General features: G+C 50.8%; 1 protein-coding gene across 1 annotated transcript; it reads right to left on the bottom strand.

Moving 5' to 3' along the window:
* Positions 1-58,372: 58,372 nt before the first annotated feature.
* On the bottom strand, positions 58,373-284,716 carry GRIK3 (glutamate ionotropic receptor kainate type subunit 3). Its single transcript, XM_074376813.1, has 16 exons — positions 283,152-284,716; positions 148,955-149,131; positions 138,446-138,703; positions 132,732-132,913; positions 130,357-130,410; positions 119,719-119,892; positions 118,843-118,986; positions 113,082-113,189; positions 109,678-109,791; positions 101,166-101,369; positions 87,563-87,786; positions 81,622-81,740; positions 78,955-79,172; positions 68,368-68,590; positions 67,597-67,847; positions 58,373-64,953 (listed from the first exon to the last, which is right to left on the bottom strand). The coding sequence occupies exons 1-16, from the start codon at positions 283,264-283,266 to the stop codon at positions 64,759-64,761; spliced, it is 2,760 nt and encodes a 919-aa protein (XP_074232914.1). The 5' UTR covers positions 283,267-284,716; the 3' UTR covers positions 58,373-64,758.
* Between the last annotated feature and the right edge of the window lie 3,642 nt (positions 284,717-288,358).

Genomic DNA, 288,358 nt, shown 5'->3' with positions numbered 1-288,358 from the left:
AGGAAGCAGGCACAGGCAGAGGGGGAGACTTTCAGGACCAGATTTTTTCCCCCCAACTCGTGATGCATAATGCAATCAGATGTCATTTGAATATGCATAAAAAAGGATGCAGATGTGAGTGTGAGACTGGTGGGCTAGTGGGGAGGGAGGGAGAGAAAGAGAGTGATTGGGAGCCACATGCCACGTTTTATGAAACCTCAGGATCTCAGAGTGAGAAAGGACACTTGGAATCATTTTGTTTGTCCTTTAACTGTTGCAGGAATTTCTTTACGGCCTCCTGATTTGGGAGGAGGTTACCCTCCCCACCACAGACAGGAAGATTACTCTATCTACTAAGACAAGGTTTTTCATCTTGGGGCAACCATCCTTGTTACTGGGAATTTCCCCTTAGACTGAGCTAAAATCTCCATCATTATCCCCATTTGTCCTCCCCAGTCGCCCTAGATCTGGCCTCCGGGACCACTCAGGGTGTAGCCAGTCCAAGTGTCCTCTGGCAGCACTCAGAGATCTTCAGCAAGTGACCATATCTTCCCAGCTCCATGCTAAGCAGTCCTAAGTTCCCTTAGCCCTTGGTCTGACCTTTTTTGAAGCACTAACACAGAGACCTGAAGAGGGAGGCAGGGCAAGCTTGCATCTGATGATTTGTACCTGTACGGTCCTGGAGATTCTGTCCTCATGTCTGGAATCTGCCATCTAGCTGGAGAGAGGACCAACCTGGCTTTCTGGGAAACCAGCTAGTCGTGGGGTAGAAGGGAAACAATGTAGGTTTTGGAATCAGGAGACTTGGGTTCTTGATCCAGCCCTGATCCTTCCAGCTGTGTGACCTGGAGTAAGTCACTTCACTTCTCTGATCCTCAGTTCCTTCATCTGTAAGGCAGGGACACCTCTCTTACAAGGATTCCAAGAGGATTAGTGAGCTAGGAAAAACACTTTCTCTGGCTGGACGGACCAAGACACTGAGCTGCGTGGTGGGTTCTCTGGACCAACTCTTGAGGCAGAGGGGGATAGCCAAGATTTGAGGGCACTTGGACATCTGGGGTCCATTCTTGGAGACTCCAAGTGGCTGCCAGTTTCAGTGACTGCTATGGAGAAGGCTTGCGGAGGGGGCAGCTCGAACTGCTCAGCCGTGTGGCTGGAGTGTTGACGCATCTGCTCAGGGCTGAGAGGGAGGTCTTTGAGGTGAGGGTGTGGGCCAAGCTGTGCAGAGTGCGATAGATGGGACACAGCCCAGAGTCACAGGGTGTATATTGCTCCCCGATGGCTCTGTCATCTGGGGTGAAAGTCCTCATTTGCCTGACCTTTAGTTTCTTCATCTGAGAATTATAGACAACAAATAGCCAGAGCCTCCTGGGATGTTCTACAGATGAGGGACGCATTATTTGAGTGAGTTTAATAGGAAATTGACCCGAATGGGCAGGGTCTCTCAGAATACCAGGATGGGTGGGGGCATTGGAGTTCCCAAAAGTCACGTGGGGTCCTGGGAGCTAAGCAGAGTGTCGACAGGGTGCTGGCCTGGCCAGACTTGGCATTATCCCTCCCAGCCTGGGGGCAGCAGAGGGAGAAACAGGCCCTGTCTGGTGCCTTTAGAACCCAGGCAAGGATAGGCCATTAGGGCCGGAGTCTAGAGTCCCACCCAGTGTGGGCATCCCCACTACAGGCCCCAGCTGAGAGTCTTGGCTTAGACTTCTTGAAGGATGGGGAACTCACTGCCTCCCACAGTGGCCCACGGCATTGCCAGAGGCTCTGCTAGGAATTCTCCCTGAGCTCCACTGGGTTCTTCTTTCTCCGTGGTCCCATCAGTGTCCCTGGCTGCAGACAGGCGTGGGAAGTTTGAAGAAGCTTCTACGCTTGCAGGGTATCCCCACAGAGATGGCCGGCGGGCAGTGGGTGCGCACGAGAGGCCAGATTGGAGACAGAGATTCAAGACTCCTCAGCACATGGATGACAACTGTGGTCACCCAGCGGATGGGTGCACCCAGGGAGAGTGCAGGATTGGGAGAGATGAAGATCAAGTGTAGAGCCATGAGGCTCATCAACACTGAAGAGCCCAGTGGGAAAGACGAGACTGAGAACCTGGGGCTGAGTGACAGACAGAAAACCAGGAGAGCGTGGTACCTTCTGAGACAAAAGCTTGACCCAAGAAAGTGGGTGTGACCATCAGTCCTAACGGCTGCAGGCTGTCAGGCAAGATAAGGACTCAGGGTTGCCACTGGTGACTTTGGAAAAGTCTTTGTGGAAGCAGAAGACTAACTACCCACTCCTGGAAGACAAGGAAGTGAGGGCAAGGAATTGAGACTGTTCAGGAAGCTTGGCTTCAAAGCAAGGAGGAGAGACAGGGTCAGAGCCACGGGAGCCGCCAGGTCTCTCGAGAGTGATGTTTATTTATTTGTCTCTTTGTTGGCTTCTCTTTACAATGGAAGCGCCTTCAGTAGGTTTATTGGCTAAATGGGGAAAAGCAATACAGAGGAAGAGACTGTACAATCCAGGAGTGAGGAGTCAGTGGAGGAGGAAGGTTCCCAGGAGAGCAGGTGGAAGGGACGCAGTCAAGAATGCAGATGGAAGCTGACAGGACAGCAAGAGGAACAGCTCCTCTCTGTTGATGGGAGGGAGGTGGCAGGGAGAGTGTGAGAATGGGGACAGACAGAGGTGAGTAAGGCAGCACAGGGGGCCGAGAGAGACTCCTTCCCAAGAATGCTTCAAGGGCCAGGAAGGAAGGGGCCTCAGCCTCGAGAGCCTGGGCCAGAAGGGTGCTGGGGCAGTAGTGATGGTTTGGAGCAACCAGGAGAACTGGAAAGGGCCACTCAGGACCCAGCTAGGACTCTTCTTTCATTCCAGCTACTTACTGACCCAGCCCCTGATGGACTGGCAGCTTCCAGTTTCCCAATCGCAGCTACGACAGCAGCGCGCTGTCCCAGGAAGGAGACAAGGTGTCTGCAGATGTCAGATGGGAGAGGCCTCCTGAACCTGGGACAGATCTGGAGCTCTGGTTCCTTGTGAATGGGGGCCTGGCTTCAGGGAGAAGAGATAGGTGCACACATGGTCATGCATGTGTGTGTATTGTGTGTGTGCATGCGTGTGTGTGTTGTGCGTGCATGCATGTGTGCAGGCTTGCGTGCGTATATGTGCACACTGGAGGGGGGTGGGTAACCAAAGAGGGGCTCTTATCTCCACGGTCCCCAGAAATGGTTCCCGAGAGCCCGTCTCCTGCCCGTCACCCGCCCACTCGGGAGAACAAAGCTCTTTCCAGCTGACTGCCACCCGTGTTTGCTGAGACAAGAGTTGTACATCTCAATTTTTATCACATGAAAATGAAATAAAGAATGCTGGAGTAAGTCCCGAAGAGACAACACCGCAGAGAGCGACTGCTCCTTTGCTGTAAAGTCCCCTTGTCCCCTCTGCACCTCCCCGAAGAGCTGTCCCTGTTGAGATGTCAGAACTCTCTCTCTCTTTGGGGCCTTCAAAGAGGGTGTCGTGGCTCTTACATTTTAAAACACAAGGAGAGTTAAATGCGCCACAGCAGCAGGAAAAGCGGTTCCGAGTCGCGTTGAGTGTTTGCTGCCAGCTCGTGCTGCTCGCCTCCACGGCTCTGCCTTGATGTCGCTGCCTTGACTAGACAGAAGATGTTTTCCTTCTCAATTAGGAAAAATCCACAGCTTCACGCCCTGCATGGGAGGCGGCAGCGCTAGAATTAGCACCGGGAACGGGAAGGGGAGGGGGCAACAGAGGCGACAAAGGCGACAAATATCTCTCTTGGCTCAGGTTTCAGCCCCAGCCTGGTCTAGACGAACATGCTGGCTTCCCTTTGGGTCTTTCCCTCCCGCCCTCGCTTCCACTGCTTCACACAATGAACGTGAACTTGAGCCTTGTCCTGCTCTAGGCCAGGCGCCTTGTAGATCCGAGGACACAGAGGAATAAAATGTGTTCCCTGCCCTGGGGGGAGCTCAGAGCTAGTCAAAGAGATTGATGCAAACATTGATAAACTCAGATGCCAGCTAAGCTCAGCCTGCTCCTTAAATCCAGGTCAGATGGATTCACATCCCCATTCAACAGATTTTAGGCTGAAAGTCTCCTGAGATTCCTGCTCGTTCCTGGAGGGCTTCTTATGTGGACCGGTTAGGAGCTCAGACTACCTGGGTTCAAATCCCTGCTCTGCCCTCTGCTACAGGGACCTGCATCACTTAACCGCTCTGGGTCTCCTTTTCCACATCCTTAGAAGGTGCACAGCAACAGTACCTACTCTGTAGGGTTGTTGTGAGAATTAAACGAGTTCGTTCACGTGCAGCGCTTAGAGCAGAGCCTGGCACGTCGTAAGCGCTACGAAAGATTAGCTTTTTATTCTCATTGTCATTTCTAGCTCTAAGCTCCTGCTTGCACAGAATTAATTCAGTTTGTGCATCTTTTCACCCTCCTGCTGGGGCTGTCAGTTCCACCCTGAGTCAGCCCAGACACGGACCTCAATCCTTTTCTTTATGTTCCATTAAAAAAAAAATCAGCCTCACCCCTAAAACAAAGCATGGCTGGGCACACAAAGTCCCTGTGGGTAGCAGACATTTCCAAAGGACGGCGAGGAGAAGGGATTTATAGATTGTAAGGATGCCAGCAGCATAAAAGCCCATCTTTGATATTTCCATTCCTAAAAGCCCCTCAGCCATTTCCATCACCTGAGCATCAGCCTCCTGCTACATTGTTTTATTATTTTCCCCTTTGCTGTCTCCCTCGCCCCTACCTCCAAATTCCCACTTATTTCCCATGTAGAGCAGTTTAACTATCACTTTTGGTTGCTTGTCTCCTGTCAAATCATACCCTCAGGATGTTACCTCCCCCCCAAGTGCCTTATCAAGGTATTTTCTCATACAAAGACATTGCTTCCCTAAGAGGAATTCTGATGTCAGATGTTATATCAGTCAAGATCCAGCCAGGCAAAAAGACACCTCTGTGAACGTTTAGGACAGAAGAGATTTAATGCAGGGCGTTGGTTACACAGATGAGGACGGACAGAGGAGCCAAATAGCACCAGCGCAAGATATGTTGAAATACATTCATGCTGGTAAAGAGCAGCTGTCCCAGTCCCCCAAGGGCTCCCCTAGCCCCTCCTTTATGCCGCCCCCCAACTTCCCCGTGCTAAAGGTAACTAAAGGGTTAATGCTGGGCACAGCAGGGAGCCTCCAGGCTCCCCTCTAGGGCATCACTCTGATTGATCTGTGCCCTTCCCTGTGAGCGTTGTTCCCCGTTTGGGACCACACCCCTAGTCTGGATAAATGGGGCCCCAGCGGAAATAGTCTGCAGAAACAGGAAACTTCTGGGAGATCTGAAGCAAAGGAGGAAAGAAATCAGGCGAGGAAACTGGAGGATGAAGCGGAATCCATTGAGACTTGGGGCAGGCAGGTCTTTGGGAAGCTGTGGTCAACCACCCTGGGAAACATCCCTCCGTTGGAGCCCAGCTTGCTTCTGGGTCTCTCTGCCAGATGGTGCATAGCAACAGCCCCCCACCCACAGCACAAGCACACAGGATGAGATCCGGGTGAAACATGGCCCTTGTTTTTACAGATGGAAAAATGGAAGCCAGAGAAAGAGAGAGAGGCTTGTCCGTGATCCTAAAGAAAGCAAGGACCAGGCTGGGGTTCCTGAAGCCCAACTGAGGCTCTCCCCCAGCCCCGGTCCTCCCCAGACCTGGGCAGTTACACCAGTGCATCGGAGTCAGGAGGAAAAGGAGCTGAGAAGAGACGGGGATGTAAAGGTGAGCAGAACCTTCAGATTCCGCTCCGAGGGAGACAGCAGAAACTAATGAGATCTCTGCAGGACACAACAAAGCTGGAGGAGGCCTTTGAAGGACTGCAGAGGGAAGGCAAAACCGAGCAGTCAAGGACACACAGAGCCCCTCTTCCATGGGAGGAGGGGTGAGCAGCAATTAGCAGTGGTGAGAGTGTTTATGGGGTGGCTGAGAGCAGGAGGGCGCAGCCAAGCCTCTCTCAGAACAAACTCAACACAAGAGCCTGGCCCTCTGCCTGTTGACCTTGACTAATCTTAAAAAGGCATGGCCTGTGAGCACCAGCAGCTGTCATATGAACATGGCCCATCCAGTCCTTCTGGGGTCAGTAGGGACCAATCTGGTTCTTGTTTAAAAGAAACAAATAAACTCTGGGCAACGTAAGCAGAAGGGCATTGGCCGGAAGTCTTTGAGATTCTCTGACTCAAGAGGGGACGTGAGAATTGGCCTCAGGAACCAGAGGGGTCTAAGTGATGGTGGGTCAGGCTGAAGGAGTGTGCTGTCCACTCTGGCACAGTCGGGGGGGGGGGGGCAGCTGGGGTCAAGACTGACCTCCCCTGTCCCCCCTGCCATGGCATCCCTCCGAGAGTCACATGGGAGGGTGAACAGACATCCCATACTGACTCCCTGGCTGTGCTGGGGTCAGGAGGGAAAAAAACTCATCTTCTGGACCAGAAGGCAGTCACCTGGAGTCTTCTTCTTGCCAAGACAGTATTCAGTGTGGGAGAGATGCCCTCACTCTGCTTTCTGCCCCGTACCCCACAAATCTTGGTGATATTAGAAAATGAGTCTTGGGAAATCAAAACTCAACAAATACTCACTGTGCCTCTTATTTAGAAGCCACTGAAGCCCAGAGAAGGGAGGCACCTACCCACCTAGTGACCTAGTGCCTCCGCCCTGGTCATGGTCTAATTATATGTCTCCCTTCCAAGAGTGTAAGTATCTGCAAATTGGAGGCTTCCGAGGAGAGCCCAGGTGGGGTGTGTGGCCCTGCAGACACCCGGGCACTGGTTCTGGTCCTCCCCTCCCCGCCTCACCTGTTTACTTGGAAGAAGTCTTTTCTGCATGGGGACTGGATGGCTAGGGCAGAACCTGGACCCTCCGGTGTGGTATCTTGGGCCGGCCCGGGCGTGGTGGCAGCAGGCACACCCTGCTGTAGGAGCACATGGCCCCGTGGAGGTGGCTGGCCCCATGCTGCTTGGAACGAGCAGAAGGGAGAGCTGGGAGGGACATAGGGGGCACTGACTGGTTCCCTGCCCAGTTCCCTGGGGACCCCCCCCCCCCATACTGTACTCCCTCTTAGGGTCGCTGGGCTGCTCTCTGCCCACTGTCTCGCCCTCCCTCTTCTCCCAGGGACACAGTTTTCATTTACGTAGCAGCAATATCAGCACAGGCAACCCTCTCTCCCCCTCTGCTTCCCTTTGGCAGCTCATCACCGTTCACTCTGCAGCCAGGACACATTTAAAAGGGAGAAACTTTAAATTAAGTTTGGGAGAGTTTAAATGAAAGAAACACAGCCTCACTATTATCGCAGGTAGGAAAAGGGCTTCTGGCTTTCCTGGCTGCAGAATGGCAGGCTCTCCCTCATCTTGGAGCCGGGGAGAAAATCACAAAGTGTTTTTCTATCCCTCCCCGCCCAGCCACCCACGTGCAGGTTAATTTAACAGGAAGTCCCCATCCTTTTCAAGGTGGCTGAGTGTTGGCCTAGCTCCCTGAGGGCCAGATTCTCCCTCACAAGCGTCCGGGCGGGGCGTAGAGGCTCCGCAGGGCAGGAGGAGGTGGGTTTCTTCCACTGTATCCTCTTAAGCATCTCTTTGCCGGGAGGGGCAGTGGGCTTGGAAGGCAGGAAGGAGGCAAGCTCAGCCTCCGCCTGTAGGCTGCCTGGGCCTGGAGGTCCGGGAGGGGAGGGACTGGCCCTCCGGGATAAAGATCTCCTGGGATGAGCCAGTCTCCAGTGGGTCCTCCCCTATGCTCAGCCCTGTCCAGTGTGCTGCTGAGGGGCCGTGAAGGAAGACCCAGTTGTATGATTCACTTCATTCCTTCCTCTGCCCACTGCCTTCTCCAGTCCTGGGGTGGGCTGGGCTGGAGGGCAAAGACATTTATCAGCACACTTTTGAGACGAGGAGGTTTGACCATGCTGGGAACCGAGCTTCAAGTCCCCCACTAAGCTCCTCCTCCGTTCCTCTCCCTCTTTCCCTCCTAGCCTTCCTCCCCTGATTTTTAGGCTCTTGGGAGCACCGGCCTCTTGGCCTTATCTTGGGTGAGCATCTCCAGAGCATCTGATACAGTGAGACGCGCTTGGGGCTGCTTCCTGCTCAGGTGCCGACTCTTCTGGGAGAGCACAACACGGCGGGTCAGGCTGGCTCTGGGACAGGCACTGGGACAATGCCTTACTTCTTTCCTCACCTCCTTTCCTGCCTGTGGTGAGACCTAGAGGGCAGCGGTTTGGGGTGCGAATGCGGCAGAACGTGGCAAAGACACTGCCAGGCCCGTTCACTGCAGTTAGCCTCAGGCCGGCCCGGGATGCAGACTGAGTCCCCGAGGTCCTCGTGGTCCAGATCAGGCCCTCAGACTGCAGCTGGGGTCTGGGGCTGGAGCCTCAGTGCTTGGGGAAGCCCCTCTGCACCCCTTCTTGTCCAGCCGATTGTAGCAGCGGGCTGCTCGGGGCCCAGAATTTGTGCCTCTGCAATCTGTCAGAAACATTAGTGCCTGTTACGTACTGTGTGCCAGGTTCAGTACTACAAATTTGATTTTCTCTCTCTTTTTTTTATGGAGATAAAATTCACGTAACATAAAATTATTTAAAAATGCACAGTACAGTGGCATTCAGTACATTCATAATGTTGTGGAACCATCACCTCTATCAAATTCCATGACATTTCACTACTCCAAAAGGAAACCCCACATCCATGAAGCAGTCAGACCTCATTCCCTGCACCCCGACCCCTAGCCCAGCGCCTGACAACCACTCATCTGCCTTCTGTCTTGGTGGCTTTATCTTTTTTAGCTGTTTCATAGAAATGAATCATACAATATATGAGCTTTCATGTATGACTTCTTCAACTTAGCTTAATGGTTTCAAGGTTTATCCATATTGTAACATGAATCAATACTTGATTCATTTTTACTGCTGAATACTATTCCATTGTATGGATGTACCACATTTAATTTATCCCTTCATCAGTTGTTGGGCATTCAGGCTGTTTCTGCCTTTTGGCTATTGTGAATAGTGCTTCTAAGAACATGAGTATACGTGGTTTTGTCTGAACACCTATTTTCAATTCTTTTGGGTACATACCACAGAGTAGAATTGCAGGTCATCTGGTAATTCTGTGTTTAAATTTTCAAGAAACCGCCAAACTGTTTTCCAAAGCAGCTGCACCATTTTACATTCCTACCAGCAGTGTGTGAGGGGTCGGAGTTCTCCACATCCTTTTCATTTGTTATTTACCTTTAAAACAAAAATTATATGAAGGAGATCAGAAGAAACAAACTTCCAGTTACAAAATAAATGTCCTGGGGATGTAATGTACAGACTGGTGACTACAGTTAATAATACGGTATTGCATATTTGAAAGTTGCTGAGAGAATAGATCTTGAAAGTCTTCATCACAAGAGAAAAAAAGAAAATACATTTCATAACTGTGTGGTGGGGGACGTTAACTAGTCGTATCATGGCGATTGTTTCACAATATTTACAAATAGCAAATCATTATGTTGTACACCTGAAACTAGTATAATGTTACAGGTTAATTATACCTCAATAAAAAATTAAAAAAATTATAGTCATCCCAGAGTTGCGAAGGCTGTTGTCTCTTTTATTCCTTGTAATAACTCCATGAAGCAGACACTTTAAACTACCCCATTACACAGCTGTGGAATTGAAGGCATGGAGGAGGTAAGCCATCGTGTGCAACTCATACAGCTTGGAAAGACCAAGTCAGGGGTTGAACTCAGGTGTGCTGACTCCAAAACCAAGGCCTCTAATCACAAGGCTACAGTGGGTCCCACCTTCCCTGACGGCCGACTCTGCTTTGGATGTGAGGAGTGATAGAAAGCCAGAGTTAATAATTTGAACTTGAACAAGTGACTTAATGTCCCCAAACCTGTTTTCTCATCTGTCAAAGGGAAATGACGACACCTGCTCCATCTGGGCCATGAAAAAATCTGTGGATGGGAGGTGCTACGTGGCTGAGAGGGATGGGTCTAGACCATCATTCCAACACAAGGGAAGCAGAGACTAAGTTAGAGCTTTTGATATGTTGCCTCCTGGCCAGACAGTCACACAGTCAGACAGATAAACACGTAAGATCTTTTGAAGGACAGGGTTGAGATGCGGAAGATACGGAAAAGCATTAGCTTTAGTATCAGGGTGCAGACACTTTAGCTAAAATTAAATGTACATATATATTCTTTAATGTTATTTGAGCGATAAAAGTAATCCATGTTTATTGTTGGAAACCAGGAAAGTACAGAAAAGCATAAAGAAGAAAATTAAAATGATCCACAGTCCCACCATTTAGCAATAAATACTATTAACACTGTACTGTGTTTCTTCCCAGCCGTTTCTTTTTAGGCAAATACGCAGTGTTCAGAGGGTTTCCTGGCTTCTGCCTAAGCTGTGTCCAGCACTGGGATCCAGTCATACTCCACCATATCTGATGAGCTGGTGGCACAGAGCCATCACCATTTCTCCTGGGACAGAAGTGTCTCCTGGAAGAAAACTTACCCTGAGAGGAGAGGCAGTAAAGAGCTGGTTCCCTGGATGCCCAGGTGATGCTAGCCATATTCAGACCTGCTGATGGACAGGCTTGCACTGAGCGGGCAGGCAGGACCCATCCTCAACTGGGAAGGGCATCCTATTTCTATCTCCACTGGTGTTTGAAAGTAAATTTGACCTCTTTTGACACCATGAGCCCCTAGGGCTTTTGAATGATGCAGAGGGGATGGGGACAGAAGCCTCAAGATGGAGTTAACAGCTCCTACTATTAAGAATGGTGGACACTTTAATAATTGGAAAGATACTGACAGATATGTGTGCCTTTGTACCCTCACCTGCTGAGCTAGGCAAGCTGGTTAAAGGCACCTTAAGTACTCAGAGCGCTTGGCATACAGAAGGGGGGCAATGAATGGCAGTTAGTTACAAAGCCTTGGGGCCACATGGGAGAGGTGAGGCTGAGCATCTCATGGGTTGTAACTCAGAGTTTTCCTATGATCCAGCCCTGTGGACTTCTGTGTATGTGCTCGGGAAGGAGAGGGAGGACCTCAACAAAAGTAAAAAGGGCAATTTGGCTAAAATCCCCATGAGATCTTGGGGACATAACAGCACTCTGTTGAGAGAGAGGCGTTCAGCCTGCCTGCCACTCTCCCCTTCTTCTGGGATACTGCGTCATCTCCTGCTCCAACTCTGGAGTAGTTCAACCGGAAGCTGCCAATCACAGGATTCAACCTCAGCAATGTGGGTCCAGCCAATCAGGAAGTGTCCCTGAGAATTTTAAATTGGAGTTAAGGGAAAAGGGTCAATCTTGAAGGCAAAGGCATGAGATATAATCCTCAAAAATATTGTTGACAACCCTTCCCCCACTGTGGGAGAGCTCAGTCTGAGTAGGAGAGAACAGAGCCAACACATCAAAAGAAGCAGAGGTGAGAAATGGAGTGGGGGAAGGTTTGGAGAACAGTCAGAGCCCTGGCTCTGGTCGTTTCTATCATCCAAGTACACCTCTTTGTCTCCCATGGTTTGGTCATGTGAATCCGTAAACACTTCTTTTCATCTAGCTATTTCAAGTTGGGATTCTAGAACTTGAAAGTCCCAGCAAGTCTTTGGGTACAGATGATTTCAATGCATTGACTGGACGGTGGATCTGGCTGGAGATGCTGGAAGCCCTGGGGGATGGGTAAAGGTGCCTGCTGAGAGGCGCAATGTCCAGCAAAGTTGGTGGTATCCTTGGGGAGTGGCAGAGACACCAGGAGAAAAGGCAGCACTGAGGAAACAAGGAGCACCTGGCAGAAGCAGCAGAAAGTTGAGGGTGGGTGGATGTGGAAACGTGTCATATAACTGAATAGACTTGTGAAATTTATCACACAATCAATACAGTCTAGTGTTCTTTTCATTTTTACTTGACTTTACACCTTGGGCATCATCCCTTAAAATGAAATATGATTTGAAATGTGATTTTTAATGACCTCATAGCATTTCATCATATGAATCTAACATGATTTATTTAACAAATCCCCTAGTGTAAGGGACTGTAAGTAAATGGTCTTCATTTTTTGGTTTGTTTTTATTCTTTTGTTATTGTGTACGACCTGCTAGGGCCCTCCTTGGAAATAAATCTTTGTGCACATCTCTAATTATTTCCTTAGGAGAAATTGTTATAAATGGAATTGCTTTATCAAAGGGTCTGGACATTTTACAGCCTTTGATCCATATAAATAAATTGCCTTACAGAATGGTTGTGACAATTCTCACTCCCTCCATAGGGTAAAAGAGTTTTCTTTCCTCTGAACCTTTGCCAGCCCGAAGTACTGTGATTTTTTAAAAGCCTGGCTAAGATGACAAGCAAAATATATGTTTCATTGTTTTAATTTGTATTTCTTTTATTACTAGTAATGCTGACATTTTTCAAATATTTATTGGCTATTTGTAGTTTTCTATTGTAAATTTTTTACTTATGTCCTTTGCTCATTTTTCTAATGGGGTTTTCAGATTTTGTTATTGATTTGTAGGAGTTATTCACCTTGCCTGTCATTTATGGCACAAACGCTATTTCTTCATTTCCTAGCTGGTTGCCTGATTTCTGATTTTGTTTATGATATTTTGATTTATATAATGGTTTCATTTTTATGTTTTCAGATTTGTCATTCTTTCCCTCTGTGTTTTCTTCTAAAAAATTGTGTTAGAAGAAGAATTATAGTGAAGAAATACCTTTTTCACTACAAAATCAGATAAATATTCACCCATATTTTCTTTCGGTTTTTTCTAAAATTTTATGGTTTAAACTTACTTGGCTATTGAGAATTTATTTTGATGAGTATGAGGTAAAGATCTAACATTTTCCCCCTCTACAGTCAACCAGTTCTCCCAGTGTAATGGGTTAACTAATCTAATCTTTTTCTACATATTTGAAAGGGCACCTTATGACCCCCTGAATTATTTTAAGTGCTAGATCTGTCTGTAGGCTTTCTGTTGGATTCCTCTGGCTTATTTGACTATTCTTGGCCTCGAATACAATTGAATTTATGTTTTTTTGACCTCAAACAAGAGTCCTTGTTTTATAACAGGGAAATTTAATCCAGTTGTATTTGTTGTCAAAATTGATCATGTAATTCTGCATTTTTATGCTTTCCCCCTCTTTTTTTTCTGCTTTCTTTTGTCTGTCTTGTCCACTGCTGTTCTTCTGCCTAGAGTAGTGCCTGGCAAAGAGCAGGAATCCAATAAATGCTTATTAAATTAAGGGACATGTGAGTTTAGTATGGAATAAATATGCCAATTAAATAAGCAAAGAAAAGACAAGTAATGTTGAATCAATTGGATCGCCATCTGGAAAATAAATGTAGACTCTTACCTCGTATCATGCACAAAGTCAGTCTTCAACACCGGTTTTCAGGTCAGTCATGGCTGGGTCTGACCCAGCTGGCACCTCTGTAAGCTCTGCTGGCAGCAGGACCAATGTCCAGGGGATGTCACCCTTGGAGGTGCCAGGGGAGAAGGTCCCAGCCTCTGGGAATCCAAGTTTAAGGGATGATGGGTGGTATCTTTAGTGAGGCTGGAAAGAGAACTCTGTTGGGGAGACAGGCCCAGGACAAAGGAGACTCAGGCCTCCAGATGGCTAGTCTAGGTGATGACTTAGCCTGAAGAAGTTGCAGGGCCTGAGGGGACAGGGCTGAAGGGGTTTAGACAAGGACATTCCATCCCCTGGCCTTGCCCCGAAGAAGAGCCAGGACTGTGGCAAAGGGAGGGCAGGGGGCTGTTATCCAGGCTTGCCAGTCCTTGGCTCCTCACTCTGCCACTTTCCTCTTTAACTGAGATCCTCCCTGCCCTTCCCCATGAACCCCAGCATGGGTCCCAGCAGGCAGGGAACACGTTACTAATTAGCGGATGTGTGCCTAAGAAAGCTGTGTAATTCTGCAGAGGTGAGCTCTCCAAAGGCAGCTGATGGGCTGGCCTGGTGCTCCTGGCCACCTCCACTTGTTCCTGAAATTATCTCTGGACAATCAGCGACTTCTTTCCAGGCCATAGTCTGCTCTGGGGGTGCAGGCAGCCTGCTGGTCTCCTTGGGCTGCCCTTTGGTGTGGAAGCTGCCCTGGGGCAGTGGCGCATCAGAGCCCAGCCAGGGCCAGAGCAGGCCCTGCCCCCACCCACCCTATCCAGGATACAGAACTCGTTCAGCTGTAGCATAACCTCCTTACCCAGTATATCACTCACTTTCCCCCATCAAGCTTCCAGCTCGGCCTGGCTGGTGTGTGCTCTTGGAAAAGGCCTTTCTCTTGCACTCAGTGTTCCTCAGTCAACCATCCAGGAAGTGAGTGGTCCTGGGAAGGGAAATGAGGACTGGGGTGGTAGGTCTTGAACCGAGGGAGGGAGAGTCACGTTTTTCCTCTGGACCTTGTTCCAGTTGGGTCTGAACTGAGCTGAGCCAGGCAGGAGACATCCACCAAGGGGCCTTACGCATGTGCTGAGCCTGCAGACACAGCCTGCGGGTTACTATGTGTGGAGTTCCCCTTCCACATCCTCGGACCCTCAGTGGAGCCTCGTAAACATCACGCTCTGGTCTCTGATGTGCTGGGGAAATGACAAAAGAGCCTCCTCCCTGTTTGGGACCGAGTGGTGAAGGGGAAAACGGGGACCTGATCCCGCCAAAGCCCCTTGGTGGCCAGAAGTGAGGCTGGCACACCCAGCAGGGGTGACATGAAGTGGTGCTGTAGTTTGTGGAGGGGATGGGGCTCAGGGGAAGATGGTGGGGTGTGCTCCTGAAGAAATATTAGGCAGTACACTGGGCATTTTGTGGTGGGCCAGGCTCTTATGAGGGCAGGAGGTGGTGGATGGTCCAAGTAACTGACATTTAAGAATTCCTGGGAAGTAGCCTCCTTTTGTGGCATCCAGCTGAGGATGTGGGGACCCTCTGGCTGCAGAGGTCACTATCTGCCATGTGGAGCTCTGAAGAGGAGGTGTGACCATGGGGTGACAGGAGCCTCTCCTTCTGTCTGGGGGTGGGAGGAGGCTTTCCAGAGGGGCTGTGGTCTGAGTGGATCTCAGAACGTACACCATCCATGAAGACCTTTATTCAGAAACCTTTGTGTCTTCATCTATTTCTTTAGGACAAATTCCTAGAAGTGAAATTTCTGTGCCAAAGCATAAAAGCATCAGTCAAAATTCTTTTGGCTGTAGTAACCCCTCAAGCTAACCTTATCAAGACTAAACAGGTGCAGGTAGGGGTTTTATTGGCTCACCGGTAGTGGGAAAGCACAGAGGGTAAACAGAACTTCCATTGTGGTGGGGTTCCAGGACTCAATCAATGTCACTGGGGCTCGTTCGCATGCCCTGCATCTCTAGGTCGGCTGTCTCCCTGCACCAGCTCCTGGAAGCTCTGTGCTTACATCCCACCAGCTCAGCCATCTGCATGAAAAGAGAATCTCTCTCTGTCAGTCCACCCAAGCCCTGGGCTGAGTCTCACTGGAGCGGGTGGTGTCCCTGAATCAGACACCAAGCCTGGGAGATGCAGTGCCTCAATTGGTCAGTCCTGGATCACACACCTACTTCTATTACCTGGAACCATTGCTCACCCAAACCAGTGGGTGGAGAGTGAGAGAAAGGGGCTTCCTAAGGGGAAAATGGGAATCCCATTACCAAAAATTGCTGCACGGCCAACCTCCCGTCCCCCGGTGTCCGTTACTAGCAGGCACTGTGCAAACCCTCCCAATATTTCATCAAATTTTGTCTTAAGCCCTCACTCAACAGCTGTGGAGAGTCTGTTGGAGCAGAGAATCAAGATGGGTCAGAAATCCTTCAGAGAGCCATTTATTCGCTGCGCACAGATTGAAAACCACTGCCGTGTCAGGAGCTGTAAGGGCTCAGGGTGAAGAGTCCGTGGGCCAAGCACCGTGTAGGCCCAGGGGATCCAGCAGGGAACCCCACAACTACCACCTTGAGAGGGCTTCCATTCTGCGTGGGGGAAACGTGCAGAAAGATCAGACTGTCAGGGTCAGCAGGTCACAGGGGACCCTGAAAGCCCGAGGACGGGGTTGGGGGAGAGGGGGACGAGCCTTGGCAAGGAAGGCTAGGCTTTGAGACTTGAAGGATGCCTGATAGAGATGGGAGGGGCTGGGAGGGGGGTGGTGCAGATAGAGGAAGCAGCCAGAGCCAAGGTGTGGAGCCCTGGGAGGGGAAAGGGCATTTAGTCACTGCAGGTAGACGTGTGTGGCTGGACGGTTGATGTGGGGACAGCTTGTGGGAGGGGATGGTGAAAGATGAGGGACATAAGATAAAGGAACATAATGGGGAGGGAGGGCCCCGCCAAGGGGCTTGGACTTGACCTTGGGCAATGAGAAGCCAGTAGAGAGTTCTGAGCAGGAAAGCGGCTCCCTCAGCTGTGTGTGGGCCGAGGTCGTGGGCGCGGCGTCTCAGTCCACTCTGGCTGCCACAGCAAATACATGGAATGGGGGGCTTGAACAATTGACTTTCATTTCTCACACTTTGGGAAACTGGGAAGTTCAAGATCAAGGTTCAAGCTGACCCAGTTTCTGATGAGAGCCCCTTCCTGGCTTGCAGGCCGCCACCTTCTCACTAGGTCCTCACATGGCCTTTCTTTGGTGCCCGTGCAAGGGCATCTTCTGACAGGGCCACTCAGCTCATCATGAGGACCCCACCCTCATGACCTCCTTGAGCCCTATTCCTTCCCAAAGGCCCATCGTCTAATATCATCACACGGTGGGGCAGGGCTTCAACACATACATTTTAGGGGGACACAAACAGGTGGATCGGGGAGGCACTGAGGCAGGGAGAGGGACCAGATGAGGAGGATGGAGGGCAATACAGGACCACCCTCTGTCTTCCTCCCTCTCCTTCCTCTCCTGTCTCTGTCCCCTGTCTCTCCCTCTCCCTCCCCTCTTTCTTCTCTCTTCCCTTTTTGTCTCCTTGGAGGATGGGGAGCTGACTTCCCAGAAATAGAAGTTTATGGGGAAGTTTATCCCTGGCACGAGAGACATCCGCCTCACTCCAGAAAACCCAGGGTAAAATAAATCTAATTAAATCTGCTACTGTTCACAGAGATTGGTTTTGTGGGCAATTGACCTGTTTTATTTATTATGTAAACCATCATGAAACCCAAGCTCCATATTATTTATGCTAATGGAAGGGAATAGGTAATAAATCCCGCGTGAGGATGTGGGCAGACCAGATGGTGCTGGTGGCACTTTGATGGCTTGAGCTGGAGAAGCCCATGCCAGGCATCACTCCCACCCCTGGGGGAAGGGCTGGGGGTGCTGGGAGGGGGCAGCGTTGAGTCTTCAGGGCAGTCTCCCTCTCAGCCAATTGCAAAGTGCTAACGAGAAGAGGAGGGCTTTCTAGGTCATCTCCTTCATCCATGTCCTCCCTCACGGAGGAGACTCCAGTCTATGTTATGTCCCTTAGGGAGATTGGAATAAAAATAGAAGGTGCCCCTCCTGTGTACCACATACTAGGGCAGGCACTGCTACCCACACGATCACATTGGATTTCTTGCTATCAACCTGAGAAGTAGGTCTCATTTGTCCCATTTTATAGGTGAGAAAACTGAAGCTGATGTCTGAACCCAGGTGTGTTTGACTTGTAAGCCTCAGGTGTTTCTGGGGTGCCATGGACGGCAGGAAGGAGAGGCCTGAGCAGAGAGGGGAGCGAGGAAGGGAGGAGGAAAGAAGAAAGGGGAGGAAGGGAGGAGGAAAGAAGAAAGGGGAGGAGGCGGGAGGAGGGAAGATTGAAGAGGAGGCAGGGAGGAGGACAAAGGAAGGTGGGAAGAGTGGTTGGAGGGGAAGGAGAAGGGGGAGAGACTAGCAGGGAGGGACGGGGGGTAGAGGCACTTCTCTCCCCTCCTGAGAGTGAGCTGGCCCCAGATCTTCAGGGGAGATGGTAACTGGACAACGATGTGTGGGCACCTGCAGGGACAGTCCAGGAACACTTGGGAAACACTGTTTCTAGTTATGAGGGCAGCTGCCTCTTAGAGGAATTGAAAAGCAGGGAGCTTAGTTACGGCTGAAGGCTGAGAGCATCCTCGGCTCTTCAAAGAAAGGAAGAAAGGAACACAGTTCAGGAGGCAATGGCGAGGATCTGAGTTTACAGGAGCCTTGCGAATAAGCAGAGTGGGCTACCAGCCTGCAGCTGCTCTTCCCTGGGAGCTCCACCCACTGCAGGCGACACCAGGCAAACACAGTGCCCTCTTCCGCATGCCAGGTATAAATTCTGGTTTTTCTTGCTTGGCCTGGCTTAATTGACCAAAAGAGAGGAATTTAATCCCGAAAGTGGTTGGATTTATCTCCAAAACAGATAAGGCACAATAGGAGAAAGGTAGAGAGAAATCCAATTAGATTGCAAAGGCAAGGGGGCTCCTGTGTGGCAGAGGCAAGGGTTTGGACTTGCTGTGTGAGCTTGAACAAGTTACTCAGCATCCATGAGTCTCCATTTTCTCAGGGGACGACAATACCTACCTCTAGTGCTGTTGATGAGGACTGAACAGGACAAGGCCCGTGCCAGCCTGGAGCCTGGCACAGAGGGGGTGCTTGCTGAGGCTGGGCTCCCGGGGGGCAGGGAGCGCACTCTGAGACGGGGAGTTGTTGTGCAGGAAGATTTTTGGGAGGTGTGGAGGAGGGGAGGATGCTGATGTGGGCAGAGGAGTGTTGAGTGGTGATATAGCTCCCACAAAGGCCTTAGCTCGCGGGGAGCCCCGGAGCTGGAATGCACCTGCAGTGCCACAACCAACGGACCCAGCTTGTTCGATCTAGACATTTCTCAGGGTGCAGGACTTTCAACGCTGAAACTGAAAAATCCCAGGCACGTGGGGACAGGTGGGCCATCCTGCCCTGCAGAGTAGTCCTGCCTGTGGCTCAGGGGCTGGGCCGTTACATCTCATTCGTTGGGGGCTGCCTCCAAGGAGAGTTCTTCATTCTGGGCAAGGAAGCTGTCTTTGGCTGAGGCCAGTTCCCGGAGAGGGACTCAGCTGTGTGTCATCCGTTGCCAACACCACAGGCAGTGGGGCAATGAGTGTCTTGTTCTGGAAGGTGGCATCTGGGCCACACACTGCAGGATCCCCTACAGTTGCTGGGTAATGGGCATCCTCTCCCCACTGCCCATGATGGAGGCCAGGCTAATTATAAAAAGATGGTTCTCTAAGGTATCACACTGGGGTTAGCTGCTGCCATCTTTAGGAGCTCAGGGAGGTCTCCAAACCCTCATCTTGCTTTGTTCAAAAGATAAAATCTTGTGCCTTTCAGGTTCTGCACCCCAGGACCCCAAGAGGTCCCCATTACCTGGACGGTCTCTTGGAATGTCAACTAGGGGCAATACAAACATCAGATTCTTCAGCAGGGGATCCTTTTGCTTTTCTCATGGTGATTATTCTTTCCTTCCTCTAGTCCCAAGCTATCCTCACCCTCAGATAATTAAAATAATTAAAAACAGCAACATTTGACATTTATTGAGATCCTACTATAGAACAGTATCAGGAACTGTTGTAAGTGTTCTACATGTTAAGAAATCATTTATCCTCCTGGCCATCCAGTGAGGTAAGTACAGTTATCCCTATTTACTAATGAAGAAACTGAAGCCCAGAGAGGTTAAGAGCTTGCTAATGGTCACACAGCTGAGAGGCAGTAAGGCTGGGATACAAACCCAGGCGGTTTGCTTCGGGAACCTGTGCTCTCACCCACTGAGCAAATGGGGACACCACTAGATGGAGACGGCCAAGTCAACCCAAACCGACAGTCTGTTCCTGCTGGCAGTTCTGTCCCTGCATCCTTTAATAATAATAAGAGGTACTATTTCCCGGGTACGAACACTGGGTCAGACACCATGTTAACTGCTTTACCTCTATTACGTCTTTAATTGTTCACACATCCCTGCGAGGTAGTCATTCTCATTATCCTCATTTTATAGGTGATTGTTACTTACCCAAGGTCACAAAACTGATGGGGCAGTTCTGGTTACTTACTTCTGTGTAAATGACTCTCACAAAGTTAGTGGCTTCAAACAATCACGATTTTATTACATTTCACCATTTTGTGGGTGAGGCACTCGGGCAGGGCGTGGCTGGGGGAGTCTTCTGCTCCACTTGGCAGTGACTGGGGTCCCTCTGTAGTACTGAGCTGATGGCTGGATGGGTCTGGAGGGTACGCAATGGCTTTTCTCGTGTGCCTAGTTCCTTAGTGGGCCCAGCTGGACCTCTCCCTGCCCCTGGAGTCTCCCTGCCCCTGCCCGGTGCGACCTCTCCAAGCCAGGCAGTTGGACTTCTTACGTGGCAGCTCAGGACTCCAACAGCAAGTGCTCTAGAAGCCAGGAAGTCGAAGCTGCCACAGGCCTGGGGCTGGAAACTTCCAGTGTGTTCTATTGGTCACATCCATCACAGGGCTTATCCAGATGCCATGGAGGGAACTTAGATACCCCGATGCAGGTGTGTCACAGAATTGATTGCCATCTCAGTCTGTCACAGAGAGCAAGCTGTCCACCTCCAAAGCCCTGGTGTTTAACTGGCACCCACGTTGTCCCTCCACCTTCCTTTACGTGCTGCTCTCCTTTCTGTGGTTCCCTCCCCTCAGAACACTCAGCGACCAGCAAACTGCTCCTTGGCCTCAGACCTCTGAGACTGGCCACTAGGATAGAACGGCTTGGCTGTCTGAGCCCATCTCCCTAACAGCCACCTCCTTTTCCTCCCCTTCTTTGCGTGCCTTCCAGGCTGGCACTGTAGGCCTCCAGCCTGCATGACAGCTCTGTCCTGAGTTGGCATGTGGGACCTGGCAGAGGTCTGGGCAGGCCCAGGGTGGGTCAGAGGAGGAGCCTGCAAGTAAGGGCTGCAACCTCAGGATTGGGTTGGGGGGTGGGGGGCAGGGTCAGGCTGGGTCAATGCCAATGCTGGCCTTGGGAAACTCAGCTCTGTCTGCTCACTGTCATCCCCCAGCTGTAAACTTTCTAGGCTCTCATTGCCCTCAGGCCAATGTCCTGCTTGCTCTGATCCTGCCTACTCTGCAGCCTCGTCCCTCCGCATTCCCCACCTTGTGCTTTTCTCTCTGGTCACAATTCCTTTTATCTGGGAGGATGTAGGGGCTGTAGCCATATTGAAATTACAAGAGGCCTGGGAGGGGAGCTCCCAGTAAGAAAGTGGAACTAGAGAAATATATGTGTGTAGAAAGAAGGGGAGAGAGGAGAGAGGGAAAGGGTTAATTAGATCCTGGACAATTGTTTGATACCTGGATCAAACCATACCTGAAACATTATCATATTTACCCAACTCTTCAGCCATATGAACCAATTTATTTTCCACGCATTTAAGGCAATTTCTGTTGGCGTTTCATTTGCAACAAAGAGCCCCTGTGATGGTGGGTTTGCTGAGATTCAGTCTGAATATCTGGCCCTGGGTAACAGTAATGCCTCTCTCCTCTGGGGAAAGAGCATACAGCTCTTGGCTGGAAGGACCCAACTCTTCACAGTATAAATGGGGAAACTGAGGTCCAGAAGTGAGGTCACATGTGCAAGGAGTGACATCTCTGGGCTTCAGTCCAGTGGTTCTTCAACCACTCGAGATGCCTCAGCAGGGAGGAAATTCCAGACCTGGACCTACCCCTTGAGGCCCCACTGGTCAGCACAGGAGGTGAGAGGGCCACAGGCTGAGGCTGGGTAAGCCGGTGGGCACCACGTCTTCCTGGTTAGCTCACTCTATTCTACCCACGCTGGCCTGCTCTGATTCTAGAATGTGCCAGCAGTTTTGCATCAGGACCTTTGCATATTCTGTTTCATCTTCGTGGGAAGCTCTTTCTACCCTCCCCCACTTTGCCTTGCTCTCCTTTCTTATTTTTCAGGCCTCAGCTTAAATATCACTTTTCTTAGGGAAATCTTTCTTATCTGCCTTCAATAATTCAACAAATATTTACTGAGACCCTGAGAGATGCCAACCACTTTTCTAGAGGCCATTGGTGAAGGAGACCGACTGGATCTTATATTATCCCTGAAGTGGAGGCGGGTGGAATGCAGACACAGACACAAACACACACATAGACATATACACACAGACACACATACATAGACATACACACAGATACACACATACAGACACATAGAGGCACAGACACATACATATACAGACACACACACATACAGACACACACACACACTGACACACATACACGTATAGACAGACACACACAGGCATACACAAACACACAGCCATATACACAGAGACACAGACACAGTCACACAGACATACACACAGACACAAAAACATACATAGACACAGACATACACACAGAGACAGACAGACAGACACACACACGCTATAGAAGAAAATGAAACAAGATACAAGGTGATGAATGTCTGGGGAAGGGGATGAGGAATTTCAGCTCATAAGGTCAGACAATGACTCTCTGAGGAGGTTACATCTGAGCACAAACTTGAATTGAATGGAGGGAGGAGCCACTGGGAGCTCACTCGGTGGGGAGTCCCCGGCAGAGGGAGCAGCAGGCTGGGTGGGGAATTGGCTGGGAAGCGCTGGAGGAGCCTAGAGGGCTGGAGAGCAGGGTGGGGGGAGGTCACAGGTGTCAACACAGATGCAGGTCAGGGAGGACCTTTTAAGTCCTAGCAGGGAGTCGGAGTTGCATTGGGTTTTGCAACGAGAAGCCATTGAGGGTTTTTAGTGGGGGTGATACGGCCTGATGTCCGTTTTTGCAGGCCCCTTCTGGCTGCCATGCGGTGGCAGATCACGGAAGCCAGGAAGCCGGCAGGGGCCAGGCCAGTGGTCTGACAGACACAGTGGCTGTAGGGATCAGGACAGCCGCTGTCCCGGTGCGGGGCGGGGTTGGATTCTGGATATGGTTTCAAGGTAGAGCCCTCAGGATTTGCCCAGAAGCTGGATTCGGGCTGTGAAAGACAGCAGGTGATGGTTCTGGCCTGAGCCACTGGGTAATGTGGATTGGGATGTGGAAGACTTGGGGACATGGGTTTGGGGGGAAGCCCAAATGCTCAGGAATGGGGTTAGGGCTGGACACACACATTCAGGCATCCTCATTTTATAGAAGGCATCTAGGGACACGCCCTTGGGTGAGATCACCGAGGGGGAAGTTGCAGCGATAGAAGAGGACAGGCCCAAGTCCCAAGCCCTGGAGGTCAAATGCGGCACTTATAACAAAGTACCACAAACTGCTTAAAATAACACAACATTCCCTCACAGTTCTAGAGAGCACAAGTCTGAAATCAAGGTGTCTGCAGGGCCATGCTCTTTCCAGTGGGCTTTGGGGAGAATCCATCCTTGTCCCTTCCAGCCTCTGGGGGCTCAGGCATTGCTTGGCTTGAGCCTGCATCAATCCAATCTCTGCCTCTATCTTCACACGGCCTTCTGCTCTCTCCCCCACCCCACTGCTGTCTTCTCTTCTGTCTCTATTGAGGATACTTGTCATTGGATTTAGGGTCCACAGGATGATCCAGGATGATCTCATCTTGAGATCCGTGACTTAATTACATCTGCCAAGATACTTTTTCCAAGAAGGTTCCATTCACAGGTTCTGGAATGTGGGTACATCTTTTGGGGGACCACCATTCAACCCACTACAGGGGAATGGGAATAGAGATGGCGGTGGTCAGGTAGGGGGAGACCAGATGAGGGTGAGGCCCCAGAAGCGGGCAGAGATGTTTCGGGGGAAGGGGATGGTGGTTGACCAGATTCAATGCTTCCGAGAGGTCAAAATGCGTCCTGAGAACTGACCGTTAGATTTGGAGGTCAGCTAGGGCCCTGTTATGTGCTCACAATCAGTCTTCATGATTCCTTCATTCCAGACCTGGAACTACAGAGTTATTTGTAAATACCTACCTGCCTGACCAGACTGAGTCCCTAAAGGGGCAGGAACCATGTCTGTTTTGATCACCCTTGGATTCCAGGGCTTAGGTCAGTGCTTGGAGCATGATTGATTCTCTGTAATCATTGGTAATGATTTCCCAAGGTGGAGGCCAGAGCCTCCCTGGGAAGAAGAGAAGGGCTGACACCCAAGGGAGAGGTGGACCTGAGAAGCCACACCTCAATTTGGGATAATGTCTGCTTGTTCCCAAGAGGCTATCTGACCCATGGGACCTGCTTTCAGGAGGCTGAGTCAAGGGTGACAGACCCCAAGGAATAGTCAAGGGGTATCTGGGGTTCCTGGGGGACCACAGATGATGGTTTTCCAAAGTACCCTGGAGTAAGGCTGGAGCTGCTAAGGTGTGAGCTGAGATGCCACCCACCTGCCCTCCCTCCCTCCCCAGGTGAAGGTGGAGACAATCACTGGCTCTCCAGGACCCAGGGCGGGTGTGCACCTCTGGGACTTGAGGAACGGTTGGGGGAACTGGCGGGCTCTGCAGAGCAGTTACTGGCCAGCTTTGGGGCTAGGGGGTGGGGTCCTATGGGTTCTCTGGGCTATTCCTCTTTCTGGATGGAAATTCACCCTCAAATCCTTGCCTCGCACCTGGGGAGTACTGCCCACCCTCTTCAGCAAGGTGCCAATGCTAATCCTGGACTGGGCCTGGATAAGCTGCTGCTTAAATAGTCAGAGATTAGCTTTCAAATTGACAAATAAAGCCCATCTGGAGTGCTTGGAGCTGGGCCCCTCCAGGGCCTGGCTGAGCAAACCCAGTTTAATTAGCCCTGGTGCTCAGCCGGCAGGGGAGGGACGGATGGGGGTGGGCTGGTAGCTTCTCCTGGCTCAGTTGCTGGCCTCTTGGAGGCAGCTGGGCCAGTTCCTGTCTGTCTGTCCACCCCAGCCCTTCTCCCCACCGTGCTGGGCCCTTGAGGGCTAAGGGGCAGGTGGGGGTGCAGAGAATTGACTCTGCCTCCCCTCCTGCAGAAGGACAGCCGGAGCCTCCTGCCTCTCTCCGCTGCGCCCTGGGCTCCAGCTGCAGGGACCCACCTGTGGCTCCCTCCCATGTCTCCTGCTTCCACCTGCGCCTGGGTCCGCTGCTCCATCCACTCATTCATGCTCCCAGCAAGTGATTACTGAGCACCTACTCGTTGCGGCCCTGTTCTGGGCACAAAAGAGGTGATGGCTCTGCCTCTTGGAATTGCAGTCTGGAGGTGGGCAGCAGATGTCGGTCAAATAAACACCAGAAGAATATTTTGTCATAGCCTGTGGGAAGGGCTCAGAAAGAAACGTGGGGTGGAGGGGCTTGTTGTGGTTGGTAGGGGTGAGGAGCCGGGAGTGGTCTGGAGACTCCCGAGGAAATGGCATTTGAGTTGAGATTTGAAGGGCAAGGGGTGTCAGCCAGATGGGGGGAGTGAGTTTGAGTGTGTGCCTGCGCATGCGTGCACACGTGTGCGACATTCTAAGCAGAGGGAACCCTGAGCACTGAGGCTCTGAGATGGGGGGTGGTGTACCACACCTTTGTGCACCCGAAAGACGGCCTTTGCGTCTAGGGACAGAGAGAGGGGTCAGGCCAAGAGGCTGGAGCAGGAGGCAGGGTGTCCATCTCAGTCTCGGAGCGCAGAGCAAGGACAGAATGCCCTGCAGGCTTCAGGCAGGCTGCGTGATCAGTTTACATTTGAAGAAGGAGCCCACTCAGGGTCAGCTTGGGGGTCCCCTCCCCCTTCCTCACCCACCACTGCTACTGCCCGTTCCCACATCTGCCGCTTCCCTTGCACTTGGTCTGTCTTTTCTGTGCTCACCTTTGGGCTATAAAAATGTGTTGAATGAATGAATAAACAAAAGAATGAATGAGTGAAACCTTGGCTCAAGTATAACCTCCTTCCTCCACTCGCTGGCCCCACACAGACATCTGTCACTGTGCTTGCCTCCACCCCCAAGTCTCCAGAACTGGTGATGTGTTGGCCAACTTTTAACACCTGGCTCTTCAGAGGGGGAGAAAAGCCCTGATTGGTGGTATTTGCTGATTTCAACAGACATGCCTACCAGGACTGATCTGAAGCCACCTACCCAACTTCACAGAACGCAGTGCTGGGGGGAGGTGCCCACGGTCAGCGCAGAGGCCGTACGAGCCGGCTCCGGCCCAGCACTGCCCCTACACCCCACTACTACCAGAACCCAGGCCTACAGTCTGCTCAGGGCTAAGTCTGGCCCAGTTGGGCCTCAGGCTGGTGCCTTCTGGGTTCAAAGGGCATCTTGGCTTTTCTGATTCTCCCTGGTGAATCTGAGACCTGTGCCCTGCTGGCCACCTGGCCCTGCTGTTTCCCCTCCCCAGGTGGGGCCTGACCCTGTCCCTGCTCATCCGGTAGTTGGGGGCCTCCATGTTTCAGACCTGTCTGCCCTTAATGGCCTCCTGAGTTGTCCCCTGTGACCCTTATTTCACATGCCAGCAGACCCACCTTCCTCAAACACTGTTCTTGTGTGTGATAGAAGCCTGCCATGCTCTCCCTACCCAGCAAGAGGGGGTCCACATATCCCAGGCGGACCTTGGGGCTTGGTGCTCCCGGCTCCCATTAACTATACGCAGTCCGTCAGACCAACCTGCTCACTGTTCACTCTATCTTGCATTTAGTCCTCACGCTGTTGCTCATACCTCTCCCTTCCCCTCCTCAACCATCCCCCAGGCCCAGCTCTGCACCTGCTCATTGTCCCTGGGGCTCAGCCCTGGTGTGTTCTTCTGCTGTGAGCTTGGGTGCCCCCACCTTGGTTGAGAGAAGCAGCACACGGTCATGATTAGAACCAGGCTCAGGTGTCTGGGGCTGAGTCCCAGCACCACCACTCGCAGCTGTGTGACTGTGGATGTGTTACCTAACTTCACTGTGCTTCAGTTTTCTCATCTGTGAAATAGGCATGATAATAATAAATGCTCTTCCTGGAAAGGCATGAGCTTTAAGACCAGGCACTGCTTGTGAAGCACCTAGAAGGGCATCTAGGACACGGGAAATATTTAACAAACCCTTGGGCGGTGCCTTCAGCAGTGAGATGTCTTTTCTGTCTACCCTTCAAGACCAGTGCAGCCCCTGCCCCACTCTGGGCACCTGACCCCAGTCCCACGACCCTCACCTTCCCTGAGCCCAGGCAGCTCTTTCCAGTCTCTTCCTTTGGTCTCTGAAGGGACCCTCTTTATCTCTCAGGCCCCTTCTTCTCTGTGGGCAGAATTTACGGCCAGTGGCTGGAGCACTCCTACCTGCCTGTGCCCAGATCTGGGGTCCCAGACCCCGTCCTTTGCGGGAGGGTCTTGGGAATCCACAGACACTGCTCTCCTTCTAACAACTGAAATTCTGTCAGGGGAACTAGGATATTGCAGCGAGTCATAATTCAGGAATTTTTTGTTGGAGTAGTTTAGAAATGTTCAATTTAATAAGCTGCATATTCTCTAAAAAACGCTGGAAAAGCCGAGCCAAGCCAAGGAAACAGGGAAACCCAGGTGGACCAGGGCATGAGCGCAGGCCGTAGGTTTTCTCATTAATGATCATTTGCTTCTCATTCATTGGATTCTTTCTCTTGGAGTCGTCACAGGGAGATAAGGAGGACCGCAATGTTTAAAAAAAATAATTAAAAGGGAGAAGACTCTAAAGTAGGGGAAATTGTGTCCATACGTTTCATTTTGTTTCTTCTACAGATTTGGAAAAGACGGACTCTGTCAGGGAAGTCCTGGCGAGAACCAGGTGGCACCCTCAGGTGTTTGCAGAGGTGTGGATGAGGTGTGGGGGCCATCGAAGTGGTGGCAGGGGGCTGTTGCCCCTCCTGGGCCCTGAGGGGTCAGGGGAGCAGTTTCCAGGTTACAGAGAGGCTGGCTAAATCCCCAGGAGATGCAAACAGTGGCCAGAGTCTGGCTTGGGTTCGGTCCCCCTTTTGATATCCTGAGCTTGCACCTGGGCTCTGTGTGGCAGGAGGACTGGAGCTTAGGGGACACACTGCGTTGCTTTGTCCTTGAAGCCCCTACTTGTTCTTCTCCCGAGTTTGCTTCAAGTCTCAGTGGGCAGGAAGGTGGCTGGGGGCTTGTTGGGAGGATGTCACCCACAAGAATCACGTCTGCGCACAGTCCTGAGGGTCCCAGCAGGCGCCCAGGAGGGGCCTAGGCTGGGCCTGGACACAAACACACCCAGTTGGCCAGCACTCTGCTGTCCTTCAGGACACAGAGGGGAGATGGCCCAAGAGCTGGAGAGGTGGCAGTTGGTACAGCAGAAGCGGGGCCCGACTGGGCGGAAGCCAGGGCTCCCTGACGGGCTTGCTTTCTGCCTGGTGATTACCCATTACCTCCCGTCAGTGCCTGATAAACCGTTATCATGGAATTATCCGCCGCAGGCTCTAGCATCAGTATGAAATCCATTACTGTCCGTCACGCCCTTGTGGCTAATGGGAAAAACCCGGCAGCTGCCCGTTGCACCAGGCGGGGCTCAGACAGATCCGTTATCTGTCTATTACTTCAGCAATCACACCTCGGAATGGAAACTTGGATGGCAAGTGACAGGAAGTCCAGGATGTGTCATGCCGATGGGCAGCTGGTGGGTGGAGTATGGCAAGATGGTGACCCTAGGGGTCAGCCCTAATGCCAGCCCCTGAGCTGGAGGGAAGCCCTTCACTTGTGGCCTGGGAGCCGGTTCCCAGGACAGAGCCAGTGAACATGGTGACGGATAGAAGGATGAATGGACAGATGGATGGACAGGTGGGGTCCCAGGTCATATCCCAACAGGCTGGAGTCTGTGCTTCATTCTGTTCCTATGAGCCCCCTCTTCCTGGGCTGAGTGCCACCCTCATCCGAGCCCAAGGATCAACTGTTATTAGCAGCCGGTGTGAGTGTGGCACCAGGGTCAGACAGATCTGGTTTGAAGCCCAGTTCCACCACCCTCTAGCTGCACAGCCTCAGTTAACTGACTTAAACGTGCTCTGCCTCTATCTCTTCATCTGTAAAATGGGGCTAATACTAGAACAATAGCAGCTGGCCGATATTCAATGGCACTGGGTGGCCAGGGTATCCCCAGTCTGAACCCCCCGTTTATGACAGTGATTGCAGTAGCATGTATTCATTAAGTGCACTGGCTTTGGAACCAGCCTGGGTTTAAATCCTGACTCTGAGGCATTCTGCAACCTGGCCGTGGGCCAAGAGCTCTGTTCCTCTGCTCCTTTCTATCTGTGAAGTGGGTCCAACCATAAATGCCTTGCAGTGTAGCAGAGGGGATTCTGTGTGACACCATCACCTCTCCGACTTCACTGCCTTTTCTCTCTGCCTACTCACTGCTTCAGCCCTCCTGGCCTCCTCACTATTCCTCAATCATGCCAAGTTCACGCCCATCTCAGGGCCTTTGCACTTGCTGTCCCCTCTGCCAGGAATGCCCTTCCCCAGTTTTCCTGCTGATGCAGACTTCACCCCGGGTCATCACCTCTGCGAGGCCATTCCCAGCCCCCCGATCTGAAACAACACCCTCCCCCTGCTCCCACTCCCCATCCTGCCTCCCTGGTTGTTTCCCTCCCCAGCAGCTGCCACCATCTGACAGTCCACGTTTGTTCCTGCTGATTGTCTCCCTCATTCCCTCTAGAATGGATGCTCCCTGAGAACAGGGAATTTTGTCTCTGGTTTGCTGCTGTATCCCCAGCACTCAGGGGAGGATCTGACTCACTAAGTACAAATATGAAGAAATGAATGATGGATAGAAATACATAGAACACTGGGAGGTACTGGAACCTTCTTGGTGACCCTCTTTGTCCACGTATATCCCAAATTTGATGTCATCTCTTCCTTTCTCCCTGTCCCTTTTCCAGGCCACCAGCATTTCTCTCTCCCCTGGGCTGGACCAGAACCTCCCCACTGCTCACTCTGCTTCCTCTTCTTGTCCCTGCAGTCCATTGTCCACAGAGCAGTTGATGTGGATTTCTTAAAATGTGAATCAAGGTGTATTTCTCTCCACCCCTCGATTAAAAGCCTCCAGTAGATTCCCATTGCAACTAGAATAGAGTCCAAGCCCTTCTAGGCCCTCCAAGCTCAAGTCCTGGCAACTTTTCATGTCCTCTCCTTCCTGCTGGCCACCTTTCATGTCCTATCCTTCCTGCTCCCCCTTGTATGGCACTCTGGCCCCACCAAGCCTTCCTGATGCATCTCTGACCCACCAGCTGCCCCCTACTCAGGGACATTCTCCTGCCTGTGCCCTCTGCCTGGAATGCTCTCCCTCCAGATCCCTATATGGCTGGCTCTTTCCCGTCACTGGGTTTCTGTGTAGAGAGACCTTTCTTGGGCACTCAGTTCAATCGCTTTCTTGTTTTCATTATGGACTTATCACTAACTGGAATTATTTTATTATTTGCTTTTTAAAATTGTCTCTTCTACCAAAATGTAATTCCTACAAGGGGAGAGGCCAGTTTATGTAGTTCACAGCTAGAACCCCAGTGTTCAATGAGTACTGGGTTATTGAAAGAAAGATGAATGAAAGAAAGAAAGGGAGGGAGGAAAGAAGAGGAAAAGGAAGAGGGGGTTGGGGAGGGAAGACAAGGGAAGAAGGGAGGGAGGAAGATCTCCTGAAGACTTTGGCGTCTGACTCACTCCAATTCCTGCCAAGTGAAACTGAATGAAGGAAACCTCATTTGAAATGGAGCTGGGAGGCCAGAAGGGGGAGCTCCCATGCAATACCTCTCCAGTTGGTTACAGACGCCCAACAGGAAGGGACCCTACCTTGCATTCCCAGCAGGAATGTCTCTACTTTGCCACCCCAACAGGAGGAAGAAGGATTTCGCCTTACCCAGCAACAAGCCCAGCCAATGGGAATGGTTGCAGCTCAACCAATGGGAAGCCACCACCACCCTGAACTCTCACTCTCCTCCAGTGGACTTTTGTTCAGAGCACCCCCTCCTAACTTCTTCCTTTTCTCTATAAAGTAACATTCCTCTCCTTTGTTTGCTGGATTTGCCTGTAGTTTTTGCTATAGCATGCTTGTCCTGAATTGCAATTCTCTGTTATTCCCAAATAAACCCATTTTGCTGGTAAAATACCTGGCTCACTCCACCACCCTTGGAGTCTCAGTGGCCATGTGGGCAAGCTGTCCAGCACCCTGGCCTCTCAGTCATCAGTGCCACACCTTGGACCTTCTCAAAATGGGTGCAGCTTTGCAATCTTAACGCCCTACCCCTCTCTGTCTACAACCTCGTAGCCTTTCATGTCCTTTTAAGTGACTCGGTGACAGTAATTAGCTGTGTGATTCCAGGAAAGTCACTGAATCCCTCTAAACCCTCTGAGCCTGTTTCTTTAGCTCTGAGATGGGTTTACTGATTCTGCATTGCATGGCTGCTGCAATCACTGGGTGTGCTGATATGTTGCATGAAGGGCTTAGCCCCGTGACTGGCACTTAGTAGGTCTCCTATGTGATGGCTCTCAATTCTGCTCCCTCCTTTCACCCCCTTCCCCTCAGCCCCCTGCAGCCGCTCTTTTTTCTGCTCAGCTCGAGACCATTGGGGAGCCACCTACACCACCTGTCTGTGCCTTTACTCCTTGCCGGAGTCCTGCTTGCCTGGTAGGGCCCAGCCCTGCATGGATTTCTCCTGCCTTCTTTTCCATCCCTTTCACCCAGAGGCTCTGCCACTGGGACAGGACTACACACCACGGCCCATGGCACCCTGCTGATCTGTGGTCCCGGGTCTCATTGGGACCACAGTGATCATTTCTGATTGCTGGTCCCCTTACTATGTTCCATGGACACTGCCCTGCCCCTTACTCTTGACCATCCAGCTCTCTGCTGGGTGAGCACTGGTTTAACTCTCTGTGTTGGCCCTGCCTCTGAGCCCCCTCCCCACACCCACCTGCCCTCTTGGACAAAGGAAGGCCCCTGCCCCTCAGCACTTTTCTTGTCTTTAGAGCTCTTCTCAGCTCTCCCCCTCATCCCCGCCTGTGACTTTAGCAGTACCTCAAATACTGTTGATCCCCATTACCTGTCTTCAGCTCCAGCAAGATCACACTGTTGGTGGTGGCTTTGCACGGTGAACCCTCCCACTGTCCTGTTTGCTCACCATGTTCCTGTCCCTGTAGCACTTTACCTGTTTCACCTGCTTCCACACATGTCTCACACTTGGGCTCAGTCATCAACTCCTCCACAGCAGACCTGGGCCCCCCTCTGTGCCCCAGCTCCCTGTCCTGGGCCACTTCACCTAGCCTGTCCTCTGTGGTCTTTGCCTCCTTTCTCCTCTGTATCTACCACTAGATTCATCCCCAAAACATACTTCTACTCCCTTCTTACATTCCCACACGTGTACACGTGGACCCACATCCATATTCTCTCTCTGTCTCACAAACATACCTATAGTCACATACAAGTGTATGAGATATTAATGAGAACAGTACTGGGCATGGGACACATGGGACACACCCTCCCCCAGGAAGGAGAGGGTAGAGTCAGAGGCTGGCAGTTTAGGGGTTCGGGGACTTGCCACCCTATACAAAGCCTATACTAGCCAGGAACCAGGAAGCACAAAGCCAGGTGCTGGAGCTGCAGGAACCAGTCTGATGGAGGAGGCTGTAGCAGTGATGGAACCTGATGTAGTCATGGCCCTCGTCTGTCTGAAATCGGGGGATGAGGACGTGGCTTGTCTCAGGACAGGAGTAAGGGACTGGGAGCAGGATCCAGCCCTAGCAAGGACACAGGCACGAACTGTGCAAGTTTGAGGAGTGTGATCAAACGGGTTGGATCAGGCCCAGCAGAGAAGGCACAAAAGTACCTGATAGGAAAACTGAGGTCCAAGGCCAAGCCTGGGGCAGGGGCAGAAGTGCAAGCCAGAGAGTAGGTACTTATGGTCATTGAGCACTTTAGGTGGATTCAATCTTCACAATAGTAGTTTGAAGCTTACACTACAGTTATCATCTCCATTTTACAGATGAGAAAATTGAGACCCAAGAGTCTAAGTTGTGGAGAGCTGTGATTGAAACCCAGACAGCCTGGCTCCAGAGCCAGAATCCTTAACCACTTCCTGCTCAGTGGTGCACACACACACACAGAGGCACACACACATGCACTCCTAAACCCAAGCACACGCCTGCCCCAGATGTGAGAGTTCCTTTGGCCCTAGCTCACCTTCCGTCTCCACATCCATTGAAGTGTCACGTCAAATTAACTCATAGAAGCAGAGGAGGGACCTTGGGTTGGGAGAAACTGGGGGGCAGCTAAGCAGCCTACTGGCTTGGCCAGGCCCTGGGGAGACTCCCAAACCCAATTAGCAGTTTTATTAAAGACAATTGGATTAGACGCCTCTGCCGTGAACGTTTACTTGACTTGAGCTGGGGGAATTTATTTATTTTTCATTAATTTGCCTACTCCCCTCTCAATCATTGGCCCTTGGAGTGCCCAGTTGGCTGGACACAAACCCTGGCTGCCTCTCTTCTATGTTTAATCTCACCTGCCACCCACCTCCCCGCCTCTTCAGCACCTAGGACAGCGCCTTGACTCTCCACACCCCTTACCAGGAGAGAGGGCTGAGCCATGAAGAGGACAGCAGGGCTGGACTCTCTCTCCACTGTCTCCCACCCCTTCCACTGTCCCACCAAAGGTCCCTCGCCTTGAAGCTAAGGGGGCACTTCACATCCCTGGGTTCCTGCTCCTTGCAGGGAAATATACCATGCACCTGGCCACATCTCATTTATTATTTTCCTCCTCTGGGCTTTTGTACTTGTGTTCCCTCTGCCTGGAATATTCTTCCCCAGCTCTTTGCATGACTCCTTCTCATCCTTTAGGTCTAAACTCAAATGTCACCTCCTCAGAGAGACCCTGCATGACTACCTTACCTCAAGTGACATTCCCAAGTTACTCTTTAGATTAGTACCTAGCTTATTTCCTTTATAGCTTTTATCCAGGTGGAAATGTTATTGTTTTGCATTTGTTGGATGAGTAAATAATCCTCACAACAACTCTGTAATGTTAATATCATATTATCCCCATTTTACTGATTAGGAAACAAAGACAGAGAGGTTAAGAAAATTTCCAAGGTCACACAGTAGGTTGGTGGTGGAGCTGGGAGTAAACCGAAGTCCAGTGAATGCAAAGACCCTGCTGCTTCCTTGCTAGTCCTCTTTTTCATAAAAATAGCATCTTGAGATGACACTCTTGCATGCACAGCCACGTTCAAACACAGAGAACACTAAGAGTCCCTGGGGGGTGGGTGAGTAGGCCAGCAGGTCAGCCTTTATGCCCTCAGCCTGCTGACTCTTGCAAAGCAGAGGTCAGGCTGTGGACCCAGGACCAGGAGGAGCAGTAATAGGCCGTGTCCCCTCCAATCCCCAGCCCAGTGGGGCCAGGAGGCTTTGCCACATCCAACAGCAGTATATTCCCTCCCACTGCAGATATTAATTTGGGGGTTTATAGAAAAATCCATATGATGTGAGTTATCCAGGGCGGCAGTCACAGGGAGAGGCACAAAATCAATAGTGAGAGATTGTCCTATTTCACGGCGTCTGTAAACGGGGCTGGCTGGGCCACACTCTGGGGTAGGTGCAGGCTGGCGAAGGTCAGTGGGCTGCCTGGCCCTGTGTGGCCAGTGCCTCTGGCTGCCAGTCCTAGGAGGCTCATTTCAGCTCCTGCTGGGGCTGATTTGTATTCTCCCTCAGTACTGTCAAAGGGCTTGGTAAATATTTATTAACACTTCTCTGAAAGTGAGAGCACCTTCTTGGCTGCAGCTCCTGGGGCATCAGACTGTGGCAGCGGTGCTCCGTGCCACACCCCATGGCTTGCCTGTGTTAAACAGCAAGAGAGTCCCAGGCAGACCAGGAAACGAGGTCCCCACCCAGGGATGGAGAAGTGGCTTCATCTTCAGGGAGGACTCGCGAGGTTTCTTAGTGAAGTGACAGTTGTGACTGGACCACCTCACCTGCTGGCTCCCTCCTCCTCGGTCCCCTTCTCTCCCATGGCTGGGCCACTCGATTTCATTTGCAGGCTCAGTCCTGCTCTTGGTCAGCTCTTAGCTGCAATCAGAGGTGCCAGAGCTGTAGAAGTATAACGTGAGCACAAACGCCAACCACATACGTAATTAAAAATTCTCTAGTAGCCCCATTAAGAAAAGGGAAAAAGAAACAGCTGAAATCAAGGTTGATAACATCTTTTATTTAACCCAAATAGTATCATTTCCATACTCAATCAAAATTAAAAATTATTCACGAGACATTTTAAATTCTTTCCGTTTTGCCAGTGCTTTACACTTGGAGCACACCTAAATCTGGGCTAGCCACATGTCAAGTGCTCAGCAGTCATGTGCAGCCGCCGTGTTGAACACCTCAGTTCCAGAGACCACTGTCTGGGATTCACATCTCCGCCCAGTACCAACATAGGGCCAGGCTCAGGATGGCAGCAGGGACCAAGCGGGTGGTTTGGCAGTCATTAATGCTGCCCATCAAATATTTCAGTTCTCTTGGGCACAGGGCAGGACTGTGCTTGCCCAGCACCTGAGGGTAGAGATGGTCCCATGACTCACTCTGGACAGCGAGATTGAGTGGATGCAAACCTGTCATTCTAGGAAGAAGTTTTACAAGCCAGTGTGCAAGTCACGATACTCTTCCTCGGCCACGGTGACTCCAGATGGTGCCTGTTCTGTCAGCTCGAGTCTTAGGCCAATGACCCAGATGGTCTGTGATGAACCCAAGGCATAAGCAAGAAGTAGATCTTTGTTCTTTTAAAACCCTGAAATCCTAGGATTGTTTGTTGATGCGGTGGAACGTGGCCAGTGCTCGCTGGCATAGATGGATGGTGCTACTTCCCTTACAGTAATATTGAATGAGTGCCTCCTACAGTCAAGGGCCTGGGGATACGTGGAGACACAGCCAAACAAGGACTTTCTCCTCAGGGCACTTCCGTTGTAATGGAGATCCAGACATTAAATAATAGCTTTCTCTGTTATGTATCTAATTAGAATTGTGATGAGTGGTCTGAAGAGTGTGAGGAGCTGTGAGAGCACCTTACAGGGGAATCAGGGAAGACGCCTCTGAGCAAGAGAGGCTTGAGATGGGCATACACGATGAAGGGAGATCAGGCAGGTAAAGGGTCGAAGTGGAAGCACATTGGTGGCTCTGGGAACAGCATGTGTGAGGTCCCTGAGGTGGGAAACATGTCAAGGAGAACCCTAGTCCCTTATCTTCATGTTTCCAAGAGGAAATGTCTACTCCAGGGAAAAATAATCTAGTCCTTCTGTCTCCCTGCCCCTACCTGACCATCCCTGGGGGAGGAGGAGAGACTCATGTCATTGGTGAGTTTGGGAGGCTGGGATTGCTCAATTCTGCCCTTTTCTCTCACCAGACTCACACAGGAGTCCGAGTCTGGACACGGAAAGAAAGAGGGTGCTATTTATCCTTCCCTCAAGCCTCAGTGGTGTATTTAAGGAGCTTGGCCAGCATTAGGATGGGTGACACAGATGTGGGTGGAGGGATGGTCAGGGGGAAGCCACAGGGATGGGGAGAAGCAGCAAATCTGAGAGTGATACTAGGAGGTGGAGTCAGCAGGACTTGGTGCTGGACTGGCTGGAGGTTAGGGCCAGAGAGGAGCCCAGAAGACTCAGGGCCCTTGACATCCTGGCCTTGCTGTGAACCTGGGCACACTTCTGAGAACTTGGGCCCCGCTTTGTTCCTTGAACAGTCTCAGAATCCTTCTTAACACAGCTTCCAGGCAGCTCACAGCATGGATTGTTGCTCTTGAGCTGTGTCAGGCTTGCTTCTGAGGCTGGTGTACAGGGTGGGTGTCAGGCCATTCTGGGCATCTGTCTTCCACATACACTGGGTGTGTCTTGCTCTGTCCACCCTCTGGGGTTCTGGGATGCCAAGAACTCATGGCATGTTGAAGATGTACGAAGTGGTATCTGACAAATGAGAAGACCCCAGAGAGGCTCTTGAACTACAGTGGAGCAGGATGGGGCTAGAGCTCAACTATTTTCTGCCCAATAAGGCCCTAGCCCCTTCTCACTAATGACCACTACTTGCTAAGACCCCAGGTGAGTGTGCACCTGGAAAGCCACATCAGTCCCTGGAACTTTAAGGGGGTGGGATTTCCTTGAGTCCTTTGGGTATTTCCCAACCAAAGTCATGCTGGGACGTGGTGGGAGTCTGGGTGGCCAGCACACCCCAGGGAAAAATGGCTGAGGCCAGGCTAAATGCTCAGTACCCACCATGAGCTATTTGTAATGCCCCGTCTGGAAGCAGCCCCCGGCCCATCAGTAAGGAGGGGAGGGTGCTTCAATGATGGGCTCCTGCCTGTGGAACCTCTCGCAGCCAGTGGACGTGGCCATGATTATTCTGAGCAGCCATGGGAACCCCATTGATAGTTGGCTCTGAAATGGCCCCAATGTGCCCAGTGGCTGCATGTTATATGAAATGTACAGAGTAGCCAAGGGAATTTGCAAAAGGGAAGATCTGGGAAGCCGGGATTAGAAATAATTTTCACGCTCTTTATCGTTTGTGGGGTGGGAGGAGCAGTCATTTACCACCACTTGGGGTTCTCGGTAGAGATGTTTCTGCTGGAACAACCCTCAGGATGTAGCTCTATGCTTGTTCAGCCTCTCATAGGAAGAACTTTTTTGATTGGAGGTTTGGGCGAAGGCTCCAGGCATGCTCAGATCAGGCTCCTCCTTCCTGGGTTCTGCTTGCTGCAGAGAGGTTTCCCCATCCTCTCTCCTCCTTATGGTGGGGTGGACTCTGCCCACGGAGGCAGGTCTGCACTTGAAGGGAGGAATTTCAATGCAGGGGGCTCATCTTGACAAAGTCGTGTAGCTCTGACACCCAGACCACGTTCTCCTATGTGCCAAGGCTGGTATTCTGGTCTCCATTTGTCTAATTCTGGTGGGAAGAGAGGGATGTCATTTATTGGCCTTTCCTTAAGCATCACCAGTGTCAAAAAGAAAAGCATCTTGTTAAAATATTTAAAAAGGAAATAGATTTTTTTTTTTAAGGCAGGGAGTTTTGCAAAACACTTGCCTTGGGATCCAGTTCCCACAGGACACTGCCCTTGACACTTCACTTAGGATGCCCCACTGAATGCTGAGGATGACTGGATTGCATGGCTGGTCACAATACAACACGCAGCCAGCAGCATGCCAGTGCGCATCCATTGCCACGTGACCTGGAATAAGGCACCCACACAAAAGTGTGGAGGGTGGGCTTTGGAATCACACAGACCTGCGTGTGTCTTTCCCTGAGTGTGTCTTTCTTGCTGACTGTGTGATCTTAGGAAAATCACTTGACATCTCTGAGCCTCAGGTTCCTCATCTATCAAATGAGAGGAATAAGATTTCCTCCTTCAAGGGAATCCCAGCATGCATCTTGTGGTGATGGGCATGCCTGCATGATGGGTGGTGACCTTCAGCATTGGTACCAGAGGGGCCAGATGGATGGAGGTGACCCAGAGACACCAGTTGAGGACGATTCCAGAAGCTCTGGGAATGGGCTGCCTCCCCTTCCCCTGTCCGTTCTCTTCCTTATCTGTCTAATACCCTTTCAAAAACCCACCCCACCACCCACCAGAGAGGCACAGAACATGCTCCACGAATAGTGTTCAACCTCCAACTCAGTGTTTTGGGGGTAATTTCACGCCAACATGTCTTAGCATTTTGACACCACGAGAGTGAGCCTCTTTATTTTGCTGCAGAATTGTGGGTTTTTCTCATAAAGTGTTTACTGGGTATGTAAAACATAATCACAGCTTTATGAATAAGAACTAGATTATTTTAATGATTGCAGGTAATTTAAAACTTAAGGGCAATCATTTTTCCCAGCCACCTTATGGTGCTTTAAAAGCACAAGTGAGCGGTTCTGAAGAGCCGCGGTCTCGCACGCCTGCTCCACTCCCCGGCAACATCCTTGCTCCAACCCGGTGTTACAGTTTTCTGATTATTGTAATTGATGACATTAGGAATAAGGAATCCGCACAGAATAATACAGGCACCTGTCATGCCAGAGTGGTTTTATTCATTGTTAGAGAAGTTCATAAAGTTGAAAGCCAGCATCTACGTGGGCTAGCACAGCACAAGTCATATTTCAGTTCTTTCTTAATTTGTAAATAAAGTTACTAATTCCAGAAGCCTGCTTTAGCTGAGAAATTGAAACCAGCCCTGTACACCCCCTCCCTCCTGCTCTGTACCGCTTGCTGTCACCTGGTCTTGGCAGGAGACCCCTGCCCTGCTTATCCACAGACAGTTTCGGGGTTCCTGCCCTCCCCTGTCCTGAGGCCTCCATCCTCCTTGCTTACTTGTCTCTAGTGCTGCTCTCACCCTCTCTCTCGGGGTACCCTCTCCCCAGTTTGGATGCAGAGTCAGTGTCTTTTGGGTCTGACCAGTGATAACAGACACAGGGACCTGGAAGCTCTGGTACCTAGATTCCTTTTTCAGGAGGCAACTGTCCTCTCTATGGATTTCTGCTGTCCATTTTATAATTAAATATAATAACCATCATTTATGAATGTTATAATGTGCAGGTGTGGCGTTCAACGGCACATGAATTTTTCAATGTATTTCTTCATAACCATCTCGCGTTGAAGATTTTATTATTCCCATTGTACGGACAAGGACACTGCGGCTCCAAGAGGCTGAATTACTTGCCTAAGACAGTACATTTTAGTTGGTAGCAGGGCCAGGATTCAAACCTGGGTTTGGCTCTTCTTTGCTGTAAAGTAATTTTTTCTCAGAGCTGTGAGGTGGGGAGGAAGCAGGGGTGGGCATGCAGGAAGGTGTGGGTGCGAGATGTCAAGGAGTCGGGGTTGGAAGACAGTCCTGACTAACGGCTTTGTTTTTTTCTGGGAACTTGGAGGCAGGTCTTTGGCCGAGCAAGAGAGAAGGAGTAACTTATTTAAATGATAAATTGGAGGTTTTTGGAGAGGAGAGGAATTTTGAAATATAGAGATGCGGGAGGGAGGGTGAGACTGTTTATTGATCAGAAGTATTTAGGAAGAATTGAGAGCTGAGGTGAGGGTGATGCCTGGGAATGAGGAGAGACTCCAGGTCACACAGTTGTGGGTGGCTGTCAGCCATGCCCAGTGGCCATGGTAGATAATGGTGAGAAGAGGTGTGGGAGCCACCACTTTCCATCACCACAAGGGGGCAGCAACTCAGGTCACAAGGGTCTAGCCCACTGACCCTAGGGGACCACACCCAGGCAGCCCCCACACACCCTCTCCACTTCCCTGGTCCACCCAGAGCCATGTTCTGCAGGGTGACTCTGCAGATTCCCGGCTCAGGGACACAGGGAAGGCAGGACGATTTTCCTCTCATTCCTGCTAATTTGCTGCTTCTGCTTAAGCTCGTAAAAAGTTTCCTAGCAAAACCGTTCTGGCCTGAGTTCCTGCTGGAGCCCGCTGAGCTGCTGTAATTAAGCTTTGATTAGCTGGCTATAAATTCCCTTTTCAGAAGCCAGCAATGCCCTTGAAGATCTCGGTAGAGGATTCGGTGTGTGTGTTCCCTAGAACTTGGGTCAAGTTTTCCAGCATCAGTGGACAGTGAGAAGCTGGTCAGGGATGGAGGCAGGGGGATGTTCTGCTCAGGCTGAGATGAGGACCTGCAGGAAGAAGACCCTGGCTGGCCTGGCCCCTGCAGAAGTGGGACAGTGTTGGGCCGGAGTTCTGGAAACAGAGGATGGAGGTAGACCCGGCCCCCAGGGGGCCGTCCGTGGCCTCTGTTTTAGAGCTCCAAACGAGAGGTCACGGCCAAATATATTTTTCTACCATCACAAGCTTGTTGCAAAGTTGGTTTTATGGATGCACTAAACCTGCCTTTTAAATTATCGTCAAGTGTAATAAAACAGCGGAAAATCGTCAGTTTTCCTGAAAATGTGAGTAAAGTGAAAGTTAGTTACATGTCGGTGTGGGAGCTGCGGTCCAGCTGTGCCTGTGACCAGAAATGAGCCCTGAACGCTTCATGGGAACAGCTGTTTTCCGATGGATCTATCTGGCTTAGATTTTATTGTGAGGAGGTGAAGAGGTGGAGAGCTGGGGCCCGGCATATCTGTAAACTCACCCAGAGGCCAATGAGGAGGGGACAAAAGATTCAGAATGTCCGCTCGCCAAGGTCCCCGGCTCCCAGCCCAAATCCTGGCCCACCAACTTCCAGCCAGGAGCCAAGATGGTCTAAGATGGTCTGGACTGGACTGGATGGGTAATCAGCACTGGGGAGCTGTGTTTAGCCACTGGCTCTCAAAAAATTACAACACAACAAAACAAAAAAACCCTGATACATAGCATTTGCCAGGTTCCATGGTGTCCAGTGTGACGTCACTGAGCACACCATTATAGGGCATTCCCAGATTCAGTGGATGTAAATAACTTCTGGTTGATAGATAGCAGTAAAATAATCAAGATAGGATGGTTTTGAGCATTTATTACTTTTGTTTATAAAAGACTTTATTTACTTGTGTGTTTCCATATTTAATCTTTAAAAGTGGCTATGTTCATCAGCTGGCTTGAAAATTCTTGAAAAATTAACATCTGGCTCTTACAGCCCGTTTGAGCCTGTTCCCGCACCCCACTGGGAACCAGTCTGGGTGGTCCTGCTGGATCACAGGGTCTACAGAGGCAGGGCCCCCTCTGTCTTGCTCACTGTTGGATCCTTGCCACCAAGCGCAGCATTCAGCACTCAGTAAATGTTTCTAGAATTTATGAATAGCAGGTGGCAGGAAACATTCCTTGCAATGCTTTTTCCTGTGGCAGGACTGATTCAAAGCCAAACAACCTTCCCCCCTATGCCCAGAGCTTCCAGGGACTGCACAGCCAGCCATCCCCTCCACTGTCTCCTCCTGCACCTCCCTGGCTGGGATCTGCTCGCCCCAGGGCTGCTGATGCCACTTTGGAGCCGCACAGTCTGGGCTCAGATCCTGGCTCCAGCTCCTCCTTGCTGTGTGACCTTGAGCAAGTTATTTCAATCCCGTTAGATGCATCAGATAAACAGAAATAATCTCTTCCTCCTTCAATCAATATTTATTGAGCACCTACTAGGTGCTGGGCACTGTCAGAAATGCTGCACACACTTGGAAGAACAGAATACAAAAGAAGGCAGACACGCACATATACAAGCGTTCAGAAAGCACCATAAACTGTGATGCGCACCGTGAGGGAAACAGAAGTGGTTTATGAGAAAGGATAACAGTGGGCACGATGTGGAGATGGGCAGAGGACCTTTCAAGAGAAAACACGTGTAAGACAGGAGGAGTTTGTCCAATGGCAAAGGGGAGAGACAACATCACAGGCAGAGGGAGCCACCAAGACCCAGGTGGGAAAGAGTCCTTGGGAGGTTGAAAGCGGTGAGTAAGTGCCTGGCATACAGTAGGAGCTCAGTAAACGTGCCTTCCTTTCTTTCCTCCCCTCTCTGTTTCTCTGTGGGTCCAAGAGGTCAGAGCAGCAACTGACCCAGATGAGAGATGCCTGCCCAATCCCCAGGATACCGGCTGGGAGGTCTGGGGAGAGAGGCTGTCCCTGTGGTCTCGGGTCCCTCAGGATGGGATTCAGGGCCCGGATCCCTGCCATCTGTCCACCCAGGGGGTCAGCCCCAGACAGCACCCCAGCTCACCAGCCTGGGGATGGGTTTTCGGGCAGGATTTTTAAGTCTGCTGTGGAGGAGGGCATTCACATGCGTTGTGGTCTCTAGACCAAGCACCTGTGTGCAGCCTGTTTGATTTTATCCAGTGGACCCTCCCCCACAACAGATCCGGTGACAGATCCCAGTTCCTTCTACTTCGGCCTGGAATCAAATTCCTTCTAGTAACTTATTTTGTATTTTCTTTCCTGACCCCATGCTCTGAATTTGCTTGCTTTCATTTCCCCTTCCCTTGATGTTTGCTTAATGGATGTGTTGTTTTAGGCTGCCTTGGATTCTTGACTTGAAAGTGGTAGGAGAAATTAGGTAGGGAAGGAAGGAAGAGAGGGAGAGAGAGAGATGGTGGAGGAAAGGAGAGAGAAGAGAAGAGGAGGGAGAGAGATTGAGAAATAGAGACATAGGGAAAGAGAGTTTACTGTGATTCAGTTCAGGAACTTTCCAAGAATGCCAAAGGCCTGGATCACATGGGCAGCTTCCTCGATCACTTCCTGTAGGCAAAGCCTTTTCTGGGCACCGGAGATGCTAGGTAGAACAAGGGAGAAGAGTTCCCAGCTGCATAGACCCTATTTTCTACTGTTCAGAGTGTATTTGGGGGTGGGGTGGGGAGGTAATTAGATTGACTGACTGACTGACTGATTGATTGATTTTTAATGGAGATGCTGGGGGTTGAACCCAGGACCTCATTCATGCTAGGCACGTGCTCTACCGCTGAGCTATGCTCTCCTCTCCACAGAGTGTCTTGAAGACACCCCCAGGGTGTGGCAGTAAGTGCAACAGGAGGTGGGTCTGTGCTGCCCCTGGATCCACAAGACCACCTGACCCCCACCCCCGAGCTGGCTGAGCCTTCCTGGACCGACAGCAGATTCTCGAGCTATTCTCCCTCCCAGGAGAGGGTGGGTGAGGCAGAAACTGACGGAACCTAGGCTGGGTGTGGGAGCGATCACCTGTGCAGCCACGGGGCCCCCAAACCTACCTCTAATCTCTCATCCTCTGAGGTTCACTTCCCATCTCTGACCTGCCTCTGCTCAGTCTCCGTGCAAAGTCTGGTCTTTGGGTGCCGACCTCCAGCCTCTCACCTCCTGGGCTCACCTGGGGCCTCCCCATGGGGACGTCTCCTAGGTGCCCTGTGGTCCAGCGCAGGCAGAATGTCTGGATGGGTCGCAACCCCTTCTCTGAGGACAAGGATTGAGGGGGCGGGTGGAAGGGGTGGTGACGTCAGGGTGGCCCTGCCTTTCGTGTGGTCCAGGAGCTGCATCCACATAACACCCGAGCAAGTAGCCCAAGAGGAGAAGTTCAGTGTTATTATCAACCAGGAGAAAAGAACGGTTTTTTTTTTTCACTAAATACTTGAATAGATTCAACCCAGTGGTCAGTAAGTATTGAACCGAATTGACCTTAATAATCTAATAATCTAATAATAACCAAAGCTACTGTGTATTGAGGAATTAAGGGTCTGATGCATCAGTTACATTTTTCATCTAATTCCCACAGGGACCTCTGGGAGAAGTACTGTTATTTCTCTCATATTACAGGTGGGAAAACTGAGATTCAGAGAAATCAAGGGATTTGTCCAAAGACACACACCTGGAAGATGGGAGAACCAGGATTCATACCAACAAGTGTGGTCCAGCGCCCACATCCTTAACCTCACTCTCAAATATTTCCTGTCCTTTGAGACTCAGTTTCCCCAGCTGTAGAAGGGGGCTAATGACAGTACTAACCTCACGGCCTGGCATGGTGCTGACTGTGGAACTTCTCTGGGGCTCCTGAAGTGCCAGGGGATCAGGGTGACACTTTCTTGGCCTCTGATGCTAGGCCTGAGACTGGGCTGGCCACTGGTCGCCTCTGGGTCCTTAGGGACCTCACTTGCCTTACCTGAAACACATACTGTTCCCAGAAAGCAGCCACTCATTTTCCACAGCCTCCTTTGGGTTTTCTTTCAAGGGCCGCTCTGCGCCTGGACGATGCTCCTCGTGAAATATTTGTCTCTGAGCGCTGAGGAGCAGGGCTGCCTGCAAAATGAGACTCACGGCCTGCTAATCCCCGTGCGCCCATGGCTCTCCGGCACACCTCTGCCGCCTCTGCACTTCTCAGAAATGCTCTTTAAGTGGGAGATGCTGCTGATGTCTCCTTTGTGCCAACAGGACACCAGGAACGCTCGCAGCCAACCCCGATGGCCGCCCTGAGACCAAGGCGGCCTCCTCGGTCCTGGGAAATGCAGGGCTTAGGGCAGAGATCTTGAGGTGGGGTGGAGTCAGGTTCTAGATCAGGTAAGTGTCCAGCTAACCAGCTGACATCTACAGACACCAAAAGGCTCCACCTTGCCAGAATTTTCCATTCCTGATCCAATGCCTAACACTCCCCTGTCAGTGCCTTTTCGGTGAAGGGCTTAGTTCTGGATGGTAAATGAGAATGCAAGCGAGGTACTAAAATGGGTACGTTTAACAAAGCAGGACCCCACTTCTTTTGGGTCCTCCTAGGACTGGGAATGCCTCAGTCCAGGGGAGGGAGGCACTGGTGCAGGGTTCAGAGGACTGGCTTCAGGTCAGAAGTAACCCAGGCGTAATCTGACTCTGTCTCCTACTAGTCAATGACCTTGGGGCAGAGGCAGCCTGTGATGGAGTCCATCTCAAAGCAAGCTGGGAGGATGAGATAGGAAAGTGCACAGCCAGTGCCTGCCTCCTGCTAAGTGAGCAACGACAGGCTGAGATGCTGGAGACCTCTGGCCCAGGGCCCCCAACTCCCTCCTGCCTGCCCTGCCCTCCCCCACCCCTCAGCCAGGACAGGGTGGTCTGTCACCCTTGCTCATTTCTCTTGGCCCCAACCCCAGCTCAGGCCAGACTTGCCCAGTGGGATGGGGGGGTCTTTGGTCTTTCCAGCTCTTTTCTGAGCTTGCAGGTTAGCCCTCTGTCCTCCTGCCTGGATCCCCTAATCTTGTACTTCCTTCATCTTCCGTTCAGCTCAAAGCTGTACCCAGTCTCCTTGCCCTTGTCCACCAGCTCCCGACTCAGTGCTGGGTCCTCAGCATCTCCCAGTGCCTGCATCTCCCACCTCTGGGCTCGGGGACCCGAAAGTCACATTCCACCTGCCTGAGGCCTGGGAGCGGCTGGCCGCTGATTGGTTTTCTTAGCAGGAGTCCTTGAGCAGCAGAGCTAGAGAGCCTCCCCACACCCTGAGACCTTCAGCCTCAACCTTCTCGTTGCAGAGGGGCACGCTGGGGGCTGGACAGGGAAGGGATGCTCCCCAGGCCCTGCCAAGTGCCAGGGACAGTGCCGCAGCCTCTGCCCACTCTGTTGTAGGCAGGAGGCGTCGTTCTGGGGTTGGACAGCGAGGAGCATCTGAGGAGCCCAAGAACTCAGAGGAACTTCCCAGGGAATGAAGGGATCTGCTGACTCTTCAGGGGCTCTGCTTCCAATAACTCGCGTTCCTGGTGATCTAAGTAAGAAGCTCTGCCTTCATTATCCCAGTTAGCCTCCAAGGAAATAAAAATATTTCACTCCTTTGACATGGTTTTTGTGCTATTTTGCTTTTACAATCATTCCCTTTTAAGTGCATTTAGTTTTAAGCTCCTCAAATCCTGTTTAAGTACATGGGGATGAGGCGTCCATGGATGAAGCAATAAATAGAGAAATAGGAAGGGCTGTGAGGTCGCTCTTCTTCCTCGCTTTGCCCCCCTCTCTCCCTAAAGCTCATACCAAATGCCCTGATCAAATGCCATTCCAGCTCTGGGCCAAGCCCCACCCCCAGGCAGGGGGTCACAGTTCACCCGAGGCCACAGAGATCAGGGACTGGACACGAGGCCTGTCGGGTTAGTTCCAGGTCATGACCAGCTCCAGGCCACCCCAGGACCCCCTTAGGTCTTATTTCTTGCACCCCTGCTGGGTGTCTGTCTCAGTCAGATTCTCTAGAAGCAGAGCTTGTGCTGGGAGCTCAAGTGCCCCTAATGTGTGGAGGGAATGCTCTCCAGAGAAGCAGGGTGAGGGAGCAGGATAGGGCAGGGGCAAGGTCACGGTCTCAGCAGGAATCTGGCTTTGTACCGATCCTACTGCCAGGCGCTGGAGCACAGAGAGCCCCCTGGAGTCAGTCCCATCTTAAGGAAATGGGGAGGCCTTTTGTAGGTTCACACTGCAGGTCATTGGCTGTGAGCTGTTCCAAGTGCCAGGAGATGGGAAACGTAACCTCATGGGTAAGGAGGCACCTGAAAAGGGGACGGCGTTACCAGCCAACACTCCCAGAGGCAGAGGAATGAATGCACAATCCAGGCAAAGGCGATAGGTAGAGAGCCTACTTCGCCTGCTCCAGTGGCCCAGTATCTCCTGAATGGGCCTCTTCCTCCCTCTCACCAGGTTTCAACTTACCCCTGATTGAGATCATGCTGTGGGTCAAGCCCTGTGCTGAACATTTCATATCCATCTCACTGCATTTTTATAAGAAACTCACAAAGCAGAGCTTCTGAGCACTTGTTTACAGAGGAGGCTCAGAGAGGTTGAGCAATTCCTCCAAGGTCACACAGCTGTTGGATGTGTGACCAACAACTTACCACCTTCTAAATAGTTTCCCCTCTGGGCTGCTGGGGAAGGTACATATCATCCTCACCTACTGAGATCACTCACTTCTGGCTTCTGGTTTCCTGCCCTTCACCCCAGGCAGCCCCACATATCTGCCTCCGGTCCTACCTCCACTATCTGCAGAGGCCCGGGTTCTGCCAAGAGCTAGAAATATCTGACTTGCCCACAAATGACATCTCAGTGGGGAGGCATCCGGTTCTGCCACCACTGTCTTTGCTGACACCTCCATCAACATAGATCTTCCTAAAGACAACAGACATTTATCCCTGACAGTCAGAGGCACAACTGTAATCAGATGCTGGAGGCCTGAATTCGGGGTTGTCAACAAACTGACGAGGGCTCTCAGTCAGCGGGAAAGGGGCCAGGGAGAGGGTTGGGGAGGGCTTCAGAAATAGCCCATCCCATAGAAAACAAACTGTCGTTACCAGTGGGGAAAGGGTGGGGAGGGATAAATTAGGGGTTGGGGATTAACAGGCACACATTACCATGTTTAAAATAGACAAACAACCGGGACTTACTGTATAGCACAGGGAACTATAGTCAATTTCTTGTAATAACATATAATGGAAAAGAATCTGAAAAGAAAAAGTATATATGTACATGTATAATGGAATCACTTTGTTGTATACCTGAAACTAACATTGTAAATCAACTACACTTCAATAAAAAATTTAAAAGAAAAAAAAAAGAAATAGCTCATCCTCTGCAAAAATCACCACCTCTGGACCAGGGCTGGGCTTCAGCCGGAGGAGCAGCAGGGTGGTTTGCAGCACACATGACAGGAACGAAGGCGGAAAGAGGAAAATCTTGGGGAGTAGAGCTGGCTCTGGGCCTAGGCAGAGGAACTTGGACAGGGATGCAGGAAAGGGGGAATAGCAGTTAAGGATGGTGGTGGAAGACGTTGTTGGGGCTCACCAGTATCCAGTTCTTTCTCCATCCTGGGGACATGGGAGACATCCTCCAACTCCTGATGGCAGTTAGAGTCATATATCTGCTTCTGGTTGTTCTAGTCTATGAAATGTGAGTGGAAGCAATGCATGTCATTTCTAGGCAGAGGCAGTAAAAAATCACTTCCATGATTCTTCAGTCCATTTATTCCTTTGCCGAGACAATGACAGAGAAGGCCTCGTATTGAGATGGTGGAGCTTGGACCACCTGTTTTCACAACGGAAGGTGGTTATCCCAGATGGTTGCTGGACCTGCAGAGAGATAAATGTGCCTGCGAAATAGACAGAATTGTGCTAAGCCACCAAGGCGTGGGGCTATTTGTTGTTGTAGCCTCGCCCAGCCTAGCCTGACTAACTGCAGGTTGTTGTTTACCTACCGTACGCCACATTTTGTGGTAAGTGCTCACGAAACCCTTGCAGCTCCCTTTCCAAGCAGGATCTAAGATTCACTGCATTTTATAGGTGAGGAAACGGAGGCTTCGAGGGGTTAAGTAACAGCCGCAAGTTATCACACAGCTAGTCAGTGGCAGAGCTGGAAGTCAAGGCCAGGTCTGTCTGATTCCAGAATGGGAATTCTTAATGCACAAATTCCAGAGAGGCCACCCTAGATTTTTCTGTCTTTTTTGGGATGTAGGCACCAGGGTTTGTAGGACCAAGGGGAGCATTTGAAAACTGTCTCCAGAAAATCCCAAGGATTAGTAGAATTCCTGAGTGAGGTCCGTCAGAGGCCACAAGCACACCAGTCTCTGCTCCCAAGGAGTTCACAGTCTGGTGGGGACCAGCCAAGCAGAAGTGCGGAGGTGGGAATGAGTGTTGTGTGTGTGCGTGTGCGTGTGCGTGTGCGTGCGTGTGCGTGCGTGCGTGTGTGTCTGCATGAGTGAGGGTGGGATGAAATGGGTTCGGTGAGGAGGGGACAGTGTGCTGATGGGGAGGCAAGAGTTCAAATGGAGCTCCCTGGCCTCTGAAGGGGAGAATTGGGGGTGCTATGTTTACTGGGCACTGAGTCTCCCCTCTACCCATCAATCCTTCCCAAGGGGATCCTGGTCTCCCTGACCCCTTTAGAAGACAGGGGACTGTATCAGTACACCTCTTCCCACTTCTCAGGTTATAGAATGGGGCTAATGATCCTACGAAGCAGAGTGAGGAAGCCATGTGTGGGCTGTGGTCCTATCTCTACTCCCAGAAGGCAGTGAGCAGTGATGTTTGGCTCAGTTCTGGCTTACACAGGGCCAAGAATTGAGTCCTGAGCTGGGGAGAAGATGGTAAGTAGCACAGAAAAAGGCTGACAGACATGGGTTCAAATCCAGATTTTACTGCTTGTCTTGAGTGACCTTGAACACATCTCTTTACTTCCAAACATCATTTTCTTCATCTGATAAATAAGAACAATCACATTTCCCTTGAAGGCCACTTGTGAGGACTGGATGACAGGCAGTACGTTTCTCTCCCTCTTTCCCATCCCACCCTTTCAGAAAGGCTTCCTCCAGAGGCCCCTGGGTCACAGAGGCCGGGCCACAGGTCCCCTCTGGCTGGGGAGCTTTCCTTGGACCCTTCTTTGGACCCAGAGAGGAGGCCTGAGAGGACCACTGCGATCTCAGCTGCGTGTGGCCCTGCCGTCATCCGAAAAGGCAAGAGCATCTTGAACCTGAAACTCTTCCCCCGCTTCTCCCAGCAGCGCGTCTCCGGAGGGAGTTTGCGGGCGGAGTAATGTATGACTCCGTTTTTAGATGTTGCTGAATTCCATTTGCCAGAGATCCGTGTTTTATTGCCGTATCAGTGTTTCTAAATTGCACTATATTTTCTTAGCTTGATGGGAATTTACAGCATCCGGATCGGAGCGAAATTGGGCTCTCCCCGCGGCTCGGAAATCGTAAGGGTCGACTGCTGTGGTGGCTGCCTCCCCCTCAGACTGTTTCTGCTAATTATTCATATTAAGAAGAATCCGAACCTGAGAAAAGACACCCAGGAGGCCCACTTGGTGAGATGTTCAGTTCGTTCGAGAAGGCTGGGAGGTGTGTGGCTGCTGCCTGTGGGGACCTGGGCCTCCCAGGATGAGGCGAGAGGGCTGTGGCATGGGGCGCAGAGGCAGAGATGAATTCCAGGCTGGGGAGCAGCCAGCCTCGGGCCTGGTGTGTCCCGGGGAGCACTAGACATGAGGTTCACAACTAGAGTAATAGGAACAATAATGTTGCAGCTTTGGACGTTTAGTGGCCTCAAAGTACTTCCATGTCTTCTTAATCCTCCTGTGAGGAAAGGAGGACAAGGACGATCAACCCATTTTACAGATGAGGAAACTGAGGGCCTAGGGGACCAAAGCACACAATCGAGCTGGGATCAGAACATGGACTGACTCCAACCCAGTGTTTACTCCCCTCCCTGCACACTTTGTGAGATTTGGCCCCTTCTCCATTTCCACACCGGTGACTTGGAAGGGGTGCTCTCACTACAGAGCCCTCGCTGTGTGACAGACACGGCGAGGAGTCTGACATCATCTCATCTAAACCTCCTGGAGGTGGATCTGACTCAGCTCACTTTACAGAGTGGCCTCAGGACGTTAAGGCACTTTTGCAAGGTCATGCAGCTGACTCCTCAGTGGCAGAGCTGAGATTTAGCCCCAGGAACATTGAATTCCAAAGCCTGTTCTTAGCTACCTTGCTCCACTGCTTCCAGTGACACCAGCTAATCCAGCTCCTGCTGATGCAGGAAGGAGCGGCCCCGACTGTGGGGTGGGAATCCTGATGCATTCTGGGAGTCAGATGGCGCCTGTCTGGCACTGCCATCCAACAGGCTGCCACTTGCACGAAGAGGGCCAGGATGCTCAGACTGCACCTGCATTTAAAAGTCACAATTTCCCCAGCTCCAGCCTCCCAGGATGCCCCAGTACCACCCAAGGCCCTGGGCAGGGTGAGGAGGCAGTCGCGAGGACCCAGCTGGGGACTGCAGAAAGTTCTGGCCTGTCTCTCCGGCGGGTCTTGGCAGTTTATCTCACTTGGCAGTGATCCTCTGTCTAAAAGCACGTCCGACGTTTTGTGCAATAAAGTTAATGGACTTCTCCATCTTAGAGCAGCTGAATTCTCTTGGAGCAGATGCTGAGGGTTATGGATGTTCTAATTAGGAAGCTGCCTTTGGCATTGAAGAAAGGAGGGGAGGTTTTGTGACGTTGCACACCCTGCAAAGACCCCCTGCCAAACTGCTTTCCTAGAGCTTGCCAGAGCAGACCCGCTGCGGCAGAGAAGAGAGCTGCGCCTCTCATCTCCTGTCTCCCGCTTCCCTTCCAGCACTCAAGGTTCTCCTCTTTACCAGAAGGGACCGACTGGGGGGCTCCCAAGGATGGGCCTCCCAAGTTTGAGCTACCACAAACAGGGTTTAGTGTTGCAATCAAATAAAACGTACACCCAAGTTAATCTGACACATTTATTGATGTGCATAATTGTTATTGGACTGCACTGCAATTAGGCATAAATGGTAGGTCGTTCCTGCAAGCGGCTGTAATTAGTAATTCTTGTTTTTGGCCCAATCAAGTTTGGATTTTTTTCTCTATAGGCATGGAAGTTCCCTAGTGTCTGTAAACAGCATTGATTATTGACTGTTTTCTGATTCACTCATTCATTTAGTCATTCACTCATTCATTTAGTCATTCACTCCTTTATCAGATCTATGACATGGAAGTCCCCACTGGAAAGCCTCATCCTGATGCTTACTGATTAACTGTAGGTGAGTCATTCTACTTCTTTTAGCCTCAGTTTCCACATCTGTAAAATGGGGATGATACCCTCTAGCTCATAGGGTTATGGTGAGAATTCTGTGAGATGAGATTTGCCAAGCGCTAAGCATTGTCCCAGGTCTGGAGCTGTCACTCAAGTAGTGGGTGTATGATTATTATTGTTGCTGTTATTATTATTATTATTTTGTTATTAATGACAACTTCTCCTGGAAAAGAAAGAGCCAAGTACTAAGAGCTCTTAACCTTTGGTCCTCAGTTGAGAGGGTGATTCCAAGTGCAGAGGGGACTGTCCCTTGGATTTTGCAGGTGACTGGAGGTCAGGGCTATGCAAGAGACACAGCACCAGTGACATTTGGGTTATGGCAAATACTGGGACCTTATTCCCTCTACACCCGCTTCAGGTGTGTGGGGCTGGGAAACGTCTGATTTTCCACATTTGTCATCTCATCGCTGCCAAGCCCTTGGGATGTGGAGCTGAGTTAGACCGCCTCACAGAGGGACATGCCCACATAGGGCAGAAGGCTCTTATTAAATGCTAGATCTGCTCCTGTCCCAGAAGATACCTTATCAGACTTGAGAGAGTCCCAAGACTGAATTAGGGAGAAGGAAGGGAAGCTGCTCTTTACAGCACACTAACAGTGAAAGCTTTGGGCTAGATGGACTGGCTAGAGGCTGGACTCTCTTGGAGGAAAATCTCTCCACATCTGGGAGCCTCTGGGCTCACTGGGGAGAATGTGAGCTTCTCCATCACACCTTGTGTGGGGAGAAAATGGCCCGGGAGATGGCCTGGAGAGGGCAGGGACTGTGAGGGCTTTCAGAGAAGCCAGAGCTGCAGAAGGAGCATGGGGGAGGCCTGGGCAGATGTGAGGGAGGGGCAGAGGGCCAGGAGATAGTGAGGCACTGGTGTTTTCTTGAGCTAATGAGGCAGACAGCCCTGGGTTAGCTCTGCCTTGCCACTTACCCACTGGAGCTTGGGCAAGCTATTTGGCTTCTCTGAGCCTCTGGCTGTTCATCTCTAAAATGGGGTCATAACAGATGCTGTCATTGTCTTGCATGTATCTCCTGCCCTCACCACTTTTGCACAGACTGCCACCACCTGCATTGCTTTCCCTGAGGCTTTATCCTGCTCCCTGAGCCCACCTTGCCACCTGTGGCATGCCAGAAGCACGTGGGTCTAGCAACTCCATCTTGACGGAGCTTCAGCTATTGAGGAGTTGGAGACAGAGGTCTGGGCCAGGCTGACCTGACACTTGGGTCTTTGGAAATAAAGGACTGGGCACTCTTATGACAGAGGCAGGACCTGGGGGCTTGTCTGGCAGGAAGTTGTGTGTTCCAGGGTGGGGTAGCTGCTCTGGAAGCTATCTCCACAGGGCCTCCTCCTCCCCGATCCTGTCTGGAGGCTGAGGGAGGCAATAAATCCCCTCATGGAGCTGGTCCCAGCATGGGCCACCCTGCAGAAAGGCTTCATCAGCGGCCTCATTTGCATAAGATAATGAAACCGCAGTAAAAATAGTAAAAGAAAAAATGGACTGGCAACTTTGTTTCCATAATGACAGATGCTTCTGAAACACTCAGCTTCTGTTTCCCAAGGAAGTGTCATCAAGGCCCCTGGGGAAGTCGCATGCCCTGGCCCAGCCCGATTCTTGGAAAAGCAACCTGCAACCATAGGAGCGCCTGGTCCCTGAGCTCCTCCTGCTCCTCGCTCACCCCAGATGGACCCAGGGATCAGGAAAGAGGGAAGAAGTGGGAGAAGGGGAAACTGACAGAAGAGCAGAGAAGGACCATCACTAACAGTAAACCTGATGCCTCACACTTAACATATGTTTTCATAGGAAGCTTTTTCTTTCATTCTCACATGAGCTCCCTAAAGCTGTCAAAATGAGCATCCCGCCACACAGGTGAAAACGAAGGCTTGTGAATGGTCCAAGGTCATCTGCTTGAATTAAGGTGGTGGGAGAGCCTTGCGCCTGTGCCTGATTTTGAGTCCCTGTCTTCTGACATGAATGATAGGAGACCTGACCATGGGGGATGGCAGGAGACAGGGCTTGTCCCTGGTCTGGAGGGTGGTGGGGAACGGTGGGAGGTGAAAGCCAGCTCGACAGCTCTCAGACCTCTGTGCTCCGGGCCAAAGGCGAGAGAGCCCTTGACATCAAGGGTATAGTTATCAGGGATGGGACTTCCCCAGACCTAGAGACTAAAAAAAGAGCCCAGCCAGAATCTGCTCCAGAACCGTCTTGGCCAATCACCTCCAAGCCATCAGGACTCCCCATGACTGCCTGAGGAATAGAAATAATGATAACCACAACAATGAGGACAGCGATGAAGAAGACAGTGCAGAAGGGGCTTGTTCCCGAGCTCAGAAGGAAGTCTCTAGTCTAGTCCCACTTGGCCAGAGGTGGGGAAGTGCCTTGATACACCATCACCTTCCCTCTAAGGTTTTAAAACAGAGCCCTGATTCCTGATTGGCCACAGGGGGTGGGGAGAATGGGATCTGAGTGAATTCTCAGGGTACAGATGGCTCTTCACTCATGCAAGATGGCCAGGGGGCATCACGTGGCTGCAAAGGAAGCGGTCCTTACAGAGGCACTGAGAAGGATGTCTCATGGGGCAAGTCTCCAGGCTCCATACCAGACTCACGCAGGTGGAGGCTGGGATTCACTTCCTGGAATCCTCTGGGGCCAGGACCGAACGTGCAGACAGAACCTGGGGGAGTCCCTCTGCATCTGATTCTGTTTCTGTCTGTCGGTCCCTTCCCAGGTTCCCTCCTCCAGCCTGTAGAATCTTTGGCCTAATCTGGGAAGTGGTGGAGGGGTAATAGAATGAAGTGTTCTTTCTTCCAGATGTCTTGGGTCTTAGATGGAGACCCAGAACCTAAAAGCTGAGTATTTGGCTATCTTTGTTTTCTGATTTCTCTGTGCCTGGTCTACTCTGACTCTTGGAATACTGGGGAAGGGTTCAATCATTTCTTACTTTCCCTCCACAATAAAAGTTACCATTGGTTGAACTGTATGGGTGCAAGCCGGGTACAATGTCATGGAATCCTTGTAACAACCCCCTGAGGTGGGACTTGGTCTCTCCTTTCTGTAGGCAAGGAAATTGAAGCTTAAAGAAGACACAGCAAGGGGCAGAGCCCAGCAAGTTCAACTCTAGCGTCCCTGATCGTACAGCTTGGTGGGGCTTGTCATCAGGCCTAGCAGAGGGGTCCTGAGTGAGCTGGTGTCCCCTCCAGCCTAGATATTCTGGGGCTAGATGAGGGGGAAGAAGAGGGTGGGATGACGGGAGGTTGAATTAAGCATTTCAGGTGGGGTGAGTTAAGGGTTAAAAGGGGGCGGATCCAGCTCTGTGCTGCTGAAAAGCTGGGTGGATGGACCTGGTCTCCAGAACGTGGAGCAGGAGGATCCCCTGAGACCGTGCCGCTCCACTGCTCCCCTCTGCAGCTCGGCTACGGACCGTGCGGGCGGTGGACTGGCAGCCCCAGCCTCACCTTGGAACTTGTCGGCAGTGCAGAATCTCAGGCCCAGCCCAGACCCACTGAATCAGTCTCCAGTTTAACAAGATCCCCGGGGCATTTGTTTGCATGTTAAAGTGTGAGAAGTGCAGGTCTAGAGCCAACGTGTAGATACAGCCTTTCACTGAGAACTTTCCCATCCAGCACCCTCTCATTCTGCTCCTCCCAGGGCTTCCTTGAAGGAGTGAGCAGGTGATTTAGAACTGAGACGTTTTCACACAAGGTCTTGGCTATTGGGCCCTGGAGCAGGGGGATCTTGAAACCAGGATGGGGGTGGCCATGTACTCCTCTGGGGACCTTCTGATCAAGGGGAAGGGGAGGGGTAGGCGGAGAGAGAGAGAAAGAGAGAAGCTTGGTTATGCTTCCATCAGACCCCTTATAATGAAGTCTTTTTACCCCCCTCCAGTTACAGAAGGTTTCTGTTCTTGCCACAACAATCCCTGACTGAGGAAACTTCCTGAAGGTTCTGCTCCTGGCGGCTGGGTGCATTGGAACCAGGAGCCAGTGTCCTGGTGCCTGGAAGTGGGAGGAGCATGAAGGGCATTGATCAAGGAGAGGCAGAAGGAGGAACGGCCCAGCTAATAGCAACCCTGGCCACAGGGCTGTCCTGCCTCCACCGCCACCTTGAAGCCTGGCCTCCTGATTTCCTTCCCCTCCCTTCTTTGCCATCTCTCCTTCGGGAGGTGGCAGAGAGGAAAATGGCTTCACATCTTGAGGCATATGGTCCCAGGGGAGAGGAGCAGAATGGAGAGGGTCAGACAGCCCCTTTTGGTATTCCCACTCTGCGTGTGGAATGCCGCCCTGACGAGCTGTGTGACCTTGGGCAAATCCATTCACTTCTCTGATCCTTTGCTTCCTCAACTGTAAAATGGAGTATAACAGTGCCTAACTTTGGAGGGTCATTGTTCAGTCCATGGGAAATGGGTCCAAAGTGCTGGCAGGGACTCTTGGCTGGTACTGAGTGCCTGGTAACGTGGGCTCCATTTCCTTAGGGCAGGAGCGGGGAGAGCCCCCTCTGTTGGGGGAGAAGCAGCACACCCTGCCCTTGGAGGTGAGGTGGGAGTGAGGTGGGGGTGGGAGAGAGGCAAGGCTCAGCATCACTTCCTTGCCTCCTATGGACAGAATCTTGGAGAAAGAGAGCTCAGTGGCTGGGAGGGCCAGCCAGGTGGAGATGGGCTGAGCAATGAAGTCAGGGGCTTCTCAGAGAGGCTGCCCAATCCAGAGGCAATCAGAGCCACCCCACCATCCCTAGAGGGCTGGCTGACCCTAGTCTAGAGCCTAGAGTGTCACAGATGGGCTTCTGGGCCAGGCTCTGTGCCCCCCGGGGAGGATTCTTGCCTCACTGCTCACCACTCTGTCCCCAGGGAGGGCTCGGCCCACAGTAGGTGCTGATTACCCTTCTCCTCCATGTTTAAGATTATACACCTAGTAGGTAGTAGAGCTGGAACTCATACACAAACTATTTGTTTAAGTCTATGAATGGATAAATAGATGGATGGTTAAATGGATGGATGGATGGATTGAGGGTGGGTAGACAGGTAGAAGGATGGATTGATTGATGAATCAGTAGGTGGACGGAAAGATGTTCATGAGAATGGGGTTAGATGAGTGGGTGGATGGATGGGATGGATGGATAAATGGATGAGTGGGTGCCCTACCTGTTCCTTCACCCCCACTGTGGGCCTAATTCCCACCATGTCTCTTCCTTGTCTCTTGTCTACATCATTCCACTCCCTGTTGGACTTAGAGTCCACTCTGAACTCCAGTATGTTCACTACTAAGGGATGGACCTTACCTCTGCCCCCACTCCAACGGCTGACAGATGTCCTTCAACTCAGGGCCTCTTCCTGCCGCCTACCTGGCTCAGACCCAAGGCCTCTTTCCAGGCTGTGGCTCTCAGCTACTGTAACCCATAGGGTCTTGGCCTCCTTTCCATTCTCCAGGGATTCCTGGGGGCTTGGCTTGGCTTACCTGGCACTTGTCAGTTGACAGAATAGGAGGCTTCACAATTTAGGAGGCCTTCCCAATTCATATAATTTTCCAGTTTTCTCAACCCTCCTTGAGCAAAAACCCTGGGGACCACGATCCCCTTACTGTCACTGTCCACAGCTGATTGGGCCACAGGTGATCCACTGTCCCAAGCTGGTCCAATCATAGTCACTATCCTGGGAAATAGAATGGGGACACAGAGAGACTGAGTCAGTGGGGACACTTGGACTGAGAGGTCGTGTAGAGTGAGGGTCTGAGCTGTGTCAGGGTCTGAGGCAAGTATGAAAGGAGAGGATACGTGTCAAGAGCTTAGCCCAGCACCTGCCACGTAGGATGGGCTCGCAGACATTAGCTCTGATTACAATGGCGTCACAGGGACGCAAGGAGGGTTCTGGATGCAAATTAGTCTCTGCCAATTAATCGATTTGCATGAATTCTGGAAGGCAGAAGTGAGTCAGAGCCCCTCTGCCCGCCCCTGTGGGAACAGAAGGTTTTTTTTAGCAGCACTACTCCAGTTTTCTGGGTGATGACAAGCAATTGTGATGAGGGCAGTGGTGGTCCTGGCTTCCCGATCCAGGCCTTCTGAACCCTGGATTGCAGCTCTGGTGTGTTTTGGCCTCATAGTTCCGATGCCAGTCTCAGAGGTGGTCACTCCCCTGGCAGGTCACTACTGTTTTGTCCTGGGAGCCATTGGAAGCCCAGGGTGGACTTTCTCCCTCATTTTCATCGGTTTTTTTTGAAACATCTGTATTCAATCCCTTCCTGCCTAAAATGCCCTGTCCTGAACCCTTGTTATGTGTACAGTTTCCATCTCCTGAGAGTAACAGACTGAGAGCTTTCTCATTTCCAGTTTGGAAAAGCTCAGGTAAGATCTCTGATCGGCCAAGCTTGGATATGAGGTTCACCCAGCCTCCCCAGCTGTTGCCAAAGGGACAGGGTCACATAAGGACATGGCAGCATCCAAGGTAGCTATGTGGATGGAGATGAGTTGGGGAGGAAGGTGCCCAATGAAAGGGAAGACTGAGGTCAGATAATGTCAGAGACAGACACCACCTGCTCAGTATCTGAAATGGGAACCAGGGGCCTTGGCTAGAGCCACCCACTTGCCCATCACCAGGGTCTCCTGCCCAGGGCCCAGTCAGCCCTGGGTGAAGACGGCACAGCTTAACAGCCAGCACCCTCTGGTTCTAAAGAGAGAAACAGAAAACACACCTTGAGGGAGCCCTGTTTTCTAGAAACATTTCTTTATTTAAAATTTAAAACCATATTACTTCATACAGCAAACTGTGCACTTTGATATATCACAGTGTCTTAAAAAGGAAAATAATCAGATTTGTTTGGAAATTTATTTACATCAGCCTAGAATGATTGGCAAGTAACACAGTTACTATGAAACCCAAATTGTTACAAAATGTTTACAAAAAACTATATTCATAGAAATTCTGCATGTCCACAAAGGGCATCCCCTGAATGGCCCAGAGACCAGTGTGTGGGAACCATGTTGAGTGGGAGTGGGGGGCGTCCAGGCACTCTGGTCTGGGTGGTGGGACAGGCCAGGGGTCTCACATGGTGCTATCTGGGGGCTCAGCCCAGGGGCTGGGAATCCAAGTCCCCATGATGGGAGGCCCAGCCAAGAAGCTGGCCCAGGCAGAGGCGGGCTGGGGGCTTGGAGCACAGTGCCGTGGGGGCCCCTGGACCCTCGGATTCCTGTTCTGGAGTTAAGACAGGCCCCTCCTCAGGGGTTGGGGTTCAAATGTGCTCTGCCCAGGGCCCCGGAGGCAGACCCAGTTAAGAGCAGACCAGTCTGAGGCCTGGGGCCCAAGAAGAGGGAAGGCCGCTGACCACGTGGAAGCCCACTCCAGATCGTCTCTCTCCCGCATGCTCCAGAGATGCTCTGACCTGTGACAGAGCAGGACCACTAGCTAAAGGACTGGAGTTGTGAAGAACAGACAGATCCGGGTGGGGCAGGGGCTGAGGTCTGAGGGTACTGCCGGGGGCTCTCTGCCACCGCCCTGCTGGGGGAGGTGTGGCAGGGGAGAGCCAGCAGACAGGTGGCACCTAGTGTGCTTGGACAGGAGTGCCTTCTTGGCTTCCCCTCTTTCACCCCATGTCACTGTTCTGCTCATATCTCGGGCTACTCTGTTAACCCCCTGACAGCTGGCCTCGGGGGCAAATGGGGCTGGGGAGGTTGTCTGAGGTGGGACAAACTCTTGGTTGCAATTACTGGGTCTACAGCTGCTTTCCAGCATCTGGAGGCCTTTGATCTGTAAAACAGAGACACACTGTGGGGTGACTTGAGGTCTGTTCTAGAAGGCAGGGGATGGAGGCAAGGTCAATACCTAGGGCACGGGACATTAGACTGGCACGCTGGCAATGCCCAGGGGGCCATTCTCTGTAAAAAGGGTTTCCCTAGCTGGGAGCTCTGCCTTCGCTTGTGGGTGAGAATGTGAGGCAGAGGCCTTTGCCGTCTAGAATTCTCCAGCCTTCTAGGGTATTCCAGGTGGAGCCTGACGCCTACCTGGTGGCTGTGCAGGCAGGTACTGAGGGCAGGTCCAGGGAGTGGCCCCCTCCACCCCTGCCCTTCGGCTCCCTGTTAACTGCCCTGGTACCAGAGTGTCATATCGGCTCAGGATCCAAGTATGGGGACGACACTGCTCTCCTGACACAACCCAGCTGTCCTGCCTCAGACACTCTCAGATGCAGAGAAGGCCCCTGGGCCACTCCTGCCCCTCCCCAGGAGGACTGGCTGTGCAAGGCCCATCTGCCAGCCCTACACTTCTCCCCTCTTGCTCAGGGTCTGCAGCTCTGATGTACGCATTCTCTTTCCCTCCCCTCCCCTCCCCCCTGGGGCTCTCTACAGCCCCTGCCCCCAGTGGCCTCCATCCCAGACTTAGTGGCTGCAGCCTCCACCTCTCTCCTGGTCCCCACCCGTACTGGCTGGGTTATGTACACTCCGTGTGCAGACGTGCGGGGAGGGGTGCGTATACACATGGGCGACAGGTCATATATACACTGTGCATATATATATATATACAGCATATATATATATATCTTTTTACATTCATATATATAATGTACACAACAGTAACCTTCCACCAAAAACAGTTTTGTGACTTTCATGTATGGCCTCAGTGCTGAAATTTTTAACTCCAGGGCAAATCCAGGACCGAAATGAGGGCTTGCTTCAAACTGGGCATGGGAGCAGAGGGCAGGGCCCTCCCATCATGGCAAGCAGCTGGGCCAGGTCCCGCTGCGCCCACCCAGCCTAGGGCTGTTCCAGATGTGTCTATTCCAGACCCCTGTCTACAAGGGTTGGGCTTACTTCTTGCGTCTGCCCACGGGGCCAGGCCCATCTCAGATGTTAAGTCCATACAGCTGTCCGTCCAGACCGCGAGGCCCATCCCAGATGGCTAGCCACACAGGACCAGAGACATGGGCCGGAGTTGGGCCTATTTCCAGATGTTTGTGCAGATAGCTGGGAACGGCTTGGGGAGGGAGCAACTTCCCGCTGAGTGACGGAGTGGCCGCTGAAACCCCGCACATCAGTGCCCCTGGAAACGATGGTGAGGAGGGAGCCTCGGACTGTCCTCAGTGAGTGTATGCCTCCCTCTAACTTCTGTTCTCCAGTTTAAGGAGGAGAGTGACTTCTAACTATTTAGAGCCTTCACCCACTATTGCCTGGCCCCTACTCTATCCTGGGCCAGATTTCCCCTCTCCCAGCGCCCGGGGAGCCAGTGTGCTCTTCCAGCTGAGGCAGAATTGTGGCTGTGATGGGAGTAGGTGCTCCCGGCCTTCAGAGGTTCAGAGTCAGCTTGTCAGCCATGGGGGCCTTACCCTTACTGAAAGACACCTGCAACATGGGGCCACCTGAATGGTGACAAAGGTCTCAGGGTTTTCTTATCAGTCCATAGAAGAGAGACCAGTAACAGGTCAAGGGGGGAGAGATCAGGAGGCCCCCTGGCCCCAAAGCCCCAGGGCCTTGGAGGGTGTGTGTGTCTTCACTGCCGCCCCTCCATTTGGCCAGTGTGAGCAGGCTGAGAGGAAGCACCGGCATCTTGGGGTGGGAGGTGCGGATGGAAGGTAGGGGTGCTCTTCTTTTCAGGACCAACATGTGGGGCCAGACAGAGACAGTCCAGCACCTGCTCAGGCCAGTCCCATCTTCTGTTCCATCCAAACCAGTGATGATGCTTCCATCACTCCCAGCCACCGGCCTCAGGGCTTCCGTGTGCGTGTGTGCCCGTGAGCACCCACTGTGGTCAGATCCACACCTGCTGGCAGGTGGGTCTAAAGTTTAAGTCCACATGACCCACCTTGCTGAGAATAGCTCTCCACCCCCATCCCCAAGATGCAGTGGGCACCTTCGGTACCCTGCGAGAGACACAGCTCACATGTGGGCAGAAGTGGTCTCCGCAGTGCTCTGAACACTGGGCTGGCCTCCAAGACAAACACAGGACATCAGGCAGACTTTGAACACTATCCACACACATGGACATAAGGCCTGAACAGGAGGCCAGATCATTCCACCTCTGTTTAGGACTCTAGATGTCATTTCAGCCCCTGTCGGGGGATTTCCTTAATTGAACTGTACCTCTGATTTCCACCATTTCCCCCTCCTTTCATGAAGGTCTTCCGACCCCATGCCACCTCCTTTTCTTCCTCCCATCACAGTCTATATATGTGCATAGCCTCAGAAGAAATGACACGTTCATAGCGTGTCATACACAAAAGCACATACACATGTGTGTGAGATGAACTTGGATGTGAGCATGTGCTATGAAATTAGACTGGCTAAAGAAAGATAGTGGCTTGTGTCTGTGGTTGGTGAGATCACAGATATCTTCATCAGAATCTGGTTATCTGGGAATTGCCCCCAAAGTGTCATTTTCCCTTCAAACAGGACACTCTACGTAGAGCTAGGAGTCACCAGCCATGAGTCCCTGAAGCGGTTCACCCCTTCTTGGCCAGTCTCCCCATGCCCATGCCTGTGCAACCTTGGCAGATCTCTGTGACAAATGATCTCTCTCCGTGACAGAAGTGCACACAGACTCTGGTTCCCTGCCTTCCTGATTGTCCATCTCTGCTCCTGCTGTGAGCTGGAACATATGTGTGTCTCTGAACACACATATGTGAGCATACACACACACACACACTCCACTCCCACATGGTTTCTCATACAACATGCATCGCCCTGTGCCACACACCTGTCTGGTTCTGCCCTCCCTCCCGCCCTCCACTGCACCCACAGATACACGTACACTCACATGCAGACGCCTTGATGACATGGCTTCTCCTTTTAAACATATTTGGCGATGTTTGCGGGTTTCAGTGTGTCCTCTGCCCGCTGCCATTTGGTGCCCAAACGCACACACACACACAAGCATGGACGTATACATATGTATACCCACCAGAACCCCATTACAACATGGCTTCTCCTGTTTTTATATGTATGGAGCCCTGCTGCTTGTCCAGATTTGTCTCGCTCACCCCCAGTTTGCACACATGCTCACATACACACGTCAGAACCCAAAGGATTCTATTATTGCCTGCCCGGGACTCTGTTACATGTTCTAATTTGCCATTCATGCCCAGCCCCCAAAGATCACACATACAAAGACAAAGACACACATATATGCACACACACACACACACACACACACACACACACACACACACACACACTCCTACACCCAGAAGCTCACGACAGCATGGCTTTTCCTATCATGAGATGTGTTGGCTGCGTGGCATGTCCAGCCCTCTTCCCCCACCTCCGGTGCACACAGCCTGTCTGAGCCACTGTGATTCTGGGAACCAGCTGGTTTGGCCCTGCAGCTCAGTTTGGAAGAGGGACGGTATTCATCACACGAGTCCACTGTGCTCTCCTGCCTTGGGAGTCCTGAGGGGAGCTAGAGATCACCCTTCACCCCAGCTGAGAAGGTTCTTGAGACCTAAATCCAGCTCTTCTCTATGCAGGGTCCCCAAGCAGAAACAGGAGAGAGATGGAGTGGGGTGGCTGGTGTCTCCTGGGCCCCTGTCCAGAATCTCTAGCAGCCATCCCTGCCTCGAAGACTGCCCTTGCCTCGGCCATGGGCAGCCCTGCTGGCCCCATCGCGTTCTCTTTAAGGACACTTTGTTCCTAATCCTTTCATGTCTCAAAACTTCTCCCAGAATCGTAGAGTCACAGACCTCTAGAGTATCCATCACAGCTAGCTGGCACCCACAGATCATCTGGTCCATCCTTCACTTGAACTCATCAGCTACTGCTCCTCTGCTGAACCCCCAAACCCCACAAAGTCCCAGCTGCTCTGGACAAGAGACCTGGGGCCATAATGGCCTTGTGTCTCTCTGTGGGGTCTTTGGTTAATTCTCCAGGAGGCAGTTTCTCCCTCCCTACCCTTGGGTCCTCTATGAGGAGGCTATCCTGAACACTTTCTCTTTCTGGGGAGCATCTTTGGGTGTGGCAAGTCCAGGAGGCCAGGAGTTCTTTAGGGCCCCTCTGGCTTTCCCTACCTCACCCAAAGCTGGCCTGTGCAGTAGGACGCCATCTTCTTTGGAGGAGGGGTGATGACGTTCACTTCAATCTAGGCTATTTCTCTCCTTCCATGATGACAGAAGAAGGTCAAGGTGAACTGGCCAGGAACGGGGAGCTGCTGAAGAGCAGCTGGCACAGAGCTCATGCTCCCTAATGCCACCAGGGTTTAGAAAACAGCATGGTAACCAGCAAAGTAAAATCCAACGGCTCGATGGCTCGAGGGCTTGCAGGATTTCCATGGAATTCACTGTTCCTCTGGGCTTCAAATATTGGCTGGGTCTCTGGGCATCCTTTATGAGAGATTCAGGGGTCCTCCTCCTCTGGCCAGAAGGTGGAGAAAAATTTGCTTTGACCACTCCTCCACTCCTAGAACCTCCTGGAAGAGTAGGGCACACTGGGACATTGTCCAGAAGGATTCAAAATGACAGTCTCTGCATTCTCCTCTCTCCTGGACTCCAAACTCCTCTTTTCTCCTGTGGGGCTCTCTGCCTTCGACTTTGCCAAAACAGGGGCTTCCATGGATGGTGTCAAGTCCAGGAGATCAGGACCATGTGAGCAGCCCCTGCGGGATGAATTCTTCCTTCTGCCTGGGCATGTAAGGTGGCCATCTCCCACCTTTAGCTCCCATTGGCAGCCAAACTATAAAATCTGAAGGTACCCAAGGTACTCTGGTCTCATAGTCAAGTTCCGGAAGGCCTGGGCTCAGGGGAAGGAGTGGCAATATAAGAGTTGTTTCCCATTTCCTTTGGCCTCTGCAGGGCCATGGTAGAAACTTCTGACTGTAGAAGAGAGTTGAGGGGCAGGTGAGTTTGGCCTGAGAGAGGCATGTGCTTCCTTTGGCCTTGGCTGTCTTGGCTGGCAGCTTTAGAAACCCATAGAAGGAACAAGAGGAGGGTGAAGCCCAAGCAGCTGGCCTGGGGGCCTGCTGGTTTCCTGGTAGGTTAAGGGCAGGGTCTCCTGGCCCAATAGGCAGGCAGCAGCTCTGGTCCCCAAGCCCAGCACAAGGGACTGAGGACGTTCCTTCCAGTCTCCTTTGCTTTCCTCCGTCCTGCCCCGAGGCCTGTGGTCCCCACCCAACCTGTGCCTAGGGGAACACAGGGGCCAGGGATGTGCTGCAGGTCATGCTGTCCTTGCCCGGAAGCCGGCGATCATTGAACGTGTGCATGTTGATGACGGCATCGGTCTTGACCATCATGGGAGGCTGTGGCTTGTGCTTGACCCGACGCTGGCAGGTAAGGGAGAAGCGGATCTCGTCGGCCACGGTGCTGCAGAAGGAACGCTGGGTGGGGGTTGGGGGAGTCAGGAGGGGAGAAGGGGCACACGGGTGAGGCCTTGCCCAGCAACTCCAGCCAGCTCCTCCTCTTCCTCCCAGAGTCTGTGCCAAGGCCACCGGGCCTCTCTCCCACCTTTACCCCACCCACCATCCGCCCCCTGCCGGGTGGTCAGTTTGGGGAGCAGCCTACAAAGCATCAGGTTCTTGGTTGGAGACTAAGGTGGTATCATCTTAGCCCCATTTTCCCGATAAGTATACTGTGCCTCTGATTGGCATTCACATTAAAGTTCAAGGAGTTTACCTCCCTGATTTTTCTCCACTAGATTCTGAGGGCAGGAACCAGCCAGTGTCATCCGGGCCAGCCCAGCCCCCAGCTCTAAGCCTGGCTCAGAGTCAGGGCTTGAGAAACACTTGATGAATCTATGGATAACCTTGCTGGAAGGGCTTCCAGCTGAGGGAAGGGGTCACTGTGCTCCCACTTTTGGAAAGTCCAGTTCATATTTTTCCACTGGGAGGCAGGTCCCTAAAGGACTGTGGGTGGCAGTGGCCTCTTCAGGCCTGGGTCCCTGTGGGTTTCCAAAGGAACAGCTCAAGTGCAGCAATGCCCACAGGTATCTCATGGCAGTGACTCCACGAAGCCAACTGCCAGAGGTTGTCCTGCGGCTTGTCTAGAAGGCAGCGGGGCTGTCACCATCTCACCTTGCCCAGGGAGGCCCGGGCATCAGCATTCAGACAGTTCCTATGCAGGTTGGGTGGTGCAGGGGCATAGGGACCTGGCTTTGAGTTCTGGCTCTGCCTCTTACCAGCTGGGTGACCTCTCCAAGCTTTCCCTTGCTTCCCCACTAAATGCAGAATATCATCCCTCCTCACCTTCCTTTCTGCATTCTGAGACTATTCACTGAGACCCACCATGCACCAGACACCTAGTGTTCTAGGTGTTAGACACACAGCTGTGAAAAAGACAGATAAGGCCCCAGCCCTCAAGGAATCCCTGGTCTAAGGATGGGACAGAAACAGATAATAAACATATGAACAAATAAATAATTTGAGAGAGGGATAACTCTTATTAAGAGAAAAAAACAGTGAAATGAGATAGAGTGGGGTTGGAAGGGGCACAGGTGGGGAAGATGACCGGAGCTGAAACCAGAATGACCAGAAGACATTAAGAATATGGAGTTCTGAGGGAAGAGCATTGCAGGTGGATGGAAAGCATGTGCAAAGGCCCAGGGGAAGAAATGTGCTTGGTGGGTTAAGGACTAAAAATGTGGCCAGTGTGTATGGAGCAGAGTAAAAGAGGGGAGGGTGGGAATGAGGAAGTTAGAGAGGTGGGCAAGGACCAGATCCCATAGACTTTTGGTGGAATTTGGAGCTCATTCCAATTGTAATTGTAATTCTAGTACAACCTAAAGAATTTGGTTGTTCTTTCTGGATGTAGCATAATTTCCTACACTGTTACCTATTACTGGACATTTTGGTTTTTCTACATTTTTTTTCATGTTACAATGAACACTTTAATACACATCTTTGTAAATAAAACTGTACATATCTTTGGCCATTTCCACTGCGGGCATTTCTAAAAGTAGAAATTGACTGATCAAAACATGTGGTCATTTGTAAGTACTCTGACCATACTGCAAAAGTTGCCTTCCAGAAACATACCCTCTTGGTTCCCCCCAGCAATACTGGAACGGGTCCCTCTCTTCACACCCATGCAAACTCCAACACCAAGAATTACCTTTGCCCTTTCCTCTTTGTTGACTCAGACTTTCTGATTATAAAGGACGCCACTTCATTTTGGATGGATGTATAACTGCATCTTACACAGATGATGTAACTGCAATCTCCTTCCACACTTGCCCTGTATCCCTTTGAATTTCTCTGTGAAAGGTGCTTCCCCCCAGTCCAGTGGCCCTCAACTCAAGGTGCACATTTAAATCACCCCGTTTGGTTTCTTAAGAAGCCAATTCCAGGCTCCGCCACAGACCAATTAAAACCCAGTCTCTGAGAGTGAGGCCAGGGTATTAGCACTTAAAACGCTCTTTCGCGGTGATTCTAATGTGCTCCTGGGACCCAGAACCACTGCCCAGCCACACTTGAATTAATCAGACGGGTTGAACCTAGCTAGCTTGGGCCGCCCCGCTTAACTCTTTTTCTTTTTTAAACTTTTGATTATGGAAATTTCCAAATATATGCAGAAGTGGAGAGAACAGTATAATGAACCCCTATGTAAGCATCACGAAGCTTCCACAATTACCCTGGAGGGTTTTATGCAGGGGAAGGACATGGTTTAAATTAAGTTTTAAACAGGGCACTGGCTGCTGTGTGGAGAGCAGCTGGTTTAGAGGAAGAGTGGAGGCAGGAAGGCTGGAGTGGAGGCCGGTGGGTGGTCCAGCTGGAGGTAATGGGCGTGGCCTGGAATCACGGTGATGGGAAAGTGAGCTCCCAGTGGGTGCAGTGATGGGAAAGAGAGCTCCGAGTGGGTGCAGAGGTGGGGCCGGTGGGGCCTCCTGGATTGGATGCAGGGTGGGCTACGGTGAGGATGGGGTCAGACACCTGCTTGTGCCTTGCACAGTGGAGATGTGAAACCAGCCCGGACCCTGTCCTGTGTCCTTCCCTTCCCCGCGCAGACCCCAGTTCTGGGGGGCTCACCTGCTCCCGCTCTGCTGTTTTGCGGAGCTTGTATACAAACTCGCCCACGGCCACCAGCACAGACAGGACCAGCCCGGCAGCCAGGACGATGAAGATGCCCCCGATCTTCTGGATACCCAGGGCGCTGGCCTCTTTGTTTTCCTCCTCGGGACACCCGCTGCCCCGCCACCATTTCTCCTTCATGATGTGCAGCTTGTCTTCCTCCTGCAGCTGCAGGATGGCGATGGTGATCTTGTCCCGGTACGGGGAGCCTGAGTCGGAGAGACGGGGCCCTGGCTGTCAGCAACTTCCGGTCCATCTTGTTTGCCCCCGTCAATACCCTGGCAGGCACCAGCCACCAAGCTTACACAAACGGGGATCCTATGACCAGGAGGTCCCTCTTTCAATCTATCTATGGTGTCTAGGTGGGAGGAAGGGTCTAGACGTGGGGTAGAGAGCCTTGCCCATGGACCCCTGTCTCCACCTGCCTCTGGCAGGCCCTGTGTGTCTGGGCTGCATCCACAGGGAAGAGATAAGGGAGAGGTGGAATGACCGATGAACCGACCCCCCACCCTGTGTTTGCCCCAGTCTCCTGCTCAGGCCAGGGCTGACCCCTCGAGGCTTGTGGCTCTACCCCTTTTCTCTGGGCTGAGGCTGTGCCGCGTTCCGCCTTTCAAGGCTCCTGGGGCAACACGCGAGGGGGAGCCGGAGGCTGAGTGTGCGCATGAGCGGATGGGCGGGGCCTCGGCCCCCCCCCCCCCCCCCCCCCCGACTCCGCAGCTCCTCGCTCACCCATGGGCGTGCCGATGCCATAGCCCTTGGAGTCGATGAGGCCTCCGATCTGCGTGAGGTTGCAGTTCCTCTGGGTGACGTACTCGATGGTGGTGGACTCCATGAGCAGGGCGTAGTCCGCCGTCAGCGTCCGCTGGATGCCCTCCTCGTTATTCTTCACCAGCGCCGAGGGCTTGCTGCTCATGAAGGCCCACATCTTCTCAAAGGTGGAGATTTTGGATTTCTGGGCGGTGGCGGTGGCGGTGGGGGTGGGGAGATGATATACACACACCGTTACTGAACACATGGGGACCAAGCACTGAGCAGGGCTTGGGGCCCAGAACTCTGCACAGTCCTCAGAGCGAGGGAGTGTCACCCACTGCTCAGATGTGGAAACTGAGGTCCTGGGAGGAGAGGTCCCCAAACACACAGCTAACTGAGTGATAAAGCGTGGAGTCAGACCAGGGTCCACCTACCTGGAAACCCTTGGCTCTCTGCCAAGGCATAAGTGGTTTTTAGGCTGCTTTTTAAAAAGTGAATTTTCTTTCTCTAAGGTTTATTCAACAATTACCTGTGCAGGCCCTGTTCTAAGTGCTGCCCTGCACGAACTCACTGGTGCCTCCTCGCCATCAGAGGGGCAGGGACTCTCACCAGTCCAATTTTACAGATGAGGAAATTGAGTTTAGCTGTGCCTCAATTGGCCTAAGGTTACTCAGACACAAAGCAGCCAAACCAGGCTTCAAACCCAAGCCCCAGAGTCCATGCTCCTAACTGCTCAGCAGCACAGCCTCAGAAACTGCTGTGAGGGTGGGGAGGGAGGGGTGGGTGCTGATGAGGGCAGAGCTCTGTGGGTTCTGGGCCCCTCGCTCCCACTTCAACCAAAGCAGGCCCCTCTTGTGTACCACGGTCCAGGGGAAGATTTGTCTGAGGCAAGACTTCTTGCCTATTCTCCTTCAATACAGTGAAAGAGAAGCAAGGTGAGAATTGCAGAGCAGGGAGAACAGTGGGGGCAGTCAGAGCAGATGGTCCACAGGCCCCTCACTCCCTTGTCTCCAGAGCATCCTGGGCTGGATGTTGCTACATAAATGGAACTGGCATTCCTACGATTAGGCCTGGTGGGTGGGCTACTGTGTTTGCCTTGCCCGGCTGGGGAGACTCAGATAGGGCCTGGGGCTGGGAGAGGGGGCCAGGGTTGAATATCTCTGGCTGTCTGAGGGTCTGAGGACACCGGGCCAGCCAAGGTGCAGGGCATTCGTGAGATTTCTTGGGAACTTAGTGCCTGCCAGCTGCCTGCTCCCAGCAAGGATCAGCCCTGCCTCCGTGGGTCCCAGGGGAGCAGGTGGCTCTGCAGGCCCCATGGTCCCCGGCTGCTTCCAAGTCTGGCTGTGCCTGTCTGTGATGTCAGCCTGTCTGACTGGCACCCGGCCCAGCTCCGGTGTGCGTGATGGCACGGGTGTGCTCAAACAGGCTGGAGGGGGGCTGGGGGAGCGGGGAGAAGCTGTGTCTGCCAGGAGTTGTGGGGGGATGGGCCTGGGAGGAAAGTGGACCTGCTACTCTCCGGGTGCTTCCTGACTCTAAGGACTGTCCCCTCCCAAACTGGCTCCTGGAGACCCAAGCATGGCTGGGAGAGGAGGGAGCCCCAAAGCAGCAGGCAGCACCCTACTTGGGATTCCATCTGAGCCCAGAATCCCTTGATTACTAGTGATGCCTTCTTTGGGCACAAGGCCCAAGGACACCTTCACAGATAAACAGATTCCCCTGCAGATTTATTGGCCCTGAAGCCGGAAGGGCAGCCTGGAAGGGCTCAGATGCTCAGAGCCCTCTGCGGGTTCCATCAGAGCGGGGAGCTGGCTGCCCCCAGCTCCTACAGGTCCTCAGCCTGTCCTATTTTCAGCTACTCCTGCTCTCCAGCTACTCCACCTCCACAGTTACTGTCTTACCTCAGCAACTCCGGCCTCCAAACCTTCTGTGCTCTCTGGCTGTTCCATCCTCCCAGCTTCTCTTCCACCTCAGCTCCTCCAGGCCCCAGATGCTCCCCCTGCACTTAGCTACTCTTGCCCTTAAACACATTCCTGATTTCCAGCTCTTCTGACTCTCCAGACATTTCTTATTTTCTAAATAATTTCTGATATCCAGACTCTCCCCACTCTGGCTGCTTTTCTCCTTCTGGTCTATTCTCACTCTGCTACTTTTCCCACCAGATTCTCTGTTGGCCAGAAGCTTCTAACCGGCCCCAATGATCTCCATCCCTGGGATTCATGCCCTGGTGTGACCCCTTCCTTGTGAGTGTGGACTGGGCCCAGTGACTTGCTTTTAACTCCCCCAGGGGTGATAGGATGTCACGTCTGAGATTAGGTTACAAGAGACTATGATTCCTGTCTTGCTTGCATTCTCTCTGACTCTTCTCACTCCCTGCTTGATGGAAGCTGGCTGCCCTGCTGTGAGCTGCCCCATGGAGAGGCCCACATGCCAAGGAACAGAGGGCAGCCTCCAGCCAGTGGTCAGTGGAGACAGAAGCCCTCTATCCAACAGCTTGGGGGAACTGAATGCTGCCAACAACCATGTGAGCAAGCTTGGAAATGGAGACTTGTGACTACAGTGCTAGCCGACACTTTGATGACATCCTTTGAGAGACCTGCACAGAGGACCCAGCTAAGCTGCTCTGATTCCTGACCCAGACTGTGAGATCATAATTGTTTTAAGATACAAAGTTTTAGGTAATTTGTTATGCAGCAGGAGATACCTGATACACTCTCTTACATATACCCACCAAACTACTTCTTTTCCCAGTATAGTTGCTTTTTCAGATAATCAGTTCCAGTATTCCTCTAATCAGATTATCCAAGTCCAATCATCCCTGCTTGCCAGGGACAAATTGCCTCAGACACTCTGTGCTCTTGGTTATTGTAACTAAATACTATTCTCCCATCAGTGATTTCAGTACCTCACTCCTTTTCCATCCCAGTCTCTCCTGCTTTCCAAATTCTCCTTCTTCTACTAGAGGTAGGAACTAGGGATTGATGCCCCTCATCAGGGCTCCCCGTACATCTCCTAATGCATCCATCCACCCATCTGCCCACCCGTCCATCCACCCACCCATCTGCCCATCCATCCATCTACCCACCCATCCACCAACCCATCCATCCATCTGTCCATCCATCCATCCATCCATATATCCATCCTCTCTCATCATGTTCATGTTCTCACCCAGTCACTCACACACTATCTACATACTAATTCATTCAATTAACTATCCAACTATAACCTAGCCTTTTAACCTATTTATCCATCCATCCATCCTCTTATCCACCTATCTATCACCAACCATCCATCCACCCTTCCACCTCACCCATTTTTACCCACTCATTCTCCCACACAATCAGCCAATGAACCACTGAGGGAGCCCTGCCCCACTCCTTCTGTTTCAGAAGAGGATGAGAACGTCTCCTCTTTCTGCAAACTCCTCCCTGCATCCTCTCCTCAACACCCTATTCCTCCTATACATAGGCCTGCCTGACATTAAAACATATGTTCTTCCCAGTAACACTCCATCAGAAATGGAGATAGAAATTTCCATTGGAGGCTGGTGTGGGGAAGGGCTGGTGTTGAGGCTGATGGGTTTTGAGGAGAGACACAGGAAAGCCTGCAGCAGGTAAAGGAACGAAATGAGGAAGATGGGAAAGGACACCAGAGAGCTTGGGCCAGTTACGAGGAGAAGACACAATAAGGCGGCAGCTGGCTGTGATGCTGAGTTCAAGGGGTTCTGCTCTCCCAGGTTTAGTGTCAACTAATTCACTACCTCCACCACCTTTAGGCAGATGGTTCTGAAATCTGATTTTCTAGAAAGGCCACCCCCTGTGTTTGTCTCATATCTTGAGATCCTCATTCTCGACCATGCCCACTGATGGTTTCTGATTCCCCTTAAGCTTCTGTCCTTCTGTCCTTGGGTGATTCTGTAATTCTGGGCACATCCCTGAAAAGCTTCCCTCTGGCACCTCTGAGGAAAGGAGGGATATAGCCAGGGCCCCCTCCTGGAATCTCAGTCCCTTCTCCCATCTTCCTAGGCCTAGTCATCAGAGGCCTGAGTTCCTGTCACCAGCCTGAGCTATAGTCACCGCCTCAGGGAACAGAGTCCCACATACCTACGGCTCCAACGTCATCCTGCCTGTCCCAGCTCCAGTGGGGACCTTCATAAGCACTGCTTTAGGGCCAGTCACCTAAATCGATTAATGGAATCGTTTGGAGCAGCCAATACAGGGCGACATGCCAGGACGGAGAGGCTTTTTTTATCAGTCAAATTGGCAAGAAAGTAAGTTTCAGGCTCACGACTTTCAATTCCAGCCTCCTCAAAGAAGTAAATTGATCTTCCCCAGCTGAAGATATTTAATCTTGAGAATTTAACATTTCTGTACAAGAAATTGTATATAGGTATATATATATAAATACATATCAATTCCAAAGGGAGCTGAATCCCAGGGAATGTGTGCGGGGATGCGGCAGCAATGTGAGTCCATGCGAGACCTTGGGGATTTTCCACATTGGAAAGGAGATCTTTTCCCAGATTAATTGGCTTTCTTATCCCTGAGTGTGGCGTCTTTGGCCTTATCAGATCCACGGACAGTTAATCATGTCTCTTGGGTTATTTTCATGGGGGCCAGGAGGCTTCCTGAGTCCCCTGCCTCTGCCCATGGGTGCAGCACACCTGGCCAGGACAGACTTGCTGACCCTCCGGTCCAGCAGCGGCCTTTGCTGTCTGCATGCGCTCCCGAGGCCTGCCTGTGTGGGGGCTGCAGGCTCGCCCCTGCAGGGGGCAGTCAGGAGGTGAGGGCCGCACACTGGGGATGGAGGTGTGGGGAAGGATTAGCTCCGCTGCATGGACTCTGGTGTCACACCAACCTGGGTTCAAATGCCAGCTCCTTCTGTGACCACAGGCAAGTGATGTCACATCTCTGAGCCTCACTTTCCATATCTGTTAAGTGGGGGTTAGCTTAGCACTGAGCCAGGTTCCCAGGAAGTGCTTGATAAGTGGCTGGCGTCATGCTATCTCTTTAAGCCTCCTTAATTCTCTTTAAGGCTCAGTTTTCTCATCTAGGAATTAGGGATACTAATTTCTAGAGTGCAGATTCTCTACAGAAACTAAATGACATAATAGTGATAGAAGACTCCAGTGCTGACAGGGGCCAGGCAGTGTGCTGTAAATACGTAAAGACCACTGCGTGGGGTTCTGGTAATGGGAGAAGGCTGTTGCCTACTGGCTCCTGACAATCTCCCTGCGGGAGAGCCGGCTCAGTGATGCTCCATCTTTCACATTTTCAAGAAGCTGGAAATGTGAATTTTTAAAATGGAAAGACCTCCCAATTTTAAAATGCTGGCAACTAATTAAAAATAGGTAAGAAATGTATGGCCCCTAAAATCATATCTGTGGGCTGAACAGGGCTGTGTATCGTCAAGAATAAACAACAAAAATTGTTAACATTTATTGTACGTGTACTTGGTGTCAGGTGTGGTTCTAAGCTGTTTGTATGAATTATCCCATTTAATCATAATAATCATCTCTATGTGGGGGTACTATTATTATATGCATTTCATAGGTGAGAAAACTAAGGCACAGAGAGGTGGTCAGTAACTGCAGAGTTTTCAATAACTTCCCATCATTCCTGGGCCTCCCCTGCACCTGTTACTGCTCCTCTGCCTGCCTGCTCTGGGTCTCTTCTATTCTGAGGACCTCTGAGCTCCTCCTGAGGTGCTTAGTTTATGCAGAGGTAGACGGCCATCCTGTGACAGAGGCACCAGTGTCCTCCCCAAAGCCCCCAGGCCAAATCTGGAGGGGCCTGGAAGGAGGGAGATTCTCGAGGTTGGGGCTTCTCCACGGGGCTCCAGGGAAATCCTTTGCCTCAGGAGGGGACTATGGGGCAAAAGAACAAAAGGGGCCAGCTGGCTTGCCCATTCTGTGTGTCAGCCACCTGGATGGACATCCAGAGCAGAAAGCCTTTGCCTTAAGTGCTTGGTGTGCCTGGCACCAGCCTAACCACATACACAGTGACCCACTGAATCTCCTCGCTAATTGCCGTGTGGTGGGCATCAGCACCCATGGCACACAGGGGAGCAAACTGAGGCTCAGAGAAGTGCGCTGACTTGCCCAAGGTCACCTAGCGCAGACAACACCTACGACTCAAGTCCTGGTCTGTCTGACTGATGGAACTTGACTGCACTAGGCTGTACTGCGCTGAATTCTGCCCGGTCCCTGCATTTCCATGCTCCCATCCTGCTTCTGCTTGGAGGCAGGGCTAAGGCTCTATCAGAGAGGCCAGCAGACAGGTCAGGAGAAACTGGAAGCTGAGGGCGGGGAGCACCCTCCTGAGCCTTCCAGCTCAGAGAAGAGTCTTCTGAGGTGGAGTGGATGGCTCTCCAGGATCTTCCAGGCTTAGTTGCTAGGATGGGGCAACGCTGTGCAAGGGGGAGGGCCTGATGCTGCCAGGGACTCTGGGAGCCTAGAATTCTTGGCCCTCAGCGCCTACCTCTTTCCTAAGCGGCTGTCACTAACGCTCAGTCCCTCCCACGTGTGATGCGCCTCTCCCATCGCAACACCAAAGAGGGCTAAATCCTTGGAGAAGCTGTCTTCTGACATCCTTTCCCGTCAAAGCTGCCCAGCCCTCCCCACCAAGAACACGCTTTCCCAACGTCCTCCTTTACATTTGCCTACATGTTTTTACAGCCAAACAGTGCTTTCAAAGACCTCCTTTTTCATCTCCTAATTAATTTTTATCTTCCAAGACAGAGGGAGGACAACATAGGAGTTGCTGTTTGTGATGTTTGCTGCTCCCTGACAACTCTTCAAATGAAATTTCCTTTGGAATGATGGGCTGCCTCTAGCCATGTGTCTCCCGGGCTGTGGGGGGTAGGGGGAGGCTGGGCAAGGGATCTGGAGCCCCTCAGAGACCAGCATCCCACTTCCTGTTGTCATCTTTGGGCAGGAGTGGGCTCTCTCCCTCCAACGCTACTTTCCGTTTTAAGACGGTTCGCAGCTTAACCAGGAAATGCAGTAACTGCAGAAATGAAGTTCATCTGCTCCGTGCTCCGGACATTCAGGGATGCTGCCTGCTGGGCTCCTGTCCTCAACATGGTCTCCTGCCCTTGCTCTGCTCGGCTCCTGCTGTCTTTTAATTCCATCTGTTAATTCAACAACTGCATCCACTCAACGTGTATCATTTGAGCAACTACGATGCGCTACAACCGTTCTAGGCTGGGGATGTGGCTCAACAGACTGTGGCTTCACTCTGCGCCAAGGAACTCCTGGATGGCGGCAGGCTCCTTGGAGAAACGATGTGGACAGAGGGACAAAGAGCACAGGCATTAGAGCCAGACGGCTTGGGTTCAAATCCCAGCCCTGCATTTCACTAGCTGTGTTATGTCAGGCAAGAAGTATTAACTCAGGTTACTTTCTGAGCCTTGCTTTCACCCTGTGTTAAATGGAGGGGATAATAACAGCCTCCACCTTCTAGGCGTTAGGAGGATGATGGGTTTGAACACAGATGAAGCGCCGGGAACACTGCCTGGCACACAGTAAGTGCTCGGTAAATGCTACTATTATTGTCGACTCTGCCAGTGTCTCCTGGACATCTCATGGCTGCTTCTGGAGCTGATTCCTGTTCAACCCTAGTGCCAGCCCTGCTGTATACACTCACAGGCAGGGGAGGGGACCAACCTCCAGAAGAAGACTCTGGAGAAGCTGTGGGAGAGGGCATTGTGTGTGCAGACAGAGTATGTGACCTTGCATCCTGGCTCCACCGTTTATCTGCTGTTTGATCATGGGCAAATCACCCAGCCCCTCTGGGCCTGTTTCTCTAGGTGAAACTCAGATTTCCGTCCAGCTCTAACTTGAAAGTGACCATAAGGAGGCTACCACCTGGCCTGGTGCAGGGGCAGGGGGGTGTTTGGGGAGCGAGGTCTGACTCTGAAGGGCAGGGGGGTGGTGGGGCAGGGAGGAAGTGAGTTTGTCTAGGGACCTTCTGGGAGGGTCATGTTTCTAGCTCATCATCTGAAGTGGGGTTGATGTATCCACACACAGGTTCCCCTCTGCCCACATAACAGTCCTGCTGCTGCCGGGAGGGAGCCTGGGCAAGAAGAATTTCATTTGAATTAAATCAGGAGACAAGGTGGCCAGACAGCAAGAGGAACTCATTGGCGATCAGGAGAGCAAGCAAGGGGAGCTGGTTCTGCAGGGGGACGCGGCGTTGCTGTTTCTGGCTGAAGGTCCTTGTGAGACTGGGCCCCTTAGCCCCAGCATCCCTGCTGGGCGGCAGCGTCTGTCCCTCCCCTGCACTCCTCACTGCACCATTTGCAGGGAAGGTGGGTGAGGGTGGAGCAGGCTGCGGGAGGCGCTGCTTGATGCTGAGGACAGCAGCTCGGTGGGGAGCAGGGCCTGGGCTCTTGGAAGCCAATCTGAGCATCTTAGCATGGAGGGAGGCAAGGGCATCCAATCAGCGGCAATGAGCCTGCACTGGGCTTATTTATGCCGCTTCCCTTTGATCGGGAGCCCTGCTTAGAGATGGGCTCATGTGTAATGCATGAGGGATGCTCTGGCACAGTCAAAGGGCTGGGTTGCAGCCTGGGGATAGGCAGGAGCAGGCGCTTGTGCGCGTGCACACACACGCACACACACACAGGCCTACCCCCCCACTCACACTTATCTAGGCAAGCCCATGGCGACATTTAAGCAGATAGACAGGCATGCACTCTCCACACACAGATACCTGTAGACACCCCCGCAATACTTGTATACAATCATAGGCACATATCCACATGCCCAGATCACAGAGATGCATGCGCACTTATGCTTGCCAGTACATACACACATATACATATGCCCAAGCATAAAGACACACAAGCATCCAGACAGGCCTACTCTTGTGCACGGGCACATGTGTGCATACATCCATACACGAACATACATTGACACATCATATACTGCTACACACGCATGTGCAGCATTCACATACACACTTGCTAACACCCAGGAACACATACATAGGGTCCCAGGGAGGCCCTCGCATGTCTACGACAATGCTGTATCTTCCCCCAACTCTCAATACATGGTGGTGACCTCGTAGGAAGGCTGCATTTCCCGCTTCTCAGCATCCAAGTGGGGAGCCCCTTTCCTCTGTCTTTCCTCTTCACGAGGCAGCTGCTTCTACCCTCAAGAAGGGGCACAGGGGAGGCCAGGGTTGGGGAGTGCTGCTGGGGCTCCAAGCCCAGGAGATGGAAGGCTTTCCCACCCCCCCCTTCCTCCTCTCCTCACTCAGGTTCCCATTGGTGGCTCAACCCATCACTCACAGGCTTAAGCTGGAAGGCGGCAAGGGCTAGGGCATGGGGATCCAGGGCCCAGAGGAAAGGAAGACACCCCAGGCTTCTGGATTGATTGAGAGCAATTGACTACTAAACAAATACATGAATGAATAAACCCATAGCCACAGGGTTCCCAAGTCCTGCCCTTTTCTGAGACCTCATCAAGAGGAGTGGTCCTCAAAGTGTGGTCCCTGGACTAGCAGCATCAGCATCGCCTGGGAACTGATTAGAGACGCACATACTCAGGCCCCACCCCAGGACTTACTGGATCAGTAACCTCATGGGTGGGGCCGCCAACCTGGAGTTTTCCAAGCCTTCCAGGTGATCTGGACACACACTTAAGTCTGAGAACCATGGCCTAGAACATGGGCTTTGGAGGAAGGCAGACCTGGTTCGGCCTCCAGCTCCTTCAGCTGTGAGTCCTCAGACAGCCCGCTTAATGGCTCTGAGCCTTAATTTCCACCTGTGCAAAACAGAAGTAATTGCAGCGCCTACTTCCCAGGGCTTGTCATGAAGATTAAATGAGGCCAAGCATGGAGTGCGGTGCCTGGCCCACTGTGAGCTCTCGGTGACGGTGGCTATTGTTGTTATCACTTTAATTTCTGGAAGAACATTTACAGCTCCTGGTGGTCAGGCTCAGCCCGTTTCCTAAACCCTCAACTACTCTAGGAGAAAAAAACATTGAGATTCTGAGCCAATGTTTTACAGAACAAGAGGTGCAGCAAAGTCACGGCCAGATCCCCCTGAGAGGAGTAATCTGAGCAGGTGACAGGGGCTTTATCTGGACATCAGCATTCCAAGAGTGCACCGTGCTGAGGAATGTTTGTAAAAGCCTGTTCAAGTTTTAAGCCTCCTCCCTTCCTTGGAGGATGCGCCCCTGCCGCCCTCTCAGTGGTGGAGAGCTCACCCCAAGCCCAGGCTGGCCTCTTGGAGATGGAGGCCACTGAGGCCAAGCCCAGGGCAGGGACCTCAATGACCACAGGGCCTATTTGTGTGTCTGGCTACACCTCTCCTTCCCCCTTCTCCAGCCTCCTCTCTCCACCTGTCCTCTTCTGATGATTTAAGGAAACACAGCATCTTCCAGCTTGCTCTCAGGTATGGAAACTTCTAGGATCTGTGCTGGGACGAACCCAAATGACCACATCACCACAGTACCCCAAAGTCAACTGGTTCCAAACAGAGAGGGACTGAGCCCTGGGGACTTCTGGCTCATTGGCTCTGTGTGGTTAGGGAAGGACAGTGAAGGGAGGGGGAGGGTCTCACCTTGAAGAAGGTCATGGTGGCCCCATCCTTGACGGCCCCATACTCAATTTTGGTTTGTTTGGCCAGGTCATCGGCAGAGTCGATGGGCGATTCCATGCGCTCCACGGTCAGAAAGGCAGCCAGGTTGGCCGTGTAGGAGGAGATGATGATCAGCGTGAAGAACCACCAGATGCCACCAATGATGCGTGTGGACAGGGCTTTGGGCATCAGTTCAGATCCTGGGAGGAGGGAGAAGACAGGTGGTCCCTGACAGTGTCCAGACCAGGGCTGCTTGGGTCTTCTGGGTCACAGACTCCACTGACAATATAGTAACAGCTGAGACCTTTTCCCTACACCCGTGGTTCTTAAAGTGTAGTTCCTGGACCATCAGCATCACCTGGGAACCTGTTAGAAATGCATCTTCTCAGGCCCCACCCCAGGACCTACTGAATCAGTAACTTCAGGGGTGGGGCCAAGCAATCTGGGTTTGATAAACCCTCCAGGTGATCCTGATGCAGGCTAAAACTGAAGAACCACTGCTCTAGAACAGCACACACATGCACATTTCACGGGCTTGCCGGACCCTCTGATGCCTATCTGTGGACCACCTGTGTGGTCCCAGGGTCCGAACACCCAGAGTTGGAACCCTTGCATTCTTCAGTGAATCCTGCTCTTAGCTCTTTGTGTGACCTTGTGCCGGTCACTTTCCCTCTCTGGGACTCTGCAAAGCATGGAGAATCATCCTTCCTCCGTCCCAGCCTCATGCAAACACCACGATGCTGCTGCAGCGCTATCATTTGAGGAGAAATTGTGTTGGAAATACAAGTGGTATACAAATATAAGATTGCTGTGCGAGGCTTTGCAGGAGGAGAAAAATCAACATTTTTCTGAAGTTCTTTGCTGAAACAGATCACTCTTCCTCCCCGACCTTGGGTACGGAGCACAATTGAGATGAAACCTTCTAACTGAAGTAATTAACTAGGTGGCTTTCAAGAGATTTAAATCGCAAGTGACTCCTGAACTTTCCAGAATATTTGGACCTGCAGTCTGAAAAGTGTCTGCTTTGATATGGATGATTTTTTTTTTCCTCAAAGAAATCACTCAAGGGAGAGTTTTTCAAATACCTAACTATTTTTCTCCCTCCTAATCAAAACCTCGCGGGGAAGACATCGGGGGCCAGTGCTTTGAATAGCAGCAGGAGGGGGAAGAGGAGCTATTACTGCATTGAGGGGCTTCCAGGTCTTTCCCAATTGTCACCGAACAAAGATGATGGACAAAGAAGCAAGGTGAGGCTTCAGGACACTCATTAATGGTGGGGACAGAAAGAGGCACTTCCAAGCTGCCTGTCACTTCCCTGATGGGAGACCACGCCCCCATCAGCCACGCCCAGGCTCATCTGCCTGGCCCTGCCCCAGATTGCTCTGAGCCAGGGCTGAAGCTGCTCCTGAAGGGAGAATGACTTATTTCGGTTGTTTACTTGGTGAGCTCTGCCAGGCTCTGATGGGCCCCTGCCCTGGCCTCTATCATGGCTGGGAGGTCGCTCAGGTCCAGGGTCCTTCATTCAAGTGCCCAGCACAGAATTTGGCATGTGGTGGGGCACTCAGGACACACTGAGAAAATATCATTCATTCCTTCAGCATTTGCTGGTAAGATACCTACCGAGGAGGCCCCGGGTTGGTGCTGGGCCTTAAGGATACAACCAGGTGAGTGAGGGCAGGGAAATTCTTTGCCCCTTGGATCCCCTTCCCTCCCTGGCCCCCTGGTTGCCCACTGTCCCTCAGTGGGACCCTAACACAGGCAGAGACTTTGGATTCCCCATTCCCCGAGATAAGAGGCTCTGACACGTGACTCGGTGGCAGAGGCAATGAGCACTTGGCTCCTGGCCAGCAGGGCTGGGAGAGGCGCTCTCCTGGGGGTCTTTCCTGGCTGGGGTCCTGTCCCCCTGTGTTCGTCCCCAGCCCATGGTGTCTCGGCACCACTCTCCTTGCTGGTGCTGTGCTTTCTGAGGTATTTGAGCAGCTGTAGATCTCTCCAAAAAAAATGGGCCACTAGCCAGGGGGCAGGGGCAGCAGCGCAGCCCTCCCTCGAGATGTAAGAAAATGGTATCCTTCTGGGTACACCAGCTCTGATGCACTCAGGCTAACGTCCCTACCTCAGACGTGACCCTGCCTACTCCCAGGCTTCCCCTAGCCAGGCGGTCACAGAGTCCGTCCCTGCTCCATCCTGAAGTTCTCTTAGTCCATCTCTGTCCTCCACCCCCATGGCCACTACCCGGCTCAGATCTCATTATCTCATTCCTGCCATGGCCTCCCACCCAGCCTCCTTGCCTCCAGACTCTCCCCATCCTCAGCCCAACTTTGCTCAGCAGATTCTGTGGCGGTGAGGCCATTGGTGGGGTGGGCCCCCACCAGTGGGATGTTGTAGATCCACTGCAGCTGGAGCAGGAGGGGCTGGGATGAGCCCTGAATGCCATGGATGGGTGGGTGGGGGGCTTATATACTTCAGCCTCAGATCCTGAGCTGGTCCAGCTGCAGTAGGAGTGGAGTGCAGGGACCTGAGAAAGGGCACACACCTGAGCATCAGGGTGTCTACAACCTTCTGAGGACTCAGAAGGTCTGAGGCTGCCCTGGAGGGTGGGCTGGCTCTGCTGACTTGGGAGAGGAGGCTGTTTGGGGAGGGCACACATACCTTGCTGCATCAAGGACCCCATTCCAAACCAGAAGCTGTTCAGCAGAGTGAAGTTATTTTCTACCACCTCGGAGCCGGGGTTGCAGGGGTGAGCATCGTACCACTCGTAAGGGCTGAACCTGCAGCAGGAAGCGGGGGCAGTGAGGCTAGGTCAGAGGCAGACAGGAGGGACGGGGTGTCCATGCCACGTAAGCCGGCGGTTTAGCAAACACTGATGTACCAACCACTTTAGCATCAATGTCCTCATTGTTCTGCTGGGGAGGCAGGGGATGGGAAGCCAGGGCCATTTTGCTTCTTGTTCTTTATGTTAGTGCCCTTTTCTGGTGATAAAAGTAACTCAGCAGTATCTCTTAAAATTAAAAGTGCACATGCCCTTCAACCTAGCAATTCTGCAACTCATTATCCATCCAAGAAAAAAAACACTCCTACAGGAGCATAAAGAGAAATGCGCGAGGGTGTTTATCAAAGCATTGTTTGTAATAGCGAAAAACTGGGAACAACCTAAATGTCCTTCAGTAGAGGAATGATTAAATAAGCGATGCCACGATTGTACTTTGAAACACCACGAAGCTGTTAGAACTACTTTTCAATGTACCAAGAGGGAAAGATCTTCAACACATATTGTTTGGTTTAAAAAAGAAAGTGATAAAATAAGAACAATTTGGTCAGGTTATATAAATAGATTCCCGAAGACATAATTATACACCTACTTATGTACATTTGTATATAAATGCATATAAAGAGTCTGGAAGGATCCGTATCTAAAAAAAATCAGTGTTTACCTCTGGGGAGGGGTGTTAGAATGGCAGACAAAATTTCATGGAAGCTTGTTGCTTTGTATATACTACATGAATTGTAAAAAATGAGAACAGGCTTTTGAATTACTTGCACACTTAAAAAAACCTTGATATGGAAAAAAAGAAAAATACACTCTTCATAAAATATTCAAACAGTATAGAATACAGTGAGAGAGTGGAAGTACTCCCTGATCCCACTCTCTGGGAGGAACAATGTGCCATATATTTTTTTTCCAGATTTTTCTCTGAATATACAAATACATGTATGACAGAAAAAAAGGTGTTTTTTCAAGCCCCCCACTGCGTTCTAAGGAAGAGAAGTCCTGATAGCTGGAGGGATCTTTGTTTACTGTGTAAATTCCAGTTGAGGAGATGTAAGTTGGAGGAAGCTAGGGGACCCTGGAGAGATAGTGAGACCCCAGAGAAAGTCCCCACCAGGCTGGTATGGCTGGTGTTAGTGACTGGTGTGAGGCCCTTTGTTGAGATGGGAGACCCAGAAGGAGAGACATATCCGATGGAATTTTGTTTTGTAAAATGTGACACTCTTTCTGTAATAGAGAAGAATCTGAAAAAATATATAGATATGTACGTATATGTATAACTGAACTGCTTCGCTGTACACCTGAAACTAACATTATAAACTGACTACACTTCAATAAAAAATAAGAATTTAAAAAAGATGTAATTAATCAAATTTAAAAATAAATAAGTAAATACTGGAAAAAAATGTGATGCTCTTTAAGTGGGATGTTGTGACTTTCCATCCTCCTTCTAAAAGCTTTAGTAAATGGTACATTGACGACCAGTGCTCACGTGAGGAGAATTTTGTTTTCACAAAGTGGGAAGATCCTATGGATGGGAAATTCCAAAGTGAGACTTCAAGCCAAGATGGGGATTTTCAAAGGGAATGACCATGAACTGGTTAAAGGCTCAAAAAATCCACAAGGAAGAGACAGAGGATGAAGAGAGTAGACTTGAGAGGCTCTTGTGAGAAGGGTTTTAGAAGAAGCCTTTGGAGAGCTGTGCATTCAGTGGCCCCCTTGGTCCCCCGACCTGTGAAGTCCTGGGAGAGGCTTCCACAGGGTGGCGGGGGGAGCTCGGGGGGCAGCTCTGTTATAAGCGATGGGGTGGACCACTGCCTGGGATTCTGGAGGGCTGGGGTGAGGCTGATGCGTGTTTCCCAGGTGGAGGCAGGAGAGTGGGTCCCTGCTGCACGGCACCGGCCTGCGGGCCCAGACACGGCCAGGACTAAGGACGTTTCCCTGGACCAGATGGGCCCATGTAGAGAGAGATCCGGCCCAGATCCACCTTGACTCCTATCCGAGAAGGGACAATAGGCAATGGGACAACAGGGAGAGGCCACAGGGCAGGGGCTGCTGGAGGACCAGGGCTAGCGGCGGGAGTGGGCTGACAAGGAGGCACTGACGAAGGGCCTAGGGGAGGAGTCTGCTCTGTGAATGAGGGTAGAAATGTTGAGGACTATACTGGACTCAGCCTTCTAACTTCTGAACTGAAACAGTGTGCTTATGCTTGAGAGAGAGACCTAGGGTTTCCGTGCTCTGGAAATGAGCCAAAAAGTGACAGGTCCTGAGAGAGCTTTCACTGGGGCAAAGATTCAGCTCTGAACACACCGGAAGGTGGGTGAGAGACAAAGTAAAGATGATTTCAGATGAGATCTTATGAGCCCTGCTTTTTTAATGTACGCTCACACACATCCCCAATACATGATGTATGTGATAATCGTTTAACACAAAAAGATCTTATCAGACCATAATACTGTCCTAGAACTTAAAAAAAAATTTTTTTTCTAGATTATCATCCTAACCATTTTAAATTTTTTCTAAGTTTATGATTTTGGGGGAGAGGGGTAATTAGGTATTTATTTATATGGCGGTACTGGGGATTGAACCCAGGACCTCGTGCATGCTAAGCATACACTCTCCCACAGAGTTATACCCTCCCCCCTAGAGCTTTTTCACTTAATAAGTCACCAGCTTCTTTCTACGTCAGTTCTTCTTGATCCCCTTTATTCTCTGTAACTATTTAATGGGTGTTTTGAACCACTTCTCTTTTGATGTTACCGAGGCTGGTCCGGTTCTCCACTGCGGTCCACTCTGCTGAAACTCCTTGGACACACTTCCGTGGGTACCCTTGCCAAAGGGCAGCCTTGTCCAGGGCTTTGCTGAGAAGGCTTTCTAGATTTGGGAGGCGGCTATAAAGTGGGGCTCAGTGGTGACTTTTGACAGGATAGACTCCCAGAGGTGGAAGCACTTACCATGATAAAAATAACCGGTCTAGAATGGGCCTCTTGGTTATCAAGTACCATTACAGACCTGGTCCTCACAGAGGCCGACAGCGCAGTGGGCGCCCACTTTATGGATGGGGAGGCAGCTAACTGCAGCACCACAGGAGGGAAGTGGAGTGGGATGGGCTTTGAATGGTGAGGAAGGTGCCACCAAAGTGAATGGTGGATCCGGGATTTATGGCTTGTGGCTGCAAGGGGTCCTCCCAGTCTTGTAAGTAAGTGGGAGCTAACAGTGGCTCACCTGGAGATACTGTCTCCACTCAGGGGAGAAGGCTAGACTCCAGCCCCGGGGACAGAGGTGTAAACAGAGCACTGACTGTGGCCAAGACCAACTCTTCCTGGGATTTTCCTCTGTACTGGATTTGGCCAGAATGTGGCTCCTGGGGGCTGGACTGGCAGCTCACCCTCAGGCCTGCCTCCAGGGTCAGGCACTCAGGATCATCTCCTCACGTCGTACGTGCCAACTGTCCCACTGTCCGTGGTAAGAAAGCATCCTCCCTCCCTTTTCCTTCTACCTTACCGAGCACGAAGCAGAATATCCTGGTGGCAGAGAAGGGCTTCGGTCAATGCCTGGACCCCTGGTGCTAGACAGGCACAGGCCAGGCCAGTTTGCAGGATGGACAGCCCTGTGCCGGGCTGGGGCTGCCTGGAGTGGGCCTGGACACCTGCCCACCCTGCAGACCCCATCTCTTAGGCAGCTGTGTCCAGCTCTCCAGCAGTAGGCATAGAGCGGTCCAAAGGACTCAGGTCACTTGGAGGGGAGGAGACAGAGGGCCACATCTCCATTACAGATGTGCCGTGCTTGACCTTAACAGTGTTGTAAAAAATTGAATTTGTGGTTACATATAAAAGCCATGAGGCGTCCAGAAAAATCTGAACCTCTCTCTAAAATCATGAACTCTGCAGCACCAGCCCCACATTCCTGCTTAGCACAGCCTGTGGGAGCTGAGTAGTGGTGGTGCCTTCCTCCAGGTGTGCCCTCCAGTTTGCTTCAGTCTTCACCACTCCCTGCTGCACTGCTTGGCCCGCTTCACTCCCTCAGCCTTCCTGTGTTGGCCACCCCTGATTTAAAGTCTGGCAACTCTTGGTTTGAAGCCCACCTCTGCAAGAAAAGGCTTTCTGACTTTGGGCAAAGACTTAACCCCTCTGAGCCTCAGTTTCTGCTTCTGCAGAGTGGGGATAATGATACCGACCTCTCACAACTGCTGTACAGACTGGACAGGTGGGTGTGAACTGGGTTGTGTGAATGCTACCCCACGTGACAACTGTCCTATGATGCTGGTCGTGGCTCTGTGGCCAAGACTCTTGTCCCTCTCCTCTCTCTTCAGGTGTCCTGAGTCATTCAGCAGCTTCAGAAATCTCATCTCTTCCAGAAAGTCTCCCCGGCCTAATCTCGGGAGGGGGGCTCCTACCAGCCTGGCCGGGAGGTAGGGGGTGGAAAGCCGGCTTGGCTGCCAGCAGCTGATGAAAGGCCAGGAGTTGGAGGGGGATGGGATGCATGTCACAGAAGCAGAGCTGATGCTGGAAAAGCTCCAGCTGTTTTTGAGGGGATGGGGAGCCGAGAGGCTGGCTGGAGCTGCTAAAATTATGGTGAGAGCTCTGGAGAATGGCTCCTGGCTTTCAAAGGCTTGTTAGACCATTAGGGACAAGAGGCGTAATGAGGGCCGCTCTGTGAGAGGCTGGGCTGCCGGCTGGGCTGGGCGGGCAGGCAGGTAGCACCAGGCCAGCCAGCAGCGAAGGGCTTTGGAGGCAGGACAGTTTCCTCTCTCACATCCTTCCCTTTAGTCTGTCTGTGCAGGAGGAGGGAGCGAAAGGGAGCGGGGTCGGGGGAAGGCTTTCAAAGGCTCAGGAGAAAAAAAGGCTGAAACACCAAGTCCTTGGATCTCAAATTGCTTCTCCAGAGAAGTCTCCCTTCACACCTTGTTAGAATTTAGAGAAAAAAGAATGAGGGCAGGGGCTGGGGCTGGAGCTGGAGGAAGCAGGCGGAGAGCCCAGGGCCCAGGAACCACCAACTTGGGGTGGGGGCAGAACACAGATGTCCAGAAGGCCACAGATGTGGGTTGCAGATAAAACACTTGGTGACCCAAGTTCACATTCCGGGTGTGTCCCTTACTGCCGGGATGGTCTTGGTGAGTACTGAGCTTTTCTGAGTCTCAGATGTCTCCCTTCCATGGGAGGCCATGAGAATTAAGTAAGATAATGGCTGTGAAGTATAGAGTATGGTGCTTGGCACACAGTAGTGCTCAGTAAATGCTGAACTAAACCTGTTCCCTAGTGACCTCCTCCTACCATCCCCCAGTGTGGATGCACTATGTCTACTTCATGTGAATAACTGAACATGCAAGGATACTGTTGGCGTGTGTTGGAGACAGGTAGGCATGTGTGCATGCCACGTTTCTGCATGTGTGCAAGTTTATGTGGCACTGCTCCTCCTGCTGTTGTGGACTGGACGAACACAGTCTGTTTTCAAGTTTCAAGCTACCTGCCGGACCACCCAATTCACCTAGGTTTGCTATCCTGGGTGCCTAGCCCAGATGATGCAGCTTTGGGAGTGACTTAACCTCTCCAAGCCTGCTCATAGGACCAGGGACACAACTGCTGCGTCTCAGAGTCATGGATATAGCCCAGGGTGAGGACTCAGGGATTCAAGCTTGGGGGCCATAGAATGTTTCTTGAGGGATATGAAAGGATGTGAGCCACAGGGAGGAAGAGAGAGAAGCAGGTACAGCAGTAGCCTGAACCCGGGCCTTCTGTGCCAAGCACTGAGGATGTGGGGCCTTGTCTGGCTCCCTAAGCCCCCAGCCCTGGGCCAGAGCTCAGGCCAAGGCATTGCCCTTACCTGGCGATGACAAAGAGGACACAGCTGACACCCAGGTAGGCGAGGAGCACGTACATCCAGATGTCTGGGGACAGGGGGTTGAGGAAGGAGAAGACACTGGGGTTGGTGCCGTTGGGCTTGCGATAGAGGATGCTCACACCAAGAGTCATGAAGGGCTTGGAGAAGTCGATGGCTTTCTCACGGACGTGGGTGATGGTCAGGGGGGCCACGGCCAGGTCTGCCTTCTGCAATGAGAAAGACAGACAGACAGACTCTGAGCAAAGCCTAAGACTAGCAGGGAACAGAATACCACTTTTTGAAGGAGGAGAGATTAGGGAGTGAAGTGGAGTCTGTTGCCTGAGCCCCGGGTCACTTAACCACTCTTCAGTTTCAATGTTTACTAACCCTGCTTCTGGGCTAGGTCATGACCAGGATGCTGGAAGACCATGATGAATGAGACCTAAGCCCTGTTCTCCAAGAGTTCATGGCCTTGAAGAAGAGGACAGTGGTATCAACAGGCAGAGAATGGAACCCTATTATAGCTGTAACCCATGTGGTCCATTCTCAGAATGGGGCTTTGTCAAATGAATATAGTTCAGTAATCCACAAACATTTAAAAATAGCTCATGTCCTTCCTTTGTGACTTTCAAACATCATGAAGAGGACACAGAATTCACAACAACTCTTATTTATATATGTTTTCCTCTCCTATGCACTTCTTGGCTGCCTCACCCCGTTTGGGTTATTCTGTATACCCTAAAGGCTCCCCAGACCAGTTGGGAAAAGATAATACTCTCTTTGTGGGGAGAGGGTGGGGAAGAAACTAAACAGGCAAATTCAGAGCCTTCTTTAATAGGAGAGGGGAGGGAAGAGAGCAGAGCAGAGGAGGAAGGGAAGGGGTGGGGAAGGCTAGGGATGTTCATATGTTGATAAATCTTAGCCCATCACAGTTTTAATGAGGGGAATAATTAAAGTTCTATCTCTTTTGTCTGAGCTTTTTCTGATTAAAAATCTACAATCTCACAGTCCCATCTTGGCAGCCTCACCCCATTGCTCTCCTCCTATGTGAGGCCCTATTTAACTGCTTCCTGTTTACCACATTCCCTTCTTGACCGTCACGCTTTGCACACACTGTGCCCTGTTGAGAATGCCCTCTCCCAGTTGTCTGACTCTTACTGCCTCCCATATTGCTTTGCACATGTTTCCTCTTCCAAGAAGCCCTCCCTGATAGCCTCCAATTCAAGACTCCCATGAAGCTCGCTTTGTCCCACGGTAAGGTCCTAGCCTGCTCAGCTGTATTGGCATTATGTGTGGCCATGTGACTTTTTGTCATATCTGCCTATTTACCTGTGAGTTCCTAAGTGCAGCTGGGACTATGGCTGATTCACTGCTGCACTTCTCTACTCCCAACCCCCATCTCAACCTCTGCAATATTTATTAATGAATAATGTTCCCCACAGGGAGGCTGCCCCCTGGGCTGCTGTGGATATTTATTTATTTATTTATTTAGACAATGCAACATGATTATATTTCAATACACAACCAAAATATAACACACTATTGTAAACTGATGATAAAAAACATAGGATTTCATTTACAACGCATGACAAATTGCTGTGGATATTTATATATCAGAATGTGAACCGAGTGATCACTTCCCTTCCTCAGGTGGGGCAGGATGGAAAGGGAGGCTGAGTCTCAAAGACCCTTTTGCTAAGGGCATGGGCTGCCTCTGAGAACCCCCTTCCAAACAATAGTCTCTAGGCAGTCACCCACTGACTTGGTCCAGCTTAATCAATCAGTTAATGAGTTGTTTTGTGAGCTCCACTAGGCACCAGGGATATGCAGCTGAGCCAAACGAACATGGTTTCTGCCCTCATGGCGCTTACAGTCTAATGGGGTAGATGGACATTAATCAGATTGTTTACTAAGTGGTAGCTGTTACATCTCTGACTTCACCAATCCTAGAATAGGAACCAGCAACCAAGCTGAAATCAGACTTCAAGGAGGGGAGAACCCCCGCTCCTAAATGACTCTTCAGGTGCCCCAGGCTGGGGGGGCACTGGCAAACGCACAACTCTGATGTTGCTCGCCCCAATGTTTCTCCTTCTAACGTCAGCCCTTGTGGCTGATGATTGTTAATGACACTAGAAGCCCAAGGATTTGGTGAATCTTAGAACCTGGGGAAGTGAGGGAGGAAGAGCCTGTTACAAAGGATGCTTCAGACCTGGGACCTTCCTTGGGTAAATTTCTGACCATGTGAGTTGGAACTTGCCTAGCTTTGGAGGCCCAGGAAGAGGGAAGGGGCAGCTGCTGCCACGCCAGCTCCCTGGAGCCCTCTCGGTTCAGGGTGTGTACAAAGGAAAGAGGCAAAAGCAGAGAGAACTGTCAGGGAAGGTGCAGAGTGACTAATGTGCATTTGCTCAAGACCTACTGTGTACCCGTCTGGGAAATAAAGGGTGAGCAAGAGACCTAGCTCTGCTCTCATGAGCTTCCCTTCAAGAGAACCCCTGTTGGAGGCTGTGGACAGGACTCCAAGTGGAGTGGGAGCTGGGGTGGGACATTCTGGAAGGTCCCTTTCAGTCCTGAAGTTCTAGGATCCTTCATAATGTTGGCATGATGGGTGCAGGGGGCTTTTGATTCTAGAACTTGGCTTTCCCTAGCCCTGTCCCTTCAAAGCACATTGTTTTGGGAGGCTCTCTGCTAACTCCAAAGTCATCATCACTGTTCAGAATGCATTTGAAACTGGTCTCTGGGAATGGCTTCTGGGGCCTGGAGTGGATACTTGGGAAGAACCTCAAAGTCAATGGTGGCAAATCTTCCTTTGACTTTTGATGGCAAGTTGGGTGAGAGCGTTAGTAACTGGGTGTTCAAGGTGTTTGCAGCCAATGCTTTTCCTACCAGGAGTGTTCTAGGACTGGCAAGGAATCTAACCACAGGGCCACAGGCCCTCTTTCTTCCACCGGACAGTCTCAGAACCTTCAGAATCTCCCCACCAGCCTTTCTGCTTTCTGTCTCTAACGGTGTTGACAGACAGGGGTATCTAGGCATTCTGTGCCTATAGCAGTAAGACAGCTGGTCGACCTGAACTTCCTTACAGGAGGTTTTGATGTGCATTCTCCCTTGGGCTTCAGGAAGCCTGGAGTTCTCCATTTTGATTTTGGTTTAGGTAGGAAATACTATATTTCACTGTTGGTTACGATTTCTCTGAAAAAGGCATTATTTTGTCCATCTTCTCTTGAAAAAGCTGAACAGATGTCAAGCCGTTGCTGTTTCAGTTCATTATTCAGAATGAAAGGCCCAATCTTGGCAGGCTCTTCCCACTTGTGCAAGTTTTCTTTGAGGGTGATTCATAAAATCACATGTTGTCAGAGCTGGACAAGAGATCTTCAGCAACATCTATTCCAACCAGTGTTATTTACAGAGGGAAACTGAGGCTCAGAGAAGGTCCAAGGTCTTTGTCCTCATAGTTACAGTAATCATGTCCTTGAACAAACCAAATCTCTGACTTGTCCAACACATCCATTGGTCTCATGGGGTGATTTGTTGGTCCCTTCTGCCTCACTGAGGACATTTCCATCTTTTAAAAATGGACCAGGCAAGACATCCCTTCCAGGACACTACGTCATTCCCAGAAGCAGCTTTTCACTTATCAAGAATCTGTCAGGACCCAGCTGGCTCCAGCTTCCTACTCTCCTCCATGCTTGCATGAGGTCAATTGGCACCATTTGCTCTACGGTCTCCACAACCAGAAGTGAATGCAAGAATGACTGAACTAGCTACAGCTCCACATTTGTGCCCTTAGCATCTGGCCACCTGGGCTGTCAAAATGCTAGCCTTGTATCCCAGAGTGAAATGTGGGCAACTTCCTACCAGGTTCTAAGAGCAGCCTTGTGACCATGGTCCCGATTCTGGCAACTTATGACTGACCAGCCTTCTCTTAAGACAGAGGTCCTCTCAGGGGAAAAGATCCTGAGCCCCAACATGCCACCTGAGCCCCAGGTAACTAAGGAAGTGAATTTATACTTTGATTTCATTCATTTTAAGCTAAATAATTTAAATTAATTTAAACAATTGATTTTAATTAATTTAAGTTTAAATTTAAATAACCCCATGAGACTAGTGGCTACTGCATTGGAAAATGCAGATCTAGCCCTGCCTGCCTCTGCAGCCTCACCTCCCACCATGCTCCCCCTGGTTCTTTTCCTCCTGGCTTCTTTCAGACCCTCCAGTCCTTGCTCGCTCTCACCTCAGGACCTTTGCACAGGTACTTTTCTCTACCTAGAACTTCTTCCTCCCTAAACACTTTGTCTAGCTAATGCTTCTCCTTCAGATCTCTGCTCAAACATCACTTCCACAGACAAAATCCTCAAATGAAATCAGGTCTCCCTGGTGATAAATCTCACAGCATCAGGTATTCGTACTCCTAGCACTGATCACAGTTGGAATTTTAGAGGTACTGGGTGATTTCTCCCCCGCTGGCTCATAAGCTCATGAGAGCTGGGGATGAGCCTGTGTCTTTTCACTATTTCATGCCCCATGCCTAGCATGGTGTCAGGCTCACAGCAGGCCCTTGGTAGAGATTTGGGGACTGAATGAATGGGATGTTGCTGGTTGAGGAGAGACACTCAGCAAGCACGTTCTCAGAGCCAGCTGGCTGAGCACCTGGCAGTACCTAAGAGAGCGAAGCAAGTCACAGATGGTGTCTGCTGATGACCCCTAGCCTCCAAGCTTAAGGAAACACACAGTGCCCCTGAAAGGCCCTGGACATTAACCTGATCGCCGATAGCCTCAACAACCCACACATCTGATCAGAGCAGAAAGTGTTTGGGGAGGAAGAAGTTCTAGGTACAGTGCTAGTAAATTCATGAGCATCTGTGGACTGGTCAACTGCCAATACCTGTGATTCACATGCCAGCTTCCCGAGCTGGTGGCAGCCTCACAACCTGATGGCGAGGGATAATGCCGTGCCTCCTGCTGGCCTGGGAGAACTGCTGATCCCTGAGTCCCAGCAGGCTCCATGCTGTGCCTCTGTTCTTCAGGAAGGATGGGTGGGTCCTCCCTGCTTCATAGCCGCAAGGGCCCCTGGAGATGGAGGCACCACAGTTCCATCTCCTGTCTCTAGGTGTTCCCTTTCCCCATCCCACAGGGCCCTGAAGGTTACATCAGCCCAGACAAGCCCTGCCCAGCCAAGCCCAAGGGGCTGGGGCCAGTGAACCCCCTCCCTCCACAGGCTGTGAGGTCCTGGTTATACGTCCCCATAGCCCCCACACTACTTCTCAACGCCTGTACCACAGTTGAATTTTTACTTGTAAGTCATTGTTTAATATCAAGCTCCTCTGCTGGCACATCAGCTCTGGGAGGGCAGGGACTACATTTGTTTCACTCACTGAAGTATCTCTAGGATTAGCACAAAGTCAGGCAAAAGAAAGGGCTCAGTAAGATTTTGCTGGAAGACTGAGCATCAAAGTACTCGCAAGAATCCTGATCAACCCTTACTCCAGCCTAATGAGCCGAGCTCTGGGCTCCGTCTCTCCCTGTTCAACATCCCCATTCTCCCGAGGCCACACTGATCTCTGCCAGTCTGTCTGGGTCCAGCTTTCCCTGCCTGTCTCTCACCAGCGTCCCAGAGTTTGGACTCTGCGGCCTTGCCCTTGATGGGCCCCCTTACTTCTGACCCTAGCATTTACTGGTGGCCCTCATAGCTCTCCTCAGGCAGGTCCAAGTGACATCTGCAGCTCCACAGCACTCCCTAGCCACCATCCTGGGCTACCCGGCTGCCCTGGGGAGGGGCCACCTTTGCAGTCCGTCTGTTTCCCTGACCCCTAGCTGGCCCCACTCCATCCAGGATTCTGCCCTGCCTCGAGGTGAGCTCCCAGCATGCCTTGCCTTGAAGTGCCCTGGCCCAGGCTGGAAGAGTGGACTTGGGCAGCGCCTTCCCTGGCCTTGTAAACAGACAGGAGTTGGGACCAGTGCTTCAGATCAGAACCAAAGTCTGTTCCTTGGTTGGGTGGAAGATGGGACACAGTGGGGTGATGCTGTTGTCTTTGAGACCAGACCTTTCCTGGAGGCTGGGAGACCAGAGTGAACAGTCTCCTCCCAAGTCTATGCCCTCCTTCATTTACCCATCATGGACCATTTTTGCTGCACACCAGGGAGCCAGAAATGACCCAGACCCCCTCCCTGGATTTCTCTGAATGCTGCTGGCCAAGGGGACAAGGAAGGCATTTCTGAAGCTACCCCTACTTCTCACAAGTCTCTGGGACCTTCCTCCAGGATTTCCTGGGATGGATCAGAAGCAACTCCCATCTGGTTTCTGATCCGCAGGACCTCTCAGCCCACACGCCCTGGTCTGTGGGCCAGGGAAGTGCTTTCACCTGACCACATCCTTCTTGCAGAATAGTAACATCTATTCATCCGTTCATAGATTACTGCCTGTTTCCTCCACCAGCATGTGAAATCCTGAGGCTCAGGGAAGGGGTCCCGACTGTCCACAGCACCTAGCATGGGGCTTAATAGATTCAATGAACAAATGAATAACTTGAGCAATGGGAGCACTGACTGGATCCACCTTCGGAGTTTTAGAAGAGGTCACCCAGCAAGCCCTCCCTCGGGGCCTGCCGCCTGCAGCTCTCAGTGGGTCACGGGGGGCACCCCTTGGTGTCCCACCAGCCAGCCAGCGCCACATTTCACCATAAGTACCGCGGCCACTGATGACCTCCAAAAAGCTGTATATATCTAGAGATGGGACAGGTGCTAGAAAATTCCTCAGTGTTGCCCAGCAGGTCCTGGACCTACGCTTCACATATAGGCTTCCTGAGCTGATGGGCGCCTGGCAGTGAGAAATGAAGCCTGCGCTTTTCCCAGGCCTGGGAGAATGCCCGGCTCCTGAGCCCAAGCAGAGCTGCCCTGCAGCTGTCTTTTCTGAACAGCTCAGCTGGTGGTCCCTGATTCGTGGATACACCACACCTCCATTCCCATCTCTAAAAGAGCCTCCCTTCCCCATCCCTGCATGTCCACAAGGCCAACGTCTGCTCAGGGTCGGCCCCGGCACAGTCCTGCCAGCCCCGCAGGACCCCTGATGAGGGTGGAGACTTCAGGAACCTGGGCGCCCTCACCCAGGTCGGTACCCTCATTCATGTCCGGATATCTCTTCCTCATTCTTCAAGTCTCAGCTCACGAGTCACCTCTGCAGGGAAGCCTGAGTCATTTCCCAGTTTTATACTCCCGAAGTCCGCTATACATACTCCCCCTGGCAGCACTGATCAAAATTTTAATGAAATTTAACTCGGCTGATTCATTGCCTGTTCCCAGAGGGGCAGGGACCATGTTGACCTTGGCTGCTCCCATCTCTCTATTCACCACCCTGCGGCTGGCACGCCATTTGTGCTTGGCTCAGACCCCTCATGCACCAGGTGAGATCCTCTGGCCACCACAAATCTCATGCAGGCACAAGGTGACAGCATCTCACCTCCTGCCCACCGGGACACCTCTGGTCCCCCATCTTGCCTCCCCCAATCCTGCTTCTCCCACAACTTCAATGTGGATGCTGCTGCAGGGTCTTGATTGGCTCCCATGCTCGCTCTGCCAAACCCAGAAATGCCTGGAAATCAGGGGCTCATGGAGAAACCTGTTCCCCCTTCTCTTCTCACCCCGAGAGGTGGTCCCGAGACACACTCTGCCAGGCTTCTCTGGAGTGCAGATTCAGGGATTAGTCACACTCAGTGGTGACAGGCTCCATACACACTGGGTTTCCCTCCCTCCTGCTGCACTTCCCTGCCCCACCTCTCCCCGGGCATCACACCAACTCACTCAGTAGTGGCATCCAAGCCTCCGCCTCAGCCTCTGCCCTCCAGGAGCCCAGGCTGCGACAGGGCTCAGCGTTGTGGGAAGAATGGAGAAACGGATGATCCTCAGCGGGACGGATGGCATGTTCCGTGTTCCCTCTGACCTTGCTCTTCCTCCAGTACCCTCTTCACCTAGCAGCTCGATTGCTGCCTCGCACTTGTCCTCTCTCGCACCTGGTTATCTGGACCCCGACACCCTGCCAGGCTCTTTCCGTGTCTTTCCCAGGCTGGTCTCTGCTGAGTCCCGGCAGCTGGCAGTTCTGTGGTGAATCTCAACACGGCCCAAATCCTTCCCGCATCCCTCACCTGCTTACCCGGGCGTCCTCAGGCACATCTCGAGCTTCCCCAGAGTTCCTCAGTCATTGCTCTGGGCCACCTGGCTGCCCTGACAAGAAGCTACCTTTTCAGTCCATCTGTTTCCCTGCCCTCAACTGCCCTGTCCCATCCAGGATTCTGACATGCCCCAGGTGAGTTCCCAGCATGCCTTGCTTCAAAGTGCACTGACCACCTGAAGGAGGTGGCTCGGCAGAGCCTTTCCTGGCCACCCAGACAGGGGCTTGGGGCCCCTCCTAACAGCAATGCACGCAGGCCAGAACTAAGATCTGGTTCCTGGTTGGAAGGCAGGTGGCACAGTGTGTGATGGGGTCATGGCCTTGACATCAGACACCTCCCCCTGCACATTTTAGATGGGAAGTTTAGTTGTCAAGATCCCACAGCCATGATTCTGGGGAAGGCATGCAAGCCCATGGGCTCCTTCGCACCTCCCTCATTCATCACCGCCTGCTCTGTGAGCCCCATCCCATGCCCGGGGCGGCAGCAGCCAGTGTGGTCCAAAGGCACTCTCTGTCTGGAAGAAGAGTCAGGTAGGGGTAATGGGCCCTTCCAGCTATGCCACCCTCTTTGCTCTGCTCTTGGTGTTACAGGGAGGCAGAGGGAACATCTGGACAGCATTACATCTTTTCACAGGGGAAGAGATGACATACCACTCATTGTCTCCAGCTTGTTCCACCCCCGTCTTGGTCCAGCCCCATTTATGAACCAGGGAAACCGCCTTACGCTACAGTGAGATGTGACAACTTCGAGATAAAAGAACTAGCAGCTTCCTGTGGCCTGGAGGGCACTCGTGCCTCCCCTTGAGGTCAGGCCCCTGGCTCCCTCTCCTCCCCTGTTCGAGGGCCTGGACAGGCCTCCTGCATCACAGAGAACAAAGTTTGCAAGAGGCCAGGCCAGGATGCTTGAGGAGCCAGTGCTGGGGCCCACCCTGTACCCCAGGAGATCACATTCATGCCAACTCGTGGATGCTGTTCCATCCTCATCTCCCTCAACCTGCCCACCTGCTGCCTGAGAGCCTGGGTCCATGCCTTCCCGGCAGCCTCTCCCCCTTCGGCCTCCGTCACCCACACTCTCCTGGCCCTCCTCCTTCCTCTCTGGCCTTGCTGTCTCAGGCGTTTTGCTGAGGCCTCCTTTCATGCCCTCCTCACACTTCTGTGCCATGCAGGGTCCTGCCCAGGTCCTTAGCTCTTCTTTCCCCAGCATTCCTGCCTCTGTCTCTGGGTCCCAAGATTCCTTCTGAGGCTGTGATGATGACTCTGAATCTCAGCCTCCAGCCCTGCTCCCTCCTCTGAGTGCCCAGCCATATGGCCAGCTGTCTCCTGGGTCCCCAATCCCAACATGAACCCCTTACCTCTCCAGAATCTTCTGCTTCTCCAAGAGGTTCTTTATCGGGGGATGAAGCCACCATCTTCCCGGCTGTCTGAGCTAGAATTTTGCACCTCATCCTTGGTCTTCCCTTACCCTCACCTCCTTCACCCAACCAATCACCAATCTCATCGATTCTACCTTTTTGTCTCCATTCCGTGCCATCTACTCCCCTCCTTTCTGACCATAGCACTCTTGAGGCCACCATGCTCGCCGTCACCTGGGTCCCAGCGATGCCTCTGGACTGGCTCCAGCTTAGCCCAGGAGCACAATGACTTTCCTCAAGTGTCAGTCTTGTGTCACCCCCTTGCTCTACATCTTTCGTTGCTCTCGGGATTGAAATCAAATTCCTCACTTTAGTACCCAAGGCTCCTCAAGGCTTGTCTCCTGCTCCCTTCTCCAGCAGCAGCCTCTCCTCTTGGCTTCAGGCTTCCCACATGTAGGGCTCTGCCTCCAGCCTCCCCAGCAGGCTTCCGGGCACTTGGTGCCAGAACAGAAGCTCTGGATGGCAGGTGTCGGGAAAGGTCAGTGCCCCAAGTGAAGTAAGGGGGTGATGCCTCCGTGTGTGCCTCAGTTCCCTGTGAGTCTGATCAAAGTGAGTCAGTTCCCTGAGCCTCCTTTTAGGATTCAGAGGAGCAAGGTCCAGACCCCGGATCACTGTGGCCCACGAGGATGACCATGGCCGAGGAGATGACTCTCCCACCACCATCCCATTCACCCATGTACACGCTTTAGACTGGACGGAGGGGTGAGGAGCAGGACGGTGCCCATGTGCTGAGCAGTTCCTGAGTGCCAGACACTCTGCTAAGCAGTTTTGTGCTGTATCCCATTAAATCTTACTGTGAACCCTGGGCAGAAGGCTTTTTTATCATTCCCATTTCCTAGGTGTGGAAATGGAGGCCAGAGAGATTGAATAGCTTTCCCACTGTCAGCTAAAATGTGCTAGACCCTGATTTTGAACCCATCTCTATTGGATTCCAAAGTCATTGAAAACACCTGGGAGTAATTTAAAGCATGGCCGTGAGTAGGAGACTTTTGAGAGGGGGCAGTGAGAGGGAGCAGGCAGCCAAAACTGAGAGAGTGACGATCTGGGAGAGAGATCGGGTGATGGATGGAGAAATCACTGCTCTGTCTAATCACCTTTGTTGCTCTTGAGGCAACCTGGGGGAAGGCAAGTGTGTGAGCAGGAGGGGGACACACCCTCTAGGTGCTCCTTCTTCCCCCCGAACCCTGGCTCCTTGGATGGCCTGTGGCCCAGGACACAGATGAGCAGAGAGTGTCAGGGAAGGACTTCTTAAGTCCTGCTGGTCAGAGGCTCCACCCAGGGCCTCCAAATGGGCCTCAGGGGGCAGATTCTTGCAAAGGTGAGCATTCATCATTTTTACATCTACGTTCAGATCCCTAATAAGGAAGTAATAATATTGCCAAGCCTTTACCACGCTTTCTATGAGCTAGTGAGGAGACTAATTATCTGACGACACTAATAAATGGTTATGATGTTATTAAAAATGGCACCAAGCTAGGATTAATAGGCTCATCAATTGTAGGGGATCGGGTTTAACAAGGTCCCCCACATGTGCCGTCGGGGCCCATGGTCTTGATGGATACGGGGCTGCATGGAGGCTACGGATGAGGCCCCCTCTCTTCTCCAGCTGAGAGGCAGTTTAGAAGATCTGGCTGTTGCTGGCTTTTCTGATCCAGCCCACCCCTCTTGCAAATGGCTCTTTAAAGCTCTCAGGCTGCTGGAGATGCTGTGGGTGGCAAGACTGGTGTCAGCCTTGTTCACTCCTGCACGTAGCCTCCACTCTCCGTGAGATTCCCTCTTTCTCCCCAGCCCAGCTCACCCCTGCAAACCACAGGCTCAGAACCCACCCGGAGCCCCACGCTCCAGAGCCCCACTAATAAAGCTTGGTGGGGAGTCGATAAATGGAGATACCTCTGGGGCCTGCTGATTAATTTCCATAATAATTACGGTTATTACTAATATCGGTGGCAACACCACTCCCTCCTGTTTATACTGAATTCCACAGTCTAGGAGCTGCTTCCCCCTATTCCTCACCTCCAACAACCATCTGGGAAGAACGTGGGGCAGGTGTCATTATTTTCGCTGTTGAGTTAGGAAGTGAGCTCAGGGAGATAAAGGGACTTCCTGAAACCCTCTCCCCAGTCTTGAAGGAAGAGCCTTATTAAGAGCTCACATATACAAATAAAAATAATTAGAGCAAGGACTGACACGCCGCTGTGGAACGCACATATGTGAACTCACTTAGTCCTCACGACAGCCTATGGGGGAGGCACTGTTATTACCATTCCCATTTTACAGATGAGGAAACTGAGGCACAGAGAGGTTAAGAAACTAGTCTGGGAGCACACAGCTAGGGAGTGGCAGAGTGGGGATCAAGCTCAGCCCAAGTTCATGCTCTTTACCATTAGCCTCTCCCACTAGCCTTCCCTGGCGGCCTGATTTCCTGGGGCCTAGGATATGACTCCACCGGTAAGGCTCTGCTTGGGTCTTCTTGCTCTGAGCTCCAGCCTCCTTCCCTTCCCAGCTCCCCTCCGACAGGGGCAGAAAGGCTACCGGAAGAAGGCCCCGCTGCTGCCTGCCTGCACTTGGAGAACCAAGGTGATGATAATCCTTTCAGCCAGTGCTTTTCAGACAGCAAAGACTACCTGCACGAACCTCCCTCTGCCCTGGGTCCTGGGGTCAGATAGCTGTTTGCAGAGGGTGGAGCCCAGGGCTGCAGAAGCAGAGAGCCTCCAAAGAACCTTGAAGCCCCGGCTCCACTGCTTGTTAGCTGGGACCCTGCACCTCTCTCTGCCTCAGCCTCCTTGTCTGTTAAATGGGTGGTAGTAACAGTACCTGCCTCACTGGGTTGTAAGGATAAATGAGAGAAGGAATCTGAGGGGTCAGGTACAGAGCAGGTCCTTGCATGTGTGAGCAGATCTTTGATGGAAAATGCTTTTGGAAAGTTTTGGGGCCCGAGCTGGAAGGCAGGTAATGTTGAGTTTGTGCCACGTGAGCCTGTTCCGATGTCACCTCACTTAATTCCTGCAACAACTGTAGGAACTGTCCTAATTGTTAATTCTTCCAGTTTTAGAAGTGAAGGAATTAAGGCTCAGCAGGATTGACGAACTTACCCAGTTATGTATCTATTAGTTGGTAAAGCTGGGACTTGAGCTCCAGGTCTATCGAACCAGAGCCTGGGCTCCTAAATACTGTGATGTGTGTCTTTACAGCATCTTACGAGCTCCCCCTCTTATGGAGGGCTTGCTGTGGGCCGTGCCCTGTTCCTGGTGCTTCCTGAGAAGCACAACAAGCCCATGAGAAAGAGGGAATTAGCACTCATTCGACAGATGAGGAAAGCACTTACAGAGGTCCAGCGACTTGCTCCTGTTTACATAGCCAATGAATGAGGAACCAGGATTCGAACCCAGGGCCTCCTGACTCCCCCATGCTGGGGTGTCCCTAGACTGTGGCTTCTCTCTGTCTTCCTCCCAGGGCCCTCCAACCAGCTGCTCCCTCTCCTGAAAGCCGCACCTGCCTGCTGTGGCTTCTTGCTTCCTGGGTCCTCCCCCATCTCAAGCAGAGTTATGAGTCTGTCTCCTTGGTACCTATGTCCTGAGCCTTGCTCATCCCCTTCATCCCAGTCCTCAGCTCCCTGGACCAGCTGTCTTCCCCCTGGACCCAAGGCAGTGACAGTTGCCTGTGTCTGACAGTTTGGTGAACTGTTTTGTATTGATACCTCGCCCTCAGGGCTGGAGCATCCTTTCGTAGCTCTTAAGGGAGTAGAAGGCAGTGGTGGTGGTGGGGGGACCCTTCCAGAGCAAGCTCATCCAAGACACCAGTGGGGATGGTTCTGAGTCATACGGGGACCCGTGCATGTGTGCTTGTATAGAGGGGAACATCTAGGAGTCGGAGAGCATGAACAAGTCAGGCTTGAAGTCACAGACTCTATCTCCATCTCCCTTGCCCCAGGAACCCCATCTGCCAGGATGTCCCCCACCCCCAATGGCCAAGCCTCCCAGGGAGGGAGTGGGTCCTCAGCTCCCCCGACCCACCGTGCTCCTATCCCACTTACATGGTCGATAAGCTCCTTGATCATGCCATTCCACTGGCCCTTGTCATCCTGCGCCCCATATTTCCCATCCTCCACCAGCCGGATCTCGTAGGAGAAGCCCAGGATGTGGGCCAGTTCTTTGAGCAGATCGATGCAGTAGCCCTCGAATCGGTCATTTCCGAACAGGGTCCTGTCAGACTTCCGGAACATGACAAAGGGCTCCTCCTGTGGGGACAGATGGGAGAGGAGTGATGAAGGCGAGGCCAGCTGGGCCACAGAGCCTGGGCTAGGTCTTCTGTGAGGATGTTCTAAGCCATCTTCGGAGTGGCTCAGAAGAATGGCCTGCCTGTAATAACCCATAATGAAAAAGGATATGGAAAAGAATACATATACATGTATAACTGAATCACTATGCTGTACCCCAGAAACTAACACAACATTGTAAATAAACTGTACTTAAAAAAAAAAAAAAACAAAAACGAAGAGGGAAAGGGCCAACTTTGTGCCTCACCGACAGCCACCTGTGGACGTGCCCACAGGACTCAGTAGGTCCTTACTGATTTGATTGTCCACAGGTCACAGAGCTGGTGGAACAGGGCTTTGAACTCAAGACTGACTCTGAATCTCATGCTCTCTGCTGCACCATCCACACAGGCTAATAGTTCTCAAAGTGTGGTCCCTGGACCAGCAGCATCACCAGGGAACTTGTCAGAAATGCACATTCTCTGGCCCCACCCAGACCTACTGAACCAGAAACTTGGATGGGTGCCACCATGTTTTAAGAAGCCCTCCAGGAGATTCTGAGGTCTGCTCAAATGGAAGCACACTACTGCAGAAGGCCCTTTCTCGTTTCCTCCCTGACTGCTCCCCAACCTCCTGTTTTAAAAGACTACATCTACAGGTGCCCTGGTAACCTTCCTCTCTTTCCAAGGATCTAGTCCCCAGTGTTAGGATCTGCCAGTGAGTGACTCCTGCTAACTTTGACAGTCTGCATGACTAGGTGGATGTGCCAGGCACTAATAAATTAACAACTGAGACAGTGCTTGTGGAGGGCCCAGCGCCGAGCCCAGCAGAGCCCAGCAGAGCCCAGCAGAGCCAGAGGGCTCCGTGGAGTGTAGCTATATTGCTTCACTTAACTTTCATCTCAACCTTCCGGGGGTAGATACTAGAACCCCATTCTCTAGATGCAGCAAGTAGATTCACAAAGGCAGGTGACTTCACAGGAGGCCACCCAGCTAGCAGAGAGAGAGGAGCTGAACTCAGGCTGGTGTGGCCCCAGAGTGGGAGCGCTTAACTCCTTACTGTGCCGGGGGTCCTGAGTCATGTAGTGCTTCTCTCTAGGGGGCAGGGGGTCCTCAAAGATGGCTTGTGGGTCCAGCGCACAGGTGACAGTGGCCCCACATCAGGCTCCCTCCTTTCCCAGGTGATGGGGAGCCTGTGAAGGGCTTTGGAAGGGCACAACTCTGTCTGCTTTCTCATTTAAAAATAACCCTTGGCAAGCCTGCAAAAAATAACTAGGAGGAGAGGCAGGAAAACTGATGGAAAGAAGCAACTGATCTCATCCAGTCTGAGATAAAACAGAGTAAGGAACTTCAGTGCGTGGGCTGAATGCACAGCAAACTCACCATTTATTGAGTTCCTACTATGCACTATATGCTGATTTAAATCACAGCTGTTCGATTTAAGCCTCACAAGCTTCCAAGACAAGTGACATTATCCCCATTTGATAGATGAAGAAATTGAGGCTCAGAGAAGGTCAGTAAGTTTTCCAAGACCACACAGGATGGAGTCCAGGTTCAGTCCTTCCTGTCTGTAGCTCCTTGGCCTCCTTCTGGGGTGTAACCTTCCCCCAAGCCACCTTGGCACCCCCACATGTCAGAATGCCTCAAGCCTTCAGCTGATAAGTGACAACCATTAGTTGACAGAATGCACGTGTGCCTAGAAGTGCCTCATCATTCTCTCAATTGGCGGGGCCATTCCTCTGTGGGCCGCTGGAGCCAGATGAGCAGTGAAGGGCCCTTACCGGGGGTAGAACGGGGATCCTTGGGTGCAGAAACCCACTGGCAGCCTCTTGCCTAGCTCCCGCAGCGGCAGGCAGACTTGATTCTCTGGCCCTGGTTCCCCAGCAACGCTACCTCTCAATATCCCATCCTATCCTCTCACTGATTCGCTGTAGATTTTCAACAGTCCTTTGGGATGCTTCAGAGAAAGGGCAAGGGAGTGTCTGAATCCCCATGGGGTTCCCACCTCTCTAGGGATTCTGAGAAAACCACTTCTCAGTCTAATTGGGTTGAAAGCTGGGTCCTTTGGCTAGACACTATGCTAAATTCAGTGCCTCCCATCCCAGTAGACAGCCCACAAGGTTGGAGAAAAGAGTCCAGGAGGGGCCGGGGAAGGTGCTGGGGAAAGAATTAGAGAGAAGGTGCCTTCTTTGCCGGGAGAATCACGAACCACACATAGATTTCTGAGCAAAATCTACCTCCTTCTGTAACATGGGGATAATAATAGAACCTACCTGACAGGGTTGTTGTGAGGATTAGATGAATCAATCTGTGGAAAGCACTTAGAACAGTTCCTGGCAAATGTAAATTGCATTATATTATTATTATTAACAATAATAATATCGCTATCATCCTTCTGTGCACTGGGTGGCTTGTGTTGCAGTGACCTTTCCAGCCTAGAGACCATGCCCAGTGTCACCAAAGGTTAAAAGTCGCAGCTAGGAGCGCAGTACTATTTCGGGGAAGGTCCCTGTGATGGCTCACTTCCTGACCCGGCCTCTGAGCCCCTCCTGGCCCTTTCCTCTAAAATTAGCACTTCATTTGTGAAGCCACCACAGGCCCAGAATCTATACATCTCCATATAAATACGCTGCCTTCGGAGCAGCTGTAAAATGCCATTAATTTCGGGAAGTGCTTTGCGGATGGCATACATATTTAACAGCCAAAGCCCAGAGCATTAAAATGGTGCTCGCCTTAGTAATGTGTCTCTAGACCTGCAACATTTCCTAGGGGGTAATTCTGAACTCCGCCAACTACTTATTCATGGACTATTTCACAATTTATTACTGGAAATGTCCAGACAGCCAATTCACAAGCTCTCTCGGCTGCTAATCGATTGCTCAGTGAAGGTGCCCTCAATTTCATAACTTCACGCTCTCCTATTGCTCTGGGAGAACAGCCGGAGGAACAGGGGTAATATTTCTCTGCAACAAGTCACAGGAAACAGGGGTCCAGAAAAATAACCTTTTCTGACTTTTCATCGCCAGGGCTCTTAGTCTAGTTCCGCCAACGTGAGAGCCACACCTGACGCTAAGCTTCTCCCAGCGATGGGACCTGTGGAGTTGGAAGAGGGGCTCTTGAGGAAGAGCCGAGGGTTAGCTACCTAAGAGCTGTGTTCCCAAGCCCCCTTCCGGCTTAGGCCGTCTTAACACACACCCACACACGCGTGCATGTGTGTGCGCACAACACCACTGGCACGAATACGCTGTATTCTCGGATGTTCTGCCCTGCTCGGACAGAGGCCAAGGACCCTGGCCCCCAGGGCTTGGCTGCTGCCAGTCAGAACCAGGACAGAGCATTAGGAGTCCAGTCGTCTCAGCAGGTGGGGCCTAGAGTGGTCCCCAGCCTGGGGTGGTCCTCCTAGCCACAGCCTGGCCTCCTTAGCCTTCCCCTCCCCTGTGCTGGGTACGCAGGTCCGGCCTGCCTGGCAGTTGAGTCCAAATGGATCACGATGCGCACATGGCACAAACACACCCATCGCTGCGTGTCCAGACACCTGTGCACAGCCAGTCCCACTTCTGCACAGGTACCCACATGCGTGCTGACACTGCTACTCATTCCAGCGGCCCCAAGAAGCCCGAACCTGCCAAATCAGGGCCCCTCAGGAGTGAGTTGAGTGTGTTTTCTCAGTGTGTGAGCTGAGCTTTGGGCAGATGAATTTTTCATGAGTTCATGGAAGAGCGGAACCTGAACAGAGGCTGAGGCTAGGCAGAAAGAGGGTGGGGAAGGCAGATTTCCAGTTTCTTACTGCTGCTGCTTCAGCCTCAGGAATGGGAAAGAAACTGTGGCTGAGGGACCAGACAGGGCGGGGTCCAGGCTCTGTCTGTCTGTGTGTCCAGGGTAATGCACCCTTAGCCCCTACGTCGGGGATTCAGGATGGGGGAGAAGGGAGGGCCCTTAGGGGCAGCCCACACATCTCCCTATGCTCTCTGCCACACCCAGATTCCAGAGACAAAAAGAGGAACAGACACCCCCCTCATCAGGGCCTCGGGTCCAGCCCTGTTCTCCAGAGGCAAAGCTGGTGGATGTTCCTGTACTCAGGCTTGGTACCTGCCTGTCACTCAAAGCGCTGTTGCCCTGACAACACGCTTCCAGACAGGCAGGGGCCAGCGCTCTCCCAGGAGGTGCTGGCCCTGCTTTCAGGCTGCCAGGCTTGGGGTTGGGTTTTCAGCCAGAGCAGCTGGGCTGGGCCAGGCTGGGCCACACCCTGTAACTAGTCCCGGAGAGCCCAAGCTGAGACAATCTCCCCACCCCTATCCAGGGCTCTGGGACAAGCAGACCATGCTGAGACTTTCATAAGACTCTAAGGACATTTTCAGCTGGACACAGAGAGTTTCTTGGAGACTAGTGTAAAGGCTGTGTGTCACACCCTCTGTCCCTGCTCTGCCCCCCTGGAAAGACTGGGCTTCTTCAGACCCAACCCTCTGTGCTCTCTGTGCAGGGGGGAAGGAGACAGCTGAATCATGGGTCACTCCCAGACCATGTGAGTATCTGACACTGCTTAATGGGGTTAAGATGTTCGGAGGGACATCTGCTTCATGTGGGTCAGCAGCTATATCGGAGGTCAAGGCATAGGAGTCCAGGGGTAGGGAACTACCATGATGGCAGGTCCAGGGGCTCAGACTTTGGTAGAGGCAGGGGATGAGGTGGTAGCTGGGATGTGGAGTTTAAAATATCAGTAGGAGATTAGAGCTATGAGGGGCTCAGGAGGTCACAAGCCCTAATATTTTCAGGGATCAGTCAGGAAACATCTGTATAAGAAGTAGCCAAGTGTGAACAATAGGGAGTGATGGGGTCTGTGGTGAGCCAGGCCTGAAAGGCATTCAAATACAAGCTCACACCAGTGTTCACAGCAGCCCTATTTACAATAGCCAAGACATGGAAGCAACCCAAATGTCCATTGAAAGATGACTGGATAAAGAAGTTGTTGTATATTTATATAATGGAATACTACTCAGCCATGAAAAAGAATAAAATAATGCCATTTGCAGTCACATGAATGGACCTGGAGATTGTCATACTAAGTAAAGTAAGCCAGAAAGAGAAAGAAAAATACCATATGATATCACTTATATGTGGAATCTAAAAAAAAAAAAAGGACACAAATGAACTTATTTGCAAAACAGAGACAGACTCACAGACATAGAAAACAAATTTATGGTTACCAGGGAAGAAAGTGGGGAGGGTGAAGGTATAAATTGGGAGTTTGGGATATGCAGATACTAACTAGTATATATAAAATAGATAAACAACAATGTCCTACTGTATAGTACAGGGAACTATATTCAATACCTTGTAATGGCCTATAATAAAAAAGATTATGTAAAGGAATACATATACATACACACACACACACACACACACACATATATAAAACTGAATCACTTTGCTGTACACCAGAAATTAACACAACATTGTAAATCGACTATACTTCAATTAAAAAAAAAATACAAGCTCAAAGTTTATAATGCACCCAGTGCTAGACAGAGATAACCTCTGTGACCATGGTCAGGGGTCAGTCTTCAGTGATGCTCGGGGCTCTGCTTGCGGATGGAAGGTGGGGTTTTCTCTAGAACTCTCATTCTGCTTATTTTCTTAAACCTGTGCTTACTGGGGACTGGATCTGTAATCAGTAACAACAGCAGCTCTGACTTAGACCACAGACACTCTGTGCCATTTATTTCTATTCATCAGTACATCCTCTCAGCTCCATAAAGTAGCACAGTTATTTACCACCTCTCTTTCTCAGGTGGGGAAACGGAGGCACAGAGTGGTTAAGCAGTTTTCCAGGGTCCTACAGCTAGTGAACAGTAAAGCCAGGACTCAGACCCAGTTTGAGTCTCTTAACCATCCCACAGTCCGGCCCCTGTGTCCTGGTCACACTTGCATGTCCTCGAGAGCAGCTGGGCTCGTGTTTGCCTGGATGGCGAGTGGTGGAACAGATGGAGCTGTGCCCAGGCTGCGGGCCAAGAGGGACTTCTTTCCTTCCCTCTCCCCTGGGATGCTGAGAGCCAGCGGGATGTTGCAGTGCAGGGAGGACCCCCAGTGAGCAACTGAGTGCAGCAGGTTGAGGCCTTTGCAAGAAGTTTCCAGAATTGACCAAGAAGCTATGAGAATAGCACAGGATGTCTGCGCAGTTCTGCCTCTGCTGATGTAGAAAAATCCCTTGCGGGTTTACAGAAGGGATTTGAAATCAGGCTGCTGCCATTTTAATAAAAATTTAACCCTGTGGTCTTTGAAGGTGTGTATTTTGCATTCTTTTGGTAGATTATCTTTAGCTCCCCTCTTACCCTTGGAGTATTGTTCTGTGGCTGAATCATCCCAGCCCATTTAATCATCTCCCCTAATCTCTCCGAGCATACTAGTTTCACCTTTTTTTAATCTTGGCTTCTGCAAAGTGTTTTATTTATATCTCACATTTTATGCAGCTCTGCTTTTAATCTTTTACCACCTTTTTATTATTTTATTTTTACCCTTTTATATTTTAGCTTTGTCACACTTTTATCCTTTTGCTTTCTGACATTTTGGTTTTACATTTTTCACCTTCTCTAGCCAGGGCTGTTAATTATTTATTTTAATTTTTCGTCTCTCATGATAGCTTTCCTTTTTATCTCATTCCTTATTTTCACTTTTCTCTTTCTTATTTTCCTTTTAACCTTTCTATTTTGCCCTCTCTCAACTCTCCTTTTATCTTTTCTCTTTTTATCAACATCAATATTCCTTTAATTGCTCATCACTCTTCATTCTCATCCCTTTGCTCTTTTTATTTATGTCTTTTTATTCTCAATCTTTAAATTTTTCAAATATTTCTTTTCCACTCCTGATGAGATCTTCTGACTTACTGGTTTTTAGTCTGATATATATATATTTTTTTAGTTAACAAAAGGTCAATCAATGAAGGCAAGCAGGACATATGGTTTCAGAGAAGATGCCGGTGGGGCAGTCTCACTCCCAAAAGGTGGGGATGCAGCTCTATATCTCCCCCCAAGCTTCTCATCCTGGCTCCATCAGCAGCATGTCCAGAACTGTTAGGTCTCCATCACCTTTAACATGGATTTACATAGTCGTGAGACTAGGGATGAGACCACAGGCTACAACTGCTCCTCACGAGCTGATGGTGCCCTGGATTCCGAGGATGACGGATTCTAACTAGTACATCCCTTCCTCCCCCAGGGTGCCCGCCACCCGGCCACTGAGCATCTACCCGGTGAGTCACACTAGCCCTGCTCCCAGGGCCCATCCTGTGGCAGCCTTACTTTATCCGAGTAACACAAACTGGCTTGAACTACCCCCCCCCCCTTTTTTTTTGTAGAGAATGACCGCAGTACATTGTCCTTACAAACATTTGCTTTATTATAAGGAGAAGCTGTCCAGGGCCAGAATTATCCTCCAAGGGTCTTTGGTCAGAATCCCCGGGGCTGTGACTGGGCTGCCTTCCCCCCACAGGACTCAGCTTGGGCCCAAGAGCAGTGCTGAGTCTCTGAGAGGGTGAGCCTGGAGCCTCTGGACACCCTGGAGCTCTTCCAGGAGGGGCTGATGCACATGGAGTGGGCACAGCACTGGCCAAAGGAGGCCAGCAGCCTGTGTGTCCTGCTGGCCCCAAGGTCCAAGATGCACAGAGCCTGGGAGACCCCAAAATCTGTTCCTTGGGTTGAAATGGTCAGAAGGAAGCACTATTCAGTCCTGGGCAGTCGTGGGTAGGGTGGCGGGGAGAGCGCTTAGGATGGGACACTGGATGATGGCACGTGCATGGGCTCCCAGCACCCGCTGGGCTCTCTGGGTGTGGCCACAGCACCCGCCATGGCTTGGGGGGACCACTGCTTCCCTGCAGTGGAAGGGGTGGACCTCGAGTCCTGGTGTGGAGGGCAGGTTAACCCTCCTTACTTCCCCTATCACGGTTCCTACTCAGGCATCAGGGGCTCAGTGAGGGTGAGATGTAAACACACAGGCCTCCGCAGAGGAGCTGGCCAAGCAGGTCCCAGGCCGGCCCACTCTGACTTTAAGAGGCTGCTCACAGTCTCCTTCTGGGGTCTCTCGCCTGTGGCTGTGAGCAGTGTTGCTGTGTTCCGACTGCTCTCTGGGGGCTTTCTGAGGGACCCTCACCGTTTCCACCTTCCTGCAGCCCCCCACCTCCTCCAGCCTCCCAGCAGCCTCCTAAGAGGTGCCTGGTCTACTCTGGGTCGGGTTGTAGGGGACCCCTGACGGCCCGCCTGCCCACAGCTCCAGCCCCTTCACAGGGCTGCAGCTCTTACCAGCACGGTGGTGACGATGAGGGACCTGTTTGTCAGAGAGTCAGTGACGTTGGGACCTCGGCCTTTGGCGACCTCTGTGATGTTGAGCCCCTCGGCAGGACTCCACACCCCGACCTGGATGGACAGACAGACGGAGAACAGGGGCTGAGTCCACAGTCTCCCATCCTTTCTCCACCCCAATGAGCTGCTGGTCGTCTCGCTCCCATTCTTCATGAGTATCGTCATCACCGATGTCTTTTGAGCCAACCTTTCTGGCAACCCCGCTGCCTCCCTCCTTCCCAGAGGAAGCCTCCAAGGTGTTGAGTCTCCTGAATCCTGCTGCCTCCCCATTTGCTGGGAAACCCATCACAGCTGGAAGGGAAAATGTAAAACATAAAGACAGCCTGGGACCACAGTGGAAACCAGCCTAGGGTAGAGCAGATGCCAGGAGAAAGTCAGGGTCAGAACCAGGTCCTGCCCTGGGACAGAGTCATTCTGAGCCTGGGGCAGCATCCCACTTCCTGGGGCAGACGTGGGCACCCAGCTGCTCACTCACGGGGTCTCAGCCCCAGTGCCAGCTCTGGGGCCAGATGCCTCCCAAAGCCCAGGACAGGGCCTGGAGCAAAGGGAGACGTTCACTAGGCAACTGTGGAAGGAGAACAGGGACAACGAGATGTGTCATGCGCAGGAAGGCGGGCTGCGCAGGAGGCTGGTCTGGGTAGCTATTCTGGGGATGGTAGAACAGAGCGGGGCAACCCTCACTGGGGGCGTTGGATGCCACTGGGTTTGAAGGCAGTTTGCTCTGTGGTTTTACTTCTAAAGTTGGCAGATCCCCTGGCCGAAGTGGCATAATCTCTGTCCCACAGTGTCCTTGTGGATATCAGGCCTGAGGCTGGAGGGAGGCAAGGGAAGATCAAGTTTACAAATCGTTCTAAAGCCCTGGACCTCCTGAAGCTCCTCTGAGACCCAACTCTGCCCAGCTCTTCACCCATCCCAGCTCCTCTCTCTCCAGGAAGGTTTTGGCCTGCCCATTCTGTCCTTGGCCCATTTGTGGGGGTACTCAGGAAACTTAATCAATTAAAGAGAGGCCGAATGCAAACATCCCATTAAGAGAGCTGTGCAAAGCAGATAGCAGAGAGACATGTAATTATGCTTGGGTAATTCTGCCTTAATCCTCCCAAAGCCACCGGCTGGAGCTAGCTGGATCAGCTATGACCCGGCTTAGCAAACAGAAGCGATGAGAGGCAGAACGGCTGTGTTTGGGGGCTCAGCACCCTCTCCGGGCAGCATCTCTGTCTATGCAGACCCCCCCAGAGCCATGAGGAGGGGAGACAAGCTGACAGCATCAAAGAGGCTCTTCTCTCAAGGGGGCGGAGCTCAGAGCTGCGTCCAGCACGAGGGACCCTAGTGACACGCCTGGGCGCAGGAGGCGCTCAACAAGCAGCCGGCCGGTGGCCAAATGGACAGCAGGGACCCTCGCCCCAGCAGGCATCTGCTGAGCTCCAACAGCAGGACCTGCTAGACACCAGGTGCCATGGATCTGCGAGAACACTTAGACTGAGGAGGACCCAGCCTTCAGGGGCTCTCTGTCCACAATCCGGTTGGCTGTGACCAGGAGCCTCTGGTGGGGCCTCAGCGGGTCAACCTGTGTCTGGGTAGAGCAGAGAGGTTTGCTCGAGTATCAGCTGTGGTCGATTTGTACCTGCTGCCGGAGGGCTGGTGGGAAATGTGGGTAGGCTCAGATGGCAAGAGTGCTCTGATGGGCAATTACTGATGCCTGCCATGGGCACGGGATGGGGAGGTGGTGGTAAACGTGTTGTCTAATTGCCATCCTTAGAATTTAGGCTATCCCCAGAGATGGAGAGCTGAGAGCAAAAATGAGACAGCTACCTGAGTGACAACTATTGAGGAGTCCTGCCAGAGGGGGAAGGGGGTCCCCAGCACTGTGGGACTTTAAAGAGGAGCTGGCAGAGTGCTTGATAGGATAAAGTTTGAATAGGGTTGGACCAACTGGCCTGGATGATCTTGGGAGCAGAGGGCACAGCGCCTGTTCTTAAAGGACTGATGCTACATGTGCCTGAAAGACTTGCCGAGGAATGGGGAGCTTGCCCCGGCCACCCCTCCCCAGCACAGTGGCCCCATGAGTCTGTGGGACACTCAGGAGTGAAGGAAATCACTTTGGCCACAGAGTGCAACCCAAGCCGAGCCTGTGGGAATGAACCAAGGAAACAGAGGCCACTTCTGCAACCGGGGTGATCACGTGGGCACAGGCTCAGAGGTGCAAGAGGGAAGGGGTATGACTGGGTCATGAGGAATGTTTGAGGGATCAGTGGAGACTAGGCCTGGAGCGGTAAGGCATTTCTTGGAGAGCCTTAAAGGCCGGGGTGAGGGGCTAATGCCAAACACTTCAGCACTGGGGAGCCACGTGCAGTTCCAGGGTGGGGTGGAGCTGTGCTTTGGGTAGCTTCATTGGTGTGTACACTCGAGATGGGTGGAGGGCTCAGGAGTGGAGGTGGGAAGCCAGGTGGGGGTGTTAAAATGATCCAAGGAAGGGGCCTGGGCCAGGGAGGGCAGGGGAGGAGAGCAGAGAAATGCAGGGCTTCTGAAGGATCACGGGCACCAGAGCTGGCCCCTCCACTTCCGGCCTCTGCTCCTTGCATTGTATATCCCCGCCTCTCCCAGGGACCACCCTACTGTGGGAGAGGGTGTGGCTGAGCTCTTGGCCGCAAGGTCCCAGGGAATGCTGGGAATCGGGGGCTAAGGCTAAACCCCGTCTCAGCCCAGCAGCCTGGCTCTGTCAGACTAGGCTGAAGGCTCCCAGGGAAGAGAACTGGCCCCTTTTCTATGGTAGCCAGATGGGAGGCCCAGCTCTGGGGGCCTGCTTTCTTTGTTGAAATTCCCTGGAATCACAGAGGCCTTGGAAGCCTAGGGTGGGGAGTTCAGAATCCATGCACTTCAACCTCTCTCCAAGGGTAAGAATCACCTCCACTCTCCCAGACAAGCAATCACTTTGTTCAGTATTTGCTTAAATGCTTCCAGTGACAGTGAGCTCACTACTCCCCAGGCAGGCACCCCATGGTCATTAGAGAGTTTCTCTTACCCAAGGACACGTCTGTCCCTGTGCCCCATGATGGCCCTGCAGGGACTTAGAGACAGTCTGTCTTCCCCCTGACAGATTAAACATCCCTGATGGCTCCTGTCCAGATGGTCTGGGTATCAGCCGTGGCCAGGCCACTGGGTTCTCCAGCCCTCCAGTATGACAAGGCCTCGTGTTCTCTGATGGACCAAGGCCCTGGCCACACTGGGTCAGGCTGAGCCCTGGACCAGATCTTGCCCCCTTGCTCTGGGTCTCTGATAGGTTTGTCATGGGGGATTTAAGGAGTCCCAGCTCCTTGGGCTGCCCTCCCGCCCCTGAGCTCACGCACCTTCTCCAGACCATCTTCCTTCAGGCTGATGATGTCCAGATCAAAATCTGTCCGTAAGCCACTGGTTTTGTTGAAAACAATCCGTCCAGTTAATCCTTCCCATTGAGCCTGCCGGAAGGGAGAGGGCAGAGCGGCAATTCCTCGGGCTCATAAATCATCATTCGGTACAACTGTACAATGCTTCATTTTAATTACTCCTTGCACTGATACTGTTCCCCCAAGACCATGATTAATTAATAATCACCTCCATCATTGCTAGGGCTGTGGTGCGAGCCAGCGATTTCCATAAATTCTATTATGCTCCTCAGCCCGCTTTACATTTGCACCTTCCCGTGTACAACATTGATCTCGGATGCACTCAAATGAGCCCCCGCCCCGAAGCCAGGAGGAGGGGGAGCCAGAGTCGGGTTCCCAGAGAGGGGCAAGGAGGCAGGTGGGCAGCCTGGGGCAGGTGAAACCTGCTGAGAGGTAGGAAGCCAAGGGGCCAAGCCAAGGGGCTCTGGCTATAGGACCAGACACCTGGAGCAGCCCTCAGAGAGCCGAGGGCGACAGAGGTCCCCCACCCTGGCTCCAGCTCCACCTGTATCACAGTTAAGAATGGGGGTCAGTGAGTCATTTCTGTATTTGAAATAAGTTCATTTGTTTTGTAAAGAAATAAATCATTTCTTCAGACTTCACCTATAAGTGATATCATATGATATTTGTCTTTCTTGGCACAAACTACTATATATCAAATAGATAAACAACAAGGTCCCTCCTGCTGTCTAGCACAGGGAAATATATTCAATAGCTTGTAATAATCTATAATGAATAAGAAAATACCCACGTAGGTATAACTGAATCACTATGCTGTACACCAGAAACTGACACAACATTGTAATCAAATATACTTGAATTAAAAAAAAAAAACGAGGGATAAAAGGAAAAAAAAAAAGAGAACCGAGGTCAGAAAGCCAGGTCCAACCACAGTTAGCTGTGTGACCTGGGGATTTCATTTCATCTCTCTGCCTCAGTGCCTCAGTTTCCTCTTCTGTAAAATGGAACTAATAATGGTACCCATCTTACCAAATTGCTCCGAGGGTGAAGTGAGGCAAGTTCCGCCCAAAACTGGTAACAGTGCCTGGAACAACCTGAGCCTTGAAAAATGGTAGCTTTTGCTGCTTTTTCTTGTTGTTAGCATCACGAACACAGAAAGGCAGGCAGAGGCTCAGAGACGGCACAGGACCCAAACTGAGAAGGGCTCTGTCGCCTAAAGCAGGGGTTGGCAAACCACGGCTGGCGGCCCACATGGGCCCCTTGCCTGTTTTTGTAAACAGTTTATGAGATCCTAGTCACGTCCAGGCGTCTACCTGTTGTTTGTGGCTGCTTTTGTGCCACAACCTCAGAGCTGGGTAGTTGCAATAGAGACTATCTGGTGTGCAAAGCCCAAAATATTTACTGTCTGGCCCTTTTCACAGGAGAAGTCGGCTGACTCCTGCTCCAGATAATACCTTTCCTGGGGACCGAGAGCATTCGTGCTGCCAGGTGCTTCACGCTGCTCGCCTCATGCAAACTTCACAGCAGCTCTGGGAGGTGGGCTCCTCATCCCCACTGGGGTCATGGCCCCTGCAGATTCTGAAGAAGGTTCCAGAGCCACTCTGTGCCTGAAGGTTCCCCAACACCCAGGCTTACACTCACAATTTGACACACAAGTGCCTGGGTTCACAGATCCCTAGAGGCCTATCTGCAGACCCCAACTGAAACCCAGGGGACTCTCCGAGCACCAGGGCAGCCGTGCAGCACTGCCAAGTCCTGCGGACAGGTGCGCAGACAGGTGTGTGGTGTACCAGCTCAGGCAGAGGGGCGTGCCTTCATGGGCTCCCAGAGGCTGGGAATCAAAAGTGGATGGAATGGGGGCTTTGCACAAGGGAATCCAACCTCTCTGAGCTTCCAGAGGGGGAAAATGACCTATTTCCCAGGTGTTAACAAAGATGTATGAAGTGCTTAGCGCAGTGTCTGGCATACACAATCCCGACCAGTATTTTTTCGCTTTGTCGCTTCCTTCCGTGGGGCTCCTTGGATGAGGGCCAGCCCTTGGCTGGGCAGTGGGGAGGGATGGTCACGTGGGCCACAGCCTGAGGCATCAGTGGAACCCCTCTCACAGGAGGCTAATCCATGATCAGCTCCCCTGCGTCAGCTCCTCCAGTTCTCATCACAGTCCTGCCAGGTGGGTGTTGTGATTGCCCCCATTTTACAGTCACAGCCACTGAGGCTCAAAGAGGGACTGAGCTCTGCAGATCTAGGTAATGATAGTGCTGGGCAGATCCCCTCTGTGCTGAGTGGAGCTGCAAAGCTGGGGTCATCCTGCCCACGTTGAATGGGGACATTTTTTGGAGCCCAGGGAGCTGGAGATGGGGGTTGGGAACACAGATTTAAAGATACATCAGACTCAGAGATAGAAGAGAGGGTGCTGGGTACCAGCCAGAAGAGGATTGGGGAAGGGAGGGTAAAGGGTAGAGGGGTCAGCTGTATGGTGATGGATGGTAACTAGACCTTCAGTGGTGATCACTTTGTAATGTATACAGATGTAGAATTACACTGTTGCCCACCTGTAAACTTAGATAATGTGATACACTGTTTTACCTCAATTAAAGAAATGCAGGGGGTGGGTATGGCTCAGTGCTAGAACACATGCTTAGCAAGCACGAGGTCCTGGTTCAATCTCAAGTATACCTCCATTAAAAAAAAAATTAAAACAAAATACATCAGAGAAGGTGATGGCTTCCCCGAGGCTGACTCCCCAGTCCCTTGCCTCCTCTCTCCTCTGCCTGGGGCTCCACCCCTTGGGCTTACTCCCAGCCCCCACGGAATATCACAGCAGGTGCCTTCAAACCTGCCCTCAGAGGGAAGGAGGGAAGCCTTCCTCCTCGTCAGCTCCAGAGGAATTAAATGCCAGCAGGTGCACAGCCTGTCTGTGGGCGGGCGGGCAGGGGCAGGGCCAGGGCAGGGAGCCGCTGGCAGCTCCTCCCCGGTGACATTTCCCAGCCCTCCCGCCCTTTCCAGCTGCCGCTCAGGACTCTCTAAATGAAAGATGCTTCACATGCTCTGAACTCCGGCCTGGTATTTTCCAGCTCCTCTCGGAAATGCCAAGTCTTTAAAATGATTTACTGTCACGCAGTCAGATGGGGAGACGGGCAAGTTGGAAATGGTCTGAAGGAAGATAGTGTGCTGGGCTCAGGCAGGGCACCTGGGTCCTGATCTGGGCCAGCCGTGGTACCCTGGGGGAGCCAGGAGCTGCTCTGGGCCTTGATCTCCACCTCCCTAAAATGGAGGTGAGATGAAGATGTGTCAGAAAGGACTCTGTAAAGGAGAGTGAGTGGGGAGGGCTGTTCATTGGGCTAGGGGCGGGGAAACAGGGAGACCAGGTACACCAGCGTGGGCGGTCAGCCCCCTGGTAGGAGAAGGGGGGTCCCCTATCTGTGGCATAGGCAGTGACAAATATATTTCATGGGCTTCAGGATGGAGCCTCAAGCACTCCAAGGGGTGAGGGGTGAATGAGTGGGGGGTTCCCGAAGCTCTGTGGCCTGGAGACCCTCTTTAGCTGGAAAGCCCACCAGGGAGCAAGATGCCACAGTGATGACGGATGTGATGATAGAAATAATAATAACGGCAGCCAATCAGTTCAGCACCTGCTCTGTGCCGGGCATTGCTCTAAGTGCTTCACACTCCCTAACTCACTTAATCCTACAATCACCTCGGTTTTATCTCCATTGTACAGGAGGACCTGAGGCACAGAGAGGTTCAGTAACTTGTCCAAGGCCAAACAGCTGAAAAGTGGTTAAACTTCAAAGCCACTTTTGTCTGGCTCCTAAGGGTCCCAGGGTTGTGGCCTTGAACACTGAGAAACTTCCGCCAGCTCTGGCTACTGGGTTGGAGGCTTGCTGAAGAAGGAGGCTCGGGGGCTGGGAGTCAGGCCTCAGAGTTCCCAGAGAAAAGTCGATGATCACGCAGGCCAGCCAGACCTTGCTCAGGGCATTGGATAATCGGACTTCCTCTGCAGTTTTAAGGGGTTGAATGAGAAGGGACCCTCGTGGTCCATTTATCCCAAAACAGCTGATACTGGAGTCCCTTCTTGGGCGGAGGGAACTGCTGCTAAGGACTTAACTGCTCCCTCACAGTGACTACGAGATGCTGTTTGCCAAGTGAGGAAACTGACAAGCGGGACTGTCCAGGAATTTGTCTACAGCCACACAGCTGGGAAGAGGCAGAGACAAGCCCAAAGGCGTGTGCATCGAACTCTAAAGCCTATGTTTTATCCATATGCCTTTTAGTGTCATCCTAAGATACAGAGGCTGTCATTGGCCTCATCCCAAGCAGTAATGGTGAACTGGGGGCCTCTGGGGAAGCTGCCCTGTCTGCTGCATATAAGGTGATGGGTTTCTTTGTTATCTGTCCTCACTGTGCTGCCTTCCTCTGCATATGGGGTTACGTTCATTAATGGGATGACTTGATGGACGTCTTCCTAGGTAGTGAGCTCTGTGCATGCAGGGGCCCATTTGTTCCAGCCTCACTGGATCCCCAGGGATGTCTCAGTGCCTGGCCCTCAGCAGGCCTGCACAAATAGCTACTGAATAAATGAATGAAGTCCCAAGGGAGGCTGCTTCATTCCTGGTCCACTCTGTGATGGCTACAAAGGGATGGTCTACACGGAGCCTCCCTAGAGGGCTTCCCCTGGCTGCACTTGGTGTTGCCCTGGACAGGTCACCCTCTCTGAGCCAGGGCAACCCCGCCTAGATCTCGTCTCCCTGAGCCTTCCTCCCCTGCCATTACTGGGACTTGACTCTGTCCAGCCTTGGGCTACCTGCTTTGCACATAGTTTTTCAACATGGTCTTTTTAAAGCTTTGAGGCAAGAACTCTTACTATACTCATTTTATGGTTGAGGAAACTGAAGATCAAAGAGTGAATCCTCTCACCCAAAGTCACACAGCTCGTTCTGATGGAGCCCGGGTACAAGCCCAGGCCTCAGCATCCCCATCTGTAAAATGGGAACAGTATACTCTGCCATCCATGAGGACAACAGTGATGGAGAGTCTGAAATTAAAACTTGGCACTGTGTGTTTCTGTGGTCATCCTCTTGGCAGCAGGACAGGTTCATCTCTCTGGTTGCTCTGAATCAGCTCCATGGATGGGACTTCTTCATGGCTGCCATGGTGCCTAAGAGTTGGGTCCCAGCGGGGACCCTGGCTGGGAAGTTGGCCGATGGGCCCACAACATGAAGAGGAGTTTGTGGGGCTGGTTATTATTTACTGAGCCCCCTCTGCATCACCCCACCCTTACACTAAGCACTGTCCACATGGTGTCACACGTCGCCTTCACAGCATCCCCATAATGTGGGTGCACTTCGTACCCCATTTATAGATGAGGCAACCAAGGCTGAGCAAGGTTCTCTAGCTTGCCTGAGGTCACACAGCTGGAGGCCAAGACTTGCATCTGTTGTACCTTAAAGCCAGGGCTGCGTCCTGCTGACAGTGCCGACCACCTGCTGAGATCCTACTAAGTGCCAAGGACTCAGCCTCTCAGTCACCCAGCAAGATTGGTCCTACTGAGCCCATTTTCACCGGAGGAAACAGGCTCAGAGATGTGAGGGAACAGGCCCAAGTTCACGTGGATTGGAAATCAACACTGTCTGACTCCCAAACTGGGCCCTTGACTGCCCTGTGGCTCTGTGGCATCCAAGGCCCCCAGGAGACGGCCCTGGTCGGGGATGCAGGGGGCACTCACCTCCTTGATGAAGTTCATGAAGCGGCCGCCAAAGCGCCAGGCCTTGTGCCGATGGCACTGCAGGGAGTTCACGGTCATCTGGGGGGCGCGCTGGTAGCACACAGACACGATGTGGACGGCGTCGTACAGCAAGGCCGCGTCAGTCTGGAGGGGGGCCCAGGGCTGCCTGAGAGCGGCTCAGACCCCAAGAGTTTGGCCCACCTGGCCCTGACCCCCTTCCCCTCCCGCCTCTGGAACAGGGGTGCTTGTAAGGAGAAGGCCCTGAGGCCCTGGAGGTGACCCTGTCCCTGCCCCTGTGAGGGGCTAGGCTTGGGCTGTCTCTGCAGCTCTGCAGACACCCGATTCCCACCCTCTGCAGCTCAGACCTTCTCCTGCCAGTCCCTCCACCCCACCCTGCTATCCCTGCTGCTGCCTGGCCCCGCCCACACCTTCTCCTTTCCAGCCTCCCCGGCCTCCCCGGCCTCCTGCGGCCACAGCTGGAAGTCATCCGTGCCCAGGGCCCACTGGTCCTGATCCCCGCTCTCCATCACCACCTGTTTATGTGCCTGTACTCCCACACTTGGGGAGGGGCTGTGTTGATTCCTTTGTGTCCCTGGTCCCTGGCCTAAGGTCTGGCAGACACATGGCAGGTCTTAGGAAGGGAAGTGGTGGGAGGGAAAAAAGAAATAGGGAGGAAGCAGAGAAGGAAGGAAGAGAGAAAGAAAGGAAAGAAGGAAGAAAAGAAAGAGAGAAGGAAAGAAGACAGGGAGGGAGGAAGAAAAGATGGGTAGGAGGATGGAAGGAAGGAAGAAGGCTGGAAGGCTACAAGGAAGAAAGGGAAGGAAGGAGGGGAGCTCCCAGGTCTGCCCCCACCCCCGGCCCTCCCCAGAGCGATACCATCATCACTCCATCCAGTAGGCCGGACTCTGCCCGGGGAGCCGCCTGCAGCCGCTCCATGGACCACTTCTCCACGATGGCCGAGACGTGGGGGTTGTCCACGTTGAGGATCCGGAACCCAGTCAGGTTCACCCCTGAGTAGCGGTAGGGCTCCAGGTCTAACGCATAAAGATCCTTGACAGAGAGAGCTTCAGTAAATAAAGGCATGGCCGGCTGTGAGCTCCAGCCCCACCTCCCGCCCTCCCTCCTGGGGGCCCCAGAGTAGCTGCTGCTCCCTGCAGAGCCCGGGGAGGTGAGGCTCAGCAGGCTGGAGCACCCCCGGGAGCGCTGCACTTGGAGTTGACCTGACCCTTCTGCCTGGTGGCTGACTCCACGTACTCACTGCCTGACCTCAGACAGGTTGTTCAGCCCGTTTCTTCATCTACAAAATGGGGATCGAACCTCTTTTGTAGGACCCAGTGAAGCAGTTCACATAAAATGCCCAGCCTGGAACATCAAAGGAGCTTGATGATGGTCATGACCTTCATTTCCTCTGATCGGGGAAGCCCACTTTGGGAAGACAAAGGGTGCCGGGTCTGGGCATCTCCAAGTTACCCAGAGGGAGGCTAAAGGGAGTGTTTTATCTTTCCTAAGAGAGTAATTTTGAAATAGTCCAAACTTATGGTTATCAAAGGAGAAAGCTGGGAGAGGGATAAATTAGGAGTTTGGAATTAACAGGTATACACTACTGTATATAACACAGATAAACAAGGACCTACTGTCCAGCACAGGGAACTATATTCAGTATCTTGTAATAACCTATAATGGAAAAGAATCTGAAAAATAATAGATGTATGGATAAAAATACATCACCGAATCACTCTGCTGTACACCAGAAACTATGACAACATTGTAAATCAACTAAACTTCAATTAAAACAATTAAAATAGTCTCTTCTCCTGGAACTGAAGGAGTACAGCTGACCTCCTCTTTCCCCTCGCCCCCAGATCACCAGCCAGGCCCCCTCACCCCTGCTTCCTAAGAGTGGTCAGCCTGTCTCTCTGTGGGCCAGGTCACGTCCAGTCTGGTGCAATGGGCAGGCCTGGTTCTAAAAGCCAGGAAGACAGGCCTGAATGCATGGGGGCCGCCCAGCTTCAGCCCCTCCCTCCAGCTCCAGCTCTGGGGCAAGGTGAGATGGTGAGGGAAGGAGGCAAAGGGAAAGAGGGGGGTTGGGTGCAGAGGGAGAAGCTAGGTGCTAAGCTGAAAAGAGATGGCAGGAGGTGAAGAGCAGCAGGCAGAGCTCCATCCTATTAAGCAAAACTACCCAAACTTGGAAATAAGGCAGACAGAGAACAGCATGTCCTTTTAATGTCACACAACGACATCACTTACCAGGCCCTCCCAGGACTGTGTAAGTCTCTGCGAGACAGCACCGAGATTTGACTTCACTGTTAGCTACCGGTTAAAGGCTCAGACTCTGGGTTAATGCATAGATTTCTGCCTGTAGAAAAGATAATCCTCAAGGTGGTGATTTTACTGCCCTGTAGGACATTAATCCATTTTGTATCTTACCCAGCCGTCTCGTTCTCTGTTCCCCCCGCCCCACCAAATACCTATAAATACTCAATCTTTCAAATGCTCTTTGAACCAGCCTTGTCATCCTTCTGGTTCCTTTGTTCATGAGTTGGATTCACCTCTGACATATTCATTCTATATTTGCATAAGAGTTACGTTACTTTTTTTTTTATTTTATTGAAGTATAATCAATTTACATGCTGTGTCAGTTTCTGGTGTACAGCATATTGATTCAGTTATACATATGTATATTCTTTTTAATATTCTTTATCATCATAATTATTACAAGATATTGAATATAGTTCCCTGTGCTAAACACTAGGATCTTGTTATTTATCTATTTTATACATAGTACTTAGTATCTGCAAATCCCAAACTCCTAATTTATCCCTCCCACCCTCCCCCTTTGGTAACCATAAGTTTGTTTTCTATGTCTGTGAGTCTCTTTCTGTTTCGTAAATAAGTTTCATTTGTGACATTCTTTTAGAATCCACAGATAAGTGATATCATATTTTCGTCTTTCTCTGTTTGATTTACTTCACTTAGTATGACAATCTCCAGGTCCACTCATGTTGCTGCAAATGGCATTATTTCATTCTTTTTTATGGCTGAGTAGTGTTCCATTGTATAAATAACCACAACTTCTTTATCCAGTCATCTGTCCGTGGACATGTCCGTTGCTTCCATATCTTGGCTATTACACATGTTACTTTTCGAAACATATCCATTGTCAGTCTAGATTGGCCCCATCCCACTAGGGGGGGAAATGAGTCTTAAAGTCTGAGCGCCTCCTCTTCTATTGCCTCTTCTTTTCCATACTCTTCCTTCACCCAGCTGTCTTTCACCCTGGCCCCTGGCCTGTCCTCTTTCCTGGTTCCCTCAATTCAGTCACTCCATCTCATGCTGGGGCCAGTGTACTTGTCTCTCCATGGCTGCAGCCGTCAGGAGTAACATCTGGCCCCATCAGGGTCCCAGCTGCACTTAAATCGATGATGGCTCGTGGAAAGACGATGAGGGATCAGACCTGGAGCCCGCAGAGCAGCTCTTTCCTCTGGTCTCTGAGGTGTTCCTAACTCACACTAAACTCCTTCTGTTCGTCCTGTACCCCCAATTGGCCTCCTTCTGGAAGACACTGTGTTAGTTTCCTCTTTGAAGTTTTAGGGTTTAGGGGAGAAGCTGGGAGCAGATTTGAGCCCAGGTGAGAAAGTTCAGTCCCAGCCTTGCCCAAACAAATAAGACCCTGATTCCAGGCCAGGGTTTGGGATAGGTAAGGGGCTGGGGGAAAGCAGGAAGCAGGGTCTTGAGCAGATGGAGGGGTCCCCACTGAACTGGCCAGAGGGTCTCTACGGCCCCACTCTCAGAAGGGAGTGGAGGACGGGCGGGGCACTCAGCCCTGCGCGTGGAGTATATCACCTGATTGTCGCAATCCCCCGTCAAGCAGGTATTTAACAGTACTCCCTTTTACAGAGGAAACAGAGCCAGAGGGGCGAGGTGACCTGTCCAAGGTCAGGAAGGCAGCGCAGAATTTGTACCCAGGTCTGTCTCAAGGGTGCGCTGGAGCTGGCTCGCACTGGCTTGCGGGAGCGCACTGTCAGCACCTCCTCCTGACTCTGCGTTCAGTGACAGCTCATTCACAGCTTGATATTGGCCACAGTGGGAGTATTTACACTATAAAAATCGGCAGGCACTACAAATTCAGGTTCCCCTGGCACTTGGGACTTTGTTGTACACATTTCCTGGTGCACCACGTCTGTCCTCTTCAGGAATCCCCAAGCTTTATGTCCTCAGCGGTTATCAAACACAAGACACGTGTCAGAATTGTCTTTGGAGCTTTTTTGTTTGTCTGTTTTTTGGAAAGTATAGGTCATGGAGGGTCTGGGGTGGGGTCCGGTCAGTCTGTGTTTTCCACTAATCTAAGCTATTACTCCTGACTGGGCTTAGATGGGGATACCTGTGGATTCAGAGAGGGGCAGCAAGGAGAGGGTGGACACACCAGAAAGAGGCCTCTTTCCCCACAGCTCCTCCCTGAATCCAGCTCACTGGGCGGCCCCAGGTAACAGTTATAAGCACAGACCATGAGGCCAGGCCATCTGGGTTCCAGTGTCATCTACTCTCCTAACCTCAGTTGCCTCACCTGCAAAATGGGGATGATACTGGTACCTACCATCTAGGGTGGCCATGAGGAAGATACGGGTTAACAGATGTTCTTAGAACATGCTTGGTGCGTGGTAGACATTATGGACGTGCTGACAAATATTCATATTCTGCATTCTCTGGCAGCAGGTTGAGACAGCTGTTGGACACAGCCCCCAGGGACATGACTGGGTTATTGGAGGAGAGCAGCAGATGTGAGCCGCATCCTCCCCACCTCACCCCTCCTGGCAACATCAAAACAACCCCGATGAGCTCACATACACTGAGCACCTGTAAACTGTTTCTAAGCGCCGTATGTGTTAACTCACGTAATTCACATTTCCACTTTATGAAGTGGGTGTTATTATCTAAGAGGAAGGAACTGAGTTGCAGAGAGGCTACGTCTTTTACTCAAGGTTACATAGCTGGGGAGCAATGGCATCAAACCCAGGCCGCCAGCTCCCGAGAATCCCCGCTGTCCTGTGCCCTCGGTTCCCACCCACTGGCCATGCCAGCCACCCTCCACACAGCACTCAGAGGGGTCTTCCTGAAGAATAAATCCAATCCTGTCACTTCCCGGCTTAACATATTTCAATGGCTCCTTCTTGCCTTCTCAGAATAAAGGACAAATTCCTTAGGATAGTTCACAAGGCTTTCCACCCCTCCAGTCTCACTTTTCTTCCCACCTCCTCCCACCTTCCGCCCCAGGAACACTGAACTACTTTCGTCCCCCTTTCCTACCCCTCGCTGGTCCTTGCCCCCGTCATGAAGCCAGCCACCTTCTGTGTGCACTTTATCCCCTGGCTGGGACGCCTGTCCTCACCCTTCTTGGGTGGTCTCTCCTCCGAGATTCAAGCTTCTGGGAAGCCTTCCCTGACTACTACTCTGCACAAACAAAATAGGGCGGGCCAGGGGTACCTCTTCTCTTATCCTGGGACCTCTTTGCTTTCACCCTACTGATAACAATTGTCTATGTCTGTGTCTGTCTCCCCTGTGAGCCCCTAAACTAAATACCTCTGTCACCCAAAGTAGAAAGAAAGAGTCGGGTAGCTCTCTGGGGCACCTACACAGCACTGGAAAGAGCCTGGAATGGTGAGACTAGTGTTTTACACCCTCCTCTCGGGGAAGGAGGGGCTGCAAGTTAGGACCTCTATGGGACGGCTTTAGAAACAGGACATCTTCCCCAAGCAGCCTTTGAAGGAGGAGAGTCTGGGGAGATGGAGGGATTTTGTTTTGTAGACTACGGAATGCAAGTTTGGGGCCAGAGTTGAACTGCTGCAGCCATGGAAGAGAAGCTGAGCTCTGCCGCCAGGGGGCGCTCTCCTCACTCTTCCCCTGCGTGGCCCTCAGCCTCTTTTCCAGTTCAGTGTTAACCTGATACCTAAGGCCTGAAAGATGCCCAACATTAGCCTGCCAGGGGAAACTCACCAGTTCCCCTAGAGCCTGTGGCCAGCTGGACTCAGTGGGAGGGCGGCACCTCTGGCTTTGGTGGGGGCTCGGGTGCTGGTGATATCAGCCCTTCCAGTGTCCAGATGCAGCACTGTGTTGGCTGACACTCCTACAGAGGCTATGGCCAATCACTGTCACTGCTGGGGTCACCTTCATCTCTGTCACCCTGAGCCTGGGCTTAGCCGCAAAGTGGCACTGAATGCCACCCTCCCTGTGACCTGAAGGCAGTGACAACAGAGAGCTGGAAAAGAGGCTTCTTTGTCTGGCTCTGATTTTTCATCCAAACTGCCCTGGGCTGAGACCCCATGTGCTGTACACAGTGAACTGTGCACAACCTTGCTGCTTGGCAAAAAGTTGCTGTTCTCCATGCCAAATGTTGACACATTGAATTCAGTATCGACGAGGGACCTTTTAGAAACATTCAGCATAACATAATAGACTAATTCATTAGTACCCCATGGGTCTGACTGGGTAGAAGCTGCAGCTCAGAAAACATCGCCTTAAGGAATGACAGATGAAAATATCTTTCCCATGATATAACTGTTATTGCCGGGAAGTGGCATTAATTGTGATTGCTTATCTATTAATTTATTATAATTCTTTTTTCACCTCGAGGCTTTTACCTACACATGACATGTACCAGGGGCTCAGCTGGGGCTGATTAACGCGGGGTTATCTGGGAATGGCTCAAAGCTGGCTGGAACAGATAATGGCAGCTGGGGTAATTAAAATGTCTTCTGCGTGGGAGAAGCGAGTTTGGAGAATTTTTTTTAGAGGCGAAGAACTTGGTGACATGGGTTTCCTAAAGGGAAGGAGGTAAATGCCAAATGCCACTGCCCTCCCAAGTACAGCCACGACTGACCAATGGGCACAAAGAGGCAGAATCACGAGGTAGACTCATAAGCCAATGGGGCTGGAAGGAGGATCGTGGAGCTGGAGCCGGAAGCTGGATATGGGGACCCAGGAGACATAGCTGATGCCCTGGCACGCGGGAAGCTGCCGGGAGATACCATGGTACCACCCACCTCCCCACTATGCCCGGCAACACACACACATATTCCACTACAGAAATGTTCGTATCACAGGGACTGTGCCTCCCTGGAAGGATCGGTTCTCCCTGACCCTCAGAGAGGCGTGGGGAGGAAGGGCTATGGGCTGGAACAGAAGTCAGGAGTCAAGGCTTCTATCACTGATCTGCTGTGAGGCTCTGGGCAGTTCACTTGACCTTTCTGGTCCGAGGTTTCCACATCAATCAATGGGGAGCACAAACTCTGCCCTGTGGAGGGGAAAATCAGAAATGTGGAGAAAGGGCTTTGGAACCTGTGAAGTGTGGGCACGGCTGGGATTTGTGGAGGCTTCGTTCTCCCCCATCAGTGTCAATCATGTGATGCCAGGACCATCACGGCCTGGGGAATTAGAGCTGGATCCGGCCAGAGGAAGCCGGGCAACACTGCATGCAGGCTCTCAGCACCAGCTTCAGCAGAGGGCTTTGGACAAGCTGGACAGCTCCCAGCTGGTCCAAATCCTTGCTCTGTCCCTTTCTTACTGAGTGGCCTCTTTGATTCTCTTTGAACTGGGAAAGTTGTATCTCCCTTGGAGAGTTGATCTGAGTCTTGGTGAGATGGGGTATGCTGAGCACACAAAAAACATCAGCAGGAGTTATTTAATTAATCGATTTAACTCTTACACAGTACTAAATGCCAGGCACTCTCCTCAGTGCTCTACTGATGTCAACATACTTAATGCTCAGCATAACAATCCTATGAGGCAGTACTGTTGTCGTGGCCTATATGGGGGATGAGGCACCATGAGGCGAAACTTGCCCGAGGAAGTAGAAGAATCTCTATTCTAACTCAGGCAAACCAGCACCGGAGTCTGCGGTCTTCACTCACTGTTGCTATGATGAGGATGTTAACTTCACTGATCACTTTCTCCTTTGTATTGTACTCATTTATTCACTCAGGCATTAATGAGCACCTACTGTATTCTAGGCACTATTTGGGCACTAGAGATAGAGGTGAACTGGGCATGGTCCTTGGTCCTTAGACGCATGAAGGAAGCCCACCAGCTGGTGAGCTTTGTGTTGATGTATCTCTATACACCTCCTCCCATCCAAGTGACTAGCTCGGTACCTGGGACCTTGAGGGCATATGCATGTGGCTGCTGGATGAGTAAATGAATGACAGAACTAACGAATGTAGAAGCAGGGGAAGTGTATACTCTCTGGGGCTGGGATCCTGCTCCAGGTTGCTAGGATACTGCCCTGCGCCTCCCTCCAAGGCTTCCATCCTTGACCCCACGCCGGCAATGGCATTGATGTGGAAGGCACTGAGGTCCCTGAGGTGGTGCCGTCTCCAGAGTCTTGCCCAGAAGGTCAGGTCAAGCCACAGGGCTGAGGGGCCAAAGCTTCGGCTCTCTGAGGGGACATTCCCATCTGGCCTTGGAATGAAGGGGTGAGCCAGATGGAGATGCTTTTAATTGACTGTCTGGACCTGGGACTGGGAGGGAGCAAGGCCCAGAGAGGGATTCACCTCAGGCCCTATGTGGACACACTGGACGAGGGGGCAATTCCTTGTGTGAGTGAATGAGATGTGTGGATTTTGTTCCTGCCGCTTCTACAGGGACCCCGCCGCCAATGCCCCAAGCCCTTCCACTTGGTGGTGCGTCTTAGATTCTGTGAGTCCACTGTACTCGGCCTCCCACTGCCGGACCTCAGTGAGTGGCCAAGGAGTGGTCACCTGCCCCAAGGAGGGTTTCTACAATCTGGCTGATGCTAGCCCCTACCCTGAGACACCTGAGAAATGTGGAGTGGCCTTTATTTGTTTGTCATCAGGCCTGGAAGTCAGTCAGCGGGGACAGGGATGCTAAACATTCCAGAGTTGGTGGGACATTCTGGAATGATGAACTGTCTAGCCCCAGGTGCTGTACAGTGCCCCGTTGAGAGGTGGTGACTGGTGATTGGCCAGTCAGCATTTTGACCTGGGGAAGGTCAATAATACTCTAGAAGGACGTGGTGAGATGTGGCAGAGGTAGAACAGATGGTCAGTTTGGATGTGATGATCCCAGGGCAGCTACGAGGAGCTGAAGTTTCCAGGGAACGGGGACTGCGAGGAAGGAGCAGAGGCCAAGAGCAGGGGAGGGAGCAATGGGCAGAGAGAGGGAACGGAAGAGCCCGGCTGAGGCTTGGGGCAGAACCATAACCCCCATGATGTCCAGAGTCGCTCTGGATCAGAACCTCCTCACGTCTGCTCCTGTGGCCTGGTGGTTCATTCCTGAGCCCCTAATGTCTTAAGGTCACTGAGTGAATTCTGCTCCTTAAAACCAAGAGGCCAAAGGAGGGATCTGAGGCTTGGCAGCATCATGACTACTTACTCCCATTTTAAAGTCAAGGGAACTGAGGCTCAGGGAAGTTAAGCAATCTGCCCACACGCACGGCCAAGAGGTGGTGAAGCAGGGACTTTCATCCTTATCTGTGCCTCCAAGGTCTGCTCTCCTGTCACCACACCGGAAAGTAATGTGGAAGGTGGATGGGTCAGGCCTGCAGGGGGACTGCAGCAATCCTGGGAGGTCTGCCTGCCCCTCCCTTGTATTCTCCTGTCGTGGACTCCAGGGCTCTGCCACAGCAACTCAGAGCGGCGAGGACTCAGGGAGATGAGCCAGCAGGACGGAAGTGGCTGTTTGGGACCCCTAAGGGCCCAGAGATTGGTCTCAGCGCCCTAGGAGCCCAGGGTGGGATGGACAGGGCTGCCATGCTGGAGACAGAGCCTTGGGCGCCTGGAATGTGCCCTTACTTCCCTACCTTGCTGCTCTGCCCTGCTTCTAGATCCAAATGGAGGTGGAATATTGGGGATCTGATGGCCTCATCCTCTAGCCATTAGGCTTTCCCAAGGGAGAAGTCAGCTTGGGTGGGTAGAAATTCAGAAGGGACTCAGGAGAAGTGCCTGGTCTCAGTCACCAGCTGCCAGGACCCCTTTCTTCCACCATGTCTCCTGGCAGGCCCCCAGGTCTGAGCTCTGGATCAGGAGAGTGGGCAGGAAGGCCCCTGAGCTCTGCCCTGGGCCCAGGCTCTAGTGGGTGGGGGGTGTAGAGAGGGTAATAAGGAGTGGTGGCTGGTAAATGCTTAGTAACCAGCTCTTCGGGGAGGGAGGGTAAAATCTCTTACTTGTAGCATTTGCCAACTTCTATGGTATAAATACTCCCACTGTGGCTGATTTTAAGCTACCTACAAGATGTCATTGAATGTGGAGTTAGGAAGAGATGAACACAACTGGCTCTCGCAATCAACCAAATCAAGCGTTTCCACACTTCCCTGGAGAGCTCACCTGCCTCTTGGCCTTTGCTTATGCTGTTCCCTCTATGTGGAATACTCTTCCTCCTTCTCCTTGGTGAACTCCTATTGATCCTTCAAAATGCAGTTCAAGCATCTTCTTTCTTGTAAAGGCTGCCAGAAATTTTCGACCTTTGCCGAGCCCTGCGGCACCTGGCGTCTCCTTCCACTGTGCCCTGTGGCCATCTGCCCAGTCCTGTGATGGCACAAGCCTGCTGAATGAGCTAGATACAGAGATGCAGACTGGATAGGCTGGGAGCTCCTTGAGGGCCAGTCATCTTAAGATTCTCCGCTGAGCACAGGCGCTGGGTGAGGAATGTTAACTGGGTGCTGGATGAGTGAAGGAACACAGGTAGAGCCTGCAGGGCTGCAGCGGCAAGTCTGACGCAGATTTCAGGAGCTCATTTCAACCACACGATGGTTAGCGATGCCATTACTCGCCCCAGACCTGGGCTGGGTGGAAGCTTCCACCTGGGGCCCCAGTGATGTCTGAGGGCATCTGGCTCCAAGGCAGGGTGGCTGGGGATGGGTGACCCTTTGGCTCAGGGATCTCTTTATTCTGCTGATCTCAAACCACAACTAATTATCCTAATGGGTTTAAACGGCCCTAAATGTTCTCAGGGTTTGGACAGGACCCATCTGGAACCTGAGGTGGGCTGGCCCGGCTGGCGGTGAGTGGGCAGACTTCAGTGTGCATGCCGCAGGAATTCAAAGCAGCATCTCCTGCTGTTGTGTGAGGCCTGAGACCTGTGTGGGGACACGTGGGCCAGGGCTGAGGGTCATCGCCATCCTAACGGTGCTTCACACAAGCCAGGCACTGCTCTTAGCACTTGACGTCATGGACTCATTTGGTTCTCACAACAATGCTAGGAGGTCGGAGCCACGATCGTGACCCTTTTGCTGAGGAAGGTTAGATGACCTTCACAAGGTCTCCCGGCCAGCAAGCAGAGGGGCCTGTGTTCACACCGGCAGGTTCTAGAGTCCCTGCACTTAGTGGCAACGTGATGTCACCCCTCCAAGTTGGCGGGCCACAAAGATAAATCTGTGGCCTGGCCTGGGGCCACGCCTACAGCTGTAGGAAGCAAGTCCAGCCTGCAGCAACTGTCCCCACCAAGGCTGACCATGTTCCAAAGGAGCCCCACCCCGACCCCTGCCAAGACCCAGAGGTACGTTACCAGAGTAGTGAAGATGAAGTGGTAGTACTCGGTCATCATACCCATGGCCATGGCCTGCGGGAAAGCAGAGCGTCAGCACCCTGCAGGGGACACCCGAGGAGCCCTTCCCCCTCCCCCCTCCACTCCAGGGTTGGGGGGCACGGTGTGAGGACCGGGGACAGGAGAGGCTGGCAAAGGGTGGGGGAGGCTGGCCTCTAAGAATGGGACGTCCTCTGAGACCACCTCCCGACAGTGACAGTGACTGGCAGACAACAGTGCATTTCACCCCGGCGTGTGCAGGAAAACCACCTGCAACACATTAAAACGCGGAATCTTGGACCACTCTCTCCAAAGATTCCAAATTCCGCGGGGCCCACATATCTGCCTTTTTAGTAAGCATCTCTGGGACTGCCACACTTGGAGAAATGCTGATGAAATCCGCATTCTCAAGTGCCCTGACTCTGCTCAGCTGAACTCACAGTCCTGGCTTCAGACAGAGTCTGTGGGAGTCCGGCCCCCAGCAGCCCAGCCAGGCCCAAGGAGGGGGTCTGTCCTCAGTCTGAGCCCCCCCCCCCCCCAGTAGGGCTGAGACTTCCCTGCTTCCCGGCTCCTGGCTGACCGCACAGCAGGGCCACGTGGCTGCTGTGAATTATTATTACATACCATCACGAAGTCTACATTATATACTGTGTGTTTTATTAGAAGTCTGTAATCTGTAATAGTAATGACCATGATGCATTTTCTACAGAGTTCTTCAGAATGCGGGCCCACAAAGTGCTCAGAGGGGAAATGTCACTGGGTCAAGCGCACTTTGAAAATGCCTCATATTCCTCCCCGTCTCGGAGGCTCACAACCCGTATCCTCAGGTTAAAGGCTCAAGAAGCTCTCTGTACACAGACACGCTCACCTTTGCTTAGCTCAGTGTTATGCTAAGTGCAGAATATTCATTTTTAATTCTAGAAGTTTTCAGTCAGAAAACTGGGGAGTAAATGCTGGCTTCCTGGCTGGATGACCGCAGGTGCATTCCTTTCTTCTTGGGCCTCAGTTTCCACACCTGTAAACTGAGTGTGATCATCGTCCCCACGTCCCCTGGTGGTGGTAAATGAGGAGCCGTGTGTACCCGGCACAGAGGAACTCCTCAGTAAGCCCAAGCTGGGATTGTCTTTATTATCCTGTTGCGCATGCCCAGAAGAGAAGGGATGCACTGGGCCCAGCTGGCCGGGAAAGCGAGGGCTGAGGGACTTCTGGGGAGCATGTGTCTCCTCCATGGCGACTTTAAAGAAGTATCACATCCACTGGCAACTGAGCACTGGGATAAACTTTGCCCCATCTCACCGATTCCTCCAGAACCATAAGAGATAGGCATCATTCACAGTATCTACACGGGAGGGGATGACTCCGCGGCCACTTGCTCTAGGGTACACAACACACACGGGTAGAAGCAGGGTTCAAGCTCTCAAATGAGCTTTCGAGCTACTGTGTGGAGGCGCCTAGAGTGGGGCTTCCTCTGGGGGAAGACAGAGGCTGCCATTCGGCTTGGGTACCCCTCACAGGGTGGGCCTTAAATACATCCCTGCTCCTGCATCCCTGTGTCCCCTCCCTGCCACCTACATCTCCCAGGGTCGTGTGTCAGGGCTGCAAAGAATGCCTCCTCCAATCAGCAGGGACGCTTTCTGGGACCACATAATTGCCTTTTACTCAAAGCACTGGCTCGAATCAGAGTGGGTTTGGTTTCAGGTGTGGCACCCTTGGAGGGGGCTGTGAGGGATTTCGCGGTTCATCCCTTGGGTGGCTGGCAGAGCTCGCTCGGGTTCCCAGCACACCAGGCTGGGCTGTGTCGGGAAGGGAGGCCCGGCCAGGACTGAGAGCCATTCTCCTCCCCCACTGTCGCTGCAGAGCTGAGCAGATGGTGCGTGGAGCCTTGATAAACCTCATAGTAATAGGAAAGTGACACCGAGTGCTGCGGGCTGAGGGATTAGTGGCTGGAAGAGGCAGTGAAGCGCTCTGGGGGCTGTTCCTGAGACCCTCAGGTCTCTCTGTGTTCCCCAAAGTGTTCTGTTCCCTCCTGACAGCCCCTGCCTCCCACGTGCCCCGAGGTGGCATGGAAACCAGCATCTGCTCAGCACCTTCCAGGCGCCAGGCCTGGCTGGGGCGGCTCAGTCATCACCTCATCTCATCCTCACACCAACTCAGAGTATCAAGACTACTATGTCCATTTTGCTGCTGGTGAAACTAAGGCTCACAAAGTGACCACCCAAGGTCATACGGCCAGAGAGAGGCAGACTACGGGTCAAACTTGGATCTCGCTGACCTCATGCCTGTATTTGGGAAGGAGCAGATGGGAGAAGTGGCAGGTGGATCCCAACCATCCCTCCCGCTGGCCAGCGCTCACGCACCTGCTTGAGGATCTGGGCGGCCATGATGTGGCTGCAGTCAAAGATAATGCGGAATTCCCGGCCTCGCTTCATCTCCTTGAGCAGTGGGCGCGAATCGTCAGAGTCGAGGGGGAGCTGGCGGATCTTCAGGCGGATGTTGTATCTCGATGGGGCCATGATGAGCTCCTGCAGCCGGATGAGCCCTGAGAGGCCCCAGGGTGCAAAAGACACATGTGTACACGTATACACAGCTGCAGGTGTCCACAGACTCGTGTGCATGCACACACCTGTGGCCACAGGCTTGCAGACACATGTGGACACCAACACGTGGCCCCCGGAGGTAGGTGCATGGACACAGCCATGTGTGTGCAGACACAGGCACCAGCACACCAGGGCATGGACACACGCACCCAGCTGTGCACGCCAGCACATGCACACAGACACATATAAACACGTGCTTACATGCACGTGCATGTGGATATAGACAGGACATACACTTGGGTTGATAAACACATGTTCACGCATGTAGATAAAGGTGTGTGCACACACAGACACGTGTACACACCTGCAGATTCAAAAGCAGGCACAGATAGCAAATCCCCACTGACTACACCTACCTGCTCCTCTCTAACCCGCTGGGTATAGAGACTTACGGAACCTGAACCAGGGGCACTGCCTCCTCCTCCTTCCTGCCTTCCAGCAACAGTGTGAGGCATGGGACATAACCTTCCTAAACATCCCTAGCAACCTGCTTCCAGGATACAGCCCCAGACTCCGCTGTACCAACTGCTGGACTGGGCAGGGCCAGCTGGTATTCATACCCAGCCCCCATCCCACCCCCAAGGGCAAGCTGCCTCCGTAAACCTTACCCATTCTTCCAGGCTCAATGCAGCCATCTCCTCCACGAAGTCTACCCCTACTGCTCTGCCCGACAAGATGTCCCCACCCTACTCCCAGCCCTCCTTCCCAACTCCATGGCCTCCTCCTTCAGCACCAGCCCCCTCTGGCCTCATCGCACTCTCCTCGTCCTGTCCTAGGCTCCTGAACATCAGAGGCTGGGTCTCCACTTCCCCTAGCACAGGGCCTGGTACAAATTTCCATAATTGGCTTGACTACTGTTTTTTCCTCCCCACGCTGAAAAATCCATCGTCCACCTTGGCATTTTGCAAAACCTTAATCTGGGGACTTCCAGGGAAAACTGAATGTCACTTCCTGGAGACAAATGGCTTGCTTAGGTCTAATTAAGTTCATTTCCGTTTCCATTCCAAGGTCCGTTCTTGCTGACTCCTCTCTGCTTAGCCTGGAAGTGAGCCTGCTCGCTGTTCTCTGCAGCCCCACCCCACCGCAGGGAGGGCTTGGGCAGCACGGGGCCAGGGCCCCAAGCAGGCCATCCCGTCCCACCCGCTGGGCTCCTTGCCCATACTCAGGGCTCAGTGTCTCTGCATCCTGGCTGCACTGTCCACTCAGCCATGCTCCATTTCCCCACTAATAGCACTCTGGTGTTCCTTCAGGGAACAACTCCTCCCCCATGCTCAGTCTATGTGACTCAGGAGGGATCTGTCCCCACTCCAGGGGCATGGAATGTGGTCCTAGCCTGGTAATCAGCATACACATTCCTCCAGGCATTGGTATGGCCTTAGAGATGGATGTCTGATGTGGATAGGACCAGCTGGTCCTATCAGATGACCCCCAGGAACTGTGCCAGAGCCACTGGGAAGAGGTACCTCCCTTTCCATTTAACTCCAAATGGGGAGGAAGTAAGTCTAGGGGTCACCACATAGAACCTGAGAAGGATTCCAACAGGGTGGAAGTCAAGACACAGAGAAAATAAGCCCTAATGATACTCATTAAAGCCTCTGAAGCTGAAATTACTCCTGAACTTTCCAACAAATGAAACCCACACACCTCCCCCGCTTTGTTGCTTCAGCTAGTTTGTGATGGATTGAAGTTTGGAATCAGCTCTTGCAGTGGCCTCTATCTGGACAGAGTCCCGCCACACAGGCAGCCCACTTCGGGAGCCTCCCAACAGAGAGTCGGGGTTTCCAAGTCATTTCTGGTACATACACCTGGGTCTGTTTGGCTGCTCATTCCCATTTCCGAGAGCCGGACAGCAGGAAAGCAATCTGATGGGCATCCAACATTCCACTCTGCTGGGTAGGACAGAGATATATCTCTGTGGCCCAAGCCTCCCAAAACCTCCCCCAACAAACTTTGCCATCAGGAGCCCTCAGCCGCCTGGAGGTCTCAGATCCAGGTGCATGGCTGGGAGACGGCTCTGGAGTCCTGGAGCGGTCTGGATCAAACTGGGGCCCCAGTGCCTTCTAATACCAGACTTGACCTGGGGGCAGGGGACAGGAAGAGGCTATTAGACGACCTTAGCAGAGGAGGAAGGGGCCACAAGCCCCCCCCCCAAACACACAGCCTTACCCTCCCTCCTTAACTAATTCCAGTTCTTAGTTTGTCTGAATGATGCTGCCTGCTCACACCTGTCACCCTGCAAGGCCCTGAGTGCACCCTCTACTCTCACTCACTCAGTTTTCAGACCCAGTCACCGTCTCAGTAGGCACGTGGGCTTTGGGGACCCAGGACATGAGGACAGGGACAGCCTGGATGCTGGAGCAGAGGCCACCAGAGCTTTCTTGTCAGCCAAGTTCACTGCCCCGTGTAATGCACAGTGACCCACATTCTCCAGCAGCAAACGTCAGACCTCCTTCCCATCAGTGTACTCCCGAAGGAGACCAGGGGCTCCTCTCGGCCCATCCCAGCAGAGGACTAGGCTCTTTGTTTGCCTGAGATGAGCTCTCCTTCCTGGCTGCTTCCCTAATCAATCTCTCTCAAAATATCTGCAGTGAATCACGGTTGTTGAAGTCATGCTTTTCACTTACAAAGCACTTCTGCATTCATTACCCTATTTAACCATCTCCCTGTCCTCGAAGGCATACAGAGTAGGGGCTTTTGTTCCAATGTGACAGATTGAGAAACTGAGGCCCATGGAGGCTAAGTGAACCTCCCAAGGTTTAGCAGCAGGCTAGCAAAGTGATCAAAATTCAAGACCTAATCTTTCTGGCTCCTGGGCTGGGGTCTTTGTCTCCAACCCAGCTTTTTCTAAGCCCCTTCCTTTCACTCTTGATATGAGTTTGTCTTTGTGTGCAGATTAGTTTTGGAAGGTGACCACGTGGCAAGGCTCACAGGGCAAACACTGCTGGTTCCTGTAATGATCATTCTTGATATTCTGTAACTGATGATTTGGCCTCCTGAAATCATGGGCCAAACTAATGACCAAAGTCGTTTCTACCCCTATGATCCCTGTGTTTTCCTGGACACTCAGTTAGCAGACTGGTTCCTGCTGTAACGCTTTCCACTTCGTGGATTTGATGACCCACAAGCTGTCCCGGCCCCTTGAAATATTCTGATTCTGGGAGCATACTTCTTACTACCCACTATTCTTCATCGACATTATATTATTGTTTGAGTGAATCCAGCTCTGAATTCCGACTACTGAGTCTCTTCTTGACCAAACCAGCTCCATCACTGACTTCCCTATGTTTTTAAATGTTTGTTGAACTGAATTGAATTGAATCTCCAGTTGAATTAAACTATAATTAAATCCTACAGGAAAGAGGGTGCTGGGCACTGGAAAGGGGGAAGAAATGAAGATGTTGTCCCATCTTCTTTTAGAATTTAATCCTATCACAGGGGAGTGAGTGCCCAGCCAGAGGTCACTGGTCATCAGAGCTAACAAGTGACATGTCCATACAGTCAAAGCTGGACATCCTTGGGGAGAGGAGGTTCCAGGCCTTGGCATCCACTCTGCCCAGTCTCACTGGTACAGCATCCACCTTCACGTCACAGCATCTCTTTCTCTGCAAAGCCTCTCTACTCTCACCCAGCCTGGAGGCCCCAGTACTGCCGGGCAGTGGTTTCTGCCAGTGTCTGTTCTGACCACTGTGTCCAGGACACCCCCACATATTTTCAGTATCACCTGTCACATCCAGTTCTTCTCTCCCATTCTGGCCCCAAGCTCTCTTCCAAGCAGCCCCTCAAATTCAGGCCTCCTTGCTTCCTGCCTGGGCCAGTACAGCCCCTCTGCTTCAGTCTTCTCACTCCAGGCTCTCTCCCAGTCCTCTGTGCACTGCTGTCAGAGCTCCCTTCTGAAACTCTGCTTTTAGTATTCTGCTTCTTTGCTCAACAACCCTCAATGGTCCTGGCTGCTGTTAAGACAAACCCAGAACTCTGAAGCTACACAGCAGAGACCTTGTACACAGCCTGTATATCTGACCTCCCCCCCCATGTTGGAACCCTCTCCCTCCACCAGACTGTCCTCTTGACGAGACTGCCCCACCTTCTCATTTTGTGCACATCGTTCCCCTTCCTGTAATGCCCTCCTGGCTCCTCTCCATGTCCATCCATCCCCAAGGCCAGGCTCATGTCTCCTCTCCTCTGCCAAGTCAGCCCAGGCCAGCCAAGGCCAGGGAGCCGCCTCTCCCCAGGTGCCCTGGCTCTGACTGTCGGTGCCTGCCCCTGATGCTCAGCTCTGATGGCCTCTGGGCGGCCACTCACTCTCCTCCAATCTGACTACCTTCTCCAAAGAAGATGGCACAGCCACATCCTTATTTCTTCTTCCTCACCATTGCTCAAAGCACCCTTTTCCTACAATATTTAATTATAGTTTATTTCCATTTTACTTTTGGTTCAATTCAATTCAATTCAACAAACATTTCAATGTCTACATTGTACCAGGCTCTGCACTAAACCCTGGAGGCACAGAAGGCTTGTGGTCTAGAAGCAGAAACAGGCTCCAAGGTAGACAATCACTCGTGGTCGTATGTTAAGACAGACAAAACTACAGGGCTGCAGAAACACTGGCCAGGACTGGGAGCTGGGCAGGAGCGCCCCTAAGGGGTACTTAGCAGGGGTGAGGGTCTCTGCCATCCAGGATCTTCTGTCTGGCACTTTGGGGACAGCAGGAACTCAAGAGAGGTTTGTCGAATCCCGACTTAACCGAACAGCTTCTGGCTGTCTTTCCTGAGGGATTCACCCCTACTAGTCCCATTCTCCATGAGGAGGTAATCAAGAGCTGACCCTGAATCACAGGCAGCCGAGAGGTGGCGGGCTCTCTCTCCAAGCTCGACGCTGCCGTTCTTGACTTGTCACGTGGGCAGAGCAGGGCCAGATGGGTTAAGTGACTTGCCAAGGTCACTCTCTCTTTAAAGGCTGGGCTAAGAAATGTCTTGGGACTTGAGTCTTCGAAAAGAAAGAGGAGGAGCGGAAACAGCTCCGTGCCGCCCAGCTAGCAAGGGCAGCGCGGGCACACAGCATGGGTGGTGGGTTGGAGTCCAGAGCCTGAGCCTGTAGCCAGCACGGGGCTGGGTGTTTTGGCTGCCGACGGGAATGTGTGAATGTGGGAGTGCAGGCAGGGGTGGGCGTGCATGTGCGAGTGCAGGTGCTCCGGTGGGTGCCGAGGGCAGCCTGGACCATGGTGCTGGGGTGGAGTGGGAGTGTGGGGAAGCTGCAGGGCAGGTGTGAAGTGTGCTGGGCTGGGTGAGGTGTGAGAGTGACCGGTGTGCACCAGGCTGTGGGTGAGTGCAGGGTGAGTACTGCTGTGGCTGGATGAGGCTGTAAGTGCAGACCTTTTCCCCAGGGACAGCTGAGTTGGGCGAGAGACAATGAGCTCAGTCCTGGGGCTGCGCCACCCTCACCCCCTGCCTTCGGCCCGGCCAGGCCTGGCTACCCACCTGTGCTGTCATCATAGACCACGGTGGCCGATCGCCACTTGAGGTACTGGACCAGGTCGAGGATGGCGTGGCTGAGAGAGGCATAGTCCGGGTACAGGTTCACGTAGAAGGTGTCTTTGTTGTCCAGTGGGTGGTGCTTCCAGCGCAGCTGGATGTGGGGCACCTCCAGCGCGTTGCAGATGGACTGGACAGCATTGGTGCAGGAGCCCTGGGATGGTCCAAAGATCGCCACCACCCCCAGCGCCAGCTGGTCACAGGCTGCACAGAAGGAGGGAGGGAAGGATGGTACAGGGGTCAGCGCTGTCTTATCAGGCAGCGGGCACTGTAGGCATGGGAGGCAGTGATCCTGGTGATCCCTCTGAGGGTGGACAACTGATGAGCTCTCTGAATCTCAGTTTCCTCATCTGGAAACTGGGGTTGTGATAGCCTCTGCCTCATGGGATCACAGGAAATTCAAATGAGATAATGAGTATAAGACACTGCATAGCACTTGTGAAATAGAAATGATAATTTTTCTGGACATTAACATTGCTGTGATTAGAATCACCAGCTCTGTATCTGGCCCTATTCTGGGTGGGGGGGATGTTAAGTAACACATAGGAATGAAACACATACCTGCTGACGCCTCTTAAACCTCCAGCCCCTACTGTTCCCTAAAATCCAACTCATATGTCTCACCTCTCACACACCATCGCCATCTGGATGTCTAAGACGCATCTCAGACCTGTTGTGTCCAATACCTAACCCCCTCTTCTCCTCTCAGCCTTCCCCATCCCAGTATATGACCGCTCCACAGTCCCAGTGCCTTATGTCCCAAACCATGGTTTTGTCTTGACTCCTCTCCTCTTATAACCCACAACCCAACCCACCAGCAACTCCTGTTGCCTCACCTTCCAAGTATATCTGAATCTGATCACTTCTCTCCACTCCATTCTCATCCAAGCCACCATCATCTTTCGCTTGCAGTATTACAGAAGCTTCCTTACTGGTTCTGGCATCCTCCATAATCTTCCCTACCATCTTGCTTTTCAGAACCTAGGGTGAATGAGCCCTTTGCTCCAAGAGCTCCCATTTTACTCAGTCTAAAAGCTAAAGTCCTTACAATGATGAATGTGGTCCTGCTGTTGTAGCTTCTCCCCATTTCTGTTCCCTTCACCACCATCATATTGCTGACTTCATCTTCCACCCTTCTTGCCCTTCCTCACAGCCCTCAAGCCCCACTGGCTTCCATGAAGTTCCTCAAACACACTAAGCTCATGCCTGCCTCAGGGCCTTTGTACTTACTGTCCCTTCTGGCTGGAATGCTCTTCCCTCAGATATCCACATGACTCCCTACCTCCGTCCCTCCAGGTCTTTGTGTCTTAGTGTCTTAACAGCAATCCCTATCCAGCCACACTTCCAAAAACCCATACCTGCTTTGTTTCATTATTAAATGACCACCGAAGTCTTGTTCATTTGTTGACTTTCTCCTCCCACTAAAATGTAGTAAGCTTCAGGGAGGCAAGACCTTGATCTATGCTGTTTCTTGCTGTATCAACAGGGATTAACACAGTATCTGGTCTGAGTAGGTGTTTAATCGACATCTGCTGAGTGAATGGATGCTGAATCCCTGCCTTCAAATAGTTCACATTCCTGGGGGAGGCCGAGGGCTCAGGCAGGTCAGATAGCAGATGCTTCTGGGAAGGGCAGACATCAGTGGGCACAGCAGAGCATGAAATGAGAAGACCCAGGACAGCTGGGGCACAAAGGAGGCATTGGCTCATGCAGGGATTGTGCCTAAAAGATCCATAAAGTGGGACCTCTCAGGGGCAGTCAGGGGGTGGGCTCCCCAGGGGCTGCTGTCCTTTTTCTGCCAACTGTCTCTAGTTTTCCTCTGGGCTCCACTGCCTTTCACACTTTCAGCCTCTGAGGGGTAGGGCCGGTGACCTAGACCCAAGGCTGACTGCTCACTCACCACCCCCAGGCTACAGCCATTTGTTTAGAGGATGGTCATGTGATCAGATGGAGCCAATGGGATGGCATGAGACTTCCCACTGAGAGGGGGGCTCTTTCTGCTATAAGTGGACCTGGGAGGAGGCAAGAGCTGGAGGTGCAGTAGCCACCTGTGTTCACAGAACAAGCACAGTGCTTGTCTGCAAATGGAGTCAGGGTGGAGGTGAGCAGAGCTGAGAGAGAGAAAGAAAGATGAGCCCCACCATCAAGTGGAACCCTGGACTTTGGTTACATGAACCAACACATACTTTTTTTGCTTCAGCCAGTTAGGATTTGGTTTTCCGTCACTTGCAACCATTGGTGGAGCATCAGTACACCCACCTGTCTGTGGCCATGGGAGCCACGCTATGTGTACATGGATGAATATATGATGCAGGTAGGAGGCAAGACATGGATCCGCAGTGGACTCAGACATGTCCTGGCTGCCGCAAGGCCCTCTGGGAATGACCTACCAGGCTCAGGCCTGCCCCTGAGATTTGCAGGGCCCAGGGCCAGAGAACAAAGAGAGGCCCACATACCTTGTGGCTTAATATTTAAACACAAGTCAAGCTAACAAACTGTTATATAAAATATGCCCTTTCCTTCTACCTTGGCAGATATCCCTTCATCACAAGCTGGCCAGTCAGGTGAGAATGGAGACCTCTCACACTCAGTGACGTGGGGAGAGGTGGCACCAGCCACCACCCTGTCCCCTTCTCTTTGACCACTGGTTCTACTCGGAACCATAAAGGGCCTTGAATTCCCCCATGTGGACACCCCACTTCTTATGCCCAAGCTCTGTCCACACGCCTTGCAAACAGCTGTCCCTTGGTCACTCCTAGATAGGGCCTAGGGGTGTGGCCACAGCAGCATGGCTTTCCCTCTGGAGGACAGCCCAGGGCAGAGGCGCATGCAGGCCTGGAGGGGGGGGGGGTGCAGAGCCAACTGGGCAGAAAATTCAGAGTTCTAGATACTCGGAGCAAAGCCAGAAGGGCAGGGAACAGGCTCTTGCTGGGCAAGTCTCCTTGGTCTCACTGACCCCTCGTCCTGGGGGGAGACGCCAACCAGAGGAGAGTGAGGGCAGCCCCTCCAAAGCACAGGCCCTGGGAAAGGGCCCCTCTTGCCTGGGCTAAGTGGTACCAGTGGATCCAAAGATAAAGGGTGGTTTTGAATTGGTCAGAATGTGTGGTCTTTAGGGTATTTTTCCTCTCCACTGACATCTGCCCCTCTTCCCTCACTGCCTCCTAGGAATAGGAGATATTGTTCAAAGTAGTTATTTCCCCTGAAATTGGTACTTCCCCCAAGAACACCAGAGAATGCCATTCTGGTCTGGGCGAAAGATAGAGCCCTCTGGGGGGTGGGCTGGTTATTGCCAGGAGTCTGCTGGAGCCACCTGGAACACAGGAGAGCACGGCCACGTGTGGGAGGCAGCAGGGCCAGCACAGAGGGCATCTCCTGGGTGACCAGGACTCCTCGTGGCCAATGCCAAGTGCAGGAGAGGACACACAGTGGGGCACATGGTGCGTTCCTGGTGCTCCTACAGTTGTGGGACTGGAGACCAAGTCAGGGAAGCACGGTTTTATCCCTGCTATTGTCACCCTACAGTGAACAAACCTCAGCATCACTCTGTGTGACTGTGTGTGTGTGACATAAACCCCGGTGACAATAAATGCTCCAAAAATTGGAACTCTAGGTTTGCTGGTAAATGGTCCAATTTGGGGAAGGTCCTTTTTGGGGCCCTGCCCCCAGGAGGGCATGCCTTGACCTATACTCTCACTGCCCGTTCACACTGCTCTTCTGCTCTCTGGGTGTCTTGAATGTCTCTCTGACCACTGTCCCCATGCAAACAGCTGCTCCCCAAGCCATCCTGTAGCCATGGAGGCTGGATACCAACATGGAAGAGATGGTGAGAGTGAGTGACAGCCATCCACTGTCCCTCCCTCCCTCTTGCCCAAACCTGAGGAGACAGGCACCCTGTGAAACCTGTAGGTTTCTCTCATGCTCTACCTCCTCCCTCTGTTTTGAACTTTCCAGCTGTCCTCCATGTCCCTGGTTTCCATTCCACTATCTCCCATCTCTACTCTTTTTCTTTTCCTTCTAGGACCTTCTGACTGATGACTTGGTCAAATGACTTTTGTGTCTCATTCCTTCCACTACCCTCTCCAAGAACCTGTCTTTTGGATTTCCCATTTTGATCCATGCCTTGAAGCAGGCAGGCAAATGCTGCTCTGCCACCCTCATCCTCAAACAGCCCAGTCTTTTGGGTCATACCCCCTGCCCGGGGCCAAGGTCTGGGGATCCTGTTTGACTGAGGCAGAGGAGAGTGGACCAACCACAAATTATGATGATGCAGAGGATTATAAGAGGGATCTTGAAGGAAGTGATTTTGATTCTGACACCAATTGTGAGGCTAACGATAAAGGAAACTGTGATGATCCTTGGGATAGTTGTGATGGTGAAGACCATACTGTGAGGCTGTTGATGATCATGGCACTGATGAGGGTGGAATGATGATGATGTTGTGACAATGGTGGGATGGTGATGAGGGACTGACAATGATAAATATGTCAATGCCATGTCAGTAATGGCGATGATGATGGTAGGAATGATGATGATGATGTAAGTGCTCATAAGAGAGGAGGTGATAACAATGTTGATGGTGATAACACTAATGGTGGTGATGATGGTGGTGGTGATGAGAGATGATGTTAAAGATGCTGATGTCATGACGGTGATGGTGATGATGACGGGAGGGGCAGTGATGTTGGCAAGGATATGAATGGGGGTGATTACAATTTCAATGATACTGATAAGATTAGTGATAATGACGTGACTATAACAGAGATAACAATAGTAGGAATGATGGCGACGATGTTGGCATTGATGAGACTGGTGACGATGAAGACGTTGCTGTCACTACAGTGATGCTGCTGATGATAGTAGGGGCTATGATGGTAGTAGGGGCTATGATAGTAGGGATGTGAAGAGTGGAGGTGATAACCATGGTTGATGATAAGTGATGACAGTAATTGTGATGATAGTGCTTTGGTGTTGACAGAGGTGACAATGATGTGATATGATGATAATGACCACACTGGGCTTCATTCTAAAAGTCACAGTGGTTAGAGCTCCCTGTTGGGTGGCAGGAGACATCAGTTGTGCTCGTCAACATTTTCTTCCCCATGCTTCTCTCCACATCCCTTTCTTCTCCCCTGCATGTTATTTCCACCCTCCGAGGCTCTTCCAGTCCCCAAAGGGACCAGGGTAGGGGTACAGCAACAGAGCAGCAGAAGCTTTGTCTCCAGATGTTTCCCGGGCAGCAGCCTGCCCTCATTCTGGCAGCCCTGGGCACAAGCAGCAGTAATTACATTATTTGTGGCTTCAATTTTGAATCCATTTTCTGGTCATTTTACAGTAACTCAGTGGTTCACAGTCATTGCAGGAGTCCACAGCCTGAATGCAATTCCCCCCACCCTCTTTCCATGGCAATTGTAGTTAGAGCAAAAATTATCCCAATCAATTTGTGTCTTAAAAGGAATCGAGCAGCCCAGAGAATAAGTGAAGGGAGAGGAGCCTGGGGAGGGCTGGGTCGATTCCAGGCCCACTCCGGTCAGGCTTGGAAGAAAACACAGACGCTCTCTGGGCTATTGGCTCAGACACTGCCTGGCAGTCACTCATCTTTTAATTTTCCACAAAACATTTAAAAATAAAGACAATAAGTGAAAGTCCCTGTTAATGAGGAAAGGCCTCCTGGGCCTCATGTGGAGGGAAGGACTAATTTAACCAGAACTGGCAGGGCAGCCTGTACGAGGCTCTGTGCCTCTGTATCCCCTCAACTCATATGGCCTGAGGGGGCTGGGTCCAGCTGTGATGAGAACCTTTGCCTAGGGAAAATGAATTATCATTGGGTTAATTAGAATTAGGTCCAAGTTCACCCCCTACCCCAGGAAGAACCCTAATGATGCTCCAGAGGAATACATTTTTAAAAACCAAAGATCAAAAGGAAAAATAAAGATCACAGAACATGGGTTTCCTGGAGGGATGGAGGATGCCCAATGGGGAGCATGATCCAACAGCAGAAATGCCTCCAGGGTCAGACAGTGGTGCTTCTAACCACAGCAGTGGTCTGTCTTAGGTATATTATCAGAAGGACATTAAGGAAGAGTGGAGCTGCTTAAATTTTTTTTATTGAGATATAATATAGTACAGTAAAGTGCATTAATTTTAAGCACAGACTTTTACGAATTTTTATATATAACTTCATTCATGTAACTACTACTTAGATAAAATATAGAACATCTCCATCACTTAAGAAGGTTCTGTCTTCCCCTTTCCAGTTAATAGCCACTGTACTCCCTCCCTGAGACAGGATCTCTGTTCATTCACTTATAACACACCTGTGAGTCTCATCCATGATGTCGTGCGTAGCAAGAGTTGGTTTTGGTTTTATTGCTGATTCAATCCCGTTGTATAAATGTACCCCCAGTCTGGCCATTCTTTTGTTGATGGGCCTTTAATTTATTTCCAGTGTTTGGCTATTATCAAGAAAGTGGCTAGGAACCTCCTTACAGACATACATTTCACTTTAGTAGATACTTAAAAACAGTTCTCCTGAGAAGTTGAATCAGTTTTCACTCCAACCAGCATTGTTGAGGAAAAAACACACCTCACCCTCTACCTCCCACCATGCCCAGAAAATCAATTTGAGATAGATCATAGAGCTAACTATGACAGACAAAACAGTAGAGCTTCTAGAAGAGAACATAGGAGGATATCTTCATGACCTTAGGGTAGACAAAACAGATCACAAAAGGCATTAGCCATAATGGAAAGTATTGATAAATTAGACTCCTTTAAATTGAAAACTTTGCTCCTCAAAATATACTACTAAGAGAGTGAAAAGGCCAGCTCGTCTGCAACAGATGCATGCAATATGTAGATCCAACAAAGGATGCATATCCAGAATATATAAAAGACTCCTACAAGTCAATGAGAAAAGACAAGCAACTCAATTTTCAAAAGTGGTTCAAAGGCTCCAAAAGGCACTCCAGGAAGGAGAAGCTCTAAATGGTCTATTAGCATATGAAAAGCTGCTCAATACCTCCGGCCAGCAGGGAAATGCAAGACAGAACCACAATGAGACATCCACCACGTAAACCACCAAAAAGAAAACTGACTTTATCAGAGTCAGCAAAGACCTGGGCCAACTACAACTGTCATGCATGACTGGAGGGCATGCCAGTTGGTACAGTAACTTTGGAAAACCATTAGGCTGGACATATGTGCATCCAATGACCTTGCACTTCCACTCCTAGGTATGTACCTAACAAAAAATGTGCACATGTGTGCACCAAAAAACATCTCTAAGAATGTTCATAGCAGCACTACTCTGTGGCCTCAGGTGGAAACAATCAAATGTCCAACAGTAAATTTGATTTTTAAAAACTGTGGTAGATTCATATAATGGAACACTATACAACAATGAAGAACAAGAGACCACTGCTATATCCAACAACAGAGATGAATCTCACAGATCTATTGTAGGGTGAAAGAAGCAAGACTCAAAAAAGCACATGGTATTCTATTTATGTAAAGTTCAAAAACAGGTAAATGAGTGTATGGCACCAGCGGTCAGAACCATGACTCTATAGCACAGCAATGAAGAGGCAAAGGGAGGGCAGTCTTGCCGAAGAGATAGACAATAATTACACACTGACACACATCCGGGATCAGAGGTGAGAAAAGAAAGTCCACAGTGTTTATAAGATGGAAGCAGGGAGATCTAACCTTCTCTGGGGGCTTGGGGAGGGCTCCCCCTGAAGATTAGAAGTGAGGAGAAGGAGGAGTTATTTAGACAAAGGGCAGGGCAGTGTGGGATGGGGAAAGGAATTATAAGCAGAGAGAAGAGCACGAGTAAAGCCCTGAGGTCAGAAGAAGCATGGCCCCCTGAGTACGGCACAGATGGCTAGAATCCAGGGGCTGAGAAAGCGAGCGGCACAGACGTGGCTGGAGGGTCATGTTGGGGCTAGACTAGACAGGACTACAAATAAACAGGTCGTGTGACCTGCTGTAGGGTAGGTAGGGGCTGTAGCTTTGGTCACTTCAACCAATCTGGCTGGACTTTCAGTACTGAGTGTTTCTGTCTCAGGTCTACTCACCTACCACCAGGTAATTCCACATAGTGTGAGACTGTGAGTTCCTGCTGGAGGAAGTGCTTCGGAAGGCTCTGAAGCTCTGCCCTGGGCTCACTGCCGGGAAAGGTCCCTGTGCTGAACGGCAGGTGCACCACTAGAGAGTCATCATATTCTTTTAGTGAGTTTTAGAAAAAATGGGCAGAAGACAGCCCAGCCCTTTGGGGTGGTTGTGTCCCACGTGGGCCTCTGTGTTCTGTCCCCAGGCATTTGTTCTGTGTCTTTTTACCTTTTTACCGAGCAGTTTTAAGTGAGTTAAGTGAGTTCAGTCATTTTCTAGCTGGACAAGGCCGGGCAGAGGGTGCCAGCATGGACTCTCAGCAGGGAGGTGGAGACCTGACTGCACGTTGTTGGCTGCAGGGCATGCTGGGAGAGAGCTAGGAGGATGTGGGCAGTGAGGAGTGCATGCCAGCACAGGGAGAGGAGGGATGAAGTGATGACAAAGGACCACTCTTTAAGGCTAATAGGATGGGGTGCCTCTAGTCTGTGTGCAGGTTGACACTGAGGCAGTGGCCTCAAAAATGTCAGTGGTAACAGTGTTTAATGCCGGGACCCTCGCCAACCTCCACCAACCTTCAGCGCACAAGGTGTGGAGAAGCAAGGTGGGTGAGTCAGGGACCAGCAGTGAAGCACCTGTAGGTGTGAGGCCCTTGACCTGATGGCTCAGTGTGTGGAGAGCAAGGCAGCCAATGTGATAAGAACAAAGTCCAATGGTACCTCATATATGCCAGACACTGAAGTGCCAAGCACTTCAGAGGTGTGCCCATTTCATAGATGAAAAAACTGAGGCACGGGGCATATTGTGGAAGGTCACACAACTAATATCAGAATGGACAGGGTGCAAGTCCAGGCAGTCTGGCTCCAAGCCCATACTATGCTGCCTTTCTGTGCTGAGATGTGTACCCACAATGGGACTTTGGAAAACAGAGCCAGCAGCAGGCAGCACCTTGGCAGGTCTGCACCTGAGAGTCCAGGAGACCTTGATTAACTCCTGAGAACCCCTTAGAAAGACCAAGGGGAGCTTGTGGATGGGCCTTAGTCTTCCCAAGATGCATGGATAATGCTCAACTGACAGAAATCCTGGGCAATGATGCTCAGCTTCCCGCACCCCATTCTCACACTACTCATTCATTGATTCATTCAACGGTCATTTCACTGAGCATTTACTATATGCCAGTCTTGTAGGTGCCAGGCTGTATCAGTTAACAGGAGAGAGACTTCCTTTCAGAGGTGTTGGAAATAAGGGGAAAGACATTAAATACATACAATTATTTAACTACAAATTGTGACAAGGGCCTTGAAGAAGAAAAGCAATGTGCTATGACAGCATATTATAAGAAGGATGACCTAGACTTCCCTAGGAATGAGATTTCTTAGGTCCAAGATTTTTTTTAACAGTGTTGCATGGAATTCGAGGGTTCTTTGGAAGTTATTTCCAGAGTTATCTAAGCCTTTACATTAAATTCTAAGAAACTATATATATTAACTGCATTTTTAAAGACAGGGACAAAGAACATACTTGTATACTCAAATGTGCCATATGCCACATTGGATACTGCTAGCTCATTGAGGTATTGACAAGTTACCTTGTTTTTTCCTTGAGGATCTTGGAATAAAGTTCAGTCTATGCAGTCACTGGAGTTTATTGTAAATGTACCACTAACGTGAAAGAACGCAGCTCAATATTTGATTTTTTAAAATTCAGGTGTGAGGAAAACTGGGTTTACTACAATTATTTTTGTGAACTATGGTTTTCTGGTTATTATGCAGACTAAACAAAAATATGGAGATGTACTGAAAGCTAAAACCAATGTCAGACTTCAAGTGTCATCCACAGCCTCTGGGTTCAAACTGTCATAGCCACAGAAACAGCTGTTTTTGTTTTCAGTAAGTCTTTTTATGGCAAGTAAATGTTGTGTATTTGAGCTCATACGTTATCTGTTTTATATATATTTTCCAAATACTGATATACTGTGTAGGATTTCAATGAAAGAAAAAATAAGTTTGAAAATGCTGGCTTTGATTCAGAGGCTTTGGAGACCAAGGCTAGCCTCCTTACCCATATCAGGCCCCCACCCCTCAGACCCACCCTGTTCCCCTGGCCCTTCATTCTCTCTTGGCCTCTGGGAACTCCTGAGGGACAACCCACTGATCCTGGGAGATGACACAGCCTAAGATGAACTGGGCCTGAGGCTGGTCCTGAAACCAGGCAGAAAAGGCTCTAAGCCTCAAATCAACCCAGAGCTTTGGCCCGTTTTCAGGACCTTGGACAGCAACCCCACACCGACCCCCCCCCACCCCCACCCACCCCAGGCCAGGATGGCAGCGGTAGGGGCAGCGCACTCACCCTTCTTGGTGGCCTCAAAGCTGTCATGGAAGTGAATCCTCTGGATGTCGTAGGTCAAGGTTGTGTTGGGCAGCAGAGTCCTGTTTCTGTTGATGATGTTGGCAGAAAATCGAAAGGCATGTTCCTCAGCGTTCATGACCTGGGCGTTGGGGCCGTCTGCATACTCAAAGATTCCTCCTGTGAGAGATGGGTAAAATTGTGTGTGCTGGGGAAGGAGGAGGGCTGCTAAGAAAGCTGCTTGGCTCAGAAGGTTTTATGGGCAAGAATCTTTCCCCAGATATTTAATAGTATGCTAGGTAATTCCCACATGTAGAAGTTGTGCTGGGGCATAAAAAAATACGAAAATCCTCCCAGTTCATTTCACTCAGCTAGCAAATTCCTGATAACAGGGACTGACACATAGAGCCAAAATAAAATGACCAACTTGTGAATATTGCTATGAAAATTCCCTATTGAGTACTGGCAAGTAGAATCTAATAGAATATTTCAAGGATAACACACCATGACCACAGAGTTGTATTCCAGGAATGTGAGGGTGGTTCAATATAAAGAAATCTATGAAGATCATTCTGTCACATCAATAGTTCAAAGGGAAAAAAATATGATCAACTCACAAAATACAGAAAGGCATTTGATAAAATTCAATACCTATTGCTGTTAAGAATGCTTAATAAACTAGCTCCAGAAAAAACACTTCCTTGAAGCATCTTCACCTCAAATTGGCCTTTAATATCAACTAATGGTGAAACACTAGAGGCATTCTCATTAAAGGGGGAAAAAAAGGAGTGTAAGGAATCACATCACACCATTAACCAATGAGATGAGAAGGAAAATGAATTTAGAGGCATACCTCTTGGAAAGAAAAAAATTCTTATTTGCAAATGATCTAAGTGCTTTCCTAAAAACTCTTGAAATAATCCCTAAACATGAAAACTAGTAAGAACTATTAGGAGAGTCAAGTTTAATGAACACAAATTAAGTGTTTCTTTAAATCAGCAATGACCAGTAAAAAAATTTTTTTTATAATATTTATCTTTTTTTTAAATTGAAGTAAAGTCAGTTTACAATGTTGTATCTGGCAAAAGGATATCCTTTACAATATAAACAAAATATTAAGAAAACTAATCATAAACCAGTTCTAATATTAAAAATAACAAAACACCTTAAGTGAGAGACATAAAAATAGATTTAAATGAGGTGGCACATCATGTTCCTGGGTAGTTAGGGTCAAGGATCAAGGTGTCAGTTTTTCTCCAGATTACTTTTGCAGTTAAATGCAATTCCAATCTGAATCAAGAAGAATATACGTATTTTTTTTTTTACTTGACAAAATGACTCTAAAATACACCTAGAAGACTAAATAAAAAATGACAGCTTAAAAAGAGATGAGAGGTGACTTCCACTGCCAGATTTAAAATCTATCATAAAGTCAAAATAATTAAAACCATGTCCTAATGGCATATGGAAACACAGATAGATCGATGGAAGAAGATAAAAGCCCCCAGAAAGAGATTCAAGTAGAGATAAGTATTTAAGACATGATAAAGGTGGCTATTTCCAATCAGTAGGTAGAACATGAATTATTCATTAATTGTGCTCAGACAATTGTTCAATTATTTGGGAGAAAATTTAAGTAAGATTCCAATCTTAAGCTATATATCAAAATGAATTCCAGATGGAGTAAAGATTAAATAGCAAGAAAGTAAGGGAAGGAAGGAGGGGAGGAATACTATAAAAGTAACTTAAAAGACAATCTCTGAGAATATTATATAATATTGAGGTCTTCCTAGGCATTCCAATAAAGTCAGAAACCATAGGAGAAAAATTGGCAATTCCACAGAAATAACATAAAATGTGTATATGTCGAAACTACCATAAACAAAATTAAAATGCAAACAACAAACTTGGAAACAATATCCGTAACATATAAGCCAGTGTAAAGCTTGATGTTCTTATCTTATAAAAAGCACTTAAAACTCTTAAAAAGACAAATACGCCAATAGAAAAATGTGCAAAGGGCAAGCATGGGCATTTTACAAAAGAAAAAAAAAATAATACAAAGGAGCTATTAACATATGAAGAAATGTGCATCCTCTGCGATAATCAAATAAACTCAGTTTAAACTAGCAATAAAATACCACTTTTTGCCTGAGTTATTGGCAGACATACAAAAGAAATTATAACACCCAGCTTTGCTGAGGGTGTTTGGAAACACACATTTGTTTTACTGTTGGTGGAAGTGGGAACTGGTACACCCACCTTCCTAGAAGGCCATTAGAAATGTATCAGAAAGCCTTAAAAATGCTCACATCTTTGACTCAATACCTCGGTTTCTAGGAACTGACTTCAATGACGGGCACACAGATCATGTATGAGGAGGTGGATCTAGAGATGTTCAACACCAGAGAAACAGTAAGTGAACGGCCATTTGCTCTACATTTCCACATGAGAGCAAAAATGTAATGATTTGGGAAATATCTATGATACATTTTAAGCAAAAAAAGAAAGTTATAACACAGGAGATGCAGTGTGACCCCACGTTAGAAAAGGAAGAATAGAAGGAAGAGGAGGAGGAATTTACGTCACTGACGTAAGAACAGGAAACATTTCCAAACAAAACAAGTGAATAGTCCTATGTAACAGATTTCTCATTTTGTTCCTTCTGCTTTCTTATTTCCCAAGTAAACTTTATTCTTTTACAAAATAAACTTCATTGAGGTATTATTTACATTAAGAAATTTCATCAGATTTACCCTGTTTTAGTGTTCAATGATTTTCAGTGAATTTACTAAATTGTGTGACCATCACAACCCAACTTCTGGACATTTCCATCACTCCAGTGAGATCCCTGGTGCCCACTTACAGTCAATCATTGTTTTCACCCCCAGCCTCAGGCAATCACTAATTTACTTTCTGACTCTGGAGATTTGGCTTTTTCGGGCTTTTCATATAAATGGAATTAGGCAATATGTGGTCTTCTGCACTGGCTCTTTTCACTGAGCATAATGTTTCTGAGGTTCATCCATGTTGTGATGTGTATCAGTACTTTATTTCTTTTTATTGTCAAATAGTAATACTTTCTATGGATGTACTGCGTTTTATTTACTCATTCACCACCAGTTGATGGGTATCTGGGTTGTTCAATTGTTTTGAAAATTAAAAAAAAAGAAGTGAATGTTTTAAAAAGTGAACAAATAAATCTGCTGCTCTCCCCACCCTGGTGCTGGTTCTCAAGCAGGCTTACAGTTTGTAACATGTAGTGTGCACGCACGTGAGTCTGTGTGGGGGTGCAAAAACACGTTGAGCACATGCATAAAACAAGACAAGAAGAATGCATCCCCAGATGTTAAGGGGGGGTTCCTTCTGAGGGGGAGGTTTATGGGTGACTTTAATTTCCTTCTTTGTGTTTTTCTGTATTTCCAAAAAGTTCTGTGGCGAACACATGTTCTATTTCTAATCAGAAAAGCCATCGTGTGATTGTGTATATGTGTTTAAAGGAAAGTAAGTGATCAAAATACCATATGATCTAGTAATTCCATTTCTGCAAGTATAATTTAGAAAAAGTTAGAAATACATAAACATTTATGTATGAGGATATTCTTGACATAATATTGAAAAAAAGTAGAAACAACTTGATGTTCAAAAGCAGAAGATTACTCAATATATTAAAATCCACCCATATGGCAGAACAAGTTGCAGGCATTCACAGTCAGGGTATAGGATGGCGTGATATGATGTCCGGGATTTGCTTCAAATTGATCTGAGAGGGGAGGATGTGAAGGGAGTGCTCATAGGACAGGAAAGGTCATGGGTTGCTGGTTGCTGGGGCCAAGTGGGGAGTACAGGGGGATTCACTATACCATTCTCCTTAAGCGTATATGACAGACACTCTCCACAATAAAATAGTCTTTAAAATAACAGTATAAATAAGACAAAAATAACAAATCATAGTAGTGCAATCAGAAAAGAGACACAATATTATCTGCAGATGCTTACTACCATTCTCTTAAAAACTCAAGAGAATCAGATGAAAACCTAGTAGAAAGTAAGGAGAAAGCTCATCAAATGGCCAGCATGTAAAATGTATATAGAAAAAAATGTATGCCGTCCTATAAACCAGCAATAAACAGTGAGGAATTTCAAGGGAGAAAAGAGACCCTATTCACAAAAGCAACAACAAAAAAATAAAATACTTTACAATAAATGTGCAATTCCTATATCAAGAAAACTACAAAACTTTACTGGGGGACATAAAAGAAGACTTGAATAAATGGAGAGACATAACTTTCTCCTGGAAGGGAAGGCTCAATATTGTAAAGATGTCAGTTCTCCTCAAATTAATTTATAAATTTAATGCAATTCCAATTAAAGTCAAAAAGGACATACCAGAAGGGCATACACTGAAATGTTAACAGAGGTTCTTTCTAGAAAGTAAAAAGATAATGGATAGCTTTTGCTTAGTGCTTCCCCAACCAACCAAGTCCTCTGCATTGAACAAGAACTTTGGTAATAAGGAAAAAAGCTTTTAAAAATTGCTCTTAAAAATATTTCATGATACAGAAAATGCTCACCTTCCCCCCGCCCCAACCAAAAGGCAACAAAATACTATTACAGTGTGATACTTATTTATCAAACAAAAGACGCATATCTGTATTTATAGAAAAAAGACTAGAAGGATTTGTATCCTGTTACTAGCGACCTTCTCTGGGTAGAAGGGGTTTTAACTTTTAATTTTGCTCTTTTTCAATCTTTTAATCTTGCTCTTTGTAGTTTCTTGATTTTTCCAAATTATTTCCAATGAATATGTATTATTTTTATTATTTTAAAATGTAAAAATTAAAAAAAAATCTTCCAAGAGAGCCTGAGGAGAAATCTAGTCATTACAGAGCCCTGTCCCAAAAGAAGGTCAAAGGTCATGGGACAATGGGCCATTTCCTAGGGCTTCACATATCCTTGCCTGCCTCTCAGACCTTGGCAGGTGGGGGGGAGAGGAGAGAGAGGGTCTCAAGCCTAGAGGATACACAATTCAGTTCCAAGAGTACCCACTGGTCTCTGCCCCCTGCCAAACTGTCACTGGGGGCTGGGATAAGAGAAGTCAGTCCTGGGTCCCTGCTCCCTAGGAGCACTCAGGTGACAATAAGCAGGTGACCATAACCAGCACGTGTGGTGCTCGGCTGTTAGACCCAGTAGTGGAGAGGTTCCCCACTCAGGCTCCAGTGACAGCCATGCCTCTGTCCAAACCCCAGCTCTACCCACTGGAGGAACTCACTCAATCTCTCTGAGACACAGTTTCTTCACCTAAAATGGGGCATGTACTTCAAAGGGTTGACTGTTGCAAGAAGAAAGAAAACAATGGAGCTGAATGTGTACCATTTGGCCAGGACTTAGTAAAGAGTAGTTATTAAAGGAGGCATGAAACAATGCTAGAAAAGCAAAATAAATTCTGAGCTTTCCACATTCTAGGGCAGGGGTTCCCAAACTTTTTCTATAAAGGAGAAGATAGTAAATATTTTTGGCTTCATGGGTCAGCTGGTCTACTTGACTTTTTGATTGTAGCATGAAAGCAGTAGATGATAAGTAAACAATGGGTGCGGCTGTGTTTCAATAAAACTTTGTTTACAAAAATAGGCAGTGGGCTGTACTTGGCCAGCTGGCTCTCTTCCATGGGGAAAGACAGCCTTTACCTCAGAGGTAAAAGCACCTTAAGGGCCTAGATGGAGAAAATAAGACAAAGATAGTACTGAATTGTTGTGCAAAAGAAACAAAGATGGAATGCTGAGCTTCCTTGTGGAGAGGATGGCAAAGAAGAGTCCAGGAGAAAGGGAATAGATAGGAAGTGAGCGCAAATGGGGAGAAAGAAGAGGACACTATATCCCAGGACCAAAGGCAGGTGAGGCCAGGGCAGGAAGGGCTGTGTTAACACAGTGACTCCTGGTGCTTAGTGTCCAGTTGGCCTAAATTACGCTGTCGTCTCCTTCCTTACAGAAGCCCCATCATTAGTAAAATCAGTCACAGGAAACTGATCCCACCTTGTGCTCTTTGGGGACAGCGAAGGAAGGTGGGCAGAGCCCAGCAGAGGGTGAATCAGGACAGAAGGAGGACAAGAGGTGCAGGAGGTGGGATGAGAGGGGATGGAAGAGTCAGCAGAGAAGGAAGTTGGAACAGGAGGTGATTAGGAGAAACCTGAAGTCCTAGGGCATCTCAGATGTTTCTGGGGAGAGGCTCCCCCCATTCCCACCTCCCAAACACAGTGCAAGGATGGGAGTCATTCTACTTCAACACGAAGGGCAAGGTGACCCCCAAAGTTTGGGTGTCTAGGGACACCCAGGCAGCAAATACTTGGATACAGCAGAAAGGTTCAGAGAGTGGGTTCTGAAGGCAGTAGACCTGGGTGTGAATCTTGGTTCCATTCACAGGCTGCCCTTTTCTCTAGAGAATTGTTCCCAGTTACACCAAACCACCTTGGCCAGAAGGTTATATCACTCATCCCACCCTGGGGGGCAGCCTGCAGCTAATGACTGATTAATACTAGGGCTCAAAAAGGTGGTCCCCTTGCCTCAGGGTGGTATAACTCTGTGGTGCCTGTATGCTCCAGAGCCCCTCCCAACATCCCCACCTTGCATCAGACAAAGGCCAGATCTTACCTAAGACCACATCTTTGCTCAGTCCTGTCCCCTTCCCTGTCCTGCTTTGCTCACTCCCCTACAGGGTTTTCCTAAAGAGCACTCTTCCCTGCTATCAACCCCAGGCATCTGAATCCCTGAGTCAGGCTCTGCATCTGGGTAACCTGACCTAAGATAAGGGTGACGTTGCTCCAGGGAGAGTATCAATCACCTACGTCTCAGTGCTTTTGGAGGAAGGGAAGGGGGCACCAAACCTCAACAACTGGAAAACTTTTGAGGGTTCTTTTACCATCTGCCTTCTGGGTCCTCTTGACCTCCTTCTCTTTTGCGCAGAGGGCGCTATAGAGCAGGGAGCTGTGGAAGCTCAGGCTCTGATGGGCCAGGGTTCTGATCCAGGCTCCACTCATGGAAGACAGGCTGCTTTGGGTCTTGGCTTCTGGAGGGAGCACCCCACCCCACTTCCAGGCAGCGCCCCCATTCAACTGGCTCCTCTCCATTCTCTTTCTTCCCATACATTCCTCATGATCGTTATTTAAAGAGGCTAATAAGTAGGTTGGCACCGTTGATTAATGCATAATCTTAATCATGATTGCATAGTGTAATTGGCATTAATTTGAAGAGCCAGTTCATTATGAAAATAATTGTCACTGCTTTCTGCTTTAATAAAATGGAGCAGAGACACCAGGGCTGCTGAGGAAATGGGATGGGGTCTGTGTGTGTGTGTGTACGTGTGTGTGTGCGCGCGCGCACGCGCATGTGCTGTGTGATGGGGCCCAGAAGATGTTAGCAGGGGTGGAGCACTAGTGCAGCTGGAATATTTTCTTCCAACAAAACCTTGAGTGGAAACCCAGTGGGTAAAACACATAACAACAACAATAATAATAACTGATCATGTGTCAGGGATGATGCCCAGGGCTTTCCACCCAGTTCATTGAATAACCTCTACAATCCCATTAGATAGAAACCATTATTGCCCCATTTTACACAAGAGAAAACTGAGGCCCTGAGAGGTTAAAGATGTTGTTTAAACTACTATGTGGTAAATTCTCTTCCGCAACCAAAGCCAGCTTGTTAGGGCCATTTGTTAAACCTTCAGGCGTTTTGAAAGCGAGTTACTAAAGTGTTGGCAGCTTGAAATCAGCCACCGTGAGAGTATTTATACCACAAAGATAAGCAGGTGCTACAAACGAGAGCTTTTTTTTTTTTTTTTCCTGGAGAGCACGGTTACCCGCACACCATGGCCCAAGCCCATTTTTGTCACTGGGGCTCTTAAACACTGGATGCCACTGTTCCTGAGAAGGCTCTGGCGGCCCCAGGGCTCCACCAGGCACAGCACGAAAACCGCTGCTCAAAACTAACCTCATCTGCTGACAGCGAAAAGCAGGGCCCAGGGTCGGGGAGGAGGGCTGGAACTAGCTGTGCCAACTGGAGCCAACTTCCTTCTCACTCCTTCTCCAAGGTCACGTTGTCATGTTTCTAGAAACGTTCTGACTGCCCTAAGCATAAATGCCCTTATTTTTAAGATTGCTTTTTCTGTCTCTGGAAATGTGTCCAAATGGTGGCATGGCCCTGACTCCCACGTGAATTACAGTGACCTGGGTCAAGCTGAATGTGACCTCAAAAACCCCGTGCTGTCCTGCCACGTCTCATCATTCAGGGCAAGGAGGCAGCCCCCACGCCCCCTGCTGTCCCAAGACACACTCCTTCTGGGCAGATGGCCCTAGAGATCCCCCAATTGATAGGCCCTACCTCCGGCAGATGGGAGCAGAAGGCTGAGTTCCTTGCTTAAGCCCATGACCTCATGACTATCTAGGGCGTCTTGAGATTCTCCCTTCTTTCAAACAACTTTATGATCTTGACTTTGGCCTTTGCAAAAGCAGCCCGGCCAGCCCAGCCCGGAGCTGTGAGCCTGGCAGACTCCAGCAGGTTCAGCCACGTGCTGACACCCGTCTGGTGGCTAAGTCCCAGGAGACAGGCACGTTCCCAGTACCCCAGGCCCAGGCACGGTCTGTCCTCTGGGGCCTGAGTCTGTTCTTTCTTTTCTCATCTGCTTTGTTCTTTTTCTGAAGTTTCCAAGGTGTCGGAGAGATTAATTGAGATGCTGATCAGTGAGATTGTTGCTAACAGCTTCTTCCTGGGGCCGCCTCCCTGTCTGTTCTGATCAGGGTTCTCTCTTCTCCCTGCCAGGGCCCCTGCGGCTCTGTGCAGCCCGTGGGTTGGAAAAGCCAGGCTCTGCTCTCTACTGCACCTTAGCCAGCATTTTGGAGGGCCCTGGCAGTGCCTCAGGACCTGCCTTTCTGTGCCCTGGTCTCAGCAGGAGGAGGAGCTTGGGGGGACACATTGGCTGGCGTTCCCCCCGGGCATAGGATGTGGTTTGTAGACGGTAAGCAGTGCCCAGAGGAAAAGGTCCAGGGATGTGTTTTCTGAGGTCCTGGGCAAGGGATGGGAGACAAAGTGTATATGTGTCTCCCCTTTTGTGGATCTGTTGGTTGGTTGGTTGGTTCATTCATTCATTCATTCACTCCCCCAAATATTTTTTTGGCTACAGGTGTTAACAAGGACCCATACTGGGCACCAGACGACTCAAAGAGAGATCAGGCATACTCCTAGGTCTGTAGGAGCTCACAGCTTGGAAGAGGAAATGAGAGAAGGGGCATGAATAAGAGCACTCTAAGGGTGAAAACTCTCCACGCGATCAGAACGTCTAGAAAGCTGCAGAGACTCAGAGGAGAGGGCACTGTGGATGTCTCCATGGAGGAGGCAGCACCTGCCCTGCTCAGAGCTGAGCTGTGGAGGGCACACAGCACCAGCGGGGGAGAGAATGGCCTTGGGTGGTTCACGGGGATGAGGACTTGCGCTGGGGGAGGGCCAGTGGGGAGGGAGTAAGGCAGGGGCCAGGCAGGAGGGAGGCTGCTGCATTTGTGTCTCTAGGACTGGTCAGGGATGAGATGAAGCGGGGAGGCAGGGGCTGGGGAAAGGGGGCATCAAAGATGTCCCAGAATCTGGACCAGGATGCGGGTGCGGTCAAGCCTGCACCAGGCTGCCTGCGCTTGAACTGACCCCTCTGTTTTCCAGCTGTGCAACCTTGGGTAAGTCCCTTCCCTGCCACGTGCCTCCATTTTGTCACCTGAACACAAGGATATTAATAGCACATACAAATAGTGTTGTTTTGAGGTTTAAATGGCATAAATCATCTAAGGCACATTGTAAGCCCTCATAAGGGCAAGAAGTTATTATTATGTGGTGACAGGGGAGCCGAGGGGCCTTTAACTGAGATGGGGGCATCCAGAGAAAAAGAAGATCTGAGGAGAGGATGTGTAATCCCGGGGAGTCCCAGGGGAGGGCTCCCGATTGAGTCCCAGGACCTGGTGGCAGTTGTTTTAATTGATCTGGTGATATGCGGAGCTTTGTCTGTACAACTCAGGGACACGCAAGTCAAATATTGCAGAATCGACCGCATCAGGAGGATGGTTGGAGGCTCCCGTACTACCCAGAGACCCTGATGACCGATGGGCTGTCATCAGGCGGAGGAGCAGGAGCCAGGGCTGCTGGGAATGGGGCTGCTGCGGAGGGGCCCAGTGGGCAGTAAGCGCCCTTGCCGAAGGGGCTGAAGGGATGAAGCTTGGGAATCCCGAGTCACTGGCAGGGCTGTCCCACCTCCTGGAAGGGCAGAACCATCACACAGTCCAGCCCCATGCAACCTGCCCAGAGCAGAAAGGCCAGCCCTAAGCCTGGCATTCAAGGCCCCCAGTTCCGGCCTGACCTCTTTCAGCCTCAGCTCCCCCAAGCAGGACGTCCTCCATCCACATGCACTTCTCACCCTTTGCCTCATGCCTCTGTCTGGATCTCCTTTCCTTCTGTCTCCTCCTTCCAAACCTGGCTTCTGTAATTCTCCTCTGAACCTTGTGTAGCAGACACTGTCCTTATGTTCTTGTCCCATCCCAGGGGCCACCTGTAGGCATTTCCTTTGCCCCCCTGGGCTTTCCGTATTGAGGACATTCTCTGGTGATGGCACAGGTGGAGCCAGCGAAGGACAGGACACAAGAGCCAGGGAGTCGAGCTCAGCAGAGCCTCAGCCGAGGAGGCAGAGAGCAGGTGGACGAACCCTGGCTTTCTCATGACTCAAAGGTGCAATTCTGAAGCATGATCTACCCAGTTTTCCAAAGGGCCCCAGCAGCGCTGAACCCCAGTTGCCCACAGCATAACCCACCTGCTAACACATCTTCATTGGTTTCCCTCCTCCCCGTTCTCGCTTCCCTGCTTCATCTCCATGCTTCCTGGGATCACCTCCCAGATAAGCTGCTTGCACCTCAACTCATTACAGGGCCTGCTTTTGGGGGTTCCCAACTAAACCACCTTCCCTGAGCTCCACATTCATCCTCTGTACCTTCCTACGTGTTACATGTTGTGTGCACCACTCCCTCCCCATTAGGCCGTGGTCATCTGGAGGGTGGGGACACACTTTGGTCGTCCTAGTATCTCTTTCCCACTCCCAGTGTCTAACACTATCTAGCACAGAGAGGGTGTCAAGACATGTTTGTTAAATAAACACATATATAAGTGCACAAGCGTGTGCACATATGCTTTCTCTGTCTCTCCGTTTTTTAAAAGCTAATTCCAGTTCAGGATTTTGATACTTATGTGACAAAGCAAGAAACACAAATATCCTTCAGACCATCTGCCAAGAAGACATGCAGCTGAGAGGACACCCAGGTCCTGCAATCTGCAAGCCCCTCCCCCTCCCCAGCGCTGGGCATGATTGGCTCTTGCTAGAGGAGAAAGCGGAGGCTGAGGAGCCTTGGTAGGCATCCTTCCAGGCCCCTGCTCCTTGCAGGGATAGATAGGGCACTGTGTGCCTGGTGACATGGTTGGGTGGCTGTAGAGAGAGGGCCTGCTTCTCCCTGGCTGGGGGTGGGCCCTATAACCAGCCCCAACCAACGTGCCTCTCCCAACCCAGGTCCCTGCTCCACCGTCGGGTCAGCATCTGGAAAATAGCCCTGCTGCCAGCAGCCCCCCAGTGCCAGCCTGCCCGCCCACAGCCCTGCCCTGAAAATGCCAGGAGGCCAATCTAAGGCCACTGGGATGCAGCGTGGGCGGAGGCAAGGGGCAGGGGGAGCAGAACCTGGGAAATTAGCGGAGGAGGAAGAAGCCAGCCTGTTCTGCATTATTACTCCCATCTTCATCTGTTTTAAATATCAATTGCTATGCAGGTTAAATACTTATTCAGATGCCTTTTAGCTTAAAAGCAAGCTAATTGATCTCTGGAGATCCTGAATGAACAGTGAAGAAACTGCACTAATTATAGAATCAACCTCCATTTCTCTATTTTGTTTTGTTTCTTCTCTGACAATGCTGCTGGAGTGACAGGAAGGAGTCTGGTGGAGCAAAAACACGTGTTGTTCACATTAGGCAGCAACAACAAACGTTGCCCTGCAGGCCCCGCCCCCTACCCCCACCCCCACCCCCACCCCCACCCCATGCCCCTGACTCTGGGATGAGCTTTCCCAGGTGGGCCTCCTGGGCACACCTCTCCCTGGTGGGAGCTTTTAAAAGCAGGACTTTAAGATGCTGAGAATATCAGTACAGTTGTCTGCTCCTGGCCTACCCACTCTGCAGGGCCTCCTCCAATTAAAAAAAATCCCACAAATTCAGCCCAAGGTGCTCAAGTCTACTTCTGCTCACACGCTCTGACCTCTGGGGTCTCGGCTTGTGATTTTGCACTGGTCTCCTGGAATTTGACTGTCTAGCCCAGCTCACCTTGGCATCCCTTCCGGTCCCTCCCATAGCTCCTTGTTCACCAGGGAAGCCCCACGCTGCAGCCCCACAGTGCCTGGAACCATAGGGAGGGTTCCTCAGCTAGTAACAGTGATTCCGCTCTCCTGCTGGGGAGCTGTGCCCTTTTGCTTTCTTTTCTCATCCTGCCCAAGTTCTGACTTCATAGACTAGGCTGCCTTGGGTAGAACAGAGAATGGGCACCTCTGGCTTGGCTGGAGGGAAAATTTTGTCATTCCTATTTCAGCGATGCCAGGAAACTGCAGTCAGTGTGCAGGGAGGCTAAAGTCTTCCAGACATTTGGGAAACTAGAAGTTAAGCAAGGTCGAGCAGGTTTCTTTTCTGCAGGATTTCTCTGGGCATTTACTAGGCTCATGTGCAGTCTCTGAGAGGTGGGGAGCGTAAGCAACGTTTCCCAAACTTACCTGACAACCGTGGAAACCTTTTTTGGCAGAGCATCTCCCTGAAAACGCGCTTTGGGAATTGTTGCGTTACAGTGATTTGGGCAGAAGTTTTTTTTCCCCCTTCTAAGGAATGACCTATTTGAGGCTCAGGGATAGAGCCTTCACATCTGTCTGCCCCATATAACCTGGTCCCTGGCCTTGAGCACCAGAGACACACAAGAATGAAGAAATTATGATAAAGTATGATGGTGAAAGTAATTCGATCTTCTTAACCCCAGGGTTTTGTTTTCTACTGGTTTGATTCTGGGACACCAGTGACTGGTTGTTTTAACACAGCTTCGAGGTATGATTGCTCTGCTGGCTCTCATTAGCGTGTTTCTGTGTGTGTGTGTGTGTGCGCACGCGCGCACACCTGGGCAGGTGTGGGCACAAAACTCACAGGGGCGGGGGTGTACAGCAGGGAAGGAAGCAGGGGGAGCCAATTCATCAGCCCAAACCTTTGTGCCTCTCTCCCCAAGGCACTGGGTTGAAATAAGAGATTCTGACTTAATTATGATCATTAGCAAATGAGACGGCTTGCATCTTCACAAGCTCTCAGCTCCTACAAAGGAATTCCAAGCGACCTTGTCCCCCCTGCCGACACCACTGATAGAGACGTTCATCTACTCAGCCCTCCTTTCATTCACCAAACACTCAGGGAGCACCTCCCATGTGTCAGGCACCGAGCACACAGGAGATAAACAATAGGGGAGACCCTTACCCCTGAAACGCCCTGCTTGTTTCCCAAAGCTCTAAATGCAGGTCGAAATGATCTCAAATATCTATTTGCTATCTAGTTTATAGTCTGCCTCTGTCGCCCACCCCCACCACTAGAATATAAGTTCCTTGAACATAAACAGCTCATTCATTATTTTCTCTTCCGTGCCTAAAACAGTGCCTGGCACACAGTAGGCACTTAATACATGCTTCTCAACTATAAATAAATGTGTATGGAACATACAAGTATAAACGAGCATGGACTGGCTGTACAACAGAACTCCAGGGAGGTAACATGTGGACAGCGGCTTTCATGCCTCAGGGGGACAGAAGTGGACACCATAAAAAGCAGAACTGTAATTTGGGGCTTTTGAATGGCAGAGGAGATTCCTTATAGCAGCATGAAGATCAAAAAACTGAACACTTCTTGCCAAAAGCCGGAAAGACTCATCATCCCCTGTAGTCACAGCCACTCAGATAGCCCAAGGCAGTTGGTAATAGGCAGGACAGTCCCAGAACTGTAGCAAAATTACGATCTCTTAAATTTTATTTTATTGGTTTATAACGTTATGTAAGTTTCATGTGTACACTGTATACATTCAGGTTGCTCGCCACCACAAGTTTAGTTTCCTACAGTTGACTCCCTTTACCCATTCTGCCCTCCTCCTACCCTGCTTCCCCTCTGGTAATTCTGTTCTCTGTATCTATGCATTTGTTCCTGTTTGGTTTGGCTTGTTCATTTTATTTTATACCATGTTTGAGTGGCACTATACCTATGTGTTTGTCTTTGTCTGACTTATCTCACTTAGCATTATGCCCTCAAGGTCCACCCATGTTGTTGCAAATGGCAAGATTTCATCGTTTTTTTTTTTTTAATGGCTGAATGGTATTCCACTGTGTACAGAGTTGACCCTTGAACAACACAAGTTTGGACTACATAGGTCCACTTACATGTGGATTTTTTAATAGTAAATATCACAGTACTACCCGATCCACAGTGTGTTGAATCAATGCATGTGGAACTGCAGATACAGAGGACCCACATATATGGAGGGCTGACTGGAAGCTATACTTGGATTTTCGACGGTGCCCCTAACCTCCACTTTGTTCAAGGGTCAACTGTATATACCACATCTTCTTTATCCATTCATCTGTCGATGGGCACTTAGGTTGTTCCCATATTTAGGCTACTGTAAACAATGCTATGATGAACACAGGAGTGCATCTATCTTTCTAAATTAGTGTTTTTGTAATCTTCGGATAAATAGCCGGAAGTAGGATAGCTGGATCATATGGTAGTTCTAGTCTTAATGTTTGAGGAACCGCCATATAGGCTGCACCAATTTCCATTCCATATATATATGAAATACATACATTCGATGGTGACTGCACCAGTTTACATTTCCACCAGTAATGCCCAAGGGTTCCCTTTCTCCACATCCTCTCCAACACTTATTTTGTGCCTTTTTGATAACAGCCATTCTAACAGGCATGAGGTGATATCTCATTGTGGTTTTGATTTACATTTCCCTAATAAATAGTGATAGTGAACATCTTTTCATGTGACTGTTGGCCATCTGTATGATTTCTTTGGAAAAATGTCTATTCTGCTCCTCTGCCAATTTTTCAATTGGGTTGTTTGTGTGTGTGTGTGTGTGAGAGTTCTTTATATATTTTGGATAGTAACCTCTTACTGGGTATATGATTTGCAAATATCTTCCCCCATTTGGTAGGTTGCCTTTTTGTTTTGTTGATGATTTCCTTTCCTGTGCAGAGCTTTTTAGTTTGATGTAGCCTCGCATGTTTATTTTTGTTTTTGTTTCCCTTGCCTGAGGAGACATATTCAGAAAGACATATTCAGTTAAGACTGATGTCAAAGGGGTGTACTGCCTATGTTTTTTTCTAAGAGTTCTGTGGTTTCAAGATCTTACACTCAAGTTTTTGACCCATTTTTACTTATTAGTAGAAAGGTAGATTTTTAAAAATCCCATATACAACCACCACAACAACAAATAGGAATAAATTTAACCAAGGAGGGAGTGACCTGTACACTGAAAATTATAAGCTACTGTTGACTGAAATTGAAGAAACATCAAGAAATGGAAAGATATTTCATGCTCATGAACTAGAAGAATTAATATTATCAAAATGTCCATATTACCCAACACAATATACAGGTTCACTGCAATCAATCCCTACCAAAATCTATCTCAATGACATTTTTCTCAAAAATAGAACAAGAATTCTAAAATTTGTATGGAACACAAAAGGGTCCAAATAGCCAGAGCAATCCTGAGAAAAAAGAACAAAGCTGAATGTATCACACTCCTTGATTTCAAAGTATATTACAAAGCTATAGTAATCAAAATAGCATGGTATTGGCAGGACAGCAGACACATAGATCAATGTAACAGAATTGAGATCCCAGAAATAAACCCACACATATACAGACAATTAATTTGTGACAAAGAAGCAAAAAACATACAATAGGGAAAGAATAATCTCTTCAATAAATGGTTTGGACAGCCACATAAAATCAGAAATTGAGAAAGGAGAAGTTACAACTGACACCCCAGAAAAACAAAGGATCATAAGAGATTATTACAAACAATTATATGCCAATAAAATGGACAAACTAGAAAAAATGGAATTTTTCTTGAAAATGTACAATCTCTTAAGACTAAATCAGGAAGAGATACAATCAATTACCAGTAACAAAATTGAATCAGTGATTTTAAAACTCCCAACAAACAAAAGTCCAGGACCAGATGGCTTCACAGGTTATTTCTAACAAATATTTAAAGAAGAGTTAACACCTGTCCTTCTCAAACTATTCTAGAAAATTGAAGAGGAAGGAATGCTTCCAAACTCATTCTATAAGTCCAGCATCACCCTGATACCAGAATATCAATGGCATTTTTTTGCAAAAATAGAACAAATAATTCAAAGATTTGTATGAAAACACAGAAGACTCTGAATAGCCAAAACAATCTTGAGAAAGAAGAACAAAGCTGGAGGTATCATACTCTCTGACTTCAAATTATACTAGAAAGTTACAGTAATCAAAACAATACAGCAATGACACGAAACAGACATGTAGATTAGTGGAACAGAATAGAGAACCTAGAAATAAACCAACAATTATATGATCAGTTATCTACAACAAAAGAAGCAAGAATATACATACAATGGGGAAAAAGACAGCCTCCTCAATAAATGCTGTTGGGAAGACTGGACAGCTACATGCATAAGAATCAAAGTGGACTACTTTCTCACACCATATACAAAAACGAACTCAAAATAGATTAAAGACATGAAGGTAAGACTTGAAACCACAAAACTCCTAGAAGAAAACATAGGCAATATACTCTTTAACACTGGTCCTCACAGTATTTTTTGGATATGTATTCTCAGACAAAGGAAACAGAAGCAAAAATAAACAAATGTAACTACATCAAACTAAAAAGCTTTTGTATAGTGAAGGAAACAATAAAAAAGTGAAAAGGCAGCCTATTGAATGGGAGAAGATATTTGCAAATGATGTATCTGATAAGAGATTAAAATCCAAAATAGACAAAGAACTCATACAACTCAACATCAAAAAAAAACAAGCAATGCAATTTAAAAATGGGCCAACAGGCACATGAAAAGAAGCTCAATATCACTCAGCATCAGGGAAATGCAAATCAGAACCACAGTGGGATATCACCTCACATCTGTCAGAATGGCTGCTATCAAAATGACAACAAATTAAATGTTGGCAAGGATGTGGAGAAAAGAAAGCCCTCATACACCGTTGGTGGCAATGTAAGTTGGTGCAGCCACTATGAAAAACAGTACGGAAGTTCCTCAAAAAATTAACAATAGAACTACCATATTGTCCAGCAATTCCACTTCTGGGTATTTTCCCCCCCAAAACTCAAAAATGCTAATTCAAAAAGATATATGCACCCCAATGTTCACCGCAGCATTATTCACAATAGCCAAGATATGGAAGCAATCTAAATGCCCACTGACAGATGAATGGACAAAGAAGTTGTAGTAGATATATACAATGTGATATATATATATATTTTTCCATATATAGTGGAATATTACTCAGCCATAAAAAGAATGAAATCTTGCCATTTGTGACAACGTAGATGAACCTAGAGGGTTCCTAGAGGGTATTATGCTAAGTAAAATAAGTCAGACAGAGAAAGACAAATACTGCAGGATTTCACTTATATATAGAATCTAAAATAAAAAAAATCAAAAGAACAAACAGAACAAAACAGAAACAGAGTCACAGACACGGAGAACAAATAGGTGGTTGCCAGAGGGGAGAGGGTGGGAGGATCAGTGAAATAGGTGAAGGAAACTGAGAGGTGCAAACTTCCAGTTATGAAATAAATGAGTCACAGGGATGAAATGTACATCATGGGAAATACAGTCAATAGTTCTGTAATATCTCTGTGTGGTGACAGGTGGTAACTAGACTTATCATGGTGATCATTTTGTAATGTATAGAAATATCAAATCACTATGTTGTGCACCAGGAACTAACATAGTGTTGTAGAACAATTATACTTCAAAAACAAACAAACTCATAGAAAAAGAGATCAGTTGCAGATGACATGATACTCTATACAGAGAACCCTAAAGACGCCACACAAAAACTATTAGAACCAATAAATGAATTTAGCAAGGCAGCAGGATACAAGATTAATATACATGAATCTGTGGCATTTTTTACACAAATTAGGTGAAATATCAGAAAGAGAAAGTGAAAAAAATCCTATTTAAAATTGTCAAAAAAACAAACAAAAAACCCCAAACACCCCAAATCCTAGGAATAAATCTAACCAAAGAGGTGAAAGACTTATGTGCTGAAAACTATGAAATGTTCATAAAGGAAACTGAAGATGATTCAAAGAAATGGAAAGATTTCAGCTCTTGGATTAGAAGAATTAATATGGTTAAAATGGTCATACCACCCAAAGCAATCTATCGATTTAATGTGACCTCTATCAAAATACCCATGGCATTTTTCATAGAACTAGAACAAATAATATTCAAATTTATATGAAAACACAGAAGACCAAGAATTGCCAAAGTAATCCTCAGGAAAAGGAACAAAGCTGGAAGTATAACCGTTCCAGACTTCAGATAATACTACAGAGCTACAGTAATCAAAGCAGCATGGTATTGGCACAAAAACAGACATAGAGATCAATGGAACAGAATAAAGAGCCCATAAATAAACCCACACACCTACGGTCAATTAATCTACAACAATAGAGGAAAGAATACACAATGGAGAAAAGGCAGTCTCTTCAACAAGTAGTGTTGGGAAAGCTGGACAGCCACATGTAAATCAATGAAACTAGAACACTCCATCACATCATACACAAAAATAAAGTCAAAATGGTTTAAAGATCTAAATATAAGATATGACACCATAAAACTCCTAGAAGAGAACATAGGCAATAAATTCTCTGACATAAATTGCAGCAATATTTTCTTAGATCAATCTCCCATGGCAAAAGAAATAAAAGCAAAAACAAACAAATGGGACCTAATCAAATTTAAAAGCTTTTTCACAACAAGGGAAACCATTAACAAAATGAAAAGACAACTTATGGAATGGGAGAAAATATTTGCAAATGATGCTACAGACAAGGGATTAATACCTCAAATACACTAACAGCTCGTAAAACTCCACATCAAAAAAAAAAAAATCAAAACATGGGCAGAAGATCTAAATAGACATTTCTTTAAAGAAGACATACAGATGATGAAAAGATGTTTAACATCACAAATTGTTAGAGAAATGCAAATCAAAACTATAATGAGGTATGACCTCACACCAGTCAGAATGGCCATGATCAAAGTCTACATATAACAAAAGCTGGAGAGGGTGTGGAGAAAAGTAACCCTCCTACACTGTTGGTGGGAATGTAAATCAGTGCAGCCATTATGGAAAACAATATGGAGGTTGCTTTAAAAACTAAAAATAGAGCTAGTATGTGATCCAGCAATCCCACTCCTGGGCATGTATCCCAAAAAGATGAAACCTCTAATTCAAAAAGACACATGCACTCCAGTGTTCATAGTGGCACTATTTATAATGGCCAAAACACAGAAACAACCCAAGTGCCCATCAACAGACAACTGATTTAAGAAGATGAGGTATATATACACAATGGAATATTACTCAATCATAAAAAGGAATGAAATATTACCATTTGCAACAACATAGATGGACCTAGAGAATATCAAACTAAGTGAAGTAAGTCAGATAGAGAAAGACATATTATATGATATAACTTTCATTGGAATCTAAAAAATATTACAAGTAAATCTATATACAAAGCAGAAACAGATTCACAGACATAGAAAACAAACATGTGGTTACCAAAGGGGAAAGGGAGGTGGGGAGAAATAAATTAGGAGTATGAGATAAAGAGATAACAAACCACTATGCATAAAATAGATAAGCAACAAGGATTTACCGTATAGCACAGGGAACAATATTCAGTATCTTACAATAACCTATAATGGAAAATAATTTGAAAAAAAATATGGATCACTTTGCTGTAAACCTGAAACTAACATAGTATTGTAAATCAATTATACTTCCATTGTTAAACAAAGAAAGAAAAAGATCAGACTTGTGGTTATTGGAGGCGAAGGGTTGGGGGAGGTAGAATTGGATGAAGGTGATCAAAAGGCACAAGCTTCCAGTTATAAAATAAGTAATAACTAGGGATGTAATGTACAACATGATTAATATAATTAGCACTGCTGTATGTTGTCTATGAAATTATTAAAAGAGTAAATCTTGAGTTCTCATCACAAGAAAACCTTTTTTTTTTCTTTTCTATCTGAGATTACAGACACTCACTAAACTTAACTGTGGCAATCATTTCACGATGGAGTTAAGTCACGTCATCATGTGGTATACCTGAAACTTACACAAGTGCTGTATGTCAGTTATATCTCAGTAAAATTGGAAGGAAAAAAATACTTGTTTAAAGATATCCTCCACTAAACCTTGCACTTTGAACAAAGGCAAAGACAGAATTTTCTGCATAACCATCTGGTGTGAATTAGCAGGGGAACCAAAAGCAGTTCAGGCATCGTAATAACAGTAACAAGAATCATCCATACCTACTGAGTCTGTATTCTAAGCATTTTCTGCTCCTTAGCTCATTTAATCCCCTCAATGATTCTAAGAGGTGGATTCTACTATTATTCTCATTTTTCAGAGGAGTCAGTGGAAGCTCAGAGAAGTTAGTGATTTGTCCAAAATCACACAGCTTCTGCAGATCCAGGAGTCATGCTCTGCAATGGTTTTCCAAAGAAGACATACTAAGATTGCAAATAGCACACTGGTGATGAGCATCTGGCCCAGAACCAAAAAGGAATCTCCTTCCTACGCCTCGTCTGGGAAAGGATCTCACCTAGTAGTTACACGAGCACCCACAGAATATTCATAATTTAGTGTTTCTAGATTAACTATTTAGCCAATGGTCTGTGTGGTTCTCACTCTGTACTTGGGTTCAGTCATTTCCAACTAATTCTTCCATTGCCTTAAAAGGTTATAACCAACAACAACCAAAACTCTCAGGTATTTCCAAGCACAGGGAATTAGGCCATGAGAATAAAAAAGGTGAAATCTTGTTTTCCACAAAGACAGACCAAGTCAATGCCCCAGAATGGGACTGTTCATGTCTGGGTGGGCTGCCTGTCATACTCGTCCAGGAGAGGGATCTTTGGCACCACTCCTGCCAGCATGTGCCTTTGATGAGAGGTTGGCAGCCTCCAGGCTGTGGCTAAGGAACAGGCTTTTGTCTGGGTAAGAAACTGTCATGTGATCCACTTTCAAGCCCTCCATGATACCTACAGCCTAAGATTACTGAAATCAAATATAGCATCTTCTCCCCGAACCTACTCTCTCTCTGGGCTTCCCATCTCAGAGAAGGGCACCGATGTCTTTCAATGGTACAAGCTGGAAACCTTGGTGTTCAGCGCCATCTCCCATGTCGCCCTTTGCCCCTCAGATGATTCTGGGGTCTGTGTTTCCTATCTCCATCGTCCTGTACCATGGTACCAACCCCTTTATGTTTCCCCTCCCTCGGCCCGCTCTTCTCCCAGTCCACCCTTCCCACATTCCCCAAGGAATCCCAAAGCACAAACGCAATGGTGCCAATGCTCTGCCTCATACCCTCCCTAGCTTCCTCCTGCCCAGAGGAGCAGGGACACAGTTTTCTTTCTGGTTTTCTTTTTTTGGGGGGAAGTAATTAGGTTTATTTATTTTAATTATTATTTTTTTAATGGAGGTACTGGAGGGATTGAACCCAGGACCTTGTGCATGCTAAACACGTGCTCTACCACTTGAGCTATACCCTCCGCCTTCTTTCTGGCTTTCAATATCTTCATAAATGTGGCCCATATCTACCTTTCTGTCTTATCTTCCATTGAACCTCTCATGGACATGTCTCCATTTCAGTTTCTCAACTACTCCATTAACTTCCACATTTTTATGCCTTTGTTCATGACATTATGCTCCTTATTAATGGCGACAAAGTATTTGATACCTTCTCATGCATTAGGTCCTGTGCCAAGTGCTTTATAGGCATCATCTTATTTAATCTTTACAATATCCCTAAAGTTAGATTCTCACTATATTATGAATGAGGAAAGTGAAGTTTCAATAGAGTTGTAACTTCCCCTCCATTCACACCTGGATCCCAGGTGTGTCCAGGTATGTCCTCCCCATACACCACAGTAATTGGATCAATCTTTGGTTTGACATTTACCTGTCACTGTTTCTATGTCCATCCCCCAACTCAACTGTAGGGCCTTCAAGGGTTATGTCATCCTGTGCCCAGCATAGTGCCCAGAAACTGAGCAAGTGGGAATAAAACCCACATCTTGGGCCCGGTGTGTCTGAACCCTCAGAGCAGCCTTTTTCTAATTCATACATTAATTCAACAAGTATTCATTGACTACTTCCTTTGTGTTACAGGAGTGTTGCCAGAACTGGGGAGATGGTGTTGATCTAAGCAAACAAGCTCCCATCTCCTGAACAGGTGAGATGATAGAATGCCTCCAGGGGACTGGCTTTTATGACCCTCCCAAGGGAAGCTGAATGCAACAAACATTCATTGGTACCTTCTCAGTGCCAGGGAAGAGAAAATTGGATAAGGGTAGTTGTCTCCTTGGGTTGCTCATAGATTGAAAGGGGAAGCAGTCAAAGAAATAATTAACAATGAGGGTGATGACTGTTGTGGTAAATGTAAAGTGTTTTAGGGAATGAAAATGGCCAAGAGAAATCTCAGAAGGCTTCTTAGAGGAGGTGATATTTAGGCGGGGCCTTGAAGAGTAAATAGAAGCTGACTGAGCAGAGCAGTGAAAGCACTGAATGGGCAGAGGAACAGCAGGAGTGGAGTATGAAAGGGCCTGGTGATTTTGACACACAGGGAGGGGCCAAGCGTGATCATGAGCAGGCCCCACAGGCCAGGCTGTCTCTTCCCAGGTATCAGAGTTCTCAGTCCCTGACTCAGAAAGATGTGCTGCTTTTAGGAGCTGCTGCTCCTTTCTCCAGTGCTGCTGGCCTCTGCTCACTCTGACACACTGTGATCGCACCTCCATAGCATCTCCCAGCAGGCTCTGGGGCTGCCAGTGAGGCTGGCACTGGAGGACTGGTGAGTCTTGTGGGAAAACAGAGTGCCCAGGGCCTCCCAGGCCCTGCCTACTGCTAGCAAGCACCCTCATCTTCAGGAGAGAGGCATGTGGTGCAGGGAAAAGGATGGAACACCCCTCCTAGCCAGACAGCCAGCTCCATCCTGGCCGTCAGGAGAAGCAGGCAGGCTGCAGCTGTGGATACCTCGTGGATGGATGCTGCCTGGCTCCTAGTTCTCAAAAGCCAGGCTTGTGTCCCACCCCCCACTCAGCCCTGCCGCACACTGAGGACTGAGAACCGAGGACCATGGCTGAGAAGGGCTGGGAGGGAATTCAGGAATCGCAGCACACTAGCCCCTGAAGCTCGTCTGTGCTGATTATGTGTTCTGGCTCTGGAAGCTCATCTTGCCCTGCCCGGCTCGCCTGTCTAACGCCTCATTTCCTAGAAGCACCAGAGCACATGGTCTGGAGCCAGACTGCTTTGGTACAGAACACATCCAGGCTCAACCACTGACCAGCTGTTATTCCTCTCCCCTCTGTATGTCAGTTTTTACATCTGTGAAATGGGAATTACGCCTCCCAGGGCTGCTAGACAGGTTAGAGGAGGTGGTGCACCTAAAGCTCTTGGTCCAGTGCTGGGCACACAGTGGACGTGTCTCTGATTCTTCTTTCTGCAACTTGGGATAAGGCTTACCCCTGAATTTACAAGTCCAGCCTCACCTTTTGCCCATTCCTGATCCACAGGAGCCACCATCTGCTGTTGGGGTAGATTTCAAGTACCTCTCCACCTGCCTCCTGGCCTGTCTACTCAGCACCTGCCCCTGCTCTCTGCCTCAGGTGAGTCCTGGCCTCTCCCGTCCACTTGAAGTTAGCGGGATCAAGTCTTCCCCAGGCACCAGCTCCGTGCTCCTGCCCAGTTCTCCTCGGAGGATGCCAGGCCAGGCTGGTTCCCAGAGTCTCCATGGTGCTCTAAGAGGGAGCCACAGCTGCCCTAATGTGCCCATTCCCCACGCCCATGCCTGGGTTTTGCTCCAACCAAGGCCCTCACTCGGCTTGCCTGGTAATGGTTGGGGGAGTGAGCTGATGGGCAAAAAAGAGGCTCCATTTCTCTCTGGGACCAATTTGTGAGTTTTCGAAGGCAGCTCTCGCTCTCGCTCTGCCTTATCCCTGCCTGCCTGCTGCTCCCCCTAATCCTATTGGCTGTTAGGATTCTGAAGGGGGCCAGAGAGGTGGGAATCACCCTCTACCAGCCAGCCAGGAGGGAAGGCAAATGCCCATCAGAGGTTGGGGTGGGCAGTGGGCAGCAGCCTCCGTGGGACTGGGAGGCCAGAGAGAAAGTAAGTCCTGCAGGGAGACACCTGTGCAGAAATGCCCGCTTTGGTGCCCTTTGCTCTTAAAAAGAGGCAATGATGCCTAGTGGTTAGGAGCATAGCCTAGAGTTCCATGGAGCAGAATCTGAAGTATAGCTCTGCCCCTGCCAGCTGATAATAGGATGGCGGCGAGGTCAGCCAACCCCAGCTCCTCTGCCGCCTACAGGCTGCGTGACCTCAGACAAGCTTGTCAAGCTCCCTGTGCTTCAAAGTCTTTAACTACAGATGTGTAGGGTGATCTTGCTAGTACGTGAGCATAGTCCAACACTATTTATCATTAGGGCTGTCTGTGTGACCTTGTAACATTGCTGAACCTCTCTGAACAATACCTCGACTCACAGGAGGACTGAATGAGAAGCTGCACGTGTAGCCCTCAGCAGAGAACGCTAGATAAACTGCAGTGAGTGTTGTTTTTATTACCATATTTCATCGATTTCAAATCACACTTTTCTCCTCCACATTTTAATATCTCTGAAATGGAGATGGATCTTGCCAGAGATGATAAGAAAGCACTGTGTCATAGTTTAATTGGTGGCAGTTTTTTCTTTCTTAGGGAAGTACATAAAATTATGTATCTTACAGTCAGGGCTGTTTCAGTATTTATGAAATCAAAGCAGACCAAGGCCAGAAGGAGAGTTCTTGCTGAGGATCTGGTCCTGCTGTGTCCTGTGGGTATCCCACCTGCCTTGCCCCCACCCCTGGCCCCAGGGAACAAGTCCTTCTGGTCACCTAGGGTCCAGCATCCCCCTCCTAACCCACCCCTCTCCTGCCCCTCCCTGACATCTGCCAGCTCTTTTGTCTGAGAATGATGCCAGTGTCCTTCTAGACAGAGAAATTTGGAGCCCTTAGATAGAAAGGCATCTGCTTAGCTTTTAATGTTGCTCACCAGGGCCCGGAAGAGGCTGAGGGTGGGTGAGAGCTGGACGGCCAGGCAGTGGGTGTGCACTAGGTCCCAGTCCTCATTCTGCCACTAGGTGGGAGCACAGTGTCTTTGCCACTGCCACCATCCAATGACCCCAGCACTGTGGGAAGATGGGACACAGACCTGAGAGTGGGCTGCGTGTCAGTCCCAGAGGGGTGGGTTCTGCAGTGGGATAATGCACCCAGAGCTCTGGCTGCTTTGTGGTTTCCAAGGCAGGAGCACAAAGCTGAGAATCCCAGGAAAGACAAAATTTAGGGGAGGTCAGGTCATGGTTTCTGCCCCATGGCTGGCACCCCCTGACCTCCTCAACCAAGCAGCATTCCAAGCCTCTGAAAGTTCTGCTGCTGCCTCAACTGCTTCAACCCCCTCCCTGAACTGCCTGTGATCCAGCAACTAAACAGTTAATGCCTGGCCCCACAGCGGGGGCTCTGACTGGCTGCTGCCCCTCCCCTCCCATACTGGTGATAACTTATGCAGACTATCACCCCTGACTCCCCCAAGGTAACTCTGACTTTCAGCTTCTTTGGGATCAGTCCTGACAATATGGGGCCGTAAGCTTATTTAGCTTCAAGGAAGGAAACCTTCCAATGTGGGGCACCCACTCTGTGCCTGGCCCTGTGCCTGGACTTCACACAGACTTCTTCCCACAGATCCAAGAGGTGGATGAGGAAACTGCAGCTCGGGGTGCAGCTGCTCGCCCAGGGAGAGGCTGGGACATACTCAGAGCTCAGGTCTGTCTACCGGCATATTCTGGCTCACACAGCCCCCTCTACCTTTAACTGTAAGCAGGAACACAACCTCACCTGCAACCCAGAATCCGCCCTCCAAGCATGATCAAAGGTGGGGAGATGGCATTTGTCTGGGGCCCGGGATAAAGGCAGGCCGTGCTGCCAGCAGCAGTAGCCTGGGGCCCACGCCGAGCAGGGAGCAGCACCGCCAGCTCTCACCCTTGGTCTGCAAAGCCATTAAATATGCAGAATCTCATCTTGTTCCTGGGCAGCCGAGGGCTCTGAGTCACAGGAGGTGACACGGCTCTCCAACAGGTAAGTTGTTCAACAGATGGGCAGTCGAGTGGCAAAGAAATACATTATTAATGCTTCTGGTTAAATTAACTGATTAAAACCACCCCAGGTAAAAACGTATGTATCAGTGCTTAGCCCACAGCAAATGAGGAATTAATGGAATATGGCTGCGTCTTTGTAATGAAACACAGACAGGGGCTGTCGGAAAGGTTCTCTCTCTTCAGTGGCAGTGGCAGGGGGTAGGGAGGTAGGGGGCGGGAGGCCTGACCCATCTGTTAAAGGGACCTCAGCTAACTGGCATGGGGCAAGGTGTGGAAGAGAGACCCTAGGGGGCCTCCTCAGGCCTGACTGGAGACCCTGATTTTCTGGAGCCTTAGTGGGGTCTTAAAGCAGAAGCAGTGGGCCACTCATGAAGTGGGATGGTGCTGGGGTGGGGCTGGGGGGCGGGGAACACTATGTGGGAAGCAGGATCATGGGATGTGGCTCTGGCTCTGCCCCTTTACACAAGCCAACTTCCTGGCAGGGCTCAGTTTTCTCATTTGTAAATTGGGGAAGAGAATGAAACAGTCTTCAACACTCTCAACTTTTGCTTCTCTCACATCATAGGCTTATAAATCCCAGTGTTTACTTTGTCCTTTCCCTCAGCAGATAACCTAGTGGGAGCTGAGCCCCATCTGGGGTGTATCCAGATACCTCCTGCCCTGGCATAACTTTTGGAAAACCCCTGTTGTGACACACAAGCACAAAAGGGTGCTCATGGGTCTGTGCTGTTGGTTACACGCACATGTGTGTACATACATGTGCACACATCTACACTGGCTGACTCACACAGGAACACATCTGCATCCAGGGACCCACATGTACAAGCAAGCCTGCACACAGACTCAATGTTCCCACCCAAGTGCGCCCAGGCACACACAGCTGCATAGAAGGCAAAGCCCTGCCTTGGTCATGCACGGGTAGAAGGTCATGCACATTTCAGCGACTGCAATGGCAGGGAGGGTGCCGCTGGGGCAGAGGATCAAGGGCCACTTTTATCACCAACAAAATAGGTTTCCTGCCTGGGTTTCAGGAGCTCCCAGAGGCTGTGACCCAATTTAGACAAGAGTGAGGTTTTGCATAAATTAACAGGTAATCACATCCTTACCAGGGCTTCCCTTGATCCAGAGACCTGAAGCTGCTGGAGTCCCACAAGCCCTGTCCTGGCTGCACTTGGACTAAAAGCAGTGGTTGGGGCCATGCCACACTTGCCCCCAGTACATGTCAGGAGCTCTCCAAAGTGCTGATTGTTGGGGGCAGGGAGAGACTGGCTAAGAGATGTTATTCTCCTCCACCGCTAGCCTGCCAGCTGCAGGCAGGGTGGGAGGCGGTGGGGTGGGGGTTGGGTACCGAGCCCCACTAGCGCCACTGTCCTATCTCACACACTCCCAGGCTGGGGAGCAGGAGGGAAGTGCTAGCCAGAAGCCTCCTAATGACTCTCAGCCTGTGAGGCAGCCCTAGAGGGGGTCAGCGCTGGTATCACAGTATCATTAGCTGTTTACCCTGAGAAAGTTCACACTCCTGGAGGCCGAGCCCAAGCTGTCAGATACACTGCACGCAGCGCTGGCAGCTCTGCCAACTGTGCTCCCTGGGGCCCAGTAAAACAAATATTTAGCAGGCGCCTGGCTCTCAAGCACACGTGCGCACACCTACTCACACACAGGGCACAGCATGCCAACACACAGATACAAATATCCATGCAGACTTACTCCTCAGACACACACAGGGACCCAGAGGCACACATACCATCAATACACAAACAGATGCACACATGCAGACGTGCACACAAATATCCATATATCATATGTATTAAATGCCTACTACGTGCATGATTTCTAAACTATTAGTATGCATTATCTAGTTCCACTCTCCCGACAGCTCTAAATGATAGGCAGTATCACGCTCCCATTTTTCAGAAGATAAAGTTGAGGCTCCAAGAGACTGACTCCACAGGTAGTGTTTTTACCATTCATTACAATGTCACACATCTCCCCACCCAAAGGCACATGTACACTCAGATGCACACACAGAGACATGGACACACAAGCACACAGAAGCAAACCTAGACACACATGCTCATTCAAAGAAACATACTTGCTCGCATGTGCGCGCACACACACACACACACACGCGTGGCATAAGCACTTCTCGCCCAGCCCACATGCCCTCTGCCTCAGCCTCTCCAGAGGTCTGGACACACTGCCCCGGGCAGCCAGCTCATGCCCTCAGAGCCCTTCTCCTGCCATCTTCCCACTTTCTGGCCAGGCTGCCTGGCTGATGTTGATAACAGCACTGGCAGCCAGCAAGAGAGAATGGGCTTTGATCAGGAGCAAGTCCAGATGGTGAGGGTAAGCCCCAGATGTTGTATGGAAACAAACAAGCCTGCTGAAATTGGGTGCTCAGCTTCGGCCAGGCCCTGCCGCGTGACCCTCCCAGAGGCTGGGGCTCTGCGGAGGGTACAGCCAGTGTGGCCACCACCACAGGCTGAGCCTGGCACAGGAGCCTAGCAACAGAGGGGAAAGGCTCAGCTTCGGTGCCCTGGGCAGCTCAGCAAAAGGCAACTTGGGTCCCAGCAGCCCAGGGGACAGAGTGGGTTTCAGTGCTGGTGTGGCAGGTGTCCAGCTAGGGAATCCTCAGCATCACCCACATCTCAGCCCCCAATGGTCCTGCCTACTTGGGCCCCTGGCCTGACCCTCTGCCTCCAGGCCTCTCTGAGGGCCCTCCCTTAGGAGTCATCACTCACTGGTTCATCAGATCTCTACTCACTGATTGCCAAGGCCACTACTTGCTGGTTCTTATGGTCACTAAAGGTTGATGCTCTAGACCAACTTCTGACTGGTTTTCAAGGTCACTGCTCACTGACTCCAAAGGTCACTGCATGATGATTTGGGTAGCCATTGGAAAGAGATCCTTAAGACCATTTCTGGCTGACTCCTGAGATCAGAGTGAGTCCCAGGACCAGCCCCAAGCAGTCCTGGGGCCCTGCTTTTACTTGAGGAAAGCCTGACTCTGCCCTCTGCCTTGGCCCTTTGGGTTCCTGACAAAAAGGCAAGCCCTGAGCAGGCAAAGTTCCTGCCCAGATGGTTAGCACCACAGAGCAGGGTGATGGTGGTGGGGGAGGTGTGGGGGATGGGGGTAGAGGTGGTACGTGCTTCAGGTGAACTTTGTAAATTACATACAAGTTACACAAGAGGCTCTTCCCTTTTTCCCCCTCTTTCCTATCCTTCCTCTCCCCGGCCACCCATTTCCCTGCCTTTTCAGCAGGATATCTCAGGCCTGTTGAAAAGGCATCTACTATTGTGTCCAGGCCAGAGCCAGGGCTTCCCCACCTCTTAGATTCCCCAGGTACTTATATTCACCCTCATTTTTGCTCTCAAGAAAAGATCTTATTAGTCCACCCTCTGACCAGGCAAGTAACTGAGTCTGCATGGGTTCTCCTGGGAAATGTGCCTGAAAAGAGTTAATAAGCCAAAGAAGTGAACCTCTAAGAGTAGAATTTCAGACACAGAGCTCCAAGGAGGGGCTCCTTCTTAGAGCCGAGCAGACACATCTGCCTTCCCCAGGTACTGCCTGAATTGCTAAGCAAGGAAAACATACACAAATAAAGTGTCATGTCCTGACATTTGATAATTTAAGTTGATCGTCGAAGAGCATCTGCTTAATTACACACGGAGCCGTGTGTGAACATGAGAAGACAGGCTCCAAGGGAGGCAGAGACCCCATCCAAGAGCGCTAACAGCCGTGCAGCCCAGGATGCACAGGCAGGGGGATCTGTCTTCTGAGGTTGAATGAAAGCCCACGTTTCATTTCTGACGCAGCCTAATTCTTCTAGTTTTCCTCCGTCTACCTCCCCAAACTGGGGCCGTGAGGGGAAAAGATGCATTGACTAGCAAATGCAATTCAACAAATATTATGACATGCTGTTCATCACGAGCCCTAAATATTTAACGGTTCAACTTTATAGGCTTTTCATTTTGTTTTATTTTCTTTTTTGCCAGACGCGATGAATTTAGCGCTAACAGGCCCCGTGCCGGGGAACTGCCAGTGTCCTAGTTTGCAAAACGAACAAAGTGAAATTTCATTCAGGTGTCTGTGACCTCAGTCCACGTGGGCCACGTCGCCTTATCTCGGCTCTGCCCAGCTGACTTTCTATAAAAAAAAAAAAATAAAAGCGAGACAGAGGGAGAGAAGGGGAAAAAGGAAGGCAAGAACCGGGAGGGTGGTAAAGCCTCCGTTGGCCAATTCATTTCTGTTTAATCCATCTCCGCGCTGCAGAAAGCTCCTTTGTGGTGATGAGACCAAAGGTCGGTAATAGATTTCAACAGGTTCCGAGAGGCTGTTGACTGCTTGGAGCCGAGTGGGAGAGTGTGAGGCTCCCCGAGAGGCAGGGGGAGAGAGATAATTGGAGACCCAGAGCCCTAGTTTGCCCTCTGGTTCCTGATTTCACAGATTTATGAAGAAAAAGAGATTGTCTCAAATTCCGCCTGCGGAATTGTGTGTGAGAGGGAAGGAGTGCAGGGGTGGAGGCACGCGGCCTCGCCTCGACCCTCCTGGAGCTGCTGGCACATGGCCACTCAATCTGCTCAAAGAGAGTGGGCTGGGAGGGAGGTCGGGGGGCCTCCGAGCCAGGCCAGCTGGTTGGGAGTTGCCTCTGGGGAGCTGGGAGGGCCCCGGAGTCACCTGGAGGCTCCTTCAGAGCTGTGTCTTGTTGGAGAGGCAGCCACCCACTCAGGGAGCGGCAAAGGGCTGGGGGAGGCGGACGCTGAAGTGAATTTGTCGGCTGTTCTCTGCAAACCCCCTCTGAGGTGAACTACAGCTGTAACAAGACAAAGAACTCCCACAGCCATGGTTTAGGCCCCAGCTCCCTCCACCCCAAGGATGCAGGCCCCAGGGGCCTCTGAGGTTTCCACACCATCACTCAGAACTTTCACTGTGGCTGCCCAGGTGACCAAAGGAGGGCGTGACCTGGTATGCGGGATATGTCTGAACAAAAGTGGCACGTGGCATGGGGCACTGAGGGCCATGCAACACCACTGGCTGCCAACACAGGCCTTAGAACAAGGTACTGCTCATGTGTGGGTAAGGACTGCCTTGTGGGACATCATTTAATGGCAGGCTGAGCCAGGCCTGGGGGTGGAGGGCCAGCTGGCCATACCCTTCCTTGCAACCTTCCCTGGCTTCCCATTACCCAGGGAATCTAGCCTAGATTTAAACCTAAAAAAAAAAAAAAAAAAAAAAAAAAAAGGAAAAGCCCTCAACCCTACTTCTTTATTCATTCTCTTATACTTTCTTCTTTGGTCATAGCAGGGCCCTCACTGTCCCCAGTTACTTGGTAGGAAAATGCTCTGATGGAGGTCATGATATTCTCAAGGAAGGAGAGAATAGGGTCACCTTAGCTTAGGGGTACAGGCGTCAGAAAACAATTCTTGGAGGAGATGGCACCTATGTTGAACCCTGCAGAATGGATAATAAACATAATGAGAACAGCTCACTTTTATTCAACACTTACTATGTGCCAGGAGCATAATCTTTACCTCTGTTATTGCACTGAATCTAAAACCTTCCCTGTGGGGTAGATACCATCATTATTAGTCCCAATTTACAGATGAGAGAACTGAATCAGAGACGTAAAGGAACTTGCCTCAGGTCATGCAGCTTGTAAGGGACAGAACTGGGCTTCAGAATCGGCATTTTGACATCTGAGCCCTCATTCCAACCACTCTGCTAAACCCCACTGGACTGTGAGTCTTTGAAGACAGGGACTGTATGATTCACTTCTGTACTCCTGGTACCCAGCATGAGTTCCAGCAGAGATGAGGCATCTGTAAATGTTGTTGAATAGATGGATGAATGAATTTAGAGGTATTTTGAATCCAAACAGACACTGGGGTAACAAGAATATAAGATTACAGTGCGTTAGTAAAAATCAAACCTTATATATTTGTCCTAGAACAGTAGTTCCCAAAACATATTACATGGGGCATGGGGCGTGAATTCTGAAAATATCAGGCACAAAAGGGTATTCAGTCATGTGAGTTTAGAGAACGTGGGTTAAACAAAACTAAACAGGCTTCATTACTTTGGGGCTTGTTAAGTGCTTTTGGTTGGTGAGCATCCCCTGGGACCAGAGTCCCAGCAACAAAAATTGTTAAGCATCATCTGCGAGTCACCTTTTTGGGGATATAAGGAGTGGAGTATTAGTCACTCACTGCCATGTAACAAATTATCTCAAAACGTGACAACTTAAAACAACAGTAAATATTATCACACACAGTGTCTGTAAGTCAGGAATTCAGAAGCACCTTAGTTGGAAGACTCTGGCTCTGGGTGTTTGTTGCATGAGTTGTATTCAGGATGAGTCTAGGCTGCAGTTATCTGAAAGCATGAGTGGGGCTTAGATTCCACTTCCGAGATGGTACACTCACATGGCTGTCAAGTTGGTGCTGGCTGCTGGCAGAAGACCTGTTCCTCCCTCTATGGACCCTCCACAGAGCTGCTCAAGTGTCCTCATGACATGGCTTCCCAAGAATGATTGATCCAAGAGAGCAAGGTGGAAGTGGCAATGTCTTTCATGACTTAGCATTAGGTCACAGACTGTCAGGCCCACCACATTTTGTTGGTCACACAGGGCAACCTTGATACAATGTGGGAAAGGAATATGTAAGGGCATGAATATGAGGAGGCAAAGATCCCTGTGGGGCCTTCTTGGAGGCTGGCTATCCGGGTGGCTCTCTGGTGTCAGCTTCTGGAACTTGGTGTCTCCTCTCTTTAAGGTCTTTTATTTCGAACCATCACAACCATGACCAGTGACTACTCGGTTTTTACACTCCATTCTCTTTATAGCTGCCTCTTTTGACCTAAAACTCATGGAATCATGAGTCTTAAGTGCCATAGCTGGAAGCCATTCAATCCAAACTCTTATTTCACAGATGAACAAATTGAAAATAATAAAAGCAAAGAAATTGTCCAGGGTCACAGAGAAAGTAAGGGACAAGCCTTGACTTGCAGTTCTGGTGTTCCTTCTCCTCCGCACATGCCTGACAAGATGTACGTATAAATCCACTGGCCTGAAATTCCAGGGGGGCATCACGGGCCTCCCCAAAGCTTTAAACCTTCTGCAGACCTGACTGCACTGGGCCAAGGGTACAGTGGGCTCCAGGCCAGGGATGGTGGAAGTAGAACCCTTCCTTAGCGAGTGTGGGGTCTGGGAGCGGAGGAGCAGGTATGGCAGAAATATTACGGGATGGGCTCCTGGTAGCCCCATTCATATCTGTCTCATTTCTCTGAGTAACTCTGCCACCACCATTCAAGGGAACAAGAGGAACTAGGTGCTTTATCTTCAAAACCCACATCTTGAGACCCACCCTCCCCTCCAAACATGAGTTTAGCCAGCCACACAGCAGCAGAGCAAGCTGCCGCTGTAGGTGGGAGGGCTGAGTGCCACACCCGAGATGCCTGCTGACCCTGGATCTCTGATAGCTTGGGTTTGTACATTCCCAGGGATTATGTCTTTCTAGACACAGGGGTCGGCCTTCTGGTTACTGTCACAAGTGGCTGGTGGAGCTGGTTTCAGCAGGGTCTCGGGTCTTCCCTCCACTCAGCTGTTGGGACTCAAAGTATCTCATAGGTTTCCATGAATATGTCCTTTCTCTTTAAAGTAAATTTGTCGAATTGTTATAGGAAACCTGAGATGACAATAAAAGCAAGATAAAGAGGGGAATTCAATAAGGAACAAGACTGAATAGGAACACCTCCCTGCCCACACTGCTAAAATAAACTCATCTCGGCCCTTGTCTCCCCCAAAGAGAGGCACGAGAGGGGTCCACATCATTCCGCAGGCCTCAGCTTAAACCCCACCCTCCTCAAAGAGCCTTCTCTGATCACCTTTTTTTAAGGTTTCATCACTCTGTTATTCCTCATTCTTTTGTTTTTTACTCTGATTTTTAAAATTATTATTCTTATTTTTATTGAAGTACAGTCGATTTCCAATGTTAGTTTCAGGTGTACAGCAAAGCGATTAAGTTATACATATACATACATCCATATATTTTCTTCAGTTTCTTTTCCACTATGGCTCATTACAAGAAATTGAATATGGTTTCCTGTGCTTTATAGTAGGTCCTTGTTGTTTATCTATTTTATATAGTTATGTGTATCCCTGTCTGTTTCCTTCATAGGACTTAATACATTGTGTGCTTCTCCATGCGTTTGTTTACTTGTGTATTCTCCCTCTCCCTTATAAGACTGCAAGTTTCAAGAGAATGTGGACAATGACTGTTTGCTTCCTCACTCTGTCCTCAGTGCCCAGCACAAAGCTGGCACTCTAAAAATGATTGTTCTTGCCTTGGTAGAAGAGGGTTTTCCTTTGCCATATGCCCGAGAGTAGAAGTCATCTGGAAGAGAGTCCATCTTCTTTATTTGGCATCAGGACCAGAGAAGAGCTTCTCCAACTCACTCCCACAGAGAGGTTAGCCCAGCCCCTTCTCTCTGGGTTTCAGATGCTGTGTCTCTGGCATCTGGCAAAGAGCCCTGCCTGGTTTTCAGCTGGCTGGGGCTGACTTGTTGACTCCATTTCTTAGGAGCGGACTGTCCATTGCACCTTCACCTGTCTGGTTCTGGTTGGAGCTTTCAGAGGCTTTGCATCAACCCTTCTGCCATCCCACTCCTCCATCTCCATCCTGTCCAGCCCCCTGAGACAAGGCCCATCTCGGACCTTGATGCTTGCCTTGACAGCCTGGGCTCATCGCCTCCTCCCCTTCCTGGGTGAACCTCTTTTATGCTTGGGGGCTTTTTTGGAGCACCAGCATCCTACATACCTACTGGCCTCTCAGCTTGTTCCCCCCTTCTTTTCCAGGGCAAAGATGAAGGGCCTATGGACTTGAATTCTGATGCTGACAATTTCCTGATGATTGACCTTAACTCTAATTTGACTGATAGTAGTTTCTGCATGGCTTAATCTAATTCTCATTTTAATTTTTATCACGCTACAAAGCTTCCAGGCATAGAAAGCCGACCCGGGGTTTTGGTTTACACACAATCTCTAGAAACTCAGTGAATGCCACCCCCAACCAGGTGATGCCTACAGTCCTCTCTGGCCTTTGCAGCATGGGTGTATCCCGGTTCCCTCCTCCACCAGGGAGAGGGGTTTAGGAGATACCTGAGCACTTCCAAGACCTTCCTTGCCTTTCTTTGCCCATTGCTACCACAAATACTTGGAGTTCTGCATCCTTTCCCTTCTGGGGTCAGAAGTCAGAGGACACAGGGGCAATATTGCCAGGGTCTTGCTTTCCAACAAACCTTCAACCACCATGATGGTCACTTTACAGCCAGTGGCACCTCCTCCATTAAGAAGCTTAATGTCTAAAACACAATCCATATTTTTTTTCCAAGCTGCCGCTTCACATCTATCCACTCCACTTCCTGAATGATCTCTATTTTTTCCTTTCATTCTGAACACTTTTGGAGAAGAAGAGAGAGAGGCAGTTACACCTGGTCATCCCTGGTCACTCTCGCATCTACAGTCAGCTCTTGCCCGTAAACACCTTGAGGCCGAGTACCATGTCTGTTTGCTCACTGTTCATCCAGCCCAGAGCCTAGCATGTACATTTTGAATGAATGTCCTGGGATAACGGAGGGGGAAAGAGGTCACGGAGAACCCCAAATCACTGTGAACACTAAAACCCAAAACATGCCAACAGACACATTTATTGTCAGCTGATTCTGTCACAATCACATCCAGTATGTAGAAACACATTAACCATTCATTCTGCAGTCTGTTACGTTGTCTGTTTCTATCTGAGCTATCTTTTTTGTGTGTGAGTAGAGAACAAAGCCTACACTAACGCAGTCTGTCACGGAGCAGGCTGAGCTCTTTGCTTTCTAAACAGTCTGGCAGCCTGCCTGGGCCAAGGTGCCAAAGCCCAGCAGCTTCGGGGTGGGTCTTTGTTTAGTGAACAGCCCCTCCCCAACCCATGCCATTCCCCACCTCCCTGCCAGGTGACCCCACTTGGCTCAAGGTGTCAGACCTCAGTCCACACAAGTCACAGTGAGTCACTCATAGAGTCCTCACTGCTCCACTTTCATCCATGTGCTGCCCCTACGGACGGCTGCTGGAGGGGCAGGTTTCATATTGCCAAGGACATGAAGTGGACCTCAGCGTAACTATGTGGTTCCAAACAGCTGGCGTCTTCTGAAAGAAGGATGTTGTTACTGATTGGTAATCAGCTTGCCTTTTTCACATCTGCACCCTGCCCCATTGTTTTCCTTACTATTATGTTTTCCCAAGGTGTTATTTGTAAGCCAGTTAGCCCACCCACAGAGTCACCGAGTGACTCCCTCAAAGGTAGAAGAAGATCTCCAGTCACTTTGGCTGATTTGAGGCAGCGGAAGTCCTTCATGTGTCTTACACACTCTTCAACGTGACTTCCAAGTTCAGGGGCAGCAGAGTATAGTAGAAGGGGCACAGGGCTGAGATCAAAACTCACTAGCCATGCCAGCCATGCCTTCTCCTCCATTTCCTCCAGTGGTTAGATCAGGTGTGGGGGAGGGAAGAATCACCACCCCTCTCCTCATGCATCTGCTTCTTCCCAGAGGCAGGAGGAACGTCCGCAGGGGCTTCTCATCCCCTTCCTTCCCTCCTCATGCCCCACATGGGATGAGGATGGTCAAACTGAGTATTCAGAGTCCACTGGGCCATATTTCCTAGTGGGGAGCATATGTGCCTTAGAGGTTGAGACTTGAGTCGAAGGGGCACCTGGGCTGCCCTCTGGGTCTCTCTTCCAGCGTTTCTGTCTGTGAGTGGGTAGGTGGATGGGGACAGGTCTGCCTTGAGGGCCTGGCCATGTTGGGTGAATGTGGAATTAGGAGAAGTCTCACTCATTCAACAGACATTTACTGAGACCCTACCACGTCGGGTAAAGTCCTGGTCCTCATGGAACTTACAGTCCAATGGGAGGAGAAGAAAATAAATAAGTAAATACAGTTGACCCTGTGCAGGACCATTTATATATGGATTTTTTTTTCCCAGTAAATACATGTACGAAGACATGTTGGTTAAATCCCTGGATGTGGAAGCACAGATACAAAAGCCTGATTATGGGACTTGAGCACCCTTGGACTTTGGTATCTGCAGTAGGTCCTGGAACCAATCCCCCAGGGACACCAAGGGACGGCTGTATATGTGTTGGATGACAAGAACTGCTACAGAGAAAAGTAAACCAGTCAGTGGGGGATGGGAATGAGGGGGAGTGGGGGGTGGGCAGGAGGGAGGGCATGTGAAAAAAGTCAAATCTCTCTAGTTTCTGTAGAGAGGTCAGGAGGGCATTCATCAACAAAGTTGCCCTTTCAGCAAAAATTTAGTAGATGGTGAACCCATGCTGGCTCCAACTAATCACTGCTCCCTTTCCTAGGATCTCACAACCTATACCTTTCTGTTGGCAGAGAATATGTATTCAAGAGTTGGCAGGAAAGAATTCAAGAGTGAGGCACAGTAAAGTGAAAGCACGTTTATGTAGAGAGATACACACTCCACAGACAAGACTGTGGTCCGTCTCACTCGGAAGGGAGAGCAGCTTAGGAGATACACATTCCATAGGCAGGATGTGGGCCATCTCAAAAGGCAGGAGGGAGAGAGACCCAGAGGTCTGGGGGTGTTTAGTTTAAAGTAGGAGTAGATACACACTCCACAGAGTGCGAGCTGTCTCAGAGGGCAAGAGAGAGTGACCACGAGGTGCTGGATTGTTCGTTTTCATGGGCTTGGTAATTTCATATGCCAACAAGTAGGAGGACTATTCCAACTCCGTTGGAGAAGGGGCAGGGATTTCCAGGAATTGGCCCCACCCACTTTGGGACCTTTTATGGTCAGCCTAGGAACTGTCATGGTGCCTGTGGGTGTGCCATGAGGCTCAAGGTCTACTGGAAGTCAAATCTTCCCTCACCTTGGTTCTAATCAGTATTTGCCCTATCCTCAATTGTTACGTCATTCCTTCAATGGTTGCGCCCTGCCCACTTCCCTCCTGTCTCATTTCTAAGAATTGAACCTGACATTTTTCTATGATTGTCCTCCAATGCCTTGAACTTACGGGCTCCACCTTTGCCACCTCCTGTGTTCTAACCCCTTCCTAGTGACTCTGCGGTCTCAGAGTCTCACCAGGACCTCATCTGTATCTGATGTTCCCTGGCTGGAATTTACCCAGGATGGTCGAGTTGTTCTAGTCTGGACAAGCAAGGCATGTTTTTATGTTTTCTTTACCCATCTCAGGCTTTAGATCTCTCCCGTCAAGGCTTGCTTTCCTCTCCTCAGTCTGAGGATGGTCATCTTTGACAAAGAAGAATTGAGAAGTTCCTATTTGCATTATTTATCTCCCCCTGTAGCCAAAATAGCCCGATTCCCCATCTCTGGAAAATGTAGTTTTCTTCCTTTTCTTTTTCTTTTTCACTCAAGTTTCCAGGAGAGCACATTTAGGAAGTGCAGACAAGAAAAGTGCACGGCAGCAGGGTTTCCTTTTTAAATTTTCAGAAAGTAATCTGAGGGAGTTGAGTGGGGGGTGGCGAGTCTTCCAGTGAGCGCCATCAATTTGCGGTTAATTGGTTTAGAATTCATTAACCACATTTTCCTGCCTGCCTCTGCCTGTCTCTGGAACGGTGCTTGAGTTTTCCAATTCTTTGAGTTGCCAAACTAATAATTCACCTACTTTATTTCCTGACTCGCAGTTATTTTGTTTTAGTCTAAATAATGCATATTCAGCTTCATTAGCATATATTTGGATCATTTCCGACTTGAATGTATTCAATCCCATCAATTTACCATTAGCGAGATCATTCAGGAGGGAAGTTTCTGTATCTTTCATGCTTGTTCAGTCATTCTCTTTATCTTTACTGGTAGTGGGGGCAGGGCAGGAGAGAGAAGATAGGGGAGGAGAGGAGGAGAGGATATTTTTTTTCACATTATCCCAGATTCACAGGACCCCCTACCTAAACGGGATGCGTGTAATCTAAATGTGGTTGGGAGTTCTGGACGCTAATACCTGTACCAGGAGATTAAGAAGGTCAGAAATGTGTGCCATTGATGGTGACGCTGAAGGATTTCTTCCTCTACCCAACCAATTCTCTGACTCTCCAGTACCAATTGGGTGTCCAACAATTCAGTGCAGTTCTGACACTAACTACCCAGAGTTAGTGCAGCCTCCACAGGTTGAGGATTCAGCCCCACAAGAATGTCCCCACTTCAGATGACAGTTGCAAGTCCTGGACTATCTGTGCTCCGGATATGCCGGCGATAAATCAGGGGTTCCCAGGACCCTCCCCCTCAACTTCAATAATTTGCTACAACAGCTACAGAACTCAGGAACACACTTTACTCACTGTCACTGGTTCACTGTGAAGGATACACTCAGAAACAGCACCTCCTTGTATGCACTAACCCGGAATTTCTTTCGACCTCATTATTCGGGGTTTTTATGGAGGGTTAATTATGTGGGCATGGTTGATTGAATCATTGGCCATTGGTGATTGAACTCAACCTCTAGCTCCTCTCCCTTGCCCAAGAGGTTGGTGGGGTGGGACTGAAAGTTCTAAGCTTCTAATCAAGGTTTGGTTTTTCAGGCAACCAGCCCCCTGTCCTGAAGCTACAGAGGGGCCCACCAAGAGTCACCCCATGAGAACAAGAGATGCTTCTCTCACCCTATCACTCTGGAAACCCTAAGAGGTTTTAGGAGCTCTGTGTCAGGAACTGGGGACAAAGACCACGTATCCATGAACCAAGGGCCACTAATCCATGAACTAACCCAGTTGGAGGGCAAAGCTCTTTGTAGTCGAACTTCAAGGCCCTCAGATAAATGCTGGTCAGACTGCCCTGAGTTGTCTCTGCTGGACAGCTTGCCCTCTGCTAACCCCCTCTTCCAGCGTGCCTTCTGAATGTGTACACTTTCTTTTAGCAGTAAATAATAAGTTAGCGTCCCCTTAAGGATATGCTGGGTGCTCTGCCCTATGTCACATGTTAGGACAAACCAAAGAACAAAACCCTGTATGCGCCCTTCAGGCACTCAAAGACCAGGAGGGCAGGAAGCAAATAAGCCTGATTTCCAGGCAGTATCTCTCTTTCTCTCTCCGTCTCCCTGCCTGTCTCTCTGTGTCTCTGTCTCCATCTCTCTCCTGCTCTGTCATCCTGCTCTGGCTCACGGGTCCTGCTTTGCCCTGTGAGTCAACTTCATTTTCTCTAGCTGGCTTCTCTGTGAGGCCCGAATCACAGCCTCCGGGAACTCCAGAGATTCATCTGTTATAGTCTTACATTGAAAGAAAATGTCTTTTCTCTCCCATCTTCTCCCATTTCCTGTCTGAAAGACCCCAGGAAAGGACACAGTGGGCGTTAGCCGCTGACCCCCTCAACCAATGACTGCGGTCAGGGAGTCAGCTCAAGAAAGAGGATGGATGGCACTTCCCATTCAGAACGCAGGTGTAGAGTGGGCAGTGGGGGGACCACTGTCCTGAAGGAGGCGACCTTGAGGTGTGGGGGTAGTGGATGTTGCTGTTGGAAGGATGGGGTGGGTGGTGAAAAATTACTCCAGCTTATGACTGACACAGAAGGGGCACTTCCTCTCCCGGCCTCTTAGCAGGAAGAACGCTGAGAGTCAGTCCAGGCTGAAAACACATTTCTCCAGTGGACAGAAATGCAGGCACCACGGAATTCCTGCCTGACACTGTCGCTTCCTTCCCTGGCAGCAGCAAGGCAAGGCTTCATTATTTAATCGTGAAAACCCCTGCTCTGTGGTCAGATTCAACCCTGGACTCCAGGGGGCCTGGCCTGAGCAGAAATACCCGCAATGCCCTTTCTGGGGAAGGAAGTCAGGTCTGTACCCACTTGTCTGGCACAGAGTGGGGCCTATCTCCCCATTCTCTTGCTCTGCCTGGGCTGGGTGATAGTCAGTGGCAGCGGCCCCTGGAAGTGGTGCCCATCAGTTTCTACATTAGAGAGGCCACCCTCACTCCTGCCCTGCCCTCCAGACGCAGCTCATGCCCTCTTGTCTCCATGTCGCCTAGTCATAGGGGGAGAGGAAGGGACTGACTTGTCCTTGGTTCTGGCTGTCCCTAAAGCTAAGCTGCCCTGCCCTGCCCTCCTGCATTTGGCTGTACAAGCTAATAATTGCCCTACTGACACATCAGCTCCTTCATATGAGGTTTCCACACTTGTAATCAAAGCCTAATGTCCCTCTAACATACGGCACACAGAAGCAGAACTGATGGTGTGTCCACAGAGGGGGCTGGTGGGAGAGACCCAGGCCCCGAGGGATGACACAACGCGAGTGGAACAGCAGCCCCTCTCCTCGGGGGTTGCTGCAAAGGAAGAATCTCTCCCAAAGAGAACAAGCGAGAAAGATCCAATGGTTGGATTTGTGCGTTTGCAAGCAGAGGACCAATCCCTTCTGAAAATAGTTAAGAGGGCTGTGCTGACGCAAGGCTGCTTGTCCCAGCTCAGAGCAAGTGGGACTAGAACCGCAAGGAGAACAAAGAGGGTCCATGTTGGGGAGATGATTCAAGTAAAGGAGCAATTCAGGTGGTACAGTGCAGCTCCCGGGCAGGGGTTCTCACCAACCCCTGGAGGAAGGGGAAAAGAAGAAGCAGGAATGAGTATTAGAAGCACACCAGGGTGAGCTACAGTTGCTGTCCCTGATGCTTTTTAGTTAACTGGTAGAAAATGATAAATAGTATTTAGTCATTGTTGATAATCCTGTTGTGATCTTCACAAAGTTTTAAGTCAGGGACCCCTCTGCTCCATCCCACCCTCATACCTGCCCTAATAATTACAATCAAGGTTCTGCACCCAGAATGTTGTTGCTACTGACAGCATGGGGTAGAGGAATTCCATGTGAATCAGAGAGGGGACAATATTTCTGAAGCAGAGACCAGGAAGGCGTTCTCAGAGGACAACTGGTCTACCACCTGCTTCCACTAAAGCTGTCCTGGACCATACTGACACAATCATCCTCTCAAACCTGAAAATGTGCAGCTGAGACCCCTTGCAGTCCCCTCCAGGCAGTGTCCCACTTATCAAGTGTCTATTCATTCTAGAAACTGAGTACCTGGCAGTGAATATGACAGGCAAGGCCTCTGTCCTCAGAGACTTGTGTGACAGGTGGAGAAACAAGCAATAAACAAGTAAATAAATAAAGCAGTAAGGCAATTACAGAATGTAATCAACGTGTAAGATACTTTGACATTCAGCATCTAGCGGAGAGGAGATGGAGGCCCAGAGAGGGTAAGTGACTCGCTCTAAGTGGCAGCTCCGGGGAATGGGACCCAACTCCTGACTCTTCTATCCCAGTTGCTTCTCCACCTCCACTCTGTGGCCCTGGTAGTCCCGAGGATGCCCTGTAGCTCTGTGCAGATATGTCCAGTCTCTTTTTGGCAACTCCTGGGAGGATGCTCCATTGGCCTGAGTCCCCACTGCATCTAGTACATGATTAGGGTAATCATGTCTGTGTTGCCAGAGACAGTCCTAGTTTACACTTGTCCTGCAGTAATTAATAGAACCCATTTCCATTTGCAAAAATGTCCAGGCTTAGATAATAAATTATACGCCCCCCCCCCCATCCATGAAGTACCCAAACCTCTGGATCCCTGGAGCATCTTGATGACAGAATGAATGTTTCACTTCTTCTTCAGACATTGAACCACATGAGGAGTCCTACTGAATTATGCCCTCCAAAACCTTGGGGCCCACCTCCCTGATCACTGCTCAGCATGAGAGGCCTGGCAGAGGGGAAGGCATCTCTTCAGATGGCTCTCCCTGCCTGGTCCCACTTCTACCCCAGGCTATGGCTTTGCCCTGGCCATTAACTCCCACCCCTGCCAAGGGTTTCTCCTGAAGATGGGGCTCAACCTCACTGCATTAGAAACTCCTAGAGAGAACCAGCCATGTCCTGGGCACAAGGGAGCATCACTAAATGTTTGCTGAATTGAAGAGGAAACACAGGAAACACAACACCCTTAAGTGAAACACATCTCAAACAGGAACCTGGGGTTCCCAGCTTGACTCAAACACACATGCAATTTAAATACCCCTTCCTCCTGAGAAAATTCTGTGATGTTTACCCTGTGTATTAGGACCCTGGCCTTACAGAGTTATCTGTAACTTATCTCTTGAGTTTTGGCTTCTTGGTCCTTGGCCTTCTGGATTAGAATCCCTGTCCTGCCCAGAAAGAACAGGTGTGGGGCAGGATGGGGTCTCCTATGATAGAATGATTTCAGCTCAGTGTGACCACCAAGCACCCGATCTTTGGGGCCAGGACCCCGACAACCTGGGAGGTGGCCCCTGAGCCAGGGACCAGCCCATGCCTACCTGTATACACCCATGGCACACCAGGCCTACCTGTATGCACCCACGGCATGCCAGGCACCCTCCCCGCAGCCCAGCCAGCACAGCTGGGCAGCAGCAAGCAGCCTCTTCATGTAAATTAAATAAAACAACCTTTTTATCTGTTGGCTGATTCCCTCTTTTGAAGAAATCAACTACAAATTCATTTTTCAGGAGAAGCAATTATGATGATGGATGGAATGTCAGGGAAAGGGAATCAAACAGCAGCCGAGAGGCCCAGGCTGGGGAGGGGGCTAGCTTCAGGGGCTGGGAGGGTGAGGAGGGGCCCTTTCAGCTCCCATCCTCCTGCTCTCTCTGCCCCTCCCCGCAAGCTTGGTTGGGGTCGGGGTGCTGTGTAAGGGGCCCCTCCCACCATAGCTAACCATCCACTTTGACTGTAAGAAAAGGTCAGAAAAGGCACAGTAAAGGCCTAGTTGTATTCAATAAATCATGAACATTTAACTGTACCAGGCACTTTCTAGGCATTCCCTCATTTAATCTTCACAACAGCTCGGCAGCATAGAGATTATTTTACCCATTTCATTGAGGAAGAGTCTGAGACCCATCCACTGACTTGCTCAAGATCATGCAGCTACAAGGGGGGCCGAAGTAGGACCCAACCTTCATTCCACCATGATATGAGCCCTTCCACGGACAGTGAGTTTTCGCTCAGAGCCCTGGAGGCCCCTCCCACCCCACTTGTCTCCAGTTTGCAGATGGGGAGATGGAGGCTAGCTCCAGGGCCAATCATTGGAAGAATCCACACATTTAGTCAGCTAATAATTATATACAGTTTCAGGCAGTGTTAAAGAACCCAAGAGCTCCAAGTTCACTGAAGCTCCAAAGGCTTCAGCTGCCCTAACCTATAGGCTGGGGGATCTGGAGAACAGAAAAATCCCATGGACTTGACACAGGACCTGAATGGGAGCCCAGCTCCACTGTACTCCCCACGGTGGCGGCAGCCTTCTGCACTGGAGAAGAGGACACTGGAGCTGCCACAACAGAGGGACTCACAGAGCCCCGGGCACCCAGGCACCGGCTGAGCTGGTGGAGGCGTCTGCCAGCCTGTCAGTTCTGGAGAAATACTTCACAGAGATGGGTCTGGGCTTCTACTTCAAAGGCTGCTCTGGTAAAGACCTGCTAATTGTTTGAAACACATTTTCAGTGAAGTGTGAATTCTCTCTCTTCAAACCTTCTGTGAATTCCAGGAAAGCTCAAGATGGGAAGGACCAGGGAGGCTGCTTCCTTTCCGGGAGCTGGAAGTGAACTGGGTGTCAGGGACCACATCCCACCTCCATGGTTCCACCTCTCAAGGACTCTTGGGCACTGTCATTCCAGGAGAGTTGAGGTGACACCCTGGGAGCTAATGATCTTGGGGAAGCAGGGACTGAACCCAGAGATCTCCCTGTGCTGAGGGTCTAGGGCTCATCACAGACTCTCCCCACCTTCAGGTGACAGGTTCCCCAGCTATTGAAAATAACAGCTAACAAGGCAGGGAAGCACACTACGGGGCAAGCACTGTCCTAAGTGCTGAACAGATCATATCTCCCTATACATTCAAATTCTCACTGCAGCCCATGACACAGGGACTACCATTCTGTCCCTTTCACAGAGGAGGATACTGAGGTACTGTGAGTTTAAGTAACTTGCCCAAGGTCACTGTCTTCTGCTGAGCAGAGGAGATGGAACCAGACCTGAGGCAGCCAGTCTGTGCTCAGGGTCCAGAAGCCGCGGTGGAGGCAGGCATAACACATGGAAAGAAGTGTCTGCAACTCATCCTCCTTCCCCTGTGCTGGGGCCCTGCTCAGAAGTCTGGCACAATGATGGGGAAACCTAGGACCATTTAGAGGAAAGAACAAAGGCATGGGAGTCACACAGACCTGGAAACAAATATTTACCAGCCAGGTGACCATGGGAGGTAATGAGCCTTTCTCCGACCTCATTTCCTCATCTACAAAATGGAAATTACAATACCCACCAGCAAGGTTATTTTCAGGAGCTGAGCTAATCAGGCCCTCACATGATCTTGAGAATGAGTGTCTCCTTCAGTTTTGTGCCTGAGGCACCTCATTAGTCTCTCCTTAGTCCTGGCCCTGGAGGTAATTACATGTTAAGAATCTGGACCAGGAAATTCCTCTGGCAAGAGTAGACAGTAAATGAGTAAATGAATAAAAGACAAATGAATGAATAGTGGCTGAATGAACGATAGTCAGCTACTGTTCATTCATTCTCTTCTACTCCTGCCACGCCCCGAGCAGCACAGTAGTCATGGGATCCTAGGGAAAGGAGGCATGTGCCCTGCCTTAGAGGAGCTTATAGGCTAAGAGGGAGCCCTGCAAAGCCCGGGTGCCATCTCTGCCTTGTGCCACCCCACCAGAGGCTGGGCTGGTTTAGGCACTGGCCTCATCCCATTTGAGGGACCTGCAGGGACCTATTAGGTACCTGGCTGCAGGTGAAGGCTTGACTTTCAGACAGAGACCTCCACCGAGCCTGCAGGGTACAGCAGTCCTGGGGAAGGTGAGAGCTCCACCCCTCAGCATCTTCTCAGCAGGCTCCAAGCCAGCTCGGGATCCCCATCTCACACAGGGCATCCGAGGAAACTGAGAACCGGGTCCCAAGCACTTACAACCCCGCCCCTTCCACACGGGATAAAGACAGCTGGGCACTCCTCAGAGGGCTGCAGCCCTGATGTTTAAATTCCACCAGGAGGGCCTGGAATAAGGACAGGAGGAAAATAAAGGAGAGGAGTGACAAGAGCATCTTCCCCCAGGCCAACGCTGCTTGCTCGTAAACAGAACAGCTGGGAGGCACAGTGAATTCTGAACATCCAAGATGTCGTTCCCTGGAGACTGATATTAGACATGGCAAAAGGGCCTCTTCACTGGAAGGTCCTTCAGGTTGAAAGGGTTGCAGGCCTCTCACTGGTTTCGGCAGCCCCCCAAGTGTAGGAATCTGGGGTGCGGGGCAGGAAACTGTGAGTTGCAGGACCAGGAGAGGTTGCAGAGAGCCTGCTCCCAGGACTGAGGCCACAAGAACAGAAGGGAGGCAGAATGGGGCCTCCGAGATATCAGGGCAGCAGGGACCTGGGACCGTACACTTTTTGGCAGAAAGGACATTGCTCCTTATCCCCTACTTCAGTCCCTTTCCTCCTGTCCTCTCCCCATGACTTCCACAAGCTTCTCAATCAGTCCCTTCATCTGTAAAATGGGTGAACAACAGCCTCGACCTCTCAAGGTTGTTCTAATGTTCAGTGAGGTAATGTCCGCAGAGAGCTCAGCCTACCTGGCAGGGGACAAAAGAAGTGTCTAGTAATTGGTGGCTGGTACCATCTTTATATTACAGCCACTCACAGTGACGGAGCTGACCCAAGGTGTCCTCTCCAACCAGAAGGGCAGGCTGCGGAGCAGAGGCCCAAGGCAATGGGATAGCGAAGCCACCCAGCCACTCCAGCCTGTGGGCAGCAGGTGTGCCCAGCTGGTCCCGCCTCCTGACCGCTGGCCACACTGTTCATTAAGCAAATGGCCCATAGTGGCCAATGATAGGTGGAGCACAAGGGCGGTCGCCTCTCCCAGGCCAGCCTCATCTCATTTAAAGATCTAAGTGGAACGTATTTTTCCTGATGCGGCAGTTTCAATCGACTTGTATTGTCTCTAAATAAACACTGGAGTCACAGCAATTAGTTTTCTGGGCAACGCATCAGTTTAGGGGAAAAGGGGTAGAGGAGTGGAGAGAGGCTGGGGGAGTGGGATGAGCTAGAGGAGGGCCTGAGACAGTCTTGAGAACCAGGTCTGGGCTGGGATGGGCTCCGAGGCTTCAGGGTTTCCACTAGGGATGGAAAAGTCAAGGTGTCCATCACCAACTTTCAGAGCTGGCAGGGACTTGGGAAATCATTAAGACTCATCCTGCAACATCATTTTGACTGATCCTTCATGCAACAGAGAGGAGGACACTGGGCACCTGAGAGAGAGAGTGCTAATGATTCAAAGTTGACCATTGAGTCAGAGGCAGGGCCTGGGTCTCCTGACCCAGGTATTGATCCATAACCAATATTCCCCAGCATGCTCCAGCTTCCAAGGTGCTTTTGGTGCTGATAATCTCATTTAATCAGTTTACTGGCCCTGAAAGATGGGATTACTAGTCTCACTTCAGAGATGATGAAATAGAAGTTCAGAGAGGTTAGGTGACTTGCCCAAGGTAACACAACTGACACATGATAGCATTGGATATTCTGCTCTTACCACCCCATGCTGGATGGGGGTGCTTCTCTCATTCCCCTGGTGCCCGTGGACAAAGCCTTGTGGTGCCCTAAAAAGTCTCACCTTCTGGAGTACCCTGGATTCCCCAGGGTGACAAACTCCTGGCCCCCCGGGAAGTTCTGGTCTGGTGGCAGAGGCAGAGGGTCTGTGCCCCAAGTGAAGAGTCAGAGATTCATACGGGAATGCCCGAGGAAAGTGAGAGGGAGGGCGGAACTTTGAGAGGCCACCAGGAGAGGGGCTGGGCCTGGGGCTAATGGAGAGCACAGGTGCCAAAAGTCTCACCACTAAAGCTGCGGCCCAGGCCCCAGCCCAACCCAGGCCGGGACCGAGGTGAGAACTGCACGCAGCGCCTCCATGGAAGCCCTGACAATGGGGGCGTGGGGCTGAGAGACAGGGCTGCACCCCGAGAGGACAGATGGGACACCTGTCCTTTGCCTGAGGGGACACAGGCCCTGGGGGCACCACAGTGCAGGCGGGGTCCTGGCCTCAGGGCCACCCAGAGTGCGCAGTTCCCGCCAGCAGCAAAGGGTCTGCAGGTCCTGCCGGGCCTTCTGCAGGGAGACTGAGGGTCTGGTGCCTCCCGTGGGCTGCAGCACGCCACCCTGAGTGCCTACGGGGCAGTCTGCCTGGAGTGGGGATTTGGGACACTTGGGTGTGTCCATCACCACGAGTGACTTGGGCAAACTGGCCTGATTCTGCAACATACAAACCTCCCCAAAGGTGGTTCTGGAACCAAAGGATCTATTCAGGTGAGCAGCCTCCCACTCAGTTAATAAATAACAATAATAATAGCAACAGGCCCCTCACTGAAGTCAGATTACGTGCCAGGCCTTGCACTGGCACGAGTATCTTCTCGTTTTATAGACACGGAGCCGGTGGTTCAGGGACATGAACTCAACCAGCGTCGTCGTGCTGCTTGTAAACAGCAGAGCTGGGATGCAAACCTGACTTCATCCAATGCAAAAACCAGGGCCCTGAACTACTTCTGATATTGCCCTCGCCCCATCAGGCTGCCAGGGACCACACGAAGATCACGACAGTTTGATTTTTAACATTTCTCCAAGAAAGTTGGCTCAGGAGTTTGAAAGGCAGAAGAGGAGAAAGAGACACAGGTAAGATGAAAGAAGAGGCAGGGACCTGGATTGTGGAGTTTCTACCCCATAGTGGGCGGTGCTGGAAGAGGAGGAGGGGGAGGGGGTAGAGGGGAAGGGGGAGGGGGAAGGAGGGGAGGAGGCAGCTCAGGGAGGGGAGGAGGGGGAAACAGCAGTCTCTGGAGGGACCGACCATCTGCTCCCTCAGCCCGCTCCAGCCCAATGTTTCTCATTATGGCCCCAGTTCACTCTACGCCTTTTTGTTTTTTCCCTTTCCCTTAAGCTCACACAACCAGACAATCCCCCACAAGAGATCTATGGCACCTGCCCCTCCCCTTCCCCATCACCACCTGTAATCAGGCCTGCCATCTTCCACCTGGACCACTGCCACCCACCCTCTGCTCCGGCCTCAGCCTCCAGTTCTGCTGGTTCTCCTTCCTAAGGCTCTGACCATGTACGTCCCTCCTCTGCTCAAAGGCCTTCAGAGGTTGGCCGCCGCCTAATCTCAAGTCCAACATTCTTCACCCTGGTGTTCAAGGCCCCATCTCCCAGCCCTCCCTCCCTTCTGCCAGGTTCTCCCCCTGTTGATCACATGCTCTCTTCCTCACTGGATTCAGGTTCCAGCTCAAATGTCATCATATCACATCATGTCAGACCTTGCAAAAGAGCTCACCCACCCCGGTCTTTCAACCCCTTTCCCTTCTTCATGTTTCCTCAAAGCACGATCACCAGCTGACATCTAACACACCGGACTTTCCATCCCCGCCACCGTCTCCGTGAACGCAGGGACGGTTTTATTCTGAGCCATGTCATCGGGGCTCAGAGCAGTGCCAGCATATCAGAGGCACTTGACGTTTGTTGAATAAGTGAATGACCACCCTGCCACCCCGCAGTGTGTACTCCCTGCTGCAGTGACCAGTGACACTTCACATCCATTCTAATAGGCCCCACCACTTTATATCCTCATCTTTGCTCTTTAGATGAAATGGGAGATTGACTCATCTCTAGTACCTCCTCCTCCAGGCAGCCCCCTCCCTATACCCAACTCAGTCTGCCTCGTGATGGAGTGTTTGTACAGGGCTAGTATTTCATCACCTGGATGTAGGTTCCCTAAGTAAGAATGAAATGTCGATATCTTCCCTACCCTGCTCCCCCAAAAGTACCTGGTACCAAACTGGTGCTTTTGTTTTTTAAGTGTTCGTAACAGTTTTATTCAAAATAGCACAAAACTAGAAACAACTCAAGTGAATAAATAAACAAACTAGGGTACACCATTGGAACATCACTAACAAAAAGAAATGAACTGCTAATATATCCAACAACATATAAATCTGCAAAGCATCATGGTAAGTGAAAGAAATCATATACAAATGGTTCCATTGTGGTTCCATTATATGGCATTCTAAAAGAGGCAAAACTTTAGGGACAGAAATTACTAGGTACTCAGTAAGTATTCCTTGAGCATAGCAGAAAGAGTGAAAACTTGGTTCAGCAAACATTTGTCTAAAACTTATCTACCCCTAGCCAAAATTCTGGATTGGCTGAGGCCCTATAGTGTGTCCAATGCCATAATGTATGAATTTCTACCATGTGCCAAGTCCTGCACCGAGAGAGGCCCTACTATGTGCCAGGCTCCATGCCAAGAAAGCAGCTACTGTGTGCCAACCTGAGTTGGCTGAAACCCTACTGGGCAAAGATCTTGTTTAGATGAGCTCCCATGATGGGGGGACAGGAGAGGGGCAGCTATATGCCTGGTTTCATGCTGAGAGTGTACCTACTGTGTGCTAGTCCTGAACCAGGCACAGGGGCAGCAAGATAAAAGTACAAGGCAGGCTCTGCCTCCAAGTGCCTCACCATCAGCCTGGGGCGAGCAGTAAATGGGAGAGGAAGGGGACGAAGGCAAGCATAGGGAGATTAATAATAACTATTTATTCTGGCAAATGATGAGCGCATGGAAGGCCATCTGTGCACACAGCTCCATGCCGGCTCATCACCAGCAAGGCCCAGCACAGGAGCCCAGCGCGGCTCTGGGGGGCATCTGGGCCTTCCATCAACTTGTCATTGCCTGGGGGAAGGGGCACCTGGCCTCCTCGTCTCCAGCCCTCCAGCCCACTGCCTACCAGGTGGACAGGCAGGAGCGATTCTAAAAATACAGCCAAGGTTGGGCACCGGTGCGGTGGGGGTGCTCCTCCCTCCTGCCTGGGCTGAGCTGGCTGCTCCTGGAGCTGGAGGATGCTCAGGGACCAGCACACAGAGGGCAGCTCCTGAGGACTCCCTGGGGAGGATGGGTCAAGGGCACTGCTGTGTGGTTCAGACTGTCTGGGAGGGAAGGTACCATGTGGCCTGTGGAGAGGCTGAAACTGGCCCAAGTTTTGATTCACCCGAGGGGAGAGGCCGGGACCCAGGGAAAGGCCCTTTCTGGATGCCCCGCCAGCAGCACAGAGCAGATTCCCGACTCTCCCTGGTTCCACTGCAGAGCACCCTGGCCCCAGACAGAGGCCTGATTCTTTCCTCAAATTAGTCCTGACCCTGAGCCCAAACTGAACCTTGACTTTCACCCCAGTCTGACCTTGGATCCCAGCTCTACACTGAACCCCTGAAGGACCTCTGTCTCCTCAACTCTGTAACAGATGAGCAGGAAGAACCCTCTCTGAGAAAGGTGGTCCCTCAGCCCCTCAGGGCTTGGAGTCCTAATGGCCTGGAAAAAAGGGAAAGAGCATGTATTCAACAATAAAATAATAAGAACAATAAGAACAGCTATATTTATTGAGCATCTACTGTGTACAGGCACCATTTTAAGTGCTTGGCAGGTATTAATCCCTTTATGCTTTACAACAACCCCAGTTCTATGGACAAAAAACAGAGGCACAGAGTAGTTAAACAACTTTCTCAAAGTCACACAGCTGGCAAGTGTCAGAGTCAGGATTTGAATCCAGGCCACCTGGCACTAGAGTGCCTCCATGTCCTCATCATACTGGAGTTGCTCTAGATGTGTGCCAGCCCCTGTTTCAGTACACGCACACTAAGATACACATACACACACTCACACAGGCACACAAAATCTTTTTCTTTCTCAGAACAATGCTATGACATGATTTTTATTACTCAATCCTACAGGTATAGAAATTGGAACTCTGACTTGCCAAAGACAGCACAACTGAGACTCAGTCAAGTTGATGTTCAAACTCAGACTTTGACATGTATCCATCCCTGAGTACAAAATACACATCCACCAAATAATATAAAGGAAAAAATTAACAACCCTTACAGCTGCACCATCCAGAAAAATCAGTCTGTGTTGTGGTACAGGTCCTTCCAGTCTTTCCTCCATTTTAAAAATATTTTTCCGTTAAAGTAAAATATTTCTCCATAAAAATGTGGGTGTGCCATAATTCCCTTGACAAATCCCAACAGCCGAACAGTCAGGTTGTGGCCAGTGTTTACGGCCACCTTCCCGCACTCCAGGTGGATCAGATTTCCAGAAGACAAAGCTAGACTGCTTCTGGGCTTGGCTGAGCCAGGCTGACGGGGTGGTTGGTGAGTTGCACAGAGAAAAGGCATGGCGTGATGGAGATGGTGGCCCAGCTGGTACCCTCCAGGCCACTGTACAGTTTGCTCTGGGAAATGTAAGAGCCTTCACAAGATTTGTCGGCTTATCCTCAGGGACCATCTGGATGAACACTTGATGCTTTCCTGGCTGCAGAACTGAACTAGGGCTTTAGGGGTCATAATCTGCAGGAGCTGAGGTCATGAATGATCATGCACTCTCACCTCCCAATTACACATTTATCTCCGCCAGGATGCTGGGGCCTGGGATGCTATCGTGAGCAGAGCAGGTGAGGTCTGAGGTGGGGCATGGTGGAGCCTCAGCTGTAAGCCAGGGTCAGAGGCTTTCCTAAGTGTGAGCCAAGGCAGGTCAAAGAAGATGTACTCAGGCGCAAAGGGAAAATGTCCCAGAGCAGCGCCCAGGAAAGGAGACAGTCTGGAGCATGCTACTGGGAGGAAGGAGGTGGCTTCATGGAGGAAGCCAGCTGGGCCGGGAGGCCAAGCTGCTTGGGGTCACCTGGCACTCCTGCTGCAGAAGCTTGCGGCTGTGAGGTTGGACACCAGAGTCCTTTGAGGGTCCATGAAAGCAAGCAGAGTTCAGGACTGGTGACTTCGAGCTCTGCAGCCCCCTCTAAAGCAGGGGGCCAACACAGCCCTGAATTCAGGGTGAGGAAGAAGGGACTATGGTCACAGATGCGGGCAAAGAAGGGACAGCAGAAGCCCAGGGGGTCCTCAGTCCAGCAGCAAGGACACAGGGAGGAAAGGACAGCAGACACTCCGAGGTCTTGGTTCCTCCTTCCTTCTCCTTTGTTGTCCCCCCACCGCACACCTGGGGGTGGCCATGTGACTGCTGGGGACCAAGTGGCCAGAGCCCAAGGCCCCCTCGGCACCGCAGTGTGGCTTCTGTCCTACTTACGTCGGCACCGCCAGTGCCAGTCTCTCGCAGATTAATGAGGCCACGGCTGAGGCCCTGCCCGGGGGACTGGCCTTGTTTCTAGGTGACCAGGTACTTGAGCCTAAATTAACACTGACTACCCTTTGTGCTCTCCCCCTAGGGCAGGGCAGGAAGAGGAAAGAGAGGAGGCGGAGAAGGGAGGAACAGGAGGATGGAGGAAGGGCTGAGATGGAAAGGGAGAGGGAGAAGGAGGAGAGGAAAAGAGGAGGGGGATGGGAAGAGGAGGAGGGAGAGAAACAGGGAGGCTTGAGGGCAGAAGGAGAGGGCAGTTGGCAGGGGGCGGGAGGCAGGGGTGCAGAAGGGCGGGTCCTGGGGCAGGAATGCTGAGAGGCTGCCCCCTGCTTCTCCCACCCACCAAACAGCCCCTCCTAGGACCTCTGTAAGGGGAGGAGTGAAGAAAAGAAATGTCCTGCCAATCAGCCACTGCAGCCCACGCACTGGCAGAGGACCAACCGCCTCGCTTTACAGATGTGGAAGCAGGTTTAGGGAAGAAAGTGACTTTCCCAAAGTCAGGGGTCGCGGGAGTGGTGGATGAGTGCAGCCCCGGCCTCCTGACTCCCCGTCTAGTGCTCCCTCTGCTGTACAATATGTATCACAGAGTGACAAAAGCCTACTCAGCCCTCAAAGCCCCATCCAAAGGGCGTCTCCTCCATGAAGCCTCTGCAAGCCCCCAAGGCCATCATCTGGGTTATATCCCCTGCCAGCCGAGAGTCTCCCAGGCAGTGACTCTGATGATTCACCTCTGTGCCCCAGTTCCCAGCACGGAGCAGACAGTGAGTGAATGAATGAGTGAATGAATGAAATTAGGCTTTCAGGTCAGACAGATCTGGGCTTCAATCCCCACCCCACCTCTCATGAGCTCCAAACCACTGGTGAATTTCTCAGCCTCTCTGAACCTCAGCTTTCTCATTTCTACAATGGATCCCTTGCAGGGTTGGAAAACAAGTTACACAACGCAATCCCGCATTCATTCATTTATATACTTATTGGGCACCTACTGTGTGCCAAGCAGGCCATGTGATAGGCACTGTGTAACCAGTGGAAAATAAAGTCATGGTCTGTGTCCTCATGGAGCTTATGGTTTGGTGGGGCCAACAGACAATTAAAAGGTATACGAATGAATGAAATTTAACTGCGTAAGTGCGAGGAAGAAAAAGCCAAGGTAGAGACAGAGACAGAGAATGGTGGGAGGGGGTCTAATGTATGCGTGGTGGTCAGGGAAGGCCTCCCCAAGGAGGCAACGCTTAGAGCCAAGATCTGAAAGATGAGAAGGAGCCCAGACATGAGATGGGGAAAAGCTCTCCGGATAGAAGGAACAACACTCTACAAGGCAGGTGACAGGGGCATCCCTGTCACCAGCAAGGTGACCACGCTGTGTCCTCTGAAGGGGCTCTGCAGGCTGATGCAGGAGAAAAAGGAGGAAAAGGTGGGGCTCCATCTCCACTCACCCTTCCTTCCACTCACGCATTTGTCAGGACACACGTGCTAAGCTCCCTGCTGCCACCAGGCAAACCCAGACATAGCCCTGGCCTCACAGCCCTTAGTCCAGTCTCACTTTGGCTCTGGCAAGTGCTAAGAGATGCTCAGTGTGATCAGAGCGGGTAACAGGAGGACCTGGCCTGGCACGAGTCAGGAAGGGAGGGAGGTCAGAGGAGGCCTCCCTGAGGATGTGATGCTGAGCTGAGATGTGCAGGATGAAAAGAAATGACTGGGCTGAATGAGCTGGTGGGCCACGCACAGGGCTTGGGTCTCATCCTAAGAGCAACGGGAAGCTGTTGATGGCTTTAAATGGTGGGGGTCGGCATGATGGAATTTGTAGAGAACCACGTGTGGAACAGATGGAGGGGTGGGGCCAGAGCAGATGCAGGAGAGCAGCCGAGGTGGTGATCCCAGAGGCCCAGGGCAGGCGGTGGTGGGGAGGATGGAGAGAGGAAAACTGTCACTCCCACACATAGATCCATGCACACATGCCTGCAAGGCACAGGTGTATCCACCTGCATACACGAGGACATACACATGCACATATGTCTCACAGGTAAAATCAGGTCCAGACACGCAAGGACACACATGGTCAGGCCACACGAAGGTACTTCAACACACAAGTGTAAAAGGGACAAGGGCCTGCAGGTGTGCACAGAGGGACGCTCCTATGTGTGCATGCATGTGCACACACACACTCACACATACATACACAAGGGCTCAGAGGAGCTCTGGGCAAAGCCCTGTTTCTTCAAGGGCAGGCAGGAAGCCCAAGCTGGCTCTGCGCTGGATGGTGGTGCTTCAGGCAGTGTCAGCAGCCTTCACCCTTGTGGGTCCCCCAGTCCCGGGCAGCCCTCAACAGTCCTCTGCAGAGTGAGGGGGCACCCAGAATGGGCCTCAAGCTCACCAACTTGCTGAGGCTCGGGTGAACACATCAGCCTGCCAGCCAGCTGCTTCCCCTCCTGGAACAGCGGCCGTAGATAAGTGACAGCCCACCTGGCTCACAGCAGCGCCCGGCACGGGCTGTCGTCAACTCTGCCAGCAGGGCGGGAGGGGGCAGGAGTGGGCCGTCGAGGGTGGGCCTGACCGGACACTGCGCTGAGTGTGCTCCCCATGCCCACTCACTCCGAGAAGCACACATCGCATGCGCACACGTGGGCAAGCACGCAAATACATGGACAGATGGAGAGGACGACAGACTGAGGCATGAATACGTGCGTGGCACCAACACACGGAGAAAGACAAGTACTGTGTCATCACAGACCCTCGTGTCACCCAAACACAGACGGAGAGACCCATGGCACACAGACTTACAACAGACACACCCCAGGACGCGCACATGCACACACACACTGCCCAGACACGTGGAAACGCGGGGCATATGCACATATAATCACACACAGGCACATCAGGACAGACACACGGGCTACACAGAGCACATACACGCATGCTCAGACATACTCAGATATACCCAGGGCACACACAAAACACACACACCGAAGCACACATATATGTGGACGCAACAGCAGGAGACTCATAAACACCCTGGTACACGCTGTACACACGTGGATGCATCAAACGCACCAAGGCGTTTAGGACTAGAGACACCCCCCACCCCCCACCAGAGCACATACGCACACACACAACTGCAGAGTGCTTGCAGACCTTCTGCATGAGGGTCTCCTCACCGCCAACTGGGCCACTGCCTGGCGTTCCGCCTGGTCACCCCTGAGGGGTAGACATGGCCAAGGCCGCCACAGCAAAGGCCCGGCGTCTGGACAAGAATCTCAGGACTGGTGGGTGACAGCATCTCCGCTCTTGGGCCACCAGGCTCCCTTGGCAGCCAGTGGAGGGTCTCTGGGCAGGAGTCCTGGAGCCTAGCTCACCGGCTCAGCCCTCAACCTGAGGAGCAGGGCCCAAGAAGCTCTAATACCCACCTTTCCAACACCAACACCAACACCAACACCAAACCTCTTCCCTTTCCAGATAAGCCAGCAGGCGGCTGAGCCAGGGCAGCAGAGAGGGAGGAAGCCCTTGGAGGAGTAGGGGTGGGGCGGGCAGGCGTGAAGGGTGGGGCCTGGCAGCCACCTTGGCTGCAGCTTGGCCGATGTGCTGGGTAAGCACAAGCACGAGAGAGGAAAGTTACTTAGGAAGATTGAATGAGTCAGTGTAGCATCTCACCAACAGCCATTTAAATGACTCAAAGCCTCGATTGCAAAACTGCCACAATTTACCAGGATGGCAGCATTCCAAATGCACCCCAGGGAGAGGGAGAATCGCCACTAACTCCTTCCATGCCTGCCAGTGTGTGGCTGACGGGTTTCTGTCTTTTGGAAAAGGGCTGCCAGGGTCATGTCCACCACCACTCCTCCCTTGGCCAGCATGCTCCATCACTGATCCTTGCCTGGTCTTGGAAGATTCCTAAAGGAGCCTGACCCTGAGCCCCAGCATCCTTGGAAAGGAACAGGAGCACAGAGCAAAATATCTTGCAAGCTCACCTGTCACTCCAAGGTAGGCGGGGAATCTATGAGACAGGACTGGCCGCGAGCTGACAACCGATCACAATGGGCGACGAGCAGGAACATGTGAGGGCTCGCTGTCCCAGTCTCTCTACTTTCACATAGTTTGAAATTTTCTGAAATAAGAGGTTTCTTTTGTTTGTTTATTTTTAAGTTTTGGCTCCCTTCTCTTGGAGATAACACTCATCCATCATCCAGTCCCTCCATTATGCAGTCATTCAATCCATCGCTTTCTTGGAGGCCCTGCCCTGAGAGCGTTCGCTGTCCAGAGGACAAATCTGCATCCCTCTGGGTGAGGCTGGGCAGCTGGAGTGCATCCCAGAGCAGGAGGCCTGGGGCTGGTCTGGAGTGACCAGTCAGAAGACGCTGGAGGAGGAGGGGTGGGGGCAGAATTCCACCAAGAGATGTTAGCATGGGTTGGCCCTTTGGAGACTGGATGCTGCTTGTGAGCTGAGAAGAGGGAGGGAGATGCAGCGGGCAGGGGCCGGGTTGGTGTAGGGGAAGCTGGCCTTAAAGGTGAATTGCTGGACGGGTCTTTTAAAAAGCCAGGACAGGGCAGAGGGGAGGATGGGTGTTGCTGGTGGGATGGGGAAGGTGGTGGAGACAACCAAGCTTTGAGCACCGCAGTGTGCCAGACACCATACCCCCCACCTCATTTACATCCCTGGGAGGCAGGGAGCATGATGCCCACATGACAGGTGTAGAAACTGAGGCTCTGACAAACAGGTTCCTGAATGAGGCTGGGTCGGGGCTAGCACTCATACTGCTAGAGAAGAGATGTTTACACTGCAGAGAACTTTCGGTGAGGCGTGGAGTGGGGATGGATCTGAGAAGCTCACATGAGTCTACGTGCTCCGTGAGACAGGTACTCTGTCTGTCACTCCCAGTGCTTAGCACAGTCCTTGGCTCCCGCTGGATGCTCAGTGAATACAGTTGAGTGAGTGAACGTGAGAGGCAGGTGAGGGGACTGGGGGACCTTGGAGAAGGAGGCAGACACCAAGGGCAAGAATGCGGTATGTGAAGGGGGCCTGGCTGGCTGAGCAGCGGCCTCCGGGGCTCTGACTCCACTGCCTGGCTGAGCCCCCTTTCCTCTGGCTCACTTCAGACTCTCGGAGAAACAGGAACATGCAGTGTGGCCCAGAGCCGCATTTCTAGCCCTGGTCACCCCATCAGCACCTCCAGGATTCCCGTTGCTGAGCCTGGGTCCTCAGGAATCAGTCCTTTCACCCTCTGGAGACCCCTGGGACACAGAACTGCCGCTCTGGCCCTCCTGCCTGGCACACCAGCCCTCTATTTCCCCCACCCAGTGATGACCAACTGCACCCAGGAAGTGAACACCCCAAGGCCCCTTCTAGCCCAGGAATGGCTGGGGTGGGGGAAGGGGTACAAGCCCCAGAGATGAAAGGGTGTTGGTTTGGCCTTGATCAGGGCATCACCATATGCATGTCAGTACTATCACAGCTTTGAGGTGGGTGAGTGGGCACCCCACAGCTGGAGCTGGACACACAGAGATGATCTGCCCTCGGCTCTCATATCCCAGGGATAGCGGCTCTCGTCAACCCCTCCATGCTCCACTGGTTTCTGCAGACATTTGGTGCAGCGTGTGCCTGTACACAGAGGTGAGCCCTGTGCAACGCATGCGCACACACACGCATGTGCACACCTATGCACTCGTCCACACCCTCACCCTGCATGTGCCCCCAGCCCTCCCTTCACAGACATGCCCTGCTCAGGCCTGAAATGGAGGTCAAGGGGCATGCAGAGGCAAGCAGGAAAGAGGCTTCGGCCTGAATTCCAAAGTCTGAAATAGCCCACCACAAATTATCTTTGTTCTGACAGGCTGATTAGCATAATTATCCCATCAGAGAGGGAAAAAAAAAACCCAGGAGAGGACGAGGACAGTAGCAGACAGAGAGACAGCCAGGGGCAGAGACAAAGACAGCAACAGGCACCAAGAGAGGCGGCATCTCTGAGGAAGCAGCCACTCAAAAAAGTGAGCAAAGATGCTGGCCCCAGGCAGAGTCCAAGGGAGCCCTTCCCTCCTCCACGCCCACTACACCAAGCCCCGTGCGGGCTTCAAGCACCCTGTCTGTAAACTGGGAGGGTTGGACAAAGCAATGTCAACATCCTGCCAGCTCCAACACTAATGCCTCGAGACGGCAGAGCTAAGATGTGCTGGACAAAACCATTTTGCCGCAGGATGCAAAGACCCTTGCATCAAGGTTGTCCTGCTGTAATTTAAGTCACATCTCCTTATTCCTCCTAGCCTCTCTTATGAAGAGCTCAGAATGTGCCCCTTGCATGAGGCACTGTGCTAGGCACTGGGGACTCTGGCAGGGACCGGGAGAACCAACTGTCCTTGCTCTTAGGGAGCTCCCAGCCTGATGGACGAGGACAGAGAAATCCAGCCAGGTGATTTCAATACGGCATGATAACTGGTCTGAGAACCCAAATACGGTACCCTGGGAATGTAGATGAAGGACACCGGGTCCAGGCTGTCGGGGAAGACATGAAAGGGTTTCTAAAGGGAGGGAGACCCAAGGAAGGACTTGGGGAGGGGCTGGGGCTGGCCAGGCGGTGGTGGGAGCATCGGTCCCAGCCCTGACAGCTCCAGACACCATGGTGGATGACTCTTCTCCCTAAGTGCCCAGTACCCATCTCTGAACAAGTTCACAGGTATGTATTAGCTTCTCATCCATAACTGGACAGAAAGACCCTTGTGGGTAGGCACTCTCCCACGTCGCTTATATCCCCCCCCAGTCCTGGGCACACAGTGGGCTCCAGAAAACCTCAACAAATGGAAGCTCTGTCTATGCTCAGAAAAGGGCCACAGGTGGAGGGTCCTAGGCTCAGGTCCCTGCTTTTCCTGCTCCGAAGAATTCAAAGTCTCCCCCAGGTACATGCTCCAGGAAGTCAGCACCAGTTCTGGACCCACTTTGCTGGAAATAATCAAAGTGATGCTTCTGGCTTCTGAGGGAAGGACAAAGAGCCCAGCAACCTAGCAGATCTAGGAGAAAACAGGGGAGTTCTGAGCAGACCTGGGGAACGTCCACAGTGTAGGCTGACCAACCGTGAGGGGAGCGGGTGAGGGGCTGGAGAGGGAACTGGTGCAGCGGGGCAGGGTCGGGGGAAGGAAGGTGGGAATAGGAGTAAATGAGAGAAAGAGACAGAGAGAGAGAGAGAATGAGCAAGACCATTGATGAGTTAGAGAGACACAGGCAGAGACAGTAGTGAATAGATCAGAGAGAGGGAGGTATGGAGAGGCAGAGAGGGGATCAAACCAGATGGAGAACGATTGTACAAAGGGAGAAGGGAGGGAGGAAGGAAGGAAGGAAAGAGAAAGAGCCAGAGAGGCAGATCAACAGCTAACAATTATCTGGGGCGGGTGGATGTGAGGAGGAGCAATGGCAAGGACAGCAAGGGTGGAAGGAGACAGAAGCAGCGAGGGTCATGGAGGAGAAAGACGCAGGAAGGGGGAAGAGGAGGAGAAGGGTCTCCATCCAGGCCAGGCCAAGCCTGGGGTCAGGGTGCTGGGCAGGGGGACCGCATGCCCAGTGCCCTCTGCTCCATCTGTCTGTGCACAGGAGCTAGTCCGCAGCCTTCCACTCCATCAGGCTGGCAGGTCTCCCTCGCGCCTCCTGCCCATTTGGCTCCTTAAGTATGTCTGGGGGAGGCGGGCAGTGGAGAAAACAGCTCCAGGAATAAACAATCCTCCTGCTCAGCCTCCTGAGACCAGGACACTCAGGACGCCAGGCTGAACATGAAAGTCACACCCGTCACGCTTCCCAATGGTTTCCTGCATGCCCAGAAGGAGGCTTGGGAATTACACGAACAGCCACAATGTCGAGGAAAGCTTTCTGCGTGGCAGGCACTGTTTTCAGCTCTTTCCATGCATTATCTCAGTGAGTCCTCACAACAACTCTCTGAGCTGGGTGCTGTTATTCATGCACTTTGAATACCTGAGGCTCAGAGAGGTTCAGGAGCTTGCCCAAAGTTGAACAGCTGGAAAGTGGTGGAGCGAAGATTTGAACCTGTGCTTTTAATGTGTATTTCCTGCGATCTATACAGAGCAGTGAGAGGGTGCTGTCTTCTATGGGAGCTCCTCACCTACCAAAGCCCAGAGTCCTTTAGAAAACAATTCCTGGTGCGACACATTACTATACATAAAACAGGTAAAAAACAAGGACCTACTGTATAGCACAGGGAACTACATTCAATGTCTTGTAATAGCATCTAATGGAAAAGAATCTGAAAAGAAAAAATATATATGTATGTACATGTATAATTGAATCGCTTTGCTTTACACCTGAAACTACTTGTAAATCAACTACACTTCAGTAAAAAATTAAAGAAAAAAAAATTCCTAGTGCGGGGTCCCCTCAGGCTCCTTCATACTCTCTAGGTTGGTGAAACCCTGGGAGGCACCTCTGCTTTGAACAACTTTAGGGTTTCCCAAAGCATTCGCTACATCCCACCTAGTCCCAAATTGCCTCTGTCAGCACCAGGGACAAGGAATTAGCGAGAGTAAGAAGGCAGTGTTTAAAGCCAAAGAGAAGCCTACCACCCTTTGTCTGTACCACCCTGGCCTGGGGGGTCCCATGGGACCAAGCATGCTGAGGCAGGAAGTCCTGAGAAGCCATGGGCCTGGCCAGGCAGGAAGAGAGCCACCCATGAGTCTGAGGGCACCAGGCTGCTCACCGCCAAAGAAGGCTTGGGACAGATGGAGCAGGTGGGTCACACTGCTATACCTCAGCCCTCCAGACAGCCCCAAAGTCCTTCCCCAGATAGTACCTTCCCTTGTCTTGCCCAGGGAGATGCTGGCTGAGGACTTGTTGGAGCTCAGGTGACCTCCCTGCAGAGGGTGCCCATGAGCTCTGGCCTGGCAGCCCCAGCTGGAGTGGCTGATGAGGACCTGGAGGACAAGAACTCAGACCACAGGCTCTACATGACCAGGGGTGCCCTCCACACAGTTATCCCTCTCCATCTTCTCACACGTGGAGCCTCCACAGACAAGTTCAGATCACTTCAAAGCCAAAGCCCCACATCTCAGCCCTTCTGATACAACCAGCAAGGATGAGGGTTCTCCACGTGCCGGGCTCAGGCCTCATCATTTGTAGTCACCACAGTAACCCCGCAAGGGAAAGCTTCTGATGCTCGTTTGATAGATGAGGAAACTGAGGCTCAGTGAAGCGGCTTGGCCAGGACCATACTCATAGTGGGCAGCACAGCCTGGATCCAAGACTATCCATGTCCTTTCTAGTACCCGCTCCCCCACAACTACCCCACGTGATGCGGGTCAGCACAGCTATAACCAAGAGCATCAAACTCAAGCCTCAAGCACCATTTTGAAAAGTGGAGTCCCAAAGGCATCTGACGGAAGTCCTGTGCCAGAGCCCATAAGGAAGGTCCCATAGCCACCAGGGGCCACCATCACAGCCCAGTTTCCTAGGGAAGGTTTTGAAATGCTGCTAATTCTCCCAATAATAAGACACAGGCTTCTTGATCCTCTTAAGCTTTAACACTCAGCCGAGCTGAGCAAGTGACAGCTAAATCCAAGGCGCCCGGCACTGTGGAGTAGAAAGCGTGGGGCACTTGAGAAAGGAGGCTCAATTCTCATCTCCGGGCTGCCCTCACTCAGGGTATGACCTTGGGCAAGTCACTTAACCACCCCAGACTTCTATTTCTTCATCTGTCAAACACGGGAGTTGAATTATGTAGTCCCCAAGGTCCCCTGAAGGCTGAACCTTCTAGGAGCTTGTGATTCGTGATTCAATTAAAGTTTACCAGGCTGCCTATCAGCAAATTTAATGACTCTTCGAAGTTGACCAAGGCAAGTAAAAAGATTATAAATGTAATTTCATTGAAATGGGAAAAGATGAGAAAAAGCCAGCAAATAGCATCTTAACACAGAGGCCACGCTTACCAGCATACAGTGAGTCACTGCCTTTGCGTGGGGGGATAAGGAAAAATGAAATTGGATTCCCTGCAGCTCATGTGGACTTGTCTTCCCAGAGTCTTGGAGAGAATTGACCATAGCCAGGGGCCAGATGGGACCCTTGGGGTTAATTTGAAATGGAGGGAGAGGGAGGGGAGGTCCCAGGAGAATGTGGATTAAGCCTGCTTAAAAGAGGAATTTATGATGACTGCAGTCAATTCTTCTCCATTTAACCCAAAGGCCTCCAGACCAGCTGGGATGTGGCTTTGAGAGCCTCTGAGCTGGTTTATATTGAGTCCCAATGGGAATTTTGGTCCCAGGGAGGTTAAAGGTCCTCTATGGAACCTCAATTCCCTAAGAAACATTGCAAAGAGAGTAATTTAAGCAAAAATACTATTTGTTTCCCAATTTACAAGCACTTACACATGATTTACAGCACAGCCTGCCTCTCGCACAAGCAGCTCTGTAATTTACAAGACCATAAAGTCGGGGGCTCCCATGCTCCCGCCACCATAAATCTGGCCTGGATGGTGACTCGGGGCGGAAATGATTAATCTGCCCTTCCAGGGATGAGCCTTTGCACTGCTATATTAGCCGGGGAAGCATCATGCTGAGACGGCACTTCTCAGCCCCACCTGAAACATGAGTTTTGCTCTGGAAGAGAAATATGGCCCATGAGCCCAAGAGACACTGGGCCATAGGGCACCATGGCCAGTGAGAGGCATCAGCCAAGAGTGCAGGTCCAGCCAGCTGTATACTGATGCACCACATCTTTTGTCTTGAAGGGGGTCACCTGTGACTTCGTAAGATACATTTGGTCTCTGCCTCCAGCTCCTGTGAATGTTTGATCTTTGACCCCAGTGCCTGACACAGAGTTCCTAAACTACTTATAATTTCCTCAATGATGGGGGTGAAAGGAGCATATTACACAGAGCTCCTAAATCCTGTGGAATTTCCTGGCTAACAGGAACATCTCTTGTTCTAACAAGGTGACTCTTGGTGAGCTTCTGGATGGGGGCTGGTCACCAGAGGACCAAGCCATGACCAGAAGCTTGAAGCTTTCAGCCCCAACCCCTATCCTTCAGGGAGGGGAGAGGCACCAGAGACTGAGTAATAATTGATCATGTCAATATGATGAAGCCTCCAAAAAATCCTTGGAGTGTGGCGCTTAAAGAACTTCCAGACTGGTGTATACATCCATGTGCTGGGAAGGTGATACACTCTTCCACAGGGACAGAAATTCGTGTCCTATGTACCTCTGGCTGTTCATCTGTATCCTTTAATTTATAATTAACTGGTAAACATAAATATTTCTTTGAGTTCTGTGAACTGTTATAGCAAACTATCAAACCTGAGGAGGGGGTTGTGGGTACCCCCAACTTATAGCCAAGTCAAAAAGAAATGTAGGTAACCTGGGCACCTGTTACATGTGGTTCTCATCTGAAGTTGGGGCAGTCTTGTGGTACTGAGCCCCCTAACCTGTGAGATCTGATGCCAACTCCAGGTAGACAGGGTCAGAATTGAGTTAAACTGTAGGACACCCCATCGGTGTCTGCTGAGAACTGATGAATTTTTTGGTGTAGGGGGTGCATATCTGGTGTCAGAAGTGAAATACTGAGCATAGAAGACACAGGAAAACCAGTGTGTGTTCCTCTCATCACCCCAATCCCATCTCCACAGGTCCAGTTTGCATCAGCTTGGTGGCTTGTGGCAGAAGAGGGGACCAGACAGTTTACCAGACAAGTGTCAGACAGACAGCCCATGGACTGGGGCTGAGCTTGGACTGAGCCTAAAGACTTTACCAAGCCAACAAGAGCTTTGGAAGTTTCAGCAGAACAGGCCAGCTTGGGCTAAGTCAGCCTGGACCACAGCCTCTTTGCCAGTACAGAGTTGGGGCTAGAAGGTCAGCACCAGGGACAGCTCCCCACAAGGCTCTGCTTGGCCCAGGCTAGGGACGACCACAGCCTTTGACTTCCACAGTTCAGGGAAAAGCAGATAAGAGAAAGTTCTAGCTTGAAAGGCCAGGATGGGGAAGGAAGGTCCTAATCTTTTTGGAGATGGCTAGTCCTCATCTATGCAAGAGCCCCCTCTCCATTCCTCAAGAAGCTAGGGTATCTCTGGACATGCATGGATCACTCTGGACACCACTGATCCCTCATGGATTCAGTGGCAGCTTATTCACCAGCATTCTCCTTATCAGAACTTTCTTTCAGCATAGCATCCCCCTACCCTGGTACTCTCACCTTCGGGATGGTTCTGACCTTCAGGGGAATAAAGAACAATAGATCCCGGTATGGTAAGACTCTTATTCATTCATTTAACAAGTATGTATTAAGACAATTGTGCTTGTTTCTGGGGACACAGCTGTAAAAATTAAATGTACAGAATCTTTCTCAATAAGTGAAAGGGCAAGTAAGTTCATGATAATTATCACTAATATTTGTTGAATTCTTACCAAGTATTAAGTTTTGTGTTGAGCCCCTCTATAGATAGCATCTCATTTAATCTTCTAAGAAACCCTATAAAATGGGTGACATCATTATCTGGTCATGCAGCTAGCAAGAGGAGGAGCTAGGATTTGAACCCAGGCATCCTGACTCCAGAAACAACCCTCCTAACCACTAGAATATGACAATATAGTTTGATCTGTGATGTGATGGTGTGCAAGAGGCCTATGGGTGCATAGAGGAGATTTTTCTGGTCCTAAATTCCCTTCCCCAGCCCCTCATCTTCCCTTCTGCCCTGAGAGCTGAGAAACCAGGGGCTGTGTGCTCAGGCCTGGGTCCCTTCTCCCGAGCACCACAAAGCCCTGAGAAGTGCTTCTGACCCTATCATTTTCCTCTGGCCTGTCCTCGCTTTCTGCTCTCACCTCCATGTCCAGCAGCAGCTGACTACCCTCCACCTACAGGGTTATTCCATATATACAGCTCAGGACCATTGAGAAGCCTGACATTGGAAACAAGGGAGCAGAGACTCCTGGGTCATCTGTAGTGAGCTAGGAAAAGCCAATACCAGGAGGCAGAGCCACAGCCTATGGTCTGGGAAGGTGGGAGGTGACAGAACAAGAGGTAAAAAGGAAGCAGGAAGGAAAACCAAGAAGGAAATCCAGTTGGACAGAGTGGTGTGGACAATGGAAGGAGCCCTTAGGTAGTGCCCATAGAAGGTATTTTATTGGTGATGAAAGACAAAAGGGTAAAGAAAATGTACTTTGGTGACAGATGGGCCTGGGTTAGAGCCCAGTTTTGCCCCTCACAGGGAGGTTACTTGAACCTTTGAAGACTCAGTTTCCTCATCTGTAAAGTGGGGCTAATAATAGCAAAAATTATATCCTTGTTGTGAGAATTAACTGAGATAATGGATCTATGATCTATGTTAAGCACTCAACAAATGATAGTAATAATGTTGATATGAATGACATATACTTGTCCAGCGACACTGTTCTGAAAGGCCTGGCTCCCAGGCACCTGGGAACAGAAGCCTAGATTGATCTCCAGGCTCTCTGTCCCACTGAGAGCAGGGTAGGGTGTTCTGTGATGGGAGCGGACTCTCCACTGCCCAACCCCCATCTATATCTGCCTCTTGAAGGTAGGAATTTCCACCATGGGCCATGAGAGTACTATTATTCACTTCCTCAGTTTCACCTACTCTTATGTCTTTCTCTCCTTGCCTCTCTATGACTCTGCATCTGTTTGATTTGTCTCCCTCTGGTCATACGCTCCCTCTAGCATGATTTTCTCCATCTCTGTCTCTTTCTGTCTCTGCCCCCCTCTATCATTATCACTGCCCTTCAGGGAAAGAGAACTGGTGGCCCTTGAGATTGACACATGTTCTCATAAGGCAAGTCAGAAGCTCTTTGTTAAGGGGGTTGATTAAGTATACTTCCCCCAGGACTTGTTACTTCCCCAAGAGCAAGGAACATTTTAACCTGTTTCCAGTCAAGCTCTGGGCAGCTTCAGATGATATCTTCACCTGCCTTTTCAAAGGCCCCTGACTTATAGATCCACCTTCCTCTTATGTACACATAGACACCCCGCCAGTCCAGCAACACTGGGACACAGTCACAGCAGCTGCATCTTATTCCCAGCCTGGAGCCCCCACCTCCCTACCTTTCAGACACAGCTCCATATTGGGCCGGTCTGGCCCTCATGGAGCCCTTGCAAAGACATTCAAGCCAGTAATGTGGTAGCAACACGGCCCCCAAGTCCCAACTACGGATGTCTCAGGAACAGATGTGCCTGTCGGGACAGAACTGACCCTCTGCCCAGGGCACACTCTCAACTGTGGTTTGGCCCTCGACAATTTGAGCGAACAGAATGATATATCCTGGAGACAAAACCAAGGCAGAGTGTCTTTCCAACCCTCTCCCAAGGGAAGGAAACTGATTAAGTAACCCCATCAGAGTGCCCACTGCAGAGCCAGCCCCAACTCTCTACTTCCTCTGCTCGCCATGAGGAGACCAGATGAATGGAACTGACTGCAAATGCTGCCCTCTCTTCCCCTAAATTATTCTGCCTCCCAAGACAAAGCAACCTTTCCAGGAAACCAGACAAGCATCCTCCAACTCGTCTCCTCAATCAGCCCTGGAGGTTCCCTTGCCAAGAGCCTCCTTGGAGGCTGAGCAGGTCCCTGCCAGTGGCACGAGCCCATTAAGACAGTCAGGGAGAAGGGGGAGGAAGGGACTTAAAAAACTCAGGGAGGTCACCTCTGCCCCTGGCAACCAGCACAGGGCACTGTCTGATCATCCTCAGTCCACATGACCCCTGTTAAGGCCAGTGGCAGGAGTTAACAAGGAGAGCGGGACCCGTTTTTGACCTGGGAACAGAGGTGGGTTTTGTGTTGTCAGGGCTTTTTTGGAACAGAGTTTACAGAGTCTTAATCTTGAAAATTAACCCTTTCACACATAATCACTAATAGATTCATTCATTCATTCACTCACTTATTCATTCAATACGTTGGCACCAACCATGTGCTGAGCCCAAGGCTAGGCCTTGCAGGTGCAGAAATGAAAACCCTAACAATGGAATTAGTACTAAGGTAGAGCTACGTACAAGGTGTCCTGTGAGCCTATGGTGGGGAAAGATTCTTTATTTTCTAAAGGCATCAGAAAGGGCTTCACAGCCAAGGGGACACTGGCATAGGTACTAGAAGGATAAGTAGGAATTCATCAAGGAGAAACATGGAGCCCACAGAGTTCAGTGAAGTCATGGGTCTTGGCTTCAGGCTGCAGTACAAGTCTTCTCAAATGCATCTGGGTATGGCATACCCAGAAATCGCATCACACTCCATGGAACTTGGTGAAAATGTGGCTGGATAGAACCCTATTGTATAAGCTAAGAACAGTTCAGCCAACAGAAATTATGATCATGTCAAGAGTAACAATATAAAGTACTGCTAAGAAATCCCATCTTGGCAGGGAGAAGATATATCACAAGCTTTCTCACCAATGGCAGCGTGAAGGGTAAGGTCAACAGGCTGGCAAGGATGCTTGGCATCAGGTGTGAGATATGAAAACTGAAAAGTCACTGGTCATGTCATCTGCTACTGCCTCCTGGGGACCAGTGTTAGCAGACACCAAAGGTTTGATAAAAATGCATTAGGGTTGGGTGATTGAGAATATCTTATCAACTGACTGCACAGTTTCTGTGATTTGGGAAAAGATCACTCTATAGTTAGTCTCTCTGCTCCTGAAACCCCTAATCTGACCTAGGAGGCTGTTCCCATGGCATCCACGGCGGGTGAGTGGGGTCATCTCATCATGTCAGGCCTGGCTGCCCTCGGAAAAATCCTCAAACACCTGAATCTGGTATTTGAGGCTCCCCACTCTGACCCAAACTACATTTCCAACCTTTTCTTTCACAATACTCTCTAAACTAGCTGGATCATTCTACTCATTTACCTTGCATTCTATACTGTTTTGATCACCATTGTAAGCTCGATTCTTGGCACATAGATTGTACTCAATAAATACCTTGCAGAATGAATAAAAGGGTGAATGGGTGGGTTAATGGTTGGATAGGTCCTACCACCATGCCATTTGCTCTGCCTGGAACACCCTATCCAAACCCAGCTCATCTTTGAAAAGCTGGCTCAAAAGACTTCTCCTCCAGGGACCCCCCCTCCCCCAGCCTACTCCATCACACAGCGATTACTTGTTCCTCTTGATTCCTGGTATGGATCTGCTGTGCTCACTGGGAAATGAATCATGCCTTAATTCCACAAACTACCCTGCAATGTCTCTTGTATTCCTCTTGGTTTTGCGATTGATTGTTTATATCTGTTCTTTAAGTTCTACAACTACCACAAGAAGAAAGAGCCTGTGTTCTCTTCCAATACAGTCCAGGATCACTGGACAAGTCCTAGTAGAAACTCACTAGGTGATGATATGATCATAACAAGCCTTCACTGGGGAGCCCTGCCAAGCCATGGGAAGCCACTAGCCAAGCAAAGGATAATTTATCCTATCTCAGCTCTGCTCCTGCATAAGCATGGCTGGCCACTTCTTTCTGGACCTCCAGGACATGCTCGGTCTGGCTCTTCTGCAGCACCTCCTTTGGAGAACACTCCTCATGGTTCTGGTGGGGCTGTCAATCATGGTGCTCTTTCTCCAAGCCAGAGGGATGGGCAAGTGTTCAAGCCGGGCAATCAGCATAGTCATTCTCACTGCCACAGAGATTAACTGTAGGATGGGCACATGACCAAGTCCAGGCCCATCTGGAGGACTTATGCTAAAGCTAGCAGGGGGAAAAATTTTTTCCCACACCAATAAAAGAAAGTCAATGCTATAAAAAAGAATGAGGCAACATCTAGGCCTTATGGAAGCGAAGTCAAGGGATGCCATGGCCTGATCCCCTAGGTCTAGCTATGTCTGAAGCCAGTCTACCCTTCATCTGTCCAATTCAGGGGGCTTGCCAATTCCCCTTTTACTTAAGATACATTGAGCTGGGTTTCTAAACTCAAGTGAGACCAAGGTCTAAGTTCTCCCTCTGTACCATGAGATGAGCAAACTGATCTGCTTTCAGAGACAGTCTGGGAGAAAAGTTTGTGGTTGGACATCAGAAGCCTCTTAGATATTTCTGGAGGCTCCTAGACCATTTGCGCTGTCTTGCTTCAGTCCCAGGCAGGCTCTTGAGTGGTCTTTCATGGCTCTTGCTCTGACCTTCTATCTTTGAAAGCCTCCAGATGAGTAGCAGAGTAAAGGAGACCACTGCCTGGCATCCCCTCTCCAGCAGAGACACCAGCACTCACGTGCCCCCAGCCAGTACCCTCCTTTCCTTCTGCTCTTCCTGCAGCCACATTATGCAAATAGACCCAGTAGTCACAGAGCCCTGGAGATACCCATTTGGAGAGAGCAGGAGAATGTCTCCAGCTTACCTCTCTGCAAAATATGTCTGCAGCAGAACCACTCCCCAGGGTCAGGAACCATCTGTTGGTAGAAATCCCCTTTGCTAATTATTAAACTTCTCTGAACAGAAATGAATCAGAGTCAGACAGGATGGGGCTTGAGGAGGCACTGGCAATTTACTTAGCGGCTGTAATCATCCCAGCCGGGCCAACACGCGGAGGCTCCAGATCCATCTTTGGCATGGACTCTGCCACATGCTCAGCATCCCAACGAGGCTGTTATTTCTGAAGGGAAATCTACAGGCACTGGGAACCCTGAGAATTGCCTGTCAGAACCTCCCTCGGGCTTGAGGCTGCCTTGGAGCCCCCAGGGATCCCACTCTGTCTAGGTTCAAAGAGCCAGCCCAGACAGGAAGTGGACAGATCCTGTTGGAATGACCCACTCTTCCTGGCTTCAGCACCTTGGGAGCAAAGTATCAGGGCCATCTGACCCCAGCCAGCCCCTGGATGAGGATACAATGATAGACAGTGATCTCACCCCTTAATTACACTGTGGAGAGGATGAAAGAGGTAGAAGCAAACTCTTGAGAAATGGGGGGTGGGCCCTACCCTAATCCTCCCATCTTTAGTCTTTCTGCCGTTGTTATGTGACCTTTCCCTCAGATTATGCTCTGGGAACCAAGATGAGTGTAGGGTACTGAGAAAAGAAACCCCCAAGTATTGAGCATTTAAGCTTCCAAGCACTTTGCTGTGCCCTTGGTAAAGTTCTCTCATGGAAATCAGTCCTCAAACCATGCAAGACAGACATTATTACTCCTGTTTAACAGACGAGGAAACTAAGGCTCAGAGAAGAAAAGTGACTTGCCCAAGGCCCTTCTGCTAGCTGGTGGTAGAGGTGGGACTCAGTTCCATGTGACTCTTCCCCCTCTACTACACTGGAGGTCAAAGGATGGGGTTGAACATGTGTTCAAAGGAAGATTTTCTAACACTGAGGGAACTAGACAGACACATAGGCGTATGGCCTGCCCTGGTGGTCTCAGGCTCAAGGTCTCCACCATCATCACCATCAACTCTGACCATGTACTATGTGCCAAATGGACCCTAGGAGTGCCAAACCCTGAGAGGCTCTCACTGTAGTTCCCTGGGAAGACAGTCAGGTATTGTAAGTGACTGACTGATGACAGTCTAGTCTTTGCCCCAGGAGAACAGAAGAAAGGAAAGGCAGCAGGTGGTCCCATCACACACACAACCTTGTTTAAATCCTTCCCAGGCTTTCCATGGCTCTTAAGATAGCATACAGACATCACTGAAGCACTCACAGCTCTCTATAGCCCGTCCCCTGCTCACCTCCCCAGAGCCATTTTTCTGCCCCTCCTCCCCACTCCAGCAGCTCTGGCCTTCTGGAAACATGCCTCACTATGTTTGCACTCCAGGCCTTTGGCTGAGCTGTTATTTCCACAAAGAACACATTTCCCACACTCTTTGACAAGCTCCTACAGCTTAGACATCACTTTCTCTAGGGGCCAACCCTCTCAAAGCACAGAATGAGGCATAAGAAATGTTTCTAGATGAGGTAGGAGATGTTTATGAAGCCATGTGCCATGTTCTCTAAGCACACCTGACTTCAGCACAGCTGTAGTGGACAGTTTCCTGACCATGTCCTGTTTCAAGCACAGGCCATGGAGTCTCCCTATTTTCTTGAACTTTGGGAAGGTCCTCAGGAGCAATCAGGAAGTGTGGGGGAAGATAAAGATAGAATGGTGGGTGTTGGGAGTTGCAGATATGTGCCCAGCTTCCCTATCCTCCAGTGGAGTAATTCTGAGGTGTGTTCTACTTGGTTCTGCAGAATGCCTTAGTAGGACTGAGCCCCAACTGCCCACAGCAATAACCAGCTCACTATTTCACTGGCTTCTGTATCTTTCCTGTTTCACATTCTCTGCTCCTCCACTTCTGTGTCCTGGAAGCACTTCCCAAATAAACTACCTTCACTCAAGTCTTTATCTCAGGACAAGCAATCAAGAAAACTGTCTTTTTACTTTAATAGTTATATATATATATGTTGTAACATCTATTAAAATATAAATAGCACACATAATAGCCCAAAGGTGAAAACTACCTGAATGTTCATCACAGACGAATGCATAAACAATGTGGTTACACACACTCAATGGAATATTATTCAGCCTTAAAAAGGAAAGAAATTCAGATGCAGGCTACAAAATGGATGAACTTTGGAGGACATTGTGCTAAGGTGAAATAAGCCAGACACAAAAGGATAATACTGTAGGAGTCCACCTATACGAGCTATCTAGAATAGACAGATTCATAGAGACACAAAGTAGAAGAGAAGCTACCAGAAACTGGGAGGAGGGGAGAATGAAAAGTTATTGATTAATGGGTCCAGTTTGTTTGGGATAATGAAAAAGTTCTGAAAATGGATGGTAGTGATGACTGTACAACGTTGTGAATGTACTTAATGCCCCCAAATCATATATTTTAAAATGGTTAAAATGGTAAAGCTTAGGTTATATGTATTTTACCACAATATGTAAAACTTCAAATTTAAAAAAATATATAAAAAGCACATTAATACCCATCATTTCACAGACAATATTGCTTAGGACAAAGCTAAGAGGATCAGCCTATTTAAAGTTTATTTAAAGAAAAATTGGGAAGTAAATAATAGTTCAGGGTTTGCACATATAACTACTATACATAAAATAGATAAACAAGGTCCTACTGTATAGGGCAGGGAACTACTTTCAATACCTTGTAATGGCCTATAATGAAAAAGAATATGAAAAGGAATATATATATATATACACATATATATGTATAACTGAATCACTCTGCTGTACACCAGAAATTAATGCAACATTGTAAATCAACTCTACTTCAATAAAAAAAAAAACAGTACAGATTACAGTATGCTGATGTGGCAAAAATTGTGAAGGTGGACTTTAAATGATCAAAGTTTGGGAACCATCATTCTAAATGAAATGAAATCCCCACTGCTTCCAGAGCACCCTCCTCTTTCACCTTCTGATAATCCCCATCACACCTGGTCCCCATCACATGCTTATTTCCTTGTCTGGTTCCCCACTGGCCTATAGGTCACATGAGATCAGTGACCCGTCTCTCCTGTTCCTTTGTGTATCCCAGCACATAGGATGTGGAAAGTGCTCAATAAAGACACGCTCAATTGAACGGGATTGAATCAGAAGTGGCTGATCAGGAAGGTCTCCTGGAAGAGGAAAGACTCCAAAAGTGAACAAGATTTGCTCTGGCAGCAGAGGCAGAAGAGTATCCCAAGAAGGAACCCAAAGTAGGGAGAGCTGTCGACGGTTCCAGGGACTGCAAGCTGCCGGGCTGGGCTGGAGCAGAGGACGGGCACGTGGGGTGTGCACAGATACAGGTGCTGGGGTGGTTAGAGAGGAAGATAGAAGGTGACATGAGCCCTTGAATGCCAACCTAGGGCAACTGAATGAGTCCTTGAAAGCCAATGGAAAGGCTCCTTGCCTTTTCCCTTCTGCCAAGGTCCCAAGTCTCCTCCCCAAGACCGTCCCCTACCTTGGGATGGTCTTTAGGGCATCCATGACCCATCATATTGCACACAACTTATTATATGAATGTGTGTTTTTCTGGGGAAAGGATCCATAAATTTCATCCGATTCTAAAAGGACTTGTGATCTCTCAAGGAGTGAGAAGTTCCTGGCTCTGGGGAGAAAGCCAGTTGAGTTAGGGTCCCATTCAAATCATCCCCCACCATGGGCCTTGGACCTTGGCAGGTGAGAGTAGAGGAGCCCATGCAGGAGGCTCAGCCACTAGCCAGATGTCATAACCCCCTGGATTGAGAACAGGGATTCAGGGAGTGTGAAATCAACTGTATCTCAAGAGTATGTTTTTGGTTGAGGGGATGATGGGGTGCTGATCCCATCCCCTCCCCATGGTTCTTGGATCTCCCCATTCCTCACTCCTTCCCAGGGCTCTGAGTCCCCACCTGGGTCCGAACCCTAACAGCCTTTCTGCACTTCCACTCCATACTAGCCCAGTCCCAAAGCACCAGGACACTCAAGTGACTTCATCTGTGGGACCCCAGGGGCCAGAGAGAGCAGGTGGAACCACTCCTCAGTTACTCACACTCCAGAACTCCATGCTTTCTGCCAGAAGGGCCCCTGGCCACAGGACAGATGAGAGTCACTCCTTTCTCAGTGCTGACCTCAGCTGGGCATCCCCTGAATGGGCTACCTCAGACAATCGGGGTCCCAAATGCGTGTGACCAGCAGCAATTGTGGGTCATCCTCAGTTTGGTCTCTTCCTCCAAAGGCTGACTGACAATCACCTCCTTTCCCCCTCAAGAAGCCAGTTTACATCATTCCTCTAGTGCCAGAATCAGGGAGCTATGGATTAAAATCCCACCTGGGCCATTCGCCAGCTCTGTGTAAATTACTTCCTCATGAAGCTTCCATTTCCTTGGCTTTGAAACAGGGTTAACAATCTTTACCCCCCTGAGTCCTTACCAAGTAACAAATGAAATTATATCCACCTCTCCCAAACCAAGTTCCACTGTTTTAAAGGTTTGATACACTTATATCTTCCTCTTGGAGACACATAAGATTCAGTGTTATACTAAAAGTTCTAACAAGATCTGCAAAAAGAAAATCTGTTTTCACTCTGCCTAACCCAGGGCTGGACCATGGAACCCAGCTTCTGTGCCCAGCTTCTGTGCACAGCTGTTTGAGAAGCTGGGAGCTGGTACCTGGCAAGCAATATATACTGTTAGCAGGCTCTCTCTTTCCCAAGCACTTTCCCTTTGAAGAGCCAGATATGCAGAGAATGTAGAAAATTAAGGTAATAGAGCCATCCTCCAGCCTCCTCATGAGGCTTTCTGTGACAGCTCTGACGGCCCTTTTAGGGGAGGGGGCTAGAGAGACCAAGGGCCCAACACACAGCTTCCTGGGACCAGCTGGCTGATTCTGGGGAGGCCGCCTGCCCTGCTGAAGGGGGTGGGTGAATTCTGCCAGATTTGAATGCTTCCTAATTCTCCTGAGGATTTCTCTTCTGACAGCCAAGACCCACCCACCCATTAACAGGATTCGGTGGCCAGCGCGGTGAGAAGAGAAAATCAGTGAAAAGAAAACAAGCCAATAAAGAGTCCACCCACTGCAAGAGCCCCCCCCCCCAGCACTCCCAGAGCCAAGTCAGGGGCGGGGCCTGTAGGGCTGGGACCTCCCCTGCATGGTCACAGGGATCCAATGGGGCTGCACTTCTAAGCTCCCAGGCCACTCTCTACAGATCCCACCCTCTCTCCCCCCTCCACTCCCCCCACATTGTGTCCGCTGATTAAGGCAGTGTTCCCTACTACAGCATAAACGAATGCATTATGTCTTTGTTATGCTAATGTCATAGCACAACGCAATTTAAATAGCACTTCCAGAAAAATTAAGTATGTTCATTGACACAGTGAAATGTTTTCACCCTCGATGTAACCTTCACAGATTCTGTACAAAATCCATCAGTCAGTGAGCTATTCATTTGCGAATGCTTAGCAATTATTATGCTAATGCATCACAATGCATTACAGCAAATTCTCTGTAAGTGGCAGGAAGTGCAGCTGCCTGGCACACACCGCACCCGGATTATGGGGCATCTATCAATATACAGAGTCATCATTGCAACTTGAGACCAACCATGTTTCGAGTCCTGCCTTCAAGGAGTGGATCTCTCAGGCTCAGGGACTAAACTAGAAAGCATATGTTAACACATCCTTGGAGGTCTCCCAGCAGGGAAGTGTATCAGTTAGCTATTGCTGTGTAACAAACCACCACAAAACTCAGTGGCTTAAAGCAATAAGCATTTGCTACTGCTCAGGAGTCTATAGATCAACTGAATGGCTCTACTGATGTGGGCCAGGCTAGGCAGGCCTAGACAGGGCTCACTAGTATGTCTGCACCTATGAGGGATAGCTGGTCTAGTATAACCTCATTTAATGGGTAGCAGTTGGCTGACTATCAATTTGTGCAATAGGGGTAACTTGGCCTCCCATCTCTCATCACCCAGTAGGTATACCAGGCTTGCTCATATGGAAGTAGCAGGATTCAAAGAGAGAGAGAGTAAAAGCAGGCAAGAAGTCTTAAAGTCAGGCTTAGAATGGGTACAATGTCCCTTCTGCAAATTCTATTGGCTGAAATAGACTACCTCTTGATGAGAGAGGCTGTAGTCACAGTGCATAGATCATGGATACAGGGAGGAATGAAAACTTACAGCCATTTGCTATCAACCTACTCCTGGACATGTCTGAATGATACATATTGGAAGGCCAAGAGAGGCTGGCATTGGCCATGCTCAGATGCCACTTCATGATGTTAGAGCCCTGTTGGGTGGGTCAGGGACAGAGAAATTCCTATTGGTTAAGGTGACTTCTATAAACTGAATTGCCCCTCTAAGTGTGGTATTCAGCCCAGTCTAATAGGCTAATCACTGAGACAGAAGAGCACTCCAGATCCACCAGCCCTCACTACAATGCGTGTTTTGATGGTGGGACTGGCCTGCAAGGAACCATTCGCATTCCCTTGTTGGAACCAACGGCCTGGGCTAGTGAACCAACAGGTCAGAGTTAGGTCTTACCTGTGGCTGGAGATCCGTATTCAGTCCTGGTCCACCCAAAGCTCAAAGGTCTGGCTTTTTTTCTCCCAGCACAACCAACTGAACAATCAGATCTAGAAGGCCTGGCACAGGAATGCTTTAGGTCTGGAAGAAGCTGGTTATGTGCCTGCCCTATCAGCAGCCTCTCCAAAGGGAGCTGCCCCATTCACAGCCATTGCTGCCTTGGAGGCCATGCTTAGGACCACACCCTCCTTGGACACAGCTGACAGGACAAAAGGGCAGGCACTTGACCCAAAGACAAATAATCTATGACTTGGCTCATAAAGGACAGTGGACCCAATCAGATTTCTTCCCTTGGGAATCTGAACTAAGAAACAGAAAAGATTTGCTGGTCAGCAGCAGAGCTGCAGCTGAAAGATGATGAGGTTTCTGTCAGGCCAGGGGGGTTGTAATGGGTCACTGGGAGTCCAAGTGATGGAGCACAGAAGCCATGGAGAGCAGAAGGTGGATGTGGAGGGAGGAGAACAGGAAGGACTCACAGGCCTGAAACCGCAATGCCCTGAGGTGGGGTGGCGGGCAGGAGGGAGGGAGAGAGAGGGAGAGGGACCGAGACAGAGAGAGGCAGCTCTCCGGGGCCCCCTGGATTCTGGAGACTTTCCAGTTCCAGTTCCAATCCACACGCTTCTTGACAGTTAGTCCTCCTAAGTGAGCTTTTATTCCCTACAACTTGACAAATCAGATCACAATACTCCACAAACTCACGTGTTCCAGTGTGTCTGGGTCTCCTCATGTCCTTCTTGATTTCCTAGTAAAGCTCCCTTTGAAAGAATCCAACTTCACTGTAGCAGAACTAGCAGGACCAAACCATGGACCTCCACGCAGTAACCAGGGGGATATTTTAAAAATTCAGATCTGGCCATAGCCTGGTTTAAAACCCTCCGATACTTCCCATTGCTCTTAAGATAAACTGCAAATCCGCCCAAGGCCTACGGAGCTCAGTGTGGTCTGGCCTCTGGCCAGCCCTCCGGCCCACCCCCCACCACGTTCCCCTCCCCTGATGGCTGGGTTCCATGCAGGCACCCAGCGTCTCATGGCATGAATGTGCCATGCTTGTTTTTACACAGGGTCTTTGCCTCTGCTGCTCCCCCTGCCTGGGGTACTCTCCCTCCTCCTGGGGTGCCATTTGCCCCCATGGCTACTGGGATCCATTTGTATAGTCTGGACGCTTGACTTACATGGACATCCTCAAGGACAAGCCCTTCCCGCGCAGACTCAGGGACTGGCCACACCACATTGTTGGGTGCTAACAACAGGCACCAGGGGAGCTCCAGGCCCCGCCCACCCAGAGTCAGCCCTGCCCCCGCCCACCCCCCGTCCTGGGATGGTCTGGCTTCCCTCAGTGAGGCTGGCTCTTCTCTTCTCCTTCCCCCACCCCTGAGGAAGATAGTATAGAACACAGCGATGGATGCAAGTGCTAAGTTTAGGGTCCACAGGAGCAGGAAATGATAATGAAAGACTGTCTTGCTCTTTTATTTATAGACGATGAAACTAAAGCTCCCACCATCCGTCCGTCCTCCCCATTTCTGTCCCATTGCCTTGGCCATAAGAACAATGAGCTATATCCAAAGAAGATAATGACCACAGCTGCAATCTATTGAGTGTTGACCATCCACCAGGAAATGCGCTAAATGTCTGACATGGATGATTTTATTCCATTCTTAAAACACATTAACCAGATGAAGAAAATGGGAATCAGGGAGATTTTAAGTATCCCTCACTTGCTAAGTGGTGGTGAGATTTAAACTCAGGAAGTCTTGCTCCAGAACTAATGCCCACTCCATTAACCTGAGCTGCCTTGGCCAACTCAGGCTAATTTGGGGCTTCTCCATGGAAGCAAGTGGCTGGAGGGTGCATGAAGAGAGAGGGGGCCAGCTGATGCTCACCTGCCCTCACCTCAAGGCTCTGAGCTGGGTCTCCAGGTAGGGGAATGGATCAGGCATCGCCACGCCCCCTTAGTTGGTTGCCTAGTAACCAGGGAGGTGGGGTGGGGAGGCAGCCAGCCAGGATCAGAGGGCATGAAAGGGAAGGTGAAGGGAACCATCACTGGAGCTCCGTTTAGATGATGCTCTCAGACTCATCGCCACAGTGAGGTGGGGATAATTGTTTCCCTTTCACATTCAGAAAACTAAGCCTAGGAGACTTGCACAGCTTGAAGTGACCAAACCAGGGAGTACAGCCCGGCCTGTCCGATCACCCTCCTCTTGTCCTCCACTCCATTTTACCTCCCAGAAGCCAGCCTGGTCATTCCTCCAGGAGGGATGGGAATGAGAAGCGATTCACGTCCCTTTTTTATGACTCTTGTTTAGTCTTCATCCATGCAGTAAATGTTTTTAAGCATCTACTATGTACCAAGAAACTGTTCTCGCCAGTGGGGATACGACATTGAACAAGGTCCCTCCTGGAGCCTAGAGTCTCGTTAAGGGGGTCAGACAATAAACCAATAAAAAGGCTGTAATGTCAAGAGGCAAATGACACCAGCCTAGCCGTGAGGGAGCCGTGTGTCTGAGTCTCTCTGGGCTGTGCCTACAAAGCAATGTGAAGCGGCAAGTGCACCTGGAGGAGGTGCTGCAGGTGGGACAGAGTTCTCCCCAAGGCCCCTGACCTGCTCCCAAGGCATCCCCACTCCCCCAGCTCCTGAATCCCACTCTTGCTGTCCCCACCTCAGCCAGCTGAGCCAGCACAGGCCCGGATGCCCCAGAAGGCATGTTACGTGCAGACTCTCAGGGCACTATCCCAGTTTGCTCAGCTGAACTGGTGGGCCGGGTGGAGTGGGTAGGTGGTGCTGGTGAGAGGCAGCTTCCCAGGGCAGGATAGAGATGGCCAGTTTCCCAGACCAGCCGACCAGAAGCACTGATGTGCGCTGTGGCTGTGGCTGTCCAGGGCTGGGGTCTCACGTGCAGCTGTAGCTCCTACAGCTGACAGAGGAGGCAGCCTGGCTCAGCCCAGCATCGGAGAGGATGAGCTGGGAGGACATGTTACTCAAAGATTGGTACTCAGATCAGACCTGGGGTGGGGGGCGGTGTTTGTTAGAAATGTCGAGTCTCAGGCTCCACCCCAGGCCCACAGAATCAGATCCACAGAAGAACAATCCCTTGTTCAAGTCGGAGAAGCCTTAAGCCACTTATCCAAAGGAACTGTCCAGTGGGTCTACAGGGAGGGTCCTGGCAGGTCACTGATCAGGGAGGATGGAGGAGGCAGCTCAGGGTCCCGGAGTGTCTTGAAGCAGTGGAGGAAGGTGAGGGGGAGAGGGAGAAGAGGTGGAGAGGGGATCAGACCCCAATCTCTGAGGCTGGGAGAGGGCAGGAGGGAGGGAGGTGAGTAGGAAGTGGGGGAGGAGGAAGAAGGAGGAAGAAGGAGCGAGAGCCTCCGCCAGGAAGGCCAGTGGAAGGATGCTGGCCAACAAGTAGGGCAAGGAGCCAACTGCAGCTCTCAGAGCACCACTGACAACTCCCTAGAGTGCTATCATCTCCACGGACAATTAAAACCCGGCTGTCTCTGGTGAGCCCTGGCAGCCCTGGGCCCACCTGCTGCTGCTGCAGCAGCTCTGGGTCCAGCCCTCTCTCTCCCTGTCGCACACACGCCTGCTCTCTCCCAGTCACATATGCTCATTCCCTCCCATCCTCACACCGCACATCGGCGTGCACCCGCGCCTGCACACACCCGAGTAGCGGGCATATTCCTCCCCTCGTATCTCCTGAGGGCTGCCGGAGCCCTGGGAACAGCCGCCTCTCTGGGCGTGGTGCACACACAAACAGCCTCTTCCCCAGCCACAGTGTGCTTGCACCATTCCACACACACGAGAGTTCACGCAAACATCCCCAGCCTGCTCTGTCACATACATTCTCCCACGTGCATGCTTCTGCTCACACCCCCATGTGCACGAGCTGCATGCATGCACACCCCTTCTGACACCTCGGGTGGGGTGGGGAGCAGTAATAATTCCAGGGGACACTCACTGAAAGCTTCCTACGTGCCAGGCACCGTCCTAAGTCCATGGCTTTACTCCTCACTGCAACCCTAGGAGGTAGGAGCCATGATCATTCTCACTGCATACATCTGAAGGCACAGAGATTTCAAAGTATTGGATCAGGTCACACAGCTAATAAGCAGCAGAGCTAGGGACCAGCTAGGGATCTGAGCTTGGGACCAGGATCCTAAACTGCTCCATCTCACGATGCTCACGGCAAGAAATCTTCAAAGCTGCAGCCCTCCTTTCCCCCCTCCACTCAGTTGAGGTTAGGTCCCTTTGGCACACGGTCTAGGGGTGTTCTAGCTTTTTCCTTGAAGTCAGTGATCACAGCTGGTGATATATTTATGGGATTGTCTGACTTTCACTCACTCACTCTACAAATGCTGACGGAGCACCCCCCAGGTCCCAGGCGCTGTTCTGGGTGCTGAGATCTGTTCTAGACTGTCTCTTGTACCGCTGTCCACCCCATGGGGCTGGGGGTTCCATCCATACTGCTCCCAGGGTGTCTTGGATGCAGAGCAGACACTTGGTAAGAGTCCAGACAGAATTAACGGATGCGTACAGAAGATAGCATTACAACAACCCATTCTCACATCTGTACCGGTGGAGAGCCTTGGGTTCCGAGTCTCGCACACTCAGTGTCACACAGCCTCAGCACGCACGTGCCATCACTCTGCCACGTTCCCAGAGATGCGCGATCACACAGTCTCATGAGTACCCTCTCCCACCATATTTGCACCCATGCCACTCGCCCCCTGACACACACACTGGTGGGGATGGGGTGTGGTTCCAGGAGCTTCACCAGGAGACAGGGCTGAGGAAGGAGGGCAGTTGTAGTTCAGCAATCTGGTCCCAGGAAGTGAGCCTCTCAGACAGCCAGAGATCCTGCCCCCAAATCTCTAAGTGGCTACTCCCTGTTTGCCCAAACTCTGGGACTTATGGGCTCAGGGCAACATAAGATGGGGTCAGTGTGTATCAAGGGGTGCTTTCAAGTTGGAAAAAGTAGGTGTGGGGATGAAAGATTGGGAGGTGGCAGCCAGGAAGGAAGGGAGAAAAAGGAGGTGAATGACAGTTGGGGGCCTTGGGGTGAGGACAAAACCCCTCCCTTCCTTGGCATCCCCTCTGGCCTGGCCAAGGGACAGGACCTCCATGCCGGAACCATCTGGCCACATGGGCGGTGAGGGTGCGGGGCCCAGGCCAGACAGGCCACATGAACACCGAGAGCAGGCTGAGGATTAATCAGGGCGATCCAGGCCTCAGGGACATCTCAGGCGGAGCCTGGCACACGCAGATTGGGTAGAGGAGGGGGTGGCGGGACAGAGGAGGTTGGACAGGGGGCAGGGACAGGGCTAAAGTCAGGCAAGGAGCAGTACGATGCTCAGACTCCTTGAAGTGAGGGCAGGAGCAGAAAAATCACGCCGAGCACTGCCCTTCAGAGTATCCCCAAACAGGGTCACCCCACGGTGGGCGTTCAGGAGTGCGGGGGACAGAGGTAGCTTCTAACCCTAGATACCATGAGGCCGGCCAGAGGGGTCAGAGAGAGGCCTGAGATCAACAAGGAGGGGATGGGGAAAGGACAGAGGGTCAGGGTGACAGCAGGTAGGGCTCTGGGAGGAGGGGGGAGGGGAGCTGCCAGTGGGTCCCCTCCTCGGGCTTCAAGGCAGGCCAGGATGTTCCTGCCTAACCCTAATAAAGCTGCCCAAAGTCCTGAAACCTGGTGTCCCCCTGCAGCTAGGCCTCCTGATGCACCCTCCTACCAGCCACAGCCTCTCACATCTGCTTGCCTCCCCAGGAGCTACTATCATTCTGGGACTTGGGCCTCAGGGCACAGTCTTCATAGAGCTCGCTCGCCTCAATGTCTGGGGTCGGGGCAGCAGGAGCAGGCACGGTGAATTTCACACCCGTGTACAGGATGCTGCGCACAGAACAGTGTGTGCAGACTGTGTGCACACGGGCACACGCCCTTCTGATTCTCTTTGTCCTCCTCTGTTGCTACTGGGCAAAAGGTGTGGGTGTTGCTCATTCCCAGGGTGGCCGGGATGGGTCTCAGGTGTGGCAGTGGGATGACTTTTCCAGCTGGGACATCTCAGGGCAGAGGAAAGGCCTTGGGGTCTCAGTCTTCCTCCCACACAACCGCAAGGTGGCTACATCCTAAGCCCCCAGCTACGGTCATTAGACCTCAAAGGCACTCCTGCCTTCTGCCCTCCAGGCCGTTGTGGGCCTCTGCCACCACCGCCCCTCCCCCACCTCCTGCCGCAGAGCTGGAGTTGTATGCGGGTTCCTTCTCCCCTCTGATCATGTCACACTTGGGGCCCTTCTCTGTCTGATCTCTCCCAAAGTAGGACCTGCAGTAGAGGGTGTTGGCAGCCCCTTCCAGTTGATTTCCACTCCACTCCTCGCTGTGATGTCTTTGTAGAGTTTTGTAAAGCAGGGATGGTGGAGGATGCTCCAGGAGAAGGTTGGAGAGGAAGTTTCCCTGAACCACAGGTCCTCACCCAGCCCAAGAGGAAGGGACCTCGCCCTTCAGCCTACAGGAGCCCACACCCCACCCCAGGGACCCAGACTCACTATCTCCTCCTCTCTGAGAGAATCGTAAGAAGCCAACTGCTCAAGAATACAGAGTCATTGGAGAAAGTGGATGTTTCTTGGTTCTGAAGCTCGACTTGGACACAAAATGCCACGGTTCAACAATCTGTCCATCCATTCATCCATCCGCTCACCCACCAGTCCATCCTTCCCTCCTTCCCTCTGTCAGTCCTTCCATCCTTCCACCCCTCAGTCCATTCATCTACCCACCCACCCATCTACTCATTCATCCATTAATTCAGGTCCTGCTCCCTGAGCTATGGCTGCACCCAGGCCCGGGGCTCTGTGGACAAAGAAGATGACTCAACACAGTCCCTGCCTGAGATGAGCTCCCAACCTGGTCAAGGACCAGATATAGAGACAGATAAATGACAAGACAATGTGATAAGCCCAATTACCAAGCGACAAACGAGAAGCTGTGGAAACACATCGGTCAAAGTCTGGAGGAGCTTCGGAAGGCTTGGCAGAGAAGGTGACATTTCAGCTGAGTCTTAAAGAGTGGCAGGCTTCCAGTTGGAGCCATGGGGGAGAGCTCATTTTGACACTCCTCAGAGGTGTCCTGTGATAGTTTTAGCTCCACAACTAATAACTTTTGGGGGTTCAAACTAAATCCTCCCTAAGCATTGATGTCGAACACAATGCAGTCAGTTTACACCTTGAACTAAGAATTGAAGCCTCACAAAAAGTTGTCACGCACCCTTTCCAAGGACACAATCTTCCCCTAGAAATCCCAGCATGTGCATTTAGGCGGGTCTATGCTGTAGCTCCGGCTAGCTGACCATCCCTTCCCTTCTCACAGAAATCCTGATCAAAGATGAACTGTTAAGAGCAGAGCCCCAAGCAGTGGACATGCCATGTCCAAAGCCAAAGTCAAGCCAGGGGGTTGAGGAGGTGAGTTCAAGGGTCACAACTCCAAGCCCAGGAAGGCAATGCTATGGGTCAACTGCACGTCTGTCTAGTAGAGTTTCTCCTAGACCTGAGACAAGGATTTGCGTTCAAGTAGTTTATTTGGGACATGATGCCAATAAACACTGATGAAGAAAGGGGATGTGAGGCAGGAAAGGGAAGGAAGCCCCAAAATGGAGCTTTGCTGTGTACATTATGGCCAAGGGCTACTTGGGCTGAACCTCACTGGGTCATTCTGGGAGACAGCGCAGACTATGTCCCAAGCTGATCCCTCTGGCAGAGCTGAGAAGTCGGGGTACTTATCCTCCAATCCCTATCCACCATTGGCTGAGGGCTGCTCCAGGTGCATCAGAACCCCAGCTCTTTGGCCGGGGGAAGGAGTCTTAGGTATTTGGAGCAAAAACCGACAGCATGACTGGAGTGAGTGCTGGGGACATGGCACAGCACCAGTGGCTTCTGCAACAGGGCCCATGCCAGGAGCCCCTCTGGCCACCATGGAAAGGCACAGGCTCACTTCTGGGATGAAGGAAGTGCCATGTTTCAGACACTCAAAAGAAATCTAAGTAATTGGTTCAACTCCGAACAGTGATCAGTGACAACTCACACAGATAGATGACATCCAGATGACAAGTGCCTCCTTAATAGAATTCAGGAAGGGTACAAAAGGTGCCAGGACAGAGGTTCCAAAGAACTTTAATGCAAAAAGAAACTGTGCCTGGGCACCATCCTTCTGGCCCCAGGGCATCACCAAGGAGCCCAAGGCAGGAATGGCCATGCGGATGCTCTAGTTGGCTGCCTCCACCAACGGGGCAGCAGGAAGCAATTAGGCTGGTTTGACTGTCAGAAGCGCCAGAAAGCTTTACTAAGCACCCAAGTCCACCCAGAGACCCTGATGGTGGGTCGAGAAGAAGCCGTGGCTGTCAGCCAAATGGACAAAGATCAGAGTCCCTTCCGTGGGAGGACTTGCAACGTGCCCAGAGCTCCCGTAAGTGCAGAGTAACTTTACCCCTGAGTGTTGCAAAGTGAAACTCCACAAAGTGCCAAGTCACAGAAAACGCCAAGATTCTTCACACATGGAATAATGAGGCAATAAAACTCAACTATAAAGTTAAATAATTTACCATAAATATCTAAAGCTCTCAAATTATTCTCTACATTAACTGCCTATGTTTAAAATGATCTTTGCATTCACTATGTCACAGATGGCAAAAGCAGACAAGAGAGTCCTTGACAACTCTAACTGCAATTAGCCCTTCCCAGCTGCGGTGATTTAAAGGCCTTTTCAGTTAAGCTGAATGAAACACTCGCGCTTTATAAATAAAGGCTTTACCAGGGCTGACAATGAAGTATTTGAAACGTACAGGCCCGAGTTGGTGGAGAGGGGGTGGCGGGAGCGTACTGTCACTACATCCTAAAACCCAAGTCCTACACACCCCTCACACCATCTCCCCACTCCCCTGCCTCCCACTCACATGATGCTCAGACACACTCCCCTCCCTCCCTGAGCACAGCTCCCCCTCCACTTTGACAAGGACCCACCCTCCTACCCACCCCACAGACAACCCCCAATTGCCTTCCCACTCCTGCATCCTTGGGCATCCTTGGTCCATATTGCTACACCAGCACATGCATGCATGCCCTCTCCCCTCTCACAGGCATACAGGTGTCTCCACCCCTGCACGCCTATGCACACGCACCCCCATCCCTTCTCCCCTTTGTACGCGTACACACACACACACACACACACAGAGCTGAGGATGTTGTGCATCTCCAAGAAAGGTGCCCAGATCATGAACAATTTCTCAGCATGTAAAGGCCAAATGAGGCCAACCGTCCCAGGTGGGAGACCCGAGTGCCAACAGTAGTGGCGGGCCCAGGTGCCCTCGCTCACTGCTCTGGCTGGCGGGGGAGGAGGGCTCCCTGCACGGGGGAAGAGTTGCCCTTCAACAGCTCTCAGCACCTTGGAGACAGGAGGTAGGAGGCGGCTGCGGCAGTGTGCAAAGGAGGTCAAGGTTACCCTCTGATTGCCGTGGAGCGCTCCTCCCAGGGGCCTGGCTGGTTAATTGCTTGGAGTCTGGTGTGACCGGGGGAGCTGTCTGCAAAATGGTCCCTGTGAATCACATGCTCTGATCTCTGGGATCCTTCTGGGGAGACCCAGCCTGAGCCCTCACTGCTTCCCAGCCCAGCCTTGCCCACCGATACAGTAGACACAGACCAGGAACCGCCGCCCCCCTCCAGCCCAGAAAAGCTTGGCTGCCCCTTGTGCTCACCCACTTTGGGGTCCACAGGGTCCCTTCCTGTATGTCCTGCTGGGACCCTGGCCTCAGTCTGAAGTAGCCCTAACTCACAGCCTCGCCCACCTGGCACCCACAATGCAGGAGGGAGCCATGTCCCCCTTTACTGAGCAATTACTTCACCCAGGCATCATGCTAAGACTCCTCCAGACTTTATCCCCTTTGAGACTCACTGGCATTCCATGACACAAACACTATTATTCTCACCCTCAGTTCTCTAGTGGGGGAAATGACACAGGGAGGCCAAGGAACTGGTCTAAGACCTTACGCCAGGGAACAGAGCAGAAGGGACTGGAACTCCCAGCAGTCCAGCTTCACAGAACACAGCCTTAGCCACTACTCCATAACAAGGCTCTCCTGGCTCGCCCTCCAGGTCTCTGTCCTGACCACTGCCCTCCAGCATCCAGACCTGCCAGGCTGAGCCCCCAGCCCCTGCCCAGTCCTCCCAGCCTTCCCAGCTACCTACCTTAAGCATTGGGTTCCGTTTCTGAAACATGGGCCAGCCCTGACCGTCATGTCCTCACCCCATCCACCTGCTGTGTCTGCTGGGTTAGGCCTTCCCTGTGCAGCCATCTGCATCCCCCATCACGAGATCCTCCTTCGCTTCCCAGCTTGGAAGGGCCAGTACCCTGCTACCAGGGCCAGCCATGTCCCCGCATCCCTGGGGACTGGGAGGACTCCGGAGGAGCTGGCTCTGGATAGCCTCTGCAGCCACTGGGAGGACTGGCCAGAAGTTTCGGAGAAGCTTTTGGACTCCTGGAGGGCTCCACTCAGACAAGTTCTCATAAATTTGCTGTTTTAAATATTTGAGTTCCAGGGAGATGCCTGGGCTGGGGCCCAGCTTACAAAGGAGGAAAATGAAACTCGTCTTCTCTAATGGCAAATAAAGGCATTTACAGGATTCTGATCCGTTAGCAGAATAGATGACACCATTCCTTTCTAAGCATGGATGTGAGTGTGGAGGAATCCCAGGGGACTGGTTTGAGGTCTGGAACAACTGGGCAGCTGCAAACTGCTGAGCCCAGGGCCCTGACTGCTGGTGGTAGCCAGAGTTCCAGGGAGTGGGGAGAGGGGCCTCCAGGGGCCACTGAGATCAGATGAGAAGAGAATTGCTTAGCTGCAGATTCAAGGCCTTGCTGGGGCTACGAGCCTCCTGCAAAGGGGCAACAATTTTGCCGCCATAGTCCATGCAGCTGTGGAGACTGGGTCCTGGGCCCCACCTTCCCTGTCTATCCCCCTGTGCCCCAGCTGCCCCTTCCTTGGTGTGTAGGGGGAGCTGTGGTGGGGATGGGGCTGTAGATTACCCTGAGCTGCCTGAAGGAAGCACGTGGGCTTCAGACTCAGCACTACCACGTCCTTACTGTGTGAACTTAGGCAAGTCACTTTACCTCTCTGAGCCTGTCTTCTCCACTAGGAATAAAAGCCCTCACCTCACCAGACGCTGGGAGGATTTGACGAGCCCATGCAGGCGAGGCACCCAGCACAGTGCTGGTCACCAGATGCACTTCATAGACGTCAGCTCTACTTGTTCTTCCCACCTCTTCTGGGCTCCCTTTCGCAGGAGCCCTAGATCATCCTAGGTCAGAGCCTGAAGGGGCCACGGGAGCCATCTTCTTTACCTCCTGTACTTTACAGGCCCGGGGGGAGGCAGTGCGCAGCCCCAAGCACACAGCAAGGCAGCAGCAGAGGCCAAACTCAAACCCAGCCCTGGCCCTTCCCATGCACCCCGGCTGCCTCCACCGGCTCACCTGCACAAGAGGCTGTTTTACGAGCTTCCTAGCAACAGCCCTCATTTTCCAGAGGAAAATCCAGGCTGGAGAGGGAAAAGGGTATGGGCCACACCACCAGCAAGGAGAGAGGTGGGGATTTGAACCCATGTCTCTGGGGCTCCAAAAGGTACTCTTCCCCGGGAATCTGCCTTTCCCCAGCTGAACGCTAAGATCTTTGCTTCTCCTGGACTCAGCCCTCAGCTCTCCCAGGAAACAAGACTGACCTTAATAGCGAAGGGTCTCAGCCAGGTGGTGGGGAGGGCCCAGGAGCAGTGTACAAGCCTCTGCCCAGATGAACCCGTATCCTGGCGTGGGCTGGGAGTCACACCCGGTGGAAGAGGCTTGGCTTGGGGCCACGTGCTAGGGAGGGCTGGGTGGCCAGGGCTCACCTGCCCGCAGTGGAGGTAGTGTGTCGCTTGGTGGGGAGGGCAGATGGGGCTGGGTTGGGACCTGGGAGTCCAGGCAGGCCAAGGCCTGGCAGGAAAATGGGGGAGCTGACCAGGATAGCTCCCAGAAGAAAGCTGACTCCTGCTGTGCAACTGGCACCCTCTCCATTGTTTGTTTCTCCTCGAGTTCAGGTTCACCCATAATGAGTGGACCCTGGGGCACAGAGAGAAAGGAACAAGATTCTGTTTTCTGCCCTTCACAGAGTTTAGGGAAGTAAAGGAGGCTGACTTTAAGGAAGGAAGGTCACCCAGGTGCGAGAGGTCACAAGGCAAGACATATAGGGGAGACACCAGGTATTCAGTGAGGCAGGATCCCAGGGTGTGTAGGGGCGGGAGGGGGCTGAGAGGGAGGCGTGGCCGGGCTGCCAGAGGGCCTTAAACACCTGTCTCTGGAACCTGTACCTTAACTGGAGCGTGACAGGGAGTCTTGGAAGGAATGCAAGCAGAAGGCCATGATCAAATCTTCAAGTTAGAAAAGTCAGATTCTGGCGGCCAAAGAGTAGAGGATGGATCGGGTGGACCTCCTAGGAAATACTGGGTCTGGGTGGAAGATGAAGCCAACCAGGACTGAGGCAGTGGTGACTGGGATGGTAAGGAGGCAACGCGAGCCCGAGACATGGGGAGGCGGAGACCAATCAGACAAGGAAGGTGAGGGAGCCTGTGGACCTACTTGGGACTCGGTGGAGGAGCAAGAGTCAAAATAGCTCATGTGTCTGGAGCACCAACGATGTGCCAGGCCCTACTGTTAGCTCAGCTGATGCTCACAGAGACTCTATGAGGTGGGCACGCCATCTTCATCCCCACTTTACAGATGAGAATGCTGAGGCAACAAGGGGCCAAGCAGCTTCCCAAGGCCATAGCCAGCAAGTGGTGAATCAGGCTTAGAACCCAGTCAGGCCCCGAGGCCTGAGCTCACGCAACTTTACTGCCCTGCTGCCCTGGGTTCAGAGGAGAAGATCAGTGCTGGACGAGGCACGTTTGAGGCATGCCGGGACCTCTGGGTGGACTAAACTGTGGGCCTGAGTCTCAGGGGGAATGGAAGTTCCGGAGGCATCAGTACAACGTGGGAGATGAAGCCCTAGGGGCGGGCCTGTGGAGGACACATCGGGAGGATCGGCTGCAGAGGAAGAGCCTGGTAGGGTGACTGACCCTGGCAAACCCACAGAGCCCTGTGCACATGCGCCGCGGGAGAGCAGAGCCTGGTGCGAGGAGCCCTCAGCTGGTGTCAGGAGGCCGGCTTTGATGAGTCCCTGAGTTGCCTCTTGCTGGCTGTGCATCCTTGAACCAATATCTTGACTCTGAGCATGTGAGCCCATTTTCTATCAAGTGGAGACATTAATAATACTCTGTTCGGAGGGTATTTGGGAGGATAAAATGCGACAACTTTCAAAAGGCTTTTGTTAACGGGAAATCTGAAGGATATTTGTAAGTACTCTCACAGTAATGGTTTTGTGATGTGAGTCTGGGCAAGGTCTGTGTAGATGACACGTGGAAGGCAGGGAGGGGGTGTGGTGGACAGAGACACGCACCCCCCAAATCCCCTTTAGGAAGACAGCTCACTCCCTTGTTCCCCTGCTGCCTGAAACAGCCCTAAGCCAGCAGCTCGCTTTGGGCACTGCCTCAGCTGAGATCATGCCTCCTTCCAGGGCTGGTCTATACAGAACAGCTGATCAGCACAGGGACGTGCACGGGCTGGGTACTCTTGTCCCAGTGCCGTTCAGCTCGGAAGAGCCATGCCAACTTCAGAGCTCCTTATGGGATTTGCAGAAGCCCATGTGGCCATTGCGTTGCCGCAACATTTCTCCCTGCCGAACCCTGCTTCCCCTCCCTCCCTTCACTGGTGTGGGTCCTGGGAGCACTCTGTTCTAAACACTCGGCCAGGAGATCCCCATGCCCATGCTCCACACAATGACAGCAAGACTCCACCTCCCCATGGGGCCCAGACCATCGGTGGACAGGGCTGGCCACTATCTGATTCTCCCGCCAGGGAGCTGCATCGACATTCTCTAGCTGGGTGGTCAACACCAGTCAGGGTTATCCCCTTTTCCATTTCTTAGCTCTGTGACCTAGGACAAGTTAATTCACCTCTCTGAGCCTTCGTGTCCTCCATTATCAAACAGGCATAGGAACCTCCATTTCACATAAGTGTTGTGTTAAACTAGGAAATACTTCTTAAGATCTTCATGCACTGCCTGCTTATTTAACACGGGCTCTGCCTTCAGACCGTTTGACTGTTACATTTTCTTGTTCCCAATTTCTTAAATAATTATACGAACATCTAGGTTTCTAGTTACCTGGAGCTGAGCCACCTTAAGCAAGTTACTTAATCTCTCTTTTTCTCAGTTTTGTTATCTACAAAATGGCATCCGTCCCACAGGGTTAGTGTGAAGATAAGTGGTTAACCCACAAAATACTTGGGAAACAGTGTCTTATATGAAGTAGGTTCTCAATAAATGTCAGCTCTTGGGGGAAGGATATAGCTCAAGCGGGAGGATGCATGCCTAGCAGGCACAGGGTCCTGGGTTCAATCCCCAGTATCTGCTCTAAAAATAAATAAATAAATGAACCTAACTACTTCCCCTCCCCTCCAAAAAAATAAATAAAAGTTTTTTTAAAAGGAAACTATTAATTAATTAATTAATTAACCAGTTGATTAATTAATTAATGTCGGCTGTTGTCTTCAGAGCTCTTATCAGTTGGTACCAAAGGCTCAGTGCAGTACTCTTGGCTCCAGTCTCTCTCATGCAGAGTAATGTGGCACTCCATCACCTCCCTCTTCAGACTTCTACTTCGAATCACACTGCCCAGGATTTTTGGAGATTGATTCTTGCCAGCAACTGGATGCCCCACCATACAAAGCATCATACTAAGATTGCTGAGTCGGGGTGGGGGGTGACCCACTCCTAAAACTCTTCCACAGACACATACATTCCATAGCATGTCTTTGCCTTTTGACTCTTGCTGGATTCTGAATCTGTGTGCTAGGCCCACCATTCTCTCCACTACGGTTAACCTTGTTCGATTTGGTTCCGGCTGGGGAAAGCCCTTCCCAAACAGAAGAGCAGAGACAGCTCACAAATGAGAGAGACAGACAGACACTGCCTGTGACCTCTGCAGAGCAGTGGGGACTTAGAAGGAGAAGCTCCGGACTGGAGCTGGGCAGACGCCCACCAGGGGGAGGGAGCGGTTTCATGAAGACTGCAGAACCATCAAGATCCTTAGAAATGTCGCCGCTGTCATCCAACATAATTGCAATTTCCCACAGTTTCACGTTACATGTGAAATTAATCAGCACACTCACACCGGCCACACCGTCAGTAATAACAATGATCACTACTGTTCACAGCGGTCATGTTCCATCCACCAAGTCTGTTGATAGGCAGTCCCTGAACACCTCTGTTCTGTGCCTTGTGACCCTCTAGCCCTCCTCCCCTAGAGCTTCAAATGATTGATAAGGCTGGCAGCCCAGCCCCAGGTTAGCCAAGGCCATGTGGAAAGTTGGGAGTCCCATTAGATTCCTTCTCGTGGGAATCTGAACAGGGCAACGCTGAGCATGAAGAGATTGGTAGTGGAAGCTGAAAGGCCACGAGATTAGGGAGGATAGAGGGGTCATGACAGACCACATGCAAGCGACAGGCACCAGGAGGGCATGTGAGCACAGGTGCCGAGGCAGAGAATGGGGTAAGGAGGCCACGGGCAGTCAGGAAAGCAAGGCAGAACCCGGGGGATCTGAGGCCTGCCTATGGGGCACTCCTGTGGCTGAGGTCCCCAGGGACATCCCAGACCCCCACCCCCCCCAAGTGCCCTTCAGCTTCTGCTCTGCCGGAGTCCTGGTTCTTTCACTTTTACTGGGTCCCACACAAGTACCCTTACAACAAACCCTTGTGACCTGAGGTCATGAGAGGGAGTCTGCTTCTAGCGTACCCTCGGCCAATGAGCCGAGGGCAGAACCCTGTGGCACTCCAGCAGAAACCCCTTTACTTGTGGTTAGAACATCAGTGAGCAGTTACTAACCCACCTTGATATCTGCACTTCTCCATCTCGTCCACAAGGACAGCTTGAGAAGCTTTCCAAGCACCTTGCTGAATTCAGGCATAAGTGTTCCCTTGCTCTTAAAGTTTGCTGACCCCATTCGAGAAAGAAAGTTTCACCTGGCAGAACTAGGCCCTGTACCTAACATCGCCTGTGACATGTGGGAGGTTTTCAAGAAAACTTGGTTTTTGTTTATGGTGAATCCATGTTCAACCATTTCAGCCTCAAGAAAGTTCTCTGATCGGCAGTTTCTGGAAATCACTCTCCCTTTTGAAATTTGCCCATCCCCAGTCTCCCAGGACCCTCCCATCCTATGTGCTCCAGGAGTCACCAGCACTGGTTCAATTATCTCAGTGGCAAGTTCCCTCAGTGCCCAGGCGGGGGTCTCCTGTACAGCCCACCATGGGGCTGTTTCTCTCCTTGGGGTCCTGGCTGCCCCTTGCAAGCTGACGGTGCTTCCCTTCAACGGTAAAAGCAAAACAGGAGTGAACTGTCACCTCTGTGTCCATTGTCACCCATCAACATGAAACTCTTTTCTCGTTCTCAATAGAAATTGAAAAGACTTTTCACTCTTCCCTGGCCTGCCTTCTGCTCCCCTATTTCTTCACTCCACAGCCCATTCAGGGGCTTTTTTTTTTTTAATTTCTTATTTAAGTGTAGTTGATTTATAATGTTAGTTTCAAGTGTACAGCAAAGTGATTCAGTTATACACATACATCCATTTGCATATTTTCTTTCCAGGTTCTCTTCCATTATATGTTATTACCAGGGGCTGTTATTACACTATTATTACAGGCCTCTTAAAGGGAAGGGCACTCCTATTTATTGGACATAAGCTACACACCCATCCATGTCAACATATCTCATGGATGAATTCTTCCAAGTCTCACGATCTCCTTTCCAGAACAGAGAGGTTGATAACCATTCCAAGGCCACACAGCAAGGAAGAGGGTAGCCAAACCAGAACTTGAACCCTGGTCTGTGGGTTCTCCATCCTGCCTCTACCACTGACCACCTGTCTGACTCGGGGCAGGTACCATAATCTGCCTCAATTTCCTAATCTGGAAATAAAGAAAACAGGGTGACCAATACTTCCTTCCTCGTGGGCTGTTGGGAGGATTATTCCTGCCATTATGTGAAGGAGGTTTAGCACCGTATGTGGCACATAGTAAGCACTCAGTAAATAACAGCCTTATTATGACGTATGGTTATTTTCTCGAGGCATGCATACTCCATGCAGTGCCTGAAAGTCTCAGCATTTGAAATTCCTCCTGGGGGATGATGGGCTCTAGGAATCACACCTCTTCTGATGTGCCTTTTTGATTAACTGCCCTTCTTTCCATCCTTGGGATACGACCTCAATTAATCCAGTCTCTTCAGAGAGCTCCCTATGCAATCAGGCCGCTTTACTTAGGAACCACCCCACACCCTTCTGTCTCCTGGGGTCAATTTCCAACTACACCTTCGGAAACAGAAGCTTGCAATTTCCCCAAATTTCTGAGCTCTGTCTCAAAACACAACCCTGCTCATGTGTCCTCTGAGCTTCAAGATATCACTTGCTAAAGTTTGGGCTGCATCCTCCTCCCCTGACGTCACAGATCTAGATCCTGCTGTGCCCCTTCACCCACCACCTTCTGGTTGGTCAGAATTAGATCTCAGGCAGCTCCTCTGGGCATGTTCTCTTTGTCCTGGGAGCTGGAACTGTCACCAGGCAAGTCAAGAACTCGCTGGAGGCTCTGTGAGGGTCTGAGGACATTCCCAGCTGCTGTCTGGAGGCCTGTCTTTCCCATCACCACCACCTCTGCCTCTGCATCAGCACCAGGAAAACGGCTCCACTTCCTCCATGACCAGGCCAAGGCCAAAGGGAGACTTTGTAGAGGGGAACTCAAGTGTCCAAGTCTTCCCTTTCTGGGATCTTGTGGAAAAGGCCTCTGAGAGCAGAGTAGGGAGAGATAGGGCTGGTTTGGGTGCTGGCTCTCCACTTGCTTGCCTGGTCACCATGGGCAAGTCTCTTTGAGCTTGGTTTCTTCACCCATAAAATGAAGCTCCTAAGACCAAACCCACCTACCAGGTTTAATTGTTGTAATTAGTTATGGGATAAAATTATATGATGCATGTAGGGTACGTTGCTTTATCAGTAAGAACCCGTTATTCCAGGGCAGGTGCACTTTGTCCCCCAGGGACCCTCTGGTGGGATGAGCAACGGACAGGCCTTCCCCACCATCCAGGTTTTCTCAGACTGAGTCTCCCAGCTAAACCTGGAAAAGTCCCGGGCCAGGACAAGCTGGTCACCCTACCTTGAGGTTCTACCTGGAGGACAAGGCTACTCAAAGGGACTTGGCTCCATTTTGTCCTGAGCTGAGCAGCGAGCAGGAGAAGAGGGGAAGAACAAGAAGACGTGAAGCAAAACCGGTTCTCCAGGCAGAGATGTGTGTCTGTGTCCAAAGCAGGGCCCCGCCTCTCAGCTTCCCCACCAGGCACTTTCCTGGTGTCAGGGCATCCCTGCTCCTGGAGGGGAACAGAGGCATCTCTGTCGCCTGTGGTCCCCATTCAGTTAGAACTCAGTGGGGGTTGGAGGCAAAAATTAGCTGCCAGGGGCTGCCCAGCTGTGTCCTGGCTCCTGGAGACATGGTGTTGGGAAGGTACCTTCCTCCAAGACAGTGGTTCTCAATAGAGGATCATTTTGCCTACCACCCTCCACCCTGGGGGACATCTGGCAATGCCTGGAGACATTTTTGGTTGTCACAACTTGCGGGGGAGGGTGCTATTGGGATCTAGTGGACAGAGGCCGGGGATGCTGGTTAACATCCTACAATGCACAGAACAGCTCCCACAACAAAGGCTTATCTGGCCCCAAATGTCAATAGTGCAGAGGCTGTCAAACCCTGCTCTGGGGAAGCCAGAAGGAGCTAATTCGGGGTGGGGACCTGGGAACCAAGGGTTCAAGGAAGAGCCCTTCCCTGTCTCAAAACTGAGCTCAGCATCCATGCCCTACCCCACCCTCAGGCAGGAAACCGGATCCCCCTACCTCTACCAAGTCAAAACCAGAAGTAACAAGCGCCAGGGGTAGGCCTAGGAAAGGGGTGACGGGTGACAGGTGGGGGAAAGGGACAGGCACTTTTGGCACCAAGCTGGCAAGGAGAGAGCTTTATGGCTTGTTCTGTTCAGAGTTTTAATTAAGCGTCTCAAATAAGGATTTAATTGGGCTGTAACAAGCCAGGCTATTGTATGCGAGAGAAACACCTGGGGATTATTAGAAAACATTTTTAAGGCAGTAAAGCTGCAGCAAACACTGGCGGTTGTTAAATCGGGAAATAGAATTCCAGAGTTCAACGCCACACACAGAGAGGGAGAGCCAGTGCCCCGCCCGCCCACTGGCCTTGTAGTGGGGGGGGCCGGCTACAACCACACCGAAAACAGTGGAGGAGCCCAGGGCAGAGGGACTCAGTCCAAAGCCTTTGCCAGCTCCTGTCTCTCAGGCTGCTTCTGGGGAAAATGAGAGTGTCCAGGCCCACACTGAGTGGGACAAGGGGGACCACACCCCGCTGGAGTGGTGCCATGGTGGTCAGGCCCAGTGTGGGTCCTAAGAAAAACCAGAAATGACCAGACTTAACCTGGATGGAGTCCGGGGTTGACAAGCCTGTGACCTGGAAAGGACATGACTAAATCCAGGCAGGGAGGAGCCAGAAGTGGCTACTCCAAGCCTAGGAGTAGGCCAGGCCCATTTTATTGGCCATCTCTCCCCCAAATAGAATTGAAGCTCTATTAATCCAGGGCCCAGGATCTGTTTTGCTCTCTGGTGTGACTTCAGAGCATAGGATGCTTGGCACATAGTAGGCAGAGCTGAATGAATGCATGGGAGGGGCAGTGGTGTCCGGGCCCATCTTACAAGGGCCAAAGCTGGCCATGCCCCTCCCTCAGGCCCAGGTTTCTGATTGGAGGACCCAAGGACACCAGTAAAACAGGTAGCTGCTTACCTGATCCAGGTTTGGGGATGGGAGGCCCTGGCCAAAATGTTGCTTCCTGCTGTGAAAGTGGCCTAAAACCCCACCATCAGAGGCCCTTCTCTACCATGTTCAAACAGGAAGCCTTCCCTAACTGTGCCCTACTGCTGGTCCCCCCCTCCCCTGGCACCCCAACTCACTTTTGTTAGGGCCTGACCACAAGGCCTTGTAACTTAGTACTGCTTTCCTAGTAAGACTGTGTTCTCCCCAAGAACCAGCCCATGTCCAGTTGACTCTCTGTCTCCAGCATCAGTCAAGGGCCTACAGGCAGAAGACAACCTGTGGCTGTTAAGAGTTATCCCTGAACCAGTAGCTGACTGGTGTGCAAGTACCAGCAGCATCTTCTTCATCCCAGGTGTCGTTTACTGGACTCCCCACCACGTGCCAAGCGCTGTCCTCAGTGCTTCACTTGTGCCACCTCACCCAGCCCTCCTGATGGCTTTGTGACATGGGATTACCGACTCTATTTTATAGAAGAGGAGCTTGAAGCCCATAGAAGCCCCCCTTTACCCCATTCTGTTGCCCCTCCCAAGCTCCCTAACATCCCAGTGTTGAAGGGAGCCCCCCTTCCCAGCCTGTGAATGGCAGTGTGAATTTCAGTTCAAGGTAGTAAGGGAAGCGCAGCAAGTCTTCAGGCCCCAGAACCACTGAAGGGCCCTTCCAGAGCTTCAAGCCCAAGAGGCTTCTTAGGCTCCTGCTACATCCTCAGGGGTCCACCTGCAGGGTCTGCAGTTCCGTCACCCGACCTCTAACCCTTCCCCACCCTACTCTGCTAACTTCAGAACTAAGGGAAGGTGGTATGTATTGCAGGTGGAGAGAGAAGGAGAAGGGATGAGGGCAGCTTAGGTGACCTGCTGGGATACGGGATACAGAGTGGAAGGCTCGGGTGCCCAAGGTTGAGGGGCTTGAATGTACAAGGGAGGAGGTGAGTCAGCCGCACATGTTAGGACAACCCAGGAATCAGGGAGGGAGGCTCAGTGCACAGAGATGGGGGGCAGAGGAAGCGGCCCAGGTGCACCGAGGAAGGAGAGGCAGCTGCAGGGGCAGATGGAGAGGCAGGTATCTCTCCCAGACCAGGACCAGACACTGCTTTCTCAGAAGGAAGGAAACTGCAAGTCAGGCGCCAGGTGTGGGGAGCCAGGTGAGCAGCAGGACAGGCAGAGAGCTCACCATCGGCATCCGGCCTTCAGGGTTGTTTTCTGAAAAGGTCCTTTCTGGGAAGTACCCTGAGGCCCTAAGTCTAAGTCTATCTTCCCCTCCCAACCAAAGAGGCCCAGGGCAGGTGGAAAGGGGCCTTAAGGACTGGTCATCTAACCCGCCCCGCCCAGCCCAGACTTTTCAGCTCCGCACCCCCTTTCAGAAGCCTGGGCTCACCCCAGTACAGGGTGGGTCCTCTGGCTGGGCTTCAGCGCAGCACGCCCAGCCCGCTCCCAGCAGGAGGCATTGCCGGGCAGAGGCTAACCGCAGTCCCGCACACGTGGGTGACAAGTCCCAGCTTCCAGATGCTGTTCCAGGTCTTATTCAAACAGCCTTCTCACTGAGGTCCTGGGGACCCAACCATGTTTCACATCCCCTCTCCTCCCTCCTCCTATTCCTCATCCCTGCTTATTTTGTCTCCTAAAAACTCAATATTATCAAACACTCTCTGCGTTTTACTTTAACTGTTATGCTGGGGGTTACTGCCCCGCGAGAATGCAGGCTCTCTGAGGGCAAGGACTGGTGTTGTTTCACTCTCTGCTCAGTCCCCAGTGCTGGGAACAGTACCTGGCATGTGGTAAGCACTCAAGAAATACTTGTTGTCTAGATGAATGAATGACCTTCAGAAATCCACTGTCTCCTTGAATCTTTCAGCCCTCTTCCGGTTAAGGTTGACAAGACAGGTGTTATTTTTATCACCTCTATCATATATTACAAGTAAATAATAATCACAGTACTCACAGCCAACTTTATTGAGCACTTCCTAGGTGATAAATGTTTCACACACATAAGTCTAATCAATTCAATCTTCACAACAACCTTAGGAGGTAAGTGCTATTAACCCAATTTGACAGATGGAGAAAATGGAGTTCAGAGAAGTCAGGTAACCTGCACAAGGTCACACAGCCATGTGCCAGGCACCACGCTGAGTGATTTACCTGGATCCTATCAGTTAATGCTTCCATCTATCTCACAAGGCAATAATTTAACTTTATGCAAAAGGAAACTGAGGCCCAGGGAGATGCCATGGCTTGACAAAGGTCAGAGACAGCAAGGTGCAGAGCCCAGACTGAACCCCACATCTGTCTGAATCCAAAGTCCGCCTCCTTTCTCCTATGCCCACCTGGGCAGCAAGCTTCCCATCAGAAGTGGGCAGTCAGAGGGACTTGAGATCAGAGTGGGAGAGAGGTGAGTCTTGAAAACAGTGGCCTCGATCCCAATTCCTTTCTTGGGTCAAAACGCCTGTGGGGAGTCTTCCGTCTCCGAAATCCACATTCAGTGAACATCCACGGGGACATCACTAGGCTGGGCCCTGATTTCACTTAACTCCTTAGCAGGGGAAGCTGGCAGCAGTATCCAGCTGCAGAGATTAGGGAGTAAAACGCAAAAGGTTGCAGCATCCCACTTCAATTTCTGTCAATAACTATCCAAGGATATTCCTGGGATTACCAAGCAGTAATTTTCATTCATAACATACAGAATTGAAATGTCTTTAGAGGCTGTGAATGTATGTCCCATGTCCCCTACCCCTGCTGCCCATCGCACTCAGAAAGATGAGCTCCCGTGAGCCACTGACTTCATTTTATTGTCACAGGCCGGGAGTGGCCGGGATAGACAAGTGGTCCTTCATCTGCCTGTTGTCAGAAAGACTCGTCTGAGATCAATTGTTCTAAAGCGAAAGTCAATTGCATTTGGCAGTTGTCTTCTCAAATTTAACGAGTTTATATTCAATAAGTCTATACAGCAGGGAGCTTAACTTAAGTTACTCGGGGGATGTTCCGCACCTGATCCCCTGGCAGGAAGCCGCGGGGCTCCACCCCTGGCCCTCCTCGGAAGCATTAAGGAATTTCTCCCCGCTCCTGGAGGGGGCCTGCAATGGCTGATAAGGAAACCTTCCAGACCAGAATCATCACACCAGGAAATGAACTGTCCGTTTGTTCATTTGTAGGAAGAGACACAGGACTGGTTTCGAATGAAAAACCCAGGGCCCTTCTCCATGTTGAAGTGAGAAGAAAAGTTTCTTTTTTTTTTTTTTCTTCCAGAACCCAGCCCATGATCTGGAACGCAGGTGCCAACTTTTTTTTTAATTGAAGTATAGTCAGTTAACTATGCCGTGTCAATTTCTGGTGTGCAGCATAATGTTTCAGTCATACATATACGTACATATATTTCTTTTCATATTCTTTTTTGTTACAGGTTACCACAAGGTATTGGATATGGTTTCCTGTGCTAAGAAACTTGTTACCTATTTTATACATAGTAGTTAGTATCTGCAAATCTCGATAGGGTCTTCAATCCCCTTAAAAGAAGGTTTTGAGCAAACCTGCACTTACCAGGGACAGAACCCCAGAGAGCTGAGTGCCAGTGGTTTAGTTGGGAGATGGTCTCTGGATACCTGGTAGGGGAAAGGGAAGTGAGATGCGGAAAGGGAAGCAGCTAATAAATGGGTGCATCGCCGAGTAAGTTACCCCCATGGGCAGCTGGAGCTCAATTTGGCTACCCCCCCACTGCCAGGAACCTTTGGGAGGTGGTGCAGAACCTGCCGCAGAATCATGAAGGACAGGAAACTGGGATCGTGGTGGATCTGTCCTCGTCCTGATCTCTGTGGGAGGAGGCATTCACTCTGCAGTCAGAGCTGCAAGTATTCTCAGTGAGCAGCCCAGGCTCACAGAGGAATCTAAAGGGATATGTGCTCAGTCCAAGGGGTGCACAAGACAACCCACTGGGAATGTAACTTCCACCTACATTGATTTGAACCTCATCCCTTTTAATTACCTATTTTCATGTATGATTTATTACGTACATAGTAGATTGAGCCAGGTGTACTTGTATACAGCTTATAAAGAATAAATCACATTTATCAGGGTCCATGCTAAACTTCGTCACTAATGGGTGATCATTATCAATCGAAGCCTCGAGATCAACTGCTTGAGATTAAACGGGAGCTACCAACAGCCAACTACCTGGATATCAGGTCTTGCCAAAATGGTCACCTCAACACACATCTCTTGCCCAACACAAATCCAAAGTCTAATGGAGAGAAACAGCACTTTGGAGAACAGGCAGAAGAAAAGGCTGGTCATTTATGTCTCCAGTTCTTCTTGGATTTATCCTCGATCAAGCTGTGCACCCAAACCACATGCCTAGGCTCCTGGCTTGGTTTTGTCGTTGCGTGTTTTGTCATCACGCCTTCAGCTGACAGGGAGCACAGACAAAATAGCAGACACAGTCTCGGGAAATCTGCTACTGCCATTTGGTAGAAGGATGCTATCTTTCTCAGTATCTTCCCCACAAAGCCCCAGGTGAAAAAGAATTATTTTAAAATGAAGGGTTAATAAAAGCTGAATTTTGTCTCAGAGATACTAGGGTGATTACTTCACATAGAAAAGGTAAAATTATATAACTAACAGTATTTCTCTTTTCCCTGTGGCCACCAGGGAATGCAAAGTCAAATGCTTGAGCCAATTATAGCAACTGTAATGGACATCATATAGCATATACCATGGACAGAGCATTTTACCTTCCCTCCTAGGAAACATTATATTTGTAATTTATATTTTTCCTGGTCCTGAATTCTTTGAACAATAAGTTAATGATCTTATTAAGTGTAATTCTTGTACATAACTTCAAATTACTTTTGTGGAGTGAGATGAAGCAGTTACTAATTTATCCAGGAAAAATTAAGCCCAGCCAATGATGGCCCCAGTAGTGCTTTTGGACACAAAAAACATCAATGACTCCCTCCTGAGTCAGTGCCATGATATTTCAGCTGCTGAGTCTGCCCTGGACAAGAGAAAGAGAAACGTTCTTTGCTCAACTTCTGTGATATCAGCCTCAAGAGATGAAGATGCTTGAGATTCAGGATCTGGAGTGGAGTGGGGTCTGGGATCTGGCCAGAAGGCTCCAAGCCCCCCACCTCCATGTACCTCACCCAAATGGAATCATCATTCTCTGTTTTCATTTATATTCTGAATCAACTCCTGGCCTTTCTGAGCAACTGACTATCTAACCCATTATCTCTCTCAAAACTCCTCTTAACCTCTTCTTTGAACTTATCCTAAAGCTTGTCCTTTCCAGTCCAAGGACAGACCCGCTTCAGTGAGTACTAGAGAGTCGGGGTACTCCCCTTCTCTGCTCCCTCTGTCTTTACAAATTTGGAATCCAGTCCCATTGGCTGCCACCCTTCTGGGAGGTCACCTTTAGTCTCTTTTCCCACCCCACTCACCACACTGGCTCCTCAGCTCCCAAACGCTTCCTCTGTATGCTGCCCCAGGTGGGCAGAGGCGAGGAGAGGAGGTGGGGTGCTGGAACGGCTCCTGCTGCCCATCAGGAAGCCCAAAGCCAACCTGAGGGAGGCTGAAGGGGGAAAGATTAAATACATGAGGCAGCACTTGGCCAACCTCAGACACACAAGCACACATGCAGGCACACACACACACACAACACACATATACACACATCACACACATGCACCCCTCAGAAAACATCGAGGCAGCTTAGACTTGTGCAGGCCAGGGGAAGCTGCTCTCCAAAAAAAATCACACATCAGAGGGAGGAGGAAGAGACAACAGGGCAGGAAGTCACATGCATCTGGTTCTAATCCCCACTCCACAGCCCACCCTCCTAGGGGGCTCGCACAAGCCACCGCACCTTCTCGGAGCCTTGATTTCCTTATCTTTAAAGCAGAGATAAGGATCCCAGCCTATCTCACAGAGGGCGTATCAAATTGAAAACTCGGCACAAAAGGGCTTTGAAAAGGATAAAGAACCACATAAAAGAGTGAGAATTGTTACTGTGATTGTTCCCTTTGAGAGCTAAGGGACCCCAGAAGAACCAGAGAGAAACTGAGCTTCAGGCTCTGGACTTGGTGAGGGGGTGGGCTGGCCAAGGGGGCTCCCAGCACCCCCTCCCTACCCCTCGCCTAAATGGAATCAGCACTCCCTTTGTTTTCCTTTGGATCCTTGAATCAACAGGCCTAAGTCTTCAGAGATGAGGTCTCCAGACGTCACCCAGAGGTCATCAGGTCCCTCCCTACTCAGTTGCTACTCTTACACGTGAGTGTCTCTGTGTGTGTGCATGTGTGTGTCCTCTAAAGCTTTCCAATAGATTTCACATGTGTGACTTAGTGTGGTGACCACAGTGGGGACAATCAAGATCTGCAGTGACTGAAACCCATGTTTACAAAACACATACTGCGTGTGACGTAAGCAACGTCATCTCCATCTCCCCAAGATCACTGGATTCTACCCGCAGTTCTGGGCTCTCTAGATCTCTGGGCCCCACCCCAGGTGAGGCAGAAGGGACTTAACCAGTCAGCCCCATACTGTAGACAGCAGGGCCACCATCAAGGGCCCCCCTAGCCAGCTGGAGTCCTCACCTTGGTCCCTGGGTGGGGCAAGGGTTCCTGCCTGTTCCCTGGGTTTGAGTGCTGGACTCAGACACCTGCCTAAAAGCCTCTTCCCTCCAAAGACAGTTAATCCAATGACAAAGTCCAATCCTGGCCCACTCTGTCTGCTGCCTTGGATCTCTGCAGCTTACTAGCACCTGGGATTTTCCCCTGGGCTCTGTCAACTTCTGGCCACTCCACTGCCCCATGTTGCACCTCACTGGTGGCCCTGCTTGCCTGGGTCCCTCCTGATCTTGGCTGCCAGCCTTTCTGGACATCACACTCTGCCTTGAAAGGACCAAGCCCTATCCCCTATCTGTGGCTACATCTCTGCCCCGACCCACTACTCCTACCAGGGGTGGCTCTGCCTGCCTGGACAGCCTGAGTTCCATCCTATTTGATCAACCTGCTCTCCTCCATCCACTAAAAGCCACACAGAAACTCTTCAAGGCACAGGCAGACCTCCTTTTATTGCACTTTGCTTTATCATGCTTTGCGGATACTGTGTTTTTTACATATTAAAGGTTTGTGGCAACCCTGCACCGAGCAGGTGTACTGGTGTCATTTTTCCATCAGCATTTGCTCACTTCATGTCACGTGTCACATTTTGGTAATCTTCACAACATTTCAAAGTTTTTCATCATTATTATATTTTTTAGGGTGATCTGTGATCAGTGATCTTTGATGATACCACTGCAAAAAGATTATGACTCGCTGAAGGCTCAGGTGACAGCATTTTTGACTAATACTCTATTTTTTAATTAAGGCACTTACACAGTTTTTCAGGACAATGCTACTGCACACTTAACAGACTACAGTATAGTGTAAATGTGACTTTTAGAGGCACCGGAAACCAAAAGATCTGTGTGACTTGCTTTATCGTGATAGTCACTGTATTGCAGTGTTCTGGAACCCAACCTGCAGTATCCCCAAGGTCGGCCTGTACTGGGATACTGAGGGGTAGAGGCATGCTCACCTGTCCTAGACCTCAGGGCTGCACAGCCAAGTATAGGAGTAGGTGCAGCCTCTGGAAAGCCAGATAACAAGGAAGGTATTGAGTATCTGACAACAGACGGTGCCAAAGTTAGCCGAAGGGATCAGAGGGGCTGGACCACCAGGGAGGAACACGAGGAAGCTGGGTCTGATCTGGGCCTTAAAGGGCAGAATGCAGGTAGGAAATAGGGCAGGAGGGCTGGCCAGGCAGCAAATGGCTGTCAGAGCAAAACCATGAGAGTGGGAAACTACAGATCACTGCATCACTCATTCATTCAGTCATTCTTTCACTTATTTATTCAATATTCACTGAGCACCTACAATGTTCTAGACACTGTCCAAGGCACTGGGCATATTGTGGTAAAGACAAAAGCCCCTCCCCACTCCCACGGAGCTCACTCTCAAGAGAGTTAGGGCTACAGACGAGGTAGGTGGAGACTAGATCATGGAAGGCCTAGAATGCCAGACTGAGGAGGTTGGACTTTATCTTGCAGGCACAGGGGAGCCCCTGAGGGATTCGGAGTGAGGCTAAGTTGACATGCGAAGGCATACAGGAGACTGGGCATCACTGACATAAGCGATGACCTGGGCCATGGTGGGGACAAAGCGAGAGCAAGGGAGAAGGATGTGGATGTGAATCAGTGGGGAGTGAGATGGGAACACAGGAGACCCGAGGCTGGGGGAGCCTCCTCTCATGGAAGGCCATCGGCTTCCTAGGGGCCTGTGACTCTTCTGCTTCTAAACACACAATTGTCAGAGCCAAGTATGACTTCCAGGCCTCGCAGGGCAAACTTCAGCTGTGTTCACAGGGGTGGGGCTTCTCCCGCTGTCCTCCAGGCCTGAGCCCTCTCAGGCTCGCAGCAACCTTAATAATGCAGTGGGGGAGGAACTCAGAGGCCTGGCAAGGCCTAAATATAGCCAGCCAGGCCACGTGCGGAGATGTTCCTCTGAATTTACTTAAGAGCAGAGGTTGGCACGTTCCATGGGGGACTGCACTTTGTTTCAAGATCAAGTCAGCCAGGCTGAGCCTGATGGGCCCTCGGAGCTTTCTTTTAAACACAGAGAAAACATTAAATGATTTTCTGCAAAAGCCTCTGTGTGAGAGGAGGAGACAGCTAATGGGAGATTGGAGTCAAAGACCTTCCTGGTCAATGCTCTGCAGGATTCAGATGAACTTATTCGTTAAAAATCGAAATCCCTCTGGACCAACGGCAGTCTCCATGTAAACCAGGCATGTGGGTCAGGTCGGAGCTCTGTTGCCTGTCACTGGTGGGGTTGTGTGGTGAGGGAGGCGGGGCTGCGGGGTGAGGGAGGCGGGGCTGTCAAGACTGAGATGAAACATCTGCAGCCACAGAACAAATGCTGGAAAGGCTACGCTTTGCTGTGTTGAGCACCTAGGAGGTGAGGACAAATGCCGTCTCCACTTCACAGGAGAGAAAACTGAGGCCTGGGAAGGCCTAAGGAACTTGCCCAAGGCCACAGAGCAAGCCAGTGGTACAGCCAGGAACTGACCTCAGATTTACCTGTCCCCAGAACCACTTCTCATGACCAAGATTCTGTTCCACATGCCTGAACACCGGCGCTGTGGCCCTGCAATCCCATCTCTTTGCTGAGATGCCCCCATGCAGGAGAAAAGCCCCAGCCTCAGCCCAGCGGTGTGCCCACTCCCTGCCCCGGCCTGCCAGCTGCCCGAAGTTCTGCCTTTTGGAGCATCCTGTCCACTGGAGGGCCTCCTCCTTACTGCGTCTCACATGTGGAGAGTGGGAGTCACCTAAGTCAGCAAACAAGCACAGGAGGTCCCACCACCCACAAGGTTCCAAGATGCCATGTGCACCGGGTGAATGCTCTTTCTTCTTATAATGTATTTAAGTCTCACAACAACATAGGTACTATCATCATGCCCATTTTGCGGATGAGGAAACTGAGGTCTAGAACGGATAAGCACCTTATCCAAGACCATGCAACCAGTAAGTGACGGAGCTGAGAGTCAAACCAGACAGCTTGGCCCCAATCTGTGCCTCTCTCCACAGAGCTCAGGTACCAGGGAGAAGCTGAGGAGGGAAGAGTCGTTCCTCCTGGGGGCCCGTGGAAAACCTCCTGGAGGAGGTAGGAGATAACCCTGATGGATATTAGCAAGGGCTTTCCAGGCAGAGAGAACCACAGGAACAAAGGACTGAGTGTGTGGTGGTATTTGGGAGCCATCAGGCTGGAGACAGGGCACAGATCTTGTTGGGAAATTCCCGATGGAGGACATGGGAACAGCTCCATGCTACATGCCTACCGGGCACCAGGCCCTGGGCTAAGCATTCAAGGCATCTTCTCAACATCATCAACCACATGCGGTTGGTCCAATGATTTACTTATTCACTTCACAGTCGAAGAATGTGGTCCTGCCAAAGAGGTGAAGTGCCTTGTCCCAGGGGGCCAAGGTTGGGGGCTGAGCATGTTGGGAGCCATGCAAGGCTTCTGAGGAAGGCGATTTGGGCCCAGTCCTCATCCGGCCTTCACAGTGTGGCAACCAAGCAGGCAGCCGAGGGAAGGTGGGAAGGGACTTCCAGTAGGGAGGGCCCTGAGCTTGGGAGCCTCCTAGCTCATACCAGGGGCTCAGCTGCTCTTCAGGGCCCTGGGTCCCTCGTGGGCCAGGAGCCTCAGAAGTGGGAGCCACTGCCATAAAGGTTAACGTGCCCAGTGCAAGCTTGCCTGAGAGTAACACCCCATATCTCACCTCCACCTCTCATCCCACCCTCTGACCACTACCCACATCTCCTCCCAACACCCAGAGGGGCCTGGGTGGGGAGAGCTTTCCCTGCCACTGTAAAGGGGACTTCCAAGTCTCGTGGGGATAACAGGGGACAGAGTAGAGGGAAAAAGCAGCCTTGAGGGTCAGAAAGCTCTAAGTGCAACTCCTGGCTCCACCCTTGCCAAGCTGGGGGGCCCTGCAAGGTTTACTTCATCTGACCCTCAGTGTCCTCATCTGCACAATGGAAGGGAGATGCCCCACTCCATGGGGTCTTAAATGACTGTGTAAGGGAATCACCCAGGATGATGCCAGAGCACAAGGCAGATGATGGCTAAAGGACACCAGGTGAGCATAGAGGTGGTCACTGCAAAATTCTCTCAACTTTTCCATACATTTCCAATGTTTCATAATTCAATGTTAGGGACAAGAAATACCTTCTTTTCTTCCCCTGACACTGCAAACCCAGAGTCAGACACAGAAAAAGCAACCCACCTAGATGTCTCTTTCTGGTTATTCTACATATGGAAAGACTCAAGGGCCTGGGCAGGTGACAGTGAGAGCCTGGGGATGGCACAGGGCCAGGGTCCTCCCTCCCTGGGAGCTCTGTGCTCACTGTGCCCCCCCACCCCCTCTCCCTGCTCTCCCGGAGAAGGATGGCCCAGTTAGCCCAGGTTTGACCTGAGTACTGCTGCCTCCAGTAGAGCCTGGTCAGAAAACTCTGACCTGCTGATTTCTGAGAAATGTCAGGGAGATGAATGGTGGCCCATACCTTGCCCCTGAGTCCAGTGAGAATTAAGTCATTATCATAGAATTAGAACAATGAAGTAATTCCAGCCCATCTCTCTGACCCTTTCCTTCGTGAAAAGGAAGAGGCAGCTGTGTTACAGTTAAGACTGGACTCTGAGGTCAGATTGTCTGCATCCAAATCCAGTCTCCACTGTTTACTTGCTGTGTGACCTTGGGCAAGCTCTGTAGCCCTCTGAGCCTCACTTTCCTCATCTGTAAAGTGGGGATAGAATAATTATAATAGTAACATCAACCTCAAATTGTTGTGAGTATTACAGTTAACCCCTGAATGGCATGGGTTTGAACTGCATCGGTCCACTTACTGGTAGATTTTTTTCAATACAGTACCTGTATTTTCATGTTCTAGATCTTTAAATAAACTAGGTGTGGTGGGATGTTTCTGTTTGATTAGAGATCACAGTACAGGGAATTAAAAAAACTAGAGTTTGCATCCCAAGTCTATCCAAAATGTTTCAGCTTCCTGTCCTTGGGTGAGTCCTTTATCAATTTCTTTGTTTTTGAGGAAGAGATAGGGTTTTTGACTGTACTGGGGGCCAGCACCCTTAACCCCACATTGTTCAAGGATCAACCGTAATTAAAGCATGTAAAGTGCTTGACATATAGTGAGCACACAAAAAAAGTTATTTAATTTATTTTTTTGAACTTATTTTTTAAGAGAAGTTTTAGGTTCACAGAAAAAAAGGCACAGAAAGTCTAAAGATTCCCATATATGCCTTTCCCCTACACAGACACAGCATCCCCTATCAAGCGCATCCCCCATCAGAGTGGGATGTTTGGTGTAATCAGTGAATCTACATTGACACGTCATTATCACTCAGAGCCTAGAGTTCGCATTAGGGTTCACGCTCGGTGTTGCACATTCTATGGGTTTTGACAAATGTACAATGACACGTATCTGTCATCATAGTACCATACAGAAGAGTTTCACTGCCTTAAAAATCTCCCCTGCTCTACCTATCCATCCATCCCTTGCACCAGCTATTTTATTTTCATTTGATTAAGGAAAAAGATTTCCATATACTTCATTTTGTATCGCCTAAGTGGGAATGGGCTGAGGATAACGGTGTGATTAGGACTTGAGAATTCTAACTCAATGGTCTCAAGAAGAAGGGGGAACTGAGGCCTGGGCAGACTCGGTGACTCCCAGGGGGAGGTGGGTCGAGGCCAGGCTGCCCCACCTGGATTCTCATGGAGCCTGGCTCTGGTAGCCTCTCCAGGCACAAGCCCCAGGGGCTCTCAGAGCTAAGTCTGCATACAAATCATCTTGGAGGAAAAAGATTTTTTTTCATTTTTTTTTCTTCCCTTTTCATTTAAAAAATGAATCCATGGCACTGGGGCTGAAATGGCAATGTGTGTCTATGGCTGGAGGGGTGTGTGTGTGTGGTCAAATTGTGCACAGTCAATGTTACCATAGTTCGGGGAAATGTCAGGTTCTTGGAGAAGGAGATTTTAATTAGGTTAGAGTTGCCTCCCCAAAATACTAAAATTAAATATGAATCCATAATGCATGGCATCATAGCTAATGATATGCAAACAGGGCTGGGCTGGGCCGGGCTAAATCAGGAACTTGGGTGATCCCAGTAATTGGGAAAAATGTCCCCTGGCCTGCAGCCATGGTCCTGAGGATGCTGGTGGGTGGGGGCAGAGCTTGGGTAATGTCTCAATAATAAAGAAGAGGAAGTAAGTGCTGGGACCGCTGAGCAGGGCAGGCCACCCCCAGCGAGAGCACACCTACACCTGGGAAGAGGGGAGAAGCCGCCTGAGAGGCCAGCTCTGCTGGATACCGGTTTCTTGACGGGGGTGGGGTTTTCCTGCAGCGGGGGGCCCCCCTGCAGATCCATGGATGTGAATTTGAGCCTTGCCTCTCCTACCAGCCAGCTGGGTGAGCTGGACGAGTCACCCAAGAGAGCTGGACCGCTCTTTGCTCAGCTCCAAATTAGGAAAGACGAACTCTACCCAATCCATCTCCCAGAGCTATCTTAGAGCCAGAACGAGCTCTACGTATATTTAGAATCCATGCATGGACATGGATTCTTTTTATTTGAATGCTTATTCTTGAGAAGAATAAATTAGAGATAATGGCTACTGAGTGCTTCCTACTTGCCAGGCATCTTATCCCACTCGATCTTTTCTGCAGGCTGGGGAAACTGAGGCACAGAAAGTGTGACTGATAGGAAGGGGCAGATGCAGGATTCAAATCCAGCGAGTCTGATTCAAGAACCTATGTGTTTAACAGCTAGGTTAAGAGGGCTCTTAAAGACACACGTGGAGTGAAGGGGGCACTATTCATAATCACCCAGGACAGCCCAGCAACCCCAGGACATCGGCATGAGGTCACTGGCTGTAAGGGACACAGGAAGCCCCCACGAGTCACTGACCCAACTGTCAGCGGGTGCTCAGGCAGGTCACTGCACCTTTCTGGGCATCAGTTTTCCCACCTGTACCACGTTTATTCTGCTGGTCCAAGCATCTTCTAGGTGCTTTCCAGCTCCAAAGCGCTATGATTGCAGTAGGTGGTCCAGCGCTACAGAAAAACGCCTGAGGCTGGAGTCAGGCCAGCCATTGTTAAACTCTCTGTTCTAAACTCCTGAGTGATCTACTTGACCTCTGTTTTCTCGACTGTAACCTGGGGAGGCTCATAGTCTTTGCCTCGCCGCACTGTTGTGACAATTATACAAGACAATGATGATATATGCACTTCTGCGCACTGAGCTCTATGTATCTATCGGGCACTGTTCTGAACACTTTGCACGTTATTAGCTCATTTCATCCTCACCAGCTAAAAGCAGCCAACAACTTGGGGTCCTCCGTGCCAGGCATGTGGGGCTTAGCCATGGTAACTCAATCTATTCTACAACTCTGTAAGGTAAACACTTTTCATCCCCGTTTTACAGATGGAGAAAGTGAAGCACACAGAGGTTCCAAACTTGCTTCCAAGGTCAAGACTGGAACCCAGGCAGTGAGAGGTCCCAGTGTCTGGGCTCATGACCAGCGTGATTCCCCTGTTTCATATAATGCCTGTGTCTCACTTAGTATAGCACCGGCCTTTTCTAAGCATGCAAGGGAGGCTATTGTTATGTCTAAAGGGATGAAAAGTTAATTTCAAACAGCTACCTTTTGGTAAGGATTCAGTAAGAGTACACATGGAAAGCTTCCAATAAAGAGCCAGGGCTCAAAAAATGTCACATGAATGAATGAAGGGGGGAAGTTAAGGGAAGACCATGGGTCTGTTGTGGCTCCTGGTTCTTCCCGGCACGTAGGCTGGGCTGTGACTGGCTGTCACTCCCCGAGCAAGGCAGCTAACGATGCAGGGATGCCCAGCGGCAGTTGTGGCTATGGTTCCACTATGGCCTGGAAAGTAAAACTCTTCTCTGAGGCCTGGGTAGATGGATCAAGCTCCACTCCCCTGCCCACGGAGCCCCCAAGCCCTGGTCCCTAAGAATCCCTGCCGGTGGTCCCAGAACTCTCCAAGCCCTGTCCAGGCAGCTGTTGGCCAGGCCAGTGGCCCCTGGGAGTGGTACAAAGAGGAGAAAAGTGGGATGGGAACTGGCACCTAGGTTCCCGAGATGGGAAAGTTGAAAAGCCCTTCCTCTGTGTGGGAACGAGTGCCAGGGGGCCACTGCCTATTGAGTTTTCATCAAAGTAATTTATTGATCAATACAGCTAACATGGCTAGTTCAGCGATTTTATAAAAAATAACCATGTGTTGGATGCGAGGAGCACTTTGCTGGATTGTGGCAAGCAGGGCCGGGCAGAACCGCCCGTGTTTTATGGCCTTCTGGGAACGGGGCCCTGGCAGTTACATCTCTCTGGCTTTATCGTCATGACACCAAAACGCTGGGATGGAGAGAAAAAAGATGGGCCAATCTTCCAGATGTTTTGTCTACCTGGCAGCAAATATCAAGATGTATCCACGCAAGGTCACAACAACGAACCTGAGGCACTCAAAGCTCAGAAAGTGACGAGTTAGGAAACACCAGCCCAGGGTCAGGTTGAAGGCTGGGCAGAAGTGGAGCTATGTGTTTACTAAGCACCTACTGTTTGCCAGGCTCCCGAGCTAAGTGCTGTAACACTCACCATGTTCCTCTGCGGTTTCAGATAAAAAAGAGGCTGATAGTGTGCTTCCAAGGTGGCAGAGCAACCAAAGGGTGAAGCAGTGATTCGCGTTCAGATCTGACTTCAGCACTTGTCAGATCCAGCTCTACTGGTGTGACTTTGAATGAGTGACTTAGCCTCACTGAATCTCAGTTTCTTCATGTGCATACGGAGACTCAGCCCTGCCCTGCGTGCTAAGCTCACAACTGGGAGCATTAAACCGGACAGAGAGGGGAACGCACATGGCAACCCGAAGAGAACTGTGCTACCGCAAATGGCAGTCTCTCTTCCTAGACTCCTCCCAGCTCCTAGCCTAGGTCCCGAGGCTAATACATGCTAGGTGATTCATCAGTGGATTGAACCGATGGCCTGGGGTCCCATCCTCGAAATGCCTGGGTGATGGGTGTGTACTCTTCCTCCAGATGTGTGGTCCACACCTAGCTACAAACTCTGGCACAGGCTTCATGGACGGAGCCAATCAGAACCTTTGCTGCTTAACTCCCCACCTGCCCCAGGATGATTCTGCACCTTTAGGCCTCCATGGGTGCACTTACCTAGAAGCTAGGGATTTTCCAGGAAATGTAAATCTTCCTGGAAGAGAAGCCCTTCCCCTGCAGAGAGCTCTGCTCCCCAGTGATGCAATGTCAGCTCTTCCACCGCTGGACCAAGCACAGGCTTGGGACAGGCTTTGGTGAGACCCCTTGCTGGGAGGAGACATCACTCACCAAGAGCAGCTCCATGGAAGGATGCAGGGAAAGGAGAATGAGGCTGAGCCCTGGAGCCTGAAAGGACCCGAGGAACCAATGGTCTGCGGCAGAAGTGATGCAAGATGAGGATGGAGTGAGAGCCCGGGATGACCCCGAGTAGAGCTTTTAGAAAAACACCTCCCTTACCTTATTCTGTGCCATGTCCCACCCCTTGCATACCAAGCCCCAGCCACTTGGCCCTTCTCTCTGTTCTTTGACCAACCCACGCTCTTTCTCACCTCAAGGCCCCCACACATGCTATTCCCTCTGCCTGGAGTGCACCCCCTTCTTCACTTGGCAGATTTGCCCCATTCTTTAGGTCTCAGCCTAAATGCCACCTCCTTAGAGAGGCCTTCCTGGCTCCCAAACCAGAGCAGCAAAGACTAAATTGCTCCCTCCTCACCCCTGTTGTGACATCGAACACCATCAACCAAGGATACTCTCTCTCTGGAAAGGGATCTGCTCCAGGCCCAGGAAGGCCAGATGTCTAGAATCTCAAGCTATAAGCCTGCTTGAGCCTCTGGATCCCTGAATCTGGATTTGAGGGATAACCCATATATCCAGCGCACAGCCCAGCAGTCAGGAAGGCCGAGCCGGCCCCAAATGCCAAGAAAGTAAGAGCCCCCGTTTGGTCCAGAACTTAATCCACTTGTACAGAAACCTGGAGGCTCTGCAAAGAAATCACCTTCCAAATATGAATCTGAAGCTTCCTGTTGTCACCTGGCTCCGAGGGGCCGATGGAATAATGAGATCTCAGGATGTAGGTGAGGGAGGATTTACAGGCACTACTCTAGGCAGAAAGCCGGCGCTTCGTTCTTTGCTAACTCTTCCTCCTATGGCCATCTCCTGACCATGTACACAGGGAACTCAACACCAGACAGCCCACCCTCTCACTGCAGGTGCCCTGCCAAGGCCTGGCCAGGGTGAGGGTGCCAAGCACAATAAGTACCCAGACCCCCTCCAAGCAGAAGTGGCAGCTTCACCTCAGAGCCGGGAGGGGGATGGGAAAGGGCATACGTCTGTGTGGCCTATTATCCAGGCCCAATTAGTCACTGGGACTGTGTCGGAGTGATGGGCCTGCGGCCACTGCGACCACTGCAGGGAGCGAACAAGGACAGTGGCTGTTAAAATCCTCCTGCAGAGCTCCGATGCTCACACCATGTCCTGGCGCTTCAAAGACATGGTAATACAAAGGGACCACAGCAGATTTCCCACCCAGCATGTGTTAACTTAACTCTGGGTAATGTGCCACCCTACAGGTACACAGCACAGCTCAGGGCCAGCCAGGCGCCAAAAGAAGGAAGGAAGAGCCAGGAGCAAACTAAACATGTCACAGTCCACCCAGGGTGGAGGTTCCCCACCTGTCTCCAACCCATCTGTGACTCTGAATTCAATTAGATTTGTCGGACACTTATTAATTGCCTACTGTGGGCATCGCTTGGGGCAGATGTTGGGAATACATGGGGAATGGAGTTGGAGCCAGGTAGATGGGCGTTCCCACACAGGTGAAACCTCACTTCCTGAAGGGGTACCACCCCACCCCCAGGACTCAAATGCCTTCCCTGGAAAGTGGGAAGATGGAAAAGGGCTCAATGAACAATAGCTGTTATTATCACGATAAACAGGAATGAGAAAAGGTCCTTGTCTTTGAGAAGCTTCTGGTCCACTGGGTCGGGGTTGGGGGGTCGGGGACTCAGTGCCTGCAGGAGCCCACGGGAAACCTAAAGTGAAGCAGGGTTGGTGAGAGAAAAAGATTCAAAATAAACGGCCCTCTTAGGCTGTCTTCTGTTTACTCCTCATAATAAAAACACAGGCACACAAAATATTTTACTTTTCCCTCTTAACTCTACTGCAAAAAATAAAAAGGGCATATGCATGACAGTCAATGGCCCTGGCACAGGGGACGCAGTCTAAGAAGAGGTGGAGGCTGTGGCATGTGGGGATGTGGGAAAAGAAGCTGGAAATCCACAATTTTGTATAAAACATCCCAATTTTTTGAATGTTGGCTAATTCACTTAAAAAATGAATGCAACTGACAATTAAATTGATGGAATGGGGAGGGCAGAGCTTAGAAACAGAGTCCAGAAAAAGAACTCCTTGAATTCCAGCCTAAGGAGCTTGTCTTTAAGAGAGTAAACTATCAAAAGGTGTTTTTTAAAAAAAAAAGAAAGAAAAGAAGAGTGAGGTTAGGACACAGAAAACAAACTATGGTTACCAAACGGGGAAGGGCGGGGAGGGATAAATTAGGAGTTTGGGATTAACAACACACACATTACTACATGTAAAATAGATAAACAACAAGGATCTACTGAATACCTCAGGAAACTATATTCAATTTCTTGTAATAACATATAATGGAAAAGAATCTGAAAAAATATTTATGTACAACTGAATTGCTTTGCTGTAGACCTGAAACTAACATTGTAAATCAACAACCTTTCAATAAAAAATAAAATTTTAAAAAAGGTGGTGTTATTTTAATAACGAGATTAAAAAAAACAGTCTGAGGCAAATACAAGAGGTCTATAAGCTTCAACATTGTGGGCTGTGGGGTCAGGAGGCAGAATAGTGGGGAAGGAGGAGACTTTTCTGCACCAATAAAGGGGGCTAGAGCAAGGCTCCAGAGAGGCTCAGGGACAGTTGTGAGCCACTGCCCGGGGGCATCAGAGAGGGCTTCCTGGAAGAGGTGAGACTTACGATAGCACATGCAGTGTGAGAAAGAAGAAATTCAGCAGGAGGCCAAAGAGGAGAGGGTATTCCAGGTGGAAAGCACAGCATGCAGAAACATGGAAGTCAGAAACAGCCCTACCTGTCTTGAGTTGACAATGGTTCAGGAGGTAAAGGGGTTTCTGTGGTGTCCTGGCTGGGCTGGGCCAGAGGAGGGGTCTGCCAGTGGCTAACGACTGGGAGGAGCCAACCACAGAAGTCCTGAAGGATGGGGGTCTTGTAACACCCACGGCCCGTCAAAAGAGGGGTACTGAGGGCTGTCCCTGCATTCCTTGAGGCTGCCAAGAAAAGGCATCTGGCAGGCCAGAGAATCCAGGTGGCTGGCTAGAGGAATTGGAGACAGGCTATGTGCATGAGAAGGGGGAGGGACTAGGCTAAGAAAGTCCGTGGAGGAATGGGAGTGAGAGATCCTCAGGGACTGAGGGGGCTGGGAAGAGCCTTGTCCCAAGATGGTTTCCAGACCCCGCCCACTCACCCCACTTTCTGACCAAATCTCTACAAACAGATTCCACAAATACTCTTGAGCACCTACTATGGGCTGGCACTGTGACAGGTCCATTACTTAAAATCACAACAGCAATCATGACGAAAGCGATGATGATCTCCCCAACATCTGTGGAATGCTTTCTCCATGTGCATTACCCCGGGGTTCTACTTCCTCATCTATAAAGTGAGGATAAAGGCCTTACCTCTTAGATTTGCTGCATTAAGTGACTGAAGGTGTGTAAGATGCTTAGCACAGTGTTTGGCACATAGTAAGCCTTCCAGGGATCGTTATTATTATTTCATTAAAACAGTAACATCGTGTTAGTGCAGGTCACTGGATATTGTAAGGGAAGCAGAGCCCAGCCATATCTGCTTGGGGCCGCCATGTCCATCCCTGCGGCCACAGTGCTGGGCATCAGTGGTGCCTGCACCTGTCCTGCAGGCTGAGGTCTCCCTCCTCCCACCACATCTGCCATGACTCCACCCTTAGTGGGAGAAGAGGTTTCAGTTCAGCCACAGGGAAGCTCCTGGCCCCACGGAGGCGTCTAAGAGAAAAGCCAAGACCAGACAAAGCCCATTTCCTGGGTCTCCCTGCCAGGCTGTCAGAGAGACCAAGGGGAGCTGCCACCTGCCGAGGAGTGCTCATTGCCTCGAGTGCCAGGAGACGGAACAAACCCAGGGTTTTCCAGTCAAACCAGGGAACCATCGAGTGGGGCTAGAGGTTCAGCTGAGCTCGCAGATAGCAGATGTGGCATCCATCGATGGAGGACTCAGGAAACAGACCCGTGGCCTCATGGCATGTCGTGACCTGGCCTACTGTGCTCAGGCCTGGGGCTAAGGTGATGGCTGGGCTTCTGGGGAGAGCCCTGGACCAGGAATCAGGACACTTGTTCTTGACTGACCCTCCATTCTGTCTACTCATCTCCCTGTCCTTTCTCACCTGGACTACTTGATCAGCTCCCTAATGCCCACTGCCCACCCTCCTCCCACCCCCAGCTTCCAATCTTGTGCCTGCACTCACATTACACAGCCACCAGGACGACTTTTCAAAGGTACAAATCTGGTTACGTCATTCCCCTTCATAAAGTCCTCAGTGGCTCCCCAGTGCCCTGGGGGGTAAAGTCCAGCCTCCTTACCTTAGCTTATCTGGCCTTCCATACTCCCACTACTCAAGTCTTATTTTTTCACATCCCTTGACATTTGTTCCATTCACACTAGACTTGCTTGAGTTTTTAATTTTTATTCTTATTTTTATTTTTTTAATAGAAGGATTGGGGATTGAACCCAGGACCTTGTGCATGGTAAGCATGCACTCTTACCACTGAGCTGTATCCATCCCCTGGACATGCTTGAGTTTTTTAAACTCTAGTTTGAAACATATGAAATTGCTGATATTTGACCATGTTTGACCTCCAAAGCTTATAGGATTTCAGCTTAACATAACTGTCCACCCTTTGGGCATTTGTACCTGATGTTCCCTCTGCCGAGAAGACATCTCTCACTCCTTCCCATCATCTTCACCTAACCATCCCTTTCTCCTGCTTCAGATCTCAGCCCAAATGTCACCTCCTCAGGGAAGCCCTTCCTGATGTTCCCCCAGCAGCCTGCATTTCCCTCTGTAATATGCTTTGAGTTTGTAATGGCAGTTTGATGTTTATATTTTGCCAGACTGCAAGCTGCATGAGGCCAGAATCACGTCTGTCTTGCTCACCCTGAGTGCTGGCACCTAGCATGTATATGTGCTCAGTAGAGGCTCACTGAGCAACCAACCACATGTATGAATGAGTGGACAAAGCTCCACCCTGACCGGCCATGTGACCTTGGACCATCCATTTCCCTCAGATGTTAGTTTTCACATCTGCAAAAGACAGTAGCCCTCCTATATCAAAGAGACGTGCAAATTAAGTGACATCGGGCATGCCAGGGCATTTGACAGTATACTGCTCAGAAATGTCGATGGGCCCTCCCTGGAGCTGACTGCAGCCACCAGGCTCCTTCCCTGGGTCACCATCAGGAGATGAACTGCTGTGGAAGACACGCAGGGAAGGGTCTGACCTTAAGAGTATTTCTTGCAACCGCCAAACTGAGCTCAGCCTTCATGGAGTTTGTGTAACCTGGAACAGGCATAGTTCTAACCTTTTAGGGAACTCAGAAAGCCTAAATTTTTATAGCATCTCTGGCTGCACAGTTGAAGATGCCTAGAATTTCATAGTGAAAGGAATCCAGAGCCCCTCTGAAACATCTCTGGCCAATCTGTTCTTGAATATATCCTGTAGCGAGAAGTTCACTACTCCCAATGTGTCTTAGTTACTCTTCAAATAGCACAGAAATAGATAGTGTTGAGTCAAATTCAGCCCTCTTGGACCATCACCTTACTGGCCCCAATTGTCTCCTAGGACTTCTAAGCTCAGATGTGCGCCCTCTTCTCTGCTGCCGTCCTCAGATTGAGAGATAACCACTCCTGGCTTCACATCACCAAACTCTGGTCTTCGAGCATCCTCCCTGGTGCTCAGTCTCCACACCTGTACATTGGCAACAGCATGTGCTGCACCCTACTCCTCTCTGGGTGGGGGTAAATCTGATGAGGAGAAGGAATTAGCATCCTTGCTCAGACCTTCCTTACAGCAGGCCTCAGATTCAGATCTGAGATCACAGTAGCTCACACTAAAAAAAGTCTTCTCCTGAGTGAGTCAGGCTCAAAGGCTGTTCACCCTCCCCAGCCTCTGGGGGAGATTGATGCCTGGGCTGATAGATCACTCCAATGTATTAGGTAGATAAAGAAATTGATTATTCCATAAATCACTGTCTCCATGAAAAAAATCCCAATTTTTTAGAAAAGAAAATATTATAAATCTGCCCAAACCTATGTGAGTGAAAGTGTAGCCGTTTCAGTTTAATTGTCTGAGAGCTTCTTTGCTGCAGCCCCAGTGGAAAAAAAGTCCCTCAAGTTAACAGCTCCCAATCTAGATATTTCCTCCCAAACACCACGAATGGCCATTTCACATCATGGATGAGATGGATTTACACTGCAGCAGGAAGAATCTGAACTGGCCAGAAAGAGGACTTTCCCCATCAATGAGATGGAATTGTAACCTTTGGAGACATAAAAAATAGGATACTAACCCCTGTCTCTACCTTTTCCTTCCTACTTACACGTGCACTCACTCCATTTAGGGAAGTTAAGGCTCAGTTCTACCAAGAGACAGAAATGAACCTGGAGTAGGGCTGGAGGATAAGGGTGTGACAGCTCAGGAATAAAAGAACTCTAGGAAAAATGTAAGTGATGAAATGATTTAGGAGCAAGGGCAATAAAGAGGGCAGAAGTGAAGGGTGAAAGGGAAAAGATGTGGCTGCCCAGCTGGCTCTACTGTGTGATTCTCACCTTGTCTCTTTTCTTCTCTGAGCCTCAGTACTCCTCCCCAGAACACAGGAGAACAAGGTAGACCTCAGTGCAGGGCTCTAGCCTGAACTGTGTGTACCTAAATATTCCAGGAACCACGGCAATCACTTAAGGTCACCTACATGCACGTACCATGAGGCCATTCAGATGCCACCAGGTCCAGAGATCCTGCGCCATCCTGCAGACCCCTGCAATCCCCTGCCCTGTGTACTCTGCAGTACACAGAGTGGGTGATCCATAAATGTCTGGTGAATCAATGAGTCAGCCCAGAGACCATGTGGAAAAGACAGGAAATAAACACTAAATTACAAGCAGCAAAAAAATAGCCACATTTCCAAGCAGACTTTTCTGATTCGTGAATCGAAGCAGAAGCAGCAAAAACCCCAATCCCCTTGCATTAAGGATGTCTCAAGCCAGGGCCCCTACTCTGTAGACACCATAGCCCACATCTTCCCTGCCCATTCCAGATCTTTCTATCTGCAGTAGACTTCAGGGTGCCATCTTGCCTCCTAAATCCCAGGAGCCCATTTACCTAAAACTCTCTCCTTGTTCAAAGACAAATGCCAATCCTCTGACTCTGTCTTTCTAACACTCTTAGCCTCCTATGCCCTTGGCTTCTAGTCCAGGTGTTTCAGCCAACTCAGTATCCCAATGATGAACAAAACTCCCCCTTTCTCTGAAGCCTGCTGAGGTCACTCATGGCGTGATTTTCCTGTCTGGGAGAGACTTCTGTCAATGCCCAGCCAGATCACAAGGCTTCTCAGACACATACAGGTGGTGGAGCACCTGGCACTGCTAGGGTTCTTTGGGGAATGCCACAAAGCTGTGACACATTTAATTCCCATCACCTGAATGAGGAGTAATTTTATTTACTAGCAGAAAATATGGCTCTATTATAGGTATGCAGGGCTCCACATCTCAGGAAATAATAACACACAAAATACTTTTAAGAAATCACATTTAGCAGGATAAAAATACATAACACAAGCCTACTTACCAAATGCAATGTGAAAGATGATGCTGACAAGCTGAGCAAAGACGCTTGGTATCAGGTGTGATATTTGACAATGGAATGTTCACTCGTTTTGTCATCTGCTACTGCTCCCTAGCAGACAAGCCGTACAAGGCACCAAAGGTTTAAGAACAATTTATGTGGGAGGAAAAAAAAAGGAGAAAATTCTATCCATTCGCTCCATTTTCTTTTACTGTAAGTTACTCGATTTGAACGACCACAAATAATAGTTCTTACTAGCCTGCTGTGTACCTGCTAAATACCTCGGTCCAGTTTGCGAACACCAGAGTCCTAGAGGAACAGCACTGGGGAAAAGGATGCCTGTACAGAATGCCTGTTTAGCAAGACCCTACAATAACCACATCGCCCCTGGAAGACGAGTCAGCGTGCAGATGGTGCCCACTCACTACCCCAGGGCCTGGCTGCTCTCCGTGGTGCTGAATGCAGAGTTTGGGGTGAACCTTAATCTTCCTGCCTCTCGCCAACTGGCACAGGGTGTTATCACTATCTACGAGCTTTTAGAAACACATAATAATCTGATCTGTATTTCTCCTCAATGAGAAAAAGAGGTTTTCTCGGCCTGTTTTGCCACATAGGACAAATCTAGCTTCCTTATCTCTCTTAAAGACTGCAAATTTAAAGCTTCCAATGTGTGCATGTTTGTGTGCGTGTGTGCGTGTGTGTGTAACAGGAAAATGGATGGGATTTTCTTAACAGACTGGGGATCAGAGACCATGTTTTCATCTGATTTCTCCCTGGCTCACCAAGGGATGTGGCACAAGTCATTTCCCCCTTTTCATTCCTCAGTATCCCAATCTACAAGAGAAAAGAGTGGGGACAAGAACTGTGCTCCTGTAACTCTGACTTTTGGGGTGCCTCCACTTGTGATTTCTGGTTCTTACATGGACTCAGAGACTGTCAAACAGGATGACCTTACCTTGCCTCCTCCAGGCAGGAAGATTTTCTGGATCCAGAAGAGACAAGGATCAGCTTCTCTTGCAAGAAGCCAGGGATTCAATCTCTCTGCTCAACTCACCCCCCTAGCCCTCAGTCCCCATGGACCAGCCATAATTCAGCTAAACCTGAGAGTTCACCCATATTTTATTTACTGATTCGATGTTACGAGACAAGTAAAATAGACGGCTGTCACCTCTATTAAACTGGGCAGGAAAAATGGCCATGTAGGCAACAGGCTCTTTCTGCTTATAATGTGTCATCTGTTTCCTTGGGGAGGGAAGCAAGAAAGGGGAGGTCCTGGCCTCAAGGGAGAGCCTGGTCCTGTCATGTTCAGGAGAGGAAGCTCAGGGCTGCCCTGCAAACCTGTCCCACCCTCACTATCAGCTACATTAACACTGCAGATAGGTCAGCCCAGTCAGTCAGAAATTGGGACCATCACTTAAGCCCTCAGTTTCCCCACTGATACAAAGGAAAGTGACTATATTCATTCATCAAGCTTGGGATAAAGAATGGCTACCGAACTCCAATTTGGGAACCCTGTGCTAGAGAAGCAAATCTTCCCTTGGTCGTCTCTTACAAGTACACAAACACACACAAGTACATGCATTCACACTACCAGAACCCAGTGTGCATGATGTGTGTGCTCCCAGGGCTAAATGACCCAGGTTGACTGTCTGCACAACCTGAATCTCCAGGTTAACTGTCAACACCTCACTTTACCCAAAATAGTCATGTAGAACTGTCTACACATCCTAGCAGGATCCAGTGATGTGGTGTCAACAGGAAAAGGAGAAGCCTCTGACCCAAAACTGGCAGCAGAGCAAGTGGCACAGCTATAGGTCTGCCTGGCAGCTGTCCTGAGTGACCCACCTCCCACCTGGTGAGGATGGAACAGAAGTTCTCTTCTGTGGGTCAGCTCGCAGAGGGAGCTGCAGAGATGCTGAGGGGTAAGTGGGAAGGAGAGAGGGGTGAGTTCAGAAAAGGCAGGAGGATCGTGGTCTTTTCTTTTGCCTCTTATTGAAGTCAATAACTTCTCCTCTTCTCAAAAGGAGAATCATCATGATATGAAGCGGACAATGGATGTAAAGGCCAATCCTAGGTCTGTGGGAGAAAGACCCATTCCCCTAAATACCCCAGCTCTGCCCAACAAACTGCAGGCGAAAGGTCTTGGCAAAGAAAGTACTGAATTACTGTAGCAGAAGAACAGACATCATTAAAACACTGACTTCACAGCAGAATCTAACAATGTCTTATGAAACCCTTGTTGACAACATGAAAGAAGTGTTGAGCTGAATGTCAGGGCAGTTAGGTGGACTTATATTCAAATGACTGTGCTCATCAAGGCATTCATTTACTCAGCAGATAGTTCTTAATCACCTACTATGAGTCACACATGGTGCTAGATGCACTGGGCAAAGTGGTGACTAAGCCAGCTGTGGTCCCTACGTCCCTGCTTGTCTCTAAGACTTTTCTAAGAGAGCTTCTCTCTAAGGTAACCAAAAATTACAATACAGCAAGTGCTATGACAAGGGAAGTTCAGGGTGCTGTGGGGACTCATAGAAGGAGGTGAGAGTCAAGAAGTGCTTCCTGGAGGAAAAGATATGTTTGCTGAGACCTGAAGGAAGGATGGCTAGAAGTTAGCCAGAAAGAATACCAAGAGCAGAGTCTGAGTGTGAGGGAAAGTGCAGTGCCTTCTGAGGACTTGGATGTTCAGCACAGAGGGGCATAGAGTGTGTGTGAGGCAAGAAGGGACAGTGCATGAGCCCGGAGAAGCCAACCATAGCAGGTCAGACAGGGCCTGAAAGCAAGAGGAGGCCAGTGGGATTCTGAAGCTGGTTAAAGTGTAGGGCAGTGGATCCAAGACCACTGACTAGAGCCAACAGACTCTGACATTGGTCATTTCCTGCCTAATGTGTTGATGGCAGGGCCTGCCGAAGTGAGGGAAGGCACGTTCATCCCAGGCTCAGATGGCATGAAGCATGCCAGACAACAGAAAGGGAGCCAAAAAAGCCTCACTGTCCAGATCAGTGGTTCCCCAACCCCAACCACAGGCCAACAACCACTTACTTCTCCACCACAGCCCCCTGAAGGCAAGCAAGGGAGGAAGAAGAGGGTGAAATCCATGCCTACCTCCCAAGGACGGAGAGATGGGAACAGGCTTTGGTGGTCCAGAAACAAAGAGCAAGAATAACTGCCCTGAGGTTCAAGGATCGGTTTCCTAGAAATAAATGACAGGTCCTGCCTCTAGGTTCAAAAGATCAACTGCCAAAGAGAGAAGCGATGCCTGTGGAAAAGACCTTGCGATCTCATGAGACCATTAGCTCAGTATAAATCAACACAGTTGAAATGGCTGCTGAAAAGGCTGAAGTAACCTGGGGTTGTATAAGTAGACACCAACACGGAGGTGTTGGTGATGAGGTTACCAGTTTTCAACACATAAGCGGGACTGCGGTTAGCTCTCGACACCACGCTGGAAGGACTGGGCATCTTTAGTCTGGAGAAACGCCTTTACATTTCTGTAGGGTTGCACAGTGGGGCAGGGTGCAAATCCAAACCAATATCAGAAGATGGGGTGAGCATAATCGTAAGAACAATGGTAACATTTACTGAGTGCTTACCATGGCTGTGGTCTAAACACATTATGTACATTAACTCATTTAATCCTTATAAAATCCCCATGAGGCAGCACAGGGAACTACGCTCAATATCTTGTAATAACCTTCAATGAAAAAAAATATGAAAACAAATATATGGATGTATATGCATGAATGGGACATTGTGCTGTACACCAGAAATTGACCCATTGTAATTGACTGTACTTCAATTTGAAAAAAAAAACCATGAGGCAGGTACTACTGTCACTACTAGTATTATTATTACTGTAGATTGAATAATTTGCCCAAGATCACACAGGTAGAAAGTGATGGAGGCAGCCCTCAAACTCAGGCTGTCAGATTCCAGAACCTGTGAGCTTATCCACAATGTTAAATTGCTAAAATATATGGAAAGCTTCCTTTGGGCCAGGCATGTTAATTCTCATAATCATCGCATGAGGTCAAGTCTATTATTATCCCCATTTTACACGTGAGGAAATCGAGGCTTAGAGAAGTTAAATGACTTACCCAAAGTGACATAGCCTGGAAAGAGGGAATGAGAGCTCAAACTTAGACAGATGGATTTCAGATCCTACACTCTCAACGTTCAAGTTATCCTGCCTTCTGGAACTGCAGGGAAACCAATTTTAGGGGAAAATGTACAACAAAAGTTGGAATGAGCCAAAACGTTTGCAATAAAGAACAAAAGCGTGGTCGAAAAATGGTGAGCTTCCTGTTACAGGAGATATTCAATCAGAGACTAGATTTCCACCTAATAGGAGGGTGCTCCAGTGACTTAGCACAGTGGTTCTTAGAGTGTCGTCCCCAGATAAGCAGCATCAGCATTATCTGGGAACCTGTTAAAATGCAAATTCTCAGGCCTCACCCTAGATCCACTGAATCAGGAGCTCTGGGGGTAGGACCCAGCAGTCTAGTTTACTGAGCACTCCAGGTGATTCTGGTGCATGTTAATGTTTAAGAAGCAGGGGCCAAACTGACCCCTGGGGTTCTTTTCAGCCTGGATTCTGTGATTCTTCACCATAGACAGGAAATGTGATGCCTGGAGCCCTGGGAAGTCCTTGGCTCCCTGCTCCGGCTTTTCCGCCCAATTGGGCAGGCTTTTTGGAATAGCATATTTCAGTTCTGCAAAGCAGATGCAGGAAGGCTTTGCAGAAGTCTCCCTCTCCCTCATTCCCATATTTAAAGAGCTCATCCCTGCAGTGGTTCTGAGAACTCTATAAACCCCCTTCCATCGCAGCCTGTCTGCATCAGTCCCTTTAATAGCAAAAGACTTAATTGTCTCCTATGTATTGGAACCCTCTTCACACAAACTGCAATCTTAGCTCCTCTCTCTCCTCTTTTTCCCTCTGCCTTCCTTAACCACCATTCAGCATAGCACCAAAGGATTTGGAGTCGAAGCTGCCACTCCCCCCGGATCTCACTCCATCTCATTATCTCCGATCTGTAAGATCACCATGGGGACTCTCTCCTCCCTGGCTTTTGCCGTGGACTCATTACCTGGTGTCTCCCAGCAGAACCAGCAATGTCTATCCCCTGAGGCCCAGCCTCCAGCCGCAGACCCTCTCTGGGATACACCGACTTGCTGAGGAAGCAAGTTTGGACTCCCCATCCAAGAAAGATTGATCAGGACTCCCTGGACCAATCCCTCTGGAGCATCCCATAAACAGGGTCTTCCCAGGTCTGACTACATGCAAAATGCATTTCAGTTAAAACACTGCACATGTAGGGAAGAACCAGCACACTGTGATCTGCAGGTATGTGACAAATAACAGGCTAGGAGGAGTCTGGAAGCTTCTAGATGTACCGGAGCATCCTAGGAAGGGCACCGCTCTTGCTTCCTAGCATGGCAAGTAACTGTCGCAGGCTGCCGGTGCCATCCATTCCACTGCCGGGCACATGGGTATGCGGGAAGTGGGCAAAAGTCACATGCTGAGCTGCAGGGACTGAGCACCAGGGTTGGCACAAGGCAGAGGACATATAGGAAGCAGACAGCCTCAGAGCTCAGAGTCTGATGGCAGAGACAAAGTCTCCACCCTTGGCGAATACTTTTTCTCCTAACATTTATTAAGAATCAGGCTCTGGGCAAAGAGCTTTATATTCTTTATCTCCTTTAATTCTCAGAATAACCTTATGAAGACTACACTGTAAGGCTCAACCATATGAATTTTTTATAAGTCAAAACTAGCTGAATACGATTTAACCTAATATTAATAGTTCTATCTCGTAGATGAGGAAATGGAGGCTCCGAGGTGAAGTGACTCGCCCAAGGTCACACAGCTAGCTCGGTGGACACCCCGGCTCAAACTCAGACCCACCACATTCCACCAAACCCAAGACACACCATTATGCCTGGAGGTGCCAAGAAAGGAACAATCCACAAGTAAACTGGGATTTGACATGGGAGACACAGACTGATTTCAAAGATGTGAAACTGTGCTGGGGAGGGTGGGAGGGAAAGAATCCATCTTAGAATCAATGAAATACATCATTTGACTCCAAAAACTTCTTCACTAGAGAAAGCCTTTGACCTACCCACAAGCATAGCTACAGTCAAGGTCAGTAAGCATTAGTAAACAAGGCACAAAGGTCAAAGGAAGACAGGAGAGGGATGTGGGCACGCAAGCCTAGTGGGGAGGAGAGTGCCTGGTTGCAGCAGGAGGTCGAGCAGACCCTGGAGGTAACTCCAAGGAAATTAACCAATGTAGGTAGGGCGGAGTGCCCTGGGGCCCAGCAGCTATAAAATAGTCCGGGCCAGTGAGGCACCTGGGGCACAAAATTTAAGGAGGCGCGTGCTTACTCTCACAGCCAGTTGAGCAAAAGCAGGGTCACCACTTGAGAGCCTCCTTAAATCCTGCTACCCCAGCAGCCTCACTCACCTCACCCCAGTCCCTTGCTCAGTGCTGGCATCAGACTCCTCTCCTTCCACAATAGGAAGGAGTAATGCTGATCTTGGACAGGATTTAAGCTTTCCTGAAAAGACATTACATCTGTTTAACTCCATTTTGAGGTAGGTAGTCTCTTCCCCATTTGACACACGGGGAAATTGAGGCTCTGGAAAATAACCTGACCCCTTTGATTGTGCTTGTCCCCAGTCTGTCACCTTTGTAGGGACTCTGAGCAGAGCAGTTTTCCCCACTTCCAGAACAGTTCAGTCCCTGGTGGCCACTATTATCCCAGTCTCCCATTGTCTCCTGGAAGAAGGAACACGGTCTACAAGAAAGGTGAATGTGGGCTTGCCTTTGCTCCTGCAGAGGTGGAAGGGGAAGGGTGGACTGGGCATCTCTGGCACCCAGGTCCCCACACCAACCCACAGTGTCTGTGGGACAACAACACATACCCCAGGGCCCAGCGCCAATGGACCTGACCCTCCTATTGTCCACCAGACCCAGTTCAAGGCAAGGCAGGGCTTACTTAGAAGGTCAGCAAGTGACCCTTGCTTAAAAATAAAATGACCGTAAAACCTATTAGCCTGGAAAGGATGCTGGAGGGGAGAGGAGATGGGATTGGGGAGGGAAAAGGGAGGTGGGGGAAGGAAGGAAGGAAGGGCAAAGAGCTAAAGCACTGACCACCTTCTCTGGTCAGGCCACCAGCTGAAGAGGATGGAAGAAGAGGGAGACACAGACACGTGGCCCTGGAGTTTCCTCAAGGCTCTGATGAAGTCTTTGAGGACAGCCTGATGGCTACTAGGGTGACACATAGGCTGGAATTTCCAGAATAGAGGGATTCCTGTGGGAGAGTCCAAACTATATCTGGGGCTTTGATTAAAGTGTTAGGCAGAGTCCAGAAGTCCAGAATCCCAGACAAGGTGGGTGTATTCAGTGTAAGGATATATGTTGCAGGCGCAGGAAGGGTGAAAAAGGCCGTCTATACCTTTCCTCTAGAGGAAGCATAGCTAGCTGCCCGGTGGCCCACTGGCAAGGTCAGTCTGACTCTGAAAACTGGCACTGGTACAATTTAATGTCACAAAGCCCACACAGCCATCACCCATAGTGAGCCAAAGAGCCCAGCCCAGCGATGCCACCCAGAACTGGGGGTGGGTTGGGGGGTGGCATTCAGCGCCTGTGAAAACCAGTGCTTCTTATGTTCCCACCACAACGACGGTTAAAAACACAGGATCTGGGGTCAGGCTGGCAGGAGTTCTTATCCTACCTCCCCCACTCACTGGCCACATGATCTTGGGCAAGGGACTTCACCAAGCTCAGTTTCCTCATCGGCCAAATGAGGATAATATCTGCCAGGTGGTGAAGGCGAAAAAAGATGGTGAGGGAAAAAAAAATGCAACAGCTACATTCCTGGAGCCCTTCCTACCCAAGCGAGGAGTCATTGTTTGAAAAGAACAGTGCCTGGCAGCTAGTAAGTGCTCAATAAATCGGCGCCATCGTATTGCTGTTGTGTATCATTTTATTATTTTGACTTTGCTCCAGACCCAGGTGGGGTCCCAGGCCAGAGATGGCGCGGCCGCCTCGGCACAGGCACACTGCCCCCTGGTGCTGCTGCTGGGGAATCAGCACCCGCCAGAAGAGCTATTCCAGCCAACAAGCCCCCGCCCTCTGGGGCCCTCCCTCGGCCTATGCATCCATCCAAAGCTCCTGTCCCATCACACCAGCCTCTGGGGAGGACAAGCTAGGGCCTGCTGGGTGCTAGCCTTGGAGAAAGGGCCCTGCTCCTGGAGCTCCAGTCCCCTCTGCCTGCCAGGCAAGGACTGGTGAGGCCGGGCTCCTCTCTGCTGCTGCCCAGCCAAAGGGAACCTCGGAGGGTCCTGAGCCAGCGAGGAGGGAGGCAGAGGCAGAGGCAGCTGACGGCGACAGCATGGAGAAAGCCTGGCCTCGGCAGGTCAGCAATAGTCCCAGGTGTAGAAGCACAATCAGGTCTTCCCCAAAAAGAGTACCCCAAGCAGTCCTGAGCCCCCCTGCATGCGGCCGTGCACCACTGCCCACCCCCCACCCCGAAGGGGTTGTTCTAGTATCTACAGGGTATCTGCACCTCCTCCCCCACGGACGGGGCTGTTTCCTGGGGCAGGGACACAGAGTGCCTGTGGGAACGTGGGGACTCAGGGAGGCTCCCAGGTCCCACGAAGGATCCTAAAAGCAGCCAAGCAGCCTTGTGTTTCTGACGGGTGGGGATGAAAAGCCGCTCCTGAAAGCCCTTTCGAAAAGCACAGCCGGCTGGACTTCTGAAGTCAGCTGTTGTGCCAGTGGTGGTGGCAGGGGGATGCAAGTGACCTTGGAAGGGCCTAGTCAGGACAGTGGGCTGGCTCACCCTGCATTAACCATCTCGCAAAACCCCAGATCATCCTGACGTCAAAAGACAGTTTAACGTTTAACGCAGTGCAAGGCAGGCATCGAGAAGAAATTAAACTCCAGCTCCAGAAGGAGGGGAGCCCGGGCTGACAGAAGCAGCAGGGCTAGAAAGTGGAGGCAGAGATTCCTCAAGTTGATGCTTTCTAAGGCCCCTCGGGCCACTCCCAGGTCTTGTCTGAAGCTGTTTACTTCCAGGGGGGAAAACCCTATTGATCTTCATTCAGCTCCTGTCTGCTCCTCCACAGCAGCGATGTTTCAGCACATCACCAGTCACTGTGAGAAATTTCTCATTGTTTTACACACAGCGGCTCCCAAACTCAGGATATGAACATTCAGGATCGTTTGGGTGAACTGATGGGAGGAGATGCAGACAGGGCTGATTTGGGAACTCTTGGGGAGGGGACTTCAAGCCCCCGGGAGAGACTTCTATGCCCGCTGGGCAGCCTTGAAACTCTGTTCTGCTCTGTAGATGCTCGAGAGTCCGGTGCTGAGCCAACCCATCCCTCCCACCCTACTCGTCACCTCCCCACTGCCCACACACACACACCTGCTTTATGTCTCTGCAGTCATTTGGCTCTAAATCTCCCCCATGGCTGACTAGAAATCACCACCATCCACTCGAGCTCCCCAGCTGCCACCACCACTGTCTGGTTCCCTTTTCAAATTCCAGGCTGGCCCTGAATCCTGTGGTGTGTACGTAATGCAAGCAAAGACCTAGCCACGAAACCTATGATGGCGTTGATAGTCCCCGTGAGCCTGCACTAAAGGGAACTTTGAAACCACAGAATATCCAAAACCATCATGGCCAACTCAGTAGTTTATAGATGGAGAAACTGAGGCTTGAGGTTGATGGGAGAGTGTGATTTGACCAAGTTGGCCCAGAAAACTGGTGGAAGGCAAAGCAAAAAACCCAGGCCTCCTGGCTCCCAGCCCAGGGCCCCTCCACTTCAGCTTCTAGGTCACATAACCAGGAAATCCAGGTTCCCACAAGAGTCCACGGAACCGCATTTGGCTGGGAGGACCCATGCATTAAGCTGCTTTCTGTGAGTTATGACTAGGATCCATCTGAACAATAATAACGATGATAATAATAATAATAAAATGCTGAACAATATGCCTTGAAAACCTTCAATGAGCAACATTTGATAATCACACACAGAATACATCTTCCACATATTCATATAAAATAATCAATGATCATTTTTTTCCCGCAGACTACAATCCAATTACTCTCTCTCCCTCGCTCTCTCCCTCACTCTCCTTTGTTACTTGCAAACCATCCAAGCAATCAATGCCTTGACCTCTCCCTCTGATAGACACAATTACAAAAAGACAGAGCAACGCAATTCATCTATTCAAGACGGATTGTTTGAACACTCTGTCACACTACTGAGCTATCCATCTCCTTGTCTAAGAGGAAATTTCAGCCCCAAAAAAAGGCACAAAGAGAAGGGGCGGGTATGCTGCTCCCCAGCCCAAAAAGAACCTTGCACACCTGCAGGGAAACCTTCTCCCAGGCTGGTGCTGGGCAACGCCTGCCTGCTGGAGAAGGATTCGGCTCCCAGCGCAGCCAGCTCAGGCACCAGTCTGGGAAACCAGACGCACCCAGCACATCCCGGAGCTCAATTTCCTGAGTCTCAATTCCTACAGCCCTCGATTCCTCAGCCAGAGCCCTGAGATCCCAGGGGTGGGGAGAGAGAAGAAAAGGGAGATGGCATCGGGCCCAGCCAAGGTGCTGTGTTTGGGTCTCAGCATGAGATTCTCTGTCTCTCTCTCTGTGCCACATCCACTGTAGCCCCTGGCCCCAGCTGAGGCTCCAGCCTGAGCTCAGAAGGATGGAAGTTCAGCTCTCCAGGAAGCTCCAGAGAAGCCCAGAGGCCTCAGAGCCTTCCCATCCTCCTTCCAAGCTGGCACAGCTCTGGCGGTCACATTTGACATCGGCACAGCACCCTAGTCCTCCGGCTGGGAATCAAATAGGGCAGGGCTCTGGGATATAAATGGCTTGGGCCGACACGCTAATTAATCCTGGGGCTTAATATGAAGAAGATTAGAAGAGAGGAGGGCTTTGCCATCCTTAATTGCATTATTACACACTGAACCCAAGAAAGGGCGGGCAGGCTTGGGGCTTCCCCTCAGGGCAGTGAGGAGTCCCCCAGTGCAAGTCAATTTCATTTCACAGCAAGAGGGAGCAGGTGAGGATACATCTTTCTGCCCTCCTCAGCTCATCCTTTTGGGGCTTCCCTCACCTGTTCCTGTCTCCCTGAGCCCCCGTAAGACCTCCATCCCTGATGCTGGGCTGGGAGTGTAGGCATCACACCCCTACAGAGGAAGGACCACAGAAGAGGAAACTGCAATGCGTGGACTGGGTGCATAGCACCTTTTGAGTCCCCCTTCTTTTCTTCCAAGGGTGCCCTACCATGTAGGCCCACAAAAAAACCAAAACAAACAAAAATAAAAACAAAAACAAAAACAGAGGGAAGGAAGGAGGGAATAAAGGAAGGGCTGGCCCACTAGTTAGGGGCTGCCTGCTCCTGGAATGGTGACCAAACTCGGTGCTGGGGCAGCAAAAGGCGCAGAAATACAAAAGACATTTTTTGTTTGCCAGGAGCAGCCTGGGCTGCAAAGGGTTAAGCCTGGCCGAGAGGGTTGTCCCCAGAGTCCGGTGCCTGGATTCCTCTGCCTCAAATGTCTGCCTGCCAGGGTCCTGGGCATGGACAGAAAGACCCCAGCGTGGGCAGTGCTGGGGGCTGTACTCTACTCCTGGTCCAGACGTCCAGTTCAAGAGGATCTGGGATCCAGGAGAGAGCCAGGGAGGAGAGAGGCACCCTCAGGATTTCTGCCTGCTTCCTAGGAAAACCTCAAGTGAGGAAACCAAGCTCGATATTGGTTCCCTGCACCCCCCACGCCGCTGGCATTCCAGAGTCCGCGCCTGGATTAGAGCCACAGGGAAGGAAGGTTGTCCCGGCTCAGCAGAGCTCTGGCCTCCTTGTGCCAGATGCTGGTGGTGGCGCCTAGCGAACCCAGGCGGCCCAGGTCTCCGGCCTGGCGGCGTGCACAGGGCCTGCGTGACGGAGGCTCCCGCGTGGCCAGGCCGGGCCCAGCCGTGGCGGTCTCGGGCCTGGGACACTCAGGGCCCGCCGCACAGCCGATAGCGCTGCCTACACGGTGCCTGGGGCGGCCACAACAAAGTTAAAGCCCGTAGTAAGAGTCTCTGGCGAGTATAGACGCGGAGACGCCAGAGCTCCAGAAAGCTGCGCGCGGCCCCGCCAGCCGCCGCCGGCTGCGGAGGGATTTCGGGTAACTTTAAAAACCACTCGCATGCCTCTCGTGGCCTTCCCTGGCTGCGCTGGGGAGGCTCCGTTGCTCCCTTCCCCCCGCCTGCGCAGCCCCAGGCGGGAGAGAGGCCTCGGCCGCGACGGACGGCTGGTGCGACCAACGAGGGCCGCCCCTCCCCTGCCCCGAGCCACGGGGCTGAACCGGGGCCACCGAGGCCGAGAGCGGCCACCAGGAGAGGAGACCGACTGCCCTCGTAATGCGAAGCCGGACCCTGAGTCCCCGCCGCGGCCGCTCCAGCCATGCCTCAGGTCGGGGCAACGGGCCCGCGGGGAGCAGGGAAGGAAGAGAAGTTGGCGCCTTCCCCAGGGTTCCCGCTTCGCGGAGAAGCCGGGTCCCAGAACTCGGTCTGTGGCCGGTCCTGCTAGCAGTCTCCTGGAAATGCGCCCGCGACTCGGGCTGGGACCGGAACACTTCGCTACACTCCGCCAGGTCTGGCCTCCCAGGAGCGCGCCAAGGGCCCCTCGCCAGCCGCAGCCCGGCTGGCTGCCTCCTTGTCAATAAGTAAGGCCCGTGACCCCGGCTTTGGAACTTTGTCCTTAATGGGTCGAGCTCCTGGTGGTCACCTGGCCCCGGCACCCCGGAGAGAGGTTGGAAAATCTCTTAGGGTCGCGTTCAGAGGCCCCTCGTTCCCTCCCCTGCCCGGGCGCACGGAGACCCCCGGCTCCGGGGAGCCCTTACCAATTCGGATGACGTGGGGCATCCCGCGCGAGTCTGGGATCCAGAAGGCGCACACGAGGAGCCCGGCCCAGTATTCCCAAACCAGACTCCGGAGGCGCCGCCAGGGAGCGGTCATCGTTGGGCGCCGCCGAGCGTACCCGGGGCGCGGCCGTGGTGGGCTCCCTGGGGCGGCAGCTCTAGGCGCGGGCGCGCAGCAGCCCCTGAGGCGCCGCCTGGCCCAGCTGCCCGGCTCCCGAGCGCTGCTGTGAGTGGGGGGCGCCCCGCGGCGCCGCGCACATCTTACTGGGGGGCCGCCCCGCCGGCGCCCGCCCCGCCCGGCTGTCGCCCACGGGCCGCCCGCGAACGAGGCTCCTGGGCTCCGCCCGGGCTCCGCTCGGACTCGGCTCCGGCTCGCGTCGGCTCGACTCCCGCGCGGGTTCCCACCTGCCCGGCTGCCGGGCGCTGGCGGGCGGGCTGCACGCGTCTCCGGCCGCTCCTCCTCCAGCCGCCGCGGATGCTATCGCCCGGGCTCGCACAAAGCCCCGGAGTGGAGTTGCACGCGCGCACACACTCCCTCCCAGCCCCCTCCCCCGCGCCCTGCCTCCCGCCTCTCGCGCCGCCCGCCGCCCGCGCTCCCTCCGCGCACTCCCCCGCGCACACACACTTCACACTCACACCCGCCGAAGCGTACACTCGCGAGCTCACACCTGCGCAGGGGGCGGGGAAGGGGACCCGGGACCTGGTTTGGGGGGACGCCCGGAGAAAACGAGGACTCTCCTCGCTTCCCAGACGTCCCCATCCGCCCTGCGGCCCCTAGTCCCTTCAACTGCGAGGGCACGGAGCCTGCGAGCCGGGCGTGGAGCACGAGAGCTGGCCCCGCGAGCTGGGAGACGGCGGCAGCCTAGCAGCCCGACCAGCTGGAGGAGACGCGCCCGCCAGGAGCAGAGGGCCCCGGAGCCCGCCGTCTGCGGAGTCTCGCCTTCCGGCTCCCACGTAGCCGGCGCGGGCTGGACGGCTGCGGCCGTAGACTGACCCAGGAGGCGGTTTCCCTCCCTAATCCCATCCCTCGTGGAAGCAGAGTTCGAGTTGGAGCTGGGACTCAGGGGAGACAGAATTCAAAGAAAATTGTCCACGCTGGGCTAGGGGAGCTGCAGGAGCTGGTTGGGGTGGGAGAGCCCAGGCAAGACCCTCTGCTGTGGAAGGCAGGACTTGACCGCGCACTGTAACTACAGAGGCTTCTCAGGAAGATGGCTAAATCCTTCCATACAGAGGGGCGGCTGAGATACACCCTGCGACTTCCCATCCCTCTTGTCCAACTGCAGGAGGGTCTGCCCCCCCCCCCTCCATTCCTCCTGAGAAAGAATAGAGAAACTGTAATTTTCCATGGGATGGAGCAGGACCCATGGGGGAGCAAGCTAGAAGGGGTTAAAAAAATCCTTGTTTATTAGCAATAATAAAATTTTTTTCAAGTGGCGCTGGGTGTCGAGGGAAGGGAAGGGCTGTGGAGCGAGTCTGGAGCAGGAGGCTGCGAAATACGCAGTTAGGCGAGTTTAATGACCTTTTTGACAGAGACAAAGTGGTGCCGATACAGTAGATAAATAAACGGATCTGTCACCGGGCAGCGGCTAGGCTGTGTGTGAATTTATTTTCCTCATTTAAATAATTTGATCTATTCCATCATTCCCAAACTCTCCCATTTGCCAGCTGTCCGGTAAGAGCATGCCCCCCAACATCTGAAAAACAAATCTTTAATTTTCTTACAAACAGACTATGAGTCGGGCTCTATCTGGCCTGTTAATTTCTCAGTCTTTCCTTTCCCTCCCAGTCCAGACATAGGAGGCGGTGGCTTTGTGTGGGAATGTGAATATTGTAGCGTGGCCAATCCTGTCGACTGAGGGCTGGGAGGACTCCCTACCACCTGAAATGGAGGGGATGGTAGCTGTAGGGGAAGGAGGAGAGAGTCCCAGGGACCCCCTCCTGAGAAGGGAAGGAGATGTGCTGGTCTCCAGGGCACCCTCAAAGATCCTCCAGCAAATGGAGGTTACCTTTCTTTTCTTTTTTTCCCCCAGACTTTGGGGCTTCCTCACCTTCAAGCAGGAGTGGCTGGTTTCCCAAGCAGCCACTGAAAAATGTTGCCCGAGGGACAAGAGGGAAGGACAAGCAGACCAGAGCCAGAGAAGCAGCAGCTGCCACCTCTTGATAGAGAGTAACGGGCCCCAATGGGCACCAGCAAGGAGGAAGTGCAGGAGAGGGGAGCATAAGGACCCACCCTCCAGGATAAAGCTGAGGGAGCCTCTTTATTCAAGACTGGACACCCCATACACATCACTTATCAGCTTCCACAGCTAGTTTAGATGCTCAGAGGAACCAGAAAGTCCTGGCTATTCTCTAAGGAAGAAAATGCCCTAATAAGGAAATGGAAGGGGGGTTGGCAGGATCTGAACTCAAGGCAAAGGATGCAAGGCTCTGAAAGCATCACTAGCAGTGCCCAAGGATGGTTAGGGGCCGAGGCAGGAGGGGAGAGCCTGGATGCTAATTCCACATTGGTTATCCTATGGGCAGCCTCTTGCCTTGAGAGGGGCAGGGTGTAGGGAACAAGTGGCCTCGCGGGGAAACTGAAGAAGCAGAAGGGACTCTAGGGAAAGGGCAGAGCAACATCCCAGACCAGAACCCTGGGAAAGGCCAGTGGGAGAGAGGGATGAAGGGTGGAGAGCAGGAGGAGGAGCAGCAGTCTCCAAGAAAGCCAAGAAGGAGAATGGTGCTAGAGAAGCAAATGGATGAAGGCAGAGAGGGAGGCTTAGGATGCCAGGGCGTGAGAGTGTGGCCCTGTCGCCCGAAGCCCCTTATCCGACCCCAGGGAAGCAGCACTGGCTGTGCCTTGCTCACTCCTGCCGCATCCCAGAGTGGGCGGGAGTTAGCCAGCGCTGTGGAGGGAAGCTTTCCTCTGCTGCCACGTTGGCTGCGCTGGGAAACAGCCTCAAGCTGCGGGGGCTGTGGGGCTTGGTCACTGGAACCCTGGGGTCTGAGGGAAGCGGACTGCCCCCAGCCCAGGACTGGGCCTTGTTCTGAACCCAGCTGCAAGCCATTTTGTAACACAGAGGTCTCCCCAAACGGACAGTGGCCGCTCCCTCCCTGTCTAGGGGAGGGTGGGAGGCATTACAACGGCAGTGAGGATAAAGACCACTAGTATTTATTACCTGTTTTCTGTGTTCCAGGCGATGTACTCACTCAGCATACCTTACACGCATTGCTTCCTCTAACCCTCTCTCAGCCCTCTGTGACAGGATCTGTGTGATTTTTGCATTTTACAGTTGAAGACGCTGAGCCTCAGAGAGGTTAAGAGGTCCAAAGTCACACAGCTAGTATGGGACCCTTCTCCTCCCTCCTTCCTTCCTCTAATGTTTATTGGCCATCACTGCCAGGCACTGTGGGTGCGGATTCAGGAAACACATTCAGGTCTATCTGTATCCTAAGCTGGCATGCCTGACTTTTATCCCATTCGGTCTGGCCTGAGTAGGGGACAGATCTTCTAGCAGAAGATCCTCGGCACTTCTGCTGGAGGCTCACTGGGGCTTCTGGCTGCTTGTAGAAAGGCTAGAGTGGAATAGGATGTGGGTCCTTTACAAGAGTTTACAAGAGCAAACTGGGGAGCTCCGTTGTCCCCACCTCAGGCAGCCCTCTTTCCCTGTCATCGTGCACCTCTCTGGGCTGCCCTGCCATCTGTGGGCACCAGGGCTGGCATGATCTCAAGCTACATCTCCCGGGATTGGGAGCACCAATCCTGGCTTTTCAAATTGTTGGTAAACAAGTCTCCCCACCAGCCAGGCCTTGCTCTTCGCTCCCCAACGAGGCAGTCAGCGTCGGATTTATGAAGCCTCCAAACCTCATTCAGACTAATGCAGCTTTTCATTCCAAAATAAAAGGAGCCGCTGTCTGAAAGGACAAGTGCTCCCGCATTTCATTAACATCCCCGAAAAAAACGGCTGAGCTGGCCCAAGTCGCTGCCAGCCAGATTCATGTCTCCCACCGGCTCACAGGTGGGGACTGGGGGGAGAGAGAAACCCTAGTCTGCCGGCCCCCTCCTGGCCCCTCTCCAAACCCCTCCCTGGCTTCTGTGGGGGTGGGGGATGAGGAGGGAGCTTCCTGTGGTGGCCAAGCGGGCTCATTTGGACGAGTCCCCTGTGTGTGTGTTTTGTTTAGACTGATCCACTCCGGCTCTCAGTCCCCCCACAATCACGGTGAGTGATGAGGCCCTGGGCTCGAGTTACCGAGATTCATGAGCTCCGCTTCCCCAGGAAACCCCCGAACACAGGCGTGTGGTTGCTGAGTGCAGATTCCTAGGACTTGAGTGCCCTCTGCCGAAGCCTGCCTACCTTCATCTCCCTTCAGACTGCCCGGTGGGCAGGCTGCTGGTGGGGGCTGGACCCTGAAGCCGGCCCCTGGCCACGCCCCTAAGTGGCAACTCTGCAGAACTGCGCTCCAGCTCGCTCTGGGTGCCTTGGTGAGGAGGGGAGAAAGCCCCCCACCATCTTATCCTGGAAGATGGCTGGGACAAGAAGCTGCCAGCCCACCTGATCTTTGTCCACTGCCTGAGCAGGGGGCAGGAGGAAGGAGAGGCCATATTATACCTGCTCTTTACTTAACAGCATTCTCTACTCTGCAAAGTTGCTGCCAACTGCAAGACCCAAGCCTCTGCCCTTCTTAGGACACTGAGACCTGCCTGTTGGCTCAGGAACAGGGACTCTTTCACCAGCCTGGTGCCTTTGTCCCTCATCCTTGTCCCAAGAAGGAAGAAGCATAGCAGTGGGGCCGGCTGCCACCTGAGCTAGCAACAAGCCCTGTGAGGGTTGCATCACCTTAGATTTTTGTCAACAGTCAAGCAAGTTCATTCCCACTGAAGTCAATTCCTGTGTTTACTGTCAGCTTAACCTACTGCTGAGAGTTATTTCTCAGCAGTGAGGGAGACAGATAGACAAGCCACCAGAGATCTGTTATTTTACTGACATCTGCATTTCAATAGTTTGGGTGCAGTTCTGGTGGAGTAAATGCTACACGGCAATCCTGTTGTATCTCTGCATAATGGAACGGTCTCCAATAGTCAAGAAGCCCATGAGTTCTGCTGCTGCCAGGGGAGGGGAGGAAGGGAGAATTGTCCACAGGAACCCATCGCCTCTCGGGTCCCTGGGTCCCAGTACCAGGGGTGGAGATGAGAGTCACTCACTCACTTA

The sequence above is a fragment of the Camelus bactrianus genome, chromosome 13 (genome assembly GCF_048773025.1).
Source record: "Camelus bactrianus isolate YW-2024 breed Bactrian camel chromosome 13, ASM4877302v1, whole genome shotgun sequence".
Taxonomy (NCBI): domain Eukaryota; kingdom Metazoa; phylum Chordata; class Mammalia; order Artiodactyla; family Camelidae; genus Camelus; species Camelus bactrianus.
Note: the sequence above shows the minus strand (reverse complement) of the source record. Positions and strands in the feature narration are given on the sequence as shown.

Excerpts from the sequence above, each read along its gene's own strand:
- GRIK3 (XM_074376813.1), bottom strand. The coding sequence starts at position 283,266 with ATGACCGCTCCCTGGCGGCGCCTCCGGAGTCTGGTTTGGGAATACTGG. Across the intron at positions 132,914-138,445 it reads GGTCTATGATGACAGCACAG|GGCTCATCCGGCTGCAGGAG; the intron begins GTGGGTAGCCAG and ends GGGGCCTCTCAG. Across the intron at positions 118,987-119,718 it reads TACTGGATGGAGTGATGATG|ACTGACGCGGCCTTGCTGTA; the intron begins GTATCGCTCTGG and ends GCCCCCCTCCAG.